We start from the raw sequence: 252520 nt of genomic DNA on the forward strand, positions 1-252520 counted from the left end.
ATAACGACCATACCTTGTCCCCCCCCCCCCCCCCCCCTCCCTCCAGGAAAAAAACTGGATCCGCCCTTGCGAGGGGCCCCAGTTCCGTAGAAGTGTTTACATAGAGTCTTAGGAGGAGGATTTGCGCCTCTTGACGGCAGCACTCCCAACTGAGCGTCTTTGTTGCTCAGTTGGGAAAGGGAATAAGCGCCCTTAGCGCCACATCACTTACTAGGGCAAGATCAATGGGTAATGATGAAGCAGTTGGGCTATGAAATACAACGACGATCGTCGTATTTTAAAGACTATACTTCATTTTAGTTAATTTATAGTTCATGTTAGTTGCACTTCACAAATTTAAAATATTTTATATGCTAAAAAATCAATAATAAATATTTGCCTCTCTAAAAGTAAAATTCGATTTCCCGCTAAAGATTTCTCGAAAATAAGCCAATACAAGTCGCGCGGAATCTGCGAGAAAATTGATGGCGATTGAGAGGCGGGAGTGAAGGCAACCGATGCCGATTGCGTTGGAATACTGGTAGAGAAACGGAGGTGACCTAGTCCCAAACAGAATTCTGAGGAAGGTGTTTTGCAGACCATGAGCGGCAAGTGCTAGATGAAGAGACTAGCCTGTACACGGCTTGTGGCCTCTCTCCTCTTCACGGATTAGACTTGTTACTGGGTTACCTGCCCGCTTTTTGATCTTCGTTAGAATTGGCCCGTTATGTACGGAGTAAATACGCAGTTGACAAACAAAAGTGCTTACTTGTATTTCGCTTGAATTTCAAAATAAATAGGGAAATAAAACACTGAGTAAATATGGAAGGTGGGGCAGTAAACCAACGAACCATTATTTTACGTTAGCGTCCGAAGAATAGCTGCCTTGCTGTGCCTGCAGGTCAAGGGAAAAGCGAAGGGCCTATCAATTTATAATGACAGGAAAAAAGAAGAATACGAATTACACTCTGTGAAGGGATTCAGGGCAAGTTTTCGGCAGGTGGCTCTTCAAGGTCAAGTATCGATGGCTCTTCAAGGTCGCATTATACTTCAATTGAAAGTATTTTTAAAATAGTGACGTTAGCACTTATTGACTTTAAAAAGTATCTACGTAAAATATCGCATCAAATAAGTGAAACTAATACTAATGACTAAAGTGCAGAAAAAAATTAAAGGAGTAGAGAGGCGAAGCGAAGGGAGCCCTCACGGGGAATGCGAGTTACACAGCTACCCACACAGCACATCGTTGCCAGAGGACGTCCGCTGCGCGTCCGTCGCGTCCTCTCAGTGTCCGCGGATTTTCAGGACAGCCAGAGGACATCCGCCGGCTGTCCTGGCCATCCGTCCGCAAACTGCCCTATCTCGGATGTCCAGCGGACGTCCAGCTAGTGTCCCATTATGCAGGGTTTGGGAGTTTTGGTTTCCTCTTAAAACACTCACCTCCTCAAGGAGGAACTCCGAGAGAAAGTCTCGAGATCCTCCTCCGAGTAGGGAGTATAGGAGAAGGGAGAAAGAAAAAAGGTCTCTCTCGTTTCTGAAGCCAGAATACTTCCTCCCGATCGAGGAAGAGGAAATTTTTCGTGGAGGAAGAGATATTTTGAGGATTATTTTAGGTAACCAAATGTAATCCTCTTGTTGGAGTGTGGACTCAGAGGAAATTATAAACTATTTAACGAAAAAAAAAAAAATTGACATTTTTACCGCTTCTTTAGTTTAAGAACAACAAATGTACGCTATTTTTAAGTTTTATATTGTTTATAACAATTAATTAAGTTTAAACAAAGTTAGCAACAAATTAAGTAACATTTACGAGCGTTAAAAATTTCTACATGCCTTACGGGTTAAACAACAACAATTGAACGAACGTATGACTCTCTACATTATTTATAACAATTTTTAAAGTTTAAACAAATTTAGCAACAATTTTAGAAACTTACAAAAAATTAAAAATTTCCGCATGTAGTACGGTTGAGAAGCGTTGGATGAACAATAAACCCGTACTCTTTCATGATTATAAAAATTACTTAAATTTAAACAAATTTAGCAACTTTTACAAAAATTAACAACAGGAATAATGGAATTTATCGATTTTTACTGAAATTTTATATTATGTACCAATGTCCTGAGGACGTCGCGTAGCCGTCTCGGGGACATTCCATTCATACAGGTTAAATGAACTCTTTCAACTTATTGATTAATTAATATTTACTCTCTAGGGATTAAAAAATCTCAGAGGCGATTGATTGGAAAGTATTTTAATGAAACATAACGCTTTAAATTCATTTTAATTTTTAATGGTAAGAATTCTCCTAAAATTATCACGGCATCGATGGCCTCATTCCCAGATTAGACATTGTAATTGTCCAATTTAAGGATAGGCAATAGAAGGTAAGTACTGCCGTACCTTTACTTTATATTGAAATTATAGTTTTTTTGGTGGCGAACGAATTTTGAATCTACCGCTACTCCGCGATACAGGAGTTCTCCCATGGTTCTCCACATTCCTCCGTTCCTCCTTTCCAACAGAGGAACATGAACGGAACACCGGAGACAGCATGGTGGTTTGGCGGTTACAAAGATGCTGTTGTATTCCAAGTAAGTTTGACGTGACATCTAAATAATTTTTTCTTGGCGTTCACTGGGGGCAGTATAGTGTTTCCGCATGCTCCTTATATTTCTTATAACTCAGCCTGTAACATCTCGAGGAAAAATATGGCTCTGCTTGGAACAACATGACCGTCTTGGTAAAAGCGTTACTTGGCAACTAAAGGTAGCGTCTTTTTCCGTTGTTCATGGTGAAATTTTCGCTTTTGTTCCTTGTTTACATGATATAATTTAAAGTGGAAGTTCTTGTACTATAGTCTCTGTACGCGAGAACGTATAGGAAATAATGTAAGTGCTAGCGCATAAAATAGAACCTGTTGTTTTGATAGCGTAGGCTACGGCTGAATTTGTTGGAAGTCCAAACGGTCCGTTTGGTTCCGTTCCTAAATCAAATCCAGTAGGGTTCTTGGCATAGAGTTTACATTACTAGAGTAGAGTAGAGTATTTATGGTTCTTGGCAATAAATATAACTAGGAATTGTACTTACGTGTAACCGGGGGATTTTGCAACACGCATGTATGATTAATAGGTTTCACGTAAATTATTAATTCTTTGAAATCGGACTACACCATGTGATTTCTTTCGATATGTATAATTACGCACGCATCGAAAAATAACATTAATGTTATGATAGGATAACCACCATTGTTTAGCCTTTTTACAAAAAGTTTTTATACTCTTTATCTGTTTGATGGAACTAGGTTAATAATTAAAAATTTTAGGTCCTAAATAAATAAATGATCTATTATGTCAGTAAAGATAAGGGATTGAAAAATTACAATGCCGACGTAACTTTTATAGCGTTTAATATATTTTTTCTGCCAAACTTTGCTAACCTAATAAAATATAAACTAATTTAACTACAAACTAAGTAACTGTGCTATTAGTCATCCATGCATTTAATTTAGTGGAAACTATAGGACGACTGTAAGAAACTCGGGATGAATCTAAGCAAGGTCTAATTGTAAGTGATATATTGTGTAAACAAACCTTACGGCTATGTTTCATGGTTCATTTATTTGCTCAAACTGCTGCATGAAATCTTATACCCAGAAAATAGAACTTGTGCATCTTTTCGTACAGCCATCGGTACACATTTTGGTGTAGAGTATCGTGAACCTGATATATTTACCTGGAGGCATTTACTGACTTTAGCTTTCATGTAGTGGAATTGAATAAAAATAGCTCATCTGTATTTTTATTTAGTTCCTATCTCTATTTATAAGTTTGTATGTCTCTCTTCTTATAATTGTCTGTATACTTATTTGTCTTCATTCTTTACAGATGTTGCACTTAACCAGGACGATACAGCCACCAATTCTAGTGTGGAAGTTACAGTGAAGAGTTGGCTGGAACATGCTAAAGCAAGGCATGAGAGAGAGGTGTAAGTATTCGTTTGATTATTATGTAGGTTTGGGCAAGGAGGAATAATTTTGGTCTGGATACTTTTTTGGCAAGTTGCTCCTGTTAAGGGAGCTCATATAAAGTAAATTTAAATAATTATTAAACATCTTGTAACACAAGGTTCACCCTTCCATGCTAAAGGTAGAGAAAATAGTATTGTTATGTATTATTTTCAGATGCAGATTCCACTACCAAGTAATTCAAACATTTGAAAACAATTTTTGTTCTGCATATGGGAGGTATAATTACCAAAAACATGGTCGAAAAGGATCTCATGCTCTATAAAAGTTCGATGCATAACACCTGTAGAACTTAAGAATGGGATAACTTATTCAACAGGGATGGTAGTTGCACAGTACTACAGAAGCTACTATTTTCTAGTAGCTCTAGCTAACTAAGATGTTTTGAAGTAGGTGTTATTGTAGGAGCTATAGAAATTTCAGTAGCTCACAGCAGGCCTTAGCTGCTATTCCCCTGTTATGTCTCTGTCGAAATGTGAATATTGCCAGTGAGCTAGGTTGTCACTTTTGCCTTGATACCAGACTACATTAGAAGATCTATTTTAATTATTAAGATTGGAAGAATTCGGAGATCTAAATCATGGAATGGCCTTAACTACAGCAAGTTTTTGCTAGTTTTTCAAAGTTTCTATTTTTTTAAGTTGCATCTCGGCCAATGCAGCTAAGTGGTTTGTGTGCCAAATCAGTGTGGCTGTTTTCACACTAATCCCAAGAGATCTAGTCCACTTAAACTTCCTCCTTTAAATTTTCTAGTTTCCATTACTCCTATATCATATTCTGCTCTTCTGCATTAGTCTTCCTTAGCTACAGCTTATGTAACACTTTTCTTCACCTCCACAATTCACTCTAGTGTAGTCATAATCTTCAAGCAGAGACCAATTGTTCAGAAATATTATCCTCCATTTGAATGCTTTTTCCAATATCTTTTTCGAGACCTCTACTAAGCTGTCTGGCAAGGATGGATCAAAGAATTTTTTTCTAGATGGTGCACCAGGGTCTAACAGGCAACAGTCTTCTCATATTTGGGATTAAAATCTAGTTCAACAATTGTTCTATGAAAAATGTTCTTAATCATAATATATACATTACTAACATATTAATGTTTTTACTCAAAATCTTTTCTTATTTAAGAACAAGAAAAAGTCCAAGAAAAGTTTGTAAAATGTATTCAGCCTGTAATGGACAGGTTTCCTAATTTTGAAACCTTAAGAATGTTAAACATGTGACTAATAAGACTGTAGCGTCCTGTCTTATGTAATCTGCTTGTTACGTACAAGATACAATTTCTTGCTACAGTGAAATGTTAATATACTTCATTATTACAGGAGCAGTGCAGGAGAGCATGACCGCTGAAAAAGATGTGGAGGTTGCCATCCAAAACTGGCTAAGGCACGCCAAGGAGCGGTTGCAGGGGAAGAAGAAAATTAAATAATATGTATGTAGTTTCTTGCATTGTATTATTTTAAGAAGCCAAATAAATATTGTGCATGGAATTGATGCCTTATTTATTTAAATTCTTGTCTGGACCTATTATTTATTTGTATCGAACAAAATGCAATCCTAACCTAAACGTGTCCTGAAGGTGTCCGGAGCGGACACTTTCAGGACGTCCGTAGGCCACCTTTTTTACTGACATGCGGACTTGAAGCGGACATCCTCTGGCATAAATTCGCCTTCCGTAGGCCACTTGGCGGACAATCACCGGATGTCCGAAAGGTGTCCGTGTGCTGTGTGGGTATGTTGTATGTTTTACATTTACTTATTACTTGACTGATCAACAAAATTGCAAATGGATCCTTCAGAGTCAAGACAAGAATTTTGTCACAGACGTGATTAATTATAAGTAGACTTACTTCTTATTTAAATTAGTATTTAAAATAACCAAATGAAAATGTTTGTCTTTGGAAACTGGTTAAAAGTTGTTTCCATTCTAAACAAGGATAATTAATTTCTAGTCATCGATATCGGACAGACAGAAGGGTTAATCTAATCGAAGATAAGAAAATTTCGTTCTTAATTAGTATATCGGCGTATATCCCCATGCCATTGGCTAAAACAGGCCTCGATTCTCGGGAGGTACCTAATCTCCGCGGTTTTTCTTCTCGTGGCATCAAATTTAATTAATTGAGAGAGATACAGGATGACGATAAAATATTAGATGACAGAATTGATTAGTTTCTCCAGGAGTAAGACTTTTATTATGCCGATTGAAGGGCGCAAAATACAGAAAGTCAAGCAGTTTGCGAACCTGAAAGGTATTTTAGGACAGAAGGGGCTTAGTGGAAGAAATATAAGATGCAGAATTTCCCGAAGTATTTTCAGGGATTTAATAGTGTGAGGATCAACACTGGTGTTCGTCACAAGTCAAAATTACGAAAGAAGCTCACGATGATATCAACGCTCGCGTCTAAAGGCGAGGTTAATTGGACACATTCGTAGCGTCAAAATGGAACCATCTAACGATCTCATTATAAAGCGACAGAGAGTAGGATAACAGGCGGAAAAACAAAGTAATACGAAAATATGAATTGAAAATTTTACCGTCGTGCTTTTATCTTCGGACAACTTCTTTTTTTGGCCACTTCATCATTCGAGAAAATTTTACTACTTACCAGCGGATGAGCGATTTATTCATAATCGAGAGTTTGACGTGACACAACCACCAGTGAACGAAATATTTCCTGCATTTTGACCCGACACGACGCCATTAGGAGTTTCTGTACGAATTTTTCCATGACGAATACGTTTAAGAAAGCTTCAAGCAAATCCTTCGTTCAATATATACTCAAAACATCCTCTTGGATATAATTAGACGAAAATTGGCATTTTTGGTACGTAAATGACAATCTATAATTGCAAATTAATATGTCCACTGCGGAGGCAATGGCGAGAGAATCGTTGCATCAATTGATCCAAAATTATACGCTTCCGTGGAGTGAGTCAAACGAGAGCATAATTATTTTTCACGTGGAAATAAAGTGAATGCCGAATAATATGTGATACGGTTCAGTTCGGACCAAGACATTTAGGCGTCATACTCGGAGGAAACCCCGAACAGATAGATAGGATGTCCCTGAATGATATAAGGATGATGACAATAACAATAGATACATTGCAACATTAAATTGGAAATGCGTTGATTGAACCTCAATAGTCAATGTCTTTTGAAAACATCTAGTTATACTAAATAGATTGTCATCAAAAAGAAGATAAAATATGTAAGAAACAACGAAGATAAAATGCTGCGAAATAATAATGAAGATAGACAAAAGATAAGATGTGACAAATTTTGAATCTCATTACGAAATAGCTGTGCTGGATACGAATACTCTTTGAGTATCAATTTTTGCCACAATCTTTTAAAACACCGGTGAAAATTAGAATAGTCAGTACCAGTACTGATGATGAAAATTGCGAGCATTTGACTGTGACGAGGATCGCCAACTCAACGGCTGACACTGAAGACCCGATTATACAATTTCTGCAGCAGCTTCACTCACAGACGCAGAGAAACTTTAATTTAAATTTGGAAAGACAGGACCCAAGGAAATTCACAACATACAATGACGGATATTAAATACGTAGCCAGTAAGTATTTTAGGATTCCCACAAATTTACCGCTCCCATTGAGAAGGCTTCTTGGAGACAAATGGTGGAATTCTTCTCTCGAGAACTATATTTGCGATCACCACATCCATAATGCATTATAGCAGTAGTGTACCCTCAAAAATCAAAATGAAAATTACGCGATAACCTTGAAAGCATTGCATCGTCACAGGTTCTCAGCACTTCGTTGAACAGGATTTTTCGTATGACATATATTCTCTATAGGTTCGATGTTCACTCGTAATAGCAATTATTGCTAATATCCATTTAAAGCCGAATTCGCACACAATCCACACTGAAGAACAATGTAAAATGTGAAAGTTGTTAACTTTTAAGCACAAGTACTCACCCCTTGACTCAATGCAAGTTGCCGGCAGACTGTGAGACTGACGGAAGAAGGGAAGGTGAAGAACGACTACTGGCCGCCGCGATAAATAGTTGCGATATATTTTTAAAAACAGCTCAAAGTAACTGGCAGCATTATATTAAAAACTAATACAAATTTTAATGCATTGCTTAAAATGCCATTTTTTATTTATTAATTTCATAATCCGATTAAATGCTTATGAAATTCGGTTATTGCGCGCGAGTAAAGCTTCAAATTTCAAGGTGGCGGAATATCTTTAACGCAAAACAGTATCCTTACGCGGGGTTCACCAGTTTTCGTGCATGGACTTTCCAGAAAAATCATCTCATGGTGGGAGGGGGAAAACGACTTTAAAGGTCATTCAAAACCTCAACCGCATGGTTATCAGTGTTTCGGTCAACTATTCCATTGCCTCAAATGACAATCTGTTCGTCGTCGTAAAATTGGGCAATATCCATAGCTATTTGACGTCGCACCAGCCTTCATTCAAACGGTCTCAGTCACTGCCCAACCCAACCTCCTAACAAGTCTTACCGCCTCTTGCCGAACCGTCGCTAACCTGCGAGTCATTTCAAGCAACTTATTTCTTAGCATTACGACAGCTGGAAAACAAACCCACCGCCCTCGACCGGAGCACCTTCTACCTCAGCGGTTACGCAGTTAGTGTAAGAAGATAGGCGAAGGAGGCAACGAGGAATACACAACGTCTCTTATGACGGCCATTCACGTGAGTACAAAAATTTCATACAATTGATAACATGAACTACAACAGTAAAATACCACGCAGGCTACTTTCCGGTAATGTTCTTGATATTTTACGGATTCTATCACTAGGGTGGAATACACCGAAAACAGTAGGTAAAAGAATTTTTGAAATCTCAGTATTTCACATGTCATCTTTTAATTAAAGTGTCAGTGGAATGAACGTACGCAAAAATCAGTTTCCAGCTGCCCTCCTTACCTCGATTGAAAGCATCAAAATGAATATTACTGGAGCAGGGCTGGATTTAGGATGAGGGTGGACCACTATGGTGGCAGGCCTAAATACACGACTCGTGTATCTGACGACACCGCTTCTCGTGCCGCTGGTTGCGTCCGTTACTCTAAGTCCGTGGTTAAGAGCTGCAGATTAAGTGTTTATTGATCAGCTGCGTTAACCATTTATTAATTTCAATGTTGACGACTACAAGTTAACTAAAATAACAGCCCACCTTCACTTCGAATCCCCTCATACGTGCAGATGTTTTTTTTTCTGTTTTTTTCTTCCGATTTTATGAGATTTACGTATTACGTCTATATTGGCGGAAGGCATATGCTTGGTGGGTGGCACGGGGCCCCCTTTTGATCCGGGTACCCCTGTACACGAATACATTTGCTGCATTATTAAGTGGGTGGTTGAGTTGCACGTTAAGATTCAATTTCATTAATTTTTCGCGGCTAATTACTTTCCATCCTTTTGCGGTTCACTTGATCGGTAGTTCGTGCATTGAGCACTTAAAGCTTGCCACCACCCCCATGTGTACGAGCGTGTGTTTTCGTAATGGCGTTTGAGGCCACAGTCGTTGTAAGGGTGGGGAAGTAGCTCAAATCCCCCTCCCTCCCGAAACGCTAGAGAGAATGGCCATATGCGAAAACCTCCCAAATAAACCCCTCCCCCAGGAAATTTTTCCGGCTATGAATATCCGGTTTAAGATCGTTTTTTTTAGGGGGGTCATGAATATTCGTGGCGCGTTTATGATGTGCAATACCTCTCGGGGATATTACGTTGATATACGCAGACGAGTGGCTTTGTGGTATTCATCGATAATTTTAAAACATAGTTTAGTAAGCTGGTCAAATGGAACGGAAGAAAATAAAACTTTCATCGGTAAGTCATCTAAGAGATTACAATATTTTCAATTTTTCTATAAATCGCGTGGGTCATGGTGCTACTGGGCTATGGCCCTGATTTTTAACGATAAAGGTAATTAAGTGACCCTCTCACGCCCTGCCAAACAGCCGTGCGATGCGTCTTTCACGTGTCGAATTACTTTGGTTTCCGTGCCAGGGATCAAAAAATTCCTAAAATCTCTCAAAATTCTTTGTCCCTCTCTTCTGCCATTTGAGTGAATATTTTTGAGCCGTTTACGATTTCACTGATTGTAAGTTAGGCTCTACCCTATAACTTAAAATGCATAAGAATAATTTGATGCTTTTTCGGTGAGCAACTGCGATGACCTTTTCTCAAATTTCGTCCGGGATAGGCCCTCCATCTCTATTGATGTTTCGATGGACGTCTAACCCGGTCACAAGTCCGAGAAAAAAATCATAGGATATTTATTGCCATTTCCGTAAATACTGAGGGGCGAAAATATTACACTTGAGCAAGAATTAACAGCAGGGGATTCATCTACATCTACATAATACCCCGCAAGCCGGCGTATGGCAGGGGGTGTTAGGACACCAGCCGTTTACAGCTATTAAAAAAAAATGAAGGGCTCTAACGAGGCTGGGACTAGCGTTTATTAAGGCCGTTTTACACGGTACACGGAATTGCGCAGGTTAGAGCTGCATTAATTACTAAAATGGCGTGGAATTGCGCGAATGCATGAACGAAATTAGAACAGGGGCTATTTTGCCGTCTCGCATCCACGCATTCTCGCATGTGTTCTAGCAATTCACCGCTTTACACGACGCAATTTTGATTGCGCCTTCACACGTACGTCAGACTGCGCAATTCCGTGTACCGTGTAAAACGGCCTTTGAAGTCCTTTATGGTTCGGGGGATAAAACGAATTCGCACATCTATCCGTTCGGCAAAACATCTCTCTTAATTTATCGCTTCTATCGGACCTGGAAATATAGTGCGGCTCTAACATTATGTTCTCCGTGTCGCTCTTAAGATATCCATTCTCAATTGTTTAAGCAATCTAAGCCTAGCGCGCAGCCTCCGAGTCTCCAACGGCTCCCAGCCTAATTGGGATTGATGGGGCCTGAGGAATACTTCCAATTCACATAAATATAAATTATCTCCCCTTTACTTTTTAACTACTGAGGTGTTAGACCCATTTAAAACGCCGTCACTAGCTTCGTTCCATGCATTGATATGACCGGCTAGACCCCACTTACCTCGGTCCCTTTTGTTTTTTGATGCGATGTATTACGACGGCCTCTTCTACCTCCCGCACTGCCCGCAGGGCAAATTCCTCGAGGTTCGGAACAGCTGACGGTGATTGAAAGCAGAGGACTCAGTTACATAAACCTTGAGCTTTCAATCTCTAAATTTTGGGCGTCCGTGTAATGATTTTATCAGAAACATTGAGCAAATGATAGAGAAAAGAGAATATTGGACTTTCGCTTAAATTTCTCTGCCGAAAGTTTTTTAAACGTAAATAACATTTTAAATGTTCTCTTATTGTCAAGGGCCTATCTTTATGTCGAAGTCTAATAAACATATTACCGTTGGCGTTCTCTGTTGTTCATTTAGTTCCCACTTTCGGTTTGAAAATATTCTAAACGGTCGACTTCTTTGTGCGAGGGAATTTCGCGTCAAAAGTGAGTGCTGTTAAAACGGAATTGCGTACATCAGCACACCACTTTAACACATCTTTTTATCTGGCATAGATTTTGGTCGTTTTAGGCTCATTAGACTCAGCATAGAGTTTATATTGCAATATATATATATATACAATATTTATGAGCTCTCGTCTTCGAGTATTTAAATGATCAGCCGCGGTATAATAGGCGACTGCCGCAATTACTCCCGATGGATTTGGTCGATATATGAGTGCGACTTCATTGCTTGCTTATGATCACGTTATCATTAGTTAATTTGAGGTGTACCTAATGGGCAAAGTCGAAGTTTTTAAAGATATTTTAATGGCTATAGTTGTCATCGCCAGAAACATTTCTTATTGAAAGAAATGTTTCAAAGGTGGTGTTTGGATCAACGACGTAGCAACATTTTTGTGAACATGGTACTCTCTTCATTGTGATGCCTATACTGAGAAAAATCGTGCGTACTTCAATTATAACCGTGAGAACTCACAGTTATCTGAGTGCTTGTGGTAATCTGGACGTAGCAGATATTTTCCCACAAAAATTTTACTCTGTGAAGAAAGATCTAGAGTCGGATGCCCAGGAAGAGATTGAGATGGCCAGGTATTTTATTACTGCAGTTTTTCTGTTTTAAGGAAATGTTATTCCTCTTCTGTCTTCCCACTTTTCTTTGTATAAATAAAATGGGTCTGATAATTTTCACATAACCCATCAATTAATTAACTTTTATGCACACTGACCACTATTTCAATCTCGGATCACAATCCATCACCACTTACTTACCACTGATGGAGTGTGGTCCATCATGACCTATTAACAATCCTGAGAAGTAGGTACGTCTCCTTAGAATTCTACAATTTTGGCAATCTTTTCACACTTCCATCCTCCTTCTTTGTAACATGCTTTGTTCTTTATAACTGATATAACTATGTACAAGTCAGAACCTTCCTCTCCCATTTTGTTTCGAAAGTTACCTAATGACACAGTCATGTCCCATTGGCTGATAAGTTGTCCTGTCCTCTTTTAATTACCTCCTGTTATGTCTGTTTTCACCGCTCTTCCCTGCAATTCTTCATGAAAATGAATTGAGGAACAACTTTGATTTTCCACTCTTAAGGACATCAGGAAGAGAATAGCATTAGCGAAGGAGGCGTTCATGAACAGGAAGGAGCTTCTGAGAGGATCGTTGTGTAAGAGTTTAAAGAAAAGGCTGGTGAAGAGTTTGATTTGGAGTGTAGCTCTCTACGGTGCGGAAACGTGGACACTGAGGAAAGAAGACGAGAGAAGATTGGAGGCATTCGAGATGTGGGTATGGAGGAGAATGGAGAGGGTGAAATGGACGGAGAGGAAAAGGAACGACGAAGTGCTGGATATGGTTGGCGAGGAGAGGCAGCTTTTAGATGAGATACGGAGGAGACAGAAGGTATGGATGGAGTTAGTGCTTAGTGGTGAGGGGATGCTGAAAATGGTGTTGGAGGGTAGAATGTTAGGTAAACGAGGGAGGGGAAGGAAAAGAATAGGTTTTTTAGATAGATTGAAAGAGAGTAGGCCTTACAGTGAATTAAAGAAGGCAGTGCTGGAAGGAAAGGGAGGCTCCCAGATCGCTTCTCGAATACTCCATGGAAACCTACCTTAATCGGTAGAATACTATAATAATAATAATTAATCATGCATAGTTTTGAAATTCTCACTTCATTTTCAAGAGCTGTCCACGTGATATACACTTAGCCTGATGTATGCATAGTTTACTAGGGTAAGTGTGGTAACAAATGGAAAAAATTGGAGTGACGTTTTGGAATTAAATTAGGACTAAAGGATAACATCAAAGCTTTCTGGTGATAATCTACGATAGCAAAATTAGGAATGCAAGTGCCTCCTTTGCAAGCAAAGGGGAGTTCATTAACAGCACTTAGTATATCATTTACAAGATTTTCATCGGACATTTTATGAAGTGCCCTGACGTCAAAGTTAAGAGTCCACCAAAGTTCATTTTGGCACCTTTATTAACAGCATGTAAAGTATCAAAATTAAAATATGATCACAATCAAATTTTGCTAGCATGGATCCGTTTAGAAATGATACCAAGGATTTTCCAGGGTGAACTAATGCACCGTCATTTATGCTCCATTTCATCTTATCATTGTTCTGTTGCTCCACATTTTGAATGCTTCTACCCTACACTTCTCTGTTGCTGTCCATGCCTTTCTACTTAAGTCCACCCACTCCCTTACAAAAATAAACTCACTACATTCAGCTACATATATGTACATGGAACATAGTAGAAGATGGTCAATTAACTTGTCACATGCCTTTCTTGCTTTTTCAGAGCTGAGTAACGATTTACCTATTTAAAAGTTACTTGCTTTTTTCTTATGAGCTGTGGATAATTCTTCTTGCATGTTAGAGTACATCAATTTCTTTTCTAATACAATATGCTTAGTAAATTAACTGCAATTATATATTTAAGGGCCATATTCTTAGTCGACCCTACGTATCCGTCCCTACATAACAAAAGGACCTTACATGCTTTTCTCAGTCGACCCTACATAAGTGGTGTGGGGTGATTCCATTGTCATGTTCTCTGAGATGACGTAGGTGATGGTGCAGCGCCAACTTTCCACTCTGGTGGCGTAATGGGAACTAACTAAGAAAAGACGTCCGATGATTTTTGGGCATATTGTTAGGGCAACGGCTCAAGGTAATTAAACAATCAGTGTCGTCCACCAGGTCGTGTTGGTACCTTAATTATCGCTACAAATACTCTCATATCGAGCCAAAAGTAGAACCTTATTGTCTTTAAATTACTTCAAAAGCAGTCTGTGCAAGATAGTAATAAGTACGGAGCAAATATGATCATTAACATGGGAACTTACTTTGCATCATCAAGGTTTGTCATTCGCTTTCACCTTCTGCAGTTAAGTTTATTATGTGGCAAATAGTGGCATGAAAATACATTTCCTATGGTTATACGTAAATGAAGTATTGGTTTCTCAAAAGTATACCAAGTGCCAAACGTGAAAAATATTATTATATATTTGTAGAAACAAGGTGATGTATACCGCTATATTGTTCTTATTTGTTCAGTCAATTTTATAATTTATTTAACTTGGTGGCTATAATGTGGTAGTATCATTACCTTTCCGCTGTGTTACCACTCATTTTAAATTGGTTTGTATGAGCTCATCTTCCTTAATATCCATCGGAACGTAGATTCTTTAATCGAAGTGATCAGCAGACCATATTTGGCCGCAATGTTTTAGTAGGGTGTAGAGCTGGTTCGGGTGCCTTACATCAAATAGGGCCCGTTTAGTTCCAAAAACAGCCATGCGTAGGGCTTGATGTGGCATATGAAGGGCGAGATCGGTTTATGTAGGGGTTGATGACGTATCCAGGGCCGGTTGGCCCTACAGGGTCGACTAAGAATACATATGGGCCTAAAGCATGCATGCATGCAGGTGTAAATGATATTTTAATGTAGACAGGACTGGAAATGGTGTACCAATAACCATTATCTGAAAAAATTCTAGTTTCATTTCAATATAAAATATTCCTAAGTTTTAATGGTTTCAGTGAAACAGCTATGTAATATAGAATTTAAAATCCCTTAGGCATTGATCATTTTTTATTCTGATAGAAATATACAATTTGACAGGTAAATTTTCTATTCACATTAACAAAAAATTAATGCAAAATGATTAATTTTATTAAAACATAAAAGAAATATTTGTTTTTAAAATAAAGATCGTTGATACAAAAGGAACTTATGTTAAAGCAGAATAAAAGTTCATAAAAGATACTGAAGACAGTGAAAGATCAAACATCATTTTTTTGTGCACGTTTCAATTTTTTTAAATTGACTGGAATGCTTTCAACTACTAAATCCTTCCCTGAACAGAGTTTGGTGGCCAGACATTCCATCAATCCACCAACTTTTAATATGCCAGTCCTGCCTCTTAGGTGCCAGACAATTGTAAAATTTCACCCAAGCATTGCGAGGGGGCAGCCATTATAAAATTGACAGACTTCTCCCAAAGCTTCAGAAAAATTGTGTTTAACATCAGCATGATGTACAAAATGTATTTTTTTCCAAATGTATAGTTAGCCATTATTACTGTAAAAAGCAAGCAAATAACTTAAGTAATGAGAATCTAATCTTTAATGGGAACAAATTTTAAGTAAGATTGTCAATAATTTTAATTTTCTTTTAGTTTTATTAATCTCAAATGCTTTATGAAATTGAAAAAAATTGTAATGCTTGGAAAAATCCAACTGCTTTGATGACTAAATTTGAAGCAACCATTTTGAATGAGTGATTTTGAAAACGTGGATCAAATGCACAGGATTATATTTTGGCATACAGGTATCGTATGTTTGTAGCTAAAGCCACCTATGTCACTAATGAAAATTTTGTCTTTGACGAAAAGAAAACAAATTGTATAACATTAACAATGGAAACATTTGAGTTAACTTTGATAACTTGATCCCAAGGTGTTCACCCAGCTCGTCTGACTTAATAAGGAACCAATTAAACATCAATTTTGAGAACTAAGACTTTCAGACATCACTATGATACAATGAATGTAGTTCAATTTATTTCCTCTGTAATCAAATCAGTATTCATATCTTCTGATCAAATCCTATATTTAGAAGTATACTTGTACAGAGTATGTACTTCAACAGAACTTCTTATAAACTAATATGTATACTGCATTACAATGTCATTATACATCACAATTTAAAAATAGTAGTGAATCATCAGAGATGACATTCAACCAAAAAATTATATTCACTATGTAGTAAAATGGATTGGCACAAAGTGGAGTCACTTAGAAAGTTATTTTGGGTGGCACCGAATTCCCATATAACAGTTGATTCAAGTCCTTACAGGATAAAAATTATAAGACAGCCAAGGTATTAAATATACAAAGGAATTCAGAGATATGTACATGAGAACTATGGAGAAATTTCTCTGATGATGCCAAATGAAATCTAGGAACATCTGGTATTACGCATGCAATGAGGCAAGAAAGTAAAAGTGAGTGCACTGGAGTTGATGCCAATGAGGCAGTTCTCGGGAAATTAGTGTCCTCGGCTCCATCATTAAGTGACACCACCAATTTGGCTGGGCACACAATGGCACTGTAGACACCACAGATCTAATACGGCAGGCAGCATTTGCCACTGCCGGATTACACATCCATGCAAGGATGGAAAGGGAAATTTTTCAATAAGTTGTGATGGGTATGACTGACCACTGTGACCCTTCTTCTGGAGCATTTTGTAGCAAATTACTAGCACTCGGCACGATCAGGTCCTCCCCATTAGGGCATGCACTCACAATGGGTGTCATGGTCGCCTTTCTCAGCACGAGTGATAGGCCACTGATTCCATCACATTCCCTGCATTCTGCAATCCATCCTCCAACTCTCTGCATTCACTACCACCACCATCACTAATTGGAGCACTGCAGCTGTGAGATTCAAGCGATGAGCATTTGGTGGGTGGACACAGAAACTGAAGTTCAGGAGTGAGAGTTATTTAGCGGGAGGGCTAGCTTGGATTATTCTCTAGCGGATGGGTGGGAGAGAGCAATTCACCGAACACTCCACTTGGAAGCCACTAGAAAAGCCCCTTCTTCTTGTTCTTCTTCTCTTTGCCATCCACAGCCCTGCGTAGAGAAAAAATGAGAATTGTTAGCGCAGGCATTTTTGTTCCATACCAGCAAAGACTTGCCCCTATTGTTTAAAGTTGGCAATCACAAAAGATTTCAGTCCTTAGGGTTGCATCAATTAAACCAAGAGCCATGGTAACTTTTAATAATCACCAACTCCTGCTGAAGTTCTCTGAAGGGAAACTCAATCTATATGGAATCTGCTAAGATGAAAATACTCAAAGGTAATATGTATATAAATATGTATTGCTCCTTGCTAAAAATATTTTTCATTGAGAGATGTACACAGCAAAGTACTACAGTGGCAAATCACTCGAGCATTTTTTAGCTTTGCAGCCAAAACCAAAAAGAGAACCATGAAGTGAATTTGTGAACCATGAAGCTTCACTAATTATAATGCAGACTTTTAAGATTACCTATGAAATTCTCTTATACAACAAAAACATTTCCTTGAGTAGATTGACCCAACAGAAACTTTAGCTATGTACATCCACATACATGTGCGGACGTTAAGCTGTCAATGATAACTGTACATATTTTGTACAGTGTACAAATAATATGCATAATAAAGAACTATTATGTAGGCTGGAAGTTGAACAAACTGAACTTAACAAAGATGGTTCAAAATACAAGGAACATATACTGAATTCAATTGCTTCTTGGGCACGCACCAAACCCCATGGCGTGGGAGGAGTCTGTGTTAGCCATCGGGTACTAGGCCACGCAGGGTATCCACTATTCAAAATGAGAATTCCAAAAACAAAAAAAAAGCTCAATTCCAGAACATCAAGTTTTTTTTTACTTCCAGGATAGATTGCAACAGTTTTTGTAGGTAACAATGTGATTTTCTTTGAGTTTAATTCACAATATTGGTTTCCCTAACCGGATCCATTTAAGTTTTAGTTTTAAAAGCAGAAAGTTCAATAGAGTATTTGCACGTTTTTGGGAAGTGATCTTAAAAATAAATTAAACCTCAATTAGGCTAAATTCCAAGTCTGAGAATAGTGAGGTACCTTTTAAGTGAGATATTAAATATTAAAATTATCAAAATTAATGATGCGCTGAAACACCAGTTGGCCATATTCTCAGAGCTGTGACATCATTTTGCTTTGTGTGTTTTCAGGCATACCTTGTTCTTTAGGGTGAACCCCTCTCAAGCGTATACTATGTTTGAAAAGAAGCGATGGAATGGCTTAAGGACTAGATTAAACGTGTGAACGTGCCATCACCTACATCTTTTAATGCATTCATTTCTCAGTTATACTGACAACAAGACTCTCTATCAACTTTTCTACCGTGAACTACCCGATAGTATTTCTCACTCTTCGGTTCTCGGTTTACCATTTTTTTGCAGATTTAAATTGACATTAACATTCATAGAGGCACTTAAAAAGTGATGATCCTTATTAATATGATGACTTAATTTGTGAAAACTAAGTCACTAATTGTAAGTAACAGTACCCATACTATTAACTAAAATGGAAAATTTATTTTCGATCAAGTGATAGTCTGGGTATGCAAAATGTTTGTAATTTAATGCCAAACACAGTGATGCAAATACTTTCAAAATCGGATGTGAAATAAGCTCATTATTACGAATCACAAGTATCAAGGGACTACTTTTTGTAAATGCACTGCATGCAGGGATTCCTCCCTCATAGTCATGACAAGACCTGTTACCTTGAATACCTATAAACTCATACTGTGAAGAAATGTAAAATGAACCAATTTTAAAACTGTGCTTACAAATGCTATGAGAAGCATATTAAAGCTGAATGAATGAAAAGTAATCTTCCGATCTTACAATCAAACATTTGATTTCCAGCCGGAGGGATTTCCATTGATGCCCGACTGGAAATGTAGAATTAAATACTGTTCCCCCTAATGAATCAGACACAAAGATGTGATATATAAGGAATAACAACAATATAATATAATCAGGAATAATTAGAGCACTTACTTGGCCATACTCTGCATGGCATTTCAAATACAGACACCACATTCAAAAGCAAACCAGATGGACTAGGGGGTAAGGTGTTAACCCGTTAACGCCTAGCGGTACCATATGGTACCAGCCGGTAGCGCAATGCTAAACGTAACTTTTTTGTCACTTATTGTAATTTATTTGGGTTTTTGAGAGCTTAAACATAATAAGAATGTTTTTTTTTACATTTTCCCGAAAAGTTTGCTTTTTTAAAGCTGAAATTAACGTATTTATAGCCGTTTGAAAATTGAGAATTTTCAGCTATGCGAAAAAAACGGAATTTTTAGTGCAAGCGTTTCGATTTTCTTTACTTGTGTCTTATGTACTCATAGTGCGAAGATGTTTTTACGTAATTATGATTGTTATAACATGTAAATTTCATATTAAGCATGGTATTTGTATGTGAGCCTAGTATTTGGGATGTTATGATGCAAAACATTTTGGTGGTACCATATGGTACCGCTAGGTGCTTGCACTACCATGTTTAGGCGGAAAGCGTAAATACCAATATTTCTGTTGTTTTCGTTTTCTAACAGTTATTTATTTTACAATTATTTATTTTTCATCATTTATACTATAAATTTTGCGTTATTTAAATGTTATAACGCATATTGAATGAGTACATAAATTAATTTTTTTCTTGTAAGGACGTCATCCAAGTACATAAGATCCTAAATTATCCGCATTTTTTCAGAATATCGTACCCTCAAGAGGGCTCAAGGAGTGGGAGGTATAATTGCATACCTGAATCCTATTTAGAAGAACATGAATAGGAAGAGTATCCGTGTACTCAATTAGGAAGGGGGCATGCTGGGGAATAAGGGGGCTTGCTAGGGGAAAATTCAATAACGGCTGGCGGCGAGAGACGACCACGCGACAGGCATCACTTCGACAAGAGCAGCGTAATCCTAATTTTTGTCTAACGCATCACAATCACACTCCGATTCTTTTCACACTTTCATGTGCTAGTAAAACCGAAATAACTTACACATACTGCTCAAAATATAGCATGTGCTGCTGCAAAGAGAGGATGAATACCTTCCTTCTGACTGAGGAAAATGGAATAACGAGTGGACGCCAATTTTGCTCGAATTTGAAGTTGTTGTTCGAAAAGGTGGACAGTCAGCTGAGTTTATCTCAAGAAAAGTCTGAGAATTTTCAAAAGTGTAGTAAAACTGGTCAGAGCCGTAAAGCACCCAAAAGGTATAAAAATAGAGAGGAAGGACGCGTTTTTGATGATGAAGAGGTGGTAAAGCACGAAAGGATTTCTCGTAATCCTGATTACCAACTCACTGTTTCATTCAAAGCATCTCCAACTAGAATATTTGAACTGTTCTTTGACGAAAATGTCCTTACACACTAAGTGTTAGAGTCGAATAGGTGTGTACAATTCTGCAACAGTTATGACCCAAATATAACACATGAGGTACTGAAAATATTTGTTGCAATTCTTTTTATAATTTGGCATAAAACGACTCCCAGTAAAAGGCTATATTGTGAGGCAGCACTAAACGCCAGAAATAATCTTGTTTATTACACAATGAGACGTAACAGATTTCTACAACTTCGTAGGTTTATTCATTGCGGCAATAACACCGCTATGGATAAATCATATAAGATATGGAAAAGAAAGATTCGGCGGATATTTCAGAGAAAAGCAGTCCTTGAGTTTCAATGAGTCGATAATGTTCTCTTTTGGAAGACATGGCTGTTAGCTATTCATGCGGGGGAGGCTAATTAGGTTTGGCTAGAAAGTGTGGTGCATCAATAGCTCAGGAAGCTACTTCGTAAAACTCAGGAATGTGAAAGCCTACGAAAAATGAATTGGGAAAGATAGTGTGGGGGTCGACAAAATGTTCGTGGCCCATTTTTACTTGGATTCTGGATGCAATGACGCCTAACGTATGGATGCTAATGCGGAAATCGTGAAAAAACATGACTCAGCCTGAGTTCCGATGGCCAGTAGTATAATCACAGCTGGATACAAGGATCCCCTAAAATATCAAGGACGTGCTCAATTTACCAGAAGTGCGACTGGAATGGGGTACTTGGCTAAAGAAATAGATTTGTAATTGATTCATGTTTCAAAGATTGCATTCAACTGACAGCGGCCTATCTTCTTTCCAATGCCCCTGATAGGTTCGACGGGCACAACCAACAAATAAACTCCAAGCCCAAGCGGGGACGGTGTGCTACTGAAAACTGAACCAGTAGAATAAAAACAGAATGCTTGAAATGCAATGCAGTGACTGCTTTGTTCATTTCCATGTGCAGCAACGGCTGAGTGAAACACTAAAATCATGTTATTCTTGATTTCTACGTCAATTATACATAACTTCTATTTTATATACAATAATATTTAATAATTAATTGAATATTATCGATATTTGAGCGTAATTTTGGATGAAAATGAATGTATTTTCCGGAAAATAATAAATATTTAACGTTTTTGGCTTTAAAATGTGATTTCCGAAAAGTTTTTCAAATTTTGATTTTTTGACCCCTTAAACGCCTAGCGGTACCATATGGTACCAGGCTGTATCTCGGTAACTATTAGAGATAAAAGAATAAAATTTGCACTGAATGACTCAGAATTTCATTCATATTAAAACATATGATTATCACAAAAATCGCAGAAACTTTTTAATTCAGGCGTTACCGGGTTAAGTACCTCTAAGGCGAAAGGTGATTGCCCCGTTAAACGATTTTTACCATTGGAGTGATGAGTTCGTACTATCCACGTGAAACCTTTGCTTATATATAAAAGTTACTGCATTTTTTTCTGTCTAGCTTATCTAAATTGACATAAATAGGAAATTGTAACTTTTGCATGTTGTAATTAATTGAATGTATTTTTTTGGCAAAAAAAAGTCACAACAAAAGAATTCTTGCCAAATTAATAGTCCAATGCAACTTTTAAAATCAATAAATATGCATGTTTAAAGTGAAAAATCAAATAATTATAATAATAATGTCAAAAACACGACCCGTCAGAGGGTGTCGCCAGCGGCGAGTAGGTGGAACTAGAACGACTCGTCCGCTCAGCGAGAGGAGGGGGGGCTACGAAAGCATGGGAGGGTGGCCATGGGCTGTGGTGGGGATGCAGCAAGTACATATATAGGTTGTGAATATCTGGAGGCACTGTTTACATCCGGGTTTTTTAGCTCAAAGTTCCCCCATCTTGGTTTGACAATTTTTAGACTTAGTCTCCGACAAATATTTTGAGGTGTCTAAGTTTTGTTCTGAAAATGAACTACATCAAGTGAAAAATGATCCATTCCATAATCATTAGCATTTCGCCGCTGATTGTCATCGGGTTTTTCCCATCATTCGTGATACTTCTTTTAATGTATAAACTCTGTTGTGTCAGTTGGCCTCTTTACTGGTGGGGATATATCCTTGAAAATATACTTTTGTTCTCTAATTGTTGGATTTCCATTGCCTACAATGATTTAAATATGTACCAATACAGGTGCATAGAAATGGCTAATTTACACTCTTAAAATTTTATTTTCAGCTGAGCTGGTTGTAGAATGTAACCATGGTGATTAATAATAATAATTTTTCCCTGGGAAAAGATTTTGAGTCATGAATTCAGGAAGCCTACGAATGAAGTAAGAAAAAAAAGGTTTACATTTTGCATTCCATAGGTTATTTTAATTTATTAACGAGTTATGACGAAAAATTTCAGCACACAGTAAGCATTGACCCTGGCATGGGATTGTCAATGTTTTGAAAGTGAAAGTGGGCGTGGCTCGTCGTCCTACCCAAGCACCCCCCCATTCCGGCCACGCTTCGCTCAAAACCAGCGCTGCCCCCTCCACATACATATTTACAACCTCCTTGAGATGGAGTGTGTTCCCTGGGTGTTTTGGGAACTCTTCTTCCTCTCTTCCTAGTATGTAGTGAGGCACTGGAGAGAATACTGACGACAGGAGCAAGGGAGGAGCGTGTAAGATCGTGAAATTTTGTGGTGTCTTTTTATTCTAGGCGTGCTAAGTGATTGGTGCAGTTTGGATTTCCAGTCTGCCTCCTCTTGTTTGGGTCCTGTACCAATAATACAGGCCTGCAGTTTTACGATTTTACCATGTTTTTCAAGTTCTGTTAATGGAGTACCATATATTGCACTAAATCCAAAAAATGCCTTATATTTACTACACTGTGCCAGAACTTTTTTTTTTAATTCGCCATCTGTCATTTTCTAATCGGTATTATACAGAAGAAAATCGCAAATATAAGACGCACAATTATAAGTGTACTAAAAGTGTGTAAAATACAACATAATGTGCACATACCTACTTTGCTAATTATTGTGTGTAATCATCATTACTTTCTCCATTGGATATATCAGCGGAAATTATATTAACACTATTAAACTAATTCAAGCAAGATAATGGTGTTGTAGTAAAAACTTCACATCGCTTTTTGGGTGCAATCTAGTATAGGGACTCGTGATTTGTTGATAAATCAATAAATAAAAGAGATGGAACCATGATTAACGAAGTTAAATTCAGTCTGCAGTGCATCATACTATGGACTCATTTCTTTTTTACATTTGGTGTGCGCTCCTATTCTTGAAATCATAGGGAGGTAAACAGGGGAGGATCCAGGATTTTTTCTGGGGGGGGCACAAGGGTCTGACAGGCTTTGTCATATTTAAGGTTAAAAACAAAATACAACAATTACTGTAGAAAATATCATCTTTATTTTGGTATGAAAGTTATTTATATTAAATTAAATGATTGAGGTTCCGTAACACACAAAATAAAACTAATGCAATGACAACCGTATTAAAAATCTTGTCTCTCTGTTAGGCATCAAGGGGGGCACGTGCTCCCCCCTAAATCCACCTATGGAGGAAAAAAACACATCACAGAAATTTATTGGTTGTCATAGAAGAGCATGGTACATGTGTGACTCATGCTGTCAGGGTGTTTCAAAAAAAGGGGTCCAGGAAGGCAAGTCCCGTGAAAAGATGGCCAAAAGGAAATGGGGGAAGCTATTCGAAAGATATGTACCACTTACCACTGCTCTCGGGTAACTTGAAACTTTTACTCAACTTGAGTGAATTTTTTTCCCGCTATAGAATTCTGGGCTCAATCTATCCCTCCTCTCAATTCCACTTTGATTTTTAATTTCTAACAGGGAAACTACTTACATGCTTAACCCTTTCGTGCCGGACATCGGTCGGGTGGAGCCGACGGACATTTTCATACGCAGAGCACCTGACGTCGGGTATAGCTGTTGTGGATTATTCAATGCAGACGACCGGACATCGGCCCTGGCCGATGCGAGGTAAGGAAAGTGACCGCTGAGGTAGCAATTGTTGGATGCATTCAGGCCCGGCCTGAGACCCAGCTTAGCGAGTCCTTGGGGCCACTCCTAGGCAATTAATCCCAACCCTCTCACTCATTTATGACCATCCTCACCGCTGGAATCCATTGCATAGTAGCTATGTTTTCAATAGTTTTTTCAGTGATATGTTTTATTGCATACTACTATGTATTTATACTTTGAAATGAATTTTTCGTTTTGTTCTGTGACCAATCAATTTTTAAACAGAATTTTAGCGCTAACAATAACGGACTTCCGGACTAATAGTCTTATTACCTTATATTTACTAACTAGAAACCCATTTAAAATTCCATAATGCTTGAAAAAAGTAAGTAATTCTTTTGGAAGAGTAAATAATTTAAGTTCAACTACAATGTTTGGTTGAAAAAAAACCCTGGTAATGCAATAAGTTGAGCGTGGATTCATGCTGTGATAGGGTTAGAGGGTGAAATCCAGTGGCCTGGGAAAGGGAATGAGCTGGACCCCAAATCTGAGGGACGTAAATACCCACTGCAACTCACCCCCAAAAAAGAGCTCCATTCAGAGAGGTTTAAAATATTCCTTTGCTACTCGTAGCACGAAAATGTTTTTCTATTGTAGACTCCGGGAGGAAAGGGTTAAAATTAGAGATGTGTCGAATAGCAAATTTCTCGAACTCGAATATCGAATTAGAATATTAAATCATTGCTCGAATATTCGAATACCTCAAATACTAAACGATGAATGTGGGAATGTTTGACTCGGTTGCCTATGCAGCAGGAAACATAATATTTTGGGGAGTAATTTTGATTTCCTTTAAAAGATTGGAACAGGAATTTAGCTGATTAATGGAATATTTAAATTTTATGGAAACAATTGGGCATATATGTAGTTGATTCAACTAACATCTCTTTCAAATATTCTAAGGGGACACACAACTTCGCGAAAAATGATTGCATGCCGTCTCGGCATTTACACTACCACGATGGATTTCTGTCTGATGTATACATTCTTATCTACCAAACGCCACTTCAGCTGCATGCCCATCTGATACTCAGCATCATCCACCTTCTTATTTTCAACAGGTAGCTCGCTTTACCTCCACTCCAGCTGTCAAGTGCCAGCAGAAAATCCGAGGCGTTTTACCAAAATACACGCGCTTCTCCACCAGATTTTCTTCGATTATTTTCAGTCCATCTTTGGAAGTTCTCACGAGATAAGAAGATGAATTCGAATTGCTATCACGGAGAAACCAAATATCCTGAGAAAATATCCCTTTGTCAGTGACTGTAACAATTGAGATTTATAGCACAACTCATAAATTGTAACTTGATATATGTTTTCAGGGAAAAAAATACCCCATCAACTTCCGAGAAGCTCAGCTGCGAGGATATCGAGTTTCGCAAGAATGCTAAGTCTCCTTCGTATTTTGACATTTATTTCCTCGCGTAAAATGCTTAAATAAAGTCAGAAATGCGTCGCGTTTGGTCTTATTCTTTTTTAAATTACGCCCTTATTACTAATATTTCAATCCAAAAAAGGTGAAATATCAATTGCCGAAAGTCATTGTTAGACACCTTTTGGGCTAATAGATGACTCATGCAGCGGTTGACCTCCAGAAATGGGGAATTTTGAAGCAGGTAGGCTGAAAAAGGTCAGTGGGAGAGAAAAAGGGGGGTGCAAAACACGCTGCTTCTATTGGCTGCTTCTATTGTTCACGTGTACCTTGATATTTTTTTCGAAGCTAAGGTCTTTGTAATATGATCCCTGCGCTAGCTGGGACATTTTTTTTATTTCAGAGAATAGGAAAGCCTCAGAGTGGTGCTGGTGCTGAATGGAGGGGGATAGCGGATCTTGGGAAATGCGCTAATGTAACTATCCCACGGTACTCAGTTGACCTCCAGAAATGGGGAACTTCGAAGCAGGTAGGCAGGAAAAGGTCAGTGGGGGAGAAAGAGGGAAGGGTGAAACACGATTCTATTATCCTCCTGTAACTTGATATTTTCTTTTGAGGCTTTAGATTTATGGTCTTTGTAATATGAACCCTACGCAGGCTGGGGCCTTTTGTTTGATTTCAGAGAGGAGGAAAGCATCAGAGGAGGGGCCGAAGGCGGATGGATGTTGGGGGTAGCATATTTAGGGAATTGTCCCCTCGTCAAACTCTTTTCACCGCTATAATCCACGAATTTGATGTAATTCGTCAACTTGCCTAAAACGGTGCTGCGTGCACTCAACGACTACAGTTCTCTACATTTTTCCGAGTCAATTACCAAATACGTGCATGCGATAGAGTATGACGCGAAATTCAAAGTATTCGAGGTATTTGAGACAGCACCCTTAGCATAACTATTCGAGACCTTGAATATCGAATACTTTCTAGTATTCGAGGTATTAGAGTATTTGCGGATACTATTCGCACATCTCTAGTTAAAATGCTTATACAGTGGAACTTGGTTCGTACGTTCCTCCTCAGTACGTTTTCCTCCTTAGTATGGCGATTTCTCTCGGTCCCGGTACCATCCGAACAAAATACAGGTAAAAGTATCTGGTTAGTACGTTTGAAAACGTTCCTTGCACTTTCCTGATTAGTACGCTCAATTGCTTGCCGTGACGCAACCCGCAATTCGTTCTCGGTATCTCCTCAAGGGTTGTAAACCTCCAAATTCACGATTTAATTTATTATTATCAGCCACTTACATTCTTACGTTCATTCCACATTTCTCTTTCTACGACCGTGATTTATCAAAATTCATTTCTCAATTCTTGTTCCGTGATGAAAAATAAAATGCGGCCATTTTTCGGGAATGTCTGACTATGCAAAACTGCAGCCAATGAGAGGCCCCCATTTTCCCCACCCTGAGCTCCTCACCTTCTGTTGCCTTTGAAGTGCCACCCACTGCACAAATTTCGCGAGTGGGCAGTTGCTGCTATTGCACGAGTTATCATAGCGAGGGCAGTCAAATTACAATTGAAATGGAGAGAAAACGAATAGTGAAGCAGATTACAACTTTAGAAAAGATCGAAATTCTCGAGGAAGTGGACCGAAATCCACTCGTAAAGCGAGTGGAATTAGTGCGAAGGTTAAACATTCCTGCATCCACATTAAGCACGATTGTAAGAAACCGCAAAAAAATCATAAGTCAGAGTGACAAAAAGCGAAAGCACGTTTGTGATGTGAAATTTCCAGAACTGGAAGATGTTCTTCTTAAATGGTGCAAACAAGCGCAGAGTTCGAATGTGCCGTTAAAGAAAAGGCAATGCATTTGGCTGTGAAAATGGGCACTGAAAATTTCCATGCTTCAAATGGCTGGATCGATGGTTTTAAAAAGAGATATGGATTAGTTTACCGATGTGTGCGAGGTGAGGCAGCCAGTGTCAATCTTCATGTCGTTGAAACTTGGAAAAATAGAAACCTGCCAAAGTTACTAGAAGGCTACAGCCCCGATGACATTTACAATGCCAATGAGAGTGGTTTATTTTTTAATTTAGTACCAGATCGAACATACGCATTTAAAGGAGAAAAATACCACGGTGGAAAATTAAACACAGAGAGACTGACAGTTTTGTTGTGCTGCAATGAGAGTGGGACTGACAAACTGATGCCCCTTGTTATCGGAAAATCTAAAAACCCAAGGTGTTTCAAGAACGTTTGAACCTTCCCCTGTCAATAGAAAGCTAACCCGTCAGCGTGGATGACGACCTCTCTTTCCAAAACCTTTTTGCGTGGGTTTGATGCCAAAATAGGAGGAAAAAATAGAAAGATTTTACTTTTTATCGATCAATGCGCTGCTCATCCCATCGATACCAGTTACCTCAGGAACATTTGGTTGGAATTCTTTCCTGCAAACACGACAAGTCACCTTCAGCCCCTTGACCAAGGCATCATCCGGTGTTTCAAGCAAAAATACAGAAAATTACTTGTGCAAAAGAGGCTGACAAACCTTCAATCAGCTGAGCGGAAGATAGATGTTATCCATGCCATGCACTTGGTCAAACATGCATGGGATTCCGTAGCCAAAGAAAATATCACCAGTTGCTTCAAAGCTGCGGGATTCAATCGTTTAGAGTGTGAATTAGATGATCACACAATAGAAGAAGCAGAAATTACTCCTTTCCCCCAATAAGAGTGGCGTCAGATTGCTGGAGAGGTGAATTTCAACGAGTATTGCGAGTGTGATGATGATCTCACTGTTTGCCAAACCATGTCATCCGTTGCCATAGATTCTCGAAATATCGGTACAGTGAGTCCTCGTTTAACGTCACGTACCGTTCCTGAAAAATGTGACGATAAACGAAACGACGTTAATCGAAGCACAATATCCCATAAGGAACAATGTAAAAAGTGAATATCGGCTCCTAGACCCCACAATTCCTACGCGAAAAAATTTTAGCGTATCATATTTGGGCCATTTTTTACAATGGGAATGCCAAACTATGGCATAAATACGAGTCCCTGTCTTCATCGACGGCAATACCAGCAGCGACGTACATCCTTCTCCATTTTTGTATCTTCCCGCATTTGTTTTTTCGGCTTCGCTATGGTGGTCACCCGTTCGAGCGTCGCCTGGGCATCATCATCACTGAAACATCGTCGCAGTTACAGGAACTAAGATTATTGAGAACACGGCGAAAAAGTGACGACAAATACTCCAAGTTCTACACGGATAAATTCCTAGAAATCACTTTTCAGGTTCCAGAAAACCGTTATGTCAAGTAAAATTTGCTAAAACTTTACTTGACAGTTACGCACCTAACATTTGCGCACCTACCTAAGAATTCATTTTGCAGAAAATTTGCTATAAACGTAATCGAAATTGACATTAAACACACCGTTTTACACTTCGTTTAGACTGACTGTATTACCGCCCACAAAACGAACAACCTGCAACGCCCGCCGCTTCGCATTTTTTCTCGCGCGAAATTTAAAAGACCTGACCAGACCTGACGTTATCGCGAAGCAAAGGTGCGATAAACGAATGACGGTCTCAAAATTTTCGTGACGTTATCGCGAAATGACGTTAAACGGGGTGACGTAGAACGAGGACTTACTGTATGCTGAAAAATTTACTGGCTATCACAATATAACCACAATCAAGATTTTTAAAACCATAATTTTTCTGAACAGAAAAAAAAAAATTCTTCAAGAAGACATCAACGCTAAACAGAAAAGACTAAAGCACTCTCAAATAAAAACTTATTCACCAAAAGTCTCAAAAAACACAACAAAATTCAAAAATCTGTAGAAAAAAGAAAAATTGGCGTAACCAGAAACGGAGCACTCTAGACAGAAGCTAGGAACCAACTGAAGAGCGGCATAGTGGCAGCAAACCGAAGGGGCGGAGCGTGGTAGCGTTATAATGCAAGAGATAGGACCTAAGGCCATGTCATTCATGAAAGACATCCGCACGGGTGGCAAATCGCGGATGTCATTCATGGATGACATCCGCATTGAATGGGTTAAGCTATTTTACATTGAGCACAAGTGAGTTTTCATATGCTGAAAATGTTTTGATCGTATCAGAAGCCCTAAGCTTTGTGAAGCATGAAATAATATTATCATTGAAAAAATCTAGGAATGTTAACTTTCCCGCAAGGAGAACAGCATCATTTCCTTATTTAAACCTGTTGAAAGAACACAGCTACCACAAAGCAAAGCTGTTCTCAAGGGAGATACATAAATGAGCAATACAATTTATGTACTTGAGACACTTGAATGTGATCTCTGAGACCATCCATGTGGCATGTTGTGGGGGGTTGGGCCTTCATCATGCAGGGTCAACTGAAATGCTCTAAAAGGGTGTTGTGTTTTTAACTTCGCTGAAATTTTCATTTTCTAATTTACCATAAAAAACTATGAACGTCAGTTTTTAATCAAATGGCAGCAAATATGTTTTCCAAGCATAGTTAATTTTTAAAAGTGAAAAGAAAAAAACCTTAAAACAACCATTTTATCAAAATTTCCACATTTTTCAACGTCACATATAAAACAATCTTGGGTCATTCCACGTCAAATCACCCAGAAATTTTCAATATGACACCCACCGACTTGGATTTTAATGAAATTTTTGTCACTAGCTACTATCACCTATCTAATGACCCATGTAAAATATTTCCTCTCTCACTCTCATAGTTTGCAAGATATGAGGAGTCAAAGTTTGAGATGTTTGCTCAGAAGTGGCGCTAGTGGGAGTCAAATTCCAGAGTGCAGGGCACAGGGTAAAAATTCATAACTCAGAAACCACATAATATATTTGAATGAAATTTTGACCCCTTGTCTATCCAAGTGCATAGCTTCCAAAGCAATGTCTTTTATTCCCCTTGCATTGTTATGTTAGCCAAAATGATGTCAACAGTTGTTAATTAACCGATTTTTTTAGCTCAAAAACATTACTTCATATTTTCAGAATTATCACCAAAAGGCAGAGCAGTTAACTCATCCAATTTTTTTTAAATTGAAGGTTAATATGTGCTCCAATATACTGTGAAATAAAAATGGTGGTGTTTTGACTGCCACTATGAGTATTTCAGGTTTTACTTTTTTTTCTGCCCCCGTGAAAGGGATTTTGGACACGTACTGTAAGATAATAAGTATAAGTGTATCCATACCTTCATGAGGATATATTTGAAATATTGGTCAGTAAATCTAAGACCAAACATGTAGTCTAGTGAATGTGGCTCTTGTTCATACAATATTTTTAAATAACAATACTTGGCTTGTGGCAGCTGAGGGGAAAAGAGTCCAAATGGCTCAGAAATGTGAAATGATGCTTTTTCCTGGAATTTACCCATTTTTCAAGTGTTTAGCATATGGAAAAATTGGTATCAACATACATTAGACTCTTACTGTGCATAAAGAGGATAAATGGAAATACTAATTTAAATAAAATTATTTAAATAATACACTTTAATGTGTTTAAGGCATCTCCCGAACATCTCTGGAGGCTCTCTCGGGCAACTAAACGCTTTACAATACCACCATTCCATCACATGGGGATTTTACATGGCTTGTAGCAAAGAATGTCCATGATGCCATTAAAGAGAAATCCTGGTAATGCTTGCAAAGATTGAGAAATTTTTTGCAGTTCTTGTACCATCCTGCACAACCATCACTAAAGTAACTCAATTTTTTGACTGAAGTAAAATTTTCCTTCACAAAGCAAAATATTATTCTTTGGGTTTCATAAACAAAAGCTACATCATGCTCCAAATCATCTGACAAGATGCATAAACTGGAAATAATAAGCTGTTTAGTCAGGTGATCTCGAGTATAAATCACAACAGGGTGTACTGTACAACTATCACTTGTCCAGTGATACCCTTGTGCCTCATCTTGGATAATACCTCATCTTGGACATATGAGTAGTTCTCATTGAAGTAAAGGAGAACAACTGCTTCATGGGGTCCAAGATTTTCTTTCATTTGCTTAAGGTAGTTAGCCTGTACCTTCGTAATAAATGAATGGGGCACCAGTTTTTCCACTCTTTCAATTAAAGTTAATCGGTACACATCAAATGTCGCAGTGAAGCTCACCAGTTGAGATCTGTCACGGGAAACCCACTGACTGTATGAAACTTCATCTCCGGGGTCACATTCTTCAAACTTTTTCAGCAGTAAGCTTTTCAATTTTTCACGTGAAGGATATTGAGAGCAATGTCGCAGTATACAGTCCCTATTTTTTCTTGAGCACACTAAATAACCAATTAGGTCCTGGCTTGTTTCCTCTATATTACAGGCATTAAGCAGTAGGTTGACATTTTAATGAATTGTGCAAACACACACTGAATGCGTTCCAGGAGATCCTGCTACCACAAAACATTTTGGACCTAGGTTGCAGAATTTAGTAAAGCCAATATTAATTCTGGGGAAGTCAAATTTAAAAGTGGAATACAATTCCTTCAAGTTAGCAAGTAATAATCTCTTCTGAACATGTACAACATTTTTGGAGATACTAATGGAATCTTTCTTTCCAGGCATCATTCTGGAGTACTCATCACTTTTATAGAAAGTCCTAACTATTTGTAATGTTTTATATTTGCCTTCCCTTTTCTCAATTCAGGTGCAGCCAATTTTCCATTGTCTCTGAAAAGTTCTCTTGCTTGGCAGGCAGTGTACTCACTCACATGAAACTCTTCCATTACTTTCTTCCTGCTCAATGAAGTTGGTACCAATGATAACAGATGTACCTTTCCTTGATGAGTGCTTGATGTGTCAACTTTTTGTTTGATTAAGTCTACGAGCACATCCATATCATGTACTTTCTGAAGTAGTTCTTTTGGCAGTTTTGGGTCATCCTTTTCTGGAGATAATTCTTTATCAAGAACTCTTTTAACTTTCCTTTTAAAATTACTGCATGCTGACTCTACTTTCCTTTTAGCATAGGTTGACCTTCTGTGAGATGATATGCCATGAAATTTTAAAAGTGACTCCTCTCTATCTTGCAGCATTCTAGTCTGAGGTTTAAGGCGAGATGGAGTGGAAACGTGACATAATGAAAATGAAAAAGCAGGAGCAATTTCCACAATTTTACATTTATTAATACAACCGGTTTCACTTTTCAGCATCATCAGGTACAAAAATATCAAGTGCGCTGTGCTTAAATAGGAAGGTAGGAGGGGGTGGTGGCGGTAAGACGGGGGAAGGGGATGGAGGGAGGGTGTACAGTCACGGGGCTTGGGAAAACTGAGGATGGGGTTAGAGAGGAGTATGACAAATACACTAATTGTCCTTAATGTCTTCCTCCAAGGGGAAGGTGGGAAGGCCCCTGGTACCCTCTCCGCTGGGTTCCAACGCTCCAGTCGCTCGGTCCGGTCACCTACCCCTGGATGCCTCATGGTGTCGGCCGTCGAGGAGGATGAGGGGGGGGGCGGGCAACCGCGTCCTGGGGGAAGGGGGGGAGGGGGAATGGCTAATGGAAGTCAATGGATAGGAGGGGTGAGCTGGTGTAGTACAGAAGTTCGTTGAGGAGGGGCTTATTACTCTTTTTCCTTATGTTAATTTCTATTTGTTCCAGGGCATCAAGTTTCCTTCCTTTGTCGGCTACGTGGAGAATCACAGGATCAAATTCACAATCATGGCCCGAACTTAACAGGTGTTTTGCTACCATGGATGTCTCATCACCGTTTTCTTTGCACTTCTTGTGTGGATTTCTGTGAAACAGGACGTGATTTCACCACGAGAATGAAAGAACACAAGAAGTGCAAAGAAAACGGTGATGAGACATCCATGGTAGCAAAACACCTGTTAAGTTCGGGCCATGATTGTGAATTTGATCCTGTGATTCTCCACGTAGCCGACAAAGGAAGGAAACTTGATGCCCTGGAACAAATAGAAATTAACATAAGGAAAAAGAGTAATAAGCCCCTCCTCAACGAACTTCTGTACTACACCAGCTCACCCCTCCTATCCATTGACTTCCATTAGCCATTCCCCCTCCCCCCCTTCCCCCAGGACGCGGTTGCCCACCCCCCCCCTCATCCTCCTCGGCGGCCGACACCATGAGGCATCCAGGGGTAGGTGACCGGACCGAGCGACTGGAGCGTTGGAACCCAGCGGAGAGGGTACCAGGGGCCTTCCCACCTTCCCCTTGGAGGAAGACATTAAGGACAATTAGTGTATTTGTCATACTCCTCTCTAACCCCATCCTCAGTTTTCCCAAGCCCCGTGACTGTACACCCTCCCTCCGTCCCCTTCCCCCGTCTTACCGCCACCACCCCCTCCTACCTTCCTATTTAAGCACAGCGCACTTGATATTTTTGTACCTGATGATGCTGAAAAGCGAAACCGGTCGTATTAATAAATTTAAAATTGTGGAAATTGCTCCTGCTTTTTCATTTTCATTGCAGCATTCTGTTAAGTAGTTCAGTTGATTTTTCTTGGGATACTGTAGTTTCAAAATTCAAAATACTATCATTGCTGTCACTATCTACTTCTTCAACATCAGAAAGCTCATTTCCAAACCTGGAGTGTTTCTGTACTTCCTTCCTACATGGCTGGCATATTTTCATTCCTGGCACTAATTTCCGAAGAGCTGGGATTTTACAGGCCTTTTCTGCAAATTCAAGATTTACATTTCTCAGTGATTTTGATATTTTCTTCTTGTGGCTCTTAAAAGGATCAAGACAATATATTTGGTAGGTTTTATACTTTTTCAAATAGTATATTCTGTGATGTTCGCAGACATTGGATAGGACTTCCCCAGGTACACCACTGGTGTATAGGTTTTTTTGAGGCAATCAGATGCAGTTACTTTTCCAATGCTGCACATTTAAAAAATTTGCTCATTTTGAAGCATAGTGGAGACACTAACCTTTTTTAATGTCGAAGTTCACAATGAGCAGCTTCCCCTAACTCATAGCACACACAATTAATGTACAGGTAAAAATACACTGATCGTACACACAGAATAAACTTGGACACCCATGGAGCATCTTCACACAAGAAGATTTGGCAGAAGACTAAATACCCTAGAATCCTGGTACCCTAGAATCTATTTTTATTTATCATGCCCTCACTATGATACATTGTAACATTTTATTCTTCCTAATGTAGAGGTTGCACTTAATTCTCTTATTCCTTGGGGAGATGGAATAACACTGAGAAGTGAGGCTGAATAGGTGGGATTGTATTACATTCTCAAGTTTGTCATGTAATACAATCATATGTGAGACAGGGGAGAAGGGCACATAATGTCAGCATTATCTCTCCCAGTGAAATAGAAATTTAATACTCCAGTTGCCATCAAGGAATGTGGATATTTGTGACAACCTGCTGCATATCTATAAGTAATACCATTTGCTCTGCCAGCTCTTCCATCACTAAGGGATTGGAAGACCGTACTTCTTCTGTGAAAGTGAGGCTAACTTTGTACAACTCCAGTTCAGCGGGACTCATTTAATCACTTTTTCACAGATCTTAACAAACTTGAACATTGCATGTGCTTATGAAGACCACTGGTTTTTTGGATTAGTGATTTCTAAACACGAGGAAGAACATGATGTGAAAGTGAAATTTATGCACCCATATGGAAAATCCCCATGCGATGGAATTGGTGGTATTGTAAAGCGTTTAGTTGCCCGAGAGAGCCTCCAGAGATGTTCGGGAGATGCCTTAAACACATTAAAGTGTATTATTTAAATAATTTTATTTAAATTAGTATTTCCATTTATCCTCTTTATGCACAGTAAGAGTCTAATGTATGTTGATACCAATTTTTCCATATGCTAAACACTTGAAAAATGGGTAAATTCCAGGAAAAAGCATCATTTCACATTTCTGAGCCATTTGGACTCTTTTCCCCTCAGCTGCCACAAGCCAAGTATTGTTATTTAAAAATATTGTATGAACAAGAGCCACATTCACTAGACTACATGTTTGGTCTTAGATTTACTGACCAATATTTCAAATACATCCTCATGAAGGTATGGATACACTTATACTTATTATCTTACAGTACGTGTCCAAAATCCCTCTCACGGGAGCAGAAAAAAAAGTAAAACCTGAAATACTCATAGTGGCAGTCAAAACACCACCATTTTTATTTCACAGTATATTGGAGCACATATTAACCTTCAATTTAAAAAAAATTGGATGAGTTAACTGCTCTGCCTTTTGGTGATAATTCTGAAAATATGAAGTTATGTTTTTGAGCTAAAAAAATCGGTTAATTAACAACTGTTGACATCATTTTGGCTAACATAACAATGCAAGGGGAATAAAAGACATTGCTATGGAAGCTATGCACTTGGATAGACAAGGGGTCAAAATTTCATTCAAATATATTATGTGGTTTCTGAGTTATGAATTTTTACCCTGTGCCCTGCACTCTGGAATTTGACTCCCACTAGCGCCACTTCTGAGCAAACATCTCAAACTTTGACTCCTCATATCTTGCCAACTATGAGAGTGAGAGAGGAAATATTTTACATGGGTCATTAGATAGGTGATAGTAGCTAGTGACAAAAATTTCATTAAAATCAGAGTCGGTGGGTGCCATGCCTGGGTGAACTGACATGGAATGACCCTCTTATGACTTTTCCACAAATTTCTCTGAATCCTTAAGCTAATCGGTCAATCCATTTCCATTAGCCTATAAACCTGCCATTATCATCAGGAGTGAGAAAGTATTACAGGAAAGCTTTTAATGAAATGAATACAAGAATGAGTAATCAAGTGTCCCTTCATTTCCAGAATCTGCTGGTTTAGCCGTGAGAATTTCAAACCCACTGGTACATACTTGGAATTGGGCTTCAGTAAGAATGGATGAGTACAGCAGGCTCCCGATCATTTGCCTGCGGATTATCCATGCATGATTTTCACTCTCACTCAATTGATTTCCGTGTTCTTCATTTTAAACAAAAATCGGATGCAAAATCATTGGAATTACAGCATAATGCTAAGATACAGCAGGCTTATTATTTCCGTTAGAATCCCCTTTGTAAAACGGAAGCGATCGTGCACTAGTTGCATTCACGGGAGCACCGTGCTCCTGTTTTCCAAGCCTCGCAGTGCACGACCGTGCTCAGTGATCACGGATACACACCCTTCCCGCAGCAGTTGCAACCCACGCAACTTGTGCGAGACGCGACTACATGGCGTGGTGCCTGACAGGGTGGTTTCCGACATCGAGCAGTGGTATTTAAGTGTTCGTGCAAACCAATTTTCTGTATCCATGATCACACATCCTCATGAGTGTGGTTTTTGATACCAGGCCTTACATGGAGAATTAATAATACGAATGTAACCATGTTATCGCCGCTAAAAAGATCGGGAACTGGCAAAGAAAGCTCTCATTGGGTCCAGGAAGCACTCTAAAATAACAGAATGACTGCATAAATAATAATATATTGTTTGTTTTAGGTATATTATGAACATCGCAAGACATTTAAGTTGAAATTTTGGGTTATCTGTGTTTTCCGATTATTGGAGCCGATTATCTCTCCACCTTAATTATCCAATGGGGAGTGTGCTGTATTCTCATACGTTTTGCTGGACAGGATAATGCTCACATGAAGTTAAAGAAATACACTTGGTAATCCAGGCATAAATCAACTGTATCAATATATATCATCAACTTGGATATTAACATCATTCAAGAGTTTTTCATGCAATCACAAACAGAAAAATCAAACCACAAACTTGAAAAACAAATACCTACACATAGATTTTATTGACATAGGTGAGCCCCATTATGATAACATATAACTTGATTTTACAAATCAGCGAAGAGGAGCAACAAGCATAAATTAAGAACATATATTAATTTCCACTCACTCTTTGGAGTTGGCTTCAAGAGAGCGTCTCCGCAACTCATCGAGAGTGACACCATTGGATTGCTCCCACGCAGTTTTTTCCTTCTCAAACTGTTTCCGCCTCTCCTCTAGATCCTGCTGCTGTGCCTCCAATGCCTTCTTCATAGCCTCATGCCTTCTTTGAAGCTGAAAGGAATATCAAAAAATTATATTGTATCCACTGAATTAAATAAACAAAATTAGCACTTGGATGCAATGAATACTGCATGTCTATGTCTATTGCCCAAATCCTTGATGTGATGAGCATTTCACCAAAATTGCATGAAAAGGGAAATGGCTCAAAATAACATTTTGCTCGGCAATATACACCCATGTCTCGTATAGCGCAATTTCGATTAGCGCAATTTCGATATAGAGCAAATACGTTCCTCAGGGAAACATTGCAACGCAGTGTAGCCTAATCAAAACTCTTAAACGCTCTCGTGATAAAACGTGAACTTGCGCGAAGTACAAACGAAATTTCTATCATTTTACGCATATTAATGTTATTGCTTGCCTCAAAGCTTCTTTTTTGTTTATATATTAATCGAAATCTATTGCTGTGCAATGGCCAAAAGTATTACTCGTCATTGGGTCCAGATAGCCGGCTTACCGAAGTAATTTATCTCGTCTCCTTAACAGAATGATAATATATAATTTATATCGTTAATTAAGCGTGGGGCTAGTGGAAATGAGTTTTTTTAAAGCAATACTGGTTGAGACGTAATTTTTGCCGCCATAGGTTATCGGGCTATTGACTTCCAGGTAGAGGGTCTACGCTAAAGTCTTCAAGGTCATCGGTATTCACGGGGGAGAAATGGAGCGGTGGCCGAGTTGCGCATGAATAGCATCAACACATAAAAGGGTCCGCTATAGAGTCTCAAACACAATGGCTTCGTTCCCTCCCCGCAGTCTTAGGCCTTCTGCGTCTCAGGAATACAGTTCAGCAGTGGAAGGTGATTTAGATAGAGCCATACAGAGTAAAAACCAAGACAATATGGCAAAAAATAGGAATGCGTGTAGAAAAATCAAGAATTTATCAATAAAAACTATAAACCTAGAAGAGGAATTGAAAGAGGTCAATTGCTTTGAAAATGGAGAGCGTCAAAGGGATATTGCGCGGAAGTTTAAACGTACGATGCCTTATTCTGAATAAAGACGAAGTTAAAACATCAGTGACCTCAGCCGCACCAACTTCAACCAAGCGGTCTACACATACGGAAAGTTCATAGAGAATCAGTACAAAAAGACGAGAGTGGTAATCGCTCCGAGACATTTAGTGAAAGCTCCGGTTGGTTCCAGCATTTAAACGGCAAGCAGGTATTTTCAGTGCAGCGATATCAGGTGAATATGCAAGTGTTGATAGCGCAGCCACCACAACATTTTCTGATGAACTCCAAGCTGTTATTGAAAGTGGCTCCTTTCCCCCTCAACTAGTTTTTAGTGTTGATGAGACGATATTCTTTTGGAAAAGAATGCATTCTCGTTCATTTATTTTCAGGGAAGGAAAACCTGGGTCAGGTTTCAAGGCATTTAAAGACTGTTTCACGTAGCTGCTAATGACTCGGAGGACTTCTAATTAAAATGATTTATCATTCATAAACTCCGCTAGCTATGAAATGGCATTTAAAGTAGCATTTTCCTGTCATTTCGATGAGCGACAAAAGGGCCTGGGTGACACAATAGTTGTTTTTAGACTAGTTTGAAAAATCGTCAACTGCCGGCAACGCATTACGATCCCCTGAGATAGCAGATGTTAGCCCACCCGCACGACAGGAGGGAATTTCAAAAGCACGTAAGAATTTTTTTTAACGTGAATAAAAGTCTTTGAATGCAAGCATACTATCTTTAAAGATGTTTTAAACTATAAAAATTTATATAAATAATGTTTTCTAAGGCTTTTTATGGGAATATAGATGTTTTAGAGGAAATTCAATACCCAAGACCTATCCTACCAGGAACGCATCCCTATCTTCCCAATGATAAAACGCTCTCGTATAACGCAAATTCGTATAGCGCAAAGACCCCGAGGAACGCATCCCTTGCGCTATACGAGACATGGGTGTACTTTTTTCGGTCTACTTTGAGGTAATCAATAATCAGCACCAAATATGCCTAGATGACATATGATGCATATACATACATATAAGATGGTCAAGATTGGATTAAATGTATTTCGTGATAAAATGTACAAGGCCCTTGAGTTCCTGAGCCAGGGGCTCCTAATACCATAATATATTGACAAATTTAGAAGACAATCACATGAGATGTCATAAAATGCACAAGAAAACTTACCATATCAGAATTTTCTTTTGTGCATCTAATAGAATGCTCTGTGCCAAAAAAAATTTCAATTTAATCATACAGTAAGTATTTTGGTATCATAGACTCGAACACTACAATAGGGTTCACACCAACTTTCCTCTTTCAATTTCCCCAACTCTTTCATGATTTATAACAAGAATTTTATTCCAATTTTTCCTTACTTTATGTCAATGACAAAGCATTCGTACATAAGGATTTATGAAAAAATGCAGTATGGTGTATGGTGAAATAAAGTTAAACAGTTGTTATAATAGTAGCAGAAACATAAAGCCACTCAGCTAGGTAGCCAACGGCCACATTGCCAAACTAATGCAGCAACACTCAACACTCAAAGTGTTCAACCATGATTTTCATCTATTTACTACCCCTCTTGGAGTTTTTCCCACACAATGCCCTAGTTCCCATGACTCCCCAGACAAGTGCGAACCATCCTGTGCTATAGAGAATGAGATTGCACTTTTGGGAATAGTATGGTTATCTCATTATTTCACCTCACCGCTTCATCACTGATATAAATGTGTGTATGCTGAACCAAGAAGTGAAAGCTCCCAGTAACGTCATAATATAATAAAAAATATAGACCCTTTAAGAGTAATAATATATAAATAAAATAATAAGCAGCTACACAGAAAAAGGGGTATATAAAATATAAAAATACCATTCTCTATGCCAGAAAATTACGTAAAGCCGTCCACAAATCAGCATTTACAAGAAGGGTATGTTTTTTTTTATCAATAACATTTAAATGCAAAATGCTAACCTCCATTGAAAATAAAAACCAGAGTCAGAGGTTACAGATATTTTGATCTTGAAAAAGAAATGTGTACACAAAATCCAATATGCTTAGCACCTTCAAAGAAGATCATACAAACTGTAATATATGTACTCACATCAGCCTCAGAGTCACGTAGCTTCTGCTTTTTCTCGCGCACCTTCATTTCAAACACCTGCTCCATTTCACTCTCCATTTTCTTCATTTTAACTTCATGCTCCCGCTTCTCCTCCTCCATTTGAGCCAGTGGATTCCTGCTCACAAAAAACATCACACATTCCACTCCAACTTAAGGCATGTCTACAAAGCTTTTGTAAACAAACTAATTTTACATAGAGAATATAAGGTGTATTGAAATAATATACATAATTACAGTAAAACATCCAGAAAGCAACTTTACGACAAAAGACACCAATTATTTGCTTGCCATAATCAAGCCATTAACTGCAAGAAAGTATCACAGCCTCTGTCAAAAATTTACCAAATGACTTGCATGATGATTAAAGCTCTCCAATATGCTCAGTAAACCTGAATGATGATTTACACTCTTAAAGTAAGTTCATTAGAATCATGATTTTTATACAGCATGAGACTCCACACTTAGGATGTCAAAATCCAAAATCGTAATTTTCATTATGCTTTTTAAAAGATTGAAATTTATTTGAAAAAATTATTATTTTATTTGAAAAAGCTGGGATTCTGACTAGCTATATGGGCCCTGTAAATACATACATAGTATTTACCTTATCTACAAATCGTGAGGGAGTGGATATTCAATAGGAAATGGTATTCATACGTACAATGGTATTCATCGGGATAAACGCTCTAGTCCTGGATAAATAACCACTAAATGGTTTAGTTGACATAGCAATTACAAAAGGACTCTCAAAAAGTTCATAGCTTATTTATCTATATCAAGTACTTTTTACATACTTTATAGAAATTATATAAATTCCTAAATTTAGCCAGTCTACTTTGGTCAAAGTAATTTCCTATAAGTAATCAAAGCAGGATTGATGATAGTAAATCCATTCTTTTTTGGCAAAGAAATTTCCTTGCTTGAATCAATAGACTTAGATCCGAATTAATGGCAATAAATTATGAACTCAATTATTGTGTCCATTGAATGAAATTGCTTCGTAACATATGTATATGTATTACTGTATGAGAACTGATTTAAACATCTTTTAACTACTAATTGGCATTAATTCTCAAGAAAAAAATTACGTATTGCTAGAGACTGATTACGTACTATAAAATGGAGAATAGCCAGTAGTGAACCTAAATGGAAAAAGTCGGTGGAGTGTTTCATGTGCAAAAATTTTCCGACTTTCAAATACATAACACTTTCATATATGTACATAAATATAGAGCAACTAGCTCAATATCTTGTGAAAGACATCTGAATAAACATCATTACATCTGAAAGAAAGATTGCTGTAGGAATGATTTAAGTGAATGAGCAAAATAATAACAATGAATGAATGCATGCAACAACGTAGTCATACAATAACCAAAAGAGCATATCAAAAGCAGAAACAGGAGTGATTCACAGAGGAGGTGGTGGGGGAAAAGAGGATGTTGTAGCAGCATGAGGAAAATGAAGGGCGGAATGAAGACGTTGTTAAAGACAACTGAAAGCTAAAAAAAAATGGACAGGTGGATACACATGTATGTATTAGGGTTTACTGGTACATTGTCCAGGAGCCCTGCAGCAAGCATTAATAAAAAATACCCTGTTACACTAGACTTGATAATTAATTCACTGTGATGAATGATTTCATCACACAAGTTTCAAATTTTGATACAGTAGACGGAATGCTAAGTGGATTGTTGAACTCAGGGGTGATGGTATATAAAGCATATCATATGCAATAATGATCTCATAAACCAGTCATACAATTTACCTATGAAAAGCCAGGAGTATATGTAACATGTCAGGATGGTATGGAGGAGGAGAGAGACTATAAAATCGCTTCTGGCTTGATTTGGTGGAAGTTCAATGCACACACAGCCATGATGAAAGAACACAAATGCTAATGTCTACACTTTCAATTCCAAAACTCAACAACCGACCATGGTTTTTGAACATTGTATTATTTTCAAGGTCATTCATCCTTGAAAATCACACGATGTGTTGAAACCATGGTTGGTTGTTGAGTTTTGGAATTGAAAGTTTGGACATTAGCATTTGTGTTCTTTCATCAAGGAGAGAGATTTTCACCATTTTCATCGTGAAGGAATGAAAGGAAGAGCAGGGACAAAGTGGGCCACGAAAGGGATACATGCACCAATTTTGGGAGGGGAGGGAAATGATGCGACAGAAGGCCATGCAGCCATTTGTCCCACGGAGGAAGGAAGAGGGGAAAGAAATCGGGCATCACCTTAAAGAAAGGCAATGAGAGGAACCACAGTTCAACATTTTCAACAAATGGGGTGCTGCTCTTGAACTGCCAGGCTTAAGTCTTAGTGCATATCGAAATCAGGGATTAAGTTTATAAAATACTGATAATTCTAATTGCTGATTGTATCAGCATGGTATACTGTGGTTTCATACCAATTACCATGCCTGAGAATGAACATACAATTCAACTGGTCGTAATTCACCGACTGCAGTATAAAAATTGAACTCATAACATTTAGCTGTTAGGTAATAAGAATTAAAAACAACAAGAGAGTATAGAAACACTTACAAGGGGAGACCACGTACCTTGCTCCACCTTTTTCAATGCCGTATTTTTCATGGCACTTGGAACGGCAAACACATCTCAGAGCTGATAGTGGTTCCATTGAATGGGCCTTAGTTTGGCTATAATTCATTAATTTTCAAGCGATACTTTTAACAAGCGTAATATAATCCCAAAATAACTCAGTCCCTTACAGATAGGTTGGCTGGTGTAGTGGTGAGCGTCTTTAGCTTCTACCCGAGAGCGAAGGTTCGAGGCTTTGCCACGGCGGTATCTATTTTGTAGTCTTCATTTTGATCATGCGGCGACAAGTATTTCACTAATTTTAATTGCAGCAAGCATAGGCATGAGAAAATGTTTTTATCACCATAACGTCATTTAGGTATTTAAGCAGCGTTATTTCAAAAGTGGAGGCCCATTCAATGGAAGCACCATCAGTTCAGAGATGTTTTTGCCATTCTGAATGCCATGAAAAGCATTGAAACTTTCAGTTTCAAGTTTCATACAGCATTGAAAAATGCGGAGCAAGACGTGTGGTCTCATCTTGTTAGTGTAATTTGAGAAGGCAAGTAACTATTAGTGTAATGTTCAGAAAATAAGGTTGTTAATGTAAAGTTAAAAGAGAAAAATGGAACATTGAATTTCAGCATGTAATCAAACATGGATGCCCATTGCCAAAATACCTATAAGCATGTATACATTTACTTATGAGAGAGATGATCTAAGAGTGAACACTGCAGGTTAGTATAACACATGAGTTGGTCTGTAGTACACAGATATCCCTGTGCCGCTGTCTGAGAGGACAACACAAGTGACAGGGACTTCTAAACCCTTTGAGGAAAAAATATTTGATAGGATTTGGCATCAAGTGCTACCTACCAACCTAAGTGCTACCTAGAACTAAATATAATGCAGATTTTTTCTAAGGCAATGTAGGGATGACTAACCCTCCAGCTGCACAATTTTTTATTGATAATTAGTTACAATTTTCTATTTTAATTGCAGTTATTGATTGAAAAGGTCTCATTTGTTCTCATTATTGAAAAAGTGAATTTTGAAGTAATCTACCATTGAAAATTTGAAACTACTTCGTCATTAATGCAACGCATTAGGCAAAGGATCACGTGAGGATTTCAGAGTTAATTCAGAAGAAGAATAAAGGAAATTTAAGCCCACTAACATTGCAGAATCTGTGAAATATGCTCTGTGGCTAAATCAGTGCAATCTTTGGGATTAGCAGGGTTGTTACTGAAATTACGTGACCACGTGATAATGTGGAATGCTTCACAGGAATTCTAGCAAAATATGCGAGTAACGCTGTATAATAAAATGATTTGAAAATTGAGGAAGGAGGATAGTAGCATTGCAAGTCTCAGACAGACGTGGACCCAAAGTGACAAGAGTCTAAGTACATATGATGTGGCAACACTCCAGTATAACCTAATTTCTCAAGATCAAATAAATGAAGAATAGAGCAAAACAGAGGAATTTCAAGGAATTAGTGATTTTGCTCTATAGGAAAAATCAGGGCAATGAGGATTAATTAATATTTGAATTCCTTATGCTAAGATAGGACAAAAAGATACTCCAAAGTCTCTTTGGCGACTGAGCACAGTGGCGGTTTAGGCGATCTTAAATAAGAAACTCATGACGAAGACTGGAATTCACCTGGAGAGCAAGTGCATGAAAAGTTGTAAGATGGACAACTGCACTACACACACATACATAAAGATAGGCTAAATATATCTTTCCTGAGAACGACTGGTAATGGTACACTTTGAAGTGATGGAGTCCACATTCTGTAAATAACTTAGTTCACACTAAATTTCATTGACAAATAAATGTTCTCAGTACATCACGCCCCTTCATTTCAAAATTATACGTGATGCAACCCAATAATTCTCAAAAAAAAAGCAGCCAAGAGTGGCACTACAATTTGAAAAACAGACGATGGAATTTGAGGGTTCTGGAGATGAAAATTAAGGGGCACTTCTTCAACAATATCAAGCCTTTCACGATGCTCTTCATTAAAAATTAAGACCCCAAGACTAGACGGTGGATCTCAATATCTTGGGCCAATCACATTTATCCATTAGCTTCGGAAGCAGTAAAAGGACAGCGAAATGGACACAGAAGGAAGAGTTGGAAGACGAGGAGAAGAGATGAACATGCACCCATGAATGAGTTGAAGCAAGACCAGAGACACCAGGGAGTGCACTCAACCTCACGCAACAGGCTCAGTTTTACTGCATTTGACAGATACTTTACTCTTATTCCTATTAATTACCAAATCAACTGCCTCCAAACACATTGTTTAATTGTAATAAATTGCATCTAAAAAATCAGAAAGGTCCTTCCAACGACAAGGAATTGGATTCGAGGCTTATTTTCAAGTATGTACATGAGTACATTCCAAGAAATGTGTGGAGACACACTGCCGGTTCAGTGGAAAATGGCCATTATTTATTTCAGCGGAGGGTTGGAAAACAACATAGCGCATGCTCAGCCAACTTGATGTCCACTCATAATTTTCTCTGCTGCTAAAGTCAAGCAGTAGTTGAAAAAGCTTTTGATCACACTCACTTCTGTGGTTTGGTTGGTTGTTTTCCCAAAGACATAAAACTTTACTTTCTAGTGAGCATGCTAAGGCATGCTGAAAATTTAATCATGATTAAGGACTCCAATGAATAAACCAATGAACAAAAGACAAACTGCCACTACGTCCACGTATCCTTCAGCATGCTGGACTGCATGAATAAGTCATATACATATAAACAAAGCCATTGCAGAGCCCAGGGTAGAAAGAAAGTTAGACACTGGAAAAAACCATACTTAGGTGGCTTCTGTACAAAGTTCATGGACCCACACAAGCATGCACCATCATTTTCGCAAGCTAAATTATTCTACTCAAAGTCATGCCTGAAAATAATATTTACTGTCACTCCCATCTGCATACTAAATAACATCTAATTGCATTAAAAAATATGTTCTTCTTTCTTTAGAACTTGAAAAATACATACTAAGAATTTTTATCATTCAAGTGTACGGAACATACTCTCTGCATTGTGAAATACGGCAATACTGAGATTTTTTACATAATACATACTCATTTTTCACCTTTTAAAAGCACACCAAAATTTGAATGCAACAATAATAGGTCAGCAGGGGTTTTGAAGCAGTATTGTGAAGCCTGCATCTAAAACCAGATCCTGAAACGTAGATCAACAATGCCTATGCATTCATCTCTCTAGTTCCCCATTGTACGGCAGATAGCCTTGGTTTTCCAATTAAAACTATTTGGAGATACTGTGGATACCCTAACTAGATGATAAGAAGAGAATCTTATGTGATTAAAGATCTACAATGCATTCAAATGCCATTCCTCTATAAATCCTTTAATTAAATCTAAGTCTCAACTATCAAAGCTGACTCAATACCTCCTATGCCTTCTTATCTGGTAAACAAGCATACATCATCAAGGGCTGACTTAAGTCATTTAAATGCTATCCCGCTTTGAGAGCTTGAAACCTCATTGTAAGTATCTGCTATTGAATCTAAACTGGAAAAGTGATCTAGCCCTTGAGCTTTGAGTTTGTGAGTAATCTAGACATTCTTAGTTATCCTATTATAGTTTTTAGATATGTAATTAATCTTTTTTCATACATATTAGTTTCAGAAGGAATTTCCCACAACTCAAGATTGGAGTGACTTGCATAATGAGAAGAGCTTGACAGAAAAAAAAACTACGTTACTTTCACATTTTCAAAATCAATGGACAAACCATCAAGTTTTCACATCAAATAATATTGCAATGTTTGTCAATTTTCTTTTGAATACTGACCACTTCTATCATTAGCAAACTTACAACAAATAATATAATCTCAAATAACAACATTATTCAGTTTTAATCTCAACACAATAAAAAAACCAATTTACTTTCTTGGAGCCCAACGGAGAAACAAGTTTATATTGCAGCAATCATACAAAAATAATAATTTAAACAAAGTAATTTTGATTGCTACAAAATGCATTGAAAGAACTGCAAAAATAACCTACTGGATATTGATGAGTTTACGCAAAATATTGGAGGAAAAGTTGAATCTAATAAATGAACACACTCCCCAGAGAAACATATAAATCCAATAATGACAGCACAAGATTTAGTCATAATTTCATTGAATTTACTTTGCTCATTACTAGAAATGTCAAATTAAGTCACACAAATACAAATAAGCTTTTTTGGTTGTTTTCCAAGTAATTTTGGGTCACTTTCATCCACTGACTTTTGCCCTCTAGTGCTGCAGGCATCTGAAGAGTGTGAAACACTTATGTGACGATTGCCAACGGAAAATACATCAAAACTTGCAGATAACACCCAAGAAAGAAATTTATTTATAATCAAAGAACCACAAAAGCTACAATCAATTAGGAAAAATACACCCCAATATATGAAATAAAGTATTGACGTTTTAAAGACACCAAAGGGATCAAATTCTTATTAACCTCTAGAGAAAAATTCAAGTTTGTTGTAATAACAAAAAAATCTAACTTTTTAAGTACATAATACATGATTGATATGCCTGCAATTAAATTGCCTAAATAAATTCTAAAGGCCGTTTTACTTGGGGCACAGAATTGCGCAGGTTAGAGCTACATTTATTTCTAAAATGGCGTGGAATTGCACGAATGCATGAACGAAATTAGAACAGGGGCTATTTTGCCTTCTCGCCTCCACCCATGTGTTCCAGCAATTCACCGTTTCACACGATGCAATTTTGATTGCACCTTCACATGTACGTCACATTGTGCAATTCCGTGTACCATGTAACTTAAACTAGCAAAAACTAATATAAAAATAATACACCACTAATGAAAAGCGGTATGTATCCTTTTCATGATCTGAAACTTTCTGGGTGTATAAAATCAACTACATATATATATGAGTGAAATAATTCTGCTTAGGTTATCTTCAGGATACAAACTGCATTTTTGCAAATGTTTCAATGAATATGTTGTCCAATACTGTCAATAAAAATGGCAATGGATGACAAGTACTCTAACACTATCTAACTAATTTTATTTAATATTTTCTTTGAAGATTATTGTAATAGTTTAATATAACAGTGTGTTTACAACTTATTTTTACGTTTTTTGGTATATCTTTTGTGAAGTCTTTTTGTAATAAGTTTTTTTAAATGTTTTCCCTTGGGTTATTGGGAAAATAAATAAATACATAAAACACAAAGGCTGAAACGTAGTGCCGATATCAAGAGGTAAACCCAACACAATTCTTTCAATGTACACACATCATCTATCCATGAACACATGTACAGAGAGGCCTTCTTTTAAATAAGAATAAAATATAGAGACCAGCTTCTTTTGAATAAGAAATGCCCATGAATATTTCTAAGATAGCAGTTCAGGTCAGAACTAAATACAGGCATCCCCCATATGCCTCGACTTACGTAAATCCGTACTCACGTAAGTGATAACCGTATTTCAAGTGATTACGTTAATTTTCCAATGCGAGCGCAATGAAGTAGATATTCGCTCGCATTCCCAATGGCAGAAAAAATATCGAATAGCTATCAAGTTTTGCACGTGATAAACAAAACAAAGTGACCCATTTTTATCATTCCTCTAAGGAATTTTCATTAATTTCAGTAGAAAAATTGCTTATAAACCCCAAGTCACCAATCAACGTGAAAATTTGCAGCTCTAGCGATGGAAGTGGTTGCGCTCACTCCCAAACTCAGACTTTCAACTATTTAAAAATTGTATCCTTAAGTTTGGACATTTCCATCAGTGGAATTAAAAGAAAATAAAGTTCGAGCAGAAATCTTTATTGCGGAAAGGAATTGGTTAGTACCCCCGTAAAGGCATTGAAATTTTGAGTGTTGGCAAAGAACGCTACGAAAAAATGAAGAAAAAGTTGACACACGATATTAATTGCGTACTTGTTTACATGTTTCTGGCGACTGGGTTACCGTGTTGTATTTTGCAAAGATTTTATTAAGCTGCATTTTCTCGTTCTCTCATATTGTGTGCCAATATAAATGAATACTGCATTATTGAAAGCTTTTCCTCACTAACGTTGTTGCAAGATAATGACAGAGTTGGCTGAATAAAAGCTCACTTTTAATTAGCTTCGTGCATTGGAAATACTCTTCGATGTTTCCAGCGAAGTAAATATTCAAATGATGATATATTCACCTCATTTAATTGAGATCTGAGAATATGGAAGTATGTTTGCGTGCATGAAAGATTGAGTGTTTGTGCGTGTGAATGTATCTAAGAATATAGTGATGTACTGGTATTTTTGTGCGTTATTTGTTCATAATCCTCGACACCCCTCCTACGTCTATTAACTGTGACAATGAAACCACTAGATTCATCAATCAACGTAATACATAAAAGGCAGAAGATACAATGATTAAAGGTAAAAAGACAATGCAAACTATGGGCCCTTAGATCGCAGTATAACATAATGAATCAATATAAGTATTCAGTTTAGTAATGTAGCATTGAGATACCGTACTTTTCCGAATCCACGCCACCGGTCTATTTGGGGAATAATATTACGCATTTTGATTGGCAATGCTAGAGATGCAACTCTCAAGACTATATTAATGTTTATTTATTTTTTATCTTATAACATAAGAATACGCGGAAGAGTTCATGATTATCGCAGTGAATTGAATGAAACTTCACCAAGAATTTACTGCACATTTCTCCGCTGAGAATCACCCCACCGATCGAAATCTCTGAAGCACTAACGCAGAATGTTCGACTTACGCAGAGTCTGCCGGAACGCATCCCTTACGTAACTCGGGGGATGCCTGTATACACAAAAACCATTAGACACTACGTGCTACCTAAGGCTCAGCTTCTCTGACCTCTGTAGACATTGTAGGTTCTGAGGATTTTGGGAAAATGCCATGCTAAGACAAAAACGGTACATCTAAACCCATAAATGATAGCAAGAAAGTGCATGCAATGTAAATATATGATACGAAAATATAGAGAAGGTACAAGGGAAGTGCAAAATTCTAACAGAAGGCGTATACAAGCAAAAACAACCATGCTTATCAAGGCATGTTTTGATTCAAATGCATGATTTTCAAAATAATCATCAAGCTATCAACAGGGCATATGAATAAAATTTATCATAGAAATGCCACTCCCAATCTAATCCAGCAAAAGGTTGCTCATTAAGACTAATCCAATAGCCTCCCTGACATATGATAACCTATATTCAACCAATAAATTGACCCAACCCCTTTCATGTGAAACAAATGAACTGACCAGTCAAAGGAGAATGACAAATTTCACCCACAGACAACACAACATGACTCCAATTAACTCACCAGACCGTCACGAAGCTGTTCACGACTCCTTGGGTGCATAAACTGAAGAATGGGCAAGGATGATTGGAGCAAAAGCAGGGGTGACAGAGAAAAGGGAAAGGGACAGGGGGGCGAGGGGAAAGAGGGACAATGATTGGATTAATTGGAGAGTTAATTCTGGGATGATCTCCCCCATGCGGGAGAAAAGACCCCAGCCACCACCACCAGTTAATACACACACCTAAGTAATCACGTGAGCAATGGAAAGTTAGTCATTTAACAAATTGGAATTTGACCACAGTTCATTAAGCTCTGTCTTAATGAATTTATGTTCATTTCAAAGAGGACAACGATAAATATCCACGGTAAAATCTAGTAAAGTTCTTAAAAAACGAAAAAGGCATGATTTAACTCCCATTCCAAGTTAATAAAAGAAGTAATTCATGGTGGCTTTAAGGAACACTACCTGATTGGCCTGTCATGATAATATATAACAGTATTCATGGTAAAGAGTTGTAGCTTCAGTGGATCATTAAAATAAACATAAATTAACTAAATATTGGATGATATCCGCGTGTTTAACATAAAGATTTTGTAAGGAGTGTCCTGTATGTGGGCACTGAAGTCTTCACTCAGAACCATAGCCAGTAGGCTAGCACACAAAATGGATTTAACGGACACAGACAAAAATGTGCAGTTAAAAATGCAGCCTTAATATCTATTTTCTTTCACAATTAGTGAAAATTCATCTCTAGCCTCTTTCATGAATTTGGATTCTTTCTTTGCTTAATAATCAAATACTTGAATTTTTTGCCAGCAGTGCTATAATCCCAACATCTTCCCAATTTTTTCCTGACTAGGAGACACCCAAAATTTTGGGACTAAATCTTGAAGTCAATAGTGTGACTCTAATTTTATTCCAAGCCTTACATGTATAAATGGCATTTCTGAGTTCTTTTCTCTCACTAATCTGTACCGCCCCCTCATTTGATGAAAATTCAATGTCTACTGAATGCTACCCCCTCTTTCATTTATTTGGGGAAGCACCTGTACAATTGACGATTACCCCTTTACATGGTGATAACTTTTCCCCTACTTGCATTGCCTCGTGCCCCACTCCACTCTGCAATCCCTGACAGCATATAATGCTTGTTTTTGATGGCCCTTCAGTGTCCAGCTTTGGGCCTTACAGTGAAATCACTACTTCCCTTCCTCGCCCTTCAACAAGTGAACCGCAGGAATTTAAGCACAACAATCTTCCGTCTCCATTCTTCTGCCATCCTGTGAGAAACTTTGACACAATGAGGTCGGATATTTGCTACTGCACTTCTCTCCAGATGATGTGCTAGAATGCTTGTGAAACAGTCAACGTCAAGATGAGTCAATGCAGAAGCATTTCCAAAAGTTGAAATGGAACAACTAATCCATGGCTAGAATAAATAGGCACAGTCTTGGGTCTCAGTCCATTATGAGGTCAGTCAATACAGACAAGATTTCATCCAAATCCAGTACCTATCAAACTCAAGCTGCATACGACCTACGCACGTCTCCACTCTCCGCCAATTCTTAACTTCCCGAAAGCCTCTCAAACACATAAATTTCCGTGCTCAAGCCTAAATTGTAAGTCATGACATATTCGCAGAATTATCCAAAAGATTCCACAGCATACTTAATAATACTAAGTCCTACTAGTTACCCTGCTTTATAACTTTCTTTTGGTGATCACAAAACATAAGAACAGGAGGAAAATCACCGAAACTGAGTGAATTAATATTTTATGTAATGGAAAATTTCCTGTTTCTTTATTTAAATATGTTGATACTCTACCAGATTGTGCCTGAAATGACTTGTTCACTGTTTACCTTTGTCAAATACAACTGAGGCCAAAGAGTAACTGTATACATGAACAACTACAAGAATTGGTTGGGTTTATACAAAACCTACGGATATAATGAGCACTGGATTAAGCAAGTAATTTCCTAGGGTTTATGAGCACTCGTTATACCTCACTTCCATTATGCATTGATCTTGGGGAATCATGAGTTCCCCAAAGCTTAGTGCTCACTGAAATCTGTCCTCAGAGTATTAAATTCAGACCAAAATTGCCAAATAAGCCTAATTCTGTCGCTAAATTAGCCACTCACTCATACTTGAAACCACTTACAAATTAAATCTATTTCTCAAGAAAGTCTCGTAAGGCACACTTCCTCTATGGCAAAGAATTAGACATTTAGCATTAATTATATTCCCCACATTACTTGTCCACAGCAAAACTGCCAGAAAAACCGTAAAAACCTCCTACCAATGGTGAGCATGACTGAGGGGGCCCACCATCACGCAATTTCATCACAGGCAAGTCTTAGTTTTCTGGTGTAGGAAAACTCTTTTTCGTGTGGCAAAACGTAGCAATTTTTCCAACTAAACACGTTGCGTACCGCGGTATTTAAATTCCAAGGAACGCCAATTTGGAAATATGTGCCTATTAGGGCGTAATGCCTTTGTTTTAAACATGGTTAAAAAGCTAATGTTTAGAATATAACTTTACCCAATCAAACGTCATGATTGTTCAATTCATTATAAATAACGAACAACAACTGAAAATGTACTAACGAATACGTATAGTACGCTTTAAAATTGTTTAGGTTGACGTGCCAAAATGACGAGAATCTTCGTCATCCGTCCGGAACGTTCAGGAAAAAAATGACGAGAATTCTCGCCATCCGTACGCAACGTGTTAAGCACGGTCACTACCATAAGGAGAGAGGAGAGGTGGGGAGGGAAGGAAGAGACATAGACCCTGAATGGGAGGGATTTCAAAGGAAGGCTTACCCATGGATGGATAATTTTGTTCAGTCATAGAATGACAGATAATCGGCGCTCTCCTTTAGTAAGCCAACTGAAAGTAACAGTGAACTGCCAGCAGAGAGCCAAAGCATTAATTCCTCCTCTATGCCTTATCTCAACTCATCCCCTACCCTTCTCAACCACAATCAATGCAGCAAGCCCAAGGAACTAATATTACGACTACATAATTTAATTAATATGACTAAAATTTTTGGAATCTCAAAGGGTAAACATCCCACCTGACTATGAATTCAACCCACACCTTCCATTTTAATGTAGAATTGAGAAAATTTTAAATTCATTCAGATTCTCACAAAAGTGAGACATTTATTTCCATGCTACAGTAAATTTACAGTTGGAACTCAAAATATGTCGCTGGCTAATAACAGATTTTCTTACATCTAAAAAAATTCAATAAATACTTGTATGCACTGAAGTTGTGAAATGATCACATCAGAAGTTTTGAGATAAGGATTGTTACGTATGATTTTACACTTTCCGGGCAAATAGAATATTTGAACTTTTCTCGGGTTTCCAAGCATGTAAGATATTTGGAGGCGCTCTTCGATTCTCTTACCCGTGGTGAAACCAGAGAAAAGTTAAAATAAGGATTGTTATGTAGTTATCTCTTCAATAAATAGCATAAAAGAGGAAGATATGACAATTATACTGAAGAGGGTAAAGAAATGAATTGTAATTCTAAATGCATTGACTTGAATCACTAATTTACCATTGCTCAGATAACATGTAAGGAGTAAACAGTAAACCATAAAAAATCTATGCATTTAACCACACAAGCTCAGTGGTGGACTCGTATAGAAATGATATATGGGCAGCATGCCATTAGTGAAAGGGGAGAGTCGAACAGCATAATAGCCAAGGAGAAACACAAGACAACCGGAGCATAGCAGGGGTCAATGAGGAAATATTCCAGGTTTGTCTAGGGCAATTAGCAATCAGCTTCACTCACCTGTTAGAAACACGAGTGGGCTTTCCATCATTCCCTAGGCCAGCCAATTTTCGGCATCTATAATTTTCATAATGTACATTATTGGTGACATCCTTGAGATCTTGAAGATGAGTGCGAATTAGCATGTCTCGAAGAGCCACAAAGTCGCAGTGATTCAAATTCTCCACTAAAAATAAATAAGAGAACACACAGAAAAATATAAACGAATGAAAACTTTATTTATGCTCTGGGTAATTCCATGGAGCATAAAAAAATACAAATTACATGTTATGCTCAACAAACATCCCAGCCAGAACAGCGGATACATATTCCTTACATAAATGGAAGGGAAAAAATGGGGAGAACATGTCCCTCAAGAATTTCTCTAACTTTATGGTTCCGAAGAGCTCATAAGATCACTTGGATCAAATGCTAATATTGCAATGAATTTACTTTTAAATTGTATTCAGAGCACTCACAGAGTTGGAGAGCTAATTGATATTTTTGTTCAGCCATGCAAGAAACAATTTAAACATACAATTAAGCATTTTAAATTCTCAAGGTGGACTTTTGTGCTGAAAGGCTGTTATTGTGGGAGCATGAATGCTTCAATTTTAAGATGGACTTCAGTCCCTTGGCTTTGCTGACGATTAACATTTTGAGCAACTTCATAAGGTTCCACCTGCACATAACGGGCACATTTTAGGACATGACGTCCTCAATACTAGGGATGAGTCGATTCCAAATGTCGATTCTCGATTCCACCGATTCTCGGGCGCGGAATCGGAATCGAGAATCGATCGCCTAAAGTCGATTCCGATTCCATCGATTCCAGGAAGATAAATGTTTTGAGCATAGACTATAATTTTGGGGCATAAATGCTGCCACATACCTAAGCGGCCGCGGTGTCAGCCTTGCCCGTGCGGAGGATACGCCCGGCACGCGGGTGCTGCGACGAACATACCTAAGCGGCCTCGGAAACATGAAAATGTCGGCAAGAGCGACAAACCGACGAACCCTGAATTGGCGCGTGTTCATGAGCAACTCTTAGAGAAAAAAAAATTGGAAACCTCGGGATCCGGAAGCAATGCATGCGTTTTCCGTTCTTTTATTAACCGCTGGTCACGGCAAATCAAATTATTGCGATTATGAATCACATTCGGAGAATTCATCTGGATCACCAATTTTAAAGTATAATAGATCGAAATATATTTTTTTTATTTTCGAATAATATTTGAAGTCTGATGATAATAAAAACGTGCAGAGAGCGAGTTTTCCTGTGAAAAAAGTTTCTTACAAATACGCGCTGAGAGCGGGTTTTTTTTGTGTGTGTAACTTTTTTAGACTAACACGCGTCTGCGTCAATAATGAAAAAATTAGACACATTCGCGTTTGTATAGCCCAGTTTCATCAATGCAACCCTTGAGGAAGTTGATACTTGCTTGGCATGAGCCGCCGCGGCCTCCGGGCAGACTCGACAGGTTGCGTGCCCGCCAGGCTGCTCTAGTATGTATGGACGCAATGAACGCTACATTATTGTTTAGCCACCGAGGCCAAACGAGAATGTAGCCACCGCGGCTATTATTATTTTTAGGGATTGTCGGATCGGATACCTCGGATCCAAATATCCGCGGATATTGCCCTTCATCGGATACATCGGATCCGAAGTCGCGGAAGACATCGGATCTGGATCCGAAATTTTAAATAATAGCTTCAGTGAATACAACGCCCCATCAGGGTGGAAAGAGTTCCGATTCTCTCTTCGAATGCGTCGTCGCATACGATTCTTGTCCTACTCATGAACAGTTTTGTTTGAAAGCTCTCGCAGAGGTTGCGAGTAGAATTTCAGCCATGGCCAGGATTTTCAGCCAGAAAATAAAAAAGGAACCACGTCAAAAGTAACAACGTCGCGGATTTCAGAAAACCACTCTCGGCCGTCCATCAGCCCGTGCCTCTGTTTTTTTTTCGTATCCGAAATCACATGGACCAAAAATTATTGTCTTATAAGGAAAATATCAAATCACACGAAAACAATTGATACGTGTTTCATCCCTAACTCGTCTCACCAACTGACCTTTTTTGGCCTACCTGCTTCAATTCTCTGTTTCTAGACGACAAATGTTAGGAGAGTTACTTTCTGGGCCCGAAGATATCTTGATAGCTTTTCAGCTCTAATTGATTGCCACTCAGTTTTCTATCTACAATTCTACAATTACCCTTTCCTGATATGCAACATTGTCCAAACAGCACAATTTTCAAAGAAGCAAGCGCAGCATTAACCCCTCAAACAATTAGAGACGGATCGGAAACGCCAACTACATGTATCACGTAGCGCGCCCGGCTTCGCTTTGAAGGCAACGACGTCACTGAAGCAAGATCTGACTTCTTCGTCCGACTCCCTCATTTGTAGCCTTGTTGTTTGAAATATGGAGGGAGTGTGCTCCTTCCTCTCCACCTCTCCTTTACGCACTCCTTCCCAGTGGCGTAGCCATGGGGAGGGTCCGGACCCCACCCCCGAAATATAAAAACACAGTTATTGTCCTTCACAAAAGAAAACAAAATACTGAGAAATCAGGAATTTACCAAATTTTTCTTTAATAAATTAAGTTTTTAGATTATAAAAAGTGTTAAAATTAGTTTAAAATCCATTATTTGGTGCCCAGTTTTTCAAAAATTTCCCCCCCTGGTTTTGGATCCCCCCCCTATTGAAATTCCTGGCTACGCCACTGCTGCTTCCTCTCCTTTACGAGCTTCTGCTGCCCACTCCTTCCTCATGCTGAGCGGTTGAGCACCTCATCGCACGTGACGATAATGCAGTTTTAAATACTGTTAATTGTGTTGCTAATTGAGCAGTTGCAATTCAATTTAATGATACATCGATAATAATGTATTTCATTGTGCATAAACATTTCCATTGAGATAAGGAGAACCAATGAATGCCGTGTGTGTGCACTGTGGCGTAAATTATCGCGAGGATGTGCTAAATCCACCTCACCATAGTCGATGGCAGGGGGGTAGCCAGGAATTTTGTTAAGGGGGGGTCCAAAACCAGGGGGGAAAATTTTTAAACAGCAGGGTACAAAGGAGAGGGTTTCAAACTAATTTTAACGCCCTTCATAATAGAAAAACTTCATTTTTTTTCATTTTTGTAAAATCATGATTTTTAAATATTTTTTTCCCTTTTATGAAGGAAAGTAATTGTGTTTTTATATTTTGGGGGGTCCTCTAGCTACGCCACTGGTCAGTGGTTCATCCTAAGATTTTTCCTATTTTCATTTCCAAACCCAAGCGTAACAGTTTAGGCCCTGTGTATGTAAAGATGTTTTTAAAAAACAACTTGAAAGCTGATAAAATAATTTTTAATTTATAAAAATATTAAAATGTGTATGAAAATCTAAAAAGCATTCCATTGATTGTATGTACCCACAATAAACTAGAATAATGACTTTGTTTAATGGCAGGAATTAGAAAATGCATTTGGATTCGAAAATATCCAATTCGAAAGATCTGGCTCCAAAAATCCTGGATCCGTCCATCCCTAGTTATTTTATTCCATTCGATTCTTAAATTTTAATGACAGCAATGCTACAGATAAATCAAAATCCCACCTGTTAGAAGGAGTAAGAATCGATGGAATCGGAATCGAGAATCGGGAATCGATTTGAAGGAATCGAATTTGGAATCAGAATCAAAAAAAAGTGGAATCGACTCATCCCTACTCAATACCCTCTCTGAGACGCTTCCCGTCTGCTAACCAGAAACCAGAAGAGAAGACAATTGATTGATACAATCAATTTGATTGAAATCAAAATGCCTTTTCAGTAGCAACGGGTGGCAAACACAAATATTTTGCACTCTAGTTGTCTCTCGAGCCTCGTGCTTTATGAGTGAAAGCGATTAATGTGGACCAAGTATCCTAAACCATCAAAGCCCTACATCAAGCCCTGAAATATATACAGTGGAACCTCGTTAAAGCGAGTACGGGCTATAGCGACACCCCCGCTATTACGAGAGATAGCCGATGCACCGTCAATTGACCCTATAATAGGCGTGTTAAAAATTCGTTTTTACGAGACCGTTTCGGTGTTGGCTCTCGCCATAGCGAGGGTTTCACCGCCGGAAGACTTTCATCAAGACTCCTTAACCTCTGTAATTGCTAGCGATCTGTTAGAAATGAAGTTAATGGAGTGCTCGGTCTCAAATTTATGTGGTAAACTGTCGTTCGATAAATATAATGATTGACGAAACAATGCTTTGCATGATTTTTATTAAGTGCTGTGCTTATAAATTCTTTGAATATTTAGTGATGCAAAAAAACATCGCCTTTCGTCTGGATTTATGCTCACGTTTATTGGATAGATGTTTATCTGTCGCCGCACCACTCCTGTTCCTGTGTATCTGTTCGCAACAGGTATATTAACTATTATTTGCTCCACCTCCGGTAAAGCGACAATTCGCTATAGCGAGTGTTTATTAGTGCACCGTGGGGTGTCGTTATATCGAGGTTGCACTGTATATATCAAGACACTAAGTGATATTGAACATATTTATTTCAGTGTTTCTTGATAAATAAATAATTAGACTTTAAACGATTGAAGGGATGAAGAAGGTTTGATATGGAAGGGTAGTCAAAAGTTGGAAGCAGCGGTTGCATAGGAGATGTGAAGGAAGGTATGGTCAGATCAGGTTGATACATGGGAGAGTATTGTTCTGAGGGTAAACACATCGTAGAAGTAAGATTCTACTTCAAGATCCAAGACGTAAACAATTTAGGTCAGCATGTTTTACCACATGCTCATCTCTACATAAGTCAGACATAAATCTAACACGACAGTTTATAAGTAACTAGAGATATTATCAAAAACATATTTTAAATTGCTGTAAACCAATCGATACCTCCACAGCATAAACAATCAACAATCACTCACCGAATCAAATCTGCTCATCTAGATAGCCCTTATTGAACCAGATGAGCGGATTTGATTCGGTGGGCGATTGTTGAGCATTTATGCAGTGGATAGTGCATTTATCGCACTATGGAATAATCCAAAACTGGAAAGATATGACAGGTAACATACATTACCCTCATGGAAACAGAAAAATTGCTCATTAGCAGTAATAGAATATTACCGTATAAGCGCGTGTAAGAGGCGCACCTTTTTTCCCAGAAATTGCAGCCGAAAATGAGGGTGCGCCTCTTACACAAACTTCTTATCTTCCCCCCTCCCCTTCACCGGTCGCAAGTCTAAGGGGAACTGAGTGGCCTTGGTTTTCAGTGTGAGTCAGTCATCTGTAATCCTAGGTCAAAAAAAAGCAGCAGGCAGGGGAGTTTCTCCCTTAGTGACGTATTTTTAAAATGCTCCTGTTTGCTTTTCTTGTAAGCATCGCGCCGCCATGTTGGTACCCCAGAGGTGAACATGGAAAAGATCGCGCGGGGGTTTTTCGCTCCGGAGGGCGCACTAAATTTACTGCTGCGAGTGGGCATCCCGCAGCATTTATACTGGATATAGTAATCGCTTATCAAACGTAGAGAAACGCGTATTTTTGAATGACATACCAGGTCAATAGTCAATATCTGTCTTGCAGAGTAATTTCCATTACGCTGAGGACCTGATTTTCCAAAAATCATCTTCAGACGCTAATATGAGGATTATTGCAACTGAAAATTATATTGGTGTCAAAACCTGCGCTTTAAAAAATTCGAACGAGTGTGTTCACTGTTGGACTAAATTGTGGATGGAAGAAATCAGAAATGCTTATAAGTGAAGAGTGCGGAAGGAGAGGTCCAGGGGAAGGAGCGCGATCCCTCCGTCTTCGAAGCAAGCAACGAAATACGGAGGGGAAGGAGCGCGCTCCCTCCCCTCCGTATTTCAAGCTACGAGGCTATGAGCGAAGGAGCACGGGAAGAACACGTCCGATCTTGAATGTGACGTCGCTGCCTTCAAAGCGAAGGGGCAAAGGCACAGCAATGTGATATACGCAGTTTGCGTTGCCTAAAGTTTCCAGTCCGTCTCGTTTTGTTTGAATGCGCTTATGCTACGCTTGTTTCTTCCGAAATTGTCCTGTTTGGACTATTTTGAATATTAGTAGCCTTGTTGTAACTATAAATCTTTGTGTCAAACAATTAGAGCTTAAAAAACTTAAATTCTGTCAGATATGCGTCGCGTTAGATCTCTTTCTTTTTTTGAACCTCGTGCGTGTCAAGCAATTATTGAAAGCTATCGAGATATCTTCGGGCTCAGTAGATGACTCACCTAGCATTTGGCCTCCATAAACTGGGAGATTGATCAAGGTCAGTTGGTGAGACGAGGTAGGGATGAAACACGTTTCCATTGTTCCCCTGTAACTTGATGTTTTCCTATTTTCCTGTGGGGTCTCGGAAAGGAAAAAAAACGGCAGAGGCATTGGCTGATGGAGGACCGAGTGTGGTTCCGTTAAATCTACGACGTGGTTATTATCCTACGGCGCTGAGATTGCCCCGATTGTTCTCCAAGCTCTTGGGAAGGTTCATGCTATGTGCCTGTCGTGTTTTGCCTTGAAATTTTCCACGGCTGCAATTCTATTGCAATACTCCTGCGAGAGCATTTAAACAAAATTCTTCGTGAATAGGACAAGCATCGTAGAGCAACGGCGTATGCGAAGAGAGGATCGGAACTCTTTCTACTCCCTCTTATGCCGCTATTACCGCCGCAGTTATCACAATTTCCTCTTTCAATTAATATTGAAAGAGGAAAGTTCGATAACTGTCGAAATTCCAGGCGTACGTCTGCAACACCGCGCGATAGTATAAAAAAAATGCCGCCAAATTTTTTTCTTCATAGAAATGCTCAAAATAGGGGTGCGCCTCTTACACGTGTGCACCTCTTACACACGCTTATACGGTAAATCTTTTACTAATTTAAATCAAAATTAATCTTATTTCTCTTACGTTCAATGGTACCAGGCTCAACTATGTGGAAGTTGATATTCACAAATGAAAAGAGACTTCGTTGAAAATAAATCAGTGTAAGTCTTCTTTTCATTTGTGCTCATTTCTCTTTTTACGAATTTCCAGGACGTGCTGATCCCATGACAAATTACATGAGAGAGTTAGTCCAAGGTACCGAACACTATTATTAATATGAACAGTTGTACTGCCATCACATACAGAGGAGAGGCAATCATAATCCATGCTGTTTTAAGAACTTTTGTTAACAAGAATAGTTGCCCGAGTTTATCTGACGTTTAACTGGCGGTAATTAGTTTCAGCCGACTTGCTGATTGAACAGATATCAACTATTCATTGCAACAATACAGTTTGAGGGACCACCAAGATTCGATTGTACATAAATTTGCAAGTCATTTGCATAAAGCATGAATTTATAATGTTAGTTACTTTTAGCCTGATCATGAGTGTTTAAATTAAACAAAAAAGGCCCATGAACAGAGCCTTCAGGGAATCCCAACGTAATATGTATACATAAAATAGACCATTTATGAAAATGCTTCTTCAAATAATGAGAAAAAGATTTTTGAAACTAAACAAAGACAAGAGAAGAATGTTCTGCAATTTATTACAAAGGGAGGAAATTAAAGATGTGCTTTTAAACCATCTAGGTGTTTTACCATTCTAATTTCGAGTAAAGTGTGCACCAACTGAGGTATGTTAAGCATATACAGTAGAATCCTGATTTAAGGTTTTTCAGCGGGGACAAAATTTAAAACACTAAATGCGGAAAAACACTAAATGAGGACCTGCCACTTTTTTCAGGTTTTAGGGTCTGTAATGATTGGAATGGCTTTTTATGAATAAAAAATATTATTTTAAGCAACTAAAAGGTGCTGCATGCAGCAAAAAATTCATTGATTAAGTGTTCTCTGCCCAATGAACATTGGATAATACTTTTCAGGAATCAGCTAAAAAAGTGGGTAGTAAAAATAAGTATAATGAGAGGATTACAATTGTTTTAACGAAATATTTTAAGAAAATTATAATATTCATCAACTTAAAAGCATTCCCACACGGAATATTGTTATGGAAATTAGTGATTCCAAATTATGTATATTTCAGTGGCCTCGAAGGAATTTTAAATTTTTTTCTGTAAAAGTGATCATGTAGCATTTCTAATATAATAAAAAAGGTATAAGGAGGTACTCGAAAAATCGTCATTGCATCAATAAAGATGAGTGAAATAAAGGGACAGCAGAATATTGCTAATCCCGAATTCTAAACTACCGATTATCTAGGAAAAGGGAGGTTTTCTGGAATTTTGCAAATTTAACGTTTTCTGTTGACTCGGCGAAACGAGTGATTTATGAGCCTCCTGTGAGCACATTTTGGATTCGAGGTCATCCAAAAAGGAAGAATCTTTTTTCTAGTATGCGTACAAGTCGATGGTGATTCAACTCGATGATAACACCAGATTCGTTGTCATATATCCGCGGCCTCATGCAGGTCGAATGGAGCCGGGAGAAGTTGCTTACGCGGCACGTTGATCACCTTGACTCAGACTCACCATGCTACTCGGCAGCTTTTAATAAAATTTGGTTGGACCTTGAATAACGATTTTCTATAAACTCAGTCAAGTGAAACGGTTTAATCTTCAACAGAACTGGATTTCATCTGAAAAATTGTCAGTGCCTCCGGAGTTTGGCAATTTCGTCCGAGTTATGATGCCGCAGTCAACCACCAAGGGATTCCTGCTGGATTTTCGTATTTTTCACACTCCTCTATTTTACTGTGATTATGCGGTGATGTTTTTCCAGCATGAGCGATTTATTTAGAATCATGGACCGAGATAGTCCGTCAAAACTCCGATTGTCATTCACTTTTGACATGAAATAGCACCAGATAAATATCTTTGAATCGACAGCGATGTCAAACAGCCGCATGTTGGTATATGGGCTCCGGGATATCTAAATTACGATGTAAAATAATGTTGTTCAGTTAGGAAAGAATGCTTTCACCCACGATCATGACAGGGGAAACATTTCCTCGGTTCTTTCGCTGTTCCTCCGTGGAAACTGACCTTGGAATGGATTATAAAAAGAATCTTCTAGTGAACTGCACAAATGATATTGGGCCTCTTTTGAAAAGAGAAAGTAGCCGACTGGAAAAATATTGGGCTAACAATGAACTTCCCGTGGAGAGTAGAGTTGAAAGGGGCATAAGCCGTCAATTGAAAACATTTCGAGGAAACCAACATTGTAGCGGCCCTCGGAGGATAACTCGTGTCATCAGTCGTCACGTATCATCGAAGTTCACGAAGTGAAGGATAAGGTAGTTAGAGGATATCAAGGGATGACTTAGCTCCATTAGATCGGATCTGATACAAAAAGTGTCTGGTATTTGGATCAGAAGGGGAGCAAAACATTACGAGAATACAAATCACCCAGCTTGCGAGTTGAAGGTCCCAGCGCTGCATTTGCGGAAGAAAGCAGTTGAAGAAGCCTTCCCCGGTAGATTCTAATGACTCTTGGTAAACTTTCATGAGACTCTCCTTGTTGATGAGCAGAAGTTTGAAGATTTGGATATCATTTGTATAAGCCGTCATGAAAAAACGTTAAATCGGGCAAAAAAATCTTGTACGGGAAAATTTTTTACGACCATAAATGCGAAAAAATGCAAAATGCGGAAACACTAAATACGGATAATTTTTACATTATCCTAATAAGGAATGAATCGGGACCCAAAAAAATAAACGCTAAATGCGGAAAAACGTTAAATGCGAAGACGTTAAATCCGGATCCGACTGTACATGCAATTTTTTTTTCTAAAATACATGAAAATGATGAAATTTTCAGACAAAACAAAACTAAAGGAAGAAAAAACAAAGAAACGGTAATGCATTACAGCCAATTGGCTACCAAGCATTGATGGGTCATGACCATTACCTTCAGCAATACCCCATGGATATCTTCGCCCTCGCACTTTCTTTCCACCTTCCAACTCAACAACAGCATTCGATCCAACCACAGCAAAAGGAACACGCTCCCTCAATTTTTTTTCATTCGCATCATCTTCATCACCAGTGTCACTGCCCGAAGGGAACTCGTATATTTTTATTTTGTGCTGCGCAATTTCTGAAATAATCTGTAAAGAAAAATAATTCTTTAGTTACACAAGTACACTTAAAATATCCAATAAATGATTTTCCTGAATTATCCCTCAAAACTGCAGGATTAAATCTTAATATTCTAATACATGGCATATCACAGGATCAAAATTAACTCGGACCTCTGGTTACACACTTTTATGCATTGATAGGGTCTAAAATGAAGTTATGAGCCTCTCACGTGGAAGGATAACAGATGGAAATGACAAGCATACCACATTTTGAGATACTCAAATTTGCTGGTCATATCTAAATTCAATGGATGACCCCTTTTAAAATTAAATACAAAGCATGATTCACACATGAATATGAAAAGCAAGTTTGCATCCATTCTGCAAACACCAGCAATTAATCTCTCAGTTTTCATTGGTAACAAACTCTGTTAAAAATGAGCACAGGTAACACGAGGGCCTCCCAACAGAGGATATTTTGCCTGTCACAAAGGGGACAGAGAGAACAGTGCCTCACTGAACTCTCATAAAAGAGGAGATCAACAGATAGATCATACTCATTCTTAGGCATTGACACAATACTTTTTCCTAGTTCATCTTCCCTCCACTTATAAAAAGCCCACCTTATAAAAGAGGAAAGATCTGAGGTTTTTCTGACATATGATGATATTGAAGTTGTTTTGGGTTTCCCACCGGGTGAGGTTCTCCATCTCTGCTGACGTTTCGATGGTCGTGTCGTCCATCGTCATCAGGGCTTGTCTTCGCGTTGAGTGATCCCACTTATATAGTATGGGCTCCTGGTCAGGTGACTTGTGATTGGCCCGCCTTTTCCCACCTTTTTTCCCGGGCCTCTCTGATGTATTTAAGCACCGGTTTCCACGAGTTACTTAGGCCGTAACCAGCATCACGATTCATGGTGTTAGTCGCCGTTCGAATTCAGTTGCTGTCCTGACCAAGGAAGCAATTGAAATTCGAATGGCGACTAACAATGGACAATGGACGACACGGCCATCGAAACGTCGGCAGAGATGGAGAACCTCATCCGGTGGGAAACCCAAAACTACTTCAATATCACCTCATAGAAGTTTAACCAAGAGGAATATATCCTTAGAAAAAAATTCAAGCCGCTATACAAACAGCAGTGAAGAGTGAAAAAACAAAAACCTTTCCACGTTTTCATTTAGGTAAATGAATACAGCCAAAGTTTCTGACAGAGACGATATTTTTTCATCAGAGGGACAACTGTTTAGAAATTCTTAAGAATGTTTTTCAATGCATAGCATTGAAGATTTATTTGATTAACGCTCTCCTCACCTGCTTCTTGAAATGAGCACATTCTTCGGGAGTCATGGTATCTGCCTTTGCAATCACGGGAACCACATTAACACGATCATGAAGGCGCCGCATGAATTCAGCATCCAGGGGCTTCAGTCCATGGCCAGAGGGAGCCACGAAATAGAGGCAGCAGTGAACGCGACCATCAACCCCACCCCCTCCTGACCCACCCCACCCTGGTCGCCGCCCAACTCTTGATTCAGCATTCAAGTATTCTTCATACTTCGACTCCACATAATCTATTACTGGCTGCCAACTAAAAGATATGAGAAGCAGCAATCACATTTGCACCACTCGAGCATGGAGCATGGTGACATCACACAGTGTTCACAAGGACTATCTCAAAAAACTATAAATGTTACACAAAAACATCTGAACACTCTTTATCGATTGAGTGCCAAGAGGGATTCCTTAATTGTAGCCCAATCACCCTATAACAAACCTAATTTAGTAGGTGAGAAAAATATTTTTATTCAAATTTAATTATTATTTACATGAAAACTATAAGGATTAGAAAAAAATACACACATGAAAAAGCTAATTTCATGGCTAACAGAGGTTTTTCATTGTGATGGTTAATTTGAATTTCTGAGATCATTTTCGCAAACACTGCGCTAGAGATCTCCTTATCTAAACACATGTTTTCCTCACTTTCTAATCTAGTCACTGCTAAGTTGGTATAATGTGATGCCAAAAATATTTCAAGCCAAGCATGCTGATTATTTCCTATAATCATCAAATTACTGTTTTGCACCCACATTTAATACATGCACCAACTACAGTAGAACTTGTTTAGAACGTTTCTGAAGGGCACACACTAGGATTTAATAACAGATTGAATATTGCGTGGAATGAATGTCATCCCTAAAGAACTACTTTTATTTCATTTTCTTAGGAGACTACCATCAACTATCTTTTCTTAAAATTCAGATTATTTTTATGCAAATCCTTAAGCTTTCAAGGTTTATCCCCCCATCACCAGTGATTACCCAACATTTTCCCCATTTTCTGATTAGCATACATCCTCCCATGCAAACAATTCTTTGAGCATAACTACAAAATAATAAGCAATGCTTAAAACTAAAGTTTCCCATAAGTAATTACAGTTGAACCCTGGATTTTGTTCTATCTCGGAATAAAATCTCAAAATAGCAAAAAGCTCAATTATAATGAGCATCATTATTCTTAAAATGTAACTTCAGGTTCATTTCATTACATTTTATTGAAGACCTTCAAAAGAGCATAATCTCTCAATGAAAGATTCAAATGAAAGCATTTTCTTTATTCAACCATTGAAAGGACAAGGTATGTATTACAGTCTATGCCATTTTATTTCAAAGCAGGAAACTATCTAAGTGGGAAAAAGGAAGAAAATGGCACAACTTGAGAAATGAAAACTACAAAAATGCTTACCAATTGCTGTTATCTACCGCATCACCAAAACCAGGAGTGTCAACCACAGTGAGCGTTAAATTGACTCCGTTTTCCTTGAGCAGAACCCTAGTTGTTTCCACCTATGCAAACAAGAACAATATTTATGAATACACTCAGCCAGGAGAACCAAAATTAAAACACCAGAGCACCAACTCACTTGAACAGTCTTCTTAATTCTGTGGGAAGGGCCAGGATACTCAGGAGAATAGATATCCGCCAAGAACATAGAGTTAATTAAGGTCGACTTTCCAAGACCAGACTCACCTAAAAAGAAAGAAATATATGATTGGTATATTCAATATACTTAAACATACACCTTTTCTTACTCTATGAGTTTATTTGTATGCATTGCTAATATGGCATCGTGTGAATGAATATAAAGTCACTTTCAAAAGTTTTAGGAAAAATTTTGTGGTGCCTATTTCTGCTTCTCAAGGAAATTTAGTTTCCCTTACTACTTTTGTTGTCATTGGCTACGCACTGCAAATATTTCATATGCACGTGAAGATATATGCACTCAAAGGCGAAGTTACTGGCAAATATACCATTTTTTTCGATTTATATTGAATTAAATGATTATTTATTTCATGTGCATTTATTGTGTACTTGCCCCAGTTTTCACTTTTGGTTTGTATTTTATGCATTAAAAGTCTTGCATTGCAAGTAGCTGTGGTAGTCTCGAGTAAATGTGCTGCTTTGACGGTGAAGATAGATAGATTGAGTGTCTGCCATTGGAAACTTGGTCCTTGACTTTTTTTCAGCACATTCACTCGCTTTGTATTTCTTTGAGGCTTCAAATCATTTTGAGTTAAGTTTTTCAAGGTTTTTGCGACTGCAACAGCTTAATATACCTTTTCAATGGTAATGAGTCATATAAAAGTTAAGAATAGGGCAAGTGTTGTCACATTCCTTTTTAAGAAAGGCTGGTACATTTTGAAGCTTATGGATTTACAAAAGAGGATTACTATCACCCAGCATTTAAGGGCGAATAAAAATTCAGTGCCGCTGTCAACATAATTGTTTAAGACTGGTGACAAAGGGCCATACATATATACTGATTATTGCAAATTCATAAATTGGTTTTGATTGCTTTTTGTTTTCAAGATTTTATTTAATGAACACCATGGTGATCAGCCCGCCACCTTATGAGAAGGTTGATGGAGCACCGTGTTTAACACCACAAACCTCTCAGCAAGGGAAAAGAGGGCTAGCCACTGGTAAGGGTTGGATAAAAATCTGGTCTTGGCATTAATGTGCTTTTGAAAGACAGGCAGGAAGGAGTTATTCTTTTTCTTTCATTACTAACCACACGATGTTCAGGGTGAAGGTGTTTTACACTAAATATTACATGGTTATAAGGATCAAACTCAGATCTTACTACCAATTCCAGGACCTATTTCTCTATTTTGGCAACGAATATACCTATTTGAATGTGCTGTGTAGCTTACACTTCCAAAAAATATACATATATGTATCCATGTTTCAAAACTCCATGCTTGCTTAATACCGAACGCTTCAGCTTAAAAAAAAAATGAAGAAGACATTTATTTCATAAAAAAAAACTAAATACAAGCTTCTACAATCTACCATGTAGATAGCCTGAGGTTCAACATAATGACATTTATTTATGTAAAATGAGATTGACTTGCTTATGAGCTCAATAAAGACTTTTTTCCTGACATTTACGACGGAAATCCCCCCTCAGGAAAAAAATGGAGCAGTGACATTTTGCAGCTTGACATTCAAGGCAAAGATATTTAAGAGCTTCTCCCTACTTGCCCTTATATGTATGTATCTCAGGAGAAGTATAAGGGCACGTGTATCAGAGAAATTGGGCATTTCATGAAAATTTTCAGTCAATAACTGTCCTGATATAAATGGTCAATTCCTTTCATATTACTTATTTATTACCAGTCACTCTAACGAATCAGATATTCATTTGTGATTCCAAGCAAATCGAAGCAAAATAACTCCACTAAAATTCAGCAATGAGGAAATGCTGACATTTTTCAACTTTGAATTACACTGACATTGCAGCTAAAGTAGTGCAGATAGTAATACACAAATTACTCAGAACATTCTAAACATCACAAGCATTCTTTCTTGTAAATTTAATCTCTTTACCACTAATGATTATAAATTTTAATAATAAAAACAAAGAGCCCAAATATTTGACGATTACAATCTATTAGGTTCACGAAATAAAATATTTTCTTCCTCTCTATTTCCATAACTGAAAATTGAAATAGAATGAAGTGTTTTCTCTTTCTTCCCCCTACCCTTAAAAATCCACAGGGTAAATAACAGAAAATGTCAAAAGAACAATTGACCATTACAATACTTCCGCTGTACCAGCTTCGGAGATGTGCATTACTGTGCGTGCGCTTCAAAGAAGTATCAATTAATTAGTTTGATTTATGCTCTCAGTTATACTTTTTTAACCCATCATAATTTTTCCTGCAAAATATAAATTTCAGCTACCAGAACTCATTTTATAATTAATAATACCAAGAATGCCCTTCCAAAGCAGATTAATCCACAAAAGATTTACTTTCTGAGATCAACAAGATTGATGGCACATTCAAATACATATTTGAAACAAAAATCTTTGCATTTTTACAGCTAATGAATTAATGATCCACTCTGCCTACACTTTTGGTCTCATTTACTTTCCCAACAACTTCTGGAAAAATCTGTCATTAGAAGTTGCGGCATATGCAAGAATACTTACCAACGACCATTAATGTGAAGTCAAAGCCCTTCTTCACTGCTTTGCGGTAAACTTGGTTGGGTAAGTTGGCAAATCCTACATAGCCATCCAGCTCCTTGTGAGCAACCACGGGCCCATTTCCCGTGCTTGCAGCTGCCCTCTGCTGCGCTCTCTCTCCAGCTATTGTTTTGACATCTGTGCTACTCTGTTGAGCTGTTCGTGAGGCCTCCCGAATGCTCGATGCGGAGGCTGGAGGTGCAGGAGGGGGGCCTGTTGACCCCACAGCCGGGGATGGAGTAGGCTTTGACGGTGCGGATGCAGTTCCATTGGTGGCGGGTATTGGTGGAGGTGCAATACTTCCCTGAGTGCTTGGAGACTGAATCTCATTCTTGAAAAATAGCTCCCTTTTACTTTGAAGCTGAAAAAAAAGAATTTTACAATCAGCTATAGAAAAATCACGAATTTGAGCAACATGCCAATAAATATGTATTAGCTATAAAATAAGGGTATATCCACTTTGCAAGTGCTAAAATTTAAAGATATGATTTGCCTCCACTCTCTTTTTTTTTTACTTTTTTCCTCACTTATCCTCATTTCAAAGCGCAAACTCCACATCAAACTCTTATTAGCCTTTACTTTACATTCTGACTCAATGGTCAACTCAATCATTTTTTCAGATATTTCCTCGACATCAATGCCTCCTTTGCTATTGCTGATAGTATTACTCCAGTAGTTGGTCTGAATAGTTTCACCTCTCTACCTAATAATACCGAAGAAATTTTGATAACTAAGAAAGAAAAACTAAATAAACATAGAAAATTTGATCCCTTATCATGTGAGAACACTAAACTTTGCTATAGTTAGTATGTTGTGTATTCCTTCAAAAATCTGTCTTTTACCAAACTTCATTACACAAATGCTAACCAAGTTAAGATGCAACAATATCAATAAGCAAGAACAACAGCCTTAGCATTCTTGTTCATGACTTATTTTAGTAATGATTTGTGAAGCAATATGCCCAGCAACCATACAGGCATTCCAATAAGACTTTTTGCACATAATGCAATAGGATTTCAGTAATTTTTTAAATTTTAAAAACTACGTTCTACTACTTCAATTTCCTTAAGAAATTTTTCCCATGTGAAAATGTGTTGAGCGCATAATTTCAACAAATTTTGGTTGTTGTGCCTCAGCTCTTCTTAGAGAAATACATTATTGAAGATTTCCTAGAGTATTTTTGATGTTACAAATATGTATAACAAAAAATGTAAAAAATATTCCGAAATGCTCAAGGTGACTCCCTATTTCTCCGGATGTATTTTCTCATAGAGGAAGGAAATATTTAATTGAAACAAAATATCATTCAAAATCCGTGGCTACAAAATGGATCTTATCGTCACGTGGAGGGGGATTAGTGGATAGATGAAAAAAGAGATCTTTTGAATAGGCCACGAACATAACTCTTATTTTCCCTCGCCAATTGGAAACTAATCATCATAATTTTTGTAAAAAAATCGTGGAACGCGGTAAATGCAAAAGGTAAAGCAAATGCCGAATGTTCACACGACGGAATTCAACAGATCATGTGCCACCTCTTCAATCATCAAGAATCCCATCCATGCCACACATGAGTGCCCTTGCAACTGGTTTCGATGGCCATTACCATACGCGGCTGGAACCCCGAAATGCGTGAATAAGAGCCTAGGATATAAGAACCAGGCCAAGGGAGAGGCCGATTCCAATTAAGTATGGGTGGTCGGAAGAAAGAAAGAACGAACGCTGGCCTGACCGCACGGAGCTCACTAAACCCTCTCCTCTCCCCGTTCAGCTCATCTGAGTTCGTGGTCGGAGGCAACCGGATTTAGGAGGAGAGCGCTCGCATTTCTGGCGTTAGGCCCTCTGCCTAAACGGCCCCTCAAACACAACCCCTGTAGCGTGAAGACTGCAGTGGGCAGAAGGGCTTTTCCCTACAGCGAATACTCTTCTGCCAATGGCCAATGGACTTCTTGGCGGTCACGCGGTTAGCCGCGGCAATTCTCCGGCATTCGGTCGCTGAAGCAGTCGGAGAGCTTCGGAAATAATCGTGAAATACCGAGGGGAACATTTGGAATATGCCCCTACCTCTCTCTCACACACGGAGGCGGCCACTGGGAGATCGTTTTCGCGACCACTTGCAGCAGGCGGTCTCTAGCGGGGACGCCCTCCGGAAGGAGCCGAATATCGCCAGGATCGCGAGAATCCGACCCGTGTACCGGCCAGAGGACGTCAGACAAACTGTAGCTATCAATGGGCTCATTATATTTGGGCGCATCATTACATTCTCTTTTAATTATCAGATGGCGATAGAGATTGGCAATAAAGAGACCAGTATTTTCCCTTTTTCGATCCTTCGCCTACTCCTCGAGCCATTTGCGAGGAAAATTCCTTTACCCTTTCTCAGACGAGTTGATGACGTCGTGAGCTCATCTCCAGCGGGTCAACGTCTCTCTGCTTCTCCTCGGCCTTGCGCATGCGCCCTGAGGGATTCGTTTATATGTACACTCTTGTGAGCGATTTCTCCTCTCAATGAAAGGTTCTCTCCGTCCGAATAACTTTCCCAGAAGTCTAATAACGTTGCCAACACATGAAAAGTAGGCAGAAATTTCGTGTTTTCTTTTTCATTTAAACTCACGAGCGAATGTCTGAATGAGGAAGAACGATTTTTCATTTTAACTTATCTTCCCGTCCCATATACGTACCGTATTCCTTTCCTCGGGTCTTGGCGAACGAAACTATTGCCGTGTTCTACAGACATGGAGCAACAATCGCACTGCATTGAAAATAAAAACACCTGCGGGGGCCTGACCACAGAATTCAGAGGTAAATCAAGGATCTATGAAGCAATTCAACAAGAAGAAAGGTCACTGAATCGACACCCAAGCCGCCACGATTTTTTTGGACTCCCAAATAACCATGAAGCAGTAATTTCTCTTCGACCTACAGTTCAACTAAGTATACGGCCCAGCCTCTCACCGGGCATACTTCAACCTACGTCCAGAATTCAGTGAAGTTCATTGACATCATACCACCGCCTAGGAGGACCTCCTACTCAACTTTTATGTGGTCTCACTATTCACCAACATCTATCCATATACATTAATGTTTTTCCATCCATTGATAAAACCACTGAAGTCACCAGCAGGCTCACAGAGATAAGATTACCCAGCAAGGAAAAACTGATTTCCATCAGATTTGACACTGATTTCCAACAGGTTTGACGCACTGATTTCCTTCTCCTTTGAATCTGTTTTGAAAATTGAAACAGCTGGAAATCAGTCGGAAGACAGTGGGAAATCAGTTGTGAAGGTCCAACATGGCGGCTGTTTTCCTACTCATTTCCATGAATGTGGTTTGACTCTGGTTTCCACTGTTCAACAGATTTGAATCCGGTTTCCCCGTTTAAGCTTTTTCGAATCTGTTTTCCACCTTTATACCTATCTGAATCTTGTTTGCGACTCGATTCTCACCTTCTATGACCTGCTGATGCATAAGTTAACTTCGGATACATGAGTTAACTGTTGATACCCGAGGCGGAAATAATTATTTCCGCCAGTTCAAAGTTTCGCAGAGCTGCACTCAACCAACGTTTCTAACTTCGCATACTACATCTCTATCATCAATCTGGATGTAGACTCAGCTGAAAAAAGTTTACAAAATACAGCCTAGCAAAATGAACTTCATGTAAGTCTCCCACCACAACAAAATAACACAGGCTCTATTAACGTATTTATTAAGTATGCACAAATCCTATTGGAAGTACATATTCAATTGAAAATACATAGTCATCTAATTTGGTAAACTTCTGAGGCAGAATACACTTAAAATCTCAATTTCATGCGTTAGAAATAATTTAGGGAAACACAGAATTTACAGATGAAATCTCATTTGAAGGAGAGTTAGACAAACTATTTGTGCTTTTTGTAATTGTTTATCAGTTCTTGAAAAGTCATCGAAACAGTCACTGCACCAGAACAACAACTACTTACATCAGATTCCACAATCTTGAATTATCGAAGAGCACAAATTTTTCCGTGATTAACAGAAAAATCACAACACTAGAAAATATTTCAGATGCCTTTATGAAAGAAAGACTTCTTTACGTGACTTATGAAAATAATTTTGGTTCAGCATTAAGCCAACGATATCTGTATGTTACACTACAGAAACTTGCCATTAATGTTTAAATACACGAACACGGTCGTTTCACTTAGCACAAACAAACCAGCAAGATACACAATACTCTGAAAATCCTGGTAGGTTCTATTCGGCGACGGAACGCAAGCACATATTATACATATTGCATACAAAAATATTAGTAATCGCTCAAAATCTGTTGACACAAGATAAATTATTCAATGAAAACACAAAAGATCGAAATCACATCAGACTTCCACTGTCGCTTGAAGACTGAAGAGATGCACGAATGGCTTAATTAAACGCTGCAGGAATTTAGCACTGGTTAAATAATACTGATACGATTATTTTTTCTCCACGCCCAATTACTTTAGCCATGCATGTTCATGACTTAAGCACAAAATAGAACCACAAGCACGTAAACATTACAAAGGAATCGGCGTATCGGCGTTGCTACTTTGGCTTGCTATCTTTTGTAGTTAGGTGGCAGCACTATGCCCGCTATATATTTTTTAAAAGCGAAGTCGCAAAGTGAGGTTTAAACGTGCTTAAGCCGTATTAGCCACTTAAATTGCATGCCGGGTGAGTTCCAGCAGGTGAAATGATGCACAATACAAAATGTGGATGATATACAGTAAATTTTTTTCATCACCCGTGAATTTTTGCAAGACGGCAAAGTACATATTTCCTCTACGTCATTATTTCTGACCATGATTTTGAACTAAATATACTCATTGACACCTCAGAAGAAGTAATTTTCCAATCAACGCAGTCGTAAAGCCTGTGTGAGATAGGTTTCTATAAGACACTCATGTCAAGAGAATTTCAAATTCATTCTACTATTCAACTCTGTTGGAAAGCACTTGTGGAAAACACTTTCAAGCCAATAAATAAGGAAAAGAGTTTCAAATGACATTCAATTCAGTGTCAATACAGTCCATGTGGAAGACGGCTGGAAACCAGTTACAATGGAAATGAGATTCAGATCACTTCCTTCCATTTCCTGTCCGCTGGAAACCAGTGGAAATCAGTGTCAAGACAGAGTCAGATCAGATTTTAAGGATTCAGATCAGATTCAAATGAGGTTCAAAACTATTGGAAATCAGTTTTTCTTTCCTGGGTACTGATATATGTCCCAAAAAATTGTGAAATTCTGTCTCAAAAACTCCTGCTTCACTTGGAACGACCAATTTTACCGACAATCAAAGTGAGCAGCCACGGGATCACCTCTCTTTCTCTCTCGTTACAGCAAACCCACTTCTGCAGGACTTTAAGAAGACAGCTATGGATAGACGGGAAAAGAAGCCAGTGTTACTTCGACAGTTGGACTAAACGTTTGCCACCTACCCCCGGACGGACCTGCAGAGCGTGAGAAGTTCCTGACGCACTTGAATATTCAGAATTCAGCAATTTAACCACGGATTTTAGGAAAAAAAAATTCCTCCTAACAGAGACCTGGAACGAGTAGAGTTATTATTCCACTAACTAGGAAGCCATACAAAGTGGAATGGAAGTCCAACGTGAAGCAAAAGAAGAAAAGACAAGGAAAATAAGAATCCCTAATGAAAGAGAAACTCTTGCATTCACAAAAATAGAGATAGCAACGATAAAACAGAGCTTGAAAACATTGGGAAGGATCGTTTCATGGCATGGCTTGGACATCGAGAACAATCCTACACTTTTGAAACCTACTAGTGGTAGTACACAGTGAAGTACATATTACTAGGTGCCGACCGAATGATTGACGGTGGATTAGAAAAGGACAATGCTCCGTAGTGGATAAAGTCGGCGTATTTCATTTGGAATCTGGAGTGTATGGTCATATGTTGGTGTCCTGCCCACCTCCCGAGAGGTCCAAATATGGCGCCTGGCTACGCCGATGAGCATGGCGCACCACGAGAAAGAAAGAAAGACACAGACGGATGTCTGAGAATGATACGGTCGTATGCAACACGAAGTGGGGAAAATGGAAACGATAAAGATCTAGTGAGAAGTAAATGTGCAAAACGAAATCTGAAGGAAGAGAGCGTTAAAACGAATCCGTAAGGAGTCAGGTCGCGTCTAGAATGGACTCTAAAACTAGATGGACTAACAACAGCCTGTCTTCAAGAAGACACCTTCTGCTCAAGTACATTGAACGCTGATTATGTTAAATACCAATTATTAGATTACGACGAATCAATCCTAGGATTGGTTCGACGCAGCTCTCGACTCAGTTGTCTCATCGTCTAATCTTTTTTTAACACCTACTCAACTCTCCTCTGCTTTACACCCTTCCCCACCTCCTTTATCTCGCACCATATTTCAGGGTTCCCAGTCTAACTAAATTATAAAATTCACGGTTTTTTCCAGGTTTTCACGGTCTAAATTGGGTCAAATTCAGGGTTTGTTTGATAAGCCATTTTAGGAAGAAATGTTGATCTCTTCAAAATCAATGGCCGCACGTCAACTAAAAATATAGCAAACGCGATAAACGCCGGGAATGCAAAACGCAGCAATGAATGAAAGTGCCATCTCTTATGACGACGTCGCCTATCGTTAGTAAAATTTAGGGCCGGCTAAAGGTTGTGAGTGAGAAAATGGAGGGTGACAGGGAAGTGAAGAGGTGTCTGATTTCTCGTCAGGGTTAATGATCACTTTGCTTAAAGGTCGTCCAATCACAGCCTTAAGGTCTGTGTGTCGTCATGACACACGGACCAATGTTTGCGCATGGAATATAGTGGACAGTATCTACGAGTGACGGACCTATTTTTCTTTTGATCCGTCAATCGTTGATCTAAAATCAAGTTTGAGAGGTTTTTAAGGTTTCATGACGAATTTCACGGCTATTTCCAGGTTTTTTCACGGTAGACGAAATTCACGGTTTTAAGGTTTTCACTGTTGAGTGGGACCCCTGTATATATACTCCCAAGTACTACTATACTCCCACATGTATCCCCCCTCCACCATAATTCAAACGATATCTTTCGATATCCCTCTCATATTCATCATGTCTCATGATGATTGAGCTGTCCCGCCTCCTACCCGACCACTTCTCTCTTACTCTAACTATTCTCAGCACTTCCGCATTACTCACACAATCTATCCATTTGATCTTCATCATTCTTCTATCACACCACATTTCGACAGCCTGCAACCTTGATTTCTTTTGACGCTGCTGTTATCGTCCAAACCTCAATAGTTTTAAGAAGCACGCTCCATATGTAATTCCTAATAAATAATTTCCTACTTCAATTTACGACGACCTCTATAAATTATCTGGTTTAAATTTTGAAAAAAAATATTATATCCTCCAATTGCATACAATTGATATTTTGTTGTAGGAATTCAGTCCTTTTTACATTCAGCGATACAATTTTACCAGGAAATACCAAAAACGAGGTAACGATAAACATTCACAGCTCGCAGAATACTCAATTAAACATTTTAAATCGTTAACAATAATAAGCATTACTTTATTGTTCAATGATCAGTATGTATAACATTTTTTCACGTAGATACGCACGAGGTCGATTGGACCAATTGGATGCTGGATGCAGGATCGAGCGAGGAGGGAGTTGCCGTTGCCGTTCCCAAAAACCTCAGTCTCAAGTTCTTTGCGCGTCCTCGTAGATAAAGTAAGATACATTTTATATTGCAGCTCGAAAGCGACATTTCAAGCAGCACTTATAAAAAACGATGGGTAATTACATAGCAATTTTACGTATTTATGATACGTCAAAGACTGATGAATTGGAACAGCGTTTCCTCACAAATTAAAATTTTAAGACTCGGCATATGAATACATTAGAATAGCATCAATGTCGTAATTTTTCCGCGAATTTCTGAGAATTTTATCAGAGGGGCTCCACCTTGTAAGCTAAGGATATAATGGGGATGTAGGCAGCCTGTGCGAACCACATAGGGGAAGGATTCTCTCAAAATTCAGAATGACCACAGCTTGGGCTTAAGTTGCTCAAGAACGGCGAAGAGTGCGAGAGGAGGGAATGCTAGAATGGGAGAAAACGGAAAGGTTAACAATGCAGACGATGAGCGCCGGAAGCGATTACGTAATAGGTAGCACGAGGCTCGAGGTCTACCGAGAAGAGAAAAGCGCGGATGCAGAAAACAATGAAAAGGGTGCTAGAAAAAAAGATTTTTATAAAAATCACATATGCCTTTTCTCTTTCACTGTGTGCAATGAGAAATAGTGCGGCAACTCATTAACACTTCCCCTCGAAGAATGCGATCTCAAGGGAATGAAGACACTAGTCAGTGATGAGGAACAACACTTCTCGGAGACGACTTCGATGAGCTGAACATTGGCAATCAATCTGTAAAATCATTTTACGCCATTTTTAGCCTCGCTCACACTCACAAGGGTGAAATTTCATTTAAAATTATATATTGAATTATTTATTGTTATTATTATATATTGAATATAATTTTCTGGGATTAGAATATTGATAAGATAGGGGCCATGAGAAGCAGTTTCATCTCATGACATCTTTGTCTCTTTCCACGGATTCAACGAGCGATTGAATCTTCATTCCACTAAACAATAATTACCACTATTCAAAACTAATTTGCCACTTAAAATATTAGAAATGGTTCATGACACAATAGAGCCTTTTCAACTCTTTCTGAACTTCATATTGATGGGGCGGAATTCTGTACACGGATACCGACGATCGTCGGTGTCGGTAGCTACCGACGATCGTCGGTAGCACCGATAGAAATGTGATTCACAAAACGCCGCTACCGACAGATTGTCGGTGCAACCGACAAATTCGTGACGTAATGCTTTTGTCGGTACGAAAGTGGCACCCGCACAGGAGGCTAGGCGCCTCGACCAATCATATTTCTCCTTTGTTTGCATTAAACAAATGAGGCTCCGAAAACGCCATCTGTTATTCGTCAGCCCGCGAAGAAGTTAAAAAGAGTTGATCACTGCTTTGTGAGATATTTACGATGTTTAATCACTCTGCGAACACAATTTCTTACTCCCGTTGGTGCGATGTGGCTTGTATTCCGAGATTTTGCTGTATTTACCATTGGATTTTTTTCTAGCCCAAGTAAAAAAGCCTTTATATTCAAGGATTCAACGGTCGTTGATAGAAGAACACCGGCAACATTTGGTGCTCAATGTATTGGAATTTTCAAGTATAATTGTCTTGAAGAGGACTTTGTCTGCTACATAATTGTTCACCTACGCTTATTATAATTGTATTCTTGGGATTAGCAGTGACGAAATTATTTTTATTAGTATTGTAACAATGTACCTTCATCTTGAGCCACGGCTTGTTTACATCGTTTGCCTCATTGTTCGCCGTAAGTCCGATACTTCCACAAGGGTAATTATTTAATTAGAAAACATTTTTGTCGCTTGAATTCACATTTTGGGCTATTTAAAATACATTCGTTGAGAAAAACACCGAGATTCCGGGGATGTCACGGAAGGTATCATCAGTATCATCGCGTCAAGTGTTGTGATTGTGAACTTGAGTGACATACTTTACGCTATCTATTTGGAAGTGTTAGCTTTTGCATTTTGATACCATTTGTGTGTTATTTCAAACTTTGCGTTGATATGACTTTGACTAAATATGCTTGATCAGTGTTAATTTGTGATATACCGTTGGAAGTATGAAGGTTTTCTCGTGTTGAAATTAAATTTTTGTAGTTTTATGATGAATAATTCATTAAATGTTTCCTTGTTTCGTGCAATCATTCTTTTTATTTGCCCCTTTCTACCGATGGAATACACGGTACGTACCTACTCAGTGCTCTTATAGTAATAATGAAAATCTATCTTGAAGTCTCGTACGGTGTTTGGTTAGTATGGTGAAGTAAATTCAGCATTAATTTTACGGGAAGTTTTGTGCACCGGTAACGACGTCAAAGAGTGAGAGGAGTTAAGTGATGCCATTTATATTCTTCTAAAATATAGTAGCAATATGCTTTTTCTATTTCGCCGTTGCTGTCTGATGCTCTCAAGAGTACTTACGAAGGTAGGAGAGTTATTTTCATTATAAACCCCATTCTCAGACGCTCACATAGGGTATTGAAGTTAATATAAAAGTGAACGAAATGTCCACGTATATATTTCATTGGAAGTGCATCAATAGGCATTCGTTTTTATTGAAAATATAAATTAATTTCGGATCCAAACTTTACAAATCAACAATAGATACCTATCGTGTCTTGTTGTGAGTAATTTAAAAGCAAAGCAATACGTTACATACTTAAAATTACGGAATATTTATAATGTAAAATACCTTACGCTATTGGAACGCATAATGTAATATACGTGAAACATTGGTTAAGTTAAATACTGCTCCCACCATGTAAATTTTACGTTTCAAGTGTTTAATCAATCATTTTTATTATAAATAACATACAATTAGAGCGCTTCCACGGATCTAGTGTCGTAGATTATGATTTAAAATCGTCAGCTTAGGCCGAAAAGTGTAAACAAAAGTCCGCCATGTTGCTAAAAATTTGTCGGTAGGTCCTACCGAGCGTTTTGAAATCGTCGGTATGTACCGACGGGTTTACCGACAACTGTCGGTGGGATAACGACAATCGTCGGTAAAACGTGTCTGCTGAATCGCTCGTACCGAGACTTATCGGTAGGACCGGCTTACCGACACCGACAATCGTCGGTACGGTGTACAGAATTCCGCCCCAGGGTTACCGCTCTAACTAAATTATAAAATTCACGTTTTTTCCAAATGGTTTTCACGGTCTGCATGTCGTCAAATGCACGGTCTGTTGATAAGCCATTTTAGGCAGAAATGTTGATCACGTAACAATCACCGGCAACTAGATCTTTAAACAAACGCGACGGCAGCCGTGAATACAAACGCGGCAATGCAAGTGATGAGTGCATCTCTCATGACGTCACCAAAATGCAGGGCCGGCTGCAGGTTGCGAGTGGGAAAATGGAGGGAAGTGAAGAAGAAGTGTCTGATTTTTCACCAGGGTTAATGAACACTTTGGCTACTGGTCTTTCAATCACAGGCTTAAGGCCAATTTTTCGTAATGGCACACGGACCTGTAAGTGCGCTTCGAATATACGAGCGTAGATAAATGCGTGGACACCGTCTGCGCATGCGCACTGACCTTGAAACATGATCGACATATCAATTTTTCTTTAGATCTGTCAACCGCAGTTCCACAACCAAGTCTGAGAGACTTTTATGAAGAAATTCACGGCTTTTTCCAGGTTTTTTCACTGTAGACGAAATTCACGGATTATTCACGGTTTTAAGGTTTTCGCGGTTTAGTGGAAGCAGCCGTGTAAATGAAACATTAAAAAGCAGAATGGAAAATGAGGGTAGAACGAGGTAGCAATGCATTATTTCCTATAAAGTTTATGTTACTGTTGACATGGAAATATACAGAAAATTAATACTCTAATTAAAATACCAAGTCAAATGTAGAAAGAATGCATGTTGTCCTAAAAGAGGAAAAAACCTACTTCCGCTAAAAATCTCTTAGCGCCGCGGTGTTGAACTAGGACGACAAGATTGATTGAACCCTCGTAAATTTTGGTGAAAAATCAAGGCTATTCCTCTCAAAACATTTATTGCAAATGGTAGGTCACAATTATAGATAACATTCTATTTTAAAAAAAAAATAGAGAAAATTACCTCTTCAGAAGAAGATTCATATTACATTTAGAGTTTCGAATATGTAAACGTAGAGAATTAATTGTTAAAGATCCTACATGATCATTAACATAACAAGTACTTGCAGTCTGTGAATTAAAAAAATGCCATGTCGTACGTAATATGTGAAAGAATACAACCGCAAAGCTGATGCAGAAGAAGTGGCAAATGAGGCGGCGGCACGCGCACGATAGGTACCACCTGAAGAGAATATTAAAGCGGGGATATTCAATACATTTCACAAGGAGGAATATCATTCCATGGATTGTGTTGGACGAAACATCTAATAACATGAAAATCTAATTCCATGCCAGACATTGCAATAATTTCAAATGACAAATGATATCTACCTGGATGATTTGCCATGGAATCACCGGATGATAAGCTAAGATGATAATCGTGTTTGCAATAGGGCAGTTTCCTCTATCAAAGAAAACGGAAGGCATTGATTGCGATAAGTACTCTGCTACCTGCAAGCAGCCTGCATCGTATCGGCGCTCAGAGCCTCGCACCACGGTAGGCTCACACGGCGGCAGGCTGAACCAGAATGACGTCACAAGGGCTCTTCCCAGCATTCATTCTTAGCCGTCGCGTTTTCGCGCACTAGATAATTTTCACTTTTCATTTAATCGTGAAAAATAAATATCGTTATTTAAAAATATCATCATCATCATCACTGGTCAACAATCCTGGGATTGGTTTGACGCAGCTCTCCACTCAGTTCTCCTATCAGCTAATCTTTTCACACCTACGTAATTCTTCTCTTTCACATCTCTCTTTACTTGTTCCATATATTTTGTTTGAGGTCTTCCTTTTCCATTCTTGCCTTCCACTTGCCCTTCGACGATTGTCTTCATCAGGCCATCATGTCTCAAGATGTGGCCTATAAGGTTGTTCCGTCTTCTTATTAAGGTTTTCATGAGGCTTCTCTTCTCTCCTACCCTTCTTAGGACTTCCTCGTTACTAACTCGGTCAATCCATTTGATTTTCATCATTCTTCTGTAGCACCACATTTCAAAGGCCTCTATCCTTGCTTTCTCCGCTGCGGTCATTGTCCATGCCTCACTTCCGTATAGGAGCATACTCCAGCTGTAGGTTCTTATGAATTGTTTCTTTACTTCCATATTTAAGTTTCCCGCTGTAAGCAGGTCTCTCTTTTGGTGGAATGCTCTCTTCGCCTGGGCTATTCTGCTGATAATTTCTTTTTTGCTTCTCCCGTCACTAGTTATCTTGCTTCCCAAATAACAGAATTCATCCACCTCTATCAGTTTTTGCCTCCCTATTTTAATGTTAGTCTTGACTTCTTCTCTTCTGCTGCATACTAAGATCTTGGTTTTCTTCGTGCTTATTTTCAGTTGATATCTACTCATTACCCTACCCATATTAGCCAGACTATTTTTCAAATCCTTCTCTGTTTCTGCTATAACGGCTATGTCATCGGCAAATCTTAGCATGCTAATTTTTTCTCCATGGATATTCACTCCCAATTCCTTTTCTTTGATTTCATTAATGGCTTTCTCAATGTAAACGTTGAAAATTACGGGTGACAATGTACAGCCTTGTCGCACTCCTTTCTTAATTCTTGCTTCTTCACAGCTGGGCCCTGATTTTATCACGGCTACTTGGTTTTTGTATAAACTGTGGATGATTCTTCTGTCATTATAAAGAACCCCAATTTCCTTTAGGATTCCAAGCATTGTGCTCCAATCCACGTTGTCAAATGCTTTCTCTAAGTTCACAAACGCAACGAATGTTGGCTTGTTCTTTTCCATTCTCTTGTCTATGAGCAGTCTTAGGGCCAATATTGCTTCCCTTGTGCCTTTGTTTTTTCTGAATCCAAATTGGTCCTCATCCAAGTACTCTTCTGCTTTTCGTTCTATTCTTCTATAGATGATCCTTATCAGTATCTTTGACGCATGTGTAGTAAGGCTTATGGTCCTAAAATCTTCGCACTTCTCCGCTCTTTTCTTCTTAGGAATAGGGATTATAATGTTCCTCTCGAAATCCTTTGGTATCTCACCTGAATTTTTAATTAGCTCTGCAGGAATGTCATCAATGCCAGACGCTTTATTTATCCTGAGGTCTCTTACAGCCGCATCAAATTCCGATCTTAAAATTGGGGCTCCCATGTCATCGGTATCCACTTCCCTCTCGTTTTCGATAGAAATGTTTACAACAACACAGTGAGGAACTTTCTTATTTCTCAGGGGTCCCATTTCATCCCCTATTATTAGCACATTTTCACAGCATTCAGATCCTTTTCAACATTTTATAGCATCTAAAATAAGAAACTTTAACCCAAACATTTTTTCTTGTTGAATATTGTGAAATATTAAACAAGCTGTCCGCCATGAAACAAGACGAATACGACAGGTGGAACGAAAGCGCCAGACTCACAGGGGTGAAAACAAATATTGCCTATCATAATAAATCGCAGGTTTCTACGCTCAGACGCCTGTGTTCCACGGGGCACAGTAGGTAGTACACATCCTCAAGCTGTATCGGTACCGCAATTACTTTTATGTAAAAGCGGCGGCTACTTTTCTCCTTGCGTTATCCACGCATTCACGACTTTACAACGACACACTTCGAAATTCATGTTCATCAGGGCATCCGGTTTGGCAATTACGTGCCGCGTATAAAACGGACGCCCGACAACAACGAGTAAAATGGACAGAGATCGATGGCATGCTTCCGTTTCGGAAGGAAAATTTCTCCATGCTTTTTATCGAAATATTGGACCTAAGTATTTTGCATTAATACCAAACCATGAATAATAAAATATTGGGTACTCAACATTATGACTTTCAAGCAGAACCCTGGAAGATGAAAAACATTCTGACTGTACACATTTCCTATATCACTTCCTCAAAATATTTCTCGCATTACCCAAACAATCAACAGCTACTCCGAATCATCATCGCAACATGGAATTTTGAAATCGCCTTGTAAAGCAAAAGACCAGCAGATAAAATGAAACGTCTTACCGTTAAATAAATAAATTTCCTGTAATAAATTATAAATTTTTAGAATTTGTTTTTAGAAATTAGAACTACGCTTCGGCGAAAATAAATATGCGAATAAATAATGTCGTAATATTCCACGCACCAAAATGTGGGGAGATGAAACCGGTTGAACACTGAATAAAAAAGCTCTCGTAAAACTCGAAGCAAATCCATTTAGAGAGGACGGAATTTCACCGAACAAAGATACAGTTGAACTTGTTTCCGCGATGAATCTCTTCACGTGGAACATTCGGGACGGCAGGGGATCTATATTTAAGATGCTACTTCATGAAGGGAATCTCTGAAGGATTTTTAAGAAAAAATATTGAAGGGTAGATGAGCCCTACCACTCGCTCAGCGAATTAATTAGGACCCAGGTACGACATGTGAAAACAATTGAAGTCCGAAATGACGGATAGGTGACAAATACGCTCTGCCGCACGTCTCAAAAAAGGACTTCTAAAGGCATTTTAAAATTCAAAAATTTGCAATGCCGTCGCATTTTACACGGTACACGGAATTGCACAATCTGGCGTACGTGCGAAGGCGAAATCAAAACTGCGTCGTGTAAATCAGTGAATTGCTAGAACACATGCGAGAATACGTGGATGCGAGACGGCAAAATAGCCCCTGTTCTAATGTCGTTCATGCATTCGCGCAATTCCACGCCATTTTAGAGTTTGATGCAGCTCTAACCTGCGCAATTCCGTGCCCCGTGTAAAACGGCCTTAATAAGCCAATTCTAGCGGATGATTTTGCGCAAGAAAGCGCATCACGTGAAAAAAAGGAGTCGAATGATGATTTCAGCTTTAAAAACGGCCCCAAATTCCATTGACAACTTCGGCGAGATGACCTTCGCGTGCCCTCAAAGGGCTATTCAGTCACATCTTTTCCATTTAGTCCGTGACAAAAGAGGAATAACAAATAAAGCTATGAGCTCCGTTTAACATTAATACAGTCACTTCTAGTGAATTTCTGCCGATCGAGGACTATTTACATTAAACCATATTAGGCAAGATGACTGGAAATATCGTGCATAAAAAATATTATTTTTTGTGAACAAGTATCAACACCAATAAGGCCAGCTTAGCTGACTCATCGGCTAAGCCTAGCTTTCCTAGAAAATATAACATCAACTGAGTTTCAGTAGGTCGAGGGCCAACTAAAACTCAGTTGATGTTATAGTTATATTCAGCCACGACTGAACCCAAATGAAAGAAATGCCAAATATCTCCTTCTCATGAGCACAACGATCAAGCAGTGGTGTACTAATCCGCATCCGTCTTTCCCAAATTCAAATTCTTAGTCAAAACCTACACAGCTCAGCACAGATGACTCAACGAATTCTTTCTAAATACATACGCCAAAGTTATTTCTTTCACACTTTACAGAGTCATGAATAGGACTTCCAATGGAAAGCGAACTAAATGTAATGGATTTCGATTCATTCAAATACAAGAGCAAACCCGACAATTTGTATGCAATCTAGTTTTACTCACAAACGATTAGCGAGTTCAAACTTATAACCGGTTACTCTTACCGCCATTTTCTGTACAGTATTTGATTGGGGCTCTTTCTGAAAGGTATGCTGGTTTCACCTCAGCACCACAAGAATACCGTAATTATCGATGAAAACGGAATTTTTTCTTCTGGAAACCTGAAAAGGATAATTTATTATGCACCTCGTAAAATTCAAACCAAATATATGGAAAAATTAGGACAATCAAAAGGCCGCGATCTCCCGTCCAGAGCCAAGAACGACGAATATTCGGGCAGAACAGCGAATATCAATTCTACGATTCGATTCTATACGTCTGCGATTAAGTGCTTGAACCCGTGGGCTACGAATAATTCCTCTTATTGTTGAGAAAACCACTTGATGGCTTATTTCGAAATGATAACGTCTCTGAGAACTGAGAAGGGTGGTGTCCAAAAAGCGAGTTAGCGACATATTGAAAAATTGAAGCGCTGTACCTAATTACACCAGTGACCTACTTAGTTACTGCTCAGCCAAAACACCGATATTTTGAGATTTCATTCGCACTTGGGGCAGTTATTGAATATTTTGTAATTTTGAATTTGTGAGGTAGTTCCTATCCTATTAATGCTACTTTGCTCGATAAAAAAGCACTAACTTCAGACAAGGTGTTTCGTATACTGCCTTTTGGCATTGCATCCATGAAAAAACAGATAAAAATTCATATTACGGAAAGCCTATAACTATCAATGGTTAATACTTTCGCTTGGTATTCTTAGAAGATTAGTTTTTATCCAAATATTTCGCTCTAAGCCTTGACTCAACCATTACTTTCTTCCGCCTAAACAATTGGTATTCATTTAACGAGACTAAAATATCATTTTTCGATGGCTTTTAAAGAAATGATACCGCCAAAAATGTTAAAAGGAAGGAATCAATGTTATTTGTTTCTCGCTGAGAACAACAGCAATTATTTTTCTTGCACTTACTATACTAATATAAATAAATAATTTATAATCCAATTCTAAAGTCATCATCAATTTGGACTTTTATAATCCAAATGAATGGAAACCATGATACTTTACTAGGCTACCTACAATCAATTAATATAGTGTAAAAAAGGTACGTCAAAATTCTTGTATTTTCTTTTTCATTTATGCACAATAGTATTTTTTATATATTTTTTATTCTATTATTGTAAAAATAATGATGGTACTAATCGTTCATCATTTCATGCGTTGATTTATTGTAACCATTAGGTACTCTTGGCCTTGATGAAAATATCGAAACGTCGGCAAACGTACTCCACTTCATCATTTTCCTGACCTATACCCCAAGCCTACATTAATAGCCACTATACTAATATTTTTTATATTTCCCAACGGAAATTAATATATCAAGAAGAACATTTGCATCCAATTAAAAAAATATTTCTTCGCTGCATTGGACTTCTTATTTATAATTCACATACAAATTTGACACCGATAGAAATACTTATAGTGGATCCTTATGACATTTAAGGCAGTAAATCGAAGGCGTAAATTGAGTACATGATACAAGATGGAATCATTAAGAATTTCCGCAGCACGTTAAGCGATAGAAATAACCAAATTTCTTATTATGAGCATACACATGGATTAGAATAACCTCATTATGAGGAGAACAATCATCATGGACACAATTGAGTATCTCATTGCAAGATATTCGCGGTCAATTAACTAATATCTAAGGGCCCGGATTTTAACTTTTAAAAACACAATCATACGACAATTTATAATTACAAAGTTTCTGCGAGATGCATGATTTTACAGCATCCGCGACAAGAATAGACAACGATACGCATGAAACAAGACTGAGCGAGAGGGTGTAAAGATAAGGGGTCCAAACCCCCACCTAAAAGTTTTGGTATAACGGTCTTTTAGAGTACCTCCCCCATCTCCAAATAAACCTTCCCAATAAAGTATTCTCGCCACGGCCTTGCTATGAATGAGTGTTGGTGATGAATGTTGATATTTTGCACTACCCATCAAAATTTGGCGTTCGTCACAAGCGGGGAGATACTATCTTTAACGGATATCTATAGGCTTTCCCGGAAAATATGAAGACTCACGGCGAGCTATCGTATGGTAAACATAAATGATAATATCGGGAAGTATTTCCGTTGACGCAGTGTCCACTAATCTACGAGCAAACAAGGCGTGTTAAATTGAAATACAGAGTGACCAGCAAAAGGCCCTTATCTAATCTTGACTTCCCGCCATGAATTTCATTACATCACTACGTCCGTTACCCGCCTAAATGCAGCGACACCCCTGCGAATCCCTGGTATGCTTACAAAAAAAGTTCCCTTCGTCGGTATCTCACGAACGTGTTCTCAAGCAAGTTTCGGAGGGGGGAACGGGAAGGGAAGGGAAGAGGACGAATGCAACCTCGGAGAAGCTTCCGCCGATCGCTCACAGACAAATCCTCCCTGTGAATGGGGCAACAACGCATGTATACGTAAGAGACGGCAGCATACAGCTTCTCCTTCCTTCCCGTGGGCGCGGGGGAGAGGCGGCGTCTTCGAGGGGCAGCCGCCGCCGCATGACTCATTCCCGCAAACGCGGTCACGCTCCGCAAGGATGGACGGCGTCCGCCGGCTGGCCGGCACGCACTCGCTCGCTCCTCACGGTTTCCTCATCGGCCCCTCCCTCCCTCCCTCCCTCCTTCCAGCGATACACACCGACCCACAAGCGAAGGAAAAGCCCCAACAACCCCGCCATCGCATTTTTTTCAAATTCAAACTCGCACAATGGCTCGCTTTGTGGACGTTTACGGCCGCCGTCGTGTTTCTTCACTCCCCATTCCTCGTGCTACGACGAATGCTACGACGCGAGGGCACACAACCACACGCAGTCCTTCGGTGAGTGAGAGAGTGAGTGAGTGTGTTCGGGGGATGGGAGGTCCGCCAGGAAGGCGCGCGGCTCTTAATCCGCCATCGGCAGCGACCCGTCCATCTCCGGAATACTAAAATGCATTTGCCCTTCGCGGACACCGCTCACGATTGCCACGTCGCTTGAGGAGAAGGACTCGTAGATAGATGAGGAGACAACGCCCCCCCCCCCCCCCAAAGGGACACTGCCCCCCTGGCTGTGACACTCGGGCCGTCCCGCACGGGAGGGCGGTTCCTATGGCGATGAAGCACCCTCACATTATCTACTGAAAGGTCCATCCGGTTAAATTTCCATTTCGATTCGACTTCTCCTCATTCCCACAAATCATTCGCACTAGACGGCCGATGCGATAGATAGGGATGGGAAATATTTCATTTACTCATCCCCGCCACAACTCGTGTGGTCGCCAAGCAGAGGGGAAATCAGACATAGAAGGATAGTGGCCCACGCACTGCCGTACAGACATCCTATTTCTGGTATTCGAAACTCAAAAGGGTTTCAGGAGGAAGTGAAGTGACAGGCATGAGAACATGGATTCTTTCAAAAAGAGATATGACGACGCTAATTCCGAAGAAAGAGGGAGGTACTACGCATGGCTTAAAAGCCCTTCCAAATCATCACAGGATCTCCTTGGCACGAAGTTCGGATCGAGATTGCCCACGATGAGGAAGCCAGTGGAGAGGAGCGCATTCCGCGCGGTCACCAGCCTCCTTATCTGCTCGTATCTCAAAGCGGGTGCATGGGCTGCCACTCGACTCGACGGCTGCCTAGAGTGGTGGCGAAGGCCCTCGACGAAGGACTCCTCTTCCCGATACACATCTCAGGGCAGCAGGCGCTCTTAGGAAACTCGAGCACGGAGCCTGCGAATCTCAAGGAAGGCATCATCTCCTCTTTAAATAAAAAAACAGCACGTGAAAGGAGCATCGCGCCAAGCGGGATGGGGAGGGAGGGAGGGAGGGAGGGTCGACGGCCCTTCCCCAGAGGGATGAGGAGTTCAGAAATCGATCGATGGACGAGAGCGTGCGACACGCCTCCGCCGCAACACGGCGGAAACAAATGCAGCAACAACACGCTGCCCTATATATTTTTTTATAAAAACATTATGACTAGCTCCTCATCGCTGAAGGGCAACGGTATCCACCCACCACACTAGGCGACAAAAGTTTAGAAAAAGTTTTCCACAATGCATGAATTTTTAAACAACCAAGAGACAGGATATTCTCGAATAAGGACTTGTACAAGTTACAAGCAGAGAGGCAGAGGTCGCACGGGTTACCTCAAAGACGTTAATCTTCTCTAATTCCCGAGCAATCAATAGCCAGCCTCAATACTCCTCTCATTGGCTCACGCTTCTCAGATTGAAACAGAAGCAATGACGACTTATCGGACGCTACTGTGACTCACTACCCTCTGGGCTGTGAATCACCGCAAGTTCGTTGCATTTCGAAGAACTAATACAAGAAACCTGCTTCACTATCCACACCATATACGTATGACAAAGAGAATAATTCAATGATGCACTGAAAAACACTTTTTCATTCAAATTAAACACAATATATACAGGTTGATATATCATGAAGGGAGAAAGACAGTGACTCAAAGAGTGAGGACTGTGACGCCACTACAAGGCCTATCACAAAAAGGAAGCATTCGAGAGGCTCGGCCTCTACAGACCATCGGCAATGAAGGTCCTCGAAGGAAGGTCGTCGATTTCAGACGGGTGGAACCATGACAACGAAAGGCTTTATGACATGGTCAATTGAAATCCACAAGGTGAGAGTTGCCGAATATGATAAAGCAAACGGAATCCAATTCAAAGACAACAATTCCAAACCACGGCTAAGTTAATGACTTGCATGGGTAATCACAAAAACAGTTAGGTTTCCACCGCTGAACCGCGGAGGGACGAGGCTTTCGAGGCGTGTAAACACGAATTGCGGGTGAGCGCACCTAACGGACGGACGTCGCCTGGAAATTCGGGCGTCGCAGGAGAGGACTCACCGCAGCGGTCACGGACTGGGGCGTAGCCGTGGAGGAGGCGGTGACGGACACGGAGGTGGTGGTCTGCTGCTGTTGCGGCGGCGGAGGCACGGTGGGGGGCGTGGGCACGGTGGGAGGGCGCGGGGCCTCCGCCTCGAACAGCCGCTGCCTCTGGGCCAAGCGGTCCAGCCCAGACAGGCGGTACCCGGACCCGATGCCCGCGTATTTGGGGGGCGTCGGCGGGGGGGCGGTGCGGGGGGAGGCCCTGCGCCCCAGCCCATCGTCCCCCCAGCGCGTCCCCGCGGACGAGTCCCCGGGGCGGGGCGCCGAGCCGTTGGCCACGTGCACCTCCGACGACGTCGTCGTCCCGGCGGCGGCGCTCATGGCGTCGCGGCGGATGGACCAAGGAGAACGGGGAAGCGCCGCTCACTCAGACGCACAAGCGACGACGCCAGAACACCATCGACACAACACACAAACACACAGAGGGGGAACGAACGAGAGAGAGATAAGCAGCGGCCGCCGCAGAGTGGGAGGGAGGGGAGCGAAGATACTACTCCCCCGCACGAGTCCCTTCCTTCGTTCGAGAGCGAGCCGGTGGACGGACGGAGTGCCCACTTTCGATGCGGCCTCACAACACACCTCGGAGGCGGCGATCACACGCGACGGGGGTGGATGCACACGACGTATTCGTGCGATGTAGAGTCCGTGAGGAGGACGTGAGCGGACGCGCCCAGCCCACTCGCAAACATCTGGCACGCAGGAGGCTCATCCACGCAGCGCGCACGCCACCCCCGGCCACGCCGAGAAGTCGACCGGCTCCCCCTCGCGCCCCTGGGGCAGTGGTGGGGGAAGCAAGGGGATGCGGAGCAGGGAGGAGGGTGAGGCGAAGGGGGGAGGGGTGGACGAAGACTCAAAGAGGGGAGAAGCGTGGTAAGGAAATTTGGGGAAGGGTGAGAGGAGGAACCCTATGAAGAAGAGGAAGAAGGGAGAGTGGTCGCGGAAAGAGAAAGCCTTCCCTGGCAGTAGTTCGGCCTTTCTCCACTCGACGGAGCCACGTGACAGCAGCGACTCGGTGGTGGAATCGCACTGCTGTTCGATCGACGGATCCGCCGCGAGTAAAGGAGCGAGGGAGGGAGGGATGAAGGGAGGGGGGAAGCAGTGCGTCACACAAGAGAGATGAGGAAGCGCAGACAGAGACGACCGCCTGCCTCAATAATCACGCTCTCCTCTCTTCCAGTCGATGCAGAAACGCGCGCGAGTGTAATCTGAGTGAAATTTCCTGCGGCGAGAGGCGTTGATGAAGGTTTGTTAAGCGCGGTGGTATCCAAGGCGAAGGGGATGTACGCGCGCGATGCGATCAGCGCGACCGAAGGGGAGAGAGAGAAGGAGAGGGTTGACAAAAATTACCCCCATTGATTCCATATGCTTCTGGGGGAGGCTTGCTCATTTGCCCTCCCAGCGGCATTGTGAAAGCGAGACAACTTCAAAGGATAAACTGAGCTCCATTTTGAAGTGGCTTTAAGACGCAACGGGTCCCTCCCTAACAGTAGCTCAGTTGACAAGGGTCTCTTCACGTCCGACACCAATGGACCACCCGCAAAGATCACAATTCGGCATCCAGGGAAAACTGCCCCATCAGCACTCTTTAGATCACTTTAGATAAATGCTTCCACTTCCACTAGTGACTAACCTCACGAGGAAGCCTCCCCTCCACTATAACGCCACAAGTATGAATAATTAACACCACTTTCACGACCTAGAATCATTATGTCATTTAATTTTTCCTTTGCGCATATGCGAAACTGATTCGGATGACTTGCCGATAAAAATAGTGATTTAGGTGGTAACCATAAAATGTTCTGAGTAGAAGCTAGTTCCAAAAGAAAAATGTTAATATTAAAAGGATGATAGGAAACTATATTGAATTTAAGTGTTTATATTCTTAATGAATCAAAAGGTGATATTGAAAATTCTAAGCAGTCACTGAATGATCAATTATACCAGAGAAACATGGAAGATTTATTCTTTCTCATATTATGAAAGGCAAACCAGCATAAAATACGGTATTCCATATCGCCATATGGTACTGTTTTCACCCCTCCTATTCATATTTCAACGGAATTATTACCAATATGAAAATTCAAATAGAATTCCCTTTTAACAAAAGGCAAATAAATGTTTCCTTTGATTTTTTGCACAGTTTTAAGCTTTAATTTTGAAGTTAATTTGTGTTAAATTTATAGCATAAAAGAGACTATAAACTGAAATGGACACGATCCTAATTTCTGTCCACGCTGTTTACAAAAGCTAAGGTCGATATGATAGACAGTATGTAGTCATTTAAAGGGGCACTGGATCGGCGCCGCCGGATCACACTCAACGTCGAACAACATCCTCGTTAGCGGGAGTATTGAAGAGGATGTTCTACCGCCAAAGGTCATATACGAAGAACTGCCAACATACGAATGACGACCTAGGAAAGCCCATTCCGAGAGGAGTGATGTAGCAGTAGCAGTGACCAGACAAGAAGTGGACGGTACTTATTCAGAGGCACGCACGCACGCATGCGAGGGGATCGCAACAGAGGAGTACAGCCCTCATGTCAGCGCTTGAGGACGCCCCTGCCGCATTGCGCTCGGCTTCAGGGGGGTGGTGATGTGACGGCGAAAATCAACGTGGGCTTGCGTCCGCGGAAAGACCGCATCTCGAATTCTAATCCCCCTCCCCCCCCCTCCCCCCCCGCCACAATGAGCGTAAATCGCTCTATTTAGCAAATGGAACTAATTCCTAATGTTAAGGGTTTGAATCACTCAGAAAATAAGACGTTTATCCACACGAAAACGTAACCGTCGCACGACGAAATAAAAATTAAATTTAAGAGTTATAAACGCCACCATCCTCCAAATAGGATTATATCATGCATGAGCTTGGAGATAAAATTTTAAATGGAAACTTAGACGAAAAAATAAAACGCCTTAAATCCGATTCCCTTGATAATATATGGATCCTATTACAAACTAAAACGCTTCCTTAGATGGACCTTAGTCCCTGACGAATGGACGAACATTTCACCACCAATACGACGGCATGCCCAGCTTAACTGGAGGAATGCCAACTCCCTCATCACCTCTTGACTCCAGACGAGCGAGAAGGAATGTCTTCTTCGAGATCATGCTTAAGATGTCCAGCAACAAACGTCTCGCAAGGAACGCGAAGGCTGTTCACGACCACCCTTTTAGTTGAAGCGGCATGTTAAGACGTTAAAATGTTTGCTTGCCATCTTTTAAAAGAGCAAATGGCTTGACTACCGGTCATTTTCCTCCTAAATGGACAGCCACAGTTTCTCTACGGAGAATTCGCAGGGCAACAAAAAATGACCGGAATCGTTAACACAAAACAACCCCGTACACACAAACGACAAAAAAATATGACCAACAGAAATGAAAAATAACGCATTAAGCGAATAACATGTAACTGAAATCAATTTCTTAGATTGATTCTACGATTTTAGAGCTGAAGTTACAAAAACCAATTTCATAAGGTCCTGCGTTGCCCCTCCACAGAAATTCTCTATTCCATACTCCCCGCAGTGGCGTAGTCCCGGAGGGGAGTGGGGTTGAGTTGTCTAGGTTAAAACCTTCCCCCGCCCCCTTGAGCCTTTAAAAGAGGCGCCAAAAACGAGTGAGATTGCCTCAATAAATAACTTTTAATAAATACTCGTAAAATATTACTGTTTTTGAGTCCTAAAAATCACGTTTTCAATATCAAAAAAAAATCTCGGGGGAGGAGGACCCGGGGTGTTGTCCGTGCACCCCGGAAGGGCCCCGAAATCTCCGATACTCCCCCACCCCACCAATTTCAAAATCCTTGCTACGCCACTGATTCCTCGTACCGATCTCAGGATTGAATCCTGTTAGGATTCCGATGACATTTTAAGGTTTGCATGAAATAACGGGCTTTTATTATTGACTATATTAACGGCTATTATGCTAAACTAAGGTCTACTGTGATCTTCGTTCAGCGATTGCTTGTTTTGGCGCCAAAACTTCTTCCACAACGCTTTCGAAAAACAACACAGAACTCAGAACCAGCGGAACACATAATAGGCGAGACTAACTACGAACAGGGGTCAGATGGAAGAGAGGACTTATTACTCTCAATCTCGCCCGAACATTTATCTATCTATCTACAAAGCAGCTAACAGCCAATATCATCAAAAGCTCTCCCTTTCAATCCACACGATATAATACAACAGAAGCATACGCACAACAGGAGGTTTTTTCTAATTTTACACAACATTAAAATAGAGCAAGATATCATATGAAAACAATATTCACACGTAGTATTGTACAATATGCCTCTTTCTTCGTCGCTTCTTTCCTTAGTGAAATAACTTGCAAACATTTTGGTACTTATAGTTTCTTACAAGAAAGTAACCCTGAGCTTGAACGACAGTTACAAAGCTATAAAGTTACGCCATGTTCACGGCTTCTTCGCTGATTCCCCAATGCCAGATTTATCCACGTTTCGTAAATCGCTGGAACTTCAACCGTTTTCAAAATCGACTATTACATCGTAATTTACATTACCTATCTCATTTAATTCATAATACAAATATCCCTCTGGTGATATTCCTCGAGTATTGGACGCATTCAGGAAAAAAACTAGATTCCGAAGGCAGCGGTAACATGCCTTCAGAAAGGGAAAGAATATTATATCTGGTAGAGCGCACAATTATCCAAATCCGTTTAATGACAAAAGCAATACATAAAATAATAAAAAATACCAAACTATAAAATTTGGGGCAAAGATTGTATATTTGATTTAACAAAGGGCACGGTTATTATTCCCAATATAATTCTCACTTCGATCGGAACGTCATAAATCCTGGATTAACGTGAATGTATAGATTCGGCCGCAATCGCTTGCCGTTCGTATTGGGGTGAGCACAACGAAAGGGAGGAGTTCTCCTTCTCCAAAGCAAGGGACCGTTTGAACGATCACGAGAGTGCCAACTCGTTCATGCCCGAGCCAAACTTCATCCGAGCTCAATGGAGCTGCACTTCTCGTAAACGCGTATGCTACCATTACTCGGTAACCAAGCGAGGAAAATTTATTTACCAATAGTTTTAACCCACAGATATGAGGAATTTCAAGCATACTTTCCCATTCCTTTGCGAATTCTTTCCGCATCTCAGCTTGAAGCGAATGAAAATATTTTTCACCAGGGGGTATATATGGGGCTGCCGATGGGGAGCACCGTTAAATAGACAGGAAAGCTACTTCCTCGATGAACAAAGCTGGCTACATCTCGTCTAAGAGGAAAAGATAAAAATTGAAGTGCCGCAGTCTTGATTAGTCTGATGAATCATGCGCAAGGCATGCTGAGACGCTATGTCAAATATGTATTATTGTTAGCGCATATTTAAGAATAAAATATCATGGGGTGTCCTTAGACAACAATAAGTTAATCTCGGGGCCAAACCATGTGATGAGTGGCCAATGGTAGCCACCTCAGGGTCGAATATGAGAGAGGGGGCCCAAGCCCCGCCGAAATGAGGATCTGTATAGACTGGTTTCCTCGACTAATCGCAAAAACCAACTACACTCAAAACACCCACAGTCAGGAATGATTGGCAATAAAAAAGGAAGGACAGACATAGTGCCCTCCTCCCCACTCTCATTCCATGTTTGTTTTTTCGTGGATAATTTCTTTGTAAGCCATGGGGTGTCAAAAATTGGTATATTTTTTTGGAGAAAAGGACGTTTTCAAAGTATAGCACGTAGTGTGCTCGTTATTGGGGATTTTTGAGGCAAAATATGTACATCTTCTTCCGTCCTCGTTCGTTCTTAATTAAGTGTGTTTTGTCATTTGGAGGTTCCACAAGGTTCAATATTCTGCAGCAGGGGCGTGAAGTAGCGTCCGTTAATGGGAAGTATCCGATATTTTGTGGTGTCCGAGAGAGAGAAGGATTGACTGTAGTATCGTTTAAGAGATAGTAGGAGGCACCTACTCAATGGAAGTGTTTTTCGCACTTATAATTTCCTGAAAACCACCGTGTCACACTCACGCGAATTACGTTCCAAGGGAGCCTCATGGAGGGTAATCGTGACTTGAAAGTAACCACATGATCTCGGAATACTCTCTTGAATAACGCGCTACCACCATCTCGTCAACTTCCCCTCCGACCGGATAAAACGACTTATCAAAGAATTTCCGCTCTCCGCAAGTGGCCACCATCGCACGCGAAGAAAACTAAAAATCATCTTCATTTTGCCTGGCTTCGTTTTACCACTCTACTCACTGTTTGGGTCAAAACGCTACTCAAAATCTATCACTATTCAAATACTACTCCAGTGGCGTTTAACGGTGGATGTGGGTAGTTTGATATCATATAACAAGTATTAAAATTAAAGATTCATAACCGATCCGGCAAGTCTAAGTAAAATGATGGATGGCTGCTGCTTATGTGCTCGCCAGTTACACTAGCTCAATTTCGACGATGGGAAATCGGCCTGCAAAATTCTCCCGCGGCTACATCCGGTTAATGTAAACGTAAATATTAACCATAACATCCTGACCTAGAGTCAATTCTACTACTACTACATGGACTAGGAAAAATACCCTTTCGTTCCACCATAGCTAATTCATGAACGCGGCTCGAAGAATCTCATGGGAAGGCAAGAAGTTTCCTGCGAATTCATGGTGCGCTTCGTTCTCTACGCTGAGACAATTTTTAGACAAAATTAAGGTAAACATTAGTTAAATAAGACGTTGTAATATTTCCCCTGAATTTTGATTTAAATTAAGTAGAAATATTTCAATGTCTATTTTAACTAATATTAATAGCTTCCACCACATCGTGCCACATATCATACAAGATAATAAATATTAGTTAGCAGGTGCGGCACAAATATGGATAGCACGCTTGAACGTTTGTCAACGCCGTAGTAGCCAACATCAATCACTAATAATACAGAAAGCTGAAGCCAATATCCCAAGAAGAATCCCCATTCCAGAGAGGAAAAGTCATCCGCCATGACGTGGACTGGATCGCCCGAATTCGGTTGCCGCCCCCGCGGCCCACGAACCCACGTTCTACTCCATCAAATATCGAATGGGTTCCTTTCTTTGGGATTATAACACTGCGACATCTCTCGCGGGTGCCTCTGCACCATTTCACTAGCTAGTCTAAGTTGCCTCTGCAACCATTCTAAATTAAATCCTTACCTAGCAAAACAACGCTTCATTTAGGTTCCCCTAAATTTGATTTTACCACGATAGCTTACCCCAGTGGAATGGATAAATGTATTTCCTCAATCATTTTCGACCTGATCATCCCTATTGCTGAGAAAACGCATCGCACGAGTTCCCATTTATATGAAATTTAGCTCATCAAATATCAAAGTAGGCCCCAAAAATCCGTTCAAAAATCAGCTACGTCCTTACCACGCGGGGCACAGGTGTTCATGCAGTGAACATGGCGCGGGACGGCTTTTATTCAGCACATTCAGAAAGATTCGATGGACAGAAAATTATCTTTATATAAGATGGAATTGTCCTCGATGCTCGCGATTTACGACACCCCCAAAGCATAACATTTATATTACGAAGGCTCCTCCATGACAACACCACGTCAATGCATGTTGTTATATTACTACAACAAATGCTCATTCGACGTAAAAAAACACTACTTTTACAAATATTAAGAACTGACTAAGAAATTTAAGTCTCACATATATATTTTTATTCCGCAATTTCTGGGTTCAATTCATAAATTATTTTGCGGTCGAGTCTGGATTTCAGGAATAAAATTTCGGTGACAAACACTTACGCGTTTTAACTGATCTGCGGACCATGATCATCCCGAAAAAGAATGGACGCAACTAATTCTTGAAATCAAACGTAATTATAAATTCAATTGTGTGCGACCATTCCATAACATCTAAAGAAAGAGCGATGAATGAAACGGCAGGGCGAGAGAGAGAGAGAGAGAGAGATAGGGAGAAGATAATACACGCCAATAAATAATAAAACTGGGAGAACAATCGAGATAAGCATATAGATAATCAACTCACCAGCATTTCTGCAATGATATTATGATAATGCTACGCCAGAAACCTCGGGAATGCGTAAACCAAGGAAATTATCCCTTTTCACTCACTCCCGAAGTTTTGCTGATATTTAGTTCCCTCGGATTAGAAGTTTGAACACAGGCCGGACGATAAACCAGGATTCCAACTTGACCGAAGCTTCGAAAAAGTATCCTCCTCCGACGGAAGTGTAGGAAAATTGAAAAGCGCACTCCGTAGACCCGACCGCAACAAGTGCATTCCGCTAACAGATGTCTTCGCCATGGGAAAAGAACACACTGAACTACATAGAAGCGAGTTGGTTTTCTGTCGCTTAGAAGGCTGCCGAGGTCAACGGAGTATATGTATCTAGAAAAACACGGTCGCGCACTCGCATGAGGGATGTCTGCAGGAAAAGGTGCCATGAAACACACTTTAAGCCTTTTTTTACCATCACGTGCATTAAAAATTGCGACTGCAAACGAAGAAAGTGATCGCCGAAACAGAAATGGATCAAGTTATCAAATTTTAAGAACGCGCGCTCGACTTAAGAATTATCAATGAAAACATTTACGGCCGTATCTGTCAACCATTTTCCACGAATTTGAAATAAATTGATCAACAGCAGCAATTCCCTTTTAAGACAAAAATTGGAAAGGAAAACAGCAATGATGAAATAGATCGGCAACCAACATGCATTCTAAAGGAGAACGCAGCAAGCGTGACTCCCTGAAAGCGTGACGAATCCGTGGATGACAACCACAAAGTTTCTCAATGCACAATTCATTTACACTCCATTCAACGATTGTGAACCGAACATTGTTCTTCTCCGAAGGAATTTTTCCCCGCCGCCCACATCTGCTAAATGATTCTTCGATGCTGCTACTTGACCGAAAGAATTCTTCAATTTGGTGGAAAAGTGCGATTATTTCTGAATATATAAAAGTGTCATCCTTGCGCACTTGCGATCAAAAGGAAAACTTTTTAAAATTGAATATCAGTGAAATACATCTCACGGCAACGGGTGAACACTAACAAATATCGTTTAAAAAGCGCATGAGAAATACTCAAAGACCTAAAGCAAACCTCGTCCCAAACTATGTTTTACAGCAAATGATAGCTTAGCGCATGGAAAGATGTTAATTTTACCCCTCTTAAAGGGGCGCTTGAGTTTTCAGCGTGGAATGACAAGCCATAAGGGCAGTAAACGTTTTCCAGATAGAAACGATTATCCACGAGAACCGTAAAAGAAACTTTTAAGCTCAATAGAAATGAAACTTTTTCAAAGGAATACGATAAACCGTGAACAAATGACCATAGCCGCCTTGGCGGTATGTATCCTTTCAGTGGCCTTATAAAACGCAACGAAGACATTGGGAGACAAGTGAAATGACACATCATCAAAGGTATCATAATTAGCCAATAAATATTCCAAAACTTCATGTGCTCATGCAAACTGATCTATCAGTAAGGAGGGATTTCATGATAAGCCCTACACTCCTACGAATGCCATCCATTGTATAGATCTTGAAGGGAGCCTCAAATATTCATCCCATCCATTGTATTTCGCCCGTTAGCCTTCAAACCCTTCTCTACCCCATCCCTGCAAAAATCTTCCACGCATAACTATCAAAATTATTCTCTACCTCCACACAGCCACGCCAACGAGTTGTACCTCGTTTCATTTCCTCTCCGCCACACAAAAATATCACTTTCCCCCTTCCCATTTAAGTTTTTTAATGTTCTTTTCTTTTTGGGTCGAAACTTTCAGCTCCATTTTCGAAAAATGTCCGTTTCGGGGTAATTTTTGTGCCCGTCCAAGGTCCGCTGGAGAGAGAGAGAGAAAGGCTGAGAGAGAGAGGCTGAGAGAAAAGGGCGGATTGATGTTAAGGGTTAGCTTATCACTGCTCATCGGGGCGCTCGAAGGCAATGCAAAGCTACTACACGAACAAACGTGGATCAATGAGGATCTCCTTCGAAATAATTAATTATAGACATGAATTGCTGAAGGATTGCGAGCTATGTTTGGTTTCGGTTCCGGATTTACATTATATTTCTTTCGCTACACTAATTTATTTAAAAAAACGATAGTTTTTCAAAGTTCACCGCCAAAGTCCCTTGCTTGTTTACATATTTAAACTGGTATTAAAATGTAAACTCAGCTACTAATCACACCAACGGTGTTCCTATTTACAAACCAAACAAGTTACACCGTAAATAAAACCAAGTAAATGTAAAATGAAAAATATCAGTACATACAAATGCGACAATGATACGCGACACGCTTAGTTACAATACTCTGGTTTAACACTAATCACGCATATTTTGGATTCATTTCTGAAAATTTTCATTTACGAACAGAACGGAAAATAAATTAAACAAAATTATTCAATATCTACTAAAACACCAGCTCTAGAGACACCGGTCCGAGTCAACTTAACGAAAAGGGGTTAGTATCACAACGGAAAAAAGAATCAATAAATGGAATAATTGAAGACATGAGACAAAACAACGATGAATTACTAAGCAATTAATTGAAAACCTAAATAAATCATTTGGTCGCCGCTTTTCAATGGTATAGCCCAGCAAACAAATTTTAGGACTTTTCAGCGCGCTTAAAAAAATAGAGGAGTTCACACAAGGCTCTCCCGGGATCGGCTCTACCATAGAGTAAGTAGGTCTATTCTTACTCAATGGCTCTACTTCCTGAAAAGGACTCAAAAATGGACGAAAACAAAATTCCCTTACCTATTCAACGATAAAAACTGGACACATTTGCAAACGCCCCAATTATTAAGCGGCGGAAATTCTGGCAAATGAGTCATTCTGAAACTGGACCCCTTCCACGAAATGAATATGAATGACTTCTCCCAGAAGTGGTCTCCGCTCTGCGGGCTGATTCTTGCGAGTGGACCGGTTTCGAATCGGGGGAAAGGCGAGAAGCATTTATCGCCGATAGCAAACATTCGTTTTTACGAATTAATCATTAGACCACGAATCTTATTACAAATTAATTTAAATATCCATTATTAAAGTGATCTACCCACTAGTGTGACTATTTTAGGGGGACCCACGGAAGATGAATAAGAGGTAACTCCTTTCACCACGTGATCTGAAAATTGACCGAACCGGTACCGAAATAGCCTTACAGAACAGAGATAGCTAAGCAAGCACCCATAAACGCACCTGTAAACTTCTGAATACAAAACCGATACATATGAACTTCATGTTGCGGCCATTTTGGCGCTAAATAATGTGCCACCCATACCCACGTCAGCAATGCCTTCCTTAATCAATGCGCTGGTGACGCCTCTACACCTTATATCCAAAGAAACAAGTTTTCTAGCCGCTAACATATTATCTAGGAAACAATCAGTTCATAGAGCTATTTTGTGTTCTTCTTAACCACGAAATCACAAATCGATAACGCCTATTTTTTTAACGGGAAATCTAAGACGCTGTAATTTTATAGATAAGGAGATAACAAAGTGAACGCCTAAAAATAACTCCCGTGCTGCTAAATCAATCAGGGTGATAGAGGGAGGCATTAAAAAAAAAAAAAAGAATTATGCAAAGTAGCGATAAAAATATAACGCATCGATTACTCGTCGTTCCATTTTTCAATGAAATCGTAGGAGTTCTCGTTCGCAATAAATTAATTTAGACATTTCCCCGCTATTCCATATTATACGATTGGCTTATAATCTTATGCGTCGAGAAATTTATAAAACATATGCAAGGGCGTACTATAGGCTAAATAAACATATCCAAGAGCTAGATACACAGAATTTTAACCTAAGGCCCTTTGAAGAGATAAAAGGGCTTTAGTAGCGAGATACGTCACTCATCTCAGAACAGGAACCGAAATGTAAATATTTGGCCATTTAAGCTGAGAAAAGTATCACGACTTGACGTCATTTTGTAGCGATATCAACCTCTGGCGTGAAACGCTAAGCATCGAGGCATAAATGATTGGCGAACAAATTCAAGACAAAATAGAACACTAAAAATAAAGAAAAATGGGAACACAGTCGTAATTACTACCGCTGACCATAAAAATAATATTCCCTTTACTTTTGACACTGGGTTGATATAAATTTATCGCCATATACTTGAGATTTAGTTGCAGTATTGTAACGAAGAATTGGAGAGAAATAATTTGCTTTCAGATTTAGAAATTGATGCACACCACGTTTTCGATTTCGATTTCGTTCACTCTATTTGTATCTGTAGCATTTAATTAAACATGTAGCCAATGAGGTTTATTTCTCCTTTCCTACTGGAATGAAAAACGGGATTTTTCAAACTAATTTTTTAATTTATTGAAATATTTTCTTCTTTTAATTTAAATGAAAACATAATTTTTAATCTGCTGTACTCTCGCAAAAAGTTAAAACCTATGCAGTAGCTGAGCATTTCATACAAATGATAATCTAAAATGGCGTCTCTCTCATCAAACTGCTTATGGAAAACTACGAGAAATAACGAGAGAATGAATGCCATCCGGTTCTGATCAGCACATAAAATTTAAAATAAATAACTCATAAGGAATTGGAAGAAATTCAGCGGCAAGAGTTTGCACGGAAGGTCAAACAGACTTAATAAGTTTCAGCGTACAAAATTCCGTAACAGCTTTTTGAGGCAAAGAGAAGATAACATACATAACTAATTAGAAGAAATAAAAATGCACTGAAATGAAAATTCGAAATCCCAAAACTACACATAATTTTAAAGGCAATAATGTGGGGAACCACAGATCACTGGCGGAATAGATATAGGACGAAGCGCCAACGAACGGCCGACTCAAGATGAAGAAGAAATTAGATGGGTAGGCCGCCATAAAAAAATAGGTAATCAATCAAGTCGCATATTTGGGCTCATTGGCATAGTATCAACTCTCCTTTCACAATGACAGGGCCAGATCAAAATTTGCGAGGATACGACGAACAAGTTCCAAAAAGTAATATACATACTACTGTGACGTCTCTCCATCACATGTAAGCGTCTGAACACCTGATTACGAGAAGTCAATTACTCAAAGGAAGTTGCAAAGCAGGCACACTCCACAAAATTCTTTTAAAACCAAACTGGTAAAGATGTGCAATAGGAGTAAGTTATTTACCACCTATTGTCGAGTAAGATAAACTCGACTTGGGCGTTCAGTTCGGTCACCCGTCAGTGGGCACCGAGTCTTGAGTTCGAGGGCAAACAGAGAGAGTTCCGCCATTCTGGCGCACAAAGACACACAAAGACACGTCAGTGCACATAACGAAAGCTATTACGAACCACAATCACAGATGCTGTCTCTCAAGTCATAAGTTATCTGAATCCACGGTTTATACAGATGGATGAGAATGAACACGCTTCCAGGAAATAATTAATAGATATAGGCCACTACTCCTCAATTTAGCACTATTATAATATCAATTGTAAAAGGTCGTGACATTGAGGCAATACACTTTTAATTTCTAGCACTTTCAGAAATAACCACCGAGAATCACGGATTAAAACCACTTCGACTCTATCAGGAAGGAAATCTACGGGGGGTGCAAGCATTCTCCACTCCAACTTTGATTTAAAGGTCCTCAGCGATCGACATTAGCCAGTGCATTAGGTTCACTCTTGAATCATTCGTTGGAAAGACAAGATTACTTTCGCTATTAATTCTACTTTATCTCACATGCCATTGCATGCAATTGATTTATTTATAATCAATCAGTGCAGAAACCCGAACGTTATTATGGACAAGGGAGGGTCGAGCTCACCCCAGGCTAAGACTGAGAATGTGCATTTCGCACGCACAGGGCGAGTTACTTTTGGGCATGGGCACTCGCATCGAGATTATATCATCAGGAGAGGGTGACGAGAGATGTGAACCCGGGACCCATCGGTCATGAGCCAAGGGCTCCATCTACCGAATGAGCTACCACGCCACGCTAACGCTGTCCTTGTTCTGTGATCCAATAATAATCTAGCATTAAAACGTAGTTAAAGAACTCGTTGGAAGGTAAATAAACTTAAACGCATACTCTCTGCAAACACGTAGGTGACAATTTCCGAGGAAAAAACAGCATGATAACCATCGTTAAACAGGCGCAAATGCGAATGAAAAAATAGCTGAAACCTGGTATTAGAGTGGGAGCGCAGACAAAGAGAGAGATTCTATGCATGTGGGGTTGCTTCGTCGAAAGCAACTGGCGCCGACACCAGCCCATCATCAAGCATTCACTCCCCACCACCAGCAACACAATCCACTGCCTTCACTCGCAGCGGCACCGAGAACCATTTCAGGGTTCGATCCACTTGGCAGGGTAATGGGTAGAATTTGGAACTGTTAATAGGCCGCCACTTCTTACTCCTTATAATGAATGGCGAAACCAAGGAAACTTCCTTTCCGTCGAGAGAGAGAGAGAGAGATCAGCCGGCGTAGAGGACGGGGAAGGACGGTTAGCATGCCCCTACGCTACCACAGAGAGCAACAAAAAAGTTTGTGTCCAGTTGGACAACCAGCAAAATCCCTAACGAGCAGTTTTCCCTCGGTAGTCAGTAGTAGTAGTGAGTAGTCAGCTCATATTTAAAAAATAATGTCATCTCACAATTCAGGTATAAAATAAAATGCAATTCGCATTTCATTACAGAAAAACAGCGAGCACAGTAAAGGTAAAATAATAGTTGTTCCAAAATCTCATGAGCGAGAAGACCGTTAGTGCGCAAACAGACAGCTGGCTACATTAACGAATTGTGATTCCCACTTCATCCACTTGATAATATTTCATTATTGTCGAAATAATGTGCATGAAACATCTAACCATAATAATAAACGTCAACCTTAATACAAACACGCTTGGAAGGGGTGTATCTAGACATGCGTCAGCCGTCACTTCTTCAATCGCGCCCCAAAGAAAGAAATCCATCGTCTATGAACATAAAATATATGTACTAGTTGATCATGTGTATCGCACAGAATTACCTTGTTTTCAAATGGTATGTGCTAAAAAAATGTCCACTTGCGAATGAAAATCCCTTAGTTGATGACACTGCAGATGTAAAACGCTATACAAATACGATTTCATGATAAGGGCATATGCCCTACACTACCACTCATTAGCAAGAATGGTAACTCATATACCGTAATCGCCAGCATGATTTCACCCGTTAATTAATGGAACGCAAGGATAAATTCCAAAAATAGCCACCGCAGCGCACACATCAAGTACCACAATTACCCAGGCGGACAAACGCAGACGGAAGAGTGCGCAATGATTTCCGCGATAATTACCAGTCCACACGCACCAGAAAGTGAAGCGGATGAGGAGAATGTAATTACACTTTTCTAAATTGCGAAGCAATTGTACAGGGAATTTCTCCTTCGACAAAATTCAAACGGTCAATGGCCTCCAATACATAGCAAGTAAAATATAAATTACCCAGTTGAATCATTCTTTGCTGAATTTTCTCGGAATGAATAGCGAATTGAAGTCTAGAATTTTGTAAATATAAAGAATCTACCGACAGAGCACTGCATGGGACAAGTGACTTCGTACGCAGTCACGCGCACGGGTGCAATGTTATGTACACCAAGTTCGCCATGAAAAAATATATGGCTTCGCCGGGATTCGAACCCGGATATCCCGATCGCCGGTCAGGTGTGCTATATGGTCTGAAGTCCGCTATGAAAATTGGCTAGCACGCCTAATCGGGAGATCCGGCTTCGAGTACCGGCTAAGCCAAATATTTTTTTCATGGCGACCTTCATCTTCGGTGTATATAACCTACACATCAAAACACAACAGTTTAAATGATAAAGACATTCCAAAAAAAGAAAAATGAATGAAAAATAATCTTTTTCGCTTGATCTCTTTCGTGCCAAATAAAGCAGGCAATCATGAGTAATCATAATTTTTCACTAATAGATAGGCGTGACGAACCGCAAAATCAGCATATTTGTAGCCAGGTAGCTCACTAGGCCAGAACTATTGAAAATAAAGTCAACATTCGCACGAATATATCGTAAGTCTAAAGCCTGAATCACACGATCATTTTTTTTCGTCGCGAAAGTGATCATTATCGCGATTACTGCGCAAAATGATCGTCGGCGGCAATTGTTTTCCGCGATTGCGATCGCGATGAGGATTCCCATCGCTATTTTTCATCACTCGTCCGGTCGCTTTTTCCGTCGCTAAAACCGTCACTAAAACCCCATATCAGCCAATCGGAATGCATTCCCCTATGGAGCGATTGCAGCGCAATGTTTGACAATTGTGGGAATGACATAAATAAACAAACACGCTATATAATTTCGTGATGTGGGTCTTATGACAACGAGCTGTGATATTGGAAATGATGCGAAAAGCGACGGCGGGAGTGACCGTGTGATTCAGAAAAATGATCACAAGAGCGATTACTTTTCGCGACGAAAAAAAATGATCGTGTGATTCAGGCTTTAGATTAGGAAAATCGCATATTTTAAACTGAAGACGAAATTAATTTTATTCCCTATGTTAAAACGCAATCACATTTATGCAACACAACCTACCATTGAAATGACGAACACTCACTTCTAAGCGGAGAAAATCAAGGGAAATTACACAAACGCATGACTGGGCACATCAGTTCCGAGAGGCAATTATCGGCAATAACTCTGGGAAACATCTGCGGAATTATTACATCGATTGAAACAAAAGCAGCTACAGACAGGGGAGAAGAACTGAAAACTCATTCATACATCATGATGGATCAAAATAGGCTAAGGAAGAGCTTCATATTGTTTCCAATGCCAGGTCAAGGCGAATAAATCACTGGACAAGGCACGACGCGGCTGATAGCCATTTGCAATAAGAATAACAAACTTCCCCAAACTTCTAAATAGGGACTGAATGCGCGACCTGAATAAGATACTGCTTGACACTGAGCAGAGAATTTGCAATCGCTACACCTAACGGTCCTTGAAAGACAAACAAATGTGACCTTTTAAAAAGTTTATGCAATAGCGGCCCGCTAGCATTCACCCTACTTATGACCCAGTGATTACCGGAGCAGGCTCACTTGTTTAGGATCGATCAAAACCTATACGCATATGCAACCAACACATTCTTGAGCTGCATAAAATGATCAATCACAACATTTTCAGAAGGCACACCACTACGACGGCCTTCTGAAGTCATGGGATACACTCGCGTGCTTTCTAAACAGAGGAATTCCATGAAATAAAGAAGAGACTAAGCAGAGAATTCCCGCGTGGTCATTAGGCAAGCCTCGGGGCCGCTTTTCGCTTCACCGTAGACACTGCCGTGTTTGTCATAGCGAACGCATTGTGAAATGCGCTACGACAAACCGAGAGGACAAATGAAGGCGAGACGAAATAAATTACTGCTACTCCAAAAATCATTGACTTGCACCCGCTCCTTCCACGACGACCAATCTCATGCTCAAGGAATTACCCTACGACATAGTTGCGCACTCGTCCACATGGGTTGGATATTAAACAGAATTTCAACCGTTGAATCAGAAAATATTTTAGCTATGAACTATTAACTTTACTGCTCGTTCACGCATTGGAGGCAAGAAATTAACCCGGGAATCGGTGTTTTGCCATTTAACAAATACAAGCTTTATTTCGTCCAATGTAGAAGGAGACAATCGCAAGATATCGATACTTGAAACGAAACAGGCAAGGCAAACAGTTAAAAATCCCGAGAATTCCCTCATGTTATTAAGAAAAGTTTCCGTATTATGACAAAGCAGACAGAGGAACCGACACATTTATCGGGTAATTTTCTTATTCATGCGTAGGAAACAAATATATATAAATAGTTCAAGTCAATATGAATAAACTCAGAGACACAAAAAAGGAAACACTCACACTGGAAAAATATACTCGAAGCTTTCGAAGCACTACTGACTTCTTCCTCAGCTAAAGTAAGAATCTTTATCAGATAAAGTAAGAATGACAAATATTTTGCGATAGTAAAACTAAACACCTAATAGAGTTTCAACAGAAGGAATCAGATAGACAAAAAATGCCTACTTTTTAGCTGTGACGTACATCCGAACGAATTCGGGTCAAATTTTGTCCATTTTGAAATGTCAGTACAATTCTGTGGGTAATTTTAATGGAATGATCTTTTCGATGCCTAAGCTCTTAACCACCAAAATACATCTTCAATGTTTGAGGCATTTTATTCTTCGATAACTGTTATGAAGAAGGAAATACTACTTGACTAATTGGAAAAGCTACATACACAAGCCGATTTCCTGTCATCCTGAAACCACCCCATCTGCTTCAGAACTAGTGAATTCGGAAATTACCGCCACTCGCGTCGACGCAAAACCCTAAATTATCCCGCACGCTAATATATAAAGCACAGCCTCAAACAATTCTAACTATCATATACATCTATATTATGTTTAACACTTTGAAATTTGTTTATCCCTGTATTATGAAATAGTGACATTTCTCTCCGCGTTAATATCACACTTAACTATTCCAATTAATTATTAGAGCAATGAAGATAAATAATGTATCCCTACATTACTCGGTCTTTTCATAAAATAACTAGCATAATGAATATCCAAAGACTAAAAGATAAGGTCTACGACAGCCATTGCATTCAACATACAGATTCTAGCTAACAAAATCGCAAACTGGCATAAAAATATGCGAATAAACAGACAAAATTAACAGCAGGATATTGTAATATTTAGCGTAAAAAACGTCCCATTTCCCCTTCGCAGAGATGTTGTACTTAAAGAGTAACCCCCACACCTACTATTGCAGTGCACACTAAAATTTGTGGAAAAAATATGCGGCTACCGTATAAGACCATATCTGGCATATTATGAAAACTATTCACGAAATGATTACGTGAGGTAGAGTGGGACATTCAGGGTGCAGGAAGAAGAGGTGCATAAGAGGTAGCGCTAGAGAACTGCATTTGCATTGGTCCGAGATCGGCATCCAGGCGATGCGAATGGCAAAATCTTCTTCCTCGTCCGATTCCTATGAGAAATGGAACGACGATTCTTTCATCGACAAAAATATTTACAAGTACGAAAAGCGAATTGATTTCTCGTTCACTAAAAGGTGGGAGAAAGGCGGTAGTATCGGCTCCCGACGTCGCCACTGATCAAGAGATACGCTACTTCAATCTAATTGGCCTGAGCGGACTTAATTAGTTGATGAAGGATTTCACATCAGGAAAAATTGAGCACTTTCTTCTGGATCTCTCCAATTAGGGAACTGATTCGCCCATAGCTTAACTGCACTTCCACTCCCAAATTCTTACCCACAATTCATAACATTGCCTGGACACATCACCCGCAGAATCTCACTCTCTCTCCCTTTCTCGCAGGATTTGGCCCTAAAATTCCATGGAATGGAGGTAAAAGTAGAACACTCGGAAGACAAAAAATAAGGGGCGGCCACGTTGTCAATTCAAGGAAGATTGGAGACGACTCGACTATAACTTCGTTCATTAAAAGAGGATAATCAAAGTTTTACACTCGCACAGACATTTTGATGCGTTGGATTTCTGGAGAAAAAATGAAAATTGCGGAGTGACTCCGATCATTCTTAGGCTCTACAAGGAAGACAATCGATGGGATGTAAAAAATAAGGCGGAATAGGAGAAGAGCCGAGAAATGAAAAAGACAGCAATTTTCAGCACAACAGCTTCTAAGAAGTTCTCGATAAGGTAAGCCGAGCAGAAAACATTCCCGTCAGGGTCAAGCCGCCCTCCATCACGCACAAATGGTCAAGGCAGAGGAGAGAAAGCTTTCTCCCTAAGGCACTCACGAATGGCCAGTATGTACCTACTTCAATTTTCCTTCATACCTACAATGAATGCAAACATAGCATGGTAAAAACTCTTCAACGGTACTGAAAGTCTCAGGGCACAGCCAGGAATGCATCAACACGTCATCGCTGGTAAACTATCTTAGGATTGGTTGGACGCAGTTGTCCAATCAATTCTCCAATCATATAATAATCTTTTCCACGCCTGCGTTGTTAGTTCTCCCCTTCCGAAAGCTTGATCGCCTGTGCCATGTCTTTCCTTCCCAAGAAGTATGATCATAAATTGGTCTCCCGCACAAGTGTCCTAAATTATTTGAAAGACGGTGAGGTATGGTAAAACTAAAACAAACCGTTCAATCATATTAGGCACATATGAAGACACTCGTCAAATTTGCTCCAAGTCAACACCACAACGGAGTATAAGCCAGGAAGATGAAAGGGGCAATCTTTGGGGTTCATCCTCTGCACTCTTAACAGCGGTTCGAGGGAAAGCCCAAGGGATTCCTGTAAATTGAGGGGACAGGCAATTATGATCCTCCATCCTCTCCCTCTTCCAAGCTGGAACAGCCTGAGAACTGGACTAAGGAGAGACACTTGGGCGAAAAAGATGCCAAAAGTAGTTAACACAGTGTGCCCGGAATTCAAGCTCAGTTTTTCACGGATGTAATTTGATTTTTGTATTTACTACGAACTACTTTATTAAATCTCTAAGCTTAAGATACTTCAATCTGAAAAGTTTTTATTGCCCAATTATTCCGCCATCAACGCCAAAGCGCGAGGATTCTTATTATGAAAAAGCAAAATGAACAAGCCATGACGACAAATTAATGAAAAACATGAGAAATTAACTTGAATAAATTATAATAATGGAAATTCAGCAATAGTGGTGCCCTACACTTAACAACTTCATTGTCTAAGGCATTCCTAAGCAACTTCGAAACATATAACTCACGAACGTAATTGCGATGTCAAGATCAAAACAGATGCAATGATGAAAGAGAAGAAAGCACGATAGCAAGACGAATCACCATTAATACCTAGGCACGGCTCATCACGAGCTGTAGTGTCCAACAGATCCCATTTCAAATGATAGCTTGTTGCACTTTTTCACAATAATTTAGATCCAATCGACAAATACAAACGGAAGTGCCAAAGACGAAAACAATACATTAACTCTATAAATTAACCGCAAGGCCTAGTATTCCCAGAAGATTATGCTAGACAAATAAGACCAAGATTCGAATTCCTAACAAAAATTTCGAATGGATACTTATTAGTGCATATTAGCAGCACTCGAAGTAATCTGCAGGCCCCTAATTATTTTCGCATCTTTTTAATAATAATAAAAGGTAGTATGGTCCCCTTCGCCCTCGATGTTTCTCCATTGATTCCCTAAGATATACAGCGATTGACACGTACGTATCAATGCCAGTGGAAGGCAAGAAGCAGGAGAGGAGGAGGCAAGTGTGGTGGGGCCTGTGGGGGCAGCCACGAGGGGTTCACATATGATCACAACTACATCATCTGGACCATCGACCGCCTAGAACAATGCTCTCCAACAACGCCCCGACGCTAACAGCACGTGGCATGGACGAGCGGAGGTGGGGCGGGTTTTTTTCTTTCCCTCATTGAGAATAGATTTGTTAAGTGACACTCCCCCCCCCCTTTTCCTTCGAGGAATTCACGGAAGAGAGTGAAAGAAATGAAAGCCGCAGACTAATTTCACATAAAATGTTAAATCCTATTCGACTAACTAGTCCCGATGATCGTGAGATAAATCAACATGTAATTAAACTATCAGAAAAATAAATCATCTTCAAAATAATTTATAACACGCGAAATGTATTTTGAAGGTTTCAAAGAAAAAATGAGGTGATTCCCAGATCACAAGAATCGAAAACAAAAACATATATCACCATATAAACATATACAGACTGTCCCAAGGGTCAAGTGTCATTTTTGACCTGTAATGTTAATAACTTTCCATCGAGCAATTTTCATGAAAATTGGCACACTTATGGGTAAAGGTCCTAAGTTTTGTTGAGTGTAAGCAAAATTTTACAATTTTGACCTTTTGACCTCACAATTTGGGTCCAAACCAAAAATTTGAATTTGCCTTATGGGGTTTCAATGTTAAGTTTTTAAAGTATACCGGGACTAGCCGCGGTGGTAACTTTTTACGGGAGTCACCCGCAATACACAATCGTGCGAAAGATCCACAGAGAAAAAATCATTCGCCTTGACCGGGATTCGAACCCGGATCCCCCGATTTCCGGTCGAGTGCTTTAGCCAGTTAAGCTACCGAGGCGTCATTCTTTCCTGTGGATATTTGCGGACACTACCGGACAAGATGTTGCTGGACTTCGGGGCATATGATGCCACTAGCAGTCCAAGTCGTGCGCACAGCGCCACAGCCGGAGAGCAGGCCCGGACATAGAACACATCTTGATTTTTTCTCTGTGGATCTTTCGCACGATTGTACATTGCGGGTGACTCCCGTAAAAAGTTACCACCGCGGCTAGTCCCGGTATACTTTAAAAACTAGTCAAGAGCGAACACACCTATGTGTTCTATGTCCGGGCCTGCTTTCCGGCTGTGCGCACGACTTGGACTGCTAGTGGCATCATATGCCCCGCAGTCCAGTAACATCTTGTCCGGTAGTGTCCGCAAATATCCACAGGAAAGAATGACGCCTCGGTAGCTTAACTGGCTAAAGCACTCGACCGGAAATCGGGGGATCCGGGTTCGAATCCCGGTCAAGGCGAATGATTTTTTCTCTGTGGATCTTTCGCACATTTCAATGTTAAAAAAATCGAGATAGAAAAATGTCTGAATTTCATAGACCAATTTGTCAATTCTTAGGTTTTCGGACACGAGAAACCCGAAAATAACACTTTTATTTACGAAAATTCAACCGTTGACCCAGTAAGATCACCGTCTAGGTCATAAGGGTGGCAAAAAGAATAGCATACCAACAAAGGTGTCGATCCATTGGCTTTATAGGGTGCCCAAGTCATAGGTATTGTCCAAATACCCGTATTATTCACTTATTGACCTCCGAGGGTCACAATGGGGGTCAAAGGTCACAGAGTTAAACGTCGGGCCATCATGACAACCAATGTGTCAAACCATAGGTTTTGAAGGGTGCCAAAGCCGGTTAGGTAGTTCATTGATCCGTATTGTTGATTTTTTGACCTCCGTGGGTCACAATGGGGTCAAAGGTCATAGATGCATGTTTTAAAATAATAGGAAAACTAATGTCCCCAACCAAAGGTTTTGAATGGTGACCAAGTGAGTGGCGTAGTACACATATCCACTGTCTTTCCGACATGCCTCCCTTGCCGTCTAAGTTTCACGCCGTTGTTGATTATTTATTTCCCTAGACATCCTTTTGCCCGACTGTGTCCACATTCTTCCACTACATCTCTCTTCGAAGAAGGTCCTATGGAGGTCTAACGCCGCATAGGACTTTCTTGATAACTACGCTGAAATGCCATTGGTTTTAAAGATTAACGAGCAAATAGAAAAACCCATTTCTGCCGCTTTTCATTTAAGTATTAGACCTCCATTGGTAACGCTCAAGTTAAGGGTTGCGAGTTTTTCCCATGAAAGTCCTAAAAATATGTTAAATAAGTAGTGAAGAAAAAGTCCCAGTTTGACGGTAAAGACCGCAGTTCGCCATGCCTGTCCCTCGTCCTGCAAACATTACCGGCAGCAAATTTATCAGGACCCTACTTCACATTCAACCTTACAAATTCGTTGGGTATGTGTCTGCTTTGATGGGATTGTTGAACACCCAACAATCTCATCAAAGCAGAGACATGCAGTTGTGGCTTCGTCTTGGCATCTCCATTAAGATGCATTTGCCGCTGCTCACTATTGTCCGCGCAGTGTGTACTGGATAATTCCAGGTGTTCGTTATAACGAACTTTAAATATTCAAAACTTGAAACCCTAAGTGTAATGGTGCAGTAGCTTCGAGAAGAAGCGCATGGCAAGCGAAAATATTTCTGCAATTGAATGGTTAACTAGCGTAATGTAAACTCCATGTTCACATTTCAGTTTATATTCCTATTAATTTTGTCGTTTTGTGATATTTCTCTTTAATGGTCACATTTTTATCACAATGCATGATAGAATCAAAGTAAAAGCTGCATTCATCCATATATTTTATGTTTTACCTTATGATTTCGGACATAGCCAATATCTTTTTAAACGGAGTTTTTTCTTTCACTTTGGGCCGCAAATCAAAAGAATGTTTAGAGAAATAAATAATCAACTGCGGCATGAAAATAAGAGGGCATGGGGTGCCTGTCGGAAAAGACTGCGAGGAAATGGAAAATTTTTGGAAGGAAGGGGTAAGCGCATTGCATATTTTCTCTATGGCCTTTGACCCCCATCATGACTTAAAGAGATCAAAAAAATCTGTTATACGGATCAATGAACCGAAAAACCGACTTTGGCACCATTTAAAACATATGGTTCGACACGCTGGTCGTCATGATGGCCCGACGTTTAACTCTATGACCTTTGACCCCATTGTGACCCACGGAGGTCAAAAAATCAACAATACGGATCTATGAACTACCTAACTGGCTCTGGCATCCTTCAAAACCTATGGTTTGACACATTGGTTGTCATGATGGCCCGACGTTTACCTCTATGACCTTTGACCCCCATTGTGACCCTCGGAGGTCAATAAGTGAATAATACGGGTATTTGGACAATACCAATGACTTGGGCACCCTATAAAACCCATGGATCGACACCTTTGTTGGTATGCTATTCTTTTTGCCACCCTTATGACCTAGACGGTGATCTTACTGGGTCAACGGTTGAATTTTCGTAAATAAAAGTGTTATTTTCGGGTTTCTCGTGTCCGAAAACCTAAGAATTGACATATTGGTCAATGAAATTCAGACATTTTTCTATCTCGATTTGTTTAACATTGAAACCCCATAAGGCAAATTCAAATGTTTTGTTTGGACCCAAATTGTGAGGTCAAAAGGTCAAAATTGTAAAATTTTGCTTACACTCAACAAAACTTAGGACCTTTCCCCATAAGTGTACCAATTTTCATGAAAATTCCTCGAAGGAAAGTTATTAAAATTACAGGTCAAAAATGACACACGACCCTTGGGACAGTCTGTACAGCCACCCCAGCATGCGAGGCTGCTGACACGGACGACGGCGACGAGTTTGTCGCGTCCTTGACGCGCGCGTTTCGCTTGAGAACGAGCTTAAAAAGTGACAAAAAGGGGCAGGCAATTCACGGAGGGAGGGAGTGGCCCCACCCACCCTCCCTGTGAAGGACCCTCCCCACTCACCCACGAGGGTGAACTTGCGCCCGAGGAAATCACCATCTCGCGCACAGCAGCCACAATCATACTCTTCTTCGAGTATCTGATTAGAGACGCATTGCAAGGAGAATGTCCACGATATTTACACTTCCCCGCACTCCGGAGGACCACCAATAGGGTGGTTTCCTATTATTTTTTTATTGCCTTAATCGAAAGATTATTACTCCTGGAGTACGTATTTCACGCTTTTAGATTTTTAAATGACAATATCTATTTTTCGCGATTAAATGAAAAGTGAAAATTTTCAAGCGCGCGAAAACGCGACGCTCAAGTATGAATGCCGGGAAATATCTCCGTACGTCGTATTTCTGGTTCCCCCTCCCGCCCGGTGAGGTGACCTTGAGGCGAGGCTTAGCGCTGATACGTCGCAGGCTGCCAGCGGGTAGCTGAGTACCTTGCTGAATGGTAGCGCTTGGCTTAAAAAAGGTTTATTAATACCTTATCAAACGAAGAAAACTTTCCGACCTTAGCCAGTTTTAATAAGTGATTATTAAGACATGTTTCCCTGAGCTCTGTGCCTCATGCATGCATTGGTAACCTCAGACGATGTATAACTCCTATCCTCTCGTGTAGAAACTAGGTCCCTGTGACGTCACGTGGAGTGGCATCGCATGGGCGCCAATCTGGCCTTTTTCAAATGAGGATAAAATTTGACCCTTGCCATTCGTCTAAACCGGTATTTCAAAAACCAAATAATTTGTGTATTATGAATACACAAATGGTGGGTAACGAATCGCAATCAATGCCTTTCGTTTTCTTTGATGAAGGAAACTACCCTATTAGGCGTTTTAGGTAAGCATTATAAGATTATAAGAACCCGAATTATAAGCAACATTTTTGCCCATTTTAATTGCTTCCACGGGGCTGCGAAAATGACCATCCGCTTTCTGTGATTGAAATAGAGGTCGTAAAATATCGATAGATGGCAGTCCACAATGTTCAATACCATTACAAATTCACACAAGGGCGATTATTCATGAAGCATATGAATTATTCAAATCCTTTCAAAGATATCGAATTTTGGAATTTTAGGTAATTTAATTAACATTTAAAAAAATTTATGTTTCTACACAGGGCGTGCGTGATTTCAAGGGGGCTGCCCCTCACATGAACCCCCCCTCCCCCTCCCCCCCGGAGTGCTGACTCGAAAAAGGCTGATGTCTGCACCGACGTGAACCGCTCGCTTTTAATCCGATTACTCAAAGTCAACGACTCAAAAACGAAGAAGACGAAACGAGGAATCTACAACGGACCATGGACATCCCTCAAATGAAAAAATAACATTCGATAGGCGGCATTTACTTCCCTATTTCCTCTAATTTAGTCTATATATACACAATAATAGAAAGCCTGATTAGCGCTATTAAGTACGTAGTTATAGCTTTGTGACATAGCGCCCACTAAAAATTACCACTCTGGAAATGTTGTTCACTAAAAACATCACTTAACTCTAACGAGGGCACTAATGAAATAACCAATCGAATGATAATTTTCGAATAATAGACTAAACACATTGTCTCCTCTGATATTTTAGATTGCGAGCAAAAATTGAATTTAGTAGACCATGGCCCAACGAGAACGGGGCACAAAACAAACACATTACTTGAGAGAAAGCAGTTAAAAATGTAATGACGGCGAAAAAGTAAGATCCAGCGTCTAATAATAACAAAAACGCACTTCTTCAATTCAAGAAATGCTGTTTAAAAGTGTAATTCATTTAAAATTGGTTGAAAGAGATTGGACAATAAACGGAAGCAATGCCAAACTTAAAAGAAAGATAGCCTTGAACATTGATTACGCATTGGATGCAAACATTTAAGGCCATTGTCATCAGGTCTTTGAGGAATATAAGAAGGAATATAAGATTTAATAGGGAAATAAATTCCGCATCAATGTCTTCAGGTCTTTGAGGAATAATACGAAATTTCCCACAGATAAATGCTAATTTCCAACTTTTTTACGAACCTTGGTGTCCATAAACACAAAACGGAAGAATAACTGCCAAGCCCTGGTAAGAACAGAAAACTTAAAATATTCCTAAATAATATTTCATACCTCCGAAAAACATCCATTTAAAAATGTGAACTATAGTACGCAATACCTAACGCAATAAAAATGAATGATCAATCCATGGACCATTAAATAATACTTTCGAGCCAAAATGCTTATACGTATAGCGACCGTGGCAAGAACTTTAAACAGCTACTAAACGTTTCTCCCAGTTTCATAATTTGTAGTGAAAATAAAAGTAACGAGAATCGAATAAGTATATGGACAATCCTTTCCAAGATAGAATTACATCTTCAACGGTACCAGTCACGTTCAAGATAACAATGCATGAAAGTGGCTAGGCCACAAAGCGAAGTAACTGGAAATATATAACGCTTAGTTGCGCAAACGAACGTACGAAGGTTTTCATGTGCATGCCAGCCATGTTTACAACTCAGAAAAAATTAAGCCAACACAAATTTCAATGCATCTTGAGAACAGCATACATGCTCCAAAATCGAAGACAAAAAATTATGGTTCACTGTATTTATGAAATAAATTAAAATCAATGCCATCAATACTTCAAATAAGAAAATAAACTGCAACAATTCAATCCTAAGATAAAAATAAATACGGAAGTTAATTCTACGCCATACATCTTCGGTTAGTGGAGTTCCTTATTAATTTCCATTAGTATTCCACCGGTCAAGATGGGGTTGCATAGAAATTTTTCCTAATAGTTATTCTCGCCACGGAAAAGCATTACTTCACTTTAAATCGCTATTTACTTTCCAGAAATTTAAAAGAGGTTTAATGATCTCCGACTGCGAGATATTCCATGGAATGTAAAACAAATATATCACACCTATGCGATGAGGATTGAGAAGAGGAGATAAAACTGCACTGGCCTAAAATCCATCGTGAAAACGTCGGCCATCGTCGTCCACGACGCGAGCCTCGCCTCACTCATTATTACCACGGCCCCCGAAGCACACCCGGCATCAAAACAGCCCCTTAGGGGGTGGAGGGGAGGAGGAGCGGACCTATTGCGCCCAAGGCGACGAAGCCCGCCTTCCTATTTGTCATTTTAATCCCAACATTCCATCGGTCGATATGTGCTCGCTTCAGTCGGAGTAGAGGCGCCACACACTTCTTGATCGCACTTGTGGTTATCGCGCCGAGGGACCGATCGAATCTCGCCCGTCCCTCCTCGAGAAAGTGACTTCGAAAAGCAGCTCTTTGCCCGTAAGCAGGATTGCATGGAACGCGGAGGGGTTCGAAGGAGTTTTCAAGAAAGGAGCCAGCCACACAACACTGTGAATTTTATGTGACGTTCCGATACTTTCGTTCAAGTATGGATCAGACTTGCGATGGCTTCGTATGCAATAAAAAAAGGTCGAATATTCGCTTCGCGATGACGTATCTCCCCAAACTTTAAGTTACCACTACCGCACAACCGGAAGTACTTGGTCTTCATCCATTAACCATAACTTGACAAAAACAAGGTCAATTCCTTGAAATTTTCTGGGAAGTAGGATTAGACCTTTCTCAGCGTTTGCCTGTATCTTACAGATGAGACTTTCCCGTCAGAGAAAATACCGAGGCAAAAGATTTTAAAATTTGAGATTCAGAAAAATGTTGAAAATGGTCTAGTTATAACGCTCTGAAAATTCCAATATGATAGGTAAACTACAGCATTTAGCAACTACTGTATTAAGCAAGCAACACGTCACGAAAAAGGACTGGTCGAATGAGAGTGAAAAGGTAGTTTACATGATTATATGATTTCCATGATATAATGGTTTCCATGGCGCACTATCACCGGAAATCACAGGCGCCACTTATCCTGCAATACGTGAAACGGACGGACATTAACCATTATAGAGAGAGAGACAATGCAGCCGTCAATCGAATCGAGTGTGTCGCAACGGGTGCTGTGGCTTCCATCTCTCGCTGAAAACCTTCCCAACTCCTCCATTTTAATATACTGCCTCCCCTCCCACATTTGCCTCGGCAAAATTCCTAGCACACGTAGGCCGGGAAAAGCCAAGCAGAAAAGCACGCTACGGAACAATGGAGCAACTCAGATTTCCTGGGGCGAAAGGGAGCCTTATCAACAAAAAAAAAATGCAGAGGAAAATCAAGTACTTAGGCGTGGAAGTGGCAGTCGCTATCATTCCGGAGGCAACGCTGGATTTCTTTCGTCCTGCATATGGCGTTAAGTTCACAGGTTAACAAGGCAAGAATAAGGAACGACGAAATTTCAGGCAAAGTTAAAAAAAATCTCGTGTTTGATGCCGTTGCAGCAAGTCAAACGTCGATTACTTAAAAAAAACGAAAGTGGCGAATTCCATTCAACACATACTAAGACTGACTCGAGAGTGGATAAAGGAATTTATTTTTTTTTAATTACATAGCACGAAAAAGAAGGTATGCAAATTTGGGCACATTAAATGTAACCACGATTTGTCCCTAAATGAATGGTTAAAGCTCAAAAATGAAGACCCACAAGTCGCAAGAGATTCCATAACTTACGTCCCTTCAAACACTAATTCAATGTAATGAGAGATGGAAATATTGTTGACTGGTTTTACCTATGTGGCGCACTTTCTAAGATTGCTCATTCATTCTACTCCCACAACTTACACCTGAAGAAGCGTTCATAAAAATTAAGCTGAGCAGGTTTTCTCTGAATAGTGCTTAACTTATTGGTTGTAGCATTGGAAGGGGTGCAGTGACTGATTTGGAGCAGAGGCCATTGCCTCCATTCAAATATGAAGCGACAAAACATACATCAAATTTCATCACCTAGTTCGGCAAAGACTCGACTTCAATTCCTCAAGTGGCATTGCGATTGCAGGAAAGACACTAACATTGGAGATGCCCAAAACAAAGAATGAGTGGTGACAGGGAGCCGCTACATAATTTGGAAAAGCAGAAATCCACTTCATACTATACAATGAAGATAGAATTCAGCAATACACTAATCTCTGGAAATAACATTTTAAAAAAATATTTAACTATTTCTACTAAATCATACAATGCCTACGTTAGTTGTTCATTTAATGCAGTTTAACTAAGAAATTTGGATCCCCCGCCCAAAAAAAGTACATCTCCCATTTGATGGAATGGGTTCAGCTGAGAGATTCTCATCAGCAACTTCATACACAGACAGAGGATGATTGTACATACATGTGATTATGGTGGAACACTTCAGTGAAATAAGGCGGCTTTGGCCATGCTTGCACATTAAAGCTTTCTAGCATTATGTACACGTAAACCAAAAATGTAGGGATGGGACATTTTTCCTCTCATCTGTTAAAATGTGCAGATTTAAAAGCCATACACTCACTTGTTCTCTTGAGGTGCTTGAGCCAAAGTCGTTGAGGGGAGCTCAAATGAATTGTGTGTCAGGCCAGCAAAATATCTCTTCAAAACCTCACTTAAGGCAGGATATTTTAGTGGTAGAGTGCTGACAGTGACTTTTACCACTAGTAACCACTTTTTTGTTCGCTTTTTCATTGTTTGAATAAAAAGAAGACTTCTAAGTCATATAATTTTGGCCATTTGGGAAAAATTGAAACATTGCAGGGTAATGTTGGCTAATTGTTAATAATAATGATCGTATTTCACTGCCACAGGCTTTCTTCCAATGCATTGGGAGCAAGCCTGTGGCAGGGAAATACGAACCCATACCATTGCTATGAGAAGCAATGCCAAAAAAGCCTTGGGCGCAGTCAAAGAAAAAGGAAAAATATCCATCAAAAGGGTAGTAGCCCCAGATTCCACTTAGCATGCTGAGGGATAAAACAACCAGTAAATATGAGGAGTTAGGAGGCTAATTTACACTTCAGCATGAAGAGGAGAGAAATTCCCAAGTAACATTGACCGTTGGGCCTCGGTTGGGGAACCGTAGTCACGGTTGGCTCATTGTGGGTGGATATGCCTACCAAATTCCACTGTTGGCCCAACGCAGATATTGTTCGTTGGCCCAACGAAAGGGTTTATGCTGTTGGCCCAACGGAAATCCCCAACGATGGCCCTACGAAATGGATTATCATTGGGCCACCGTTGGGACATCATAACATTAAAGTACGATTGCATACGTTGCAGGATACGGTTCACATGGTTCCCTAGCAACCTAACAACCAAAACTTGTTTGGTTGTTAGGGATTGCTTTTATATGTTAATCATTCACTATGTCTTTGTGATAGCAGTTAAATAAAATAAGTCGAGTGCTTCTAACAAAAATAAGTCATTGACCTCATTTGGTAAGTCTTACAAAACTGGCATTCCTAAAATCATGTTACCTTAAACGGATAGTTTCGTGGAATTTTAAACTTTTCATCATTAATTTAATCGATCGAAATGTATATTTTTTTCAGATTGTGGCATATCTAGTATAAGTGGAAGTTTTAATGAAAACAGTGTTTCAATGGACAAAGTGAGTGATTTAGTCCCCTCTGAAGAGAATGAGATTGAATTTGTATGAGTAAACCTAAATTACATCTGCACTACTATTATTTTATGGAAAATGGATCAACTATTACACTCAATCAGTGTTTCTGTGATTCCTATTAATATCCCTAAATCTTGCACTTATTAATCCAATTAAGTAAAATGGACTAAACTTAAAGATTTCGTTACCGAAGACCAGAGAATAGGAATAAATAACTCAGGGGTGTACATCTTGCAGTGTGACATGTTTGAAATTAAGGAGGATTTCTTTTATTTACCTCTCCGAAATGGTACATTTGGTATATTTGTAGTGAAAAAATTAGTACCTGGATGCAAATTGCAGTCCACCCAGATTTTATCTAAGTGTGTTCTGTTGCCCTACAAAGAAGATGGACAGTTTTTGTGTGTGCCATATTGAAATATGGAAAGGTGCTGTTGAAATTTTCCTAATTTTGTCCTAATAAAAATTGTCCTAATTTGTGAAAATAAAACCTTCTGAACTGATATTGATTTTTTGTTTTCCACTTTTAACCACTGTAACCTTACTTTGTCCTATAGCATTGATTGTTAATGTATTTAATTTAATTTTGATTTATAGGGAGTTAAAGGTAAAGATTCTATCTACCGGTATCGTATCAAGTGAGAAGGTAAATTAATTTAACTCTCATTCTATATAAATGAGAAATGCCAGTAAAATATAGCTTTGTAGGGAAACAGATGGCAGAATTTAAAAGGGCCAACGGTTGGAGATTTGTTGGCCTTGGGTTGGGAATACGAAGGCCCGACTGTAATGCTCTGTTGGCCCATCGTTGGGGAATTGTTGGTTGGGATACGGTTGGCGAGGTGGCCAAATCATACCATGGGCCAACCGCTGTGTCCCACCATCTGCCAACAGAGGGCCAACCAAAAATGTTACTTGGGTTGAGCCTATTCGGTAAGAGTTATTGGGGAGAAAATTTTAGTTCAAACTAATTTGAAGGGCCAAAATGGGACCATAAAACGTTTTGACAATAACGGCTCATTATTTGAATAGTTTCACAGATTCCTTAACAATGATAATAATGCCCAGGAAAAATATTAACAAAACTAGAGCAGCAGTCAATTTTTTTCTCCGATAAGAGAAACCATTTGCCGGAGTTCCCCCACAAAATATTCTATAAACTAACAAAACTTCATGGACAACTGGGAAAAAATCATAAGCCACAGCATACCATAATTTCGAGTCAAAATTTATGCCCACAAAATTTTCCCCCACGTTTGCTAATTTTCAGCTTTTAACCTTTACCTAAGAACTTAATGATACTAGGTTTGCTAGATTGTTGATTTGGCTTCTGCTCAGCAATTCAAGCTGCATTTTGGTGATTTTTGGAAAAATATTTCATTGCTTCCAGAACAAAATGTATTCTCAAGAATAAATATAAGATTTTATATCATTAAATTACACAAAGCCACTCGTTTTTCCCACTGCACCATTAATAACATAATTAAATTTTTTTTAAATAACTGGCACGAAAAAGTGTGATAATGGAAAAACAAAAGTATGCTCACTCACTCTGTGATTTAACCTGAAGTCTGATATGGCTATGTGTCACACCACAACCTTCACATGATTAAGTTTCCACTATTAAGTATTAGTAACAAGCAAGTCATCACAAGATGTGTGATGCTAGTTTGGTTTAGGTGGCCAGTTTCTTTCACTGGGACACCTCGCACTCGCAGGATTTCAACCCTAATCAGCTCAATGCTCAAACTCAATTTCCTCTGCAAACGATCAGCTCAATGCTCTACTCAATTCTCTCACAAAAATTATAACAAAAAGAAATTTAATATTGCGACACACTACAGTCGATATTCATGAGACTACCAGTGGAGCATAATCATTGGTTGAGAACGGTGTTCATGAAAAAGAAAGCAACGAACCTTCTGTGATGGCTATTCTGTCCCATGATGGCTTCAAACCAGTGAATTCAATCGGCTTGATCACCATTTTTCCATTATTCTCCCCTTTGATAGTTTGAAAGGTAAAGAGATAAAGTTGAGAGATAAAGTTGATACTTCTGGAGCTATTTGTGGAGACAGCATATCAACATGCCTACCCCTTTTGCTCATGAGTTCATGACGGCACTGACTCTTGCCGAGTGACTCACTGCTTTGGGCTCCCCCTCAACTTCTTGGCCTCGCTCATCCATCTCCATCCCATGATTCCTTATCATTAAAACTCCAACGAGCGATCCTATCCATCAATGATCAGGTCTGTCTGAATGACTTAATGAACCAGAACTCTAGTGATGTCACACACTAATGATAAAAAGGACAGCAAATTTTGCATTTTATTTTTAAGTATGTAATGGCAAAATGGCAGAAAAAGGAGGACTTTTTTCATCATAAAATATCTTTCTCATCAATATAACAAATCATCTTATGAAATTGCAATTTTGGATCTGAGAGAACGACCCCATAGCACTTTCTCCAGGTCAGCCCTGGACCGGACCCCTTTGCATCTTATTCTAGAAGCCTGTGTCCTTCTGTCACCCTCCATTTTGCAAAACATCCTTTCTTCTGAAAGTAATTTCCGTAACCCCTGGTCTTTCGATATCTCCTCTGGCCACAAGAGCTGTCTTCTCCATTTCTTTCCCTTAAGTTCCTACTCCTAACCAGCCACACTGGACACTTGTTCATAGACTTGTCTTCTTCTCTATCCAATACTCACAGCCTTCCATTTACCTTCACACTCATATCTCAAATCCCTAAAGCCACTTCCGGAACTTTTTCTGGAATCCTTCATCCTATCTTAAAATATTTCTACTTACATGTAGCTTTAGTTAATTTTTCAAGATGAATAATAATTCATACAAGACTTGGTAGCTAAAACTGCAGTATAAATGCACTGATGAATCATGTAAATGCTTCTTAGAAGTTCTAAGCCAAGGAATCAACAAACATATTCCAAAAACACTGAAATGCTGCCGTAAAGAACCTTGCTGATACAGCAACGACGTAAGGAGGGACCTTTCAAAACAGAAAAAACTGTAGAGCTTGCTCAAGAAGTCCATATAGTTTGGTGAAAAATCGAAAGAACTTGCAGAAAAGAAAGTTATATTACACAGCACTCAAATCCAAGAAATTAATTTGTACTCCACCACGGAATTTCAAGAAAAAAGTACTCGGTGTATAAATCAATGAAAATCTGAAATCTATTCGGTCGGATGCGACAGAGCTTCAGGGAAAATCTTTAATTGTGGATTTTTTATTTCATAAAAGTCACCAAAAATATTGGCAAAGCTAAAACATTGAACTCCCCCTCTCACCAAGGATGAAACCATGGGTAGTTTCAGAATTCCATTCACTGAGCAACCAATGAAAGAAATTACTATTCAACAAGAGGGAATAACTAAACAGCAAAAATCGATAAAAATTAGTGAATCTCCGGGGGGCGATTAGGAATGCCCCTCATCCCTTATAGAGTTAGCACCACAGATGAGACCGAGGTAATATTCAAGGCGTCAATGTCTGAAGGAAAGATAGTAGTAGACTGAAAAATCGCAAAAGTTACATAACGAAATTCAAAAAGGGAAACAGACATGACTCAGAAAACCATCAACCAATTTCATTGACATCCATTAAAGCAAGATTCTAATATTTATATTAATTTTTTTTCTTATCTTGACCTTGTTTAATTCATGTTACATTGACCTACACTCCAAGAACTATTTTAACAAGTATTTATATTTTTGTTAGCAATATCATGACTTTCCTGGACTTCTATGGGTTTTCTCACCAATTTCTCAAAAAATGGAAAATTTTTCCTTTAAAAATAAATACATAGAGTTTATGAATAGCTGGGGGAAAAGGGACACCAAAAATGATCAAACCAGTGAAGATACAACAATGCATGATGCAACAATGTATGTATGTATTACAAATGTAAGATGAGTGTAGGGTGACCAGTGTTCTTGAGCAAGCGACTGCCTATAATTGATAAGAATCTAATTACCAGCCGTCTTCCTCGGTTGGATGTAGAACTCTTCTCTAGAAGACAGATACTTTTACCTTAAGTATACAGTACCTTCCAAACCTCTCAGACTGTGCCATCGTGACTGTTAATATTGTTTTCAGTGCTGGGGGCATTTCAATTTTATTACGCGATGCCAAAGGGTTAAAGTCTTCCCTTACGAGAGAAAGCACAGATGTTGGACCATGTGGATAAAAAAAGAGTGAAGTCGGCAAATTAGCTGTTCAATTTGGTGGCAGTAAAACTCAAATCGCTGACATTCTGAAGTAGAAGGAGAATATCATGAAGTTTTTGAGGGAAATCAATAATGAAAAAGTTTAAAAATTGATCTCATCTGCAAACAAATAGGATGCTGTTCACTCCCACTGTTTCACGAAAGCGAGGGCACATAATTTTCCAGTCTCTCGACCAATTTTACCAGAAAAAAACTAGACGTTGCGTGTCACTGGGTATAAAGGTACTAAAGGTCCTCTAATTGGTGGCTGCAAAAATTTCATTGAAGACGTGGTATCGTGCGCAAAGCTGTGTGCGGGGAGGCTGCAGATGTGTGTCAAGGTGCCACTGAGTGGACTGAAAAGATTACCCGAGTTGCTAGAGAACTTTGCACCCCGAGACATCCACAATGCAGACGAAACACGATTGTTTTATTGTGGCCCTTAAATCTGAAAAATGCTCCTGAGGGGAGGCATCTAAAGATTGACTGACTGTCTTCTTTGGCACAAACCTGGAAGGCGATTTTTTGAGACCACCCGAGACAGGAAACACTGAAAACTAAGGTGCTTCAAAGGAGCGAGTAAAGATAAACTGCCCATTACATGGAAATCTAATAAGAAGGCTTGGATGCCTAAGGAAATAATGACAGAGTGGTTGAAAAATCTCGATGAAAAAATGGGATAGAAAGAAAGAAATATTTTGCTGCTTCTTGACGGCCATCCCAATTTCAAGTTAAAAAACATCAAATTAACTTTTTTCCTTCCAAATTCTACAAGTGCATCACATCTCTCATTTACGTACACATTTTCCAGGACTTTTAGTGTATGTAAGTGAGAGCTTTCACTGTACGTTTAAATTACCTCTGCTTCCGAATTAGCAGTAAAATATGTTTATTAGCTGACAATGCTGTCATCTATCATGAAATAAGTAATCCTTCTGACTTTGAAAATCTATCATTGGATTTAAACTAAGTTCATTTGTGGAGCCAACAGTGGAGACTAGAGCTTAATATAAGCAAATGCATGGCAGTACATTCCTAGCAGAGGTCATCCAACTATCCTCATTTATATGTTAAGGATGGTGTCAACATCAAGGTCACAGATGAAGTGAAGTATCTGGGAGTTGCTATAACTTCGAAACTATTATGGGAAACAACTATAAGATATATTTGTGGCACAGCCCTGAAGATGCTACCACTAGTCAAGCATGCTGTGGGAAGTTTTTCAGAATAATAAGTAAAATAAAGGTGCTATTTTGCACTCGTCCAGCCACACCAAGAATATGCAGCAAGCATATGGGATCCAGTGCAGAAAAACCTAAATCTGCCAACTTAATAAAATACAAAGAAAAGCTGTGCAATTCATCAAAGCCTTCAACAGGCATACAGAAAGCATTTCACAGATGGTGAAATAAATTAGACTGGGAGCTGCTACAGACTCGGAGGAAACGTGCTGGGCTTAGATTGCTTGAGCAATTGAGGAAGGACACTTTCAGGGCTACACAGAGAACATCATATTAGAACCACACTATACTTCCAGGTCTAACCGAGACAATAACTCAAGAGAAACATTTTTCTGAAAGGATAGGTAAGGGAATCCATTTTTCCCCAAAACACACCATGGACTAATGAGCCACATGCCTATTCAGTTGACATGTAGGATAGTATGTATGTAGATGTACTCATACAATTTGAAATGCAAGAATGTCAACCACATCTCAAGCCCTACACCATTAACTGAGTTGGTTCACATATGCCTTATTGTATAGTATACATAATAAAATACAGATCAGCAAGGTTAAGCTAAGAATCCAAAGGTGAAATTTAATTTAGATTTTAATACTGTCATTACTCAAAACATTTTAGTTCCTAATTGGATTAACTCTACCAAAACTCATAGATTATTAGCAAATTCTGATCAACAAAAATATGCTATTTTAATCTTTGTTATAACTGCAAATTGAACTACAGTTATGGCAACTATGAGATGGAAAGGGAGATGACTTGAATTCATATTTTTCATTCATAAAAAACATCAATAGATAATCAATAGAGCTTCACAGCTTCTCTTAACCAATATCTGAGGAAATAAAAATTATCAATGAAAAAAAATTCACTAATAATTATGCAACTTAATAAAATGGGTGTAGGAAGAAGTTGCTGCTGTTACCACAGAGAGACAGGTTATATTGAAGTCTACTGACCTATATGAATGTGATACACATAACTTAAATTCAGGTTCCCTAAAGCATTTTGAAATACCATTAGATACTTATAAACTAGCGATTCTACATGGACAATCAGGAGAAATTATGATTTCCCTATTTCAGAGGAAATTTAACATAAGGGGAAATATAGATAACACTCACCGCTGCAATTATTAGCCACCAAAAAACATTCAGGAAGCAGAAATGAGCAAGGCCGGAGTGGTCATGACATAGAAAAGAACAAGAACGTAAATTTAAAGCTTAACTCCCATTATTTCTAATGATAACATTATTCCTGAAGATATAAATTCACCAACAGTTTATGGAAATATCACCAAAAATCAAATCAGACTATATGAAGAAGAACTCAAGAATTTACTGAGGGAAAAATGTTTACCAATGTTTATCATTATATTTAAAAAATGATAAATTACTTGAATATTTGTAATTAGAAGCATTCCAAATATTACATTATGGTCACATAATCATAGCAATAAAAAGCCCTCTTTGAATGGAGCACATATACAGCAACGTTCATGCTGCACACACAACGTAATTAAACTTACCTCCAATTATCCTTCATGGGCAAATTCATAAAACAGTTAAAAAATATAAATTCATAAATGAATCTGACCGAAGACGACTAAGGTAAATAATATCCTAACACCACATTTTTAAAACGGCATTAGCAAGTTTTATCGAGTAAAGTGATGTCACAAAAGAGCTAGGACAAATACAGAGAAACTGTACTGAGGGCAAAGCAATTGCCGTCCAAATACACTCTGAGTTCATTATTAAATATCACTAAAAATAACCTCCCAGCTATGGATTTACTTATATATACCTAGAAAAAAATCCAGAAAATCAAAAATAATACTATGAATAATATGTTAATTTTTTGGACTGAAACAGTGCTTAACAGACATGCAAGTTTTTTTCCCCTTAATAGGCACCGATAATAATCAATGTGATTTTTACAAAAATTTGCCATTAAAATATTCTTTATCTTACACTATCCAAACACAACATAAGTCATATTTCTCCCCATTATGGGTCAAAATTAATTTCAAAACATCAAACATTGAAACACAACCAATACATAAAATTAACACTTCCTTGAAATATCACTGCCTCGGAAAACAGACCATTAGGGGGGTTGAACCTCAGTCATTAAACCCTCCACTATTCATATAGCCACTGAATCATTTAACTCGCCTTCATTTTTCCTCTCTCTCATACATAAAATGAAAATGGTCTGAATCTTACAAAAGGAGTAAAATGGCCATTCTGCAACACAAATAAGTCAATTGCCAATCTCTTTTTACAAGGTGAAATTCTCATTACCCAGGAATATGCCATGATTTACTTTTCACAATTAAAAACAAGAGTGGCTCAACATTGCACTCACAGCTCCCAGCATGGAAGTAGCTTAAAGTTTAGTATTTAACTGGTTATCTGAGGGTATTTCTCAGGAGGAAGTAAAATTACTTTCACTTAGGAAAAATTCCTAAAACATTACAAACAAATATATAATAAAAATAAAAATCAATAACTAAAAATATAAATGCTCCTGAAACAGAGTGAATAAGAATGTTACACACAGAAGGCCCACACATCATTTAGGCAGAGAAGATGATAAAAGCCTTCCAAAAAGCAGATGTGAAAACACACTTTGTTGAATTAAATACTCGAAATAAAGACATTATTAAGCACATGTTCAGGATACTTATCATGTGAAAATGGTAGATCACAAATCTCCTATCATTGAAATTCCCTAGTTTGCTTGTTACCAGTGACTGGCCAAGAAGTTCCAAGGGAAACAGCACTTACATAATGTTTTAATTTTACCCAAAGCAAGTAACATTTGATATGGTATTCCCAAATAAATTCGCGAACTAGCCTGCTCCAAGTATCAAGACAATTGAAGCAGCGGCATGTAGGGCTATGCCTCCTCACTTCCCCATCTGCAAATATCCTCGTGTGATTGGCACATCTGACAAGCAAAATAAATATCGTGGCCCACTTTATCTCCAGATATGAAAACACTTTCCCGAGCAGAAGAGATAGCTGAGATCAGCACCACACCTTCGCTATCGTGGTGACCTGAGGAAAGGAGAGAGACTCTCAGAGAGTGGGGCTGCTGCTAAGGAAAGGGTGCACCCTCACCGTTGATGGCCTCCATGACCCGGCCCGCCGGGAGCTCCGCCGTGGCCTCCATGCCCTCGCGTGCCTTCCACGGGGGAAGAATGGAATCGGGGGGGACACGCGAAAACACGAACTCACTCACTCACACGTCAAGTCGCCGCCGCCGCTCGGGAGAAGAGGGCGTCGTCTGTTCGTGGAGCGAGAGCGTCGTCGCCACAGATGAGGAAGTGGGGGACGGAGCGGAGGAAATGGCATAACCACGACCAGGGAGATCGGAGAGTTGGCACACGAGGGGGGGGGATGGAAGGGCGGATTTTTAAGGATGGAGGGAGGGAGGGAGGGAGGGCGGATTCCGGCGCAGGAAAAGGGACCTCCCGGGTTCGCGGCGGCTATTCCCCGCAGACACACCAACTGCGAGGGGACGCGGATTTCTCGAGTGCCCCAGCGAGGAGGACGGGCTCTTCTCCAAATATCTCACCACTTGTCTTTATTTTTTCACACCATCGGCTGGTAGGGGAAATCGGCGACGGCGGACAACGCCCACGGGCCGACTGTGAGTGAGTGTCAAAAATTTTAATAGTTTCATCGACAAATATCTATATATTCCGTTTCTGGGTTCTACACTAAGCCAACTATTGGAATGCATGCAGTGCAGACGAACGCTATCCGAAGCATTCTCCGTCGCATCAGTTAATCGGATTGCGAGCAAATAAAATTTAAAGCGTGACGCCAGCACTTCATTCACAATGTCCGGGACACCAACAGTCATTTATAAATATTTCCCTCACATCGCAATATTTCTGTGCGAAATTTGTACGGTTGCATTTCTTTCGCCGCTTTTTAACGCGAGGTGTGTTCAGGAAGCCTCCCTCTCACTGAACACCCGACTAGGAAGGAGTAACTCCTTTGGTTTATACCCAGTAATAGGTATTAAAAGGCTGTACGCCAAATTAAAAGAAAGGGAAATTCGAGCGACAGCTACACGTGAAGAATCACCGCTAATACACATACGAACATGCCTCGCGGATATTCTGGACGTAAAACACGCGTGAACATGCCACTGACAGCTTTTTGGCTCACCAAACCGTATGACCAAGGCGACAAATTCACGAGATTCGATGCACAATTTTCTCTAATAAACCAAAATCATTCTGAAGATAATCCATGTTCTGTCGAAATAGAAGAATATCGCGTCACTTTGTTTCGTACGCCAAACATCCACGAAGAACAGCGTTCAGCCACACGAATCGCGTGTTATTAGAAAAATTTGCGTTAATTCAGGAAACTGAATCAAACCCCGACAATCCCACTCATAGCGTGCAATCGGAGGAGAGAGGCATTTTTTTCAAAGTTAATTGGAATGTACTCCGAAATTACTATAATTTCCAATGCTCTTAGATCCAGCAATGACTCCCCCGTCCATTTGCGAAGAGAGGGGCTTCAAATGATCTCCACGAACGGAGATGTATTTAATGCACGTAGCAAAGAGCGATCGAAGTTTAGCACAGACTGCGAACAACTCAGGAAAGCTTACGGATCTATTGGCGTCACAGCATGACGTCAACGCCTAAATTTAGGAGTAAAAAATAATCCAGCAAAAATTCAAAAGCATCATTCAAAGGGTTTGCAAAGACTGCGAGTAAACATACAAGTCACAATTTTTTCGCAGTCCACAAGTGCAATACGCGGAAAATAGGTCACCGAGTTTTCCGATATTCGACGCCACATTACTTCCCCCAAACCGCGTCGCGGAGGGGTGGGAAACCATTACACACAGACAAAAGGGTGCAAATATCTTGGCCGTACTCACTACTCACAACACCGAAAACTCTGTACGCATATTACATAAACGAAACAGAGCAATGTATATTACTAACTATACTCCTGTAAAATTTGTGTAATACAGCAACTTGAATCGAAACTGAACCCTTTTCAACGAAAGACCAGGCATCGCAATGAAACATCACGAAAAAAGCAAGCATAAAGATTCCACCACCTGTTATTCTCGTCAAGATGGTAGAGGGGGATCACGTCGAGCGTTGCTACACAAAAGAACGAGTTCTTCGCGCAAATTAAGATGCGTGCGGGCCAACAGTGATCTCGTCAAAACTGATTAGTACTCAAAAATAGAAAATTTAAACATGTAGCAGAAGCATGTTTTTGACAGGAAATAATTACAAGAAAAAACATTTAAGTAGAACTATTACGTCCATATTCAAGGTAAATCTAAAACATAAAGGCTTCTCAAAATCTTTGTTATTTATAAGTCTAGATAAAAATGTTATCTTGAAAATACTTTAGGGAAAAAACTACAGGATACTTATACAAAAGTTATTCCTTACCATTCGGAATAAAACACACAAACTCAAGAAAAAAATATGTAGGAAGTTTAAAAGAAAAGTGCCTTTAAAAAACAGCCTAATAATTGATCGCAAAAAAAACATTATTGCTTCAACATTTTACCAAGCTCTCAAATCGGTCAAAATCAATTGTCATCACTGAGCAATGGAAGGAAAGCACGCTATCACAAATGACATATTTTAAGTGCCAATGCAACTAAGTGCCACCAAAAAGGGGTGAATACAAGATACGATCTTGCATTAAATACAAGGTGCTACAATTTGTTGAGAAATGCAAGTGCAATAATTTTCTACAATTCATGTGAATGAATAAAAACAAATATATCTAGAATTAGGGGTTTGATGGGTAAAGTGTTGTCGCAGCAAGTTCATAAGTGAACAATAAAACGGTTTCTTCAATCAAAATCAAAAAGTTTGTCTATCCACAAATTTCCTTGTACCCACATGTTATCACTGCAAGACTTAAGGGAAGGAAAGGTTTCCTACAAAAAAATTCACACAAAAACATGCAACTGATAAGAAAGCATTGTCACTTGTCATTTTTTCCTTGATGCTGCATACCCTCAGTCTCTGATGATGGAATATCAACCCAAAAAAATTTGGCCAGGAGAACCTAGCCATTATAACTGATTGACCAAACTGTGAGTTAACAAACAAATAGTAAAAAAAATGTGGTCAATATTTCATCACCTTAATCTCATCATTTATAAGATATAAATAAACATAATTATGACACCATATCTATAAATATTAAATTCCAAATTAAAAAAACATTAACTTCAAGACACTTTGGACACTAGCAAAAGAATTATCTCCAACTCCAGTAGTCATTTTCAGCTGGCCATTAGGTGAATAAATGAAGTATTCCATTTCAGATTTATCTTCCCCAAGGGAAGCCGGCATCTCCTCTCAATTTTTTTACTCAGACAAATAAACCGTAGAATTAGCAAAAATCACTCACAAAGAAAACCACAATGCCCTGAATTATGGAAGTATCCTATTTGGACACCATACAATTACCATATTAAGACATATACCATCAAAGACCCTCAAACACTTGTACTTCTTAGGTTCAAAGATTGTTCATGGAATTGCAGGAATATGAGAGAACGAAGAAGTGGGCACTGACAAAATAGAATTTACAGATAAAAAATTGGGAGAAAAATTGGAAAGAGATACATAGTGACTTGGATAGTGCACTGAAAGATCAAGACAGCGGAGTGAGTGAGGGTGGAAGATGAGAACATTGAGCAATGAAACAGTGACAGTGCTTGAAGTAAAGAGGATGCCAAACTTACTTTTCAGTAGAGCATCACCTTCCTGAATATTAAAAAAAATCAGACAATTATATGTGCTCGCATAAGAGTAGTCACAAACAGGAGGTAGTTCCACTGCTGTTGATGGAGTGCTCAGATTCCCTAAATTACAACCTATCACCGTGTTAGTGCTTACTGCACAAACTATTTTAATGTCAAAACAATTTATCGAGTGTAATTATTACATAATGATTACACTCGATAAATTTTTGAATTAAAAAAAATGATTACTCATGTGAAATTTGAAGCAAACCCATAGTCAACATTACTTTCAAACAAGTGTATAGATCACATTTGGTAACTGCCAAAAATTGATACAATGAGAATTACGATTGTATGAATTCACCATTTTTTCAGACTATAAATTTCGAATATGAGTCAATAGTAAGAATCAAAGTGATGTCAAGATACCATCCTCGAGATCCTAGTAAGTAGAGAAGAAGAGGAATATGTACTAGGCATTTCAGAGTACGGAAAACCAACAAACACCAATAGAATCAATCTAGCCAGTTCCCACCACCATCCATCATAAATCACAGAGGTAACAGCGACCATGGCCCATTGAGCAACAAGTCTGAGCGATAAAGGCCATAGGGATATAGAATTAAATCACTTAACGACAACACCGGATAAAACCAAGGAGACATACAGAAGACAATTTCACCTAAACTCAAATCTTCCAGTAGAAATAAATAAAATTTGCAAGTTTCAGTGACCCTGGTGTCAACATGAAGGGACATCTTCAGGTTTAAAATGTATAAAGAAATATTTTCAATTTTCAGATCCACCATGGAAAAATTTCACACTACACCCATGAACCTGTTGGATTTGTTAAATCTTCACATCAGCCACCAGATGACAAAAAAGTAGCGTACAGGAAGGGGGAATATCTGCCATACAGTCAGAGGACAACAAACATCACAGCCAGAATTTTATGGAACTAAGACGTAAGAAAAGTATTTAAACCATGGAGGCTAATCAGAGACATAATTTGCAGTGTAAAGGATAAAGATAGAAACAGATGGAGCAGATAAATAAAGATGTTGAGCATGCGTCAATATAGGAAATGGGCAGAAGTATGCAAGCGTGAGGGAAGGAGCATGGGGCCACCATTTCACCAGGACTACTCATGAGAAGTCAGCCATCCGGGAACCACCCGAGGCCACAACAGCGACGGAACAAGTAGTGACAAAAGAGAAACATTTTGCAACTGAAATATTAAGGGAGGCAATCGAAATAAGAAAACACCAAAATAACCTCCACAGAGACCAAAGATGTGCCACTGGTGAATCCAGGCTTGCAGTCATTTCTGGAAGGTTGAAGAAGATAGCAGGAAATGTGATGGAGATGGACTAAGATAAGAGGCCCATATCTTTCAGTTTTTTTTATCTATTGCCTACTTCTCCCACTGTCCAATACAAAAAATTGACAACCTTAATCCTTGCGTATAGACAACGCTATGAGTTCATGACGAGCACATTGCCGCTTCCCCACCACTCCTCAGTCTCATTTGGTTTGCTGTCGTTGTTTACACACTTGGGAGCGATTCATTCCCTCACTAAGAGGTTCTCCCGAAACGAGTAAATGACCAGAACACAAATGAAAAAACCAACTCTCGAAAGCACAGGCAGTAACTTTCCTGTTTCCTTAACCCTTCCCTGCTGCCGCCTACAATAGGAAAACATTTTCCGTGCTACGAGTAGCATAAGACTATTTCAAATCTCTCTGTGCGGAGCTCTCTTTTTGAGGTGGAGTTGACCTGGAATTTCTGTTCCTCAGACCCAAATAAGCCAGGCGGATGAACATTACCCCGGCCACTGCACTAGACCCTCTAACCCTATCTTCACACCAGTCAGGCCCCACTCAACTTATTGAGCTACGTACCGTATATGTCTGAATATGGTCCCCCCTTTTTTTCCAAAAATACCCGTGATAAAAGTTAAGGGGGGACTAAAGTCAAACCCATTTTTTTAATTTTTTCCTGAAACTCACGCCTCAAAATTAGCGGGGGGACTATGTTCGGAGGAATAAGGTATGTTTTTATACCAAATATTCCCTTTTATTTTCAATAATTTACTCTTCTAAATGAATTAATAACATTTTTTAAAGCACTGAGGAATTCTAGACAGATTTTTAGCGTTAACAACAACAAAGTTAGTGAACACAAGGTACTAAGACTATAAGGACGGAAGTCCATTATTTTTAACACTACAATTTTGTTTAAAAATTGCTTACGCACAAAACTAAATGAAGAATTCATTTCAAAGTATAAAAAATTGTAGTATGCAACAAAATATATCATTACAAAAACCATTGACAATATAACTAATTCCCAACGGATTCCTGCGTTGAGGATAATCATAAATGAGTGGGAGGGTCGGGCTTAATTGCAGAGGAGTGGCCCTAAGGACTTGCTAGGCTGGGTCTCAGGCTGGGCCTGAATGCATCTGACATTTGTAACTTCAGTGGTCACTTCCCTTCCCACACATTGGCTAGAGCCGACATCCAGTCATTTGCCTTGGAAAATCCACGACAGGTATACCCAGCGTTAGGTCTTCTGGGTATGAAAATGTCCATTGGCACCAGCCGACATTCGGCACAAAAGGCTTTAACTTACAAGAGAATGGCTAAATGGAGAAGATTTTTTTGTCATGACCTACCTTTCCCTTCTATCAACCAAATTTTTTAATGAACTGTGATTGTGGGAATTCAGGACCCCTCCTTGGCTCCCTTGCATAAAATCAACACGATCTTTGCTTAGAGGTTCTCTTTTTGATAGTGCTATGCCTTGAGATTATGAGTCCATATGAGATTATGTCCATTAGAAATATCACATGATGTAGAAAAATAACTTTTAAAATAGAGTAATTTGAACTGCAGTGGAAGTTTATAGAACAAAAGGTATTCATTTTCTTGCCTGGCATTACCCCTACCGTTCCGACCACGTCCACGTGAGAACATAAATTTGCAAGAACACACTTCATTGATCTTCACTCAGGAAATATTTTAATGAAACAATATTTTAGATTAGAATTAGAATTATTATGAATTGCAATCTATGACAGAGTTTGGCACACTGGACACCATTCTCTAAATTGGAATAAATAAAATAATATTCTCTTCCTCATAGTTTCCAATGCTTGAGGAGTGTACCATCAAGAAATCAGGAGAAAATTATGGTATTAGGCTCTTTCCCAGCAAAAAGGAATTAAACATACTGTAAACTAGATGGCTAAGATATAGCTCTTCTCTTTGATAGAGTCACTTATTTACTCAGGTTACTTCAAATAACCTTTCCTCTAACTAAACAGAATACCATTTGGTATCTACCCATTCAAATAAATTGGGAAACATTTAACTTATGAGTGCACAATTCAGAAATCATTAGTATGCCTTTTGTAGAAGCTTAACGGTTTCTCTTTGGTAAAGAAATAGATTTTTCAGAACAATTCAAAAATGGGATCTGGGTAAATTACATTCTATTTGGCACCATTTAAGATGGAAAACATCATGTCATGATAAACAGCCATACACAACCACAATGCCTTCAAATAAGAAAGTGTACAACTGCCCGTCAAATCGTAGTGTATGCAACTTATGGGAATACAACCAAGGATATCAATAGGTACTTGTGTATGTTTCAACAGTGGAAATCAATATGCCAAAAACAGCTTCTATAATTCTTCACAACACAAAAAATTGTATTGATAGGTAAATCATAGACAAATGAGAATCCCAATATTTAGGTTACAAATACTTGCTTTGTCATGACTAATTCTAAATAATAAAATCCCCTGGATTAAGACATCAAGGACGGCAAATTTGATATCAGCACATAGTAATAACAAGATTCTAAAAATTCGTACTTGGATGAATGTTAAATTTAATGCTATGATGATCAAATACACAATATTAAAAGGTCATATGAAGTGATTAAAAGAGGTCATTTATATGCTATTTTGCCTAGCAGCGAAACCAAACTTCAAGCCGACATAAAACACAATACAAATTCGCATCTAGATAGAAGCTGCCCATGTTTTCCAAATGAGCTCGAAACATTGCGTTACCCGAATCCATACAATAGGCATAATTTTCTCAAAACACGGAAAAAATGGGAAGTCGACTTGGCTGGAGACCTAATGAAGACTGAAAATGAAATACGGGTGATCCTAACAGTACCAAATCAAAAACAACGGCGGTAAATGTGGTTCATGGTGTAGTTTCCAGATGCCTATTGGCGTTTGCTACAAATAGCATACAGGGTCAAATGTAAATGCATTAATAGTACAAATTGCTCTTACATTACCTCATCCTACGGTTTATGTAAATTTGGCATTAATTGTATCACAGATTTTCAAAAATCGTCATAATATAATTAATAACTCTATTGCCCAGCATGAAAGAATTTTTCCACCTGTTAGCATAGTATGACCTACATAGATAATTTCATTTCTCTACAAAAGTAAGGTGCACTGTTTTTCGAATTAAAGTTTAGAGCCAAATGACATCACGGATGTTGATAAATACTTGGCAATAACAAAAACGGGTAATGAAATATTTCAAACATGAGCCTGATCAATACAAAAAAGGGGACTGGGAGACTCGGGACTAAGGTGTAACACTATCGATTTTTCTTACACGTGGAAATGTCAAAAATAAACTTCACTCCTCCTAAGGGTGATAATAGAAATAGAGAGTTATTAAACCTGAATTACAACCGTAAGTCGAACGAAACATGTGACATAAACCAAACTTAATTCATAACATAGGTCGTTTCAAATTTGGTAATCCACAGCATTGCTTTGGCGCCAGCTGAGCTGTCAAGTATGGGCCCAGCAAAAGTAAAACAATATGCAAAGCGGGAGTAAAGTAGCTCTATAAAAAAGATGCATAGCAGAACAAATAAATGCTTACCGCTTCTCTGCATCTTCAAATTCTGTATGGCACTGGAATTTTATTCATAACGGTGCATCTGTAAACGATACAAAATCGCACAGCACACAGAATTCGCGGCTTTAAGCGTTTTCAGCGAAATCCAGTTGAAAATACGAACCCAAAACAGTGGCGATAGCGAAAGTGGAAATTAATTCCTTGTCAAAATATCGACATATTTACACACAATTGTGCTGTTAAAAATGCCAAAGATAAGACAACCGAAACGCCCAAAGGTACAAACAACGAGAGCCAATAGTAATCACACAAATTCTCACCTGCATTTGAACACCAGAGGCCGGAGCGAGGCGCGTGCGCATAGGCGGGGATTTCAAAATCGCCCGTACCTATAATTGCCCAAGTATCTCTGGTCAAAATTGGCCATGATATATTTCATTTCTCAAGTAACAATTGTTTCAATAACTGCCATTGAGCTCTTTTTCTGATAGGAATTTTACATTTTTTGTTCCTTATGGACCAAAATAACTTCTTCATCGACCCTGAAGTTTTACTTGAGTTTTATTGATGATTTCACTTTTGGGTCATTCCCTCTATACCATATTTTTGCATTTTTTAGGGATCATTTTCCTATGAACCTTTTGCCGCCGGAATTAAATGACCAATAGATGTCCCTTCCTGCCGGATTAAATCCAAAAGCTTATAAATTACCATGCCAATTCTGGCACCACATGGAGCTATTTTTTTCTATGCCTGTAAGGGCTCCAAATATTTATTCAGTAGCCTTGAGAATGGGTGATAAGACGGAACCCGAAACGTCGGCGCTCGGAGAAAATCTTACCTATGCAGGAACCCGGGAAAAGTTTTTTTGTATTTGCTCAGTAGACGTACAATCATTAATAAATTCACTGGTAAATATCTCTTTTTAATACATATATCCTTTTCACAAGTTGCTTTCTCCCTTCACCTACATGAGACTTTTGAAATATCCCCCACTGATGGGTACAATGGTTTGAAAAATTCACTGAAAAAAAAGTTTCCTCACTTGGAAATTGGAAACCTTGCATCATTTTTCGACCCAGCAGAAAAGCAGAAATTATTTTTAAATGAATTGAGTAATATTTAAATATAAATTCAAAACAAAAAACAATTGAAATCTGAGTAGTCCTATGTGATATATTTTGTTGTCTAAATAGAAAATTCAATAGCACCATAAAAAATGCTCTTCCCATTAATCTGGTTTGGTATGGTACCTATTAGGAGGAGGCAACCGACAGCTGAGGTCATTTTCTTAATGAGGTAAGGGTAGGTAAGGATGAGTGGAGAGAAACCTGGCGTCAGCATTAGCCTGCCCTTAACAAAAGGTGCCATGGGTACCACGGCTTAACGTCCCATCCAACGGATGGAGTGTAGTGCTTGAAACGTTCTCCATACAACATTCAAGCAGGGATCGGGCAGTCTCTGAAAATTCTCTGCCTCTGCCGTGATTTGAACCTGAGCCCACCGGGTGGGAAGCCAACACTCTAGCCACCACACCAACCCAATCCCCTCTTCCCATTAATCTAGTAGTGTTGACATGGGAAAAGGTCAGAAAAAAATCGAAATTTCGTTTTCTCATGGAGAAGGTAGTACGCATGCACTTGCCAATGGCTTAGAACAAGTTAATCGGTACAGTACATATATCAGTTGCTACGGTTGATGTAGATCAGTGGTTCCCAACCTTTTCTTGTGTGAGGCACCCTTGGAAAGCCTTTCAAAAGTTCCCGGCATCCTTATAAGGAAATAGATATTTAAAATCTCCCTCCCCCCCTCCCGCCAAGAGAGACTTTAGTGCAATTTTTTCCCCGAAATTTTGACGGCACCCTCAAAAGATCTCACGGCACCCCTTAGTGCCGCGGCACACCGGTTGGGAACCACTGATGTAGATTGTACGCTAATTTTAGCTTCACAATGTTGGCAAACCTTTTCCTTTCGTCTCCTGTAAAATTCACATTTAGTGACTAAGTATATACCTTTCCCACGTCAATGCTTCAATGGCTTGAGGCTGAAACTCACAGATGAGGTGAACCTTGGAACCTTAATGCTTCACCTGCAGCCACTGCACATATTGTACAGAAAGACTCAGGAAAGGCTCTTGAGCACCAAACTGGTATTAAGGGCAAACACACCATTATTACCTGCTACTTTGTTCATCCCAACTTCTCCTCACTAGTTCACACCCTCACCTTGGTCACCTAAATTACATTCCCTTTTCTACGGCTCCACGTTTTTTCACCAGTGCATATGCAACTTTGATTGCTGCCACTGCTTGTTCTGGGAGAAACTGGAGGACGATTTCCTGGAACTTCTTTTAATTGAAGACTTCATTTAGCAGAATTTTACTGGGAGGTATGCAAATCTTATGTTTGCACCAGTTTCCTCTGTAAAAAATGCTTTGATTTAGGTAGAACCATATATTTATTAATGGCAGGAGAAAAAATAACCTATGTTAGGAACAAAATGTGGGTATTCGAGATCTTTGTTTGCTACAATCAAGAAATATATAATATCACCTTGTGCCATAAAGTCACAGATATATATTTGTAGGGCTCTGGATATGGTTCATATTAGGTTCTCTTTATAGATCTCCTCTCCATTTCTAGCACCTCCATACCTGTTTACTTTACATGCGCCTAGGTTTGGCCCTGCACTCCTAATTAACTTATTGTCCATAAAAGCTAAGTAGTAAACATTTTATTTTAGCTTATGTTAAGCGAATGCCGTTTTAAAAGTATGCTAAAATCGCAAGGGCAAGAAAATTTCACGGCCAACAAGACCTAAAGGCTGGTAAAGATTTAAATTCCATAACACGCTGTACGTCTGGGTAAGCCATACAAGCATTTAAGATTAGTTCTGATTAGGTCTTCCAAAAGAGTCTGACAGAGTTGATCGCCAGCGATAACATGAAGGTGAGGGCGAATAGCGTAAATGTCCACGGTATCTAATGAGTTTACACACGCCCACTACGTGATGAAGTGGAGTACCTGCCAACCAATCAACATCCTCAACCAGCTAGAAACCCAAGTTTCTTTCAAACGAACAGTGTCTTGAGAAATTTCCGATCTAATAATACAGAAGTAGTTCTTATTTTCTTTAACGTCCCACTGCAAGACACATGCCTCGTAGGGAGCTGTTTGGATTTCCCGGACAGTCCGCCTTTAGAACAAATGAGCGCCACAAAATTGTCGTAAAACAATAAAATAGCGATATCGCGTACGCGGAGATCAGGCAGCGAGCGAGGATTGGCCTTTGGTGATAAAACTGTCAATATTTGATGAGAAAATAACTTCGTAGATGATTACTACAGTGTGTCAGTATCTAAGAATGTGAATTATTATTTTTTAATATTGATTTTATAAATGATTTTTATGAGACAGTCAGTTATTTATTATTTTTTTCAGGGATCTCAAGTGCCTAACAGTAAGAAATGATGGGCATGAGGCTTTTCTTACGGCAGCAAAGACCGTACTTGTATCTGCAGCGGGCAGCGATTAGTGATCTCCATCCGAAAGTAGGGGAAACAGACAATGGTTCGTATTTCGTTGTATGGCACCCGGAGAAGAAAATTCCCTACGAATACACTAGGCCGCTTCCCACTTCGGAGAAGGTTGAGAGCAACGCAGGAAGTCCCTTAAAATTGGATTCTGAAGAAGCATACAGTGTCTTCAAGCAAAAGACACCGGAAGTGATACGTGAAGAACTGATGGAAATAACTTCAACTACGAAGCACCGATGGTTTCCTCGTGCAAGGGACAAACGTGCGAAGAAAACTCCTCCAGACCGCCCCTACCTATAAGTTGTATTACCTAATGTTTTAATAAAATAGTCATAGTTTTGTAGCAGATATAATTTAATATACCCTACCACAAAGACATACAAAATGACAGAGAGAGAAAGATGATACCCTAAGTTCAACGGTCCCAGTGATGATTACTCCAACCTTCTTTTCTTCACGAGCGACCCCAACTGGAAGTAGAAAAAGGTACATGCTAACTACAGTTACATAGTGTAAGAGCAACAGTTCAATAAACGTTGATATTTAGGATGAACGTTTTCACATCACATTTAATTAGTATATACCAAACGGTAAAGAAACATTAATGCAAATATTAAATCCTAAACCAATTCACCTGTGTATCTTTACTGAACAAACATATAGCAAAGAAGCACATAATAACTAATATGCAGAGGTGAAAATAACAAAGGAATATTGAAACCTTTCCCTCAGTATTGCAGATTAAAAGGCTCATTTAATATTTATATCGTGCATCATAACAGTGAGCCTAAGTACATACAAATGATATACAATGCCCATCAGCACTAGTGCTAGACAGAGATACATACAAGCCAATATCTCTAAATGCTGTTTTACGCAGGGCACGTCATTGGGCAGGTTGGCACCGAAAACTTGAGCTTGGAATTGGAGCAGGGGATATTCTGTTTCGCATTCTCACATGTATTCTAGAAATTCACTGCTTTAAGGCCGTTTTACATGGTACACGGAATTGCGCAGTCTGACGCACGTGTGAAGGCGCAATCAAAATTGCATCGTGTAAAGCGGTGAATTGCTAGAACACATGCGAGACAGCAAAATAGCCCGTTCTAATTTCGTCCATGCATTCGCGCAATTCCACGCCATTTTAGAAATTAATGCAGCTCTAACCTGCGCAATTCCGTGTACCGTGTAACACGGCCTTTACACGATACAATTTTGATTGTGTCTACGTACATATCAGATTGCTCTATGATGTGTGAAATGTAGTGATGGGCACTGTGCGAGTGAGTCAGTTAAAATATGGGACTCAGCAGATAGAGCTGTGAGGTGAGAGAGCCCTATTTAGTGAGTCGTGACTCCCTCCCCTCCGCAGACCGCACACGACTCCCTCTGTGCACATTGTGTGTGTTGGAGTTGGGAGTGGTACTGGTAGAAGTCAGCTCCATGTGCACACGACTCTCTTCGTGCACAATGTGCACTGGAATTGTGCAAGGCGAAGTCAAAAGCCATGTAAAACAGCCTTTAGAGATTTGAGAAAAATCTTCTCGGGATACCGCGCGGGTTAGATTATTTAAGAGCGCCGACGTTTCGGGTACCGACTCGCTATCCATTCTCACGGCTACCGATAGAAAATTCGAAAAGACCGTTGAAGCCCAGCGTTAGGAGGAGCCGGATTGGTCAAGATCCGATTGTTGTCGCGGAAGACCGTGGACCAGCGTAGACTTAGCTCTGGCAAGCCTAACTCTTTTAAGGGTTCTATTCCAAGAGCTGCTGATCGAAAATCCGGTGTCTCTGTTTACTTTCTTATTTTCAAGTTTTATTTCAATCGCCTCTTTGGTTAAACGATCCCAGAAATGATCCGATCGCCATAAAACTCTGGTGTCATCCCACCGTATTTTGTGGTCCTCATCCAAGCTATGCTCGACTATGGCTGATTTTTCCGGTTGACCAAGTCGGAAATGCCTTTGATGTTCTTTGAGACGAGTAGATATTGTTCGCCCAGTCTCACCCACGTAGACATTACCACACTCACAGGGGATTTTATAAACTCCAGGAGTCATAAGGCCAATTGGATCTTTTACACAGACGAGGCGATCTCTTAAACTCGTCATAGGGCGATGGATGGTTTCGATATTATACCTCCTCAAAACCCTAGAACCTTTTTTAAATACTTTCTTTCTTGATGTCCTCGTCCATAGGAAAGATAATGGCAAACTGAGTCATAGTGTCTTTCGAAAACCCACGCATACGGATCTGTACCTCAATGGCCATAGTCACCATCATCCTTCCCAATGTGAAGCAGTTCTTTCCACCCTAATACATCGTGCGAGAACAATTTCCGACGCGGAGAGTCTTCCTTCGGAATTGGACTATCTTAAGAATACCTTCCGCCAGAATGGGTACGGAGAGCGGCAGATCACTTTGGCCTTCAGAAAATCCTCCGCAACTGCAAAGAGCTCGGCTATGAAGGAAGACCAACCTAAACCGACAGCCAGGACCTTTTTACCCTATATTTCCACTATTTCGGGCAAAATTTCTAGGGTTTTGAGGAGGTATAATATCGAAACCATCCATCGCCCTATGACGAGTTTAAGAGATCGCCTCGTCTGTGTAAAAGATCCAATTGGCCTTATGACTCCTGGAGTTTATAAAATCCCCTGTGAGTGTGGTAATGTCTACGTGGGTGAGACTGGGCGAACAATATCTACTCGTCTCAAAGAACATCAAAGGCATTTCCGACTTGGTCAACCGGAAAAATCAGCCATAGTCGAGCATAGCTTGGATGAGGACCACAAAATACGGTGGGATGACACCAGAGTTTTATGGCGATCGGATCATTTCTGGGATCGTTTAACCAAAAAGGCGATTGAAATAAAACTTGAAAATAAGAAAGTAAACAGAGACACCGGATTTTCGATCAGCAGCTCTCGGAATAGAACCCTTAAAAGAGTTATGCTTGCCAGAGCTAAGTCTACGCTGGTCCACGGTCTTCCGCGACAACAATCGGATCTCGACCAATCCGGCTCCTCCTAACGCTGGGCTTCAACGGTCTTTTCGAATTTTCTATCGGTAGCCGTGAGAATGGGTAGCGAGTCGGTACCCGAAACGTCGGCGCTCTTAAATAATCTAACCCGCGCGGTATCCCGAGAAGATTTTTCTTAAGTTGTTCGCCGGGAAAGCGTAAAATCATACATAGCCTTTAGAGATGTTGGCTCATGACCCCCCAAGCACTGCAAAGCAAGCTACAGAATGGTAGAGACCACTCTTAAGAAATAAGATCCATTCTTGGGAAAACACCCCTATGAATGGCCAAAAATTTTAGGAAATAAAAGACCTCTTTAAGATTGGCCATGAAGATCACCTATAGGAAAGACCAATCTAGAGACAGGATGTTCATTATCTCAACCTTATTGATATAAAATATTTCATTCAAATACTCATGTTAATGGACACTGGACCCTAGGGCGGATCGGAAAAATCGATTTTTTTCAAATCCATTTGGCCCATTGAAAAAAAGTTGTGGGATGGATCAAAAATAAGGCCTGAAAATTTTGAGACCTGTAGGTGAACCCCTGACCCTCGCTCAGATGAGATTTAGGGGGGAGGGTCAAAATTCGAAAAATATAATATTTTATGGTCATTCCCTATAGATTTTGCCAAGTTAAGCCACGCCAAGCCACGTCACCATAGTTCGCACCCCTTTATAGCCACTCGAGAGGCCTTTTCATAGACTGTAGGCTCCTTCCCTGCGTTCTCGGATCTATAAATATTTCATCACTTCTCTAATAGTTGGCAACATTGATTTTTTTTAACGCCGACGAGGCGCCAAATAACAAACATGTTGTCTCACTACTCATCATATTTACCTTCTACCATCTTCTGATTTATATTACCAAGGATGAATGCCCTCCTAGCAGCACACACAGGATGAATTTTGCCGTATTCGAGGCATGGGAGGGGGAGAAGCGAGCGGGGAGGGGAAGGGATTGGCCTGCCGCTCTTGTATCTGTGACACTGCGTGGACATAGGAATATTTCCTTTGCGGATGTGGACTCAAATTGGGGATTTTGTGGCTTAACGGTGGCAGATATGTCAAAATGCATGAAATTTTTGCCCTTTTTGGGCAGTTACTTGGCAAAATCTATAGGGAATGACCATAAAATATTATATTTTTCGAATTTTGACCCTCCCCCCTAAATCTCATCTGAGCGAGGGTCAGGGGTTCACCTACAGGTCTCAAAATTTTCAGGCCTTATTTTTGATCCATCCCACAACTTTTTTTCAATGGGCCAGATGGATTTGAAAAAAATCCATTTTTCCGATCCGCCCTATTGGACACCCATTCATCAGCTGCTATCCATTGCCACAAAACTATTGAATGGGTCCACTTTCCTAATTAATAAAGTATCATAAATTGAGTACCAGTAATGAATTTAAAAAATTAAATTGACTAACTTGTTAATGTATTTTAATTACATTAAGAAGAATTATATAACAAAAACAATTTTAACAGGTAATACGGTTACGATGGGGAACTTGAATGAATTATTTTATTTCATAGGCGGAAAGAAAATTATTTTCTCAATACAACAAAGAAAACCGCATGTATATCTGAATTTTCCTTCGCGAGATATTCAATGATAAATATAACGAATTTTGAAGAGCAGGAAAAACTCCCTCACCCCCCAAGCCACTGCCGACGAAGCCTCGATGACGTCAAAGGTGCCTAAACATCACGCGAAGCTATTGTTGCGATTGTTTGTAATAGTTGCCGGCAGTTGTGAGAGCTTCGTTTGTTAGACGTGTTGATTATTTTCTATTTAAAGATAAATATCCGACGATAGAGGCTCGGAAGCCCTCATATTTTGTATTATTTATAATATTAATATCTGAGTTACGGCATAAAATATAAAACTGGAGCAGTTAAACCAAAAATTTTATAATACCTAAAGATCATCATTGTAGGAGTCTGAGCCACGGCCGTTGGAAGGGGGATACGTTTATTGTAAGTTGATGTTATCGACGGCATATCATTCATATAAGTATGTAATTAGAACGATTTTGATGTTTACTAATGTCCGCTCAGCTTTTACATACAATAGCTTCATCCGTTTATTCGTAGGTACCGGAGAATTCGTTGTTTAGGACTGTCTGTGTTGGTATTATGAGGTGAATTCCAGTCAATGCAACTTTTTCTAGCTGATTGGAGACATATAGGAACATTTTTGTGCCAAAATAGTGTTGATAGTCCGAGGCGTTACTTTATGGAAGTTGCTCATGATGAGTGAGAAATTTTTACTTCGTTTTTCCACATATACAGTAGATTCCGGTTAATTGGGACACATCGGGACAGGCACACTTTGCCCCAATTAAGCGAACTATCCCATACATGTTCATAAACAAACTTTGAAATGATAGAAAGAAGACTAAAGAATGGTTATAATGCAAACAATGTTTATTAAACTATTAATTTGTTTAATAAATCAGCGAGATTAGTTAATTTATTAACATTTTTAAGAATGATAGTAATCTTAGTTGAAAATATTTTTCACAGTCTCAGGCGATGCTGGATGAAAGTCATTTATTAACTTCTATTTAAGACAAATTCACGGTTAATTAGTTAATAATATGTGATTCCATAAATTCCTAAACATGCAAGTACTTTCATTTCAAATCGTATCTCCTCGCTCAAGGAATTTTTCTAATGTTCTCTGCAGCATTCTCGTCATCCTCGTCGTACGACCCAAGTCGGCACAGAAATCCAATGACGACCTTGGGCTATCTTCATTGCCTTTCACATGAAGAAGAGTCGCAAACCCTCAATGAACCTTCTTGCATCCAGAGTTATCACTTAGCTACGTTCAGGTGCGATTTCATCTCCATCACCATCCTCACCTTCAGCTTCACTGTTGCCTGTGTAATATGGTTTCAGCAATATCAAGTTCACAGTTTTCATTGGTCCAAATTGCAGTGAATATAATCGAGCTCTTCATGGCTTGTTATGTGGCACAGTTTTGAGTTGAATACATTTTCAGATTCTGCTGTAATGTTGTACACTGCACTGAAACTTTAGAAATCGCAATGAAAAAACAAAGTTGAATTTTTTGACATTTGACATCGGGCCATCTTTTAGCCAGAAACAATATTGCTTGCTGAATGTTCACCTTTGAGCTTAGCGCGTTGGCGGTGGATGATGATATCAGAAGGTTATATTCTATAGATTCTAGAATATTATCTACTTGTTTCCCACGGTAAAGTGTTCTCAAATTTTTTATGATCCCCATATCCATTGGTTGCTCTAAGGACGTTATGTTTCCAAGCAGAAATTCCAACTGATAATTTTTTAACACACATTTTGACAATTAGCATGTGCCGTACAGTTTTCAAGTACAAGAAGAACCTTTCTTGATTTCCATGCTAATTCTATATCCCCACTGGTCAATCATTGCGTAAAGAGACTCACTGTCATCGCTACCTTGCTATTGGCTTGGCACTCTGATGGTAAACTGCTTATTCTTAACCCTTTAAAGCATTGAGGCTTAGCACTTTCCAGAATTGCCAGAAGAGTTTTTTGTCAGTTCCCGAAACATTTAAACAATACTAAACAGTGACGCGATTCATCGATTTTTTGAAGCCCTTTGGTCCTACATGACTGTAATAAGAAGAGCCATTTGGTGTTGCTCGGTATTACAGCCCCGTTTCATTGGCATTGTAAATGCCATCAGCGCAAAAATTCAGGAGTAACTTGGGCAGTTTGTTCAATTTCCACTCCTCTGCACTCACGACATTAGCACTTTTTTCTCCGTTAGCTCTCTTGAATTTTATTTCGTTTTTGGTCTTCCATCGAGATGCCAACCATCTGTTGCCTTAAAATGGTCATGACCAAGTTTCAAAGCTAGTTCCTCCGACTTCTTATTTAATATTGGACCGCTTACACAAATCCCTCGATCGCTTACAATGGAATACCATTGATCAAAAGCGTCCTCAACATCTGGATCCTTACGTTGACGCTTGCGTTTCATAGACGATGCTTGCTTTCCTTTTTGACTCCATTCCTCTCTTAGTTTATCCTGTTGCTTCAATAACTGAGCTATCGTCAATTTTGGCCTCCCGGTAATCTCAGCCAAACGGAGATGACTGGATTGAGGATAATCTTTATTTCTGTCGCGTACCTATTGCAAATTTCAGCGAGTAAAAGGTCTTAACGTAGCATATTGTTCAAGAAATGGAGCGTCACTGAATCTCAGAACTAAAAAAATATCACTTATCCTAGGTTCACTTAGATCGTAGAGCACGAGATAAATCCCACCAAATATGCGCACCATTTAAACTGGTTTTAGACTGTTAGTTCACAGATGACTAGGTACAAGTGAAGAGAAAAGTGTCTTTTGTGGATGCATAGACTACTGGGAGAGTGATGGGAAAAAGAGAAAGGAACGAAGAAACGTAATTTTCCAATATTGACTACTCAGTTGTATAGAGGAAAAGGAATTAAAAGGATAGATTTCATGAGTAAGTTGAATTTTGTTCAAGATGCTGCAAACAAAAAGCTCTTTGTAAGCGAAATTGTTCGCCTCGTACCGTCTCCTATATTCAAAAACAGCCAGTAATTCCTAGAAATTGGCCCGTACTCGCTCTTACACCCTCACCACGGGTGTCATTAGTTCTTTCTAACTATCCCGGGCTCATTCTATTACCTATAGCCTGCCACAGGAGTCCTCTCCTCTTGAACACATCACTACGTTGAATGAGGTTTCATGGTCGGGGAACGGAGTCCGATTCCTCACACGGATGATATAAGAACAAGAGTTTTAAGATTAAGGCAAGAATAGGTACACTTGAGAAAAATACGACTAAATTAAAGAAGGAAAATATAAAAAACAGTATTCTGATACGAAAAAAATTTAATTTCGTCGCGAGCATAGAGTCAATGTCGCCGACTCATGGCCCAATAAAGCGGCATGCTGTCCCAATTAAGCGGAGAAAACTCTGGGATATTCCTCAATTGGATTCGGTTCTTCAAGATTTGCCCCAATTAAGCGGCTGCCCCAAGTAACCGGTGGACCCATTAACCGGAATCTACTGTACATTATTAACACGCGACCATGATTTCGACGCACTGTGTCATCATCTGGCGATGAGTACAATAAAGATTCTTCTTACATATAAACAGGGTTCCCACTCAACCGTGAAAACCTTAAAACCGTGAATTAGACGTGAATTTCGTCTGCCGTGAAAAAACCTGGAAAAAGCCGTGAATTTCGTTGTAAATCCTTAAAAATCTCTCAATTTTAATAATAATACCTTCCCAGAAATTTTCAACTCAGTTCGTAGTGAGCGCACTTCTATTCATTGTGGCGAGCATCGTCGCATGGGTCAGAAAAGCGTGGGAACGAATGTTGCCTGAAGAAAAAAAACATCTTTCCCCAGCGCAGGCCTTTTCTCTCCCCCCTCCTGAAATATGACACCACTTCTCATCAGCTTGTTTACTTTCCTCGACTGCCTTGGTTTCCCCTCCCTCGGTCACTGCTTAGTCCCCCTTCCACCCAATTACGCTTCCCACTGGCTGCAGCGACCACTTTCGAAACTAAATCTAGATGGCCTTTGTGTCAAAAAATTTGAACGTTTATTCAACACCCTCAATCCTGTGATTGGAAGACCGCTAACCTTGTGATTGGAAGACCGACAGGGCGACAGCGAGCTTTCGGCGCGACGTAACTAATTTTCGCGCCTTGCGGCCTTTAAGCCCCTGAAAACGAGAGAAGATTTCCGCTTATGGCAACACAGCATTACACGATTTTCGCATGCGTCAACCTGGGCCTTGCCAATTTTACGTCGCAACCGGAAAGTTTGTGTGGAGTTATTTACTGTCGGTGGTGATCCAGTTCCTCCGCTTTGTGCTATCTAAGGTTATGCTGTTTGTTTGTGTCGTTAAAGCCTCAATGCCGTCGCGATATAAACTGCTACAAAGTCGTTCCATTTTTCCCAGAGCAACGGCAGGAAGGCAACATGATTTGCCTTTGATTAGAGAGATCGATTCAGTTTTGGTTTCAGAGTATTACGATAGCAGAGAAAAGAAGTCGTTACACTGCCGCTTTCAAAAAAAGAAAGTTATACGGTGGAACCTCGATCTATCGTTCCCGCATTGATCGTTCGCCGTTTCTGGTCCCAAATAAAGTTCCTTATAGACAATGTAATTTTTTCCCGCATCTATCGTTCCCCGAAGTATCGTTTCTCGCATTGATCGTTTGAAGATCTCGGTTCCGACGCATAATTTTCCCGCATCCATCGTTCGACGAAAATGAGACGAAATAAATACAATGTGTCATTTATGGCTAATAACGACAAGTACATAGTTGGAATCTTCCCCAAGAGATGGAACTACAATTGGGAGAAGCTCAGTGCCGTGGGAAAGTAACATTAGTGCATTTCCCAAGATCCGTTATCCCCCTCCATTCAGCATTCGCCTCCCCCCTTCTGACGCTTTCCTCTTCTTCAAAATAAAAAAAGGTCCCAGCTCGCGCAGGGATCGTATTACGAATGCCTTAGCTTCGAAAAAAATACCGAGTTACACGAGAACAAAAGAAACGTGTTTCGCGCTCCCCCCTCTTCTCACCCACTGACCTTTTTCAGCCTTGCTCCTTCAAAGTTCCCAGTTCCTGGAGGTCAACTGCTGCATGAGTCACCTATTAGCCCAGTATCTAACAATGATATTCAGCAATTGCTATTATGCATTTATTAGATTGAAATGTTAGTGATTTGCACGTAATTATAAAAACGAGCCCAAACACGACGTATTTTAAGCAAGGAAATAGATGGAAAAATACGATGGTGATTTTTGGCGAAACGCGATATCCTCGTAGCTGAGCTTCTCGGCAGTTAATTCGGCATTTGGTTCCGAAAACATGATATGTATCAGGTTGTTATCAGTCATCAATTTACGAGCTATACTATTAGTCTCACTTGTCAGAGTTACTGACGAAGGGATATCTTCTCAGGATTTTTGTTTCTCCCTACTAACAATCCGAATTCATCCGCTCATCTGGCGCTACGCTAATTAGAAAAGAATGGGTATCTTTAGGGTAAAAAATTTCATGGCGCAGTCATATGGTCACGCTTCGCCCTCTGCAGTATGCTCTGCGTATCCCCGTACGCGATAGCATCAGTTCCGAACTTCACCTCGTACGAGTGGTTCCCTACTTTCCAGGGTGGCTGGACTTGGAACCACCGAGTGTTTTCATGTGGGTTTAATAAAGTCAGGTTTCATTTTCACTAGTTTAATTTTATTCGTCTTCGGACCATGGCCCCTCCGAAGAAACTATTGAGAACTTTAAGTGGTGAACTGAAAATAATTTAACATGAAGAAAAGAATCCGGGCTAGATGCGCGTGAATATTGCAGAGCGCCTTGGGTTGTCTGCTAGCACATGACGGTAGGGGTGGGGGTAGAGTGTGCTACCTGGAGAAAACAAGTAGAGATATGAAGGCGGAGATCCAGGTGGGAGTACCGCTGACGATTAACGCAACATTGTTCACGCTTTACGCACTACCTCAATTATATTAAAAATATATTCATTAGACAGGAACAATTCAAGTAATTGACTAATTTTGGCCTTCGTGATCCATCTCACAACCAGTAACTGCACCAGCGAATGCGGTTGTTTTAGGCACAACACGCACATTGCTCTCGTGAATACGTGTACTAGAAATGGTGTTTGATGGATAAGAATTTTTACATCAGACTGAAATCCATAATAGCAGCGGAAATGCCGAGTGGAGAGCAAACATTTTTTTAGTGAGGTGGCGTTTTCCTTCAGAAATTTGAAAGAGATATGGGTCGAATCAACAATATGACCTATGTGTCTTGATAAAGTACTACTATTCCTGTTATTATCTAAAATATTGTTTGAAACCTTTAATGAATATCTTAATTACTCGCCAAAATCCTGCGTTTCCTGGGACATAGGCAACCTAGCAAAAAATAAAGCATTGATCGTTTTTCCGCATTCATTTTATAATCGTATGGTTATTAAGAAAAAAAATTTTGCTCCTAGTGGAGTTCCAAAAAAGGAGGGTAGTCTTTGAATCGTGTTCATCTTAGATTCGTGCTAATACGGTGTATGCAATTGTTTTTCGATTTATTATGTCCTATAAACAATTTTCATAAAATATTTTCCGTTAAATAAGAAAGATTGGGGTGGGGGAAATTTGGTTACTGTGCAGTAATAACAACGTGCGCAAAAAACAATCTTTCGGCGAGGAATTAAAAACGGAAGAAGGTCCGAAGGGTGTTCGGCGTCCAGGCAAGAGCGCGGTTGGGCTGGTCCTTTAGTCGACCCTGAATTTTGCAAACGATAGATCACGTCATAACAGATACTTCACTTTTCATTGCGGCGTTAAAATTCACGGCGTTTGTCGCGTACGTTAATTTTCTGTTGATATACGGCCAGTGATTTTCTTATTGTTGGCTTATTAACGGACCGTGAATTTAGCGAAATTGAGACCGTGAAAACCTGAAAAAAACCGTGAAAACCTGAAAAATAACCGTGAAAACCTGGAAAAAGCCGTGAATTTCATTATTCAGGTAGAGTGGGAACCCTGTATAAACCAGAGTAGTGGGGGGGGGGGGGGGTAATCAAGAGGTAGGGGGAGGTTGGGAGGGAGGAGGGTTAGGTTTTGCCTGGTTGTAAAAGCCAAGGGGACTTGAGAGGATCAAGTGAATACAGTGGAAAAAGAAACGAGCGAAGCCATCAATTTCCTCGATCTAATTTTGATTTGATTTTTCCAAGGCTTTTGACCTAGTCAATCATCAGTTACTCTTGTCCAAATTAGGACACTATGGTATTCGAGGTATCCCTTATAACTGGATAAAATCTTACCTCAGTGCAAGGCATCAACAGGTTATTTTATCAAAGAACGGCACTAATTTTATTTCTCCCAGTAAAGAAGTTACATTAGGCGTACCCCAAGGCTCAGTCCTGGGCCCTATCCTATTTTTACTTTACATTAATGATCTGCCAAAAATTTTGCAGACGGTTCAAGGAGTTGAGCCAATTTTATATGCTGATGATACTAATGTAATTGTATCAGCACCATCGTTAAACAATTTGTCCTTGAGGGCATCTAGAGTTTCTGAACTTCTGTGTGAATGGTGTTCACAAAATCTTTTGAAACTCAATCCTGACAAGTCTGGACTTAAATACTTTTCCAATAAAAATAAACCCCCTGCTTTATTGACCATTGATCTAGGGGGATCACGCATACCCCAGATTTCTAGTTCCAAGTTTCTGGGAGTTGTTTTAAATAAAAATGTGTCATGGGACGAACATATATGCAATCTTCGTAGCAGGTTGAACTCTATTTGCTTCCTTATCAGAAGTATCAGGAATACTGTAAGCCTTGATATTTTACTCTCAATTTATTACGGAGAATTTTATTCTTTAATTATCTATAGTATTCTGTTCTGGGGTTCTTCCACCCATTCTGATTCAATTTTCAAAGCTCAAAAATGTATAATACGATTAATATGTAATGCTCCTTTTAATGCACCTTGTCTTTCCTTTTTCAAAAGGTTAAATATTTTGACAGTTCCATGCATTTACATTTATGTTGTAAGCATGTTTGCTAAAAGAAATTTATTTAATTATACGTCTAATGACAATGTTCATTCCCACCAAACTAGAGCCTGTAGAGATCTGCATCAAACATATTGCAGGACTTTAAATGCATCCTTGGGGCCTAAATCCATGGGCCTTCTTGTACTGAACAGGCTCCCTACTGATTTTAAGCACGAAATGGACCCAGTCCTGTTCAAAAGGAAATTAATAACGTTTTTAAGGAAAGAACAGTTTTATTCCGTAAAGGAATTTTTGGGGAAAAAATAATCATATTGTATATGGAATAAATTTTATGTACTTTATGAACTTCTCTTGGTCAAATTATGGTGCCATACACTTGTGTATTTTATTTTATTATTGTTTGCAACATTTATATGTATATGACGTGTCCTATACACTCAACTCATGTATTTTTTTACTGTGTTCAGTGTCCGCTGGGCAAATAAAGGTTACTACTACTACTACTAACTATTTCAAAAAATTCCGGAAAGTTGAATTTTTCCATTTTCAGGAAGGACTGCTACACGGACCAAGTCATCCATGCCACATCCAGGCATCATTACTCGCAGAAACTGTCAGCCTTTCATGCAATGCTCCACCGTCTACTGAAAATTCCTATGTCGCCAGTGAATATTCAAAAAGAACTCAACGTCATTAAACAGATAGCCATCAACAGCGGTTATAAAACCGACATGATTGATAAGCTTTATCGGAGAAAAATACAAAAAATGTCCATGAAACCCATTTACGTAACCCCTCCACTAAGTGACAGTGCAGATAAATGGGAGGAAATTTCTATACTGGGAAATTTGTCCCTATAAGCCGCCAAATCCCTCCCAAAAAATCACATCAGACCTGCCTTCTATAATAATTATAATCTAAGGAGTTTTTTCTCAAAATCCAAAGACGTCATCCCAAGTCTAGAAAAAAGTGGTGTTTACAAACTTAAGTGCGAGTGTGCTGCTGTGTATATTGGACAAACTGGCCGGAAATTCAGGGAAAGACTAAAAGAACACGTTGCGTGTTTTAAACATAACAATGCCCACTCCAACTTTGCTAAACACCTGATAGACAAAGGCCACACCAGCGATTTTCCCTTGGAAATCCTTCATTGTGAAAGTACAGGCCCCAGGCTGGATGCCGTGGAGCAAGTGGAAATTTTAAAATGTGTAAGATCCAATGGTGATATTGTTAATGACCTTCTGTATACTTCCCGTTCCCCGCTCCTCCAGCTTTCCCTCTTCCATCAACCCCATACCCTCACACATTAGTGGTTTCCCTTTCCCTCAACCGTCACCCACTCCCACCCCCGCCTATGCTCACAAACATGGAAAATTTTGTACTCGGTTAATGTCCTTTGTATTCTTCCCTCTCCCCCATCCTCTCAAATCCCCTTGGCTTTTACAACCAGGGAAAACCTAACCCTCCTCCCTCCTAACCTCCCCCTACCTCTTGATTACCCACCCACCCACTACCCTGGTCTATATATAACAAGAATCTTCATTGTACCCACGCCAGATGATGACGCAGTGCGTCGAAACCATGGTCGCGTGTTAATAAAGTATATGTGGAAAAACAAAGTAAAAATTTTTCATTCAAAACAGTGCTATTTTTAACGTGATACCTCCCGTTACGCTACGGCTAATAATCACAGTGCCAGTGGTTGTAATGCTTAAAGTTTGACAAGGTTGAAAAATATCGGCCATGAGTTATCAGTGTTCCATAGTGATTGAATTGTAAAAAGTGTTATTACGTTATCGATAAATGTCTAACAGTAGTGTAAAAATTGTCAGTGGCGTCTTAACCTCCGTTGTTCGCCGCACAGTGAGAAAAGTCACCTGTGTGGGCTAATTTAAGGCTTTAAATCAGTGAATAAATAGTTGTTTTCATCATAACGAGCTCTGTTATTGTAAGTGGTACGTGATGAATATATGAATGGTAGTGAATTCCAGTTTATGATGAGAGTATTTGCCTATTTTCCACTATATTTTTATGGTATATGCTAGTATATTGTTTATGGATGTACCTATATTATTGAAATAGGTTGTAGCTTGTGTGTGTGTTGGCAGCGGAACTGATTCGCGATCTCACATTTGGATTGTGTGCAGACTGTTTTGCTGTACCGTAGGACGGATAGGACTACCTTCTCCGCTAATTCGGCGTTGCCAAATTCAACAGCACAGCTTACGATCGTTCGATCTTGCGTTCGAGATGTGGGTATGGAGAAGAATGGAGAGGGTGAAATGGACGGAGAGGAAAAGGAATGACGAAGTGCTGGATATGGTTGGCGAGGAGAGGCAGCTTTTAGATGAGATACGCAGGAGACAGAAGGTTTGGATGGAGTTAGTGCTTAGCGGTGAAGGGATGTTGAAAATGGTGTTGGAGGGTAGAATGTTGGGGAAACGAGGGAGGGGAAGGAAAAGAATAGGATTTTTAGATGGATTGAAAGAGAGTAGGCCTTACAGTGAATTAAAGAAGGAAGTGCTGGAAGGAAAGGGAGGCTCCCAGATCACCTCTTTAGTACTCCATGGAAACCTACCTTAATCGGTAGAATACTATAATAAAATAACAGGTATGCAGTGTGACAACTCCGTTACCCCACCAATAATAATAGAAGTTTTCGAAAGCAATTCAAATGTAAAAAAAAAAATTCTTCGCCTAAATAACGAAAAAGCGGTTGAGCTCAAATACAAAAAATATCAAGGGGACAAAATAATAAATAAAACAATAGGGAACTTGCATATATTTCAGATATAATCAAGAGCCCTAAAATTATATAAAAATATATGTTTGCATACCTCGGTGAAAGTTTTTTTATTATTTTATGACGTGGTTTGCAATATTTAATGCATCAAAGTTCACAAGAATTTTCAAATACAAGTGAGAAGCGAAAACGCCCGATGATTGGCTGGAAGAAAAGTGACGTCATTATTCAGAACGAGGAGGCACGGCGGCACGGCCATAGTAGAGGTTGCATACTTGAATACAAGCGACGGCGTGGTTATGATTCATTTCTTGAGGTGCAGACGTATCGGAGTTGTTCATTGTGACATCAGGGCTATTATTTGATCTATTTATCTTTCATTAAAAGCGATAGATTGCGTAAAGATGAAGGAATATGGTTATTCTTAGGCTGATCCTAGCAAGCTTCTTGTTACTCATTCCATCATGATAACAGGGTATTTTAGTGAAACTGTTGACTTCGTCGGCGCCGAAATTCGATGCCGAGAAATGGAATGGTAGCTGATGTGCATATGAAATGTTTTATAGTTCATAATAAAGTGAGACTTGCATGTAATATTGGCGAAAGCTTATACTCGTATGAAATGTGTATTCTTTTGGCAGTCAGGTAGAGAGTCTTATGGTGAACTTATTTTCCACCTCGAAGCTGTCAAGGATACTTTCAACTTAAAAATACCTAGCCTGGAAGGTGACAGGAAGCTCTTCAAGACTGGAATCTGAGGAAGCCAGATTATTAATTGTTTCAATTTAGTAGCGATAATATGCACGAATTCCCAACACAATATACCATCTTGTGACTCAAAAACCCCGAAGCCACTTCCTATTCTGCAGAAAGAATCAGTCAATCGCACCTCGATCAATATAATAAACACAACGTCTTAAGGTGTTAATAAGTTACTTTTGCAATTAAGATTAAGAATTTGTACCGTAGGACGGATAGGACTACCTTCTCCGCTAATTCGGCGTTGCCAAATTCAACAGCACAACTTACTCTAATGTCAACAGCACAGCTTACGATCGTTATCCTCTAGTATTACAAGTTTCTTTTCGATCTTGATTTGCCACCGACGTATATAAATAATTTGTCTTAACAAATTCCATGAGGGTCATGGCATCATTTTTGGTGTCCTCAAAAAAAAGGCTGGTGTCCTAACACCCCATGCCACATGCCTTTTAGGCGGCTTGCGGGGTATTATATAGATGTAGATGAATTTCAGGTGTACTATTCGAACGAGTGGCAACGTTATCATCCATTTTTCTGATAACTAAAACACACGAAGTGAAACGCTTGTACTTCATCATCCCGATGCCGCATTATTAATATCCCAAGTAATAATCTAGGCACAATAGCAATAGGAAAACTTGCCCAAGAATAACAGAACAAAATAAATTGATGATGAGCGGCTAAATACTCCCTCAAAACAAATTTTACAGCATGCGCTAAGCGTATTTCCCAACTCCCTACGGTTGTTTAGGCACCAATGATGTCACGCCTGGCCTCGGCAACGCTTGGCTGTCTTCGCGCAGTGGTCGGCCCAGAGAAATTTTTCTCGATTTGAATTGCAATTTTTTTATTTCTTTTGATGCTGAATGGAGAAACTCGAGGTATTTTTGCGAGCTAATATATCCATTTCACTTATTCAAAATAGTTTTTAAAGCCATCGACGACCCATGCAAGTTCCCCATGTTGCATATTTTTACAAGAATGCAATATCATTAACTAGTATGATATTTGGAGGAGGTGTCCGACAGCTGAGGTCATCTCCGCTATGAGGGAAGGGTGGAGAGAAACCCACCGTCGACATTAGCCTTCTCTTGACGAAAGGCGCCAAGGGGACCACGGCTTAACGTCCCATCCGACGACGGAGTGTTGCGCTTGAAATGTCCTCCACTCACTCAGCATTCAAGTAGGGATTGGGCAATCTCTGAAAATTCTCCGCCACTGCCAGGATTCAAACCCAAGCCCGCCGAGTGGGAAGCCAACACTCTAGCCACCACACCAACCCAATCCCCTCTTCCCATTAACTGCTTCCTTGTGATCATAAGTATCTTCCACTTTCATCATTACATAGGATATCACATGTGCACAAGTACCAACTATTCAAAAATACTTTTTTAGCCAAGCTTTGCCTCTGCATAGAAGCAATTATGCAGCTTAAGCCTTGGGTGTCACATTTTTGTACCATACTGGACCATATCATTGAATACCTACAAGAACAGATTCATGTCTTTGTGGAGATGACACAATAATCTGCATGCAATGCAATTTTGGACCATTCTGAAAGACCCCACACTGTGTTTGTTTGATGTCTTACTGTAACTACTATTTAAATAATAACCAGTCAAGTTGATGCATTAACTTGGTAGGAAGATTTCTTCAATCCTGCCCTTTTGAACATGCATCCTAGCGTAAGCATTCCAACAGAGTTTTCTAGGACAATTAGATACGAGGATTCTACAATAATAAATCTATGACTAATCCTTAAACATACATTAGAGAATAAATTGCTTACATCAGTCATTTGAATGGAAAGTCAGTGGAATGCTACTTGGTGCCTGGGGCTAACCAAATGGTAACCAACACAAGATACACTTAGGCTCAATTCAAACACCTCACTCACTTCCTCCCACACTAACCAAGGCATTCAACTTCCTCCTTGGTGAACTACCACTTAAATTCAATCATATGAAAACCTTAGTTTCTTACCAAATCAGAAATGGCTGGCAGATGAAGCATCTGATCTGACGGAGCCGACGCAGGGGCTACTTCCTGCCCCACTGCAGACCCTCCAGCTGCAGCACCACCACTTGACTTGCTACCTTTCATGTTGCGATGCTGAGGGAAGCTGGGCATTAATTTTGGATCACAAGCTGTTTAAACGATAACAAGATGTTGAGAATTTTTAGAGTACAAAAAGGAAACTGAATTGTTACAGACGATTTGGGTTTGCATGCCAGCATGGTATTTGCATGGGAATATCGAAGTATGTACTTCCATATGTATTCTTTACAACCAAACTGGCATAGAACCTTTACTTAATCATCATTATAGGGACACAATACATTCCCCAAAATTATAAGATAAATGAGTCAGTTACTGTTCCCACATAATGTTTATGATGCATAGGGATGTGCGAGTACATGAAAAATCGAGTAGAGTAGTTATATTACGATTCGAGTAGTATTATTACAAATGTCAGTTGAGTAGTTTCGGTTACAGAGCTGTCGAGGCCAGTTAGTTCAGAAATCTGCCGACAAAAGGCGCTATCATGGTACTCATGTAGTAATATTGTTCATAAAGTCGATCAATGAATGAATAATGCCTTGACCTAGGAGTTTCAGCTTTTGTACAGGTAGCAGTCAGCCACTATAGTAGTCGACGTAGATGCCGAATTTTCATCAGTCTGACCATCTTCCGCCCCAGCGGCATACTCGGAGTAATCAGAGTGGAAAATAGCATTGCTCATACTTTCTAATGAGATAATTTTATACCCTACCATACTTTCTGTAGTCAAAAATCAAGGGAATACGTAAAAATTATTAGGATTCCTACGGAAAAATGCAACTTTTAGGTTTTAGCGGGCAATGCTGGTTTTTCCCAGTTTTAGAAGTGCTGGTTTTTCCCAGAAGTCACAATTGAGTGCCATATACCAGACTTCTTGAGTACGATGTAGGTCTGATATTAATTTTTGTTTATTACAATATTGCATTTAGTTACCTTCTTGAACCTACAAAAAAGAGTTGCTACGGCTGATTAAATGAATCAATAAATAAAGAAAGCTTCTTTTTTTTAATCTACAAAGCTAAAGCTAAGTTCTAATGTTCGTTCGCATCATCTACTAAAATTCCATGAACATTCAAGATCCATATAAATCCTTTATATAACTTTTAATAAAACTTCCCAAGGTTCCCAAACTTCGCCATGCAAATTTGGAAAGAAAGTGCTGGTCCAGCTACACAAGACAGAAGCTACGGAAGACATTTTTCTGCAGGCAGTAATACTGTAACATGGAGATGACAAGACCTGCAGCCTGAGCATTTACAATAATTGGTTTTTCTGCATGAGAATTTGAAAGGATCAAATATTACATGACAAATTTACGTATACAATAATAGTTTAAATTGTAGAAATATCTTTATTCAGGGTTCTTCTGAGCAGTTTGGATACATACATTGACGGCATATTACTAAAGGTTAGTTCATTTCAATTGCGCTTATGCAATTGTTTAAGAGACATTAATTTTCAATCATCTCCTAATTGTGACTCAATTGCCATCAACGCTCCTCGTTATCTTATCCTTTTCACATCAAGCTAAGCATTCAAAATAGAAATTTTGCAATGGGATTGAAAGAAATGAGAATATGTTGGAACATGAATTGCTGTATTGCTTAGTTCAAGAATTACCATACTTGACACGACTCGATACTCACGAGTAGTTTTCAATTTGACTCCATACTCTACTCGAGGTCAAACAGTACTACTCACACATCCCTAATGACGCATGTGAAGCACAGCTGTATAATCTAATTTATGTGTTTTATTGAAGTGTGCCATCTTTGCGAGAGGTAATCCACTGGTTTCTTTTCGTCGATATAATGTTTAAACACGTACAGACTTATTTGTCTTTGGAATTGTTTCGCATTATTAACTTTTTCTCACCCTCTGGCAGAGAGGAGAAATATTGAACTGCATGTCAATTGAATATACACAAAATAGTTTGTGTCTTATTTTTTAATTTTTCTCGCATTCTTAATTTCAAACTACCAAAGTGAGCTTCAGGGAATATGTAGAACAATATGTTTTCAAAAATGAAGTTCATCATTTAATATTTAGTGGTCGCTCAAGAGCACTTAATGCAATAATAAACAATTTCATCGAAAAAGAGGACACTTTTTAGAATATAAGACATTTCTGAATCAAAATCAACGGGCCAGACTTGGTGATTCTTGCTTGTGAGACATCATTACAAATTGATAATATAAAATCTGCAGAACATTTTCCATCACTCACGCAAAGGGGCTTCCTTGAAATATGAACTCTGAAGACATTCTTCAGCTGTGGCTCGTTTCCTTGGATCATACATGAAGAGGAAATTGAGAAGTCGTAGCCCTGCAGCAGAGAGCCAAGGAAATCTTTGCTTCAAGTTGTTGTACGGCTGCTGCTTCAAGGTGAAAGACTGCAGAGCTGGGAGCGATGAAAACTCAGGCCAAATGGCATCCGACGGAGTGCCCAGTAAATCAACAATCAGCTCCAACTGATGCAATTCAGACCTTCCAGGTAGAAGCGGCCTGTGACCTGAAAGACAGAGGTAAATAAATGATACATTAGCGTATCTCAATTACATGAATTTCAAATTTGAGCAGATAAAAGGGGAGAACGCTTGAAATAAGACTCTTCTCATGAAATGGGCCATTTATTCTTGAATCTATTCCCCTTCCATTGTCAGTACTCTATGCTATTTATCCCATCTTCAATTCAATCCATAACCAAAAGGGCTTCAAACATAAGGAAGTGGTAATTGATACTTCTACATAATTAAGGGTTTTTGCTAGGTTTCTGACAGAGGATTCAAAATACCTACCAAGGAGTTCACCCAGAATGCACCCTGCTGCCCACATGTCCACGGATGTGGTCTGTGTTCGTGCCTGAAAAAATGAGCCACTCATAATCAAGGAAAAGAGAGAACTAATTATATAACACCATAAATTGCACATTAAGTTTGAGCAATTCTCCTAAATAATGCTCTATAATATATATCCCTAACTATACTAAATAGAATAGAATATTTTTACTATGCTCTAGGTAAAACCTATGAGAGCAAAAAATAGAAAATACAGGAATGTTCTCTTTATAAAATGCATTTATTAATTTATTTATAAATGTACTCTTAATAAAAGGCATTTTGACAAAAATAAGGCATTATGGAGATTATTGCTAGGCTAACAAGTAGTAGATATTTATATAAAAATGTAAAATATTCAATACTAACAACACAAAAATATAAGTTTTAACTTAGACAGTAATGAACACACACATACATATACACATTTATGTGGAGAGTTTTGATAACATCACCACTTTAACACTAGAAGGACGGCAGGGGTCATTTGACCCATTTTCAGAATTCAAATTTATTTTTCTCTTACTAAAATATTTTTTTTTTTTTTGAAACTTTTTGACTTTGTTCATTTTGGTCTATATTTTGATAAATTAGTGAAAATTCAACAATAATGTTTTGTTTTAAATTTTTATGACGTGCTATACCTAGAAGGACGGCTAGGGGTCATTTGACCCACAACTGGTTTTCACGCTATTTTCTTGCCCGTGGGCACTTTAGTGCCATGTATATCATATAATCAGCAATAGGCTAGTGTGGTAGATGATTTGCTTCATTTTGAATCTGGAAGTACCCGGTTCATTGCCAGTTTCGTCCCAAGGGCTCCTATCTGGTTTAAAAACCTAGGCATAGCGACTTGTTGTGCACAATCTTTCGATATTTTTTGGGCAGCAAAGGGAAATAAAACCTTTTCAATCCTTGATTTGCGTTAATTCATGTAATCATGATATTTTAATTTTGTTTTATTTATTGTTCAATGATTATTGTATTACCCACACCGAAAAATCGTCACGTATCCCAAAAATTGTTTTCCGTCGTCCAAGATTCAGAGCTCTTAGAGACATTATTTTCAATATCGACTCATCAGGTTTACGAATAACTTTCATTTTTCTGGCCTGACGGCACTGTCACTTGACCTAGCCCCTTTGCCGTGTGTCCAGCATTAGTGCCGCCTGACCCCGTCGGGGTTTTGGGTGGGTTGACTGCACGCTGCGTCCTGGGGAAAAATCCTGTCTCTTTTTGAGAGAGCGGAGGAATTGGGTGAACTGTAAAATTCTACTGTATAACCTACCCTTGGAATCCGCTCATAGGACGGAGAAGAAGCATTACTTCAAGTTCTTGAAAGATACAAATCAGAATACGGTTGGCGGTTGAGTCCCTGCCTTTTGAACGGCAATTAGCGTTACTTCTGAAAATGTTGTCCTTTTGTATGAATTTCTAATGCTCTCCAGCTCTCTATACCTCCAATGCAACTAGAAAAGATTCTACCATAATGCGCTTTCGTTTGTAGATTTTTTTGCAAGCATATCAGTAGCGAGTTGAGGAAGAAAGTAAGAAGTCGAGAAATATACCAAGAGAAGAGAATCGTCGCGATTCAAATAGCTGCAGGGAATATTGAAGATCAGTCTGGAAGTGAATCGTAAACATCAGTTCAAGGACATTCTGACCAATTATCAACATCTACATGTGATGGAAGCGACGAAGTCCAAGATAGTGAATCCGATGGCGACTTTGGCGTGATAGCAAATGCACAGCTCTATCCAACAAAATGCAGCTGTCCTTTTATGAGGTAAATTCCAAATAAACCAGGCAAATTTGGAATCGAGTACTGGGTTTTGACAGATGTGAAATGAAAATACAGCCTAAATGAATTTCCATATTGTGGCAAAGATGATGATTGGCCATCAAATCAAGCTTTGGGGAAATAAATAGTTACTAAAGTGACCGTAACACACAAGTGTTCAGGAATAAATGTAACTTGTAACAATTATTTTCCATCCATCCAGCTGGCAGGAAGTCATAAAAAAATGGAAAACTTCTCTTGCATGGACGATCTGAAAAAAATAGGCGTTACGCACGAATATCCATGACCCCTAAAATAGCCATGTAATCCATTCAACGTGATTGTTCAAAAATACCTTAGGCCATACTCTTTCGTAGAATCAGGCAAACTAGAACAATAATGTCCTTTCACTCAGCAGCATGATCTCAGACGACACTATTTTCGAAACGAATAAAAGAATACCAGAGACCATCCTATTTCATATTAAAACTACAAAGCGGAAGTAGGTATGATGGATAGCATGTATCAATTTATTTACACATCTCCAAATCCAACAGCCATATCTCCCCAGGCACAAAAAAGAAAAAGGTGCCAAATACCATCAAATTGAATCATTGCACCAATTTCCTTTCCATTTTCCAAATTCCTTTTCATGTGCAAATGGCTGGTGTCCTAACACCCCCTGCCACACGCTTTTAAGCGGCTTGCAGGTTAGTGTGTAGATTTAGATGTAGATGAATAAATCTTCCAATGAACGCATTCAGCGCAAAAAAATATTTTGTGGAAACAGCGCTGAAAAAATACAGTGTCTGAGATTTACAAAAAAGTAATAAGTTTAAAAAATTTTAATGCAAATTTTGTAAATCCAGTACCCCTATTGTTTAAGCATGTAACACAACTTTTGTATTGAGTGTATGTATTTTCATTATTTGATTTGCAATCGACTACTACATACGGTTTAATTCATGATTCTTTAAAATAATTGTTATTAACTTTTGACGATAGAAATAATATTTAATAATGTTAAATAGTGTTTTTTATGAACTGATTCAACAATTAATACGATTAAACTGAATATTGGTTGAAAATTAGGCCCCTAGCCGTCCTTCTAGGTAGCGCGAAACTTCCGTCTTCCAAGTGTTAAGATGATAACTCTAATGAGTTGAGGTGATTGAATTAAGCCCCAGACTTCAAATAGGAGTACAGCCTTCTTTTAAACGACTGAAGTGATTGTGACATCTTTATATTTGGCGGAAGAGAGTTACAGAATCTAGACGCAGTTGGATGAAAAGATTTGAAATATATATTGGCTTGAGGAATTTGAAGGTCAGAAACACGGCGGGTGGAAATTCCAGTATCTTTTTTGCGGGGCAAGAATAATTCGTACTGGTATGCAGGAGACGTTTTTGGAATAAGGAGAACAGAAAAGATCCTAGGATATAATCCCTTCGGCTATGAAGAGGTAACCTATTCAGATCAGTGTAGAATTTGGACAAATGTTCATCTCTATGTAAATCAAATATAAATCTAACACAGGAGTTAATTAACCGTTGCAGACACATTTCAAATACACTACGTAAGTCATTATAGACTAGTATACAGTAATCAATAATGGGGAAGATAACACATGTGATAAGCATAATTCTCGTGGAAATAGGGAGATTTTTCTTTTGAAGTTTCAATAAATAAAGAGCCTTATTCCCTTTATTAATTACTTCAAGCACATGCTGATCCCATGATAGATTGCAGGTGAGCGTGAGTCCAAGATATCTTACAATCTTGGTAACCGGCACAGTGGTGGAAGCGACACTTAAATTTGGGAGGCTGTCGTAAGCAATTGTGTTTCGAAGTCTTTTATTACCAAAAATTATAGCTCGGGTTTTGTTTGGGTTTAACTGAAGGCAGATCAATTCAGCCTAGCTGCATATTGAGCGAATCCCTGAGTTAATCATGTCGATTTTGTATGGAAGCTCTTATGGTAGAATGAACATATATTTGTAAGTCTTCCGCGTAGAGCATATATTTACAGCGAGTGATGCTCTAACAAGGGGAATACATGACCTTCGGGTGGCCGATTGAGCTCAAATTTTCTGAATCGGTAGATCACGGCTATCAATAAAATATGCCGAAGCAAGACGACGCACTTCTCAAAACTTTTCGAGAAAAAAGCAATTAAAAATCATATACATATATATTCACCGTGCAACCGTCCTAGATGTAAAACCTGTAAAATTCTCTCTCCACCCCCAGCCTCTTTCCTCTCCAAACTAAAATTCCTCCCGATATCTCCTTCCACCACCTGTACCTCCACCAACATCATATACCTCCTTCAATGCAACTTCTGCCCCGCTTTTTATATAGGCCTATGCACTACCCCTCTCAATCTCAGAATTAACAATCATCGCGCCTCCTGTTGTCCATCTTCCCCCCACTCCTCTCTACCAGTTCCCACACATTGTCTTTCACATGATTCCATTTTCAATCAATGCTACAAAGTATCCATTATTGCCTCCCTCCCTCCCACCGACTCCGCCCTCAACCTCCACACCCTCGAATTGGCGTGCATTTGGCACTTTCAAGCCAATAGCTTCCCGGGTCTCAACGTTGCATCCTAACCCCTATTCCTAACTCCCCCTCCCCATACACCTCTCCCCTTACCCCTCTTTTCCCTTTTCCAACCCTCTCCTTTCCTCACCATTCATTCTTCAGTTGACGAAGAAGCCGGAAGTGCTTCGATAGCTTCACAAGTTTATTTATTCAATGTGAGTGTTTCTTTTTTGTGTCTCTGTGTGTATTGACATTAACTTAAACTATTTATATATATATATATTAAAAGCATATAAAAATCAGCAAAGCAAAATTCATTTTTTAAATACTAATAAGTGCTGAAATGGGTAGGAAATGAAGCAAGGGCTGTATAATAGCCTTTCCAAAGGCGATTTTGTATTTATTAGTTCTCTCCGGGTGTATTAGGGTATTGCGAGTGTAAATTGTCTTCTGTAGGGGTGGGGACAGTATAATGACATTTAAATTATTAATTGGGAGGGAAATCCACCCTATCAACGGATTATGCTTTCATTGGGAGTTTCATTGAGAAAATTATTTGTAAGCGTGAATGACGCGTGTATACCGTCAAAAATACAGGGCAGTCGATGTGGTGGAGGATAGAACGCGTTCTCTGTTTGTTCGAGGAGTATCCCGAAACTTGTAAACGAAGAATTTACTGGAATGGTCAGGTAGTGTACTGGCCTCCACGTCCTAATCTCGTGAAATAACTTGAGAGTATTTCGAAATTTAATCCCTGCGTGTAATGTGGATTAAACCAGAAGTGCAGTACACTGTCCGTCGGATGGGACGTTAAACTGTTGTCCCCTTGGCGCCATTTGTTAAGAGTTGCATAATGCCGACGCCGGGTTACTGTCCACTTTTCATCCTGTTACTTATCCCAAGCTGATCCACTTCCGTTTCCCAATGAAAGCATAATCCGTTGATAGGGTGGATAGGAAAGAAATAAAAGCATATTATATTTTAATATATAAATGATGTTACTTTCTATTCACACACACAGTATTTTTAATATACATTTAATAATAAACAGTTTGCTGAAAAAAATAATTTCAATTTTTGTTGAAAAATGATTATTACTGGAAAAATTAGTTCTTTAATAATATTAAATCTATATAAAAAATAAATGGATAATAATTATTTTAGTTTTCACTTCTGTCGGCCAGTCCCACGACTGCCCCGTTTTTTTTTTATCTCCAAGCATCTTAAAAGGAATATGGCATATCCATATGGTTTTATCACGACTTAGAAGACGTTAAAATATAAAATATATCTTGCCACTAGACCAACTTCTTCATAAATAGGACTCCTTTCAGTAAGCCTTCGTTAAAAGCAGGACTTTATACACAGCAAAAAGGTCTCATTTGAAGGGGAACAGCTGTAACTTCTTTAAAAGCAGGACTTAGTTATAGTATGTGGATTTGTTACACGTGAGCCCCACTGAATATGCAGTAATGTATTTCCTGCAAAGGGTTTATAAATATTTACTAAAGACTAAATCAAACCTGGAGCAGGAGTTCAGGTGCTCTGTACCATAGTGTAACCACACGAGGAGTCATAGGACGAAGAGGTAGACCAAACCACCGAGCCAAACCAAAGTCCGCTGAAAACCAACACAAGGAGTTTAAAAAGTTTCTGATTAAATATCTTCAAAGAAATTGATTCATTTGCAGCACAATATATTAAGAAACTTGAATTACTAAATATTACATGCCTAATACAAATATAAACCATCTTATACCCCATATGGGTACATGCCAAGAACATCTGTCAAACCATCTAAACTTTTCCTGTCTTATCTAGTTCCATACCTTCCATACTAATTCCATAAACAAAGTTTAAATGTTTTATTGCAAAAATGCAATGGCATAAAAATAATATCCACAAAAAAAAATGCTGGGAAGTACAATATTACACTCTGATAGACACAACATATTAAAAATTACTCTCCATAGAACATTAAGAAGAAATTCTCATGACAAATTCAAGTCAACTAACAATCTTAGACTGCTAAGGGTCGGTTTTATAATGTCTGGTTAAACCTCACGTTAATTTGACGTGGAGATTACGGTAACGTGGAGTTTAACGAGAGGTTGTGTTTTATAAAGCAAATCCTACCGCCGGTTGGCTGATGGGAACTTTAACGAGAGGAAAGCGCAGCTACTGTAATTCTCATACCAACAATTGATCGCGAAAAGTGAAACAGACGAAAGTCAAAATTGAAAAAAATCGAGTTGGAAAGTGGTGAAAGAATTGTTTACGTTTGTTTTGAAGTGATGGTTAGCTTTGAAAACGAAGATGACGCCAATATTTTCGGTTTTAATCGTTGACGATCTTATGGTCAATCATCAGTGTGTCGTTAAAATAAAAATACTCGCCTCGATTTGTGAATATTTGGCAAGTACAAGTGTTAATTGTATGAGTGCAAGAAATAGTGGTGAATTAACCTTGTTTGTGCTTATTATTCTAGAACAAAGATTCTCATTTGTATAATGAAACCAATTGAAATGGTTTTCTATTGAGTACGCCACCAGAGCGATTTTAGGAGCATTTTGAGGCTACAATTTAATCATAATGACGATAAATTTTAATCATACTTTTGCAGTAAGATATATCTTCTTAGCGTTAGTATGGCCCCTACGCTAATTTATTATCATCTCTGTGTTCCCTACGGAATTAGGAACAACTTGCAATTTGTGAATAATCAAAGCCTTTCCCGTTTTCAAAGTACTCACCATGGCCATAATTTAAATAACAGAATTTATAACCAACCACCGTCTAATAGAAAAATTCATCAGTGTTCATTAAAACGATAACGAGGCTTCTGTCACAATGATGTCATTGTTATGATCAATTCATGGTAATTCCTTTGATGATTTTTGTGTTTATATAGAGCATTTTCAGTTTTATTAAAATTTTCACAATGAGGAGGTATATTCAGCCATGTGCCACTCGTGTTACAGACACGAAAAGAATTGAGCCATATAATTGTCAGCTAGCAGCAGATATTTCATAACTTTAAATTATCTCATCTTTTTTATGATTATATATATATATATATACTGTTAAGAAGCAATATGTTTCATGAAATCCATAATCTCTGGCAAATAAATTTTCAATAAGGGACAGAACTAAGTTTAAATTTCTTCATTAGAGATACCAAAATCTATTGCATGACACCAAGTAGCCCTTACCATTGAAGTATAAAGTGAAACATATTTTGATACTGGCTGTCAATAGTGTAGTTGATATTGTAATAGGGATGACTGTGAGTCTTTATGGTAATGCCATTGAGAATGTATTCATTGCCATTTTAAATTGAATGGATGTTCAGAAATCACTGATTATGAACATAGCTTCACAGTCTAAAATTAAAATTAGAGAAGAATGAATAAAGTTTGAATAACTTATGCATAACCCTACCACAGTTACTTCAAGGGCTCCTGCTATCCAATTATTAAATAAATGTACAGTTTGCAGCAAACCTTTCATACTTTACCAGCAGGCTGCATGTTGTTATAAAAATATGCATCTGTAACAAATATTGCAACTCTTTTTGGCTCATAGCTTGGGATGGGGGATCTATTCTTTATGTTAATACTATTTTTGCAAACCTTGTGTTAGAATAAGTTTTAAGTGCTAACATAACTAACTTCATATCTAATCAACAGCAATGGCTTGTATTGTATTTAAGATTTAAGGAAAGGAGATGGGGTGCAAAGATATTAAAGTTGCTGGGTTCAATTTATAAAAAATCTGTCGAAAAACATATCTAATCAGAATGAAAGCATTAAATTTCAACTCTCAGTGGTGTTTATGAATACTATACTATACATGTGATAGATATTTTCTTTTATTCTCAGGGCACAAAATATGAAGCTTTCATTGAACATGTTTTAAATATTTAGCAGAGTACTAAATTATACAAAGACAGTAGTGGATCCAGGATAGGGACAAGGGGGTTGGACTAGGTGAGGTTAAAATTCCAGCTGTAGTGGGGGTTGGAAATAAACCACCATTCTATCTAGTGTAAAGTGGATGGTACCCAAGGGGAGCAAATTGGATACCCTCCTTAGCCCCCCCCCCCCCCCATGTATCTGTCACTGTACAAATATACTGTTATTTATATAGCATTTAAAGAATTTATTTGTATCAAATGCAAAGCGTAAGGATTCCATCATGATGACTTCTTCATTGCAACTGTCTTTTTGGGATATGGGTTTTCAATGGAATTATGTTGTTACATGTTGTCACAGTAAGTAATTTTTTTACTGCCTACTTCTGGGGTAATCCTTATGAATGCTGTACCAAGTAATCTCTGAATGCACCACACTGACATCACTCACTTATAATTAATATATGTGCTTCCATTATCATAAATGCAATAATATGACTTCCTCACAGAATTTTATCGTACCATGTTCTATTTATGAAGTGATTATAGGAGCAATTTCCCTTACATCCACTCCACTTTCACAAATCTATTAAGAAAATTTGCCTTTGTGACATGAACATAGACTGTTTCTCATTACATATGTTGCAGCTATGCATGTTAAAATATATCTCTAGTGATGCAGATCGGAGCGAGACAGATGAGACAGAGATAATCCTTGGAATAAATAAAAAGAGGAGAATTAAAGGGATAATCACAGTACCAAAGTGCAAATAGAAGTCTGGTTAAGACATATGGAGTAAGGTTTGCTATGGAACTGGTATTTTTGACCCAGAAGGAGGATAAGAATAGAGGTATACAGGAATGTATAGATAATATTGACAGGAAAAGGAAGTGCTAGCTAGACCTGATAAGTGAGGTGAGGGAATAATTGCAGGAGATGAATTAGATATAAATGATGTAGATGAAGTGTATATCAAGCTTGAAATGCTGACAACAGTGATTAAGGTAAGGATTTTGAGTAACAAGCAAGGGCAGGGAGACAATGGTTCTGGAATAAATGGAATAACCATGTATGTTACATAAAACTATGTCAACCTTAATGAGTAGATCACTTCTAACAGTAAGTAATGGAATGAGATATCTAGTCATGCATTATTATAAGTGTTGATGATATCATACCTAATAGATTTTTTGAACGTATGTACTCATTAGTGACAGTTCAATGGATGGAGCATGAAAAAATTAATAAAAGCTACGTATGGGATTGACATCCCAAGAAACTAACGAGTGTACCAGATATGTGATATAAATTGGCTGTTATAGGAATATGTCTTCACTTATCCTTTGAAGACTTATTAAACACATTAGTTAGTTAAACGTTGACAAGTAGTAGTAAGGGTTAATATTTTAGGAAGAAACCATACCAAGGATCACACTTAAGACTTTGAAAGAGTTATTAGTAAAATTAGACATTGCAATATTTCCACTGATTTTATTATAATAAAACTTAGTGGAAATACTGCAATGCCTAATTTTACTAATATGAAGAACTTCACCATATCTTGCTCAATATCATACAAAATACTTTGAAAGAGCTTATCGATGAAAAAATTTCAGTAGTCACTGATTAGCATGGAAAATAATGAATGTAATGGTGGTGAATGCAGTCATTTCCTGTAATTTCAACCTCATGAGCAAATACATATGTACACAGACAACAGCTTTCCCCAATTGCAAGCAAGAGTAGCCCAGCTGGCTCAATATTGTAAGAAATACAACTGACTCTGATTGTTTCAAACATTCCCTTAGCAGACTATGCTTGAGAACCTCAATAAATATATTCCCTTAGCAGACAATGCTTAAGAACCTTAAAATAATATTTCTTTGATTAATCTGACTTTGATGTTCCATGAGTCTTCAGGTGCAAGGGTCCAAATTCTCTCCTTGAATTAAGGCTCAAATGTGTGGAATAAAATCAAACTTTTTCAGGATAAAGTATCGAATTGTTTACTTTCACCATATTAAAATATTCAAACCTGAAATAAGATAAGTATTGGTAACCAAATTGGCACTCTTATATTTTAACATGAGGTATCTAGATGGGCACCACTGATTCTATGGCTCTGAAGCTACTTTTGATGGCAGATGCACCACTGATTCTATAGCTCTGAAGCTACTTTTGATGGTAGATAATTTGCTAGGAGGTTTTAATAGTACATAACCTATGTTTGGCTACGAACTGCACTTAGGCAATAAAGTCGCATTTTTTCCGTTGAAGGCTACACATTAGAACACTCAGATACGAGAAGACTTCTCTTGCTTACGGTGCCTTTCCAAATCTTTTTCTATCAAAATAATGAGAGGTCATTACTTAGTCACAAAAAGTACAATAATTAGTAAACTTCCACACTCTAAAGGCTCATTTGCCTAACAAATTCCTTAATATGTCATACCATCTCATGAGCAAATCAGTCATTCTTACTTTTTTACCCACACGAGCTGTATTGGTTATATCAATTTGCCTTTGTCAGCCTCCAAAGAAAACTCAAACAGTATCTTGTATACATTACGTACGAAACGTGCAAAATCCTTTCTTTTTCACGCAATCTTTCACTTGCCTCACTTATTCCTACATATTTATCTCCAAGAAATACCAAGCCGTACACCAGATATTGTTAATGGACTTACCTACAATTTTTTTTGTAGTACTTTGACAAACATATCTTTTGGAAAAAGAAATACGAAAATACTTTCACCTCATAACATATATCCTCACAATTAATTATAAATTCTATAGTGACATCAAATGCTAGTAAATCAGAATGCAATCAGTAAGTACGATCTTTTTCTCTCTTTCGATTGCCAAATACGAAACTTGGCTGTTCTTCTAATTCAAACTGTCTTTGTAAACACCGACACATTTTTAATTCGTTGATGAAGTCAGCATAACCAGGTAATAACAGATTTCTATACCTACACTCCTGTTACACCTCCTTCTTTCTCTCCGATATGTAATTCTAATATTTTTCATCATCTCACTTGGCTGGCACAAATCATAACAAACTCCTACACCGGCACAAATATTGCATAACTTCAACATTTTCAGGGGTTTGGCACACGATCTCCGACTGCAGTCCATAGAATAGACAATATTATTTATTGGATGGTGATTATTATCAAACTTGAGATGTTTGTAAGGATTTCGTAGCGTATACCGTAGAATACGTCGAATAGCATGAAAACAGTGGTCCGTTCCGGATATATCACCGGTCTTATGGAAATATTTCACTTATTAAATTGCTAGTATGGTGCTAAAAATATTGGAAATTGATTGCTGATATCGTAGATACGGATAAAAACGGAGGATGCTGCGCTTGGTCGATTATTTCTTCCGTATATTATCGTAGGGTACTTCAGCATTTCAAAACATCCGCCATTTTCAACAATTTAAACTTCACGTTAACCTTTTACCCAAGGGAAATCCATGGTTTAGCTTGACTACCACTTTAACGCTCAGATTTGGCTTAACCATCGATTATAAAACAGAATTCTGGGACTTAACCGACGCTTAGCTTAAACTCCAGTTTAACCAGACATTATAAAACCGGCCCTAAGAGTCTGACCAGAAAGTCTACTAATGGTTTTAGGTATGAAGTCCTTTTAACAAAACAGCCCTAACTGGATTGTCAGCCAAAGAGAAACACAGTTGCACAAAGTTTTAGACAACACCTAACAGATAAGAAAAGACTGCAGAATTTGGACAATTGATAAGATTATTAAGACCACAAATTACTCACCTATTTTTACACAGCCTTTATCAGTCATCAAAAGATTTGAAACTTTTAAGTCTCTGTGCACTACAAAATTGCGATGAAGATAGCGAAGTCCCCGTAAAACTTGAAGCATAATGCACTTCACTTGTGACTCAGAGAATGGTGCCTGCATGTTGTCCAAGAGAGAAGCTAAATCTTGCTCACAGTACTCCATGGCTAGAAAGATGCTAGATGCATATGAAAAAACAGAAAAGAACAGTATGTATTGATAAATTTTTTTAATAAACAATTATTTAAGTGGCTTTTTTAAATGATAATAATAATAATAATTTTTATTGTTCCTAGAGATCACATGTTCTGGTGACATTGGAAGTCGTCAAAATAAAGTAAATAATTAAAGTAATAGTTACAAATAAATGAAGTGATATAACATTTACAATTTTTACAGATAAAAGAAAAAAAGTTACAATTTTAGTGGTTGATGGGCAAAGATTACTCCGAGCCCAACATAAAATCCTTCAGGCTATAATAGTTATTTTCCATTAAATATATCTTCAAAGCATTCTTGAATGGTGTAGGTGGAAGACATTTAATATCATACGGTAGCCTGTTGTATATTTTTGATAGGGAGAAAAGGGGTCCTTTTTGGCAGAAAGTGCTATGGTAGTCTTTGAGGTGAATGTCATTGGTGGTTCTGGTAGCGTGATTATGGAGAGAACTATTTTTTGGAAAGTATTCAGGGTTATTCTTAACAAAAGAGGCACAGTTGAGTATGTACAGTGATGGGAATGTTAGTATTTTCTGCACACCTCTTCAACGAAGAGAAACAACCCCCCCAGCTATGGATGCCACCTCACTGTAGTAGTTAGAATGTCAGTATGTTGATATAATTTTTTATTAAATTTGGATATACCTATGTACATACACATGTAGTAGAGCTTGGATAGCATTAAAAATGAGGAATGCCGATACAGTTAATTGAATGAGACAGTTTATCTTGACACGATCATTTTCTCACTATTTTTCACTTTGGCTTCTGCATCATCCTGTTGCTGCAGCTTATGTGCCCATCCCATTGAAAAATAAGTCCTTTTGAGGCATGGAAGGGCAGAAAAGAGGGATTAAAGAAGTTGAGGAAATGGAGAGAAGGGAATAGCAGGGTGAGCAGTGGACTGGCTAGAGAAATAGTAGCAGAAATGCATTTTTTAGGGGTGCGTCGACAACAGGGTCATTTACACCGCTCATTGTTCCTTTTCATTAAGGAAGCTTATTGATTTCTGCTACACGCTTTCAGTAAAAAGGGGTCTCCTATACAGTGAAATCACAATTATTTTGATTATGCCCGTGTTGAAGACATATTGTACTACATTATTGATATTATCTAGATTATTACCCACAGCGGTTTGTATATCTTGGTTTCCAACTAGTTTCCTACGTTCAAGAGAATATTTTGTGCATTCCTCCAGAACGCGATTCACAGTGAGGTGGCATCCATAGCTGGGGGGGTTGTTTCTCTTCGTTGAAGAGGTGTGCATGTGTGAGTGCAGTATGACCAATTCTAAGTCTAGAGAGGGCGACCTCTTCCCTATGGCTATTCCTGGCTGAAGTGGACCAAGTGGACGTTTCCACTTTGATGTTTCTGAGTTTTTTGCCAGTGATATTATTCCACACCTCTTGTCATTGTTCCATGCACACTCTCTTCAGTGTGGTACTTGGATCATCAGAGGAGATCCTATCAAGATCGGTAATGGGTTTATTAAGTGCCTCCTTCGCTGCTGCATCCACCATCTAATTGCCTCGAATTCCTACATGCCCCTGGATCCACATGAAAGAAATTGTAATGCCCTTCCTGCTCAAGGAGTAAAGGGTAACGTATATGGACTGCACCAAGGGATGAGAGGGGTAGTAATCTGAAATGGCACGGAGTGCACTTAAGGAATCTGAGAACACAGAACTTCTTGCCACAAAATATGCCAGAGCATATTTTATGGTAAGACGTTCTGCATTGTATATAAATTCTGCAGAGCGGGTTGAGTTTAGCTTGGATCGTGGTGCCACCATAAGGAATGATGGAGCAAGCACAAGCTGTATCAGATTTTGAGCCATCAATATACATAGGTATAAGCCAAGGATAGCGATCAAGAACTTCTTGGCTACAGAAATGATAGACTAATTATCCCACTAATGTATCACTGAATAACAGTTAATCAAGGCTCTACTACATTTCAAAATTTATAGTCAATGTATAGCATGTAAACTAAAGCATGCCATTGAGACTGCAATGAAGATTTCTTTCTAATTCAAAACTGGATTTTTGTTTCTTTTCCCTTTGCCATAAAAATTTAAGATGGGCTAAAAGGACCCCAGGTTTCTTAACAAAGATCCACATCACTAACATTAAAATACATTATTTCACTTCTTTTTTCCTTCAGATTGCCTTAGGGCTTCCATATCTTCATTTTTATCCATTTCTCAACTTATTTTTCACATCACGCTGAATATATATGGAAGCCAAGTTGATGGGTCCCTTGACCCAAGTGTCCTGGGTTCCAATTCCAACAGAAGCTTTTCGACCGGCTCCTTTATCTTGAGTGTGAAAAAAATTTACACTCCTGTGCTTTAGTCTAGGATGAACTCTAATCTCACCCATCCAAACCAACCCTCAGGCAGGAGTACTGAGGGAATTACGAGGAATTTACCAGTATTCCATACATCCTTACAACACAATCTCAATCTTTTCTAATTGAATGGTCACCAAGATGGCCATCGATTTTGAAATTTATGAAAATTTATGCTTTCCCAGATAAGTTAGTTAATAATAACTATCAAAATAGAGTTCAATTCTTATAGTTAAAGCTCAAAAGAAGTTAAAATCTTAACTATTGGTGTCAACTATGTACCAATAACCCATGTCCCAAAGAATACATATTTTACTTAGAAAAAAAAGCTGCAAGTTTCAGTCACTCATCGCAGAAAAATAGCAGTAAGCAACTGAGTAAAATTCAAGCACATGAGACACGGTGACCTTTTAGACCTTTGTTCTTAGTAACATCCACTTATCCTGAACTTTACTGAAATGTTAACCTACAATGTCAACAAGGGCACTCAATCTATATCCAATGATGTTTACAAGGTGTTTTCTAAGAAGGCGATTAGCCACACAATACATGATCCTATGAGATTTGCAGCATTGTCTCACTCTGGGTTACCTGTTACAATCATTAATCAAAGACCCCTGGCAAACACAGCTATGACATACCCTTCACATACCATCAATGCGTGGCATTAGTGAAGTACCCCCTCAAAAATTTTTCCTTGGAAATCTACCCTCAGCAGAAATATTACCCAGCAGACTTAAACACAAGACTTTTACACCAAGGACCTTCATGCTCAGGACTTCCGTGCAACGTCCTTCGACTCAAATGCCAGAGACTAATGTCTCAGGCCTCTGTCTCTGATTCTACTGTGCCAGCAGTTTGAATCTTCAATAGAAGTCCTGCAGATCAGTACATACATAGGTTTTCGGAAATCAGGGGAATGTGGTGCAGACCCATATTTTGTAGTTTGGAATGAGAAATAGACCACAGTTTTCCGATCAAATCTCTCTCTCCAAGACTCACTTCTCTCCCTTCATTGGCTACCAATCACTTATCTGAATTTCCCTCACTCCATCTGGACCTAATGTACAGACAAGACTGCAGAGAGGGAACTGTTCCCCCCCCCCCCTTGCTGTGGGCGCCTCCCCAACCATGTTTGGCATATGACCAGTTTTCTGGGATTTCCAGTGTACCTGGATGAAGAATTGGGCAGGAGATCAGCTGCTCATGAATCAGCCACTCCACTCTCCTCGAGGCTCTCTCTCACCTCATCCCTGAGCTCTCAGGCAGCCGCTCATCCCCCAAATTTTCCCTCTTCTCGAGGCCTATGCACAACCCACCTCCCTTCCGCCGATTCAAGTATCTACTCACAGAGCTCTCACTCTATTGCTCTGAAAGCCTTGTGCTTAGGATTTCTTTCACTGCGGTTAATTCATGGTGACCAAGTCATTTTTTTTTTTTTTTAAGCGTGAGGTTTGTCTTTCTGAATATTCACCTGCGGTACAGGCATCCCCCAAGTTACGTACGTCTCGACTTACGTAAATCCGTACTTACGTAAGTGATAACCGTATTTCAAGTGATTAAGTTAATTTTCGAATGCAAGCGCGATGAAGTAGATATTCGCTCGTACACCCAATTGTAGAAAAAATATCGAATAGTTATCGAGTTTTTTACGTTCTAAACACAACTAAGTGGCCCATTTTTATCATTCCACGAAGGAATTTTCATTAAATTCTGAAGAAAAATCGCTTATAAATCCCAAGTCAGCAATCAACGTGAAAATTTGCAGTTCTAGCGATGGAAGTGGTTGCGCTCACTCCTGTACGAAACAGCTTGTTACACAGCAACACACCCGAACTCCGACTTTTAACTATTTAAAAATTATATTCTAAAGTTTGGACAATTCCATCTGTAGAATTAAAATAAAATGAAGTTCGAGCAGAAATCTTTATTGCGGAAAAGAATTGGTTAGTACCCACGTAAAGGCATTGAAAGTTTGAGTGTTAGCAATGAACGCGGTGAAAAAGCGAAGAAAAAGTTGACACACTATATTAATTGCATACTTGATTACATATTTCTGGCGACTGGGTTACCGTGTTGTATTTTGCAAAGATTTTATCAAGCTGCATTTTCTCGTTCTCTCATATTGTGTGCCAATATAAATGAATACTGCATTATTGAATGCTTTTCCCCACCTGAGTTGGCTGAATAAAAGCTCACTTTTAATTAGCTTCGTGCATTGGAAATACTCTTCGATGTTTCCAGCAAAGTAAATATTCAAATGATGATATTTTCACGTTATTTTATTGAGATGTGAGAGAATGAAAATATGTTTGCGTGCGTGAAAGATTGAGTGTATGTGCGTGTGAATGTATCTAAGATGTAACGTAAGACGATTAATTTTCATAACCTTTTTTATTTACTTCAATTCTCTCCACAATACTCCACAAAACCTCTCCTTTTCATCTCTCCCTCAACAATCCCCTCTCCCAAACAAACCCTTCGCAACCAAAATAACAACTTCAAAAAATCAGACGTTACAAAGAATATAGTGTTTTACTGGCAATTTTTGTGTGTTATTTGTTTGTAATCCTCGACACCCCTTCTACGTGTATAAACTGTGACAGTGAAACCACCAAATTCATCAATCAACATAAAATATAAAATGCAGAAGATAAAATTATTACCCTTAGATCGCAGTATTAACATAATGAATCAATTTAAGTATTCAGTTTAGTAATGTAGCATTGAGATACCGTACTTTTCCGAATCCACGCCACCGGTCTATTTGGGGAATAATATTACGCATTTTGATTGGCAATGCTCGAGATGCAACTCTCAGACTATATTAATGTTTATTGATTTTGTATCTATTAACGTAAGAATGCGCGGAAGAGTTCATGAATATCGCAGTGAATTGAATGAAACTTCTCCGAGAATTTACCGCGCATTTCTCCGCTGAGAATCACCCCACCGATCGAAATTTCTGAAGCACTAACGCAGAATGTTTGACTTACGTAAATTTCGACTTACGCAGAGTCTGCCGGAACGCATCTCTTACGTAACTCGGGGGATGCCTGAACTTATTTGAAATACTCATCATTAAATTAGTGCGTAGGTTTCCGCGGCGTCGTTCACGATGACTGCTAATTTCCGGGTTCTCCAGCCGCGTCTGTCGTTTATAGTTGACTACAGTTTCGGAAGCCATCCTGCTTCCGTCTTCAGGTCGAAGGTGAGAAGTGTTCATTTTTTGCCGTCTTATATAGCACTGGCCGATCTCCTCCTGTGCGCTGATTGGTCAGAACTCTCTTCCAAACGTTGCTGATTGGGTAGCCGTTGTCCCTGTTAATATTTTGCCTTTTGTGGATTTCAATCGCTTCCCTAATTTGCCTTGGGTAGTAGCGACTCTCTTTTGCCACTATCTTCGCTTTTTCAAATTCAATGTTATGGCCGGCCTCACTCCATACATGCTCTGCAATGGCTGACAAGTGCAGTTGTTTTTTATTGGTAGCCCTCACATGCTCCTTCATCCTTGTCGCCATTCCTCGGCATGTTTCGCCAACATATGATTTTCCGCAGGAGCATGGCACTGTGTACACGCCTTCGCATAGTGCCTGCGGGATACGACTCAAATTCCCTCGAATTCGTTCCCTCCCTGAGGGAACGAATTCACCAAAAGAGGCTGGACCTTCACCGATTATCCGAGGAACTCTACAGGATTCACTTGGAACTTGCAGCTACTCTTACTGCCAATGATTGGGAGACAATTGAAAAACTATCATACGAGTCATCACGTGCCTTGGAAACGGCTCACAGAGAAATGCAGATTAAGAAGTACGAGAAATTTCACGCTCGTCAGCACCCAATTTTCGACAAAGGCCCTGAAAAGGACCGTTGCATCGTCAACCTTACCAACATCAAACTCGACGACGCCACTACTGCAGTGCTAGCCAAAGGACTAAACTTTGCCATAACGCCACGAGACATACCAAGGGAAAGATTCATCACCGAAGTGGAGTCTGGTATCCGGAAACTACCAAAACCTGTGGCCGACGAAATCAGGGAGGACGTAGCGCGAGTTTTGCGCAGAGCTAAACCACCGAAGCCGAATATTACGTTGAAAGAAAGGGCCGCTCTCAATGCCCTTCGAGAGAACAAAAACATCGTGATCATGCCTGCGGACAAAGGAAATGCCACTGTTCTCTTGGAGAAGGAGAAATACAACTCAAAGGTAGAAGAACTTCTGTCCGACACCATTTACAACAAACTACAAAAGAACCCCATGGCCAAAGCAGAGCGGGAGACAAGAGCCATGATCAAGAGGTCCTCTATTCCGACTGAAGAACAGAGATGGCTAATTACGTCCGCACCCAAACCACCGAGGCTATACGGCTTACCGAAGTTACACAAGGAGGGCGTACCACTGAGGCCCATTGTGAGCCAAATTGACGCTCCAACCTATCGACTCGCCAAATACCTAGCCCAAACTCTACAGGATTGCGTGGGAAACACCTCTTCATATGTGAAGAACTCAGCCCATTTCGTGAATATGATAAAAGGCATTACCATCGAGAGAGAAGACATCATGGTGAGCTTCGACGTAGTGTCGCTGTTTACGAACGTGCCCATTGAAGAATCAGTGGAAATTGTGAAAAACCTGACAAGCTCAGGAATTCCCACGGACTTCCCCAAGCTTGTGGAGCATTGCCTGAGGAACAACTTCTTCCTGTGGAATGACAATTATTATGAACAATCAGACGGAGCAGCGATGGGTTCGCCCCTTTCCCCTGTGTTGGCCAACCTCTTTATGGAAAAGTTTGAGGAGGAGGCCGTGAATACCTACCACAAGCAACCAAAGCTTTGGCTTCGGTATGTTGATGACACGTTCATCGTATGGCCACACGGTGCAGAGGAATTGGACAAATTTTTGATATATCTCAACAAACAACACCGAAGGATCCGCTTCACAATGGAAAAGGAATGCGAGGGCAAGTTGCCCTTCTTGGACGTAATGATTAAGAGGAAAGACGATGGCAGTCTTGGACATGCGGTGTATAGAAAGGAAACGCACACGGACCGATACCTGAACGCAGCATCACACCACCATCCCGCCCAGAAGGCCTCGGTGGTAACATCTCTACTCCACCGAGCCTTCACCATTTCCGACGCCGAATCATTAGAATCAGAGAAGAAGCACCTGACCAAAGCACTAATCAGGAATGGCTACGACCGGAAAATGGTCCTCAAAAGGGCCGCTAAGGTCAAAAAGATGCACTCACGACCATCTGAGGAACGCCAGGCCACAGAGGAGGAGGAATTGACCAAACCTGCAGCACGGCTTACAATTCCATTCATAGCAGGAGTGTCAGAGTGTATTGCTAGGATACTAAGGAAGCATGACGTGGTCACAAGGTTCAATTGCGTGACCAAGATACAAAACATTGTACCTGGACCAAAAGATCGTATCCCGCAGGCACTATGCGAAGGCGTGTACACAGTGCCATGCTCCTGCGGAAAATCATATGTTGGCGAAACATGCCGAGGAATGGCGACAAGGATGAAGGAGCATGTGAGGGCTACCAATAAAAAACAACTGCACTTGTCAGCCATTGCAGAGCATGTTTGGAGTGAGGCCGGCCATAACATTGAATTTGAAAAAGCGAAGATAGTGGCAAAAGAGAGTCGCTACTACCCAAGGCAAATTAGGGAAGCGATTGAAATCCACAAAAGGCAAAATATTAACAGGGACAACGGCTACCCAATCAGCAACGTTTGGAAGAGAGTTCTGACCAATCAGCGCACAGGAGGAGATCGGCCAGTGCTATATAAGACGGCAAAAAATGAACACTTCTCACCTTCGACCTGAAGACGGAAGCAGGATGGCTTCCGAAACTGTAGTCAACTATAAACGACAGACGCGGCTGGAGAACCCGGAAATTAGCAGTCATCGTACTCATCATTAAGGTATAAAATACATTTAATCCATTACCACCCAAGCCAGTCGTTTATGACCCATCACTCCATACACTGTAGTTAGTGCAACAAAGTAGATAGCGCACATACAATGTATTCTCCAATTGTCGGGGAATGTTTTCTACGTGATGAAATGAACTGCTGCTAATATGAGTGCATGGAATGGCATCCCCTTGAACAAACATGGAACCTCAGACCCATGCCTAGTCACAAAAAATGTAAGTATTTTTCATAGTAAAGTGGATTAATTGTGAACATATCAGTGTTTTTATGGTCCCTATATTACAAGTATTATTATAAAAGCATTTTTTTTTACTTTATCTCATACCATCAGTAGCTTTTGGTGTTGAAAGTGAATTATGGGTGCGCCTCTTACACAAACTTCTTATCTTCCCCCCTCCCCTTCACCGGTCGCAAGTCTAAGGGGAACTGAGTGGCCTTGGTTTTCAGTGTGAGTCAGTCATCTGTAATCCTAGGTCAAAAACAAGCGGCAGACAGGGGAGTTTCTCCCTTAGTGACGTATTTTTAATATGCTCCTGTTTGCTTTTCTTGTAAGCATCGTGCCGTCATGTCGGTACCCCAGAGGTGAACATGGAAGATCGCGCAGGGTTTTTCGCTCCAGAGGGCGCACTAAATTTACTGCCACGAGTGGGAATCTCGCGGCATTTATACTGCATATAGTAATCGGTTATCAAACGTAGAGAAACGCATATTTTTGAAGGACATACCTGGTTAATAGTCAATATCTGTCTTGCCGAGTAAATTCCATTACGCTAAGGACCTGATTTTCCAAAAATCATCTTCAGACGCTAATATGAGGATTATTGCAACTGAAAATTATATTGGTATCAAAACCTGTGCTTTAAAAAATTCGAATGAGTGTGTTCATTGTTGGACTAAATTGTGGATGGAAGAAATCAGAAATGCTTATGAGCGAAGAGCGCGGAAGGAGAGGTCCAGGGGAAGGAGGGCGATCCCTCCGTCATTGAAGCAAGCAACGAAATATGGAGGGGAAGGAGCGCGCTCCCTCCCCTCCGTATTTCAAGCTATGAGGCTATGAGCGAAGGAGCATGGGAAGAACACCTCTGATCTTGCATGTGACGTCGTTGCCTTCAAAGTGAAGGGGCGACGGCGCAGCAATGTGATACACGCAGTTTGCGTTGCCTGAAGTTTCCAGTCCGTCTCGACTTGTTTGAATGCGCTTATATTATGCTTGTTTCTTCCGAAATTCTGCCGTTTGGACTATTTTGAATATTAGTAGCCTTGTTTTAACTACAAATCTTTGTGTCAAACAATTAGAGCTTAAAAAACTTAAATTCTGTAAGATATGCGTCGCGTTAGATCTCTTTCTTTTTTTGAACCTCGTGTGTGTCATACAATTATTGAAAGCTATCGAGATATCTTCGCGCTCACATCAGTAGATGACTCACCTAGCATTTGGCCTCCATAAACTGGGAGATCGATCAAGGTCAGTTGATGAGACGGGGTAGGGATGAAACACATTTCCATTGTTCTCCTGTAACTTGATGTTTTCCTATTTACCTTTGGGGTCTCGGAAAGGAAAAAAAAACGGCAGAGGCATTGGCTGAAGGAGGGCCGAGTGTGGTTCTGTTAAATCTACGACGTGGTTATTATCCTACGTCGCTGAGACTGCCCTGATTGTTGTCCTGTCATGTTTTGCCTTAAAAATTTCCACGGCTGCAATTCTATTGCAATACTCCTGCGAAAGCATTTAAACAAAATTGTTCGTGAATAGGACAAGCATCGTAGAGCAACGGCGTATGCGAAGAGAGGATCGGAACTCTTTCTACTCCCTCTTATGCCGCTATTACCGCTAATTAATATTGAAAGAGAAAAGTTCGATAACTGTCGAAATTTCAGGCATACGTCTGCAACACCACGCGATAGTATTAAAAAAAAAAAATGCCGCAAAATATTTTTCTTAATAGCTCCGATGCTCAAAATAGGGGTGAGCCTCTTACACACGCTTATACGGTAATTTGTGTAATCGATAATACGTAATATTTATTTGTTAAAAGACGATGAAAATGCTAAAGTTTTTACGTACGGACGAAGCCCTTGCTCAATCAGTTTCATTTTATTTATAGTACTAGTGGTCTGTTTGCGACCGAGATCCTCGAGGAGCTTGAGCTTTTTACTCTGGTATATGTTCCAAAGTTAGGAGTTAATATGTGTAGCAGCCCTCCGGATGAGGATAGTGGAATTACTGACGGTGACTCAGGAGACGAAGACTGCAACAACCCGGACTGCCTTAGCACTTGTCAGCTTTGTGAGAAGGGAGAGCTAGTGATGCAGAAAACACTTGGAATTCCTAATGCAGTCCTAAGGGAAAACGTTTGAAACCAGAGTTTTGACAATGTTTTGCCACAATTGCAACAGGATTGTTGGCCTAGGAACTTATTATAATAAGTTGAAGTATCAGTCAATGTAAATTGAAGTCAATTATTGACACTTTTAGACAAATATGTGCCAACTGTTAAAGTAATGGACATGCAGATTAGATCGCAAGCAAGAACAAAACTTTCCAATACAAAGACATCGATCCGATGTGCTTACATTTAGCTAGACTGATAACAGCTCTTTTACTGCATAATATATGTTACTGAAACTCAGCACTTTTATTTAAGATATGCACTTAATAATACTCAACATTGGTAACAATAAAATGACTTATTTCTGAGATGCAGCTAATCAAGTCAATGCTTCCAGTCAATCTAACACCATCAAGAAAGGTAATATTTTTGCAACGACTATGAAAAAATAATGCACATGTATGTCCTTCGCATATCGAAATACATTCAGTTATTTCCTACCAAACTGAAGAGTATGTGCTTGCATGTTGAAAGTGGCTCTGGCAGCAAAACTGCAGCCATTTGGAATGGCTGCACTGCAGAGTATCCTCATGCAGTGAGACAAGCACTTGATGCAAATCCATGTTCTGCTTCCAGTGGCTGAAGTAGCCTCAATGTGGAACTACATCATGCCAAATGGAAAGGACTAAACATGTAAATAGAGGCCATGTCAGCACTAACAACATAACCCTTCATTATGCAAGGGCTGTTTTTTAAGTAAGGGCCGTACACTGTAGTAGTTCGCATGTCAATGTAGCGAGTCTGCGCACCACCTCCTGCCATTCTTAGCAAGCAACCACATGCCAGTTGCAGTTCTGTATCTAATCTGCATGCTTTACTGTGGATCTTTAAAATGTTTAAGATTATTGAATCGCCCGCTGTGTGTGAGATTCAGTCAGTGATACGATTTTTGACTGCAAGAAACATGTCAGCTGCAGACATTCACCGTCAGCTTTGTGAAGTTTATGGTGCTAATGCAATGAATGAAGGTAAAGTGCGGAAATGAGTCCGAGAATTCAAAGATGGCCACGAAAATGTTCACAATGATAATCGCACAGGCCGGCCATCTTTCATCACAAATGTTGTTGCGACGCAAAATCATGGCACCGGTGTTCTGGGACAGCTGCGGTTCTTTGCTAGTGCACTTCATGACACAAGGAATGATGATCACCTCAGAAGCCTACTGTGCAACCATTACCACGCTGCGATGCACCATTCAGAACAAAACACCCGGCATACGGACAAAGGCAACTTTATTCCTCCACGACAACACAAGGCCTTATACTACTGCTCGGACCCGGGAAATTATCGACTGTTTTGGCTGGGAAGTGTTGGATCACCCTCCGTACTGCCCCAACCTTGTTCCGAGTGATTACCACCTTTTTCAGTACATTAAAAATCATCTTGGCAGGAAGCGCTGCAACGACAATAAAGACATGAAGACGGCCGTGAACTCCTGGTTGTCAGGGCAGGTGGCAAATTTCTTAGAAGAGGGGTTTCAAAACATTTTAAGGTAGGATAAATGCCTAAACAAAGAAGGAACTATGCAGAAAATGAAAGAACAGCATGAAAATTATGAAAATAATTGAATATTGAAAAAAAAATTTTGGTTTATTATACATATTTAATAAATATATAATGGCAAATTGATTAACCACTGACTCATTGATACAAACCTCCTGCCCTAACGGTGATGGATGATGGTATTTGGCTTACTGGAGGTAAAAGTAAAAAAAAATTCATCGGGAGAAGAAATCTGAAAACTTGAAAAAGTCGATTAGTTTTCGAGATATATCGAGTTGAATTAACATGGGAGCCTTATGGAACTAAAACTTTTTTGCTTTAATTTTGTACTTTTAAACGTTCGAGGTACATGATATTCGATGCACATAAACTAGATTTTTTGGTCGATTTTTTTGTATGGTTGGCACAGCGAGGAATTAATATTTAGCATTTTTTATTATTTTTTGATCGTTTTCTATGCTTTTCTTATGGAAAAAGTTTAGGAATTTTTTTGACCAACTTGCAATAATCGTAGGACAAATTCCTTGAAATATAAGGTGTAGGATTTTTTGATTGATTTTTTGGCTATCTTGGAATTTTCAAATGTCGAAAAAATTCCGAGGAATAAACGATTTCGATTTTACATTGTCGTGATGGGCGAATTTTCAAACTCGGATTTAAGCCTTGAGACATGTGCCATATGAAAATTTGGAATTTTCTGGAAAGACCGTAGAGGGTACTTCGTACCCTCACAATCTACCTTACTTTTCCCGTTACCATCTTGGTTAATTCATAATAAAATTCCGAAAAATATCCTGCACGCGAAAAATCATTGTCGCCATTTTTTTGTGGAGCATACAATCTTGAATATCTTAGCAACCATTCAAGCTTGATGAATGAAATTTTCAGGGTAATAATATTATTAAAATGGTCAACTTTTGCAATGATGACCATTTCGCTCCAATGATTCATGTGCGAGTTATAACGATACTCATCTCCTTAGTTACGCTTTATCCGCTAATAACTTTTTTGTTAATCAAGTTTTGAATATGAAAGTCATATACAATGCAACTTCTAATGTGATTTATCCGATAAAAGTTATATCAAGCAGATCGATTGATTAGAGTCAAAGTTATGATCGATACAAGATTTTATTCGATGGAGCCCATTTCAGACCTATTTACATAGTTACGGGGATAAAAATTTTAACAATATACAGTGGAACTTGGTTAGTACGTTTCTGAAGGGACCATGAAAAATGAACGTACTAACCAGGAAAACGTACTAACGAGGAAACTAAATAATAGCAGTTGGGGTTATTGCAATCAGTGAAAAAGTCGTCATAATTACAATTACTATCGGTAGTTCTCATAGGATCGCCTTCCTGAACTCTTTTCACATTTAAAATCAAGGAAATGAGCGCTACCATGAAAAACAATACCACGTGAATAAAAATCGCAATTTTTCATGGACATCCCGGAGACGATTTCATGATTACGGCGTCTATCTCCCGTGATTTATCCTATATATATTTACTGAACGAGGACGAGTGAAGCTCAGACAAGTGAAGACAAGTCATTTTTCTTTCTCACAGCGTACTCGGAGAATATAACAACGACCCGGAGTAAGTCGACTGGTTTTTTAAACATGATAAAAATTGGGCAAAATTATATTGACTTTCAAATTATGGCAACAGCCGTAGACATTCGCTTCTGGAATGATACCATTTCGATTGTAAAATCGATCGATATATCGACTGATGACACGCAAGATTATTAGATTACGACGTAATTACAAGAAAATTTTATATTAAACAGTTGAAATTTACTTTCAAAATTTGTCTAATGTCGTCCCAGTGAGAAATGGGTGGTGGAGTCCACGTGGAACCCACGTGGAATCCACGTTGAGTGGTGGATATTTGGTGGTGGTGGATATTGAGTGGTTGGACCCACGTGGAATCCACGTTGATTTCAAGTGGATTTGTGGTGATTAGCATAAAATGTTAAACAGAATTTCTAATTTGTGGAACTTAACTCTCTGGTGTGACGTTGCGTCATTTATCATCCTGAAACCACGCTAGTTATGTGAAAATGTATCGCACATTCTATTTTTATATAATTCGTGGAAAGGCAGCCATGAGAGCACATGAAAAATCGTAGACACATATATAGAAGGTTTAGCTATAGAGTGGTTGAGGTTTTAATGGTTTTAGGACAGCACCTACTGCTGTTTTAATTTTTCCACCAAATTTCCACGTGGGTTCCACGTTGATTCCACGACCAAAAACACGTGGTATCCACGTTAATTCTCCACGTGGGTTCCACGTGGATTCCACCACCCATTTCTCGCTGGGGTCTGCTTTCGTTCCGAGATCAAGTATTTTTAAGCTAAGCTTTGCGTGGAGATCCAGAGGATCGTCTGCTCCCACAACAGTAGTCAAGTAAATACGCACGACGTCGAGTTTATGGAGCAGTACTGCTTTAGATAATGTGGGAATTGTCTAATACCGTTAAGACTCATTTCTTCATCATGATAACTCGTGCAATAGCAACAATTGCCCACTCACGAACTTTATGCGCAGCAGTGGGCACTCCCAAGCGCTCCAAAGGCAACAGAAGGTGAGGAGCTCGGGGTGGGGAAAATTGGGGCTTCTTATTGGCTGTAGTTTTTCATAGTCAGAAATTCCCGAAAAATGGCCGCATTTTATTATTCAGCACGTCACAAGAATTCAGAAATGCATTTGGATAAATTACGGTAGAAGAAAGAGATGTGGAATGAATGGAAGAATGTAAATGGCTAATAATAATAAATTAAATCATGAATTCAGACGTTTGCGACCCTTAAGAAGACACTAGAGAACGAATTGCGGGTTGCGTCACGGCAAGCAATTGAGCGTACTAACCAGGAAAGCGCAATTTTTTCAAACGTACTAACCAAATTCTTTTACCTGTATTTTGTTCGGATGGTACCGGGACCGAGGGAAATCGCCGTACTAAGGAGGAAAACGTACTAAGGAGGAACGTATTAACCAAGTTCCACTGTATTATGAAAGAAATGAATTATGCATACACAAAAATTATTTAGATGAGTAATGTGTCCTATTTAAGATATATCGACATGAATTTATATCTTTTTGCAATAAGTCCCCGTAAGAAATACACGCATCGCCCTATCTACGTCACCAATACAAGTACATAGGTGAAATTTGGAAAGGGCTCAGATAGGACTATTCACAATAAAGCCTCACCGCCTAACTATTTAAAGAATTGATTTTTTGCATTACGTCATCGGTATCTCATGTACAAAACACCTTTGATATGCTAATAGATTTTACATTGAATCAATAGCATTGCGGAATTTACGGTACAGATGTCAGTATAATCGAAAGATCGAATCGAATACTATAACAAATACGCAAATTGGCATAACTTGGTTAGTATATACGTTATGACAATGAAACTTGGCGAATGGGTACATCATGGTATTCCTTACAATGCCCAATGGAAATATGTTTCGTATGTAGTCTCACCCTCGATATATATCGAATCTGCTTTTTCTCAAAATATATCGAATTGCTATAACGTATAGGATTTTACATCCACGGATATAGTTGACCAGGAATTATGTAGTGGATGACCATAGACTGGAAGTAAAATCAATAGCATTGCGAATTTTACTGTACAGATGTCAGTGCGTTCGAAAGATCGAATCGATTATTATTAAAGAAAATACGCAAATAGGCATAACTTCAATAGTATATCCGTTGGACCAATAAAATTTGGTGGATGTGTAGATCATGGTATTCCTCACAATGCACAATGGAAATATGTTTCGTATGTATTCTCACACTTGATATATATCGAATCTGCTTTTTCTCAAAATATATCGAATTGCCATAACGTATAGGGTTTTACATCCACGAATATAGTTGACCAGGAATTATGTAGTGGATGACCATAGACTGGAAGTAAAATCAATAGCATTGCGAATTTTACAGTACAGATATCAGTGCGATCGAAAGATCGAATCGATTATTAAAGCAAATACGCAAATAGGCATAACTTCAATAATATATACGTTGAACCAATAAAATTTGGTGGATGGGTACATCATGGTATTCCTCACAATGCCCAATGGAAATATGTTTCGTATGTAGTCTCACACTCGATATACAGTGGAAGCCCCTTATAACGACAGCTGTTGGGAACAGAGAAATCTGTCGCTATAGTGAGTTGTCGTTGTTACCGAATGCAATTACATCGTCACAAAAAAATCACTCATCAGGCGTCACCACGGCTGTTTCTGCCGAGAGGCGAAAATTGCAGCATGATAGCCGTTTTAAATCATTATTTTGAACATTTAATTCACTAATGATCATATTCACTGGCAATCTATGATCAAATCATATGTAATTATGCAGGATGCTATATGCCGAGGCATTTAGTCGATTTTAAAAGTCCCAGCTTCAGACTCACTCGTACTGAACTGTGCATTATGAGCTGTTATTATCCTTATTTCTTGGATGCTCCAAATATGCATGTCATAACTACCAGTTATGGCTATGCATCAGACTATTAAATGCTAAAACTTCAGAATCTGTTCAAAAATTCATACCTTCTATCTTTCCGAGTAGTAATGAAAATGATGGGTGGCTGCTGCAATTGGGTGACGAAAGGAGCGTGATAAAATTTTAGGGTTCCACATGAGCATTGCAATTCTATCCTTTTCAGGTTAACGGCGGAATGAAGGTAGAAGTAATCTTCTTATGCTTCAAGTCTGCCTGTATGAATGGTTTACTATCGTGTTTCAAAACAGCCGACTCAAATGCTATCGGAATCATGAAACCGAACAGCATTACGGCATCTAAAAAGCATATTAGTCATATCAATTATCTTCGGTGGAAAGGGTGAAAAACTGTTTCAAATAAATAGAAGGAAAAATGATAAATGAAGTCCACTATTTGTCTGTCTGTTAGCAATATTTATGTTTCGTAGAGATTCACGCAATCAGACGCAATATCAGCGGACGTAGAGACCTCTAGCGGCAGTAGCGCACACTTTTTGATAGGAATGCGGGAATGCTGACTGGAACTGAAGAACGCTCGTAGTGTTAGGCGGCAATAACACAATTTTAACGTTTCTTAGTTCTATTGGTGGGTGGGCTGGGCAATTGTCAATGAATAATAGTACTTATTTATTCCTTCCACCAATCCTGGCATCAAACGCTCGTAACCACTGCGTGAAGATAGCAGCCGTCATCCAAGCATTTTTATTTGCTTCGTAAGTGCAAGGGAGAGTTTTAACTCCCTTAAAACATCGGGGATGGGCGGATTTCCCCACCACGAACGGTTTTAACTTATCTGAACCATCCATATTGGCGCATAAAAGAACAGTTACGCGGTCTTTACTTTTCTTCCCTCCTTTGCAGGGGTCCGTTCGAGTGGCGAGAGTTTTGTCCTGGAGAAGGTTAAAATATATGCCCGTCTCATCCGCGTTGTAAATATCGCAGGGGCTGTAATTGTCCAAATAGTCTTTAAGGACCGAAGCCCAGCCTTCCACAGCATTAACGTCAACACTTGATTATTCACCGGATAGTTGGTAAAGGGATATCCCCTTCCTATTTTTAAACCGTGCAAACAATCCATCCGAGCACTTAAAATTGTCTTCACCAAGCCTCTCACACAAATACTCAGCTTTAGCCTTCATCATTGGGCCAGTGATAGGAATCCCGGCGGCTCTTTGCTGGCAAAACCACGATAAAAGAGCAGTTTCTAGCTGCGGATGCTCTCCGGGCCGCAGGTGTTTTTGAGTGCTTGGACGCCCTTCTTTAAGCACTGCCGAACAAATTTGTTCTTTTTTCTTTAAAATAGTGAAGAATGTTGATGTATTAATTCCAAATCGCCTCGCTATTTCACTCTTTGAACACTCTCCACTTTCACAATCTGCAATAATTCTCATTTTGGTTTTTAAATCCAAGGACTTGCGTTTACCAGCCATGGTGCTAGCAGACGGGCGGAATAATTTTTAACCTCACTGTGGAGGCGCGGGAGGGAGATGACAAAAGAGCAATGAAATGTGTACTCGAGAAATTTATTAAGGAAAGAAGAATAGGAGAATACGGAACATGTAGACGTCGACGTTGGCGGAAAAAATGCCGTTTTAAAAGCATTGAATTCCAGAGATGTGGCACGTGGTCAAAAAGTCAACCTGTCGTAATTACGAATGGCGCAAGAGAGGAATCGCGCCATTATCGCTAATACGAATTTATTTTACATTTAAATCATAGGGTTTAAAATGGTTCCTTGGGTAGCTGTCGCTAATTCGAGCTTGTCGCTATATCCCGTACTCGTTATAAGGGGCTTCCACTGTATATCGAATCTGCTTTTTCTCAAAATATATCGAATTGCTATAACGTATAGGGTTTTACATCCACGAATATAGTTGACCAGGAATTATGTAGTGGATGACCATAGACTGGAAGTAAAATCAATAGCATTGCGAATTTTACAGTACAGATATCAGTGCGATCGAAAGATCGAATCGATTATTAAAGCAAATACGCAAATAGGCATAACTTCAATAATATATACGTTGAACCAATAAAATTTGGTGGATGGGTACATCATGGTATTCCTCACAATGCCCAATGGAAATATGTTTCGTATGTAGTCTCGAATTTGATATATATCGAATCTGCGTTTTCTTAAAATATATCGAATTCCTATAACATACAGGAATTTACATCCACGGGCATAGTTGACCACGAAATGATGGGTAGATGACCATAGACTGGAAGATAAATCAATAGGGGTGCGAATTTTTCAGTTTACATGTCAGTATACTTGATAATTCGATACGATTATGGTATCAAATATGCAAATTGGCGTTAATTTATAACTAATGATGAGAGACCGAACAAATTTGATGAATATGTTTATCCTTTCATTGTTCATACTGCACTATTGAAATGTATTTTCTTGCTTGGCTTCCATTCGACACATATCGAATCTAGATTTTTGTAAAATATATCGAATTGCAATTACTTATAGAATTTAACATCTACAGGGATAGTTGTGCATTCATTATGTAGGAAATGACCAATGGATGGATGGCAACTCAATGTGATCGCAAATCAATCAATACAAGTGTCGGTATAATCGAAAGTTCGATTCGATTATAGTAGCAGATACGGAAATTGGCTTATCTTCTTTGTTATTTCAGTTACCCTAATGAAATTTCGTGAAGAGGTGTATCTTAGCATTCCTCACGCAACACTTTAGAAATATGCATGATTGGTGGACTCCTTTTCGTTATATTTCGATTCGGCATTTTCTTCATAATAAATGTATTGCTATTTCTTAAAGGATTTATCATCCACTGGTATAGTTTTGTTGGTATTTATTAGGGACAACAATTGAATGGAAAGGAAATCAATAGGATCGCTGATTATACATTACAGACATCAGTTTAGGTGAAATGTCTACAGATATCAGTTTAGGTGAAATATCGTTATCATTATCAAGGATATTTTATAAATTGGAATATTTTGAAAACTATTTCTGTAAGACCAAAGACATTTGGGGAATGGTTTCAATTTAGTATTTTTTATATTGCATTACGGACATATTTTTTGTTGGTGTCAGGTATATCTCTATGTATATCGAACGGATCTGCGTTTCATTTCCAAGTTTCGCTTATCACAACGATTTTGGACTTTACGCGTTGAAAAATACCCAAAAAATCGTCACTCTCTTGAAATTTTTAAAACCTTAGTCCAATTATTAGATTTTGGGGACTGAGCGTTGGTGGCGCCTTCTCTCGCTTGAAATGTGATAACATGTAATAGATCCTCGCTTCTTGGAAATATTTCTTCGAAATTAACTTGAGCGGCTGGGTATTGGTATTAATTGGGTCAGTCCATTTATTTAAAAAAATGCTGTTTTCATGTATTTAAGTTTATTGGGCTAAAACCCTTATAATCAGAAAGGGAGGAGTTTCATCCTAGGGTAGGGGCTAAAATACGAAAAATCGGCTATATTTCACATGTTCATCAGCCATTAATTTTAAATGTATCTCCATTACGTACATATTCAGTTCAAAACGTTCTCCTAAAGTTTATATCATCGTGGTTACTAAGACGACCTTGAGTATTGTTGAGGGTGAATGAGCGTGTTGTTCGTCCATTCCGCCCATTTCACCTACATTTGAGTGTTTTTTTCGCTTTTTAAGCAACTTATGGACCCAATACTTGAACACACGTGACGCAAATATGTTTCCACCCCATAGAAAACCCGCTTGATGAATTCAAGCGCCCATCGACTCGTGTTTATATATATATATATACACATATATAAAAACGGCCCTTATCTAAAAACAACCCTCGTATATCCCAAGACATTTAAAATAAAGAGGAACCAAATGACTTAGAAACAGCTCACTATCTAATGACCAAAGGTGGAAAGGCATCATGCCATTCCACTAGTGCAGCAAAGAATAAAACGATTACCACACAAGTTACCATCAGTTTTAAGAGGAGGTGTAAGGACAATAATTACCTTTCCAGACTACGTCCAACAACTACTTCCCTAAGGTGAACAATGTTCTCATGACGACAACTCAGCAAAACGGATATTTCACGGAGACCAGATACTGGAAGGCCATCTTTTTCATGCTCCATACGGACTTTCTTAAGGGCTACAACACGGTCTGTTTTGGTATCTCTGGCTCTGTCTGTAAAGGAAGAGGACTCATTACAATTCAAAAGTTAGGAACATGCTGAGAATGAGAGAATGATTAACACATAAAATCTGCATAAGAGAATTGACTACTATGCTCAACATAAATGGTATTACCTTAGGAAAAAGATAAATTATAAAAGTTGAATAAAAACACCTAATTAATTATTTAAACCAAAACAAATTCCACATCATTCCTTGCAATAGATAGTCTAGACAAGACGTAGAATTGCAGATAAGTTTATGGTAGTATTACTTTCTAACTCTTTTTCGATTTTGAGGGTCACTGAATTCGGATAATAATAATAATAATAATAATAATAATAATAATAATTTATTTTGTCTAGAGACCTTACAGCAAAAGATATAAGACACGTCATAATGCAATGATGATGATGCGTCACGTTGCAATGATTCTAATTGCACGTTTTTGTAATGTGAACACCTTGGAGGCATGAGGGGATGAGCCCCAAAAAATTATATTGTATGACATTCGAGAATAAAAGATACCGTAATACAATGTAAGAAGAATATTTAAATCAACAGAGTTCCTAAGGTGTCTTAATAGATAGCAGATTGAACTTAGTTTGTTGGCTAAAAAGTCAATATTCATCTCATAGGACATATTACTACATAAGTATGCACCAAGGAATTTTGTGTGGGACACATTCTCAATAGACTTTTTATCCAATCTAATTAGGATGCTCTCGAGAACATTGCTATTACCACAAAATTGAACAGTGTGTGTCTTTTGTGTGTTTAAAATCAATTTGTTAGCTGTACACCAGCTTAAAATACTATCATTTGCATTTTTAGAGCTCATAATAATGTCATTTTGAGTTGGAGAAGAAAGTAAAATATTCGTATCATCAGCATATAATATGACTTTAGAAGCTGGAATATTACTGAGGGAATGAGCTAAATCATTTATGTAGATTAAAAATAAGATTGGGCCTAAGATTGAACCCTGAGGAACTCCTACGGTGGTAGAAGTACTTTTGGAGGAGTATATACTGCCATTTACAGACAGTGAGACAGCCTGTGTCCGATTGCTGAGGTATGACTGAAGCCATTTATTGGCAATGCCTCTCACTCCAAAATAATTAAGTTTACGAAGTAGCCGAGAGTGATCCACAAAATCGAATGCCTTGGAGAAATCATAAAAGATTCCTACAGTTTTTTTATAGTTGTCAAGTGATGACAAAATAAAGTCGGTGGCATGGAATAGAGCAGATGTAGTAGAGCGATTTTTACGGAAGCCGTGTTGATTTGAGGAGATTAAGGCATATTTATCCAGAGAAGAATAGGAAAGGATAGGGTCTGTCAAAAAAATTCATGACACAACATTTAAAAAATAGAGCAATGATAATTTTGAGCTTATTTTTTAAAACTCTGCTAACTATTAAATATTCAAAAATAGCTTCTCTCCTAATTCAAAGTTAATGTTCATAAAATTTTCTATATATGTATAGCAAATATTGCTGTTTTTTCTTGATTTTTACCTGATGATGTGGCACAGCAATAGATTTTGGTAGAAAATTAGTCATTCAAATGAAATTTTACTAAGTTTTATTTTCAATAGCATTCAATTTTATAAAGTCACAATGCAAAAAATACATAAGGGACACTGTTTGAGCATGACGACCCTCAGTCTAATCATACAGATGTAATCACGTAAGAATTTACTACAAAAACAATGAAGGGTGACCCTCGAGAAAAATAAGGAGTAATAATAAATATTTTATTGCCTTAATTTATTTAAATTCTGCGAAATACCTTTCTTTATTGTGGGCATATCCAGTATGAGTGATTACTGTAGGATAATAATAGACACTTTGTCCCGATGCATTATTTTCTCCATGCAGGTGGCTGGCTGCATGACACCACGTATGTAGGTGAAGCATGCTCGGAGGGATACCATGAGGGAAAATGGCACTCCTTTAGGCCTACATATGCAAGCAGCACCATAAAATTTTCACTAGGGACAACAATCACACCATCTCTTGGATAAAAATTCATGAGAGACGAGAAAGTTGTTAACTTTCTCAAAGTATTTGAGTATTAGGCCGGCCCTTATTTTTCAGAATTGAGAAAAGTTGTTTTCCTAGTCTCAAAATGATCCAAATGAGGTTCATATTCACGTGTTAAAATTTGGTTACTTTAAAATAACGGGAACCCGTGCCCCAAGGGCCCTAAGTACTGAGGACCCTCAATTGAGTTATTTGGGGCCGACAAAGTGCTATCCCTATGTAAAGCGTAAAAGTAAAGCCCTTTTGGGCCGATTTTTTGTTTTTTTTTGACCTATCTCTAATCGTTTACGAGATATTGTGCGTCGTAATGTAATCCACCCTCTAGGGTGCTACTCCGAACCGCGGCGCTGCTGAGGTATGGCCCGCACCACTTACTAGGGACTTCCCCTCCACCCCCTCCCCTCCCTTGGCAAAGACTGCTCCTGATGGCAAGATTTACATGCCAGTGGCACGGATTTGATCAGACAGTTCCTCTTTTGTCATAATTAATGCTGTTAAATCCCGCAATGCCAATTGTGGGATTTGTGTACTAGGTACCGACCCCTTAAATCTTAATTTGTTGCCACCATACGACCGTGCACCATTCCAGCATGCTTTGTTCCAAAGTACTCTTTATGTACAAAATATTATAAGTATGTCATACAATTGCGTTCGTGAATTATCAAGGAATTAAAGAAATGAGCAGGGCTTCCAGGGCTCCAACAGTAGATAGAAATATTTAAGGAAAAAGAAACGATGCAGTCAGTTCACTGATTTAGATCAATGTGGAGAGATAGTTAGTTCTTATGTATAGTGTGCAAAGGATAGGGAGTGCTAATTCTTTAGGATTTAAGGAGAAAAGTAATGAAATAACAAGTTTACCATGAATACACCTGATGTTCGTTTTAAGAATAGGCCAACAACGAAAGGCATGAATTCAAGACTAAATTCAGACATTGAACTGGTAGAAAAAGAAAGTGGAGAAATACTTGGCTCAAAGTTACCTACAGTGAGAGAAGTACTGAGTATCACCTAATGGGTTCGAAATGTATTTGACTTGGTGCGCGAAAAAACATCAGAAATGCGTTTTATCCACGGAAAAAACGAAAATTCCTGATATTACAGAGAATGAGGCGATTGAAAAGTTGGAAAAAGTACACAAGGAATGGATAAAAGTGCGACAACATTAGAAGAGAGCGGGAATTACCGTAGAGATGAAGAGGAGAGAATCCTTCGTGACAAAACTTGATGATTTGTTTGACATTGCAAGGAGCGGTACCATTGAATTTTTGACACACGAGGGGGAATGTGCAGTTGATCTCTCGGAAAAATGAGCTTGGGCTAAAGAAATAAAATTCTTACGCAATCAAAGAGGAGCACGGTATGCAGTTATTGGAGGGATATATTTCAATATGTTCAAGAAGAAAGAAATAGATGATGTTCTCCGCTCCTTGTGCTACATCTGCTGCAAAGTGACCTGCAGTTCCTAAAAAGACTTGTTAATTACGAAAGTGTAAACCTGGACTTAGCGAAAGCAGTACAAAAGAGGTTTTCAAACCACTAGTGGTACCTTAGTGAGGAGTTGGTAGGCCTGTCTTTCATTGACGGATCCTTTTCTAGTATTGAGAAGGAAAACATGATATGCTGTACGAGGACATGTGAGGGAAAATATGATCCACCGAGGAACACATTCTATAAACACAAAGACCTGACTTAGGTATCTATATCAAATTTTGTCACTACTAATTCTAGAAAGCTATTTAATACATTGGAAATATGCATGGCATTCCTTGATGTGCCCACGTGAGAATGGGATGAACATAATGATTACAAGAACAATTTGCAAATTATTCGGGTCTTCAAGTGGTAAATGATCGTGAAGGGAAATGGGTGAAACTAATTCAAGATTTTAAGTCAGTCACGTAGGAGAAAGAGTGAATTAATAAGTGTGAATTTTCATCGTAAAACGACCCCAACGTGCGCAAGGACACTTTAATTGTCAAATATGGGGTGTCAGTGTATTTATAATCTTTCACTGACACCCCATATTTGACAATTAAAGTAAAAGTAAAAGAAAGTAAAGTGAAAGATTATAAATACACTGACAATGTATTTTATTTTGGTTAATATGTACAGAAAATCATGGACAGAGTGAAAGTAAATTGATCTCTTGGATTGGAAATACTGTCATTTCTTCAGAGGCTAAATCTTGCCAATGGTAGCAAAGACTTTGCTGACGGAGAGGAGGGGGTGGAGGGGAAGTCTCTGGTAAGTGGTGCGGGCCGTACCTCAGCGGCACTGCGGTGCGGGGTAGCGTCCTAGAGGGTGGATTACATTACGAAGCACGATATCTCGTAAACGATTAGAGATAGGTCAAAAAAAAAACAAAAAATCAGCCCAAAAGGGCTTTACTTTTACGTTTTACATAGGGATAGCACTTTTTCGGCCCCAAATAACTCAATTGAGGGTCCTCAGTACTTAGGGCCCTTGGGGCATGGGTTCCCGTTATTTTAAAGTAACCAAATTCTAACACCTGAATATAAACCTCATTTGGATCATTATGAGACTAGGAAAACATAACTTTTCTCAATTCTGAAAAATAAGGGCCAGCCTATTGAGTATGCCACCGAATCCCACTATAGCATTTCCCAATGCTGAATACCTTACAGGACATTATTTGCATCCAGATGAAGCATTACTTGAAAACTAACTACAGTAGGTGAAGATTAGAAAAAGTGAATTTTAAACATTAATACCCCAAGAAAAACATGTGACACCCAATACTGAGTTCAAACACCATAGAATTGCATGATCCTAATACAGCCCTTAGTCCACATGATTGTTATTTCAGACGTACCATTCCAACTGCCATAATTACAAATTTATTGTCACATAGCACTTACATAAAATGTGGCTCAGGGGTCATTCCATGTCAGTTCACCCAGGCATGGCACCCACCGACTCGGATTTTAATGACATTTTTGTCACTAGCTGCTATCACCTATCTAATGACCCATGTAAAATATTTCCTCTCTCACTCTCATAGTTTGCAAGATATGAGGAGTCGAAGTTTGAGATGTTGGCTCAGAAGTGGTGCTCGTGGGAGTCAAATTCCAGAGTGCAGGGCACAGGGTAAAAATTCATAACTCAGAAACCACAAAATATATTTGAATGAAATTTTGACCCCTTGTCTATCCAAGTACATAGCTTCCATAGTAATGTCTTTTATTCCCCATGCATTGTTATGTTAGCCAAAATGATGTCAACAGTTGTTAATTAGCCGATTTTTTTTAGCTCAAAAACATAACTTCATATTTTCAGAATTATCACCAAAAGGCAGAGCAGTTAACTCATCCAATTTTTTTTTTAATTGAAGGTTAATATGTGCTCCAATATACTGTGAAATAAAAATGGTGGTGTTTTGACTGCCACCATGAGTATTTCAGGTTTTACTTTTTTTTCTGCCCCCGTGAGGGGGATTTTGGACACGTACTGTAAGATAATAAGTATAAGTGTATCCATACCTTCATGAGGATATATTTGAAATATTGATCAGTAAATCTAAGACCAAACGTGTAGTCTAGTGAATGTGGCTCTTGTTCATACAATTGTTTTTAATATCAATACTTGGCTTGTGGCAGCTGAGGGGAAAAAGAGTCCAAATGGCTCAGAAATGTGAAATGATGTTTTTTTCCTGGAATTTACCCATTTTTCAAGTGTTTAGTGTATGGAAAAATTGGTATCAAAATACATTAGACTCTTACTGTGCATTAGAGGATAAATGGAAATACTAATTTAAGTAAAATTATTTAAATAATACATATCAATGTGTTTAAGGCATCTCCTGAACATCTCTGGAGGCTCTCTCGGGCAACTAGACGCTTAAACGCTTAACAGTACCACCAATTCCATCACATGGGGATTTTCCATATGGATGCATAAATTTCACTTTCACATCAAGTTCTTCCTCGTGTTTAGAAATCACTAATCCAAAAAACCAGTGGTCATCATAAGCACATGCAATGTACAAGTTTATTAAGATCTGTGAAAAAGTGATTAAATGAGTCCCGCTGAACTGGAGTTGTACAAAGTTAGCCTCACTTTCACAGAAGAAGTACGGTCTTCCAGACCCTTGGTGATGGAAGAGCTGGCAGAGCAAATGGTATTACTTATAGATATGCAGTAGGTTGTCACCAATATCCACATTCCTTGATGGCAACTGGAGTATTAAATTTCTATTTCACTGGGAGAGATAATGCTGACATTATGTGCCCTTCTCCCCTGTCTCACATATGATTGTATTACATGACAAACTTGAGAAGGTAATACAATCCCACCTATTCAGCCTCACTTTCCAGTGTTATTCCATCTCCCCAAGGAATAAGAGAATTAAGTGCAACCTCTACATTAGGAAGAATAAAATGTTTCAATGTATCACAGTGAGGGCATGATAAATCAAAATAGATTCTAGGGTACCACTTTTAGTCTTCTGCCAAGTCTTCTTGTGTGAAGATGCTCCATGGGTGTCCAAGTTTATTCTGTGTGTACGAACAGTGTATATTTACCAGTACATTAATTGTGTGTGCTATGAGTTAGGCGTAGCTGCGCATCATGAACTTCGACATTAAAAAAGGTTAGTGTCTCCACTATGCTTCAAAATGAGCAAATTGTTGAACTGTGCAGCATTGGAAAAGTAACTGCATCTGATTGCCTCAAAAAAAAGCTACACACCAGTGGTGCAACTGAACAAAATTGAGATCATGAGTATGCTTCAAAAACAGCTGTTATCTCTCAGATGTGGTGTACCTGGGGAAGTCCTATCCAATGTCTGCGAACATCACAGAATATACTATTTGAAAAAGTATAAAACCTACCAAATATATTGTCTTGATCCTTTTAAGAGCCACAAGAAGAAAATATCAAAATCACTGAGAAATGAAAGTCTTGAATTTGCAGAAAAGGCCTGTAAAATCCCAACTCTTCAGAAATTAGTGCCAGGAATGAAAATATGCCAGCCATGTAGGGAGGAAGTACAGAAACAATCCAGGTTTGAAAATGAGCTTTCTGATGTTGAAGCAGTAGATAAAGACAGCAATGATAGTATTTTGAATTTTCAAACAACAGTATCCCAAGAAAAATCAACTGAGCTACTTAACAGAACGCTGCAAGATAAAGAGGAGTCACCTTTAAAATTCCACGGCATATCATCTCACAGAAGGTCAACCTACACTAAAAGGAAAGTAGAGTCAGCATGCAGTAATTTTAAAAGGAAAGTTAAAAGAGTTCTTGATAAAGAATTATCTCCAGAAAAGGATGACCCAAAACTCCCAAAAGAACTACTTCAGAAAGTTCATGATATCGATGTGCTCATAGACTTAATCAAACAAAAAGTTGACACATCAAGCACTCATCAAGGAACGGTACATCTGTTATCATTGGTACCAACTTCATGGAGCAGGAAGAAAGTAATGGAAGAGTTTCATGTGAGTGAGTACACTGCCTGCCAAGCAAGAGAACTTTTCAGAGACAATGGAAAATTAGCTGCACCTGAATTGAGAAAAAGGAAGGCAAAAATAAAACATTACAATTAGTTAGGACTTTCTATGAAAGTGATGAGTACTCCAGAATGATGCCTGGAAAGAAAGATTCCATTAGTATCTCCAAAAATGTACATGTTCAGAAGAGATTATTACTTGCTAACTTGAAGGAATTGTATTCCACTTTTAAATTTGACTTCCCCAGAATTAAAATTGGCTTTTCTAAATTCTGCAACCTAGGTCCAAAATGGTTTGTGGTAGCAGGATCTCCTGGAACGCATTCAGTGTGTGTTTGCTCAATTCATTAAAATGTCAACCTACTGCTTAATGTCTGTAATATAGAGGAAACAAGCCAGGACCTAATTGGTTATTTCATGTGCTCTAGAAATAATAGGGACCGTATACTGCGACACTGCTCTACGAGTCCTTCACGTGAAAAATTGAAAAGCTTACTGCTGAAAAAGTTTGAACAATGTGACCCCAGAGATGAAGTTTCATACAGTCAGTGGGTTTCCAAGGACAGATATCAACTGGTGAACTTCACTGCGACATTTGATGAGTACCGATTAACTTTAATTGAAAGAGTGGAAAAACTGGTGCCCCATTCATTTATTACGAAGGTACAGGCAAACCAAGGTTCTTAAAGTAAAGGTTGCCTCATTCGCGACTCGGGCTCCCATTGGCTTGACGTCACGGTAGACCCAACTTCCAGCGCCATTTCAAATTCTAGCCTTTCCGCGGGCCTAACTGCTTACCGCGGCGAGTTCTTGAATTTACCCTCTATCGAACACTATAAGCAGAATTTTAAATTGAAGGCCGATTTATGAAAATAATGATGATAAGATTTAAAAAAAGATAAATTCGTGTATTCAGACGCCATAATTTCCTGATGAAGTGATGAAATGGGAAGGTGTGCGAGTTGATTCTGTGTCCACACTTCCTTCCTGTAACTCTCAAAACACTGTTTTCCTTGCTACTTCCGCAATATAATTTAAACTTAGATTAATATGGCTGGGAGTAAAATACGCAAAAACCAAATTAGTTGCTTCAAAAAATTACAGTTCTGCAACTTTTTAAATAGAAATTATGCTCGTTTTCATTCTTCGACGGGCTTTGAAAATACAGACTGTCCCAAGGGTCGTGTGTCATTTTTGACCTGTAAATTTTTGCATGGAGCAATGTTCATTAAAATTAGCATATGTACTTATGGGAAAAGGTCCTAAGTTTTGTTGAGTGTAAAAATTTTTTTACAATTTTGACCTTTTGACCTCACAATGTGGGTCCAAACCAAAATTTGCCTTAATTTCAATGTTTAAAAAATCGAGATAGAAAAAAGTCTGAATTTCATTGACCAAGATGACTATTCTTAGGTTTTCGGACACGAGAAACCCGAAAATAATACTTTTATTCACGAAAATTCAACTGTTGACCCAGTAAGGTCACCGTCAAGGTCATAAAGGTGGCAAAAAGAATAGTATACCAACAAAGGTGTCGATCCATGGGTTTTATAGGGTGCCCAAGTCATTGGTAAAGTCCAAAAACCCTTATTATCACTAATTGACCTCCGAGGGTCACAATGGGGGTCAAAGGTCATAGAGTTAAACGTCGGGCCATCATGACAACCAACGTGTCAAACCATGGGTTTTGAAGGGTGCCAAAGTCGGTTAGGCAGTTCATAGATCCGTAGTGTGGATTTTTTGACCTCTGAGGGTCAGAATGGGGGTCAAAGGTCATCGGGTTAAACCTCGGGCAATCATGACAACCAACGTGTCAAGCGATAGGTTTTGGAGGGTGCCAAAGTCGGTTAGGCAGTTCATAGATCCGTATTGTTGATTTTTGACCTCCGAAATTCATAATGGGGTCAAAGGTCATAGGGTTAAACCTCGGGCAATCATGACAACCAACGTGTCAAGCGTAACAGGACTTCTGCTGGCGCATGCGCAGTTACGAATGAGGCAACCTTACCGTCTAAGAACCTTGCAGGCAAACTACCTTAAGCAAATGAAAGAAAATCTTGGACCCCAAGAAGCAGCTGTTCTCTTTGACTTCAGTGAGAACTACTCATATGTTATCCAGGATGAGGCACAAGGGTATCACTGGACAAGTGATAGTTGTACTGTACACCCTGTTGTGATTTATACTCAAAAGATCACCTGACTAAACAGCTTATTATTTCCAGTTTATGCATCTTGTCAGATGATTTGGAGCATGATGTAGCTTTTGTTTATGAAACCCAAAGAATAAAATTTTGCTTTGTTAAGGAAAAATTTACTTTAGTGAAAAAATTGAGTTACTTTAGTGATGGTTGTGCAGGACGGTACAAGAACTGCAAAAAATTTCTCAATCTTTGCAAGCATTACCAGGATTTCTCCTTAATGTCATCATGGACATTCTTTGCTACAAGCCATGGAAAATCCCCATGTGATGGAATTGGTGGTATTGTTAAGCGTTTAAGCGTCTAGTTGCCCGAGAGAGCCTCCAGAGATGTTCAGGAGATGCCTTAAACACATTGAAATGTATTATTTAAATAATTTTACTTAAATTAGTATTTCCATTTATCCTCTAATGCACAGTAAGAGTCTAATGTATTTTGATACCAATTTTTCCATACACTAAACACTTGAAAAATGGGTAAATTCCAGGAAAAAAGCATCATTTCACATTTCTGAGCCATTTGGACTCTTTTCCCCTCAGCTGCCACAAGCCAAGTATTGATATTAAAAACAATTGTATGAACAAGAGCCACATTCACTAGACTACACGTTTGGTCTTAGATTTACTGATCAATATTTCAAATATATCCTCATGAAGGTATGGATACACTTATACTTATTATCTTACAGTACGTGTCCAAAATCCCCCTCACGGGGGCAGAAAAAAAAGTAAAACCTGAAATACTCATGGTGGCAGTCAAAACACCACCATTTTTATTTCACAGTATATTGGAGCACATATTAACCTTCAATTAAAAAAAAAATTGGATGAGTTAACTGCTCTGCCTTTTGGTGATAATTCTGAAAATATGAAGTTATGTTTTTGAGCTAAAAAAATCGGCTAATTAACAACTGTTGACATCATTTTGGCTAACATAACAATGCATGGGGAATAAAAGACATTACTATGGAAGCTATGTACTTGGATAGACAAGGGGTCAAAATTTCATTCAAATATATTTTGTGGTTTCTGAGTTATGAATTTTTACCCTGTGCCCTGCACTCTGGAATTTGACTCCCACGAGCACCACTTCTGAGCCAACATCTCAAACTTTGACTCCTCATATCTTGCAAACTATGAGAGTGAGAGAGGAAATATTTTACATGGGTCATTAGATAGGTGATAGTAGCTAGCGACAAAAATGTCATTAAAATCCGAGTTGGTGGGTGTCATTTTGAAAATTTCTGGGTGATTTGACGTGGAATGACCCTCACCCACACAGCACACTCAAAATTTATACCGTATAAAAGTTGCATAAATGGATAGGTATAATATGCAAATAATATTCCGTCGATTATGCACATATTATGCGAATAATATGCACATTATATTTAAATATTATGCCGCCATAAACTATTACTATAATATTGACATAATATGTATATTATTACATTGTTAGTAACATCCCATCGTTGATTATGTTTCATATAAGAATCATAAATCAACTGCCACCCAGCAAACTCAAAAATCCTATTCAGTATAAAAGTTGCATAAATGGATAGGCATAATATGCAAATAATATTCCGTCGATTATGCACATAATATGCGAATAATATGCACATTATATTTAAATATTATGCCACCGTAAACTATTAATAATATTGACATTGTATGTATATTATTTCGTTGTTAGTAACATTTTATCATTAATTATGATTCTTATAAGAATCATTAATTAACGGCCACCCAGCAAACTCAAAAATCCTATTCAGTATAAAAGTTGCATAAATGGATAGGCATAATATGCAAATAATATTCCGTCGATTATGCACATAATATGCGAATAATATGCACATTATATTTAAATATTATGCCGCCGTAAACTGTGATTGTATCCGTAAAAATCGATGATCATACATCCTCTGTATCAAAAAATGTGAAAACTTATGTTTTAATATATCACTAACAATTTCGTATCGTTCGCAGAATACTCCACAATTATTATTATTTTTTTATTTTACACACCGGCATATTCCGGTCTGGCGAGGTACGCAGCTTGGTAGCCATATTGCCGTTGTCCATGGCCGTTGTGTTGTTGTTCATTGTTGTTAGTTGTTGCCGTAGCCATATTGCCGTAGTTGGGAGAATTGAACGTCTATTGAAAAATCTAATATTAAAGAGGAAAAGATGGGTTTACGGAACTATTTTATGTCACAGTACTATTCTGGTAACGCATATACGATAAGGAATAATAAGCTTCATGGCATGAAGAACAGGACTTTATTTAAAATCAAAGTAAGTACACGTACGTGAGTCGTTGTCGTTTGTCATAGGGTAGAAAGCAAATCTGAAATTATCAGCTCCTAATTTTGAGTGTTATTCCCAGTACTTTAATTAATTTTTTTAATTACCTTAATGTATATCTTATGACGGTACTTTTTCAGTCAGAGTCCCAGCTTGAAAAGTGAAGGGAGGCTATTCCAAGGAAAGACGAAGTTTTGGCAATTAAGTACTGAACCAGGTTGTGAGCTGCACTTTCGCCCTGAAGATATCACGTACTTGATCATATATGCATATAATTATTTTAGTTTGTGATTATTAATGACAATATTATCTTTATTGTTTCGGAGTGCATTTTCAAGAACGGCTTGCTTACATCGTTTGCGTGATTGCTCGCCACAACTCTATGACTAACACAGAGATAATTATGCGATTAGAAGACCTCTTTGTGGCTTGGAATCACATTTTGGACCATTTTTAATACATTCGCTAAGAAAAGACCGTAGATGTTCAACCATGCGGATGTCATGGAAGGAATCATCGCGAGTGTTGTGATTGTGAATTCGTGTGACATACTTTGTACTTTCTAATCGCAATTTCATGAGTAACGATTATGGAAGGGCGAATGTTTGTCTTTAGATGTCATTCACATGATATTTAAACCAAATTTGCGATGATATAGGACTCGTAACTGAATATTTGTATATTTGTGATACAACGATGAAGGATTGTGCCTTGTTTTAGTGCAATGTACCTATGCTGTGTCTACATGAATGATTCATTAAATTTCTCCTCGTTTCCAGAAATCAATTTTTATTCATGTAATTTTCGAATATTATGCAACTGCATGTTATCACGCATCAACGGTATAAAATATGCATAAAAGGTTCGTAGATATGGTATAAAATGTGCATAACATGTACCTAAAGGTGCATACTAATGGTATATATGGGTATAATATGTGCGTATATTTAGCCACATCAACGGTATAAATCGTGCCTAAAAGGAGCATATAAATGGTATAATATGCGCATATATTTTTTAGGCCACATCCATGGTATAAATTGTGCATAATATGTACATAAAAGGTGCATATATATATATGGGTATAATATGTGCATATATATAGCCACATCAATGGTATAAATCGTGCATAATATGTACATAAAAGGAGCATATAAATGGTATATATGGGCATAATATGCGCATATATTTTAGGCCACATCCATGGTATAAATTGTGCATGTACATAAAAGGTGCATATATTCCGTATATATGCAAATATTATGCCATTCCATCACTGCATACATTCCGCATATTATGCGCATAATATCGCAATTTATGAGGACATTATACCATTTATATGCACATATTACGTACATAATATGCGCGTTTTATACCATTGTGGTGGCATAATATTCGCATAATATTTGAATATTATGTGCATATTATTCACTTTGTGCTGTGTGGGCAGGCGATGTGGCTTGTATTTACGTTGGTGACACTTCACAGAATAGCAATTGAAAATTCTCAATACAAAATGCTAAAATGTCCAATAACCTTTGATGATCACGATAAAATGATTGAGCTAACTTCTGTAATGAAAACCAATTGACTTTTCCAATATAATATTGCCAATAAATGTATATTCTTTACAGAATGTGGAAAATATGCACCATCATTCTTACAGGAATGCAGACAAAGAGAAAAGGAATAAACAACATTGGAGAAGGAAATTTCTTATACATACATAGTGAACACCTTTACATAAAATAAATTCACATCCAAGTACCCTTGGTAAAAGAAGGTACATCAAGAAGCGACATTTATAAATTATAGTTACATATCGAGTAGAAGCATATTGTCAAGATACTCCTGTACTGCGTAATAAGTTTTGTTTATGAAAAGTTGCTCAATTTTACTCCAGGATACATTTAAATTTATGGAAACATTTCAAAAACTCATTTGGCAACTTATTGTATACCTTGATACCGATGCAGTAAGGACAATTTTTGTAACCTATACTGTGGAATAGATATTAAAACGCCATTTCTAGTCCCACCATCAAGGGCTCAAATGCTTTTCATGAGTTGGTTAAGCATTGTTCATATTAATAAATTCAATATGATAGCGGATTTCATCTTCACCGTGGTGAAAATTTTTAGCCCTATGACATGAATCCACGAATGAAATACTTCATCATACCTTGAAGCATCTGAAAAATTAATCCATACTTACAGACAATTCCATACGTTCCTTCCCCGATCCTATTCAACTTCTCAAATTCTGAGACGAACCGGCACTTCCCCAGCTGAAAGGATAAAAAGAATATTGATATACCAAACCATCAAAGTGAAATGATGAAATTTTTGCAAACATAGTTAAAATCTGGCACACCATGTCTTGCTCCGGGATTTCCATAGGTTTACCGGTAAGGAAAGAAAATAATACTCCTCTGCGTGTTACAGGAGCAGATGGGTCAGGGCCAGTTTCACCTTGGGCATTTTCTTCTTGGTCTCCCTCAAGTGACCTTTTTCCTATAAGAAAAACAAAATATTTAATCTAATTTCGATTGATCCGGCATTTTAACGGAATTAGGACTTGAGTGAAATTAGAAAATGAGTATACCTTTAGTCATTTTTCCGTAAAATAGGGCGTCAGAAAGAGGAAACTGCCAAATATACCACTATGCTCACACAATCAAATTCACTTTCCACGGCGTAAACGTTTCAACCAAAAAACATATTCAGGAATCCGCTCATGCCATTTTCATCAAAACATCAACACTGCGCCAATCGCAAGCATATCGATACTGGTGAATACTCTCGATCGGTCGGTAATCGTTGAAGAGAATCGATGGGTCGTTCGCTAACCGCGCTTTTCAAACAAGAAAACCGACTTCTTGGCGCTGGGTGGAGAGAGGATGGATAAAATTGTTGTTCTAATGCAATCAATCGTCTATTCTTTTCAAAAGGCTAGTGGATAGGAGAGAGGAATAGAGAGCTGCGTCAAACCAATCATAAGATTGTTGACTACTGATGATGAAAGCAATCAATATTTTACAAAGTTATAACCGATTACAAAAAACCTTAAAGCTGCTTCTTCAAATGAAATGTCAAACCGAGGAGGTATACAGCTCTTTAGTTTGAGAAATAATGAAATACTATAAGTGAACAGATATTCTGTAAGGAATTCAGGTAGAAATAAATTTTAGTTATATATATATAACCTCTGTGCATAAAAAATAGTGAACTCATGTGGGTTTATAAGAAACATCAAGAAGATGACATGAATGACATTGCACTGCACTCAACGATGCGATACCCAGAGGTCCAGGGTGACATTTCCAATGTTTCCAAGCTTTTAACTTATTTCTAAGGGCTAAGCTGCTCCAGTTATTTGCCCTCCACAAGGACTCAAGAAAAGAAAGAAAGACCTTGCTCCAGCAGTATTTTTTGTTCCACATTCTCAGTATCCTGGGAGGGGCAAAAGGATGTGTAACAGGAATGACCAAGCAGCACTCAAGTGGTTCGAGATCTTACTCAAAAATATATTAAAACGTAGGTGCTATACATTGCAAAGGTTTACATTATGAAGTTGTATATCTTAAGACAAAATTTTGTTCTCTTCCGCCTCCTGGAAGTAATGTAAATTGTGAAAGGGGAAGTAAAAAAGATGGCTGTGCCGCAAATGAAACTTGGCCGTCTCATGAGTTTTTTTAGTTGAGGTAAAGGTGACTGAGTTGACCGTGCAAGAAGTCTCCAAGAGTTAACAATGAGATGTAACCTGAGATATATATTACAATAGGGAAGTTGGATTAAGAAAAGAATCATATTTGTTGCCAGATTTCTGGAGGCAAGCAACTTCCACTGCCCACTATCATACATAAATAGTATGTATTTTAATGTGGCCTCAAAGGCCTCTAATTTTTTCTGACGGTACAAGCTTCTAAATCATAGATTCTCACTGTCCACACAAATTTTTTCATTCAATGTTTCCTAGGCTCCAGTCTTTTGCTCCTGGAGCATAGTAGCAGCCTCCTTACCATGAATACATAGAGCTAATCTATAAATAGAGAAAAACGCAGATTAGCTGGGGCTAATCTGCGTTTGACAGTGGCGTTACTCCATGGGGCCCAAGCCCCCTCAAAAATTCGTTATGGGAGTTAGGAAAAAATGTGTCAGGCTTGTTGATTTTCCCTGGAGTGTCCAGATATCGAGATTCGAGTTATCAGGGTTCTAATTTTGATCTTATGGCTCTTCTAAAATGCTTAAAAAACTTAAAACTCACAACTTACAAAATTTCCCGGGGCAAGATCCCCTGTTTGGGCCCTCCAATATTTTTTGTATGTTGGCATCCCTGGCATTTGATGTCTGTAGTGCTCCTGGTAGCTCCCAATTTAAGTGGGTGACTCCATTTGCTCGAATCTCTCCCCTTAGAGGCAAATGTCTGACACAATTTTCTCCCTTCCGCATATAAATATCTTTTTTTTCCTATTAATTTTCATCTTTGGTCATTGAAGGAGTTAGGGATATGAAGTGAAAAGAAAGAAAAAGGCATACAATTGGCAAATGTTTGGAGGGGGAAAAGAAATGGAGTAGGTTAGAGATGATAGTTCAGCAGATGCTGCGGGAAACGGACACGCCTTTTAGGGTGGCCACTGGGCAGCGTATATTCTGCCCCTGGAGCTGCGGGTGTAGGAGTTGGACCATCAGCTGGAGGGATGCTGGTAGATGGCAACACCTGGGTTGATGGCTGCCTCCTGGTGGTCGGAATGAGGATTTCACTCCTCTCCTCAGGGATGATTGGCTCCTCGGAGATGCTGTATGCCGGTTTCAGTCGATCAATTGCAATGTGTACATTGCGGTTTGGCAAACGAACTTTAAAGGTTTTACTATCCCACTGCAGGACCTTGTATGGGCCATTGTAAGGGGCCTGGAGGGCACCATGACTTGCATCATGGCGCACAAAAACGTGGGATGCCGATGGCAGGTCCTTAAAAATGAAGGCATGCCCTGTGCCATGGCGTGCTGCTGGTCGTGGACTCAGGCCTCCAAAGTGTTCCCGGAGCTGGGAGGTGAAATAGGATCCACGTTGGGGGTGGGGCCACTTGTGGGGGAGAGGAATTCTCCTGGAAGACGCAGTGGCTTGCCATATACGAGCTCCGCTGGGGTGGCTTGAATATCCTCCTTCAGCGCACATCAGAAACCCAAGAGGATTGCTGGCTGTACATCCACCCACTGCTGCTTGTCGTGGCAGCGGATGGCACATTTTAGTTGGCGGTGGAAGTGCTTCACCATCCCATTTGCTGCCGGATGATAAGCAGATGTCCTCAAGTGGACTGCACCGGCTATATCGGAGAGTTGGCGGAAAAGGGCACTCTCAAATTGCCTGCCTTGGTCCGTGGTGATTCGCTGAGGCATGCCGAAGCGTGACAACCAATCCCGAAGGAAGGTACGTGCCACACTTTCGGCGGAGATGTCCTCCATAGGAATGGCCTCAGGCCACCGTGTAAAGCGGTCTACACAGGTGAGGCAGTAGCGGTAACCACGGCAGATGGGGAGGGGACCAACAAGATCTATATGTATAAGTTCAAATCTCCCTCCTGGCAGAGAGAAATTAGAAAGGGGTGAGGAGATGTGCCATGTGATTTTGGATCGCTGGCAGGGGATGCAGGAACGAGCCCACTGACGGCAATCTTTGTTGATTGATGGTCACACGAAAAGAGTTGTCAATAATTTAATGGTGGCTCTCACTCCAGGGTGTGCAAGATTGTGGATAGAATTGAATGCTTGGCGACGGAAAGCGGGTGTGACATATGGTCGCACGTTGGATGCTGACACATCACACATTCACTGTACACTGCACCCTGGGATGTGCACATCCTTCAGTTTTAGGGATGTCTGGGAGTTGAGAAGGGAGGCCAGTTCCTCGTCAGCCTCCTGGGAACAGCCTAGTGCCTCAAAATCGATGGCATGAGTCACGTCCTCAATTCGGGACAAGGCGTCCACAGCAACATTATCGGCCCCCGCTTCGTGACGGATATCCGTTGAAAATTGGCCTATCAAGTCAAGGTAGCGGAATTGCCGGGGTGAGCACTTGTCAGACTTTTGCCTGAATGCATTTGTTATTGGTTTGTGGCCTGTAAAAATCGTGAAAGTTTGCCCTTCTAGCATGTGCTTGAAGTAGCTGACTCCACGGTAAATGGCCAATAGCTCTCTAACGTATGGGCTGTAGTTCTTCTCTGCGGCATTGAGTTTGTTAGAAAAGAAACCCAATGGTTTCCAGCCGGTGTCGGTTTGTTGTTGGAGAACTGGGGTTGAAGGGGTAAGCGATATATAGGTGATTAACCTCACTTCAATAAATTAAACAGAAGTAAATCCGACCACGTTTATTTGGATGGTTAGCGATACAGTTCGTCTATGTCTCAAGTCCTTCTCCCCTGCCGTTCCGTGAGCGTCTCAATCTCGCGGCGCCTTGCTGGCGCTCTGTTCCGCGTACCCTGGCGGCAGCGGCAGGGACCTCAGGGTCCCAGGGCAACGACCTCAGCCAGGTGGCTGACCTTGGTGACGGCGCTCGAAACGAAGGGCTCCGCCACAGTCATCAAGTCCCACAGGTCTTCCCCATAATCAGCAATGATTTCAATTTCAACTTCAAATTGTGGCATGTTCATTTCTTCTCCATTCACCTTGGTCCCCTTTCATTCTATGCATGTCATCCATGTACTCATTGAATAGCACTCATTGAATAGCACTGGTGACAGGCTACATTCTTGCTGGATCCCTTTGTCAATTTTTACCTCTACATATATTTCTTTCTCTTTGTGCACGTGTATTGGCCACCTTGTCCCTGTAGAGCTGGGAGATGATTCTTTTGTCATTGTAGTCTAGCCCAAGTTCCTTCTTCATATTGATCAGCTTATTCCATTTGAAAGTATTGCATGCCTTTTCCAAGACCACAAAGGCTACTTTCAATGGCTTCCTTACGTGAATCATTTTTTCAATCACTAGCCACAGCCAAAGTACTCAGCATTTCCTCCTATGTCCACCTATTCTTCCAAATTGGCTTCATGACCAATTTTCTTTGATTTTACCTTGGTTCCACGATCTTCCCATTATCCGAGTGAAGATTTTTAGTTGCATGTGATACTAGGCTCAGGGTTTGGTGCTCCATACATTTGTCAGCTCTAGCCTTTCTCGGAATGGCCACCATTGATCTCCTCTCGAAGTCTTTTGGCAGCTTTCCAGATTATTAGCAGTCCATATAGTGCATCTTGAAGTTTCTCACCTTGATTATCTCTCTACTGACTTCATATTTATCTGGGCATTCTTCAAATCTATAAATCCCAAACGGCTCTAACAAATTCTCTATTTAGTATTCCAGGACCACAGTCCTCCACTTGGTCATCTGGAACTGTTCTCTGATGGGTTCCAGACCTCATTGTAGTTCTTCCACCCACTGTTTCCATCTATTGCTGATGTATCTATCTTCCATCAGCAGTTTTACACATTGCGATCTCTCAAGAATCTTTGCAGTTTGGTTTCCCATCTCCAAAGAGTCTCTCGGTTAACCCCCATGACATTTCTGAGTTATCCCTTCATCATGCTTTCATTCATGTTTCCGCTGCAGCTTTCAATTCATTTCTTTTAGGACTTTTTTGACTCTCAAATGACTTGATTCCTCACAAGAATAAACAAAGGAGGAGACATAATAGTTATTGATGCTGGATATCCACAAAATTGACAGACTGAAGTTTTATTCCCCAAATAAGATCACATTTCCCAATGAACAGGAAGGAAAACTGAGCTGAAACAAGACCCGAGGACAGACAGGATTTTGTTGGGTGAGCAATAAAAGCAACCATAGAATAATTACTAGTTACTCCAAAATCTAGAATGAATTTACATCCAAAGTATTTCACTGTACAACTGAAGATCAGTCTGATGACAGCATGTAAGTGTGAGACAATGCATGCTCATTAAAGTTTAGGAGAGGTAGGTACATAATTCTGTGGCGATAATGTCCTCTAAGACGCATCATTTTGCCACTTTTTTGCTTGCTTTTCTCTTACAGTGTGCTATCCCTCGTCCAGAGGGGAGTCCTAAAGACTTGATACATGCACAATGGATCAGAACAGAAAAATTAATCTCTTTGCATTCCGAGGGGTTTTATGCGTCACATTTCAATAATAATAATAATAATGTTTATTTGTCCAGAGATCTAGAAGTACAAGGGGTACACTGATATGGGACACGTCAGGTTAAAAAAATATATATACAATAAATACAAATATACAATGATGCAGGATACGTCAAACTTTGTTTAAGAATTCATCTACAGAATAATACATTCTTAATTTCAAATATTTAAGTAGGTTGGTCTTAAAAGTAGTGACACTTAATGGTGCCTTAAGTTCAGGTGGCAATTTATTGTAGAATTGAAGGCCCATACAATTTGGACCAGCACTGGTATTCTTGGTGCGCACATACGAAACATGCAGCTGGTCAATTTGCCTCGTAGAATGATGGTGGACATCACGGTTCTTAATGTAATGAAATAATTTCTTTTTGTGTAAGCAAGTAAATGAAAAATATACACACATGGTAGTGGTAATATGTCCAGTTTCTTGAACAAGGGACGACAAGGTGAATCATAGGGGGCATTGCACATCAGCCTTATAATTCGCTTCTGAATTTTAAAGATTTCAGTAGAATGGGGAGAGGAACCCCAAAACAGGTTACTGAAAATAATGTGCGAGTAAAATTCACTATAGTAAATGGACAATAAGACATCATTATTTACAGTGTTCCTGATGCTTCTTATGAGAAAGCATGTTGAACTGAGCTTGCTGCGCAATTTGCTGATGTGCTCTACCCATGTCATATTTTTGTTCAGGATAACTCCGAGGAACTGTGTACTGGAAATTTGTGGGATATGTTTCCCCTCCACAACAATTGGTATTGCTTCAGATGCTTTATTTTTGTTACAAAAATGAATAAGGCCAGACTTTTCAAGGTTCAGTTTAAGAAAATTATTTTGACGCCATTCATATAAGAGTTTAATGGCAGTGACTGCTGTAAGGGACAAGCTATTCAATGATGGGGCAGATACAATAACATTAGTATCGTCAGCATAGAGTATAGGTTTGACACCTGTGACAGATTTAAGAGTACCTGGTAGATCATTTATATACAGCAAAAACAGAACAGGACCCAAGACAGAGCCCTGTGGCACACCTAGTAGGACTTCTTTACCAGGAGAGATAAACTGAGTGCCATTTTTGTATAATACAATATGTTGGTGACGTCCACTCAGATACGATTCAATCCACTTATAAGGAGTACCTCGTATACCATAAACCCCGTTTTTGTAGGAGTAGTTGGTGATTGACAAGATCAAAGGCTTTAGAAAAGTCAAAGAAAAGACCCAGAGTCTCCGTTCTTTTGTCCAGATTTGAAAGTATGTGGGTCACCACTTCATAGGTGGCTGTGGATGTGGATTTAGATTTTCTGAACCCATTCTGAGAAGGGGACAAGAGACTAAATGACTCAAGGTATGATACCAGACGGTTGTAAAAGACCTTCTCAAAAATTTTACTGAGCTGGTTTAACAAGGAAATCGGACGGTATGAATTCATGTCCTGTTTGCTTCCTTTGCCTTTGTAGAGAGGAACAACTTTGGCAGTCTTCAGAGAGTCAGGGAAAACTCCCAGCCTTAAAGATTCATTAATGAGGAATAGGACTTGATCCTTAATGACAAGGATAGATCTTTTTACAACTCTCCCGGGGATACCATCTAATCCATGACTATTTTTATTTGGCAATTTGTTAACAATATTGGTCAGTTCAGATTCAGTACAAGGAAGCAGGTACAACGAGTTGCTTGGCGATTGGGTTACAGAGTAGTTAGGGGAATTGCATGGGATCCGACTGAGACAGGAAAAAATCATTGAGATTGGATGACATGGTAGTATAATCAGAGATCAGTTCCCCTTTAGAGTCTTGTAATTGAAGGATGCAATGTTGATTGTGGTGAGCTTTGGATTCTTTGATGATTTTCCAAATTTCTTTTGATTTATTGTCAGCATTTACTATTCTTTGATTGTTGAAGGATTTTTTTGCTGTTTGAAGAATTTTACGGTATCTTTTCTTAAGCGCCAAGTACTCTAATCGATCTGACACTTCAGTTTTATGTTTGTAGTGAATGGCAGCCTCCTTCATCTCACTTGACAGACGTCTAATTTCATCAGTAATCCATGACTTTTTACGCTTGGAAAGTAAAGGATTTTTCACCTTCTTCAGGACAAAGGGAAAACAAATGTCGAAATAATGTTGAAAAGTAGAATAGAAATACTGAAAACTATCATCCAAGGACATCAAACTATACATTTCACACCAATCATATGAATATAATGTTTCTTGGAAAGTTGCTATATTCTGCTCGGTAATATATCTTTTGTAGAAGCTGAAGGAGTTGGGGGAAGATAAATGAGAGATAGAACGATTGGGAGGCTTGGGGATAAGAGTGTCAAAATCAACATGCACACAGAGGCCAAAGTGGTCAGACAGGCCAGTATTTATAGTTTCAAATTGTAGCTCAGAGGCTGGGATGTTTGTGATGAAATAATCAATGAGGGACTGACAATTTGCAGTAACTCTAGTAGGTTCTGAATTTACAACCTGTAGCCCAAAGGAGGAAAGCAAATCCATGAGGTCACTCTTCATAGTGGAATCTTTTAGAAAATCAACATTTAAATCACCGAATATTATTATACCATTCAGACTTCTGGCCAGTAAGGACACAAGAACATCATTTATAGTATTTAAAATAATGCTAAAATTTCCTCCAGGAGGCCGATAAATGGATAAAATTGCAAAAGTTTGGTTTCTCAATTTGAGTAAAGCACCAGAGCACTCACAAATTGATTCCACTGAACCGTCCAAGTTCAGACAGATCATATTTATCTTTGGATGACAATACAGTGCAACACCACCACATTTGTGCTGTTGTCTACAGAAAGAGGAGATTAGGTTTAGACCTTCGATGGCAAATGAAGATATTTCCTCCTGGCGTAACCAGTGTTCAGCTAGTGCCAAGACATCAATCCCTAGCTCACTCATCAGTAATTCAAGTTCAAGGTATTTATTCCTAATACACTGAATGTTGACGAAGAAAAACTTCACTGTTCCATTTATCTCCCTATTTATCATCCCAATATTTCATGTGCTGCAGCTCTTCAGCACACAAGCACCAGCCGCCACAGTTGAGCATCGTTCATGATTATTACTGGCAATAATGTCATAATAAGCTAGTTACAAGGCTATTTTTCATTGATTAAATTTATTAGCCTATACACATACAGTTTCTTAAGCTTCTGTATCTTTATGGGAATGTGAAAAAAAAAAAAAAACACAGAGAGAAAAATATATAAATCTTCTAACAAACATTCAATTTACGAACTTTCAGAGATTTGAACATTCGAAAAATTCAAGAGTACCCGAAATTTTAAATCTGGCACCTTAAGTCGAGGTGGCCGATGCACCACAGTGTGGTGGCGTAAAGGAACTTTGGGCACAGAGGCGGAACTAAGGGTCAATTAAATCCGTTGTGAATTCAGTAACTGTTGCCTGTTCTTCCTTCCCACATTTGATTCTGCTCCATCCGCATCGCATGTGCTGCTAGATCAGTTCGTCATAATTGTGAGTTCATGCAAAATTGTAATGCATTGCAGAATTCTTCAGGATAACCACACTTTTCGGTGCCTTGCATAGGTTTATCAACTTATGAACAAGCTCTCGGGATGCGTCTCATTTGTATGTCTAAGACTTACTATACATGTACATACATGATTTAATCGCATCCACCACACTCTGAAGTTATTCCACAGTGTGAGTGCAATTAACGGGAGATTGAAGAGACAAGGAATTTTGGCAAGGTATGTTTTTTTGCGATGATTCCTCAAAGAAACGCTCTAACGAAGCTTGTTATTACGAATCTATGGATTTCGGTCCCATGAACTTCGTAATTAGAGCAGGAGTTTGCTGCATCCTCACTCTTCCCCAAATGAGCACCTTTTTTCATTGCTCCCACATGGGACCATAGTACCATGTACTCATATATTTCAAGTTTTTGTTTGAACAAGTCAATGCATATCATTTGGCTATGCCCAGCTCCTCTACACCTTGCTCTCAGTGCTCCCCCCCTTACCCTTCCGCCACGCCAGTAGAGCCCACTGACAGTATCGGGGCTGGAATGGAAGTCACCCTCCACCAACTGCTGTAGCCTAACTCCCTCTCCTAACCCGCAAAGAAATTTGGAACCAAGTGCAAAAAGCAAGAAACATGAAAACAGCTGATTGATAGGCTTCAATAATTAATGACAGACAATTAATTGTATCTGGTGCATTTCACCACATATTTCTCTGAAGATAGGTAAAAATTTGGTTTCTTGTCTATGAACTTGTTCAATGGCTTGGTCCCTACTGGCTTCCAAGGCACAATAACATACATAAGGCTTACGATAATTACTTATATACATTTATAACACAACAATTTTTGTTTGTCAGGGTCAATGTTTTTACAAAATTCAAAGTCAATACGAACAATAAAAATATATAAAAGGAACTGTCTTGTTTGGTGTTTTTTCTTCCATGCAAACACTATTAACTTAATCTCAGCCAAAGAAAAATGACGATGGAAACACCATAAGTGCGATTTTAACTTTTCACTTTCACTAACTTCGATATTGAACTTTAAAAAAATTGTCATCACAACTGGGCTAATAAAGATGTAGCTTCGTTTTTGGCCTATAAAGAAGATGATAGTTATTAAAATAAGAATAAATATTTCATTTATGTTGTAAATTGTATTTCATAGTGGTCACGTGATTACCCACAATGCACTATGGTTGGCAGTTGGCCTAAGTCCATGTTGTGACGATTCTAATTACATATTTCCTTAATAAACATTATGTGAGCCTATATAGTGATTATACAAAGCCTTAAGTTACCCATCATTTAAATTACACAATTATTGAATAGCATCATCAACAATACTTATTTACTTTTACGATAATTCTCACCATACCTGTGCATCTTCAGCAGTCTTCTGAGGATATCCTTGAACTAGTTCTAAATAATGCTTTGCTTTGTCTTTATTATTCAACTTCAAATATGTTTTCCCAAGCATTAAGAGGTTCATGCTGAAACATAAATTTGAATGTAATTAAGAGAATGAAAATCATGAAATTAATGTAGGTACATATATGATTTCTCCCTGATGACTCATGCTATCATGCTTACATTTCAGCTATGATACTATCTACTTGCAAAATGCTTCCGTAACGGAAACATGAAATGGCTATAATGGTGAGTCCTCCGACCATTAAGCTATGATTTAACCATGTAAATAAGTAGTGAATCTACATGCATGGTGAAAACCTCCACCCCTCCTTCTGCATTGCATCATGATAGCCATTGCAAATGAGAAAGCTTCAAACCTTTCAACACAGTTCACACCTCAGTTTTACTTATAGATAGATAGGTAGCACCATAAGTGGATTTAGGGGGGGTTACGTGCCCTCCCTCCCCCAAGACATTTAAAAAATAAGCAAGATTTTTAATATGGTTATTATTACATTTGTTTCATTTTGTCTAAAAAGGAGTCTCAATAGGTCTCTGGACAAAATTTTTATATCCCTTCAAATACTAACTAAAAATCGTAAAATATACTAAAAATGTCATAAAGGCCACTTTAACGCACTTATTTCACATATTTTCTTAAGAATTTACAAAAGAAATGACCGAAACAGTTCCAAAAACACACCCACTTCAAAACGCAATTCCATTGGCCAGCCGGAAAGTGACGTCAGCTTATGCAATCGTGTGGGAAATCCAGTGGCGTTGCGCATTGTCACCAAATTTCTTGGTTCATTTAACGACTTTAACGTGAGGTTTTATTTCTTATATATCTTTCGGAGGTTTTATCGTAAAAAGCAAACGCCATGGAACCTGGTTTCACCAAGGCTGACACCGGAAACTTACCGAAAATTACAACGGCAGCTATGTTTATTTACATAAGCAACAGAAATTGCTAAATGCATGCTGAAAGCCGGGGAGTGAAGATGCATAGCTATGGAAATATAATATCACCGGCTCTTGTAAAATACATACTAAATGTGTTTATGAAATTTAACAATGATATTACATTTATTAGGGTCGGACGAGAAGATTACGCTGACGACGCCATTGGCAGTTCAAACCACAGTGTCTAAACATATGTTTAGACTGCCATTGGTTGCGTGTGAATTACGCACAATCAAAACGAATTTATCGTTCGAGCTCGTGTGTGCCCCGAGCACAACCTATTATGTGGAGGCACGAGTTTTTGAGGAGGACGGTGAGGTGGAAGTTAACAGCCTTTCTTGCAATGATTGCATAGCTAGTTCTGAGAGCAATTCAAGTATTATGTAAGTAAGGCTGGGCAAAATTGAAGTGCACAATACCTGTGACTTGGGAGTTTGAAATCTAAAACAGTATTTGAAATACTTTTTGAAAAAAAAAAAACATTTGTAAGCCGGCCGGTCGACGGCCGACAGGGGGCTTCGGTAATATTTTTACAACACAAGGCCTCAACAATTCAGTGCACCTTCCCTAGGTATTTCGCTGGAATCCTCATTCCATGGACAGGTGAAACTTATTTCAGTTCCAAAAAATGTCCTCAAAAAGCAAACCACGGCATCACCTTATTCATTAATCTCCAGAATGTTCCCTACATAGTGAGCAACTGACTTTTTGCTGCTGAATCTAGCCAGAATCCAATCTCCACATATCCATTCTCCTCTCTGATGTTAGTCACCGAATTTGTTAAGCTTTTTCGACTCATGCTATCTTGTTTCAGGCATTAATACCATGTCGTCTACATCCTCCTCGTCAGGAGATATTATATCCAATGCCCTATCATAATCAATCAACAAACTGAAGTAAGCTATCTTTATCAGATAAACCTTCAAAATAAGAGTTTATGAGAGGACTCCAATTAAAAGACCTAGTTTTTATAAACTTCGGTGTTTTGCAACATTTATTTAAGAAAGTTTAATGCAAGAACTGCCAGACAGAAACTAAAAGTTTAACGCAAGAACTGTTAGACAGAAGCTAAAAATTCAATCCATACTTCAACCTCGTAGCCTTGGGGTAAGTGCGACAGGGGGTCGCACTTACCCCAGGCAACGGGGTCGCACTTGCCCCAGGAGGTAGGAATGAATGGTTACGACGGGGAAAGTGCAACCCCCCCATCTAAACTAAATATAATGACCCGAGTTCCTAATTTAAAGTAAAGCAAGGAAAACCAATCCATGAAGAAGAGAACTACGGTGTAGCCTCTCCTCACAACCAACTAAGACTACGAGATGAACGGACGGGTATATTTCCTAAGCATGTGGAACGAGAAATTAAGGGATAAGTATTACAAAGTCGTTGGCTCTGGTTTCATAACAATGTGTGGAATATGTTGCACGACCGCCACCTGCTTCGAGAACGGAAATACGATTTACCTGAAGGGGGGGGTCGCACTTACCCCACCTCACCTTATGGAAACTAAGAGATCTTAAAAAATCTTACAAATAGTACACGAGAAAGGTATGTTTTAAAAATATATTTTTTATTTTTTAAAGTAAAACTTCTCAAATGTTGCTCTATATGGTTGCATTAGTCTCCTTGAGGAATACAAATTTTTCAAAAAGTGTCGGACAGAGATCCCCTCGAAGTGGATAAAGCCAGCAAGTGAAAAAACTTTCCACTGGTGAAGATGAGTAGGTATAGGATTGTGTCAAATCTGATAAACAATGCGTTAATATTAGAATTCATTTTTTTCATTCATTCACATTCGTCGGCACTTTCTCATCCGAACCAATCTTCGTTCTAAGTCTTGGGTGACCGTATGACAATATTTATTTGGAGCATTTCTAGTTGTATTTCTGCACTTAGGCACAATGCAGTACTTGAAGCTATACGCTGCGACATATCGAGGAATAACTACGACACGAAAAATACGGCGTAATAACCACAATATCTCCACTGTAAACTTCAATAATGTGCACGGTCAAGGTGGTTAAGAACAACACTATAGCATGAGCTGACGTCATTCAAGATGGCGGCGGTGCGAATTACGTTTTTCCTTGATGGCTTGTGAGGCGTATTTTAAATGCTCATAATAAAAAAATAGATGACTTTACAGCCATATTGTTATAACTTTAAGCTTAATAATTACACCTACTTTTCAGAAACGTCTTTACCTACATAGGTGTTCAGAGACCTATTATTTGAGCCCAAGTCAAGAGGAAAGATTTTTAGAACTTAGGTTTCTGCGGAGATCTCTGTCTGATCTCTGCATTTCTTCAGGGTTTTCTTCCGCATCAGCTTATTTATAGACAACAGTTTCGCTAGCTATTATTTTCGCTGGCTGGCTGGTCTTCTCACACACCCTTGACCTGAAGAAGCTGGCAGGATAGCCAGCAAAACTGTAGTCTACAAACAAGCTGATGCAGAAGAAACCCCTGAAGAAATGCAGAGATCAAGAAGAAAGATTATCCGTTCATTGGTCATTCGCTAGTCAAAACTCATAATCAAACATCGCCCAATTGGGGAATGGGCTCGAAAACTGTCTTTATTTGATATATACACATACAGTTTATTAATACTTTCATATTAAAGTAAAGAGAATATTTCATACAGTAATATTTTTCATCTGATATATGAGAAGACCATTACGCTTATTAGGCCCCCCTCCCCCAGAAAAAATTCTGGATCTGCCCTTGGGTAGTACCATGGATATAAGTTATGCATGCATGAGATCATTGGCTATCAGAATTTAATCATTAGCACTAACCTATAAAAACAAGGATCCGTTTCTTCTGCTTTAACAAAAAAGCTTAGGGCTTCTTCAAAAGACGAATTTGGGGGTGCTGCAAATATGGTGCTTGCAACTTTCCGTTCATACCACGCCATGTTTGCCACTTCAAAGCACCTGGTAGAAGAGATTTTTCAAACAAATGTCAGTATGAGAAAAAAATAAGATACATACTTCAATGATTCCGTAGATTTGGGGACATACCAGGTGCCCAATAAATGAAGCACAGTTGCATCCTTGGGATTAAGTTCAACAGCTCTCTAAAAGAAAAAAGTTAATTTCAAAAGATGAAAGAATAGGCTACAAGAAATGTTTCCATCACAACTTGACAACTGCACAGATGATGCCAACCAGCATGTGCTTCTTCATAACATACGCCTGAGTAATCTTTTCTTTGAGTCCTTGGTATTTCGACTTTGCATCTATCATAATAGACATCCATTTATGAACAGCAGAGTTCTTTTCATTTATACTTAGGGCCTCTGATACGTAATTATATGCTTCAAATATCATCTCCTTTTTCTGCTTTGGGTCTGAAATCTCCTGAGACAATTTATACAGTGCTCTTCCTAACCTCCATAAAACTTCATCATTTTTCTCCTCCTACAAAAAGATATATCAAATTAATCATTAGATACAAAGATTCAATTCTACATCTACATAATACCCCGCAAGCCGCCTAAATGGCGTGTGGCAGGGGGTGTTAGGACACCAGCCGTTTACAGCTAAAAAAAAAAATTAAGTGCTCAAACGAAGTTGGGACTAGCGTTTATTAAAGTCCTTTATGGTTCGGGGGAAAAACGAATTCGCATATCCATCCGTTCGGCAAAACATCTCTCTTAATTTATCACTTCTATCGGACCTGGAAATATAGTGTGGCTCTAATATTATGTTCTCTGTGTCGCTCTTAAAGATATCCATTCTCAATTGTTCAAGCAATCTAAGCCTAGCGCGCAGCCTCCGAGTCTCCAACGGCTCCCAGCCTAATTCGCTTAACATCTGGGTAACACTGTCTGTACGCCCGTAGCAGTTTTTGACGAAACGCGCAGCCTTCCTTTGAATTTTATTCAGTTCGCGGATTAAGTCTTTCTGCACCGGATCCCATATGCTCGCTGCATATTCAAGGTGCGGTCGGACGAGAGCGAAATAGCACCTTTCCTTTACTTTCTCATCCGAAAATCTTCCCACAATACGCTTGACGAATCCTAATTTCTTCAGGGCTGTGCCGCAAATATTCTTTATATGTGTTCCCCACGTGAGGTTCGAGGTTATCGTAACTCCCAGGTACTTCACTTCGTCTGTTGCCATTACATTAATGCCATCCACTGCATAAACATGGTTAGAGTTGGACGAATTCCGCAAGAAATGTACCGCCATGCATTTGCTCAGATTAAGTTTGAGTCCCCACTCTTGGCTCCACAAATGAACGTTGTTTAGGTCAGATGATAGAATTTCATAGTCAGAGTGATCACTAATTTCGCGATAGATGACAGCGTCGTCAGCAAATAAACGTATTTTACTGCTAATGCGGGAGCAGAGATCATTAATGTATACAATGAACAACAGGGGGCCGATTACGCTTCCTTGTGGAACACCTGATGTAACGTTTACAACATCGGAGCTAATTCCGTCAAGAACAACTTTTTGTTTACTATCTCTGAGAAAGTCGCGTATCCAGTTTAAAACTGTCTCGTTTAATCCGCATGACTGTAATTTGTATAAAAGTTTGTTGTGAGGTACAGTGTCGAAAGCTTTCTTAAAATCTAGAAATAGTGCGTCATCTTGTCTTTTCGATTCACCCGATTTTAAAACGTCGTGAAGAAAGAGCGCGAGCTGTGTTTCGCATGATCTACCTTTTCGGAATCCGTGCTGACAGTCATGGAGGAAGTTACGTCTGTCCAAGAAAGTCATGATATTGCTAACGACGATATGCTCAAGTATCTTGCCTATAATTGATGTTAATGAAATCGGACGGTAGTTGCCTGGGTCATGTCTGTTTCCCTTTTTGAATATGGGTGTAACGCTTGCAATTTTCCAGTCGGGCGGTAACTTCCCTTCGGAGAGTGACTTCTTGAATATGATCTCTAAATAAGGTGCGATCTGTGGAGCTAACTCCCTGAGGACACGCGCGGGTATTCCCTCCGGACCCGGAGATTTACTATTCTTAATCGATTGTAGTTGTTTAGTTATCCCATCACGTTGTATAGATATTTCTTCCATCGATTATGTCTAAATTGAACTGAGTATCGTCAGAAGTGTATACACTTTCGAAGTGGGAATTTAAAGTATTAGCTTTGTCAATATTTTCGGTGACAAGTTTACCATCTTAATCAAATAAAGAATCTACGGTTGAATGTTTTCCCTGAAGCTCTCTCGCGTACGACCAAAAGGATTTCGGATTTTCTTCGAGTAATTCACCGAGTACTTTTTTCTTAAACTTTCGCATTGCCGTTCGCATTGATTTCTTGGTCTTTGAGCGTTGTGCAGCGTAACTTTCTTTAGCTTCAAGTTCCTTCAATTTATTACGTGACGTGATGGATTTTCTGTACAAGTGGTAAAGTTTTCTCTGTTTCCTAAGTTCCCTTCTGACATCGTTATTGTACCAGTGAGGTTCTTTATTATCACATTTCAGTTTTTGCGGAATATGTTCGTTGATTCCTTGGCGCAGAATTTCTAGGAAGTGTTTCCATGTCGCATCTGTGCTTTGGTCCTTTGATGTAACTACGAATTTTTTGTAGTAGTCATTAAGCATCTCGCCAAATTTAGTGAAGTTGCATTTATCAAATAAGTAAATTTTGCGTTTAGGTTTTACGGCTGCCACTACATCAATTTTTAACGTTGCAAAGATTACTCTGTGATCGCTTATACCATCAATAATATCGAGTTGTTTTATCAATTTAGGATGGCTTACTGCTAAAAGGTCTAATATCTTATTTCCTCTCGTAGGTTTGTCAACTACTTGGGCTAGAGAGTGATTTGCAAGTATGTTGAGTAATACCTCGCTGATTTCTCTATTCCTTGAATTCGTTTTTACGGTGTAAGTATCCCAGTTTATGGATGGAAGATTAAAATCGCCCCCGATTACTATTACACTATTACTGTCTCTCTGAGTAAATGCAGATACATATTTGATTTTCTAGAAGGTACACAATAACGACTTCAGAGTTTGGCGGTCTATAAAAAGAGCAAACATGAATACTCCTTTTGTTTCGTTGTTTAATTTTACACCATACGCTTTCTATTTCGTTGTCAATTATTTCGTGGGCGGCGCTGTGCAAATGTGATTTAACTGCTATAAAAACTCCGCCACCTGTTCTATTGCGTCGATCGCATCTGTAAATTTTATATTCTGGAGGAAAAACTTCGCTGTCGCTTATATCTTCCGTAAGCCAGCTCTCTGTCCCCATGACCACGTCTGCATCCTGAAAAATATGCTCGATTCCGGCGCACTTGTTTTTTACGCTACGGCAATTAACTACAACTAGGTTAATGTCATATTTTGTAGTTAGAGTTTCGGCTGGTTTTTTTCCAAACTTTTGTGTACTCAGCGGGTAAATTTTATTGGCAGTACAAATAATATTTGACATGTTTTCATTCTCTGGAGCACGCGTTTTGGGAATAAATACGCTATTGTCCGGCGTTACCGCTCTTAAGCTTACTTCCTCGTATCTTTCACATTGCGGATTTCCTCGGAGGCTACGTTTAATTAAATCATTGATAATCCCACTAGATGACCTACCCTCTAGTCTAAAAAATACCTACAGTGCTCAAAAATCCTACGAGCCACCCGTTCCGACGCCTCTTTGGAATAATGCACCCCAGACGAATTGAGGGGAGCCCGGCACGATCTAATCACCGGCCGAAGATCCACGAACTCTGCTCCAATGCTCACACAGAGTTCCCACAGCCTCTTGTTGATCCAGGAAATCCTGTCCCAAACTCGAGGGCCGCAGTCCGTCCGTGGTACAATGCTGCAGATGGACAGTCGCATATTGACACCAGTGCCCCTCCGAACGCGTTCCACTTCCGAGCTTAGATCCCTGAAGGAATTTAAAATCTCATCAGCTCTGCCTTCAGAGGCATCATTAGTGCCAACATGGGCCACCACCCGCAGTCTAGAACAGCCCGTGTCCTTCACCGCTGATTTTACTGCCGCCATAGTTTGGGGTACAAGGCCTCCTGGTATGCACCACGAGGTGACCCGTTGGTCCGCTCCGTCTCTCCTTGCCCTCTTCTCCAACTGGGGGAAAATCCGCCGGACGTTGGAACTCCCTAACAATACGATCCCCTAAATTGAAACACAGCAGACTCCCAATTATCCGGCTGCGGTTTATCCGGGTTGCAGATTATACGTGCATGATTTTCACTCTCGCTCAATTTTTTCCGCGATCTTTATAAAAAAAATTGGATGCAAAATCATCAGAATAGGGAAATTGCATGTATTTCAGATATAATCAAGAGCCCCAAAATTATACAAAAATATATGTTTGCATACCACGGTGAAAGTTTTTTTTATTATTTTATGACATGGTTTGCGATATTTAATTAATCAAAGTTCATGAGAATTTTCAAATACAACTGAGAATCGAAAATGCCCGATGATTGGCTGGTAGAAAAATGACGTCATAATTCAGTACGAGGAGGCACGGCGGCACGGCCATAGTATAGGTTGCATACTTGAATACAAGCGACGGCGTGGTTATGATTCATTTATTGAAGTGCAGACGTATCGGAGTTGTTCATTGTGACTGCAGGGCTATTATTTGATCAATTTCTCCTTCATTGAAAGCGATAGATTGCGTAAAGATGTAGGAATATGGTTATTCTTAGGCTGATCCTAGCAAGCTTCCTGTTACTGATTCCATCATGATACCGCAAGGTATTTTAGTGAAACTGTAGACTTCGTCGGCGCCGAATGTCGATGCCGAGAAATGGAAAGGTAGCTGATGTGCATCTGAAATGTTTTTTAGTTCATAACAAAGTGAGACTTGCAAGTAATATTGGCGAAAGCGTATACTCATGTGAAATGTGTATTCCTTTGGCAGTCCGGTCGAGAGTATTATGGGGAACTTATTTTTCACCTCGAAGCAGTCAATGGTGCTTTCAACTTAAAAATACCTAGCCTGGAAGGCGACAGGAAGCTCTTCAAGACTGGAATCTGAGGAAGCCAGATTATTAATTGTTTCAATTTAGTAGCGATAATATGCACGAATTTCTAACACAATCCTGGAACCTACTCTCAAGATGAGCTCATCATCATTGCGATCGTTGTCACTTAAAAATCCCGAATCGGAAATCCTAGAGGGATAAGCTTCACCTGCACCCTCACTATCACTGGAATCCATGGTGAAAATATCATCCCAACCCAATTTCTATTTGGTTTTAACTGGGGAAAGAGCAACATATGAGAGAACTGCACATTCTCTGGGCAACTTTGGGTTTGACCAGTGGCGCCGACTCCATGGGGCCTGAGGGGGCCCGAGCCCCCCCAAAAATTTGTTACAGATATGAGGAAAAAATGTGTCAGACTTGTCAATTTTCCCCGGAGTGTCGGGATATCGAGATTTGAGTGATCGGGGTTCTAATGTTGATCATATGACTCTTCTAAAATGCTTATATAAAATTTTCCGGGGCAAGGTCCCCGGTTTGGGCCCCCCCAATATTTTTTGTAAGTCGGCACCCCTGGGTTTGACTTTCCCTCGAACACCCCATTTCCCCTGTGGTGCACTTCAGTCATACTTTATACGATGGCCTGACAACCTTTAAATGGATCCTTGCTTTATCCCTTTAGCCAAGATATAAATTTGCAAAGTACAGCGGCACATCATTTTGACGCCGACAGTAGAAGAAAACGCTGTCTTCTTGGCTGGCACTCGAATGCATGAGGATCGACGTTGCTCTATATTTTCATATTTCCTCCCTTGATTTTAAACATCATGGAATTTTCTATGTCCTTCCATAACTGAAATTGAACAAGTGCCAGAATAATTCGAGTCCATCGTACCCATCGAGAAACAATTGTATCTCGAAGTTTTTATTCTACGGTGACCCAATTATAGAAAAATCTAAGGTTCAAGTTATTCAGTCGATGAAATATGGAAATATTATTTATATTAGAGTTATCTTCGCACACATAGCACACGGGTTTATCATTCCGTTTATTATACTCTTATTTTCTGTAATGCTCATCCCGTCGGACGGCATGCGTCAAGGCTTTTCTTTTAATTTCCTCCGTGGGAATGCTGACGAAATTTTATTTGGGGTGTTATTGCACTGAGGAACATTGCACCACTTGTAGTTTTTTGTTATTTCAGCCATATTCTCTTCTAAACGCAACGTGGCTCTTCCAAACCTGCAGCTACGACGTTACTGGGCTTGGATCTTGGACTCATACTGAATTATGACGTCACAGCGTAAGATTAGTGGGGGCGGTATTTTTTAGCCCGCAAAACTCGGGAGACTTTTGGGAGTCTTTTTCTAGTGTATAAACTGAATTTTAAGTGGAAAAAAGTATATTGCGGCACTAAGTATTTACTGTAGTATGTCAGCACACTGTCTACAAAAAGTATGCAATTTCCCTATTACGGCATTAATGCCAGGATATACCAGGCTTATTATTTCTGCTAGAATCCCCTTCGTAAAATGGAAGCAATCGCGCACTAGCTGCATTCATGGGAGCACCGGTTTCCCGTTCTCCAAGCCTCGCAGTGCGCGACCTTGCTCCTTGATCACAGATACACGTCGCGCAGCAGTTGCAACCCAGGCAACTTGTGCGAGAGGAGACTACGTGACGTGGTGCCTGACAGTGTAGTTTATGATGTCGAACAGTAGTTTTGAAGCATTCTTGCAATCCACTTTTCTGTATCTGTGATCACACAGCCATGGACGTGTGGTTTTTGAAACAAGGTCATACATGGAGCATTAAAAATACGAGTGCAACCATGTTATCGCCGCTATAAAGATCGTGAACTGGCGAAGAAAGCTCTCAATGAGTCCGGGAAGCACTCTTAAATAACAGAATAACTGCATAAATAATAACATATTGTTTATTTTACGTAAATTATGAGCATTACAACACATGAAAGTGAAAGTTTGGATTTTCCGTGTTTTCCGATTATTCGTGTTTCCGTCTCTCCCCGTCGTTAATTAATTAGCCCATTGGGATCACTGGGAGTGTACTGTACTATAATCAGAGAAAAACAAGCGATTAACAGAGGATCACAGGCAGAGCTGTTCCGGGAAGAAATTGAGGAGACAGTTTTATAAAAGTACGCTAAAAATGCCTATTTTTTCTTTTACTCGAGACACCACTAACATTATGTTTTAAATTCATTTTTTACTGATTTATGGTGAAATTAAAGTCATTACTTACTGCCTAAAAATAACTCTTTTACTTGTTAGTACCTGTTTCTGATTATATCGCCTACTTAAGGCCCTAAAATGAAATATCTTCACACCAAAACCTGAATCTTAAGTGCCAAAATGATGTAGACGTATTTCCAGGCATGCCATTTTTCAAAAATTTTGCCTGTTGCCCGGGAGGATCGTCCCTCCAGAACCCTCTATTCCCCCAAAGCATATGTGTAGACACACCACTGTTTTTCAAAGAATATTTAATGAAAATAAATTTTCAATCACCTCTTAACATTAATTCCTTCCCAAAAAAATGTGACGTCAAGAGCTTCATATTAATATAACCACCATTTTAAAAATCAGTACCGAATATTCAGCTGATTTTTGCAAAACACTCCTGATGGTATTTTGAAGGATACAAAATTATACACCACTTTTCAACAAAATATGAGAAGTCAAGGGACAACTCCAGTCTGAGTTGGCGTGGAATGATCCATATCACATATGTGATTTTATATCTTAAATGTGGAGCCTCATTATGCATCAAGCAGCTGCTGCACTAATTCTCGCTAAACCACCCAAAACTCTAACTCCTTCAAGACAAACGGTTTCTAGGTATGCTGCCCAATGATAAATTCCCCATGCTTGGGAGTCGAGTCCTACCACATCATCAAACCTCAGGGCTCCTCAATCCCAATTTGTTCTATGCTGCAAATATCTACAACTGCTGGCCAATTCCTGCTCCTAACTTGCTTCACATAATCTATTTACCCTTGGCAGTTATACTGCTCGGTAATGTAATCTGCCAAAATTCACTCAATCACAGTGTCTATGGAAGATTGTTTTGTAGTTTGCCTGGGTTCTGTGATCTAGGTAGTTGATTTGTCAGGAATTGTGATGAAGGCAGTGAGGAAGGTGTATAAAGTGCATTCCTAATTAGTGTAATAGTCAAGTCACAGCTGGTACAGCAGCATTAGCATTCCAATTTCGATCAAAATTAGTCTCTATTATGTTCTATAATTCCCATCCTCAACTATTCACTGAAATGACGAGACCTTTTGAAGCAAGACAGTAATCATCAGCACCATCATAATTTCTGGTTATGCTTGACAGGGCTAAGAGGAAAATTAAGCAAAGCGGATATATGTATGTATTCCTAAATGATTGGTGAAGTCTCAAATGTTTCACACCGAGTGAGATTTTCCATTTCTCCAGGTAGGAAGGAGAGATGGATTTTTTTCAATCTCAACGACTGAAAACCTCACCCGGTATGAAACACGAAAGATCTTCACCAATATTGTTCAATGGGAAAAAATTAAACATTACTCCATTCCTCAAAGTTGTCACCCAGAAACCAACATTTTCATACATACCTTGAAAGGATGTAACACATGGAGAATTTCCTTGAATTTATTTTGATCATAAAGTACATCAGCTTCCTTCACTTTTTGAGCAGAAGGCTGTGATGAAGACAGAAATGACAAACTGTATAGAGTAGAGAAAGCTGTTACTTTCATAAAATGTGGATGATTTTTGGCAATCACTCTTATTTTTTGAACCTGAAATGAGAAATATGTGACTTTAGATTTATTTTTATCAAATTGGAAATTTTTAAGACTAGAAAGCATTTTTCAGCAATAAAAATAACAGAACATCACATACACGAGTCACTTTTTTGACCCCACAGAAATTAGAGTGTTAGATAATAATCACCTTATAAAATGATAATTACAGTAAAACTTTTACGATGAATCTCCATATAACCAAATGTTACAAAAATCTCCCCATAATGAAGTCCTTGCCCTGGTCCCAAGCTCTTCCTGCCAATCACCCTGTTGAAATATTCACCAATCTTCTTCTTTCTAAAGTATCGGACCCCACTTTTCTTAACTCTCTCCATCCTTCAACAAACCTTTCCACTGCCGAAAAGAGAGCACTGAGCAATCTGAGAAAAATTTCTGATATTGTCGTTACTTCCTCAGACAAAGGATCTACTATTGTTGTGCTTGACTCCACCGACTATCTAACTGAAGCCCAAAGACAATTCTCTGACACCTCTTCCTACACACCTACCTTGCATGATCTCTACCCTGCTTTTCACCGAAACATCCAATCCTTTTTAAAAAGGAAAGCACCAAAAGAGGGCCTTTCCAGTGGTGACATTTCCTTATTATGTATCTCCACCCCATCCGCGAACCCCTCACTTCTACATTCTACCAAAAATTCACAAGACCAACAATCCTGGCCGCCCAATCGTCTCCTCTTTCAATTCCCCCACAGAATCCCCTATCCCCACACACCTCTCCCCTCTTTTCCCTTGTCCAGCGCACTCCTTTCCTCCCCATTCTTACTCAGGTTGAGAATGAAGTCAGTAGCATTTCGAAAGCTTCCAAGTTAATTTCCCATGTGAGTGTTTCTTTTTTTGTGTTTCTATGTTTATTGATATTGACTTAACAATAGAAGTACAGGAGGGGTCATTTGACCCATTTTCAGAATTAAAATTTATTTTTCTCTTAGTAAAATCTTTTTTAAATTTTTGAAACTTTCTCACTCTATTCATTTTGGTCTATATTTTATTTAATTAGTGAAAATTCGACAATAATGCTTTGTTAAAAATTTTTATGACTCATTATACCTAGAAGTATGGCTGGGGGTCATTTGACCCACAACCAGGGTTCCCACTCTAACTACATTATAAAATTCACGGTTTTTTCCAGGTTTTCACGGCTGAAAAGTCATCAAATTCATGGTTTGTAGATGGGGCATTTTAGACAGAAATATTGATCACGCAACAATCATCGGACGCACGTTAATTACAAATGTAACAAGCACAACAGATGCCTTGAATGCAAACGCAGCAATGACAGTGCTATCTCTCATGACGTCACCTATCGTTAACAAAATTCAGATCCGGCTAAAAGGGTGTGAGTGGGAAAATGGAGAGAGCAGGGTGGCAGGGAAGTGAAGAAGTGCCTGATTTTTTGCCAGGATTAACGTCTTCCAATTGCAGGCTGAAGGTCAATGTGCTGTCATGGCACACACAGACCAATTATCATTGGACCAAATATCGTTTTTTTTCTTTCAACCATTCTATTGTTGTTCTACAATCAAGTTTGAGAGATTTTTAAGGTTTCATGGCGAAATTCACGGCTATTTCCACGTTTTTTCACGGTAGACGAAATTCACGGCTTATTCACGGTTTTAAGGTTTTCACTGTTGAGTGGGAACCCTGCACAACTTGTTTTCAAGCTATTTTCTGCTTTTTGTCTTGCCCGTGGGCTCTTTTGAGCTATGTATAACTTATAATCAGCAAGTGGCTAGTGTGGTAGATGATTTACTTCATTTTGAACCAGTAAGTACCCGGTTCAATGCCAGTTTCATCCCAGGGGCTCCTACCTGTACTCCAAAACCTAGGCATAGTGACTTGTTGTGCTCAATCTTTCGATATTTTACGGGCAGCAAAGGGAATTAAACATTCTCAATCCTTGATTTGTGTAAAATTCATGCAATTATGATATTTTAATTTTGTATTCATTTTTTGTTCAATGATTATTGTATTACCAACACCGGAAAATCATCACCTATCCAATGACAAAAAATACCTCAGGCCATGCTCTTACGTAGGGTCAGGCAAAATAGAACACTACCGAGGCGTCATTCTTCCCTGTGGATATTTAACTGGCTAAAGCACTCGACCGGAAATCGTGGGATCCGGGTTCGAATCCCGGTCAAGGCGAATGATTTTTTCTCTGTGGATCTTTCGCACGATTGTGCATTGCGGGTGACTCCCGTAAAAAGTTATCACCGCGGCTAGTCCCGGTATACTTTAAACTAGTCTAGAGCGAACACCCCTTGTGTTCTATGTCCGGGCCTGCTCTCCGGCTGTGGCGCTGTGCGCACGATTTGGACTGCTTGTGGCATCATATGCTCAGCAGTCCAGCAACACCTTGTCCGGTAGTGTCCGAAAATATCCACAGGGAAGAATGACGCCTCGGTAGCTTAACTGGCTAAAGCACTCGACCGGAAATCGGGGGATCCGGGTTCGAATCCCGGTCAAGGCGAATGATTTTTTCTCAGTGGATCTTTCGTACTAAATATGGTTTAATTCATGATTTTTTTACAATAATTGTTATTAACTTTTGACAATGGAAATAATATTAAAAAATGTTAAATAGTGTTTTTAATGAACTGATTCAACAATAAATACGATTAAACTGAATATTGGATGAAAATAAGGCATTTTATTCCAAAATACATTTTAGGGGTCAAATGACCCCTAGCAGTCCTTCTAGGTAGCATGGAACTCCCATCCTCTTAGTGTTAAAACTATTTATATTGCGTGAGTCTTTTACCTAACTCCGAGGAAGGTGGTAATGCCACCGAAAATTCAATTATTAATGTGAGTTTTTAATCTTTATCTTGTGTGTTCTGTGATACTGCCCATCCTAGGGTTTTTTATATATATATATAGCTTTTTTTTTCACAGAACTAAATTTTCGGTGGATGTATACCACCGAAAATTCAGTTCTGTGAGTGTTTTTTTAATCTTTTTGTGTCCTGTGCTTCTGCCCAACCTGGGATCTTTTTATGTTATATACCTCACTGAGGAACATTTCGAAGTATATGTATATGAATTGTATATGTATTGTGACATATAAAAGTATATATAAAAGTATATATGTATTGTGACATACCGTTCGTATATCCATTTCTCTTTATTGGCTGTTATCCCCATGAATGTTTACGCTAGTAATTGTCGGAGAGATACTCACTATATTTTTTGAACTACCGCCTTTGTATTTGTGTATTTCATTTGTTAGTGGTTATGATCGCATAAAGGTGGCGTTGGGGGTTTACTTCAAAAACCTATAAATACCGGTGTCGAGGTCTGCTATCTTACATCTGATTACTTCGACCCTGAGGAAGCAAGTTTTTGGAGAACGCTGTGTGTGACAACTGGAGAGGAAGGTCAGTGATTGATACCAACGGAACGACACGTGATTCAAGAGCATGCGATCGGACTACGAGACGTACGGAGGCGTACATAGACATCAGCCATTTGGAAACGAGTATCCTGAGTTGAGTGTCGGCATCTGTAACGACCCATCCGAGCGACGTCTACTAGTTGCCGAGCCGATGTGCATCAAAAAGAATTAAGTATTACGGCCACGTTCCCATTCCCTCCATCATCTCAATAGTAATTGTGGAGTGTTTGTCTTCTGTCACCATTTATCTCCATCAAAAGGTTAAGTGATTTTGATTTCAAAGTAATCGTGAAAATCGTCACCTGGTGTCGAGCAGGGCAGTGTGATTTCTAGTTGTCAATGCTCAAATCTACGAGCAAATAAGTTCTCACGAGTCGAAAGAAACTGAATTCTGTGATAGAAAATTTCTTCACGTCAAATTTCTTACGCGGAGTTCAAACTCCCTATTGTATCATTGATCTCCCGCCATTTGTCCAATTAAAGACAGTTACTTTAAACGATGAGGAGCTTGTAAATAGTGTTTATAAGGGTTAATATAGCTTTAATTGCTGTATTTTGTGAATAGGGTTATTACTCAGTGCTTTATTTTATTCATTTTTGTCTCATAAATCATAAGTCATATCATCCATCAGTAGTTTTTAGAAGGTAATTTTCGAATTGAGGAATATTTTTGTTACGTGTGTCAAAGGTTATTCAATTTATTTTAATTTTGTGAATAAATTGTCCATGCAATTTAAAATAATTCAGATTCGTCTCTCGACACGCCATCCCCATATTTCTACATTCAAATCCCGTTTGTATAACCATCACCGCGAATGCAAAAGGTTCATAAAGGTCCCTCCCTTTGAAGATATTTTCTCAGTAGTCTACTCACTGGTAGCTAGGTCACGGTTTTGTGTTGGAGTCCTTAGTTGCTCTGATTGTTCGGGGCGTGTCACCTTCCTTTCTCGTCTCTCTTTGTTCGGCATAATTTTTCGCGAGGTGGTCGCAAGGGAGCGGGGAGGAACGAGGGGGTTGAGCCCCAGCTGTAAGATCTGTTTGGCGAAGCAACCGAGACGGCGATACACAGGTAAGCCGCACTCAACGTGTACTGTCACAGTATGTATACATGAAAAAGATAAATTGATAATACCGACTGCAATATAAAACAATAAATATTTGATAGATGCAAAACACTTAACAAATCAAATACATCACTACACGCAAAGGAAAAATCATATTTAAACTCATGCACAAATCATTTAACGAGACCACTACCCAACTAAATGCTGGGAGGCAATGAGGACACATCTTCTAATAATCGCTGCACTGTCTTAGAAGATGTCGAATGTGTCGCAGAAACTATTTATTTCTGAGCGATTTCATTATTCTTGCGAGTGGACTGTGGAAGTCATAGGAGCCAAAGGTAAAGGCACCTGCTGAACAAATCACGTGACCAAGTCCTTGATGAAATGCAGAAGACCACTTGTGACAGGAGCATTGGACATTCCAGCTGCCCTTTTACCAACTTTGTCATGAACAGAAGACCTACGACGCCAGAAGACTTGCAGATCAGGGATGAGAAACTCAGCCTGCAGTCCAGCAAGAGGAATTTCCCTGTTGTGCAGTCCTTGTCAAACCCCCCCAATTATCAGGAACTTCCTCTGCACAGCTTCAAGTTTCTCAATGAGACCCAGATGGTAGGGAGACCAGACAGGGCTAGCATACTCCAGGAGCTGACAGACAGAATAATGGAAGAGTATTGAGTTTTCAAGACAAAGGATTCTTCACCACGAGTACACCTAATGATGTAACCCAGCATCCTGTACGCTCATCTGCATAGGACATCAACATGTTCATTGAAAGAGTAGTCAGAAGAGAATGTAACACCCAGATCCTTTATGGTGGACACTCTTACGAGGGGTTGGTTACCTAGAATATGCTGGGAGTGGTGCAGGTTGTGCAGACGACCAAAGATCCTGATGGAGCACTTTGAAGAGCTTAGTTTCATGACATTAGTAATGCACCAATCCAATACATTGTTGAGACTTGTCTGTAGTCATGCAAAGTCCTCATCACTGGAGACCATGGCGTAGATCTTCACATCATCACCAAAGAGTGGAGCATCCACCAGAGTAACAGACATCATTTCATTGATGAACAGGTATGGACCGAGTAGGGACGCCTGAGGTACACCGGAGGTTTACAGAAATTCCTCAGAGATCGTGCTAGGCAATTTCATTCACAAGTGCCGCCCAAGCAGATAGTTGCTGAACAAGGAAAGTAATGTGCCATTGATTCCATAGGCTTCAAGCTCGCTGATGAGGATGGAGTGGTCAACTTTGTAAAAAGCCTTAGTAAAGTCCATAAAGAAAACATCCAGCTGTTAACCTGATAGGAACAATATTGAGATTTGAGTCTTGGGAAAGAGATTTTAGAGTTTCAGGAAATATTCCTTTTATGACTGATAAAATGCTTATGTTATGTGTATTCTTCAATGGAGCAGCATTACTGTTGCATATGTGTTAGACCAAGGGTGCCGACTTACAAAAAATATTGGGGGGGCCCAAACCGGGGACCTTGCCCCGGTAAATTTTATAAGTAGTGAATTTTAAGTTTTTAAGCATTTTAGAAGGGTCACATGATCAACATTAGAACCCTGATCACTCAAATCTCGATATCTGGACACTCCGAGGAAAATCAACAAGCCTTACACATTTTTTCCCCACATCTGTAACGAATTTTTGGGGGGGCTCGGGCCCCCTCAGGCCCCATGGAGTCGGCGCCACTGTGTTAGACTAGAAATCTACTTCACACATCCTTATGATAACTCTAAATTTACAAGTTTTATTTCATTTTGATGAGTTACTTTTTATACTGTACCTACTCTTTTGTTGTTGACATTATTCGATATGGCATTTTTTTCTCATTTTATAATTTACATAACCCTATTTTGCCATATTATGGAGTCCTATTGTGTAAATGTACACTTCATAGGTTCCAAAGGATATCATGGGCATTATAAGGAAATAATGTTATTTTTATTATTTGGATCCTCTAGACTGGGTATATCAAGAATTCGAATCCAAAAGCCTGGGGACATTTTCGACAAAGAGAGGAAGAAGATATTGTGACGAGCGAGTTGCTTTGTTTGTCATTAAATGCAGAGAATTCTTGATGTAAGATTACGCCTTTTTAACCTCCGTCTTGAGCGATATGGCTATGTAGCCTCTATGAGACTCCATTCCTTCTTGAACTTGAAATTTACTTGTGATTAGAGCACACAGACCAGCAAATAAAAAGTGAAAACCAAAGGTCAAAAACCAATAGAAAATAACTTCATCCTTCTACCACCGAATAGGGACCGCTACCATGGACAACGAAACTTAATACAACCATCAACTAGCCTGCTGACATTACGTTGACCAACTGCTATCTTTCATCCTGGGAAAGATAATATTTAGAGGCCTAAAAATTGTTTTTATAGTATGAAATAATATCGTTTCAAGTTGAATAATTTTGAGGAATATACCAATTTTATTGGTAATTAAGTGGCGAAATATAGATCAATCATATCAACAATTGCGACAATTATTTATAAGTATTTCAGAAAAAGAGTTCCTTTAATGAGTATGCTGCTTTTAAACTCATACTTACGTTTTTAACGGCCATGTATAGAGGATAAAATTTTATGAACTGCCGAAAGGCACCATAATAATGCTTGCATTGCCAGGTCATTGCGACGGTGATCTTAATAGGTGAGCTATTGTCTCAAGTAGCAGAATGCTCCCTAGTCTCTAAGATAAAGATAGGTTGAACAAGTTTCACAATATATATTACGTCAGTAGTGATGCCTAAAGCCTTTGGCAAACATTGACCTTTCGACAAAACTAAATGCCTTATGATGCCTCACTCTCCAAAGAAGGATCAAGATCAGTAATAAGGCTTGCACACCATTGGAAAGCAATCAAATAATTACATACACGATATAGAATTGTTCAACCTCATGTCACTTAAACGTGCAACATCGAATTTCTCATAGCCGTACCAATAGCCCAATAGCACGATTATCACAAATTCGATTACACACACACAAACAATAATCACAATCACAATAATAAACTGGCGGGTTAAATACTTCACTTGTCTTTCCAGGTTTTCAGCGTAAATTGAAGATAACAACCAAGCTAAATCCTACAACATCAGCAAAAACTGTTATTTTACTGCGTAGTGAGCTTGAGGCTTTTATTTTTCTCGAAAATAAAAATACAACTTCGGTTGCTGTTTTGTCGAATTAGAACTCTCAAAATAAAACCTATGTGCTTGCGATGGGAGCATTTTGCCGTCGAAGTGATCTTCGATTAATATTACTAATTGTAAGCTAGAATAATAGCTTAGATATGAAACCAGCTTTCATGACAGGCATATTGAATCGAACGCGTAATGATCAGAAATGATACAGAATCTTACTGAAAAAACTTCCGCTAACGTCCATAGGAAGTTCGCGGCTTCCTTTCATACTTTGCCGAGGCCATTATCTGGCTGCGCTGATTGGCTGTTTGGCTGGAATTGACAGCTGAGTGTCGTTTTTAGTGTACGTAATGGTTCGCGGGTAAGGGGAACAAGGACAGTCTGGGGTCCATTATCTTGACCCACGTAAGGTCATCCCACGCCCTGGGAAATAGCGACAGTGAATATGTAAAGAAGGAATGGTTTGTATTATTGTTATTTAAGCGAATTTGTTAATGAAACGAGGTGGAATAGTTAAAGTAACGTTAATGATTTAATTTAACAATATGAAAATAATGTATTTTTGATATAATGGGTGAAAATAAGACTTTATCATATTAGTGTAGACAAAGCTTTATTGGGTTATTCATAAATACATAAAAGCGACAATGCTTTGAAAACAAGCGTACAAGTAGAGGTAAGCAATCAATATATATGTAACGTACCATTGCAACCCGTTTACAGCAAATGTATGTTAACAATAACACTGTAATTACTAGGGCGCTATTTAAAAAACAGACCCCTTGGGAAACGAGAAATCAGGTAAACTTTGACATTGGATGTTACATAGCATAAAGACAAGGCACGAATGAAATTATTCCTTAATGCAATGGGAAATATTATAATCTGTGAAGGGGATCATTAAAAACATCGTAGTATAACGATAAAGAAACAGAAGACATTATATAAACTGGAGCGCTATCGGAATGACGCCTCGTCGAAAAAAGTGATTGCAGGCCATATGTCACTGGGTCATTCATTTGAACACCTATACGAATAATCTAAAACAACGAGCTTCATTAGAAAGAAGAAATAACAAAATTTATTAAACATAGGATCCCCATAACCATTCAGCTCACATAGAAAAACCAATTTTTTTTTAAAATAGGGCGCTATTACATTTCGACACCGAAGAAATCCTCAGTAGTGGTTAACATTTACACTGACACATTCAAAAAGGTAAAAAGCGAATTTTATTCAAAACGCAAACCTAATTGTGATATGCAATGACGAAATAAAGACACAGCCGGAGCAGTTTCTAAAATTGGAATTAACGAAGTAGGAAAATAAATAATAATAATTGACCTACCAACAAATCGAAGTAAAGTTTCAATGGGTAATTTTTTTTAAATTGCAGGGAATTTTTTTGTCCGAACTCCTCTAAAATACGATAAAAAAACATCGAAGATTACAAAGCGTCCATAGACCAAATCGTTTAATAATAAATACAGTAACCTGGAGTCAACAAATACTAGGGCGCCCACCAGGGGCGGATCCAGGATTTTTTCCTGGGAGGGGCACAAGGATACCTCGCAATACAAAACGAATGCAATGATAATGGGACCGTATTAAAAATCTTGCATATTTTTGAGGGTCTGGGGGGGCACGTGCCCCCGTGCCCCCCCCCCCCCTGGATCCGCCTATGGCGCCCACACGAAATCACGCCCATGAAAAAGGATTGAACAGGCTTGGAAGTCATTTTCTTCTAACGACTGTGACGTACCTAGAGCTGAGATAAAGCATACATAACAGAAAAGACATGCGAGACCAAATGGAAAAAATGAAAAACAATCATATAACATCACTTAGCCTCTTTAAAAACTAAACTTGGGCTTGCACAACCCACAGTCTCCGCACCAAATCAAATTCAGGAACAGTAAAAATTTTTATGTCTGATTAATTTGCAGCTGCGATGAAAGGAAAAAGTATAGACACTTTAATAAAATCAAAATAATAGGACTTGAGGGTTTGAAATAGCTTTCACACATAAAAGACGAAGAAATAAAATAATTTGCCAGAAAAATATTCGAGAAATGGGTTTAAATTCGTCATTTTAAAAAACCGTTAAAGCGAATTTCAGATGTAAAGTCACCAATATTACGTGTGAACACATATAAGATTATGGGAATCCCATAACCCAAATCGTTTTAATAGAAATGGAGAAACCACGAGTAGAAAAATAATAGGGAAGCCACACCAAATCATCCATATGGAAGGGAAGTGACATGAATAAGAAAATATTTTTTTCCGACGACTGTGCCCGGCGTAAAGCCGTGAGAACACCCTAATCATAGTCAAACATTTTCAACCAAGAGATGAAAATGAAAAACTCTCCATTCAAATTTCGTCTTTGAAATCAAGGCCTGGGATAGCCCAAAATACAGCCTGCGACAAAAATAATACATGAAAAAGTAATAAGTTTTTAAATTCTTTATTTTCGGTAGCAATTTGAAGAAGTTTACAGAGTCGCAAAAGAAATAAAAACACGGCGATAACACCGTTTTAAAAATTAACTGCAAAATGTAAAAAAATAGAGGAAAATAATAGACCCAAAAAAATGGAAGTAAACATTTAAAACTCTAATTTTCAAAACTCTCCTTCAGAATTACGGAACGAAACTCATCTACATTTCGAGGCAACAAATCAAAGATTACGCTACACCCATAGCCCATACAGATTTACATTACATAGAGATACCACGAGACGACAATTACTTGCTCGCCCACACCGAATCAAGCGCATGGAAAATATGTGATGCGAATGGGAATATATTTTTTCCCGAAGATCGCGCCCGGCCTAAAGCTGTGATGACACCCCAATCGTAGGAAAATATGTTCAAACAAGGGATTGAAATTAAAAACGACAGCGTAAGTACTTCTCCCCTTTGAAATCTAGGTCTTGGATGGCCCAACCCACAGCACTCGACGCCATCAACCAAATCTGGAAAAGTGAAACATTTTTAAAATTTTTATTACCGGTAAAAGTGAAAAGAAATTTACCACAATCCCAAAGGAAACGAAAGCATGACGAAGCCTCCGTTTACAAATGCATTTGAAAAATTTACAACACTAGAGGAAAATACTTGACCCACAAAAAACTGGAAGTAAAAATGTAAATGTGACATTTTAAAAAGACTCCTTCAGAATTTCGGATCGAAACTCATCTACATTAGGAGGTAACACATCAAAGATTATGTAACACACATAGCCCATAAAGATTTACGTTACGTAGAGATACCACGAGTCGACAAATACAAGGTCGCCCACCCCGAATCACCCGCATGGAAGGTAAGTCGTATGAATGGTAAAATATTTTTTTCCGAAGATCGAGCCCGGGCTACAGCTGTGATAACACCATAATCATAGAAAAACTTGGTCAACCAAGGGATTAAAATAAAAAGCGATCGCGTAATTACTTTTTCCTTTAATGTAATTTAGGTCTGGGCCGTGAAATTTAGCCGTGTTATATATAATCAAATATTTGTTGTTCCCATGGATTAATAATATATAAAATGAATTCCTTGTGTTTGTCTGAGCGTTAAGAAGTTTTAAGCGAACTCCTAACGATCATATTGACGGGTTTAGACTACATATTTTTATTCCATATTGGCTGATTTGGAACTGAAATGAACTCCACTGATGTTAACGCTAGAACTCCGATTGAAATTTCCATGTGATAAGCGAAAAACGAAGAATTCATGACTAACTTCAGGTATAAGCTACGAATATATTTTCGGAAAAAAGACCACAAATAGCAGTGGAAGACCGCGCGGAGGGGATAGAAAAGGGTCATTCAGTTCTATGAAGGGCATGGGCTCGAGGGACATCCAATAAGCTGGTCTTTTGTGTCCTCGGCGGTCCCTTTCCTAACCCCCGTGCGGTGCACACGCACGGTCAGGCTCTTTAACCACTTTTTTGGACAATTTCGTGCCACACGGCATGAAACTATGCGACGCGGAAAATAAAGTGTATGGGATCCTTAACTTTAAAAAGTGAAAAGCTTCATGCCGGCCTGGTCCGAAATGAATCGGATCGTTTCGTGCCTTTTCGTCAAATGTTTGTTTCACCGCAGCTCAGTTGTATATACGTTCATAAAATTTTCGTAAATATTTTCCGTTAACACGGAGTCATAAAATTTTCAATTGTACTGAGTGTGAAATCCTTGATTTGAAATTCATCTACATCTACATAATACCCCGCAGCCGCCTAAAAGGCGTGTGGCAGAGGGTGTTAGGACACAAGCCGTTTACAGCTAAAAAAAATGAAGTGCTCAAACGAAGTTCGGACTAGCGTTTATTAAAGTCCTATATGGTTCGGGGAAACACGAATTCCCATATCTATCTGGCCCGAAAATTGGGGTGGGCAGGCCCAAGGCTAGTTTAAAAGTATTGCAATAAGTCTTGTGAATTTGAAACGTACGCGATTACATGTTTTTACGATGATCTTAGAGCAATAACAGTTTTTAGCGCGTTAAAGTCGCCGTAAAAACATTTTTCGATGCCAGTCTTCCACTGGGCCGATTTCCGGAAGATTCTGCATATTGTTTATTGGTTTGGGGATGTTCTGCTTCACAAATAATGATGTGTAATATTATTAATAGTAGCGGGCGTAACTTGGTGGAAATACATAATCGCAGGAATAGAATGATCTACAACTTTGCTATTTCCACGTAGCAGTTTATTGACACCGACCATGGTTTCGTAACAAGGTGAAAAATGCAGGTAAATTGATAGTATGTATAGCAGAGGGTTGGGTGCGGAAATACATTACAAGATTTCCCTACCCAACACTGTCAATTTACTTGCATTTTTCACCTTGATAATGTTACTGTGTAACGAAACCATGGTCGGCCTCAATAAATTACTATGTGAAAATAGCAAAGTTGTTGATCCTTCTATTCATGTGTAATATTTATATTGAGGTGCATTTACAATGGAAATTCTCTTTATTTTTTATGAATGACATAGTGAAAGATATATTTTCATTTTTTTCCAGGCTAATTATTTTGTTTTAGCGTCGTATTTTGTTGAAATCCCGTTTTAAAAATTTTTTACTGTGCCTCGCTTCTATCTAAGTTTATGAAAAATTGCATATTTTATTTCCCAGAAATAACGACATGATTAAATTATAATTAATTTTCCTGAGTCTGAAGTACCTGTTATGAAATTGGGATGGAGTGGCCCAACGGTTTTTTAAGCGGAGAAGCAATGAAATGGGTCTTGCGTTTTTTTTAACGCTAGAGATAAGATTATTATACGCTGATGTAGATTTAATAACAATTTTAGGCGCGTCAAATTCGTTGGGACAAAATAAGTTCCGATGCGTATGATTTCTCTTTCCATAGGGCCGATTACCCGTTGGCGCACTAGTATTTGGTGACCCGGGAGTACCCTGTATGTACATCGATTACGGTTTTAAGGAAGTTCTCTTTCTTTCATTTTATTATTTCATTTTATATCAATCCATCTGAATTTCATTTAAAATTTTCTTCAATTGTTGCGTAATTACCCGGAGAAAATATCATTTACAATTTTGAAGGTTAAATATTTTCCATACATTTGTCTTAAATATTGTCATAATTGTCTTAAATTCCTAATGAAATTTTTCACTCGTTGCGTCATTGTTGCATCTAAGATCATGAATAATTTCATTTAATACTTTCCAGAAAATAACAAAATTATAAAATTTTTACTTTTCCTAATCGTGATTTTCTAGCTGGGCAAATGAGGTGGGCATAGATATCAAGATATTTCAAGATAGATTCAAGCATAATTTCAGGAAGAAAAATCAATGAAATGGGTTGTAGTACTTCGCGACTTGCATGTGCTCTGAATATTATTTATTGGTTTCGGGATGGCCTGTTACATCAATTTTGATTTTATATCTTGACAAAAGGATTATTCGAAATTTGCTCTTATATTATTTGTAAATGACCCAGTGAAAATTATATTTCGATTATTTCGTGTATCTTTTCTTTTCTTATTTTTCAAACAAAGAGTAGATAAAATTGCAAACATTTCTTACCATGAGCCATTATTAAATATAAGTGTGTGGTAAATTTCTTTTCTTATTCTCCGAAAATAACGATAAAATTAATTTTAAGGTGGGCCAACCAGCAGTGGCGGATCTATGGGGGGCTACTGGGGCTATAGCGAACGTTAACCTCCTTGGGAATCCAATTTACGTTAGATAGCATGGTAATTATTTCCGACCCCCAATATACTGCTGGTATTTTTGACCCCACTTAGCCCCATTCCCTTTTCCCTATCCTGGATCCGCCACTGCCAATCAGTGGCTATTTATCAAAGCGGAAAAGTATTGAAATGATTCTGATGTACTATTACGTTATGGAATAACATACTTTTACTATTTAAAACATCCTGAAATAATATCAGCAATCGGCACAAAAAGAGTCGACGGGAAAAATATAATCCAGTACGTGCCATTTCTCATCCGCCGCGCCGCGCCGGGACGATTTCGTGCAGGCGCCCTATTAATATTTATTGATTCGCAGTTACATTATACATAGTAAAAGTTTGGGATGGCGTTCTCCCGCAATATTTGATGTTTTATCTTGTAATATAGAAGAGTTACGCTTTGAAATTCGATTCCAATTTTTTTTAAATAACGCGTTAAAAACATTACTTCGATTTTTTTTGTCAGTAAAATATTTTCCTTCAGTATCCTCCGTTGGTTATATCCAATTTCTAACATCGGTGACGTGTCGTTCTGCCATCTAGTTGTGTGGAAAGTTTCCTTAAAAATCTTCAGAAAATAAGGAAGATATAAAATTTTTACCTTTCCCTGTTTTGAATTGGTGGCGGAGACTGTGGGTTATCCCATGCCTTGATTTCAAAGAGGAAAAGTTAATGGATGACGTTTTTAAATTTTCGTCCCTCGGTGGAATATGTTCTTCTGTGATTAAGCTCTTATCTAAGGTGAAGACCTGGCACAGTCTTTGGGAAAAAATATTTTTCCGTTAATATCACTTATCTTCCACGGGCATGATTTGGGATGGGCGACCTAGTATTTGTCGACTCGTGGCATCCCTGTGCAATGTAAATTGGTATGGGCTACGGGTATTACGTAATCTTTGGTGTCTTACCTCGTAATGTATATAAGTTTTGATCTGAATTTCTCATGGAAAACTTAGAAAATGTCACATTTAAAATTAACTTCGATTTTTTTTGGCTTAGTTCTTTATTTTCCTGTAGTGCCGTAATTGTTTCGGTTAAATATTAAAACGGTGATATCGTCGTGTTTTTACTTCTTCTATAATAATAATAATTATGGTAAACTTCTTTTAATTTTCACCGAAAATAAAGAATTTAAATTTTTTTAAAGATTTTTAGTTGGTGCCGCAGGCTGTGGTGTGGGCTACCCCGGGCCTAGATTTCAAAGGGGAAAAGTACTTACGTTGTCGTTTTTCATTTTCATCCCTTATTTGAACATTTTTCTCTACGATTGGGGTGTTATCACAGCGGAAGGCCGGGCACAGTCTTCGGGAAAAAATATATTCCCATTCACATCACCTATTTTTCCATGCGCTTGATTTGGGGTGGGCGAGCAAGTATTTGTGGACTCGTGGTATCTCTATGTAATGAAAATCTGTATGGGCTATGGGTGTTACATAATATTTGATGTGTTACCTCATAATGTAGATGAGTTTCGATCCGAAATTCTGAAGGAGAGTTTTGAAAATGAGAGATTTAAATGTTTAATTCGATTTTTTTTGGGTCAATTATATTCCTCTATTTTTTTTAAATTTTCAAATGAATTTTTAAGCGGAGGTTTCGTCGTGCTTTCGTTTCCTTTGGTATTGTGGTAAATGTCTTTTCATTTTCACCGAAAATAAAAATTTTAAAAATGTTTAACTTTTCCAGATTTTGTTGATGGTGTCCAGGGCTGTGGGTTGGGCCATCCAGGCGTAGATTTCAAAGGGGAAAGTAATTACGCTGTCGTTTTTCATTTAAATCCCTTGGTTGACCATGTTTTTCTACGATTAGGCTGACATCACAGCTTTAGGCCGGGCACGATCTTCGAAAAAAAATATTTTGCCATTCATACCACTTACCTTCCATGCGGGAGATTCGGGGTGGGCGACCTCGTATTTGTCGACTCGTGGTATCTCTACGTAACGTAAATCTGTATGGGCTATGTGTGTTACATAATCTTTGACATGTTACCTCCTAATGTAGATGAGTTTCGATCCGAAATTCTGAAGGAGTCTTTTTAAAATGTCACATTTACATTTTTACTTCCAGTTTTTACTGGGTCCAGTATTTTCCTCTAGTGTCGTAAATTTTTCAGTTGAATTTTAAAACGGTAGTATCGTCGTTCTTTCGTTTCATCTATGATTGTGGTAAATTTCTTTTCATATTTACCGAAAATAAAAATTTTAAAAATTTTTACCTTTTCCGGATTTTGTTGATGGTGTCGTAGGCAGTGGGTTAGGCAATCCAATACCTAGATTTCAGAGGACAAAAGTACTTACTGTGTCGTTTTTCATTTTCATTCCTTGGATGAACATGTTTTTCTACGATTAGGCTGACATCACAGCTTTAGGCCGGGTTCCATCTTCGGGAAAAAATATTTTACCATTCGTACCACTTACCTTATACGCAGGTGATTCGGGGTGGGCGACCTTGTATTTGTCGACTCGTGGTATCTCTACGTAACGTAAATATTTATGGGCTATGTGTGTTACATAATCTTTGACGTGTTACCTCCTAATGTAGATGAGTTTCGATCCGAAATTCTGAAGGAGTCTTTTTAAAATGTCACATTTACATTTTTACTTCCAGTTTTTACTGGGTCCAGTATTTTCCTCTAGTGTCGTAAATTTTTCAGTTGAATTTTAAAACGGTGGTATCGTCGTGCTTTCGTTTCATCTATGATTGTGGTAAATTTCTTTTCATATTTACCGAAAATAAAAATTTTAAAAATTTTTACCTTTTCCGGATTTTGTTGATGGTGTCGTAGGCAGTGGGTTAGGCAATCCAATACCTAGATTTCAGAGGACAAAAGTACTTACTGTGTCGTTTTTCATTTTCATTCCTTGGATGAACAT

The 252520-nt window shown here is 39.1% G+C and overlaps 4 protein-coding genes across 13 annotated transcripts; 1 reads left to right on the forward strand and 3 right to left on the reverse strand.

Annotated features, from left to right (window-relative positions):
- Positions 1 to 15100: 15100 nt before the first annotated feature.
- LOC124154797 (septin-7) lies at positions 15101 to 140553 on the reverse strand. Of its 7 annotated transcripts, none has more exons than XM_046528673.1 (12): positions 140280 to 140553; positions 132686 to 132687; positions 70240 to 70636; positions 67666 to 67772; positions 67488 to 67588; positions 66054 to 66330; positions 64568 to 64766; positions 54716 to 54881; positions 50923 to 50964; positions 40987 to 41122; positions 37755 to 37918; positions 15101 to 17185 (listed from the first exon to the last, which is right to left on the reverse strand). In XM_046528673.1, the coding sequence occupies exons 1-12, from the start codon at positions 140290 to 140292 to the stop codon at positions 17137 to 17139; spliced, it is 1653 nt and encodes a 550-aa protein (XP_046384629.1). In that variant the 5' UTR covers positions 140293 to 140553; the 3' UTR covers positions 15101 to 17136. The 7 variants fall into 7 exon arrangements, with proteins under 7 accessions (XP_046384629.1, XP_046384627.1, XP_046384628.1 ...); XM_046528671.1 differs by lacking the exons at positions 132686 to 132687; positions 140280 to 140553 and adding exons at positions 129707 to 129708; positions 131711 to 131969; XM_046528672.1 differs by lacking the exons at positions 132686 to 132687; positions 140280 to 140553 and adding exons at positions 129707 to 129708; positions 131375 to 131423.
- LOC124154890 (39S ribosomal protein L42, mitochondrial) lies at positions 132067 to 144133 on the forward strand. Of its 2 annotated transcripts, none has more exons than XM_046528679.1 (2): positions 132067 to 132246; positions 143696 to 144133. In XM_046528679.1, the coding sequence occupies exon 2, from the start codon at positions 143722 to 143724 to the stop codon at positions 144088 to 144090; it is 369 nt and encodes a 122-aa protein (XP_046384635.1). In that variant the 5' UTR covers positions 132067 to 132246; positions 143696 to 143721; the 3' UTR covers positions 144091 to 144133. The 2 variants fall into 2 exon arrangements, with proteins under 2 accessions (XP_046384635.1, XP_046384634.1); XM_046528678.1 differs by lacking the exon at positions 132067 to 132246 and adding an exon at positions 143473 to 143604.
- On the reverse strand, positions 144127 to 212749 carry LOC124154874 (cyclin-dependent kinase 10). The gene is made up of 10 exons (XM_046528676.1): positions 212569 to 212749; positions 212338 to 212477; positions 212179 to 212251; positions 197781 to 197955; positions 176806 to 177008; positions 170619 to 170716; positions 164730 to 164793; positions 164159 to 164443; positions 161855 to 162018; positions 144127 to 144260 (listed from the first exon to the last, which is right to left on the reverse strand). Exons 1-10 carry the CDS (start codon positions 212576 to 212578, stop codon positions 144225 to 144227), a joined length of 1248 nt encoding a protein of 415 aa, XP_046384632.1. The 5' UTR covers positions 212579 to 212749; the 3' UTR covers positions 144127 to 144224.
- Positions 212750 to 221261: 8512 nt separating this feature from the next.
- Positions 221262 to 243253, reverse strand: LOC124154913 (regulator of microtubule dynamics protein 1-like). 3 transcript variants are annotated; one of them, XM_046528693.1, is made up of 8 exons: positions 235930 to 236439; positions 235571 to 235756; positions 227196 to 227447; positions 227049 to 227104; positions 226824 to 226961; positions 223026 to 223140; positions 222835 to 222916; positions 221262 to 222745 (listed from the first exon to the last, which is right to left on the reverse strand). In XM_046528693.1, exons 1-7 carry the CDS (start codon positions 236095 to 236097, stop codon positions 222881 to 222883), a joined length of 951 nt encoding a protein of 316 aa, XP_046384649.1. In that variant the 5' UTR covers positions 236098 to 236439; the 3' UTR covers positions 221262 to 222745; positions 222835 to 222880. The 3 variants fall into 3 exon arrangements, with proteins under 3 accessions (XP_046384649.1, XP_046384653.1, XP_046384643.1); XM_046528697.1 differs by lacking the exons at positions 222835 to 222916; positions 235930 to 236439 and adding an exon at positions 242819 to 243253; XM_046528687.1 differs by lacking the exon at positions 222835 to 222916 and having other exon boundaries at positions 235930 to 236433.
- Positions 243254 to 252520: the final 9267 nt, after the last annotated feature.

Source organism: Ischnura elegans, chromosome 1 (genome assembly GCF_921293095.1).
Source record: "Ischnura elegans chromosome 1, ioIscEleg1.1, whole genome shotgun sequence".
NCBI classification, from domain to species: Eukaryota; Metazoa; Arthropoda; class Insecta; order Odonata; family Coenagrionidae; genus Ischnura; species Ischnura elegans.

What these genes read in the sequence shown, in the direction of transcription:
- LOC124154913 (XM_046528687.1), bottom strand. Translation starts at nt 236,097, where the DNA reads ATGGAGAGAGTTAAGAAAAGTGGGGTCCGATACTTTAGAAAGAAGAAG. An exon ending in ATGTGTTACATCCTTTCAAG is followed by an intron (nt 227,448 to 235,570) that starts GTATGTATGAAA and finishes ATCTTTTTGTAG; the next exon opens with GAGGAGAAAAATGATGAAGT. An exon ending in AGACTGCTGAAGATGCACAG is followed by an intron (nt 222,746 to 223,025) that starts GTATGGTGAGAA and finishes TCTTCTTTATAG; the next exon opens with GCCAAAAACGAAGCTACATC.
- LOC124154890 (XM_046528679.1), top strand. Translation starts at nt 143,722, where the DNA reads ATGATGGGCATGAGGCTTTTCTTACGGCAGCAAAGACCGTACTTGTAT.
- LOC124154874 (XM_046528676.1), bottom strand. An exon ending in CATTCTGGGTGAACTCCTTG is followed by an intron (nt 164,444 to 164,729) that starts GTAGGTATTTTG and finishes TCTGTCTTTCAG; the next exon opens with GTCACAGGCCGCTTCTACCT. An exon ending in TTTCAAGGAAGCCCCTTTGC is followed by an intron (nt 162,019 to 164,158) that starts GTGAGTGATGGA and finishes TCGTTTAAACAG; the next exon opens with CTTGTGATCCAAAATTAATG.
- LOC124154797 (XM_046528669.1), bottom strand. Translation starts at nt 91,822, where the DNA reads ATGAGCGCCGCCGCCGGGACGACGACGTCGTCGGAGGTGCACGTGGCC. An exon ending in GTGCTCATTTCAAGAAGCAG is followed by an intron (nt 64,767 to 66,053) that starts GTGAGGAGAGCG and finishes TTTTCTTTACAG; the next exon opens with ATTATTTCAGAAATTGCGCA. An exon ending in AACAGCTTCGTGACGGTCTG is followed by an intron (nt 41,123 to 50,922) that starts GTGAGTTAATTG and finishes TTTTGTGAGCAG; the next exon opens with GAATCCACTGGCTCAAATGG.